The 288,358-nt window shown below is 39.5% G+C and overlaps 3 protein-coding genes across 3 annotated transcripts; 1 reads left to right on the forward strand and 2 right to left on the reverse strand.

The window, feature by feature from the left end:
- Positions 1-48,155: 48,155 nt before the first annotated feature.
- Positions 48,156-53,293, forward strand: STARD4 (StAR related lipid transfer domain containing 4; the record flags this gene model as incomplete). Its single annotated transcript, XM_079548086.1, has 5 exons — positions 48,156-48,260; positions 49,163-49,212; positions 50,788-50,914; positions 51,462-51,576; positions 53,067-53,293. The coding sequence occupies 5 exons, from the start codon at positions 48,156-48,158 to the stop codon at positions 53,291-53,293; spliced, it is 624 nt and encodes a 207-aa protein (XP_079404212.1).
- A 19,062-nt stretch (positions 53,294-72,355) lies between these two features.
- On the reverse strand, positions 72,356-223,900 carry CAMK4 (calcium/calmodulin dependent protein kinase IV; the record flags this gene model as incomplete). The annotated part of the gene is made up of 11 exons (XM_079548940.1): positions 72,356-72,520; positions 77,711-77,863; positions 79,743-79,869; positions 85,116-85,191; positions 88,614-88,688; positions 91,025-91,115; positions 127,840-127,912; positions 140,566-140,648; positions 141,322-141,384; positions 156,652-156,730; positions 223,785-223,900. 11 exons carry the CDS (start codon positions 223,898-223,900, stop codon positions 72,356-72,358), a joined length of 1,101 nt encoding a protein of 366 aa, XP_079405066.1.
- A 29,300-nt stretch (positions 223,901-253,200) lies between these two features.
- WDR36 (WD repeat domain 36) lies at positions 253,201-282,021 on the reverse strand (the record flags this gene model as incomplete). The annotated part of the gene is made up of 23 exons (XM_079548482.1): positions 253,201-253,350; positions 254,769-254,956; positions 257,386-257,467; positions 257,698-257,814; positions 258,413-258,555; positions 259,756-259,853; positions 261,421-261,528; positions 263,979-264,058; positions 264,811-264,919; positions 265,176-265,341; positions 266,572-266,686; positions 267,790-267,944; positions 269,362-269,445; positions 270,362-270,427; positions 272,379-272,499; positions 273,067-273,242; positions 274,649-274,781; positions 275,618-275,672; positions 277,301-277,433; positions 278,262-278,379; positions 278,850-278,950; positions 281,046-281,073; positions 281,875-282,021. 23 exons carry the CDS (start codon positions 282,019-282,021, stop codon positions 253,201-253,203), a joined length of 2,673 nt encoding a protein of 890 aa, XP_079404608.1.
- Between the last annotated feature and the right edge of the window lie 6,337 nt (positions 282,022-288,358).

Consider the following 288,358-nt stretch of genomic DNA (forward strand, 5'->3'; position numbering starts at 1 on the left):
TGAGACGTGCTCCAGACCCCTCACCAGCTTCATTGCCTTTCTCTGAACATGCTCTAGGGCCTCAATGTCTTTCTTGTAGTGAGTGGACCAAAACTCAATACACACTCAAGGTTTGGCGTCACCTTGAGTATAGAAGGATGATCACTTCCCTGCTCCTGCTGGCAACACTATTTCAGATACAAGCCGCGATGCTATTGGCCTTCTTGACTGCCTGGGCACACTGCTACCGCATGTTCAGCTGAGCGTTAACCAATACTTCCAGGTCTGGTTCCTCTACAAAGTTTTCCAGCCTCTCTGCCCCAAGCCTGTATTGTTGCCATGGGTTGCTGTGGCAAAATGCAGGGCCCAGTATATGGTCTTGCTGAACTTCATCCCATTGGCCACAGCCCTGTAGTCTAGATTGTCCAGATCTCTCTCTAGGCCCTTCTTACCCCAAGATAAATCAACACTTTGTCCCACTTTGGTGTCATCTGCAAACATACTGAGGGTGTACTCAATCCCATCATTCAGGTCACCAGTAAAGATATTGGATAGGACAGGCCTCAAAACTGACCCCTGGGGAATACTACTAGTGCCTGGTCACCAGCTAGCTGTGACTGCCAGTTATCACCTCTAACTGGGTCCAGCCAACCAGCCATTTCTTTACACAGAAAAGAGTGTACCTGTCCAAGCCATGGGCTGCCAGCTTCTCCAGGAGAATACTGCTGGGGACAGTGTCGAAGACCTTGCTGAACTGATGGCTGCTGGACAACTGTATTCATGTGCTTCTCTTTTAAGCCTGCTGAGTTAGACGCAAGTCTTGAAGATATTTTTAATAATTTCTGGAGGAGACTGGCATTATACGTGTGGAAAATACAGTACATCTCATTTTCCACTTCTTATGAATCCAGTTAAAATGGTATTTTTTCAGTATGTTCAGTGAAGTTTGAAAGGACACCAGTATACTCCTCTCTTTTAAAAGCAGTGTTATTGGAGGAAAAAGTATGCTGTGTTTAGAATTGCTGTGTTTAGAATATAGAATACAAAGTGCTTAGAATTTGCTGTGTTTAGAATATAGAACACAGATTCCATTTTAGCATAGGGTACAGTTTTTTTAGCATAGAACGTATTTTCTATAAACACAGGCAATAATCTTCCAGTTGATACCAGATATGGTCTGGCTCTCAAGTTTTCAAGTCTTGGGACCAAATGAGAGCAATTCCGTATACCATAACTGTTTATTCCACTAAAGGAATTTACATCAGGACAGAGTTTGATGCCTTTGGTTGTGTCACAGAAATCTGATCATGCACCACCACTTTCTGATCTAAATGGCCAGTGATCTCACTGCTGTGTAGGAAACACCACAGACGACAATTTTTCCTTATCTATGTGAACACCTTTATATCTATCTATACACCTACTGCAGACTGGCAGCCTCCTCCTAAATCCTTACAGGCAAGTAGCCAATCCAGCTTCTCACTTGCAGGACAGAGGGCTTGATAACCCACGAGAGAAAAGTGACTGGACTCTGGTATCTGCTTGAAGGAGAAAGAGGCATCTGCCCCAACACCCACAGTGTTACCAACCCCTGCAGTGTCCCTGCATATTAAATTCAAGGTTCTCGGGCTAGAAAGCCATGAGGGTTTGCAAAGTGGTCCAAACCCAGGCCCTGTGAAGCACATCAAGAATGCAGGAAGTAACGAGCATAGAGAGCAGGGCCAGCTGGGGGCACTACATTAATACCAGTGCCATGAAGAAAGGATAGAGAGTCTTAGTAACAGGGACTCCTTGCTGGGAGGCACTAAGGCTCTCATTTGCTGCCCAGATAACCTCTCCAGAGAAGTGTGCTGTCTTCCAGGGGCACGTGTTAGAGACATTAGGAAGGCTCTACCACGGCTCATTAAACCAAAAATCTGCTATCCTTTCATTGTCATTCAGGCTGAATCCCAGGATGCTGCAATGAGGAAATTGAAGAATGTTAAAATGGGCTTTGCATCTGTTGGAAAGATGTTGGAGGTATGAGGGGTGGGATCAGTGAGCACAAATCTGTGGATCTTGATAAGATGCATCCATGTGTTTCTGAGGGAGCTGGCAGAGGTGATTGCTGAAACACTCTCTATCATCTTTGGCCAGTCTTGGAAAACAGGAGAGGTACCTGAAGACTGGAGGACAGCCAATGTCACTCTGGTCTTCAAGAAGGGCAAGAAGAATGATCCAGGAAACTACAGGCCAATCAGTCTCACCTTCATCCCTGGAAAGGTGATAGAACAGCTTGTTCTAGACCCCACCTCCAAGCAATTGGAAGAAAAGAAGTTTACCAATATTCGGTATGGATTCACCAAGGGGAATCATCTTCAACCAACCTCAAAGCCTTCTGTGATGCCATCACTGGCTAGGTAGATGGGGGAGAGCAGTGGATGTAATCTATCTTGAATTCAGCAAAGCATCTGATACTGTCTCCAGTGACATCCTGATGAAGAAGCTGAGAAAGTGTGGGGTAAATGAGTGAATGGTGAGGTAGCTGAGAACTGGATGAGCTCAGAGGGTTCTGATCAGTGGCACAGAGTCCAGTTGGAAGCCTGTATTAAGCAGTGTTCCCCAGGGGTCAGTGCTGGGTCCAGCCTTATTCCATATCTTCATCAACAACCTTGACAAGTGGATAGTGTCCGCTGTCAGCAAGTGCACCAGCGATAAAAAGCAGGGAGGAGTGTCTTAACATGCCAAAAGACTGTGCTGCCATCCAGCAAGACCTGAACAGGCTGGACAGTTGGGCAGAAGGAACCAGGTGAGGTTTAACAAAAGCAAGTGTAGAGTCTTGCACCTAGAGAGGAATAACTGCAAGTATCAGTACAGGTTGGGAGATGAGCTGCTGGAGAGGAGCTCTGCAGAGAGGGACCTGGGGGTCCTGGTGGATGACAGGTTGGCCATGAACCAGCAGTGTGCCCTTGTGAACAAAAAGGCCAATGGCATCCTGGGGTGTATTAAAAGGAGCATGGTCAAGAGAGGTGATCCTCCCCTCTACTCTGCCCTGGTCAAGCCTCACCTGGAGTACTGTGTCCACTTCTGGATTCCCCTGTACAAATAAGAGATCTGGAGAGAGACCAGTAGAGGGCCACAAAGATGATAAAGGTCTGGAGCATCTCCCCTGTGAGGAAAGGCTGAATGACCCGGGTCTGTTTAGCCTTTTGAAAAGAAGACTGAGAGAGGATCTGATCAATGTTGATAAATATCTAAGTTGCAGGAGGCAAAGAGATGAGGCCAGAATCTTTTCAGGGGTTCATAGAGATAGGACAAGGAGAAATGACCAGAAACCGGAGCATAGGAAGTTCTGCACCAATATATATAAGAACTTTTTCACATTGAGGGTGATGGAGCGCTGGAACAGACTACCTAGGGAGGTTGTGGAGTCTGAGGAATACCTCAGGAATACCTTAAGTCTTGAGGAATACCTCACTGGAGGTATTCAAGACTTATCTGGATGCCTACCTGTGCAACCTGTTGTAGGGAGCCTGTGTTACTAGGTAGATTGGACAAGCTGATCTCTAGAATCAGGCCCTAGAATTCTGTGATTCTATGATTCTATGATCTACAGTATACGTGTGTAGATATACACATAGTATATGTACAGGTAAATGCATAGACAAATGAGAAACCATTACTATAATTAGAGGAGTCATTAATTTATTAACTTTTTTTTTTTTTATTAACCTGTGGTCCACTGGCTTTGGGCAGTATGTGAAGCATTTCTGAAAGAGATATGAAAGGTGATGAAAAAGCCTTAAAATCCCTGCCTTATTGTTAGCAATATCTAAACTTGCTTCAGAAGAAAAGCTTTTAAAACTGACCAATCAGAAGATTTGCACACTATTTTAAAATTTGCAACTGCCAGAGTAATAACAACCTTGGTTTTTGATCTTCAGAGCAACATGTTAGATTTTAATAATAACATAAGGATCCGTGGTTTAAGGTCTTCAAACAAACAACAGAACTGAAAATTGCCCCTGAATAGCACAGTTAAACTTGAAAGATGCCTTAAAATATACAGCTTCTCTTATGCTGACATTCTAGAAACTGAGTTTTGCCAGAGATGTTTTCATATGCTCTACAATTAATACAGGCTTCCTAAACAGGAAAACACAACCTGTACTATATGCATCTCATTATATAACAGTGAGCATTGCCTGTATGTAGCAATGTAGCAGCACTTTCCAAATTTTTTTTTGAAATTACAGAGTAACTAAACAAAAACCAAGAAACAAAAAAAACAAAACCAACAACAAATAAACCCGCCAAAAGCCCACCAAAAAACAATAGTACACTCCTTTTAAGGAATGCCTTGATGTTTCATACATAGCTTTCTTATAATGGTCCTTGAATGTTAATCAATAGACACAACCATGGAGAAATGGTCTCTTTTGACTCTCTGGGACTCTAACCACATGCAGCATGCTTGCTCCTGTCATTTGTACATATGAGACAAAACTGGCTCTGTACACAAATATCTTCAAGCTCTAGCTACCCTTTTTCATTCCATTGTCATAGCCAGGTCCTAGGCTGGGGAGCTGCAGCCAGCAGCTGTACACATACACATGTTCTTCCCTGGTATGTGACACCTGTCTGGCCTTGGCCCTGTTCTGCCCTCTGCATCTTCCGTGTGTCCAGTGGCTCCGTTTCCAGAACTCACCCACACATGATAGGGCTGACAGCAGAGAGGTTGAGTGTGGAGAAGGTGCTGCAGTGGGGCTGGGGGCATAGGAGGGGTGAGGATGATCCATGGGCTTTGGACACCTGTTGGATTTGGGGAACAGGAGTGACTAAGTTACCCTCCAGCCCAGCACAGTTCCTGGTGCACTAGTTGTCAGTCTTGGGTCTTGCTCTGGCACAGTGCCCTGGTCAGCCTCACCTTCCTTGCAGCTATAGGAAATGCAGGTCCTAAGGGAGAGTCACTGAATAAATTCAGATGATCTGAGGTTTGGTGGTTCAGTGGAGAACGGAAATCTTCACATCTCCCAAACACATGTCCTTGTTGCCTCACACTGCCATGAACCCCAAAATGTCACTTACCTCCACTGGCTGAGTGCCCCACACAACCACAGCACAGCTGAGTTTTGCTACACTAAGTGCAGTAGCAAAAGAAGAAATATTGTTCTCAATCTTGGGGCAGCAACCTTTAACTATGACACAAAATAGTTTCAGCTGGGTCTGAGAATTAACAGCAAAAAGGCTGATCCAGAAAGGAGGTGACAAGGCAAGTGGGGCAAATAGAACAGCATGATATTCCTTATGCGGTCAAGGAGGCTATCTGGAGCTGGAAAACTGATTAAAACTATTGAAAAACGACATGAGCAAATATATCTGACAGCTAGTTGATGCAGTACAGCGAGGCAAGCCACTTATTTAACCCCCTGCGTATATAACTATCTGCACAGCAGAAAGGGTAGTAAGTGTTTTTTAAAGCATTATGGCTAAGTAGATCAGGAAACTTTGATTCTAAAGCTCAAGCTGTGTAATAACATGCCATGGGAGATCTAACAAACTGACACCTGTGCCTCAGCAGATGAAACAGGAAACAACTCAGTGATGAAATCTGGAAAGTAGAAATAACAAAGGGTACTTATTTTCCACAAAACATTTCAAACTATGTATATAAAAAATTACTGGTTAGGAACAAGCATCACATTTCAAATGAAAAGTAGTGCAGAATTACATGTGTTTTCAGTTAAATTTCAGTAGTAAAAAGTGCATTGTTAATTACCAAATAAAGAAAATACTAGCTCTTACATGTTGGAGCTTATTAGGTTAAAAAAGAAACAATTTATATTCACTATCTTATTCAGTGGAAGACACAAAAGTTCTGCCTGCATGGATACAAAATCTATGCAAAAGAGGAGCAGCTCATTTATATCAGTATTACTTCAGTGTCAGACTCCACTTCCAATACAAAGCTGTTTCACCATACAAAAAAAAAAAAAAAAAAAAAAAAATCAATATGCCAGATAAGAAATTCAAACTCAAGAAGCAAATTTAAAAAGAATTAAAATGAGCCCAGATCTTTCTCAACAGCACTGTGTTCCTGTTGAAAAAATAAATAAATAAAAAATAATAATAAAAAGAAAGTAAACATGATGCTGGAGTAATCTGGATTGTAGCCAGCAAACCAAGTGAAGTAATAATAGCTTAGTGCTGCTCAGCATTGGCAAGGCTACAGCTGGAGCAAGACATTCTTCTTGGGCATCCCAGTTCAGAGAAGATACGCGCCTGGTGGCAGGAGTCCAGGGGTATGCAGTGCATGTGGAGCATATGGCTGCAGGAACCGTGTGGTGAGGAACAAAGGCAAGACACAGGCACGATCAGCACAAAGTGATGCCAACAGAGTGTTCTTTGTGGGGTACAGAGAGACAGAGTAGACTTCAGTGTCACAAAAAAGGTGTAGGAAATAGCTAGAAACATGTCAGAGGTAGAAGGATAGGAATGTGCTAGACAGGACTGCTGAGAAGGGGCAGTGGGGCATCTCCAGAACTTTCAGACCAGGCCCATAAATGCCTCTGATTATTTGTGTTGCCTCTTATTCCAAGCCAGATGATCCTATAATACAGGAATGGTAGACAAGAACCAAGAATTTCTGTCTTTTTATGGCTTCCTAGAAACTTTTTTTCTTGTTTGTTTGTTTTTGCTGTAGACTGAGTCTGAGTGGGCTGTGAGAACTGTGTGCTGAAGCACTGGAGTGCTCCTTGCAGTCCTGCATGTTTCTGTTTTCTAAGACTCCTCTGCACTCTGGTGAGATATTCTCAGGCATGCTATTTAAACCAACTTGAACACAATTGTCAACATATAACATTAGTTACTTTTCAAAGCAGCCTATTCTCACTCTGAAGGCAAAAATCTAGTGTTTAAACCTGCAGTTTCAAAGACTTCACCCTGTATGGCACTTGCTGTGTACTGCTTCTTAAAGCACTCAGCTCCTTGTGACTCATCTAATATTTTCCAGCTGCTGAATCCAGAGGAAGAAATGTGACCCCACAGCTGATATTTTATACAAAGAAACAGTATCCTGTTTGCACAGCACTGTTTCAGATTTGTACTGCACGTGTCCAGAGTTAAACACATGAATCTGTCCAGACACATGATTGTATTGTTGGGAAATTTAGTTTAGAACAAATCCTGAATGCCTGAAGAAGTTGCAGCAGTAGGCACTTCTTTCTTTCCAGACACATGCTCAGGATGGAAGTACCATTTGGGATTTTTATGCATTTTTTAATGTGTTTTCTTGAAGATTCAAGTCTTCAGTTCATCTCAGTAAATTCCTATCAATTTATATTAAAAACCTAAAAAAATCTCTGCCCCATGATTTCTCCTCTGAACACTTCATCATCCCCAAATTAGCATTTTTATCTGGAGGTATCAGCTACTAATTAAAATTTGCTCTAATCAGCCACTAAGAACTTACTACTGATTGTCCAATTTTCTACATCATAGCTACAAAACAACATTCAGATACTGCTGAGTTAGGGCAAGATTGCCATAGGTTTACTGCTCTATCTAGATTTATTTTCCCACTGCTTATGCAATCAGCCTCATTGCTGACTGTACTGACAGCTGCACAATTGTTGCTTGAGTTGAGCAAGGTTGCAGGCTGCCAAGGCTCACTCATCTCTGGAGGTTTCACTTCCCTGTGAATCACTGTGGCTCGATCACTTTTTCCTCACTACTGTCTTCTGGGGGGTAGGTTTCTGCCCATTAGTCACTAGTTTGACTGTGGAACCCGTCCAGAGACATCAAGTTACCGGCACAGACATCAGTTGGCCATTCAAAACCACCTGTAGCCTCTCAGAAATTCACAGTCCATTTGCTTTCTTTTCAAGTCCAACCAGTTTTCAATGCTTCCTTGGTAGCCCATGTGAGCTGGCAGTGCTGTTCACAGGAAGGTCAAGTGAGGACGGGGCTGTGTGGGGCAAAAACAGCCTCAAAAAAAAAAGAAAGGGGGAGGTATAGGAGGATACCTGAACATTATGTTTGTAAACAAACAGCAGTAAGTTATCAGTAAGTTAACTGTAGCAGCAGGAAATGTCTCTGTCAGATGCTGGAAAGCTAACTGTTGGCAGGAAACGGTTATGTAAAGTACAGAATTGCTTCTATTTCAGTGTGTACTTTGATCAACATAGTGAGAAGAGATGTATTTCATGCTTTTTTTCTCTGAAATACAGAAGTTCTGTGAATTTCTTTCCAGGAGAGAGCCCCAAGTTTGCAGACTTGTAGTTTGCTACCACTGGTGATGCTCATAGCAGATCAGTTCAAGCACATGAACAGAGGGAAAGCTGATGCACCCCTTCTCTTTTCCCATTGTTGCCTGCTTGCACTTGTTTGGCCAGGAAGGTGAAGCTGCGCTGCGGCTGTGGGTGTGGAGCTGCATCCCTTCATTTCCCCACATCCTTCTGCCCAAGGATCACAGGCAAGCATGGTTTAGCCACATCATCTCCAGTCTAGCAGTTGTGTGAGCTAGCTATTAGATAAAAGTATGTATTAAAGCCATTTCCAGGTGTGTTTGTTCAAATGAAAATGGGACACACAATGTCCTGGATCTGGGGAGAATCGTACTAAAGGAGAGGAGTGGGGTCACCCAGTCTCCCCAAAGCAAGAGTGTCACTGATCTGGAACATGAGGAATGACTCCCTGTGGTAGAAAAGAGGAACCTTAATCAAATGCTTTTACATGGCTAGTGTTATCTATCCTAAATTCCAAGAAATTAAGTGGACAGTGAATCCAAGAACACTATGTGTCTAAACCACATGGCAAAACTCCAGGGATGTTGAAAGAGTAAGCCATCAACTTGATCTCACACAAATGTAAATCCTGAGCTATTCCACTGGAGTTACTAGGCTGAATAAACAAGGTCAGAACTCGATTCATTGGGCTGATCCAAATCTTTCCGTGTACTTGTAATGCAGATAGTTCAGCTGGGCAGGAAATTGGAGCTGTGTAGCTTACTCTCAGTGCCTGGACAGTCACTGAGCATGTTCCAGGGGAGTGCAGGTCTCGAGCAGGGGTAATAGCTGAGCCCAGTCAGTGGTATGGAGCTCTCTCCATGCATTTCAACCCTTCTTTGGCATCTGAAACCTGAGATTTTCTCTCCTGCACAGGGCAATTGACTTCAATCTTCTCATGCATTTTAAATGTGGTTACCATCCTGGTTGTCAGTGGGTTTCCCTTCTGATCAAGATGGCTGTGCTGCAGTGAGCTCTGCCAGCCTTCCCAGCTCTGCTTTTCATAGACACGAGTCACAGCTGCATTTGTGCTGGGACAGCTTGGGATCTGTTTCTCCTTATACCCTAGAAAACCAAGTCTAAATCACACTTAATAAGATACCAGGTAATTTTTGGTCAGGAAATAATTTTGTACTGATTTAAGGATCAAGGCCCAGGGAAAGGAGTTATAGCACAAATGCCATGAGTATTCACTTTCCCTCAGCTGCTTTAGTAGTTCTTGCACTGCTCTAGTTTGCTCAAGAGATGAAGATGACCCAAGATCAGGGCCAAGAATAGGTCTTTGTTCTGCTGGGCCACCATGAAGGCACAAGAGGGAAGCAACTCCTTGCTCCTGCAGTTCCTGTCTGCACTCTGCTGCCAGGCCAATATCCTTTTATCTGACACTCCCCCAGTCATGTTTGGAAATGTTAATCCCATGTATGTGAATAGATGAAGTTATACACCAGCATGGAAACAGAGAGCATCTTGTTTGTGGATAGACAGTAACATTTTGTCCAGTGTTAAATCAAGTTTGTTTCTATTTCCAAAAACCCTTTTGTCTTGCTTATTATTATGTACTAACCTATTTAAGACAGCCCGGATTTCCTTATATCTTTTTGAACTATGCTTGAAGCACTAGGCCTGTTCCTGTGTACACCAGGCCAACATAAATGTTCTCTCTGTGTGATATAACTGTGTTGAATAACTGGATTTTCAATGACTGGTAGAATAGCACTTATTACTGGTGCATTTGCTTTTCTTTGGAAAATAACATACCATTTGCTGGTAGGCTTTTAAGCCTCAATCTCCAGAAATGACTAACAAATGCATCAGGGAAGAAATATCACAGAAAAGCAAGAATATGTTTCCCTAGATTCCTACAGGAATAGCAAACTCTACAGGCAGATGTGTTCAATTTTGAACATATAATTTCCATATTCCAAATTAACTAAAACAGTTAATAGCAATTTTTAATACTACGATGAACATAACTAGGTATGCTTAAGGTGGTAGCTGCAGTGGAGACAAAATAAGTGTTTAAAGTAGATCAAGACAGTGCATTTCATGCAAATGATCTTTAGCAGTAATATTCTTAAAGCAGAGTACCAGAAGTGGTATGGTGAGCAGCACATTGCCCTGCACATTGGAAAACCCCTTCCGTCACAATGAAGACAGCAAGCCAGAGTGTTCCTGGATTATAAATAACTAGATTTGGCCTGACTGCTACATCGATTATGCAAGTTCAGTGTGAACAAGCAAAGAAGATTAAGGACCTCATGCTGCCTATCTGTGAGCCAGCACTTTGCTCTTACACCACCAACACAACGCAAAGGAGTAAGATTGAAGTGTCTGCTGTTCTGGTGATGGTGGCAAGTGGTTTCCGTGGCAGAAACATGAGACCACAGGCAACTACAATGTCCTACATGCTAGGAGCAATTCCTGTGCTATGCAAAAGACACTTCTGTATATTGTGAGATTTTAAAGGATGCTAACTAGAAAGCTATGCCCTCAATATGTCAGTTCAAAATACCTCAGCACCACAGCAAGTGCCTGTTACACGCACTTGAGAGAGGTGTGACTATTGAAATGATTGTGGGTAGCACAGAGTATTTGTGGCTAATTGGAACTGTGCAGCTCACTTGTGAACGGGCAGATCTCAGCTTGTACACCTCCTTTCAAGTACCCCAAAGTACACGATTTCTACCCTATGCATGTGCCAGAAGCTGGTTTCCTGATTTCATTCACATTTCCTGAATGATGTGGAAGTTGCTTAAAAGTAAGAGAAAAAAAAGCAATGGATCAGAGGAACTATTTTACCTAGTGCACTCAAAATTCCTATCTTCTACTGCTTGCTAGAAGAATCTTTCTTCTATGAAACAATATGGCAGCATCTTGGACCAAGGCATTTGCAGGGGTACGCACCTCACATTGCCAATCTGAACAGTCATGTATGTTCACTCTCATGTTATTTTCTTGATTTATTGCTACATAAGGCCCATCCTTGGTCCTCATAAGGAATAGTAGAAAGAAAACAAAATACTGAATGAACAAGACATCCTGGTTTGATATCCTACCAACATGGTACTCCGAGTATTCAGAAAAATTACTGTCTGTAATAAAAGCAAAGAGTTTTAAAAACAGAGGTAAAGTCTCCAAGGGAGGATGTTAATGACTGCAGCACTAATACATCTGCATCATTTGCGGTGGGACAGCCTGGAGGACCTGTTGTTGCTGCTACTGATGCCAATGAGGCCATCTTTCTCCAGATGAAGGATCAGAGCCACTGGCCCCAGCACATCAGGAGGCATGGGCAGGTGGCCATGGGGTTTGGCGAGGCACTAAGGAGCATCCTTGTGTGCCCACTGCACTGCCTCCAGTGTCATTGACTCTGTGGCAAATTTTGCAAGGAAGGATGTGGCAACATTTGGCTCCTGAAGGTGTGAACATGGACAGTAGAACTGCATTTGAGGTACATTTGCAGAATTTGTTAATTTGTAGCCCCTCTCAGTGGTGTTTGGGGATTGAGCTGTTTTCCTTTCTCACTGAGATCATTTTGCATTTGGTAACAACAAGAGATTCTGTAAGAGGTGAACAGGCTGAAGGCCTTCAAGATTGCAGGTCCTGATACATCAGCTGAAAAGTTCTTTTTGAAAACGTAGCTTTAACTTTGTGGCCCTCTTTTTTCCAGATGTAAGAAAAGATAATAACATTTACTAGGTTTTGTAACGTGTGAGGTTGTAGTGTTCTTTGAGGGCAAATTAAAAATCTCCATTAAAAACAGCCTATTAACTCCCAAAAGGCCATAACATGATTCTAAAAAATAGGAGAAACTGTTTGAGTCCTTTGACTTCCTAAGCAAACTATGGCAAATCTGTCAGCATTTTTTTTTTTTTTTTAAGTACAAAAAGTTAACCAGCTGCAGATTCAGTGCTGTAATCTGTTTCCTGATGTTACAGGAACACAATTTCTATCTCATGTTGTCTCCCCCACTCCGTAGCCCCTTTTTGACTGTAACTCCTCTCTAAACATTTGGGACTGTGAAACAGCAAAAGCGTGCTAATCTTCTTCACACAGGTATGAAAGATTTGTACAGCAGATGCCATTATCCTTTTATATATGCTATCACTACAATGATCCATAAAACTGATACTGATTTTTTTTTTTGCTCTGTACGATTATGTAATATCTACTATAGCTACCACTACTTGTCTCATCTCAGATGAATTACATTCCTTTATTCAAGGAGTAACAGTTCTAGGATCATCAGTGGTTCTTTCTTCTCCCTGTACATTCATCTCTGGCTTACTTAACAGAAGGATCTACACACCTGTTGCTTTTTTTTTTTTTCTTTATTTTATTTGTTATTGTTGTTATTTGTGGCTGTTTGATTTTATTGTTCATGAAAGCTATTCCTTGATCACCACAGAAATATATGAAGTTACTCATCTCTTCCCAAGACAACTTTCCAAAAGCCCTATCATACCTCCAAATAACAGTAGTCACTGCTGGTCATCAAAACTCAGAGCAATTACTGACAAGAATATCCATACCTTTCCATGCCTTTCATGTTCTCCCCTAGGCAAGCTGCCTGCTAATAGACAGAGGGCCCCAAACTTCCTTTGAAGTTTGACACTTACCCTGTACCTGTTAATCTATTCCTTGAGATCATTCAGATATGTTGATCTTTTGTGCTGAGCAGTGCTTTGCAATATAACGTTTTAAATTCTGCTCCATCCTGAAGGATACAGTTGTGCAAGGTTTGTTAAGCTGATATTACCACAGGTAAGATAATTTTGTCTTAGTCAATTAAATGAAGTGACTGAATAAAGTTTTAAGAAAATAAAATGAAAATTTTAATCCAAACAAAATGATCTACTGATATTAAAGCAATTTTTTAATGGTCAGAAAAGATGCATCAAGAAGAAAATCACGTCCAACCAATTTCATTTCTTCCACAATAATGTCAAAGACCTGTGAATAAATAATGGAAGCCATTCAAATTTTCATTTGAATGCATTGAATTTTCATTTCATTCAAATTTTACCTTTCATTATGCTTTTGACATTGGCTAGTGTGATCTTTACACAAGCAAACTAGGCATACTAGGTCAGGATGAAATACAGTCGGGTGAAAGCAGAAGTGGAACCAGAAGTGTTTGGTCATTTGCTACAAAAATACAACAGTAGATTAAGTCCTGTCTTTTTTTTTTTTTTTTTTTTTTTTTGCTTTCTTTTTGTGTGTGTGGGGTTTTTTTGTTGGTTTTTGTTTTTTTGTTTTTCTCTTTTCTTTTTTTTTTTTTTTTGTTTGTGTTTTTTTTTTTTTTTCAAATCAATGTTTTCAGAAGAAAGGTATCAAAGTAGGGAACAACCCTATTAAATTTTAGGCACCAAGATAGTGATGCTGGTGTTATTAAAACATAATGTTTGCTTGACAATCTGGAGAAATGACCTTTCTTCCTTCCACGTAGGCACAGCTCAAAAAGAATATGCCACATGCAGCCATTACTCAGTAATTACACAGAAACCAACTTTTTTGGGCAGTACTTCTGCAGATCTGAGAGCCACAGTGGTTCTGAAGCCAGCAGGGGTTAATCTGCTGCTGTTGCTAGAAAAGTAAACACAGCATTGGGATATATAAACAGAGGCATTACCTACAGGGTTTGTACAGTATTTGTTCCACTCTAGTCAGCATGTGTAAAGTCCCAGCCAAACTGCTGCATTTCCTGCAAGGCGGGGAGTAGCTGGAGGGATTCCAGAAGGGAGCAGTGAGAATTACCCAGAGGTCTAGAAAACACATTTGGTGAGGTGAGACTGGGAGAAATAGGACTTTTCAGTTTGAAGCGAGAAGAACATGGCAACATGCTTGAAAGCAGCTGCAGAAGTGAAGGGGGAAGTTTTGTTTCCCAGCCCATGAAAATCAGGTCAGGATAAAAAGGGGCCTATGCTCCTCAGTATGAGGCTTTAAGATGAAAATTGGGAGGTAGGTGCTAATGGACAGGGCAGTGCTAGAGAACATCTTGGAAATTTTCAGATAAACACTAAGGAAATGTTACAAAAAATTGGCTCAGAGATATTGGAGCCATGCAGGTAGTTCATCCTGCTGCTGAAGGCTAAGAAGACCTTTCTGGATTGATAACTGTGATCAAATACATTCATTTCATTTGTATCAAACAAAAGAAAGGGAAACTGTAGATGGAAGATTGGTGCGGTACTGGTAAATAATTTAGGGGGTAAATGAGGTTTTTCAGGCCTCTATTCTACTTTGCAGTAATTTAAGAAATACTTACAAAATAAACATATAATGGTTGAAGACTGTATGATGGAGGTATCCTGGTTCCCCAGAAGTGCCATGTCCCTGATCCAGCTAGTGAGATGCCTTATTCCTGTTAACTCTTGCTCTCTGTCAGCTAAGAGCAGATCTTCCACAGACCGGCTAGTGGCTACAGCAGCTGCAAGAAGCTGGACCAGAGAGATTGTGTGCTGTGCTGAATTTGTCCACCAGCAACTTCGCCAGATCACTGGCAATGAACACACAGAGAGGCCATGGCACTTGTCATCTTCTCTTACACACGTAGGCCTTAGTGTCAACTCATAGGCTTACACTTAAGATCACTGAAGATAGCCACTGAATAAGTTTAGCTTCAGATATTTCCATCCTTTTCTACCTTCTTCACCTTCTTCAAATTTAAAACATTTCCAGTGCTTTTAAGTGCACTGCTGTCTACAGATATGAGCAGAGAAGCATTCAAATAATGGCTGCTTGCTTTTCACACTGTCGTAGGGCTATATTACAGAATCACAGAATCACAGAATTGTAGGGGTTGGAAGGGACCTCCAGAGATCATTGATCAAACCCCCCTGCCAAAGCAGGTTCCCTGCACCAGGTCACACAGGTAGGCGTCCAGGCGGCTCTTGAGCATCTCCAGAGAAGGAGACTCCACCACCTCCCTGGGCAGCCTGTTCCAGTGCTCCGTCACCCTCACTGTAAAGACGGGTTATATTTATATGCAGCCTACCAAAGTCCATAGGCATAGCATCAGAAGAAAGTGGCAGTCTGTGGCCACCTGGCTCAACAGTGTCCTGAAGGTGAGGTGCAGAGTGTAACAAGCATGAAAGGGAAGATGAGCAGCATGTGCAGTAAGATCAGCATGATACAGCATGCTACATTCAGTCTCTGCAGTCTACTCTGTTTATGTTGTTTCAGCAATGATTTAAATGTTTCCCTTTAGAACACTGTCTTAAGAACATTATGAATTAAATGTAAGGGATGGTTTTAAGACAGCCATCCAGACATTGAGCCAGATTTCCCCTCAGAGCATCCATCCGATGCACTGCCAGGAAGCACAAGAAATTCCTGCAGCAGTATGCTGGGGAACAATATGGACACAGTGCTGTTCACAGTGCCAGGCCCATCCTACTCCTGGTGCTCAGAAGTGTGTGCAGCAAACCTATGCCTTACATGCTTTTCCTATTGCTTTGGTTACGTAAGGCCATGCAAGAGTTCACAAATTAACCTTACTTTCAAATTAACATTCATATCATCTCCTTCAGAATCTCTTTATTCTACCCATTAATATGCACATCCTTCACTTGAAATCATTATCAGGATGACTAGATCAATTCACATACATTTGAAATACTATAATTCATTATGAATTTCCCTAAGTATAGAGATATAGTTCTGTTTCTGGGCATCATTTTTCTTTAATTCTAAAGACTGGGCTCTTAGTGCTTTTGAGGAGTCAGTGCTGAAGTATGGATAGATCTGAAGTTGTACGTTCAAACAAAACAACATTTAAACATTCTTTATTCTGGTAAAGTGGAAGGAAAGCACCTTTTTTCAGACTTTCCACAGGGAAAACTTGTTAGGAAGGATTATTTGTGTTTCTTGTGTGATATGGAAGCAGACTTATGTCAATTACTTTGCTTTTCCTTGTGTTGTGAATATTAAAACCTTGGATGGTTTTCCTCATTTTAAAGCCAAGGCAACTATTACTGAACTTCATTAAAAAGAGCTTTGTAAGCATTTTTCTTCAGAGGTAAAGTCAAGAATCTGGGAAATTTTGTAGAGCTGGCTTTCATGCAGACAAGAGGACCACCATCAAACAGTATCTCTTTAACTTCCATTTATGATTTCTTATTTTTGCTATTGATGATAAAATGAAATAGCTAATTTGGAGATAAACTTTCCTGCTACCAACCTGGTTTTGCACAGTTATCAAACGTGTCTGAACCCTAGTCACCCAAGAGACATTGCACACAACTAATCAGGCTGCTGGCCCGACTTAGTACAACAATCCCTATATATTAACATAAAAGAGATTTACCAGCTTCTACTACAGTATGAATGAGTTGCTAAGAAGTAATTTGTAATGATGAGGAGAATTCTCCAAGTTCTCAGGTAGATCATATCTAGGAATGCTCCTATCTGGTCAGAAATCCTGGAAAAAAATGTTTGTAGCAGAACGCGAAGTATTACCTTTGAAATATACAGTGATCACTGTATTGCTATATAATACATTTCTCTGAGCTAAATCTGTACTGACTACATCTGAATCAATGACTGACTGGTTTCCTCCTCATGCAGCTCTCAGAGGTTTCTAAAATGATGCAGTCAATAGCAAACACCGCAGACTGCTTAGGATCCCTGAACTCCACATTATCCCTGCATTTATCCCTAAATCACAGGAAGAAACAAAACAAGCTGTATTTCCATGTCTATAGAAAAGAGCTAATGTGCTCTCCCTTTTTTGAATGCTGCTGTTGGAAGAGAGGACAGTGTAAGTACTAAGAGAGTCTGCAACACAGAAATCTAAGTGTGCAAAGCATGGAGGAAGCAGATTCGTCCTAAATTCTAGCAGGATTTTCTTTAACTTTGGTATGCTGCTCTTTATAGGAATTATTACAGGAATTACAGGAATTATTATAACTAACCCAGTGTTTTCTAGGTATTTCAGATTAAATACGCAGTAGTACTGCTAGATGTGAAAGATACAGCACAGTCACATCGAGTCTTATCAGCTGCAGCTTGATGCTTGGTATTGAATCGCATCTGTGGAAATAGCATAAATCATTCTTTCTCTGGAAATCCTTTCTGAAACCGTATTGATTTTGGGGCTGCATGCATGACAGCTGTAACATGAAAACAAGAGGTAGAAGTAACTTTTACTCCTGCCTTTTTCTTCTTTGATATCGTTCATACAGAATATTTGTACTGAAATCAGTGATCAGTGAACGTGAGCATCCCTGAGCAAGCATTGTGAAAGTGGAAACTAAGCACAGCTTTTAGAAGGGGCTGTACTGCTGATCTAGCTTCATGGGAACACTGCTGTGTTTCATGTTTATCTCACACAAAGAAAAATCAGCATCCTGAAGGTCACTATTACACAGAGAGCATCTCAGTGGCAATCCCTCAGGTTTTGATACAGCATATTTTCAGCATCTGTCTGCTAGAAAGATACCAAGAACAAGATCGGAGCATTCTGAATGAAGAAAAAAAAATCTAAAATCTGGTGATTTCTGGTGATTGCCTCAGAGGTATTTTTTCTCTTTCAAGTTCAGACAGGAAATTGTGTTTCACTGAAAGACTTTCCCCTCTCTATTTTTAGCTACTTGGCCCTTTTTTTCCTAGCAGTTGTGCATTTGTAAGCAAATATATAATTTCTAACTAAAACACCAATGCTGTTTAAAAACAAAAATAAAATTTCTCTTAAAAAGGCCATTAAAACCAAGAAGTATACAAATTAAGAACCTGAGTGTTTATGTTTCCCAGCAATGGTGTGAGGGTTTCCGGTCTTGTTTGCTTATTAATGTAAATACACTGCTAAACTGGGTCCTCCTGAGGGCCAAGGAGGAGTTAGAAAGAGGGAAGCTTGATCAGTTCCGTGTGATCTCTGTCTCAAACTTTGCCATGGGGGAGCTAAAAAGGCACTGAGGCATGCTGTGTGTGATAGCTTACAAGATTTTGTCATTTGCAGGGCCTGGCCTACACACTTCACAAAACAGTCACTTTCCCAGAAGACAGTTTGCCCAAAAATCTTTGTTTTTCAGTCAGTATCTGTGTTATGCATTGCCTTCATATTCATGCTCATTCACCTCTCATCTTCTCTGTCAGCAAAGCCACTGAGAGAAGGGAGGATCATTTCCAGAGAGCGGTGTGAACATGGTGAAACTTACATGATGGACTGGAAGCAAGTGTTTGTGCTCAGCTAATGACACAATTTGGACTTAATGCAACAACTTGGGCTTTTGTCCATGAATTTTAGGCAATTTATTGCCTGTCTATCCAGGCACTGCTCAGTGAAAGGCTGCTTTGAACTTCCGCAGTGAGTAAATGTTCTGTGAAATTACTGGGACAACTTCAGAGCTGATGTACTACAGCCCTGCAGCACAACCATAGCGAAGGAGAGAGCAGTGAATACCCACAGAATACCTTTCAAAAGCCATAAAATGAACAACATCAAAAAGTTAATTTCTTCCAGAATACTCAAAAGTACAAGTCAGTTCTTTTCTAATCATTATCTTTCAATATTCAATCCAAGTAATAGCATTTCTAGAGAAAAATAATTCCTTTAATTTTGAGATGTTGCCAAAACCCAGGAACACCATCGAATCTATATATGACTGTATGGACTGTTTCTCCTCCACCCACAATTTTCTAGTTCTATGACTTACAGAAACAGCGTTAGACAAACCTTAAAGGAGAAAATAAAACGGAAATACCACACACACCCTCATACTTTTCTTCCTTGTGTTAACTGTTCCATTTTCTCCACAGCAGACCCATTAATCCCCAAACCAGACTTTTTTTTTTTTTTTCAATTCTGTTAATTGTGATTTATGGCGTGGAACGCCATTCCTCTGAGCAGTGTGCAAATACTGGGGCAGGCAGTAGCAAGCAAGCAAGCCATAAATTCAAAAAACACAAATCAGAAAAGACAAGTGGAAAAGTGCAGAGAGAGATATTTGTCCAGATGTGCCTCTGAGAAAGCAAGCAGCACTTTGACCCTTAGCTTTGCTGGAACTGCTTGTGTGCATAAATGCATACCTGGTCAAATCACTTGATGGGATAAGAAGTAAGAGCAGAACAAAGAAACTGAGAGGAGGTGTTGAAATTCTCAAGTTCATTCAAGGGAGCTGCTACACTCATTTATTTTGACTCAGTACTGTGGCATCAGTGACTGTACTGCATGAACAGCTTGGAGCAGAAAACACAGATTTACGAAGACTCTCGTGCTCACATGTAGAGCAACACACACAACCAAACTTCCAGAGCTCTGGTGATTCCATATTTAACCCAGTGGTGTGGTAAAACTACTTTGCATACAGAAAAACATGCTGAGCAGAAAAATAAAAGCAGCACTCTTCATCTACCAAAGCTGAGGATGATCTGCTGTGGCTACCAAGTGGCAGTGTCCTTAGCTGAGGAGGACAGTAGTAGAGCCACTCCTCTCTGCTTTTACTTTGTTCCTTTCCTGCTAGGAGTGTGATCACCTTTCATACCTTCCCCCTATAACCTGCTTTTTTTTTTTTTTTTTTTTTTTTTTAACCATACATAGGATTTTTATATGTGGGACACATGCAATTCTTGTTCTCTTTTTTATGCCCTACACTCAGACTCAGCAGCTTGGGGTGAGGACACACAGTTAGTGACAAGTGGATGGCCATATGTGATTGGTGCTGCCATCCGTGGTCTCCTTTACCACCTGTGCCTATATTTTAAGGACTAGCATCTTCCAACATATTTGATGATTTCTTCTGCCATCCTTTGGTTATGTTTTTGAGGTCCCATGCTAAAGAGCAGGATAATCTCAAAGCCATGTAATTGGAGATCCTATCTCAAGCCCTTGTTAGAATCAAAATTCCTTCAGTTTTAAAGATTGTTCTTGAATACATTTTCTGAATATAAATACAGATGTCAAGCATGTACTGGGGTCTGCATATAATGCTGCTTCTGTCTCCAGCAGGGTTCCTTTTGTGTCAGCAAGCGCATGTCCTTCACATCAGTAGTCTTTAGCCAGACCTCAATGAGAAGTAGGACGTAACCTTCTTATGCAATTATAAATACTGTAAAACTCAGAACAAACTCTGCCTGACCTTCAGCCACTTTCCAAGAAATAATATAAGTATTTTCCAAAAAGGCAACAGTTATGTAGGAAGTTTTCCAGCTTGGCAAGTTTATGAGAAAGAAATGCCAAAAATCCAATCTCACTTACCAGCCTCAGGAGTGTAATGTGTACCTGCAAGTCTCCATTTGGTAAATCAGAGTTAAACATTGGACACTTTTCTTACATTGTGAGAACAATGTATCTGCATAAACACAGAGCAAACTTTCTAGTTCACCACACTTGTTTTGGTTGCTATGTTAAACCATAAGCTTTAAACCATCTTACTCAAGTACAAATGTTTTGATCTAACTTGCAATTCTATTTTAAATGGATAAAATTCCTGCACCAGCACTCATTCACGTAAACTGAGCTATAAACAAAAGTCAGATGTTTTGAGTAATGGATCAGGAAAAACTATTCCAGCTTTTGTCTTGTATCTAACAAGTTTGCTCAGACAAAGTAGGGAATATAAATATTTTGCCCTACATTACTTTTTAAAACTTTCCTAGAAAAGTAAGTATCTACAAAACTCTTTATTTTGAGAGCAATCAAACTCACATGATCTCTTCATTCTCCAAAACAAGTATACACGACTGAATTCTAAGATTTATTTGTTCTCAGGCCTTCTTACCGTCAGAGTCATGCAATCAGATTTAAAGGTGGTTACATTCCAAGCACTCTGCAAGCAGAGAACCCCAATACTTTGAAGTTTCCTGGTTGACAATATTTTTCCAATGCCATAATACCACAAACAGTTATGCAGTCATATATATTTTGTCCAAATATAGGGCAACAAGTTTACTGACAGGAAAAAAGAGAATTTTTTTCCCATCTCTGAAAATAAACAGGTCACAATATGTCTAGTATGACCAAATGCAGTCTGAGGCATGTGGAAATTATTTGTTTTAAATAGTCCTGTGGAAACTAGGCCAGTTTCCACAAGTAGCCCTTAATCAACCCTTGAAAAACTCTCTTGAAAATGTCAGGCAATTACTAGTTATTTTTTATGGAGTAATTCAACCATATTAACTTGATGCACACTGGCACACTTTGAACTTGAAAAATAACAAAGCAAAGAAAGGAAGGGCTGAGCTCTGAAGTGATCCACACATCCTGGCTGTTGTCCAGCAAAGCACTTACTCATGTTCTCCATTTAAAATAACCAGTTCCCCCGTGGGCTGCTCACATGCAGAACATCAGGTAGCACAGCTGTGCTGCATTTTCAAGAGAAAGTTCCCATATACAAGAAAAGATGCTTGACACAGTTTTTCTGTAAGGAGACCGCAGGTCAAAGAGAAAATATTTTTAAAAGAAGATATGAAATTATATTACTTTAAGCTTTGTTACCAACCTAAGTAGCTAGTAAACAGAAAAGTGTATTTAAGTACGCTGCAGTTGAATTCCTTTACATGTATGCTTTTTCCTTGGAAATTATGTCTAGATGCAGTAGTGGATTTTGATTTTCTAGTTGGGAAATCAGACAGCCTGGGTGGAGCATAAGATGCAGATGCCCAGAAAACTTGTATAAATATCTCGCATGTACAAACAGATCAAAACAGAACATCAGAATCTGCTGTACTTGTATTGAATGGACATTGCCCAAGCTGCCATTCAAGTAGGCTATGTTGTAGAAAACCTGCCCCATTTGGATGTGCTGAGTTGTTGAACAGCAGATGCAAGCAAACTTCTGCTGGGAAATAATGTACCTAAAGTCACTGTGAATATGTAGAGAGGATATGTTGCTGGCTGTATTGTAATTATATGATTTCTACTCTCATATACAGAGCTGAGTATTGTACAGCAGCTAGCACACAAGCTGTAGTGATAAAGTAGTAGATGAGGAAAATCCACTAACACAAGTAATCATGGACATTTTTTTAGAAGATAATTTTCTGTAGAGTACTCATTGTTGCGACTTTATCTGCTCTGTCATCCTAAATTCAGCTCCTATGTCCAATGTAACAGTTCCAGCAGGATAAAATCAATAAACAAACAAACAAACACATAATAAGCAAACAGGTAAGCGAACAACAACAACATCATTAAAAAGGTTTCTTTATTTAACAAGGATAGCAGACAGAGTATAGAAAGTTGCACCTCACTCTGCTGCACAGCTCATGCACACGCTTCAGGAGGAAAAGCAAAGAAAGTTAATGTGCAATGAATTTTCCAGTCCATGCAGGCAGTCTGGTAAACAAGCCACAAAATAAGAACAAACCTGCGTGCTCCTCATCTTGCTGACTCCCCCTATGTTGCAGGTTTCACTGGTCAAAAGGGCTGCTGCATAAATCTTTCATACTGTCCTGTGTGTTCCGGTGTAAGCAAGACAGAAGCCAGAAATGTTAAGCTAGAGCCATTAACGTATTCGCAGCCCGTATATTAAGATTGCTGGTGTGAAAGTTTACCAGCCAGAAAGCAGCATTATTCAGTGTTATTAAAATATATCTCTATATGCTTGTGGGAAATCAGATGTTTATATAGTACTGCAGATGAGAAGGTGGTGAAATCCACATACCACTTTAGTCACCTATTTTTTTTTTTAAAGACTTTTGAAAAGACAGTTTATGTTTGTAGTGGAAATGCTAAGTCACAGCCTGAAACAGTGATTGAGTATCTGATGGGAAGGCAGGGCCAACACAGGGAAGCTTAGGTGTATGCAATATTTCTGCAGCTGTTGTATTTAGGCTTGTTCTCATTTGCTGTAGCTAAAGACTTTGCTACCCCATTATTATTGCAGTATTTTCCATCCCATTATAGCATTACAATGTTGGTATTGTAACAATTCTATTGGCAAGCAAACAATACTATCACAGCAAGAAACTGCTGCAATTTGAAAATCTCTTATAAATATCAGATTGATTTCAGAGATAAAGGACATGTCGTTATGTGTAGTACACAGTATGAAGAAGGGTGAAGGAACTGCATGAAAATAGGGCTTCTGGGAGACACAACTGAAAACTCTAACTGAAGACCCTTCAAGGACAGAAACTAAACTGCTAAAATACAAATAAAATGAACTAAAGTAAGCAAGTAAAACTTCTTTTTTTTTTTTTTTTTTTTTGTCAGTTCTTTATGATCCAAGTTATACTGATGAAGAATTCAATATTATTCGTAAGTTATTGTAGGAAACATAATGCACTACCAGGTTGTAGTTATGCAAAAAACAAAGAAACAAACAACAACAACAAAAAACCCAAACCCAAAACAAAAAACCCCATACGCATAGAAAATAACAAAAAAACAAAGCACAAAAGACAACCAACAACCCCAAAGTCTGTTTCGCAGAATTACACCATGGTAAATGTTATCAGAGCAGTATCTGGTTAGAATGTTAGGACTAGGGGGAATGGCTTCAAGCTGTGTCAGGGGAGATTCAGGCTGGACGTTAGGAAATACTACTTTTCTGAAAGAGTGGTCAGGCACTGGAATGGGCTGCCCAGGGAGGTGGTGGAGTCACCGACCCTGGAGGTGTTCAAGGAATGGTTGGATTTTGTGTTGAGGAATATGGTTTAGTGAGAACTACTGGTGATAGGTGGGTGGTTGGACTGGGTGATCTTGTAGGTATTTTCCAACTTCGGTGTTTCTGTGATTCTGTGAATGTGCTAGAAGGTGATGAGAATATTCCTGTTTACTTACAAGGTAACGTTTGAATTGATTATCCTATATTTACTGCTGATGAGCCTGGGTCAAATACAGGCTTATTTATTCCTTTTGTAACACTAAGAGATATCCTCTGGATTTAAACATGAAACATTCCATAAATCTAACCAAAATATGGACAATCTTACTGTATTTTCTATAAATCCACATTAAAAAAAAAATAAATTGCTTTTTATGTGAACGATGAGACCTCTAAATATTAATAAACAATAGAGTTCTGTCAGGCATCTCCCAAAATGGCATAAACAGGATGATTTAAGGGACTTCGTCATGCTTCCTGCATGTCAGTGGGGAGAGCGTGGAAGGAAATGTAGAAAGCTAAACTTTCTGGCAAGTACAAGAACAGTCTAATTAGAAAAACTAGAGGTCGAGCTGTCTGAATTGATACTGGAGGTGTTTAAAGATCAGACAGCAGCTTCCATTCCTGAAAGCACCTAAAAATTGATTTGCTCTGGTTCCATAAATACCTAAAATATGTCTCTTGCACATTGCTCTGACATCCTCTAGCCAGCAGACAAGCACGTAAAGCACCCAGGTCAGGGTCAATTAAAGGGTAAGATGTTGCCCAAAGCTGGAAGGTTTGAGTTCTGTTTGGAGGTCCTAATTCTTTAGCAAGGACACCCATATTTACACGAGACATGTTGGGTAAGACTATTCTCTCGTATCTTGTTAAGCTCTCCTATCTTCCTCCACTGTAGGCTAATTCTTATATGGAAAGGGCAAGTTAAAAGATGAGTAGCTTAGTGGTGAATGTGTTTTAACAGCGTGGAAAAGATCTTGGATCCTCCTAGGAGTTTTATACATTTATATTTATACATTTATACATCTTGCATTGTACTGATATGTGGCAGAAGTGGTCTTAAGAGCAGCCTGAACACAGCCTGAGAAAGTGAGCCATCTCAAAGCGCAGTGAAGTTTGTGCAGCACTCACAACACTGTGGCAGAGGGCTGGATTCTCGTTACTGAGTGCCTGAGAAACAGCTTTTTGCCAAGCAGTGTGAGCAGAACAATATCTATTCTATGTTTGATGCTCTCCTTCTTCATTCTGTGAGGCTCACAAAGTACGTTCCTCAGCTGCCTCCTCCTACAAAGGCTGGGCCAGTAGAGGCAGGTGCCTGACTCCTTTCATTAACAGGGCTATGAAGTTCACTTGCCAGGAGAACTGTGGAAAGGTTGTACTGCTTGTGAGCTTTTTCCTGCGAGGGTTTGTGCCAAGAGTCTTTGTGGGATCACTTCTAAAGGCTGTCTGACAAAGCCAGGGAAGTCAGGAGCAGAGCAGCTGCTAGAAGAGCCTGGTGGGATAACTGCAATAGCTGAGGACACTTGTATACAGTATGGATAGATCTGGCCCCTCCTGAATAGCAGCTTTGAGGTCTGAGGTATGCATTTGGATGGAGTGTCTGGATTGACACTCAGGAATGAACAGTTATGTAACTGTCATCTTCAGAGCCAAGCAGAAATACAAGTTATACTGAGCAACAAACAAAATAGACAAATAGAAACAAGGACTCAGAGTGCAATTGCAAAGAATAGTTTTTGAATTATTCCTGTATGTGAAAGGTTACTATTTGGAAGCTGTGTAAGTCACTGTAATGGTGAAGATCAAAAGCAGGTACAACCATATAAGACACTCCTGAATTGCAAATAAAATAGAAGGTTGAATCTGAGAGTGAATGATGCCATACCAATACCATTATCCTTCAGAGCAGGGCTCCTCAGCTCAGGATCAGAGCAAGCCTGACAGGGTTATGTCCTTACTGGGCAGAATTACTTGGCTGCAGCTAAGGCTCTTCATAATTCTTTCTCATCTGGGCACATCCTAGCTCAAAAATGATGGAGCATGTTGAAACATCCCTACAATGATCAGTATTAGGAAGCTTGCTAAGCGTCAGCCACTAGGTTGGCAAGACAACGAATGTAGGAACTTCAACTGAAGATAGAGAAATAATCAATTTAAAATCAGACAAAGGAATTACATTTTGAACCAAATCATTAGGGAGTGGCCAGCGGGGACAGGGAGGTGATTGTCCCCCTCTACTCTGATCTTGTGAGGCCCAATCTGGAGTACTGTGTGCAAGTCTGGAGCCCCCAGTACAAAAAAGACAGGGAGCTGTTGGAGAGGGTCCAGAGGAGGGCCATGAAGATGCTCGGGGATTGGAGCACCTCCCCTACAAAGACAGGCTGACGGAGCTGGGCTTGTTCAGCCTGGAGAAGAGAAGGCTGCGGGGTGACCTCACTGCAGCCTTTCAGTGCCTAAAGGGAGCCTACAGAGGGGAGGGGAATCAACTCTTTGAAAGGGTAGGTAATAGCAGGACAAGGGGAAATGGTTTTAAGTTGAGGGAGGGAAGGTGAGTTGGATGTCAGGGGGAAGTTCTTTACAAAGAGAGTGGTGAGGTGCTGGAACAGGCTGCCCAGAGAGGTTTTGGATGCCCTGTCCCTGGAAGTATTGAAGTCCAGATTGGATGGGGCCCTGGGCAGCCTGGTCCAGTATTAAATGTGGAGGTTGGTGGCCCTGCCTGTAGCAGGGGGGTTGGAGATTCATGATCCTTGAAGTCCCTTCCAACCCTGGCCATTCTGTGATTGGCAGTCAGAGTATCTTCCACCCCACCCTAGCAGAGAAAGAAAGAGTTAAGTCAGGTGAAAAATATTTTTTAAAATCTGACACAGCTGTTATTGGCTGTTACCCTAAAAAGAATTTTAGAATTAACATGGAATAGATCTATGGTTTATGTCAGAATTAGTAACTGTGAAATTTACTTTGTGAGCAAACTCTTCTTACTGGCATGTTAAACAGTATAAATGGATTTATGGAGGTCCTACATGTGTTCATGAAGCTCCAAATCTATCAAAGTCAAAGACATCACTGGCATTACAATATTTGAGCTTCTTCATATCCACCAAGTTTAGTGACAGCATTCAAGTTGAGGATAGAAATAAGGAATGCTGCAGATCTGTATAAACTGTTATTTTCTTTTATTGGGTTTTGGATATCACATCCTTAGAGGTGTTTAAGACCAGGCTGGATAGAACCCTAGGCAATCTAATATAGCATTTGATCTAGCAGCTGGCAAGCCTGCCCATGGGAGGGGGTTTGGGACTTTATGATCCTTGAGGTCCCTTCCAGCTCCAGCCATTCTATGCTTCTGTGATTCTATTCCGTGAATACAAGAAAACAATCCTTTTCACGATTTGTGAATGGTCAAACACGTTCCTAGAGAACCTCTGCTCTATTTAAACTTTGCCAGACCTTGCTACAGTGCCTGAGTTCTTTATCTGCTCTGTCCCAAGGTTTGGATCTCTCCATCAGAGCACATTCCATATGCATTTTCCCACCATTTAGCAAAGCCCTTAATGACTGAGAATCATGGAGGAACAAATTATAAAATATCAAAAAAGTTACTTTTTTCAATGCATGCACTTGAAAACTATTTTATACCTTTATGCAGTCAGGAAGGTGTAGGCAAGAACTCTGTTTTCTTAGGATCCCTCCATCCACAGATGTTGAGTATTTGCAGTCTGATTTAGAGCACTGACAAGAGTCAGTGTTCTTTGTGGAGAAGGATCCATACCTATCTCAATACAGATACTTCATCCCTATCATCCTGTTTTTTAAGATATAATATTATGTTCCAGCTTGAACATTAAAGAAATGGCTCTTTCTGATGGAAGTAGACCTTGAGAATAGGATTCAATAGAAATGGGGCATTTTTCACTCAACCAGATTTGATTTTAGTCTGGGACTACACTATTAGATGTGTTTTCCCATGACAAGAAAGTCTTCTGACAATGTGCTTAGTTGGTGTAAATTAGTGTATCACTTTTACCTCCAGAATAATCACAAAGCATCAAAAAATGATTAATATCTGGTACCAAATTTTAGAACGTTTTGTTTTGTAGTGTACTGCATTGCTGTTTTTTGTTTGATGCTTGAAAACAAATGAAAAATCAGGAGCACATAAAATTGCTGGTAAACTGTCATTTTATTGATAAAACTCAGGACTCTGTAGGAACGCAACTTTCTTTAGAACTAGGTGAGAATTCCAGCAGTTCTGTGTTCCCTGGCAGGTTCCCTGGCAATTTATGAATATTTTCTAGAAAAATAGTTTCATTCGTATGCCACTAGAGCTGAATTCTTGCTACTACGTAGTAAAGAAGTGATGTATAATGCAAAATTTAAACTTCTGCCGGCTACATCATTTAAGCCTGTGTGTTGACACGCTGTAATTCCTCTGTGTTTCATTTTAATAACCAGTAATGCAGTAACCCAAAGGACTACTACAAGTATAAATATAACTTTACCTATGTAAATTTTAATCTGAAGAGGATGCACTATAAGCAGCTTACTGAAAAATATAATGGGTTGAGGAGGAAGAGCAGAAAAGCATGCATTTCAAGGAAAGCAAATGTTTCAAGAAATGTTTAGGTACTATCCTGAGGGACACGGTTTAGCGGGAAATAGTGGTGGTAGGAGGGCACTTGGACTGGACGATCTTAGTGGTCTTTTCCAACCATGGCAAGTCTATGATTCAAAAATGACACTGGATAATTCTTTCGCAAAGTGACTATGTTAGAGAGAATAGTGACATGCCCTTTGTCTTTAAATTCAGGAAGACATTTTGACTAATATTCACATTTTTACCACACATTGCCTATTCTTTTTTTACCACTTTGATGATCCTGCTATATAATCCTTGTGCTAACTTTCGGCAAATGCAAGTCAAAGGCCACTCAAAGGAAAAATCAGTGCTAAGCTCTGTCCCTGGGAGTAGGTCCTACACCTGTTGTGACCTTTGTGAAGTCATTTAAACACATTAAAGTCATTACAACAATTATACCACCTGCAGTTATACAGGAGCAGGAAAGGCAGCTGTGGTTCTACCATGATTATAGTGTTACTTATGACCTCAATGTTTGTAGTGTAATTCCATTCTTGCTAATAGTGGCAGAAATGCTTAATTTTCTGTGGCACAACCATTCCAGTACACCTACTGAGGAAATTAAGAAAAATATTTCATGTAGGAAGTAATTAAACCAAATTACAGTGAGCCAGGACAAAGTGTTCACATACAATGTCCCAGAAGAATTATTTTGTTCATTGTCTATATAGTATCCTCATTTAGAAGAGTTAGAATGGCAGAGAGAAAATATGTAGTTAACACCGAGGTTTCTATCTTCTTCAGTGCCATTTCTGGATGTGATTCCTGAGGGTAAGATGTGTGAACTAATTCTAATGGCAACTAATTTAATAGCTGCATTTCATTGTGCTCAAATTCCTTCTACATTCATCACACTACAACACTATGTAAAAAAATAAGCCCTCAGTAAAAAATAGGCTGAAAAGACTAAAAATACGTCAGTAACAACATCCTGAACTAGTATTCAAAGGCAATTTTCGTCATCTGCTACTAGTCTTTTTATTACACACACACACACACACACACACACAAAAAAAAAAAAAAAAAAAGGTTCAAAACAAGCAATTTACGTATCTCTTGATCTACTACTGTAGCAGACAGTCTAGCCTGAGAAGAACAAAACAGTACAGTGTCTCCAGGCTCGGAGGACTGGCCACAGTCCACTTTTTTTTTTTTTTTTTCCTTCCGCCAGCGCATTTTTGAAGTAGAAGCTGTCATAAGTGTGAAGTCCTACACCTGGGAAGGAACTGCGCCAGTCATCAGTCAAGTGCCAGCAAGTGGACGAAACTGATCGTTTTTCTCTAGTCAGCATTGGTAAAGCTACATATGGGGTACTGGGTCTAGTTCAAGACACCCCAGTACAAGAAAGACATGGTCATACTGGAAAGAGTCCAACAAAGAGACACAACGGTAACTTAGAGACTGAAGCATCTGTTCTTCCCATAAAGGGAGAGAGGGGTGACCAAATTCACACATCTCCCTGGTTAGATTAAGGTGAAACAATACTTACAGTTCAAACATAATCATTAATTTTAATGAGAACCTCTATACTATAATTACATTAAAGTTGTTGGCTTTCTTACAATTATATCTATCTAAGATGTGTGGCTAAACTACGCAACTTCATCAGAAATCAAAATAAACATTGCAGTACTTAACAATTTTATGACTGAAAAGGAAAGAAAGGGTGCAGGGAAGGGGAGAGTGGGAGAGAGAGGCAGAGAAGGATTTCACTACTTGGAGTACCCACATTTGTCCAGTCAAACGCAGAACATGAGGGTGTCCTTGGTCTGTGAGACTGCTCATCAAGGAATTCTGAAGTATCAAAGTCTCAAATGCTTACTAGGTTTACAGGTGTCATCAGCAAGTGAGTTTGCAGCAAACCAGAAATATTGAGGAATGTTTAAGATAGAGCAAGATCATCCTGTTGTTCATGGCAGTCTCTTCTTCACCAGCTCTTCAGCCTTCCATTTGTCACAGTCTTATCTTGCAGCTGTTTGAGACAATTCTAGGCACATATGAAGTGTTTTTTGTTGGTCTGCTACAGCACCTCTCTTATGAGATAAGTCTGAGTGAGATGGGACTATTCTGGCTAGAGAAGAGGAAGCTTAGGGAGGATTTCATAAACATATACAAATACCTTAAGGGACAGTGCAGAAGTGTGAAGCCAGGCACTTTTCGGTGATGACCAGTGCCAGGACAAGAAACAATGGGCAGACCGGAGCACAGAAGGGTCCTTCTGAACCTCAGGAAATACTGTACAGGTGAGGGACCACAGGCACAGGCTGCCCAGGGAGACTGGGAAACCTCCTTGCTGATAGTTCAAAGTCACTTGGATGTGTTTCTGGGCACCCTTGCTCTGGGTGCCTCTGCATGAGGAGTGTCAGCTGATCTCCAGAGACACCTGCTAACCTCAACTATCCTGATGTTCTGTGATAGCACTAAGGCCCAAAAGAAGCCAAAGACGACAACAAAGCAGATGACAGCATTACTGTCCAAAGGTCATTCCAGAAAAAAAAAAAAAAAAAAAAAAAAAAAATCCTTCTCTAAACAGGACTGATGAACAATGGTGTCAATTATTGCATAGCTTGTTCTAACCAACAAATTTTGCTGCTTTACTTTCTTGAGTAGGTTCCAAATATTGGTTGGTACAGACAGAAATGACCTTCCAGATTCAGCTCTCAGCAAAGAGAATGAGGGCTTTTATTTTTATTTGTTTATTTATTTATTGACTAGAAAAAGAAAGCAGTCTTTGGAACAGACAGAAAAAATACCAGATTTGCTCCTCCTCATATTTATACTCAGTGAAACATCATAATCAGAAAAGCAGAACAAATTTTCTATCAGTGTCTCTCTCTTTTTTATTTTTCCTAACTTTTGCATTTTGTTTTCAGAGGAGCCAAACTTGAAAGGCAGAAAATGCTCTTACAAAAGATATGTGTGGCCTGGAAATTTGGCCAGTATTCTGGTGGAGGTACTACGATCACCATCTAAGTTATTTTGGATCCTGATCAGTTTTTTCTGGCTCTCTGAAGCCTCGGTAGAAAGAACGCACTGAAGTGGGAGGCATTGCTTTGTTCTGAAGTCCTAGTTCCTAGTTAGTTGGACTTGATGATCTTGAAGCTCTTTTCCAACCTGAGCAAGTCTATGATTCTATGATGCCCTGGCAAAACAAAAAACAAAACTGGAATATAAGGCATGTCCAGCATTAAGTGGATTAGATACTCACTGTCACTGTACTGCAGGGTTCCAGTGCATCTGGTGTTTCTTGTACCTAAGTTGCCCACAGCAATATTTCCTTGGATATCTTTACTTCAGGAGGAAAAAACATCTAAAAAAAATCATCTGAAGACATACTGCAGAAGACTAGAATCCAAAATGCTCAGAAACCCAGCTAGCATTTTTGATTCTCCAGTTATCACAACATTATTTCTGAAAACCCATCAGGCGGTGGAGTTCTCGGAAGTGACACCAGGGGTCACACTGTTTGCACACACACAGTGCACTGTATATGACCACAGTCTAATCAGAAATGTGCTTCCTACCAAGAGTAGGAAAAGCTTTATTAGCACTAATCTACTTGAAGCTGTTATCAGCATTAGTGTCAACATCAAAGACTTCTGCATGGGCCACCTAATGTGCTCTATCCAATCCCCATGAATGAAAGCCTATGACTTCAAATGCAAGCCATTCTATGATTGTATGTCTTTGACTGCTAAATCTTTTCTCCTGTTGGCATTAACAAATCTATATTGCTGTCATCTTTAGTACAGCTATAAATGCTGCAGAGACACTCAACTGCCATGAAGACCTACTGTAGGCATGTAAAAGCCTATATATACTAGGTTTGGATACTGTCGCCACATCATGTTAGTCCTACTTGCTGCTTTCCAATAATTTATTATTAATTTTTCAATTATGGTGGAAAATCATGGCCAAATGTAAGTAAATTAGAAAAACAACTAGGCGAGAAATTGTAATAATAGTAGAAATAGAGAAATTGTAGTAATAGTAAAAGCAGTAAGTAATTCAGACATCAAAAAATAAGACAAGTTGACAAAAAGTACATAATTGCCCCCACTGACACCCTTCTCCATAAGCTTCCCTGAAGGTCTTCCCATCAAAAATGAAAATTACGTATCAACTAGTGATTAGCATACTGATATTTATTTTTTCAATACAGTAAGACTTATTTATTTATTTATTTATTTATTTATTTATTTACTTACTTACTTACTTACTTACTTACTTATTTAAGATAAGGATACATCCACGAGATTGGCAATTTTAATTTGGAGCAACTTTGTAAAAGTTCAAATATTTATTAAGACCTACATAACTCACTCCCACTGAGTTCAAGCTGGCAGATATATATGCAGATCAAAATACTCTACAAAGAAAGACAAAGAAAAATATAATTTGCCTTTCCTTTAAACGTGAGTAAACTTAAACATTTGGAAAGGAGGCTTACCCAAAGTCTCCTTTCCAAAACACCCAAAGTGTCTGAAAGAGACAAAAATAGCATGGTCTTTTCAAAATATGAAGGTGCATACATGTGCACAGATACACAAACACACAAAACTGGCTAAAGATGAAAACTAGAAATTCAACACTGCCCTCCTGAGGAGCATGTTTCAATGGTGCATTTAGAACTCGCTCAGTTCAGCAGATCAATCTTTACTAACATTATCTTATGGAGAAACTTAAATGTTCAAGTCTTATTTCTAGTTGAACCAGTTATGCAAACACTGTAGTGAAGTGGGCTCAATCATCAGTGTTAGAAAATGAGGAGATGAAAATGCTACCCAGTGATTGTAAGTGCTTTTGAAACCCATTAGGCAGAACCAGAATGAGCTAAGTGCTCTCCAGACCTACAATGAGGCCCTCTTCACATTCAAGGAGTTCAATTTATGAAACAGTAAATGCTTAGATTACAAAGAAACATTAAGTATATAGCAACTTAACAACCAATTCTGCCTATCATACTCACAATAAAATGGAAAAAAATTAAAAGCAATTTAAACACAAATAAATTCAAGGTAGAAGTATATCAGTAAAATTTCTAGTGGCTCTTGACACATTTCTCAGAAAGAAGCAGATTTCATAAAAAATTTCCCATTCTTAGCAAGTGAAATGCTTGACAACCTTATAAGCAAGCAAATTGCTTATTATCTGGAAAACACTGTGGCATACACACACAAAGGTGTAGAATGAGTGGAAGAGAACTGTTTGAAGATCAAGTATTTACCACCCTTAAATGGATCAGAATATGCATTTCCCGTGCCATCGGGATTCTAAAAGCACTTAACTACTGACATGCTCTTTATGAAAGCCTGTTTAAAAAGAGATGATAGATGTACTGGAATAAAGAACCTTTTCACAAGATAAATACATTATATAAATAAGAAGATTGCTTAGTTAATCTCCTCCTCCTATCATCCTGTGTACTGCAATTATATTCTTGAAAACACTGGAATTTTAGAGTTAGTGTTAATCACAAACTCTTATTTGTAGTTCTCAGAAAGGAGCTTTGAGGAATTTAATGACTACTGTTGAAAGAAAGCAAAGTTCTGTCTATGGACTCAGAAGTTTTGAACTACCATAAAGCAGTGGCTGCTTAACCACATTTAGACAGAAGCAAGGACTGTCTACACTGACTCTCTATACGTTTGGCTGTACCAGACACAGTAATGGTGATGTTTTTGTAACAGCCATTCATTCCGTGTCAGCCTAAATCATAATAATTCATGAATCAGAACTTTCTACTGCGATCTACAGACCGGTGTTACAACATGAAGCAAAAGCATCTCCCAAAACCCAAGACAAGTGAATTTTCGAGTCATACAAAAGTCTTATTGAAGGCATTAATGCCATATATGAAGACCTTATGTTTTGCAATCACAGTAAATTTGCATCTATGGAAGCAAAAAGCAGTTACTTATTGTATTTAAAGTGTATATGGATATTCTGATTTGTGCAAATTCAGCAACAATTATTTGTAAACCCCAGTGCTTGCAAGGACTAACTTGTTCATATCCTTGTCCTCCACCTGAGGTGAAGGGTGATATGTCAGGGTATTTGCAACTCTGGAAAAAGTGCAATTTTTTGGTAAAACATGGAAAGTCTTCTAGAATTAATTTGAAAGACAGAAAAGGATGTCCTGAATGATCAAAAAGACCTGTTTCAAAGCATCACCTATTATTTAGTGTCAAACCATGTATGAAGCGATAACAAAATGCTCAATGAAAACAAAGGCTGAGTAGTCATTGATGAAAGAAAAATGTTTCAAACTGAAGAATAAATAACGTTTCTAAGATCAGTAATACTGTGCCATTAAACATACTGTGCCGTTAAAACATAAATTCCTTATGAGAACATAGTAAAGTAGTAGTAAGTTCAAGAATGATGAATTAAAACACATGGACTACATAAAATAAATGGAGTCTCTCTCCTAAATTAGGAATCGTGTTCCCAAAGATTTCAAAGTCTTCTTGAACTCTAGCCTTTTTCTCTCTGTTCTTCAAAACTACGTAAAATCTTTGAGAAGTAAGGAAATACCATTTACTCTATGCCAGTACAAACAACTCCTCCACGCTAGGCAAAGAGAACACCATCTGTCAAGTTTTCAAGTTATAGAACAGAAAACTGAATAAAACATTTAGGGGCATAATTACTAGTGGAGATTCGTCATGGTCTACGAGTAATTATGTAGTGAGAAAACATTTGTCAGGAAAGGAAAACAACAACAACATCAAAAACATCCTCAAACCACAAAGAATAATGTAAGGAACAAAGCCATTCAAACAACCTATGTCACAGAGGCAAAATCCCTGTTCCTGGAGATGTCTCAGAGATGCTCCTGGCAGAATAGAATTGGCCAACAAGCAAATCCTAACTACTATCAATCAGTAACTGGTCTACCCAGATCCATTACTTTCAAATTCATGTTCATATTAGCTAGGTTTCACCTAAGGTACAAATGCTAAAACATTTGAAACAGCTGGCAAGGAATGTGATGCATTTATCTGGCAGATATTATCTTTAAATAATCTCTGAATACCCTTTCCAAAGGAGATAAACTTTTGTCCATATAGAAGCATATTTTACTGTAGATTAGATTAGACTGAAAGTGCAGAGGAGAACTAAAAAAAGTTAGGAGAAAGGGGAAAGAAAAAAAAAAGAGAGAAAAAAGTGTAGAATTAGTTCTGAATAAGAAATTAAGTGAAGACTCTTCAGTGAAGATGTCTGAATGAGAACTCTTCAATTTGCAAAAATAAATAATGGAATAAGGTATATGACAAAGGTCAGTACTATCCAGATGTCATGGAGGCAGTGAATAGGAATTGGCTGTTAAATGTGTGTTCCAGTTCAAGAGCGAAAAAGGGCACCAAAGAAAACTGACAGAAAACAGATGCAAAACCAACCCAAGGAGGTGGTTTCCACATAACATATGGCCATGTTTTGGATAGCAATATTTTACACGTTTGTAAGTTGACTAGGCAAAATCATAGAATAAAAATACATAACTTTTTTTTTAGTTTGTAAAAGGCGTATCTGTCTTCAGACTGGTCAAAGGCTGGGAGAGTATATATGAGAAAATTCACATGTGGTCACCTTGTTGTTATATGTTTCTGCAGGCAGCAGTCTTTAGGCATTGCAAGAAGTGTTCTTACGTACTTTACAGTTCTTCATATTACGAAAATAATTTTGAATTTTTAAAGATTATTATAAATGTTTTATAAAAGTATAATCCCTCAGTGTTTCAAGATACACTGTGCCATAAATGGCATACTTTCATGAGGTGTGAATAATCTGCATTATCTCTTTTCTAAAGAGAATTACTTATATGAATTCAAGCAGAAGGTGAGATCACATTTTATGTTTGATGTCTCCTGCTCTCCTCTCTTAGATTCTGTCAAAAAAAGCTGCAAATATTGTTCATAAGCTTATGTTCTTATGATTGTGACTAGCTGTAGGTAAAAGATGTATATAGATACAGAGCTTTACTGAGTTGAACTCAATCCCTCAAATATCCTGGATCCTGTCCTCCAGTAACTCCTATAAGCAGAAATTTGGAAGTATTGCATATGATCACTTGGTAATATAATCTCTTTTTCATCAGGAAGCAGCCAAGAAAAAATAAAACAAGAGAACAGAGCAAAATACAGAAACAAAAAATATGGATGAAAGAAATAGCTGAAGATGTGGGTAATGGCAATACAGAAAAAAAAAAAAAAAAAAAAGATTAAAAACCCACTTACCATATTGATACATACTTTTACTCAATATGAATATAATCTATTAGTCTCTGTGGACTTTCATTACTAGCCAGCTAGGTAGTTGTGGGACAGAGGAACTGGATGGCTCTTAGTTCTACATCCCCTTCCATTTCTCTAAAAGGAACTTAAATTCTCATTGGCCATATTGCCAGCCACTGTCTGCTGGAATCAAGTGTTGCAAATTTCCCCTACTTGGAGACCGCTTGAGCTGTCTTTGTGAGACGCAAATATCTAAAGCCATTAAAAACTCAACAGCTAAAACTCAAAGAAAAATACTACAATTTGCAAGACCTGCTATGATTGCAGGAACAAACCCAAGAGGATCCATTCCATATGTTTGAAAATCATTTGAGGGATGTTGCAAGCTAGACCTGTTACATGCACTTTCAATAAAACAGAATTAAACACCAGTCAGAGGAAGGCTTCAAGGGCAAAGATGACTACTGTATAAATACTATTATCTGAGTAGAAGTATTTATAAATGCACTTCACTTACACTTCATAGAGACTGGCAGTAACCCACAGAGAAAACATTTCTACTGCCTGAAAAAGGTAAAGTGTGTGTGTTGATGAAGGCATCAGTTTCACAATACAAACAGTTATTTTTTCATCAAGACAACCAACGATACTACTTTATTTTTGAGAAATATGTACGTTCACCACAAGAAATACCATCTTCAATCAGATACATTTCACATATCTTCTATCAACGTCGTATTAGTTAGCGAGGCTTGTATGTATTACTATCTACTCTTCTATATGCAGTTGTAAAATCCCAGCAACAGAATAAACAGTAGTCAAACTTAAAACACATCATCAGGATTTCCTAATTTTCAAAAATCACTTTCATAGAAATGGATGTTAGGATTCTAGAAAATGGACAGGAAAATCCTTTGAGAACATAATTTTAGTTCAGAGATAACAAAAATTACAAAAAGCTTGTAGGATTTTTCTGTATAGTTGAGGAACACTGTTTATAAAAGTAATGTATCATGTAGTTCTGTTCAAGCCCAAATAGCTAAATGTTTACACGTCATACACCTTGCTCTATCCAATTCCATCTCCTAGAAGATTAAGGCAGATGGTTTCTTTCAAGGCATTAACTTTGAAGTTATTTGGGCAGTAGCTGTGTTAAGTATTCCAGACCCAGATTAAAAACACACACACACAAAATCCCTGTAGTTTACCTGCATTTTTCACTTCTCACATTAACTTACCATTATTATAAATTGTTATCTTGCAGAAATCAAATAAAAGCACTATTGAAACATACTAACATTCCTAGACCTTTCAAGGAACACCCACAAAAATGTAACATTTGTTGGAATGGCTCTTTTGGTGATGTATTTCGAATTTGACTTCACATTGCAATTTCCAGTTAGTTTCTTTTCTTCCACTGTTTAACCACTTGATGTTAGCAATGTCTACACCACTTTCAGCCTACTAAATAGATTGGTATGGTTGAGCAACAGAGTTAATCATAAGCAAATCTTTTAATTAAATGTGATGTGGAAGTTTAATCACTTCTGAAGTGAGCTGTTGGATATAGTTGCCTATGAAAGCAGAAGTCTAGAATTATGTGATATTTCTGGCCATTGCTGTAAGGCTGAATTCTTCAAGTACTGACAGCATGAAGCAGCTAGACTGCCTTGGTGAGACTGAATGGATTGCCTGGAGGATGCCTGAGGCCTTCTTGGCAATGTATTTCCAGAATCACATCAGGGAGAAGTGTTCATGTGCACTAACAAATCCTGCTTCTCTGTTTCATGTCACATCCAGAGGCATTTTGAACCTCCTCAAGAGAGAACAAGGTAGATTAGTGCAGTGCAGCTCTGTGTGATAACTAAGGCAATTAGTGAAGAAGATCAGGCATTGCCAGAATCAGAGAATCACAATCCAAGAGAGGCAAACCTGCCTGAGTTCTAGGCCAGCAGCAAGACTGAACAAATACTGCTAGCAGGCACATAGATGCACAACATCTGTACACATACGCAGCCAACCACAGTGATGAACAGAGGCACAGAGCACTCACATCAACAGTTGACCAATATACAACCTCATCCTGCTTCCCCCTCAGTCTGAGCAGGACAGTTATCAACCATTGAGAATGTAGATTTCTGGTTCTCCGGCAAAGACACTCTGGAAGGGGCCTGGACAAGGCGTCCTCTCCTCTGAGTTCTCAGTTTGGGTTCTCACCTGCCTTTGGGTATCTGTGCTTCTCTGGGCATGTGGAGATGGGCCTTGGATGGGACCGATGGCTCCTCTTACGAGTCTGGTAGCAGCCAGAGCAGGGTATTACTGAGTTCTTCCACCTGTCACTGACTCCATTTGCTCCTTTGTGAGCGCAAGCAAAGGAGCACTTATCACAAAGCCTAACAGCAACAGCCAGTGACCTAGGGTCTCTTCGAGTCCATATTATCTGGTTTTCAGAATATGAGCTGAGGTAATGTAAACACAGCTCTCCTATATATGTGGAAGGGCTAGCAGTGTGAATGTTTGTCAAAGATACTTGACTGGCTCCCTCCATGACGCGTCAGTATATGTCAGATCCTAAACAGTTTGACAAGAACAAAAATCTGTTATGTGGCCAAAGTAAGGGAGAAGGGAAAAGAAGAGAGTGAAGAAACTGACAGCTATCCAAATCTCAGTGATGAGACTGAAGATATGTGCAAGTTGAGACAGAAGAGTATGAAGTTTTGAATAAAACTCTGATAAAATAAAAAGAGTGTAAAATCAGACAAAGGGACATTAGTAGGACTTTCCAGAATTCAAAACCATATCTACAGAAAACAAAACAAGAATGCAGTTACACTTCAGCAGAGGCATTTGCGATGCTGTTGATTAATTTTAACCTGCCTGCTTACAGAAGTTAAAAATGCATGAAAATATCATATCATTTGAAATGCCTTTCTAGGACTTCTAAAACTTCTAACACTAGTCTTTCAATTTAAGCAGGAAATATTTTTGCTGTTGATTTCTGAGAAAGACATTTTGTCTTCTTGCTTGCTTTACAACTCTGAGCTTTTCTACTACTCATATGTGCTCCTAATGTACTCATAAGATCATGAGGACTATGACAATCTACTTAGCAATCACTTCACAGCTGTAATCATAGATGATTTAAGACATGGATATTATTTTAAACTATTTTACACCACACAGAAGCTGTGTCAGATGTCAGTGAGTGCATAAAATGCCCAGCATTATTTCAAATATAGAAAGCAGAATATTCAAGGAAAGAAAATGAGTAAGAGTACAAAGCACTTCAATGTATAAAATGTGTACACACTGAAACTTGAGTAGACAAGTTTTTAAATTCTTCATAAAGAAGAATATAAAGATGATGCTGGTAAGGTATTTGTTACTGGACCACCTGGCCAATGGAAAGTTTTACTATTAAAATCTATGTACTAACATGTCACATGTGCAGTTTATTGCAAGTCAATGGATTCTCTTACTTCTTCTTGCTATGAGGAATATCAGATTAGAATAAAACACAAAACACTGGTTCTCTCTGGGCTATAGTTCCAACATTTTTCTGTCATAAAAACAGCAGAGGGATTAATTATGGAAAACTCGCATTAACACGGTTAACTTCACAGTTCTCTTAGGGAAGGAAGAGATGCATTTGGCCTTCTAATGTATCTTGCATTTTACAATACTTTTCCTTTGAAGGATATTGTTCTCTTGACAAAAATTCAGTCTCTTGTTTATGAAGAACTGTATAAAATTATGTGTCATAGCATCCTTCAAATTTATTAAAATTCCTTCAACTCTATGTAGAGCCTATTCAATCTATGCCTTGCTATGCACACAGGAAATCAATATGACTGAAGTCACTTAAGGTTTTATGACTACTGGGCTGCACACACACTCTTTCCAACCTCTATCATACTGCTTTTGTTACTGTGGAATTGGACCTTTTTTAATCAGCTGAATTATACTCCCCAAATCTTGTTGCTTACATACATGGTTTCCTTGAGTAATAGGTTTGGGTTTGCTTCCATGTAAACTTGATTTACTTGCAGACTTTCTTCATATATACTCTCTTGTATCTTAAAAGAATTCTGTAGTCAGTGAGTGATTTTTTCAGATTGCTTTTCTCCACCCTTGAAGTGATCTTTCACAATCTGAGAACTGAGATAGTCTTCCTCCTTTAAATGAATCATTTTCAAAAAATGTTCTACTAATCATTTTTATCGCATCTGGGACTGCCTCAAAGACTCTCCTAGTACTTACAAAAAAATAATTGCTTCCAGTATGGTTCGGAATATATTCTGAATATCCTCCCCTGTGCTGTTGTTCTCCTCAAATATTGAGTCCCAAGATATATTTAAATAATAATAATCTGAAAAGAAAAGCCACACCTCCCCTGATTCAGAAGAGTCTACATCATTTGGACTCTTCCACAAGCTTGCTCCAAAGGTAAGAAGGCTTTCAAAATAATCAGGTTTAGTTTCCTGCTGTTATCTTATCTGAAAAACAGTTGGTTGTTTTGCTCTTATCAAGAATTCTAAAACAAAATGTTGCTCTATTAGTTTAGTTAATAGTCCCAACGTTACATATGTAAATTAAAACTAGGATGAAGATAAAATCCATTATGTAAACTCCGTTTTGAACTGACTGAGGAAACTGAGGCATTTATTATGTCCATATCATTAGCTGATTAAGACAAAACGTGTGTTAACACAATCACAACAAGTTCAATTCAATACCAAAAATGTTTATTTTCAACTGCTAATGACTTTCTCAAAGGAAGTAGCTTAGACATTCACAGATAAATATATCTTACTTAGATGAAGAGTTATCAAATGTGCTTTAAGATCTTAAAGCTGTACATACTTAGCTTGGTTGTACTATATTGCTGTTCCCATTGTTCAAATAAGATAAAATGGCTAGTTTTCAAAGGAAAAATAAGATGTAGGGAGTGTCTGTTTAAAGAAGAAAAATAAAAGACTGCATGAGACAAAGAGAGAAATTATGACTAAAAAGTCAAGGGAAAACATTCCAGCTACTATTCCATTTGTGGGAAGGAAAGGTAAGACAGTTAAATATTTCAAAGCATTTACTGTACAGAAAGAAATTACTGAAAACAAGTATTTCTCTCTAGCTTGGAAATCACAAGGGTCACAAGAATTCATGTTTTTCTTGACAGAAACCATGACCGTAAATATATGTTTATACAAGCTTCATGATGATGTTAGTCCTGTATATATTTACAATGGTAACACATCTGTAAAATTAGCATATTCAAACTGACTTTTAAAAAATACAAACACTGTAGAAGTAAATGTAGCATGAACAAGGCTTTCAGTTCTGCTAACATCAGAGCAGAGGGTTTTCATGGCACGTCTGCTGGAAAAGAATGTGAAAGCCTGCAGTATTGCCAAGGGATGTAATAAATGAAATAATGAAAAGAGAAACAGAGAAAATGAATATGGTATTTACTTGTTACTGTTGGAAAATGACAGATAGTTGCAAGAAGCTTTCATCGTAACACATTTCCAGAGAAAGTACATCTGGAAACTTTCAGAATAACACATTTCTAGAAGAATTAGCCTTATACACAAGCAAGATTAACTGTTGCTATAAGTTCTCCTAGGCAAAATCTAATACCAAATCATCTTATTATTTCAGTGCAGAATCCTTGCTTTGGTTGAACATCTGCCCTTCAAAAAGTCATCTCAACTTTCTATTTTTGTTTCCATATTTCTCTGAAATATGAGTTTCGTTCTTCTGAACCTGAATCGTATTTCCTGATTGCAATCTGACTAACATGCCTCTCTTTTCAAGGAAAACTTGCATTAGTGCTGAAGGATTTTCAGATTCACACACAGAATTTACTTCTGTTACTCACTAACAAGCTTCTATCTACACCAAATTAGGAATTCCTCAACATGACTAAGATAACACGTTAGAAACAGGCACCCCTATAGCCGTTATGCCTTGCTGATGGCACTCTCTTCCCAACAATCATGGACAATTCACAGAAAAGGCAATGAAGTGACTGCTTTAAATAAAGAGACTGCGTTAAGAGTATCAATTGCTTTAGATAAAGCTTTTAACTTTACTGTTTACTTTAAAGCTTTTACATCTACTGTGAGGCAACATTTCAATAACAAAAAATCACAAACCAGTGTTCTGTAGCCCAAAACACAAGCTAATAAAATGTGATGATTATTTTTCCAGTTTTTTTTTCTTTTATTGACAGGGGAACTAAGTATGCAGAGATTGGCCATGATGACTTAAGTGGTCTGAAAACCCACAAACTACTATTAATTTCCTGTGTGCAAAAAAGTTCTTCAATATTCTATTTGTGCTTTTGATTCATGGCCAACACAAAGCTGTTGCACCTGCAGAACAGTGTACTTCTTGAAAGGCTCAATACAGAAATCTCTTTGCCACTGCCATATCATCAAAGTCATCTTCCCTAGTTATAAGATGTGTTTCTGATAGAAGGCAAACAGATGGCAGCAACAAATGAAAAGATTAGGAACAGAAAGGAGAGGCAATAAAATATGAGACAAAACTAAAGATAACACTTGACATTGTCACTAATGCCTGGCCAAAACATGTTCCACATGTTTTGGAAATAATACTACTTATACAGACTTTATAGGTGAAAGATCAGATTCAGAAATCTCGCTGACGCTTCAGAGTATTTACAGATTAGAAGACCCACCATTACAACAAATGAGGAGTGAGATGGAGTGGTGAATGTATCAAAGACAAGAGAGATTAAAAACATGGATTTGGGTCTTTTACTCACATCGCTGCACTTGGAAGAATGTTCAAGAATTCCTGAGCATTAATAACTCCTGTGCCATGTTCTGTTCTCTGGATTACAGTCAGCACTATGTAGTATTATGGAGGATTTGTGGAATATCACAGAATCACAGATTCACCCGGGTTGGAAGGGACCTCAAGGATTATGTAGTTCCAACCCCCCTGCCTAGCACGGCCACCAAACATACACATTTAGATCAGGTTGCCCAGGACCCCGTCCAACCTGGCCTTGAACACGTCCAAGGACGGGGCATCCACAACCTCCCTGGGCAGCCCGTTCCAGGGCCTAACCACTCTCCTTGTAAAGAACTTCCCCCTAACGTCCAACCTAAATCTTCCCTCCTTCAACTTGGATCCATTTCCCCTAGTCCTGTTATTGTCAGCCCTTTTGAAGAGTTTACTCCCCTCCTGGGTGTAGGTTCCCTTCAGGTATTGATAGGCTGCAATGAGGTCACCCCGCAGCCTTCTCTTCTCCAGGCTGAACAAGCCCAACTCCCTCAGCCTGTCCTCATAGGGGAGGTGCTCCAGCCCCCTGATCATCTTAGTTGCCCTCCTCTGGACCCTTTCCAAAATCTCCATGTCTTTCTTGTACTGAGGGCTCCACACCTGGACACAGTACTCCAGATGGGGCCTCACAAGAGCCGAGTAGAGAGGGACAATCACCTCCCTGTCCCTGCTGACCACCCCTCTACTGATGGAGCCCAGGATCCCATTTGCCTTTCGAGCTGCCAGAGTGCACTGCTGGCTCATGTTAAGTCTCTCGTCCATCAGGACCCCCAGGTCCTTCTCTGCCGAGCTGCTCTCAAGGGCAATAAAAGGGGAATAGGGCATATCCAAGCGATTGACTCCATCTATCCATGAGCTACATATGTGAATGAGAGCCAGCAGTGTGCCCAAGGTGGCTAAGAAGGCTAGGGGCATTCTGGCTTGCATCAGAAATGCTGCAGTCAGCAGGACTAGAGAAATGACTGTTTGTCTATGCACGGAATTGGTAAGACCACTCTTCAAACACTGTATTCAGTTTCGGGTCCCCCTGTACAAGGATATTGAGTTATTCGAGCGTGTGCAGAGAAAAGCAACAAAACTAGTGGAGGGACTGGAAAACAAGAGAATTGGGTGAAGAAATGGGGCTGCTTAGAGGATGCAGTGGGGAGATCTCATCGCTCTCTACAACCACCTACAGGAGATTGCTGTGAGCAGGGTGTCGGTCTCTTTTCTCAGGTGAGACAAATGACAAAAACAACTTCAGAGAGTACAGGGAGAGCTTAGATTGGATATTAGGAAGAACTTCTTCACTAAAAGGGTGGTCATATATTGGAAGAGGCTGCCAGGGGATGTGGTGGAGATAATCAAGAGATATGTGGACATAGTACTAAGGGACATGGTGATCTTGACAGTCTTTTTTCAGTTCAAATTATTCAAGATTCTATAAAACTATCACTGATGCTAAAGCTATACACTGTTACTGTATATCATTGCTACTAACATCATTCTGATGAGGTTTTGAAAATGAAGATGGGATAAATACCAATCTGTTTACATTGCACAGAAAGAACTAGAAAGGAACATAACCGATTCATTTGAAATCCACTTGTGGAAAAGACTATAGCAGTGTGTTAATATCAAATGATAAAGCAGATAAAGAAAAAAGATGATTTTAAAACACCATAGAATCACAGAATGACTTGGGTTGGAAAGATCTTCAAGATCAGCTACCACCAAACTCCGATGTGAGAAGGATTGCCAACAAGTAAATCCCAGGCACTAGATCAAGTTTCTCAGGGCCCCATCCAACTTCTATATTTTATTTTTCAAAGTGAGATGCCTTCTGAACCTCATCAGCATTTGACTAGTTTTGCAAAATCTAACTGCTTTTGCAGTCAACTTTGTGAATAATGTGAATGTTGATTTTTTTCTAAAAGCACAGATAGTACACACTAATAAAATATATAAACTGAGTATTAATTGTCATTCAGGAGAAATCATGGTTCATCTTCCAGGTACAAAGAGACTTTATTCTGCATCTCACTTTCATGCACACCATATTCCAGTGGAATCCAAAAAGGAAACCATCAGGCCTAGCTTGTTTACTTGCTGTCTCTAGCAAAAGAACAAACAGCAGGTAAAGGAAAGGTACAATACTATGGTTTAGCAAAAGTCACAGTTAGACCATGCTAATTAAAGTAATGCCTAACATATCTCATAATTTATTAAGCCTTTAGCTACATTTTCATAAGAAAAATCAGTCAATTTCTCCATCGTATCTGTTTTCAGACAGTTTCCAAGTGCAGCTGCCTCAGCAAAAAAATATTTATTTTGCTTTTCTGCCATCTTGTGGTTTAACCACAAACACTCTTTTTCTTTTTTTTTTTCTTTTTTTTTTTTTTTAAAGCTAGAATTTCTATTTTGTGAAGAGATTGGGTTGTTGTTTTGTTTTTTAAATATTATCCAGCCTAGACGAATAATGATCCTGACCAGCACCCACTGTCACTTCTCAAACTCATGGCACTGCAGTTTACAACTGCACGGACATGAAATCCAATGACTTTTTCTTACAATTTGACCTAACAGAAATGCAACCTGTCTAACAACCATATAAATGATTAGCCATTCTGATTTCCACAAACTCCCCTTTGACTCACATCTAGCTTGACTCAGTGACATTCTTAACCAGTCATATTTCTTATATAACTATATCTGCTTTGAGTATGTGAGAAATGAGATGAATTGCAGACTATCTACCTCATTAGAATAGAGCCAAATGCTATCAGGACTACATCAGTAAAATATGGAAATCATTTAGCTCTATTTTTGCCTACCTGGAAAGTTGCATCTGTATACGTATGAATGGTAAGAAGCCACTCTAAGCCTTTTGGGTTTTGCATTTACAAGGAATGGTCGAGACAGATAATTTAATACAGATTTTAAGCAAATAAAAATGAAATTTTATTGTTACTTTCATTACATGTGTGCCTGCATCAAAAAAAAAAAAAAAAAAGAACATTTCCTTTCCATCACTGTCTAATAGCAGAGTAGCAGCACAATGTACATTTCCGTGAATACACACAAAGAAGAATTCAAATAACTGTCTCAAGGTCAGACGTGAAGAATATTAGAGGTTTTCACAAAAGTATTTTGCTGAGGCTAATTGACAGCATTGCAGGAATTATGAGCTGTCTGGCTATGAGGAACAGCTCCAGTGGTTGATGTGCTTGTCTAACAGCAAAATTAAGTTTTGTTTTCTTCATGCTTCTGAACATTTCTGTGGAAAAAAAACTTTTTCTCCGCTCTGGATTAAAAAGAGCCTCCTAATAGAGACTGCAGGTGAATTGGATTTAGTAGTCTGTGTGACATTTAGTGCTTGAATAGAATCTGTGCATGTTTTCAGCAAGAAACAAACTTTAAGATGTTAAGGTTTCATTGGCTGATGTTCTGTGGTGAAGGGTCTGGACGGGAAGATGCATAAGGAGTGGCTAAGGTCCCTGGGTGCGTTCAGCCCAGAGCAGAGGAGCTGAGGGGAGGCCTGATGGCGGCTGCAGCTCTGCACAGGGAGCAGAGGAGCAGCGCCGAACTCCGCTCTGTGTGACAGCGACAGAGCCCGAGGGAACGGCATGGAGCCAAGGGAGGGGCAGCTGGGGGTGCTAGGGAATGGGTTCTGCACCACAGGGCGGGGGGCATGGGATGGGCTGCACAGGGAGGTGGGCAAGGCCCCTGTGCTGGAGTTCTAAGTTTGTTCGGACTAAACAGTCAGACATAGTGTCTGAATGTTGCATGGTGCCGCACGGACTCACGGGCAGGATTTGATGATCATTGTGGTCCCTTCCCACTTGTGATCTGTGATTCTGTGATCTAGCAGTGCCAATGGACCCAGTCCAACCAAACCACTCAGCTGTGCCGAGCCCCTACACGGAATGACTAATCCATGACAAGGTGACACACTTCCACTAATTTGGTTTTGTTCAAAAATCGCCGTTTTCCAATAAAAACATGCCATTCCTTCACCCAAAAGTTGACTAAGCCAGGCGGGCACGCTCACACCGGCAATTCAAACCAAGCAGCAGCCCGCAAGGAAGCGGAGCCCTACCTACAATCCCGCGCGCAGCCGGCGGCCCCAAGGCACCACCCTCACAGCGCGCTGACTGGCAGGAGCCGGACGGAATACGTCTCTCCTCCGCCCAATCAAAGCACGTGCCTGCCCCGCGGCAGCCTACGGGGAGCCGCCCTGCAGCCTCCAGCTGGTGATGGCGCCCCGGCGGCACGTCGCGCGATACGAGCTGATAGGCACGGTGGGCAGGGACTGAGCCGGTCACGCTCCCTCGTTCTCTTCCCTTCCCCACGCAGAACCGCATTCTCTGCCGAGGCGGGCAGCGTCGCCATTGGCCGCGCAGGAAACCTACTGCGTTCTCATTGGCTGCCGGCATCGGCCGATTGGGCCGCGGAACGGAGCCGCCGGGCCGCCCGCCGGAGCTGGGAGGGAGCGAGGTGCGGACCGTGGCGGTATCCGCGGGTGAGCGGAGCAGGGCTGGCGGCGGGACGGCGCGGCAGGGTCGGGGCTGGCACTGCGCTGAGTGCGGGGGACGGCTGGTGGGGGCAGGTAGAAGGCAGGCACAGAGCCTGCGGGTCTGGGCGGTGGGGTGCCCGGTGGCAATGTGTGGGGCCGTGTGTTTGCACAGGAAGAGCGCCGATGGACCTGCTGCCGGACCCCGCGCCCCTGGCTACCAGGCTGAAGAACACTCTGCTCCGCTACCACGGCATCGCCGACAGCGAGTGGCGGTTCGCCAGGAAAACTGTGAGTGGTGCAGCGGCCCCTCCCGTGTCTGCTAGCCGGTGTAGGTCATGTAGATGTGTAACAGTTGTGCTCTGGCATTCGGTTTAGCTGTTTGATAAGCTTATTGTCATCAACTTTTATCTTTTCCCTTTTATAACAAAACTTTTGGTTGTTCTTATATTTTATTTTCCCTTGTTAGCGTTGGTAAGAGGTGAAGTGTTCCAAATATGACTTGATTATTTACTAAAGTAACAAATTCAGTGGCTTCAAAAGGAGGAACAGAGCACCTAAGCCTCTCATAATCACAGAATGGTTTGGGTTGGAAGGGACCTTAAAAATCACCTAGTTCCCCATTGCCCAGAGCCTCATCCAGCCAGGCCTGAACACCTCCAGGGATAGAGCACCCACAACTTCTCTGGGTAGCCCATGCTAGCACCTCACCACCCTCTGAAGAAAGAATTTCCTCCTGGTATCTAATCTGAATCTCCCAGCTTTTAGTTTAAAGCCTTACTCTCTTGTCCTATTAATATGGTCTCTGACAGAGTCACTCCCTAACCTTCCTCTCAGTCTCCTGTAAGTACTGGAAGGCTGCAATGAAGTTGCCCCAGAGCCTCCTTCCTCCAGGCTGAACAAGCCCACCTCCATCATCCTGTCTTCATAGAAGAGATGCTCAACCTCTCAGATAGTCTTCAAGGCTCTCCTCTGGATCCGTTTTGGGCCAAGAGCTGGGTGCTGTACTTGACATGAGGCCTCACGAGGGCAGACCAGAGGAGGACAATCACCTTCCTGGTGCTGCTGGCCACCCCCTTTTTGAAGCAGCCCAGAATACAGTTGGTCTTCTGGATAAATTGAGGCATTTTTTGTGTACATCTTGGAAGGGTTTGTAAATTACTATTAACATAATAGCTTTAATTTTCTTCCAGAAAGATGCAGTGGTGTGGCGTAAACCATCAGAAGAATTCAGCGGATACCTGTAAGTACACTTGCCGAGATGGTGAATTTTTAAGATTCCCCAAATATACTTAGTATTTTAGAAATGATGGCTGTGAACAAATTACACAGATTTTCTGCAGGAGCAGCTAAGTAAATTATCTACTGTGCCTTGTTGTCTTGTAAAGACCTATGCTGTTTCTTTTTAGTGTTATATTTTGATGTTTCATGCTTGTTCAGAATAATGAATAATCAAAACTGTGTCTAGAATAATGAATAATCAAAACTATGGAGCACACCACAAAGCTCCCACTGGCTGATGTGCACACTGGGAAGTACCCAGGCATTTTTTGAAAAGACAGTCTGCAAACCATGCAATCACATACAGGTTTGGTAGGTCTGCAGCATTGTTGAGTGACAACACGGACAGTGTTTGTACACTCTTACTGGCTATGAAACTGATAGAACAAAATATCAAGCTTGTGGCTGTGGGAGAGGTGTATGACACAGAGCCTTCCTGTGACTTTATCAGTGGTTTTGTAGTTATTTGCAGATAGAAGTATTTAGTAGAAAACAACAATCTGAAGAAATGGAAAGTGCTGTGAAAAGATAATGTTTGAAAAGAATGTCAAGGACTGATACATTCTAGGTACTCTGTTCTGGTAAATTTGTTAAGGGTTGATGGTACTAGGTACACAGTGTCTACTGACCCTGTACAGAGCACCAGCACACTGTCAACACCAGGTTGTGTAACTTGAACGACTGCCAACAGGGGAGTGGCTGCTATATGCAAGTGAGTGCAGGGTTGTGTATAAACCTGATTAAGAAAGAACACTTTGAAGAACTTTTCCAAATGCAAAACTGGAAGGCAATGACCTTTTAATATGGTCCTCCGAAGAAAAAACAGCTGAGGTTGGCTTCATCCAGGTAACTGTGAGTGGAAAGGGATGAACTGCGCAAGTAAATAAATCAGTGAGTTGTGACACTAGTTACCTACAATTGAAAAGAGCTGCTCAATGGATAAGAGGTGTTTTGAAAATAATGACTGTGATCAATTCCATCCCCTCAGGAGCTTAAAACCCAGTAACTCTGGTAACCAAAACATCTGTTGTCTACTTAAAATACAACAAATAAACATTCTGCAGTGTCTTACACCAAATTATTTGGTACTGTGGTAGGCTACAAAGCAGAATGTAGTTTATCTTCATCTTGATTCTATTACCATTACTTCTACTTTATGAAAACTATTTTTCCCATTGTATTCTGCTCTCATTTTTGTTGTTGTTGTTAGTTTTACTTTTCCCTGGTAGACTCCCTTGTTCTCCTTTCAAGAGCAGCAGAAAAACATGTTACAGGAAACATGACAGTTCTTCTGATTTGCAATTTAAGAGATATAGATTATAGCGTAAGGGTATTACTCTCATAATAATATTTATTGCAAAAAAAAAAAAACAAACAGATGCATTCTCAGATCTTTCCTGTACTACCTTTCTAATGCACTTATCCACTGACTATAAAGTTCCAGGTACCAAGGTATTCTAGTAAATATGCTGTTGCAGATTAATGGAATACTTGATAAAAATTAATCTCTTTTAAGTATAAACTTACATTTCTCTAGGTACAAAGCTCAAGGAGTGGTGGAAGATGTTACTAACAGAATAGTGGATCATATTCGTCCTGGACCTTACAGGCTTGACTGGGACAGCTTAATGACTACAATGGACATCGTGGAAATGTTTGAAGAGGTAAAGAGTTGTTTAGATTCTGAAGGGAAGTGCCTGTAGACTCATGTGAATCTAACATTCAGAAGAGCAGTTGTTTCAGTAAGTACTGAGTCTTCCATGCTTATTTATCTGCATGGGTAGTGTATATACATGCTGTGGGTAACCTTGCATGAGGCTTTATGTCTGCTGAGAGTGGTCTCGCAATTTGTTCATGGTCCTTTTGGACTTCCTAGGTAGTGGGAAAGCCATATAAAATATACATGGCTTTTAGTTTCCAGGTGTGACTACAGTTCTGTAACTACAGTCAGTCAGGATTAAAGGTACCATATGTTCTCAGTCTCTGCAGCTGCAGATGGCAAGTCCCGGCGAACTTCAGTGTTTAGACTAAAAGCAGCACCTTCTTTATACCTCACTGAAGTTGTCTGGAGAGCATGTGATTGATAGAAGCTGCCATCTCTGTGGAAAAGGCTAGCTGCTGACAAGTTTGAATGCAGTGTCATTTATTAAACTAAGATGCTTTTGTTTTGTTTCTCTCATTCTTTCACTCAACACTCTTTCACTCAACAAGAACTGCTGTGTGATGCGCTACACCACTGCTGGACAGCTCTGGAACATCATAGCACCAAGGGAGTTTGTTGATTTTTCTTACACCACAAGCTATGAAGATGGGCTTCTGTCATGTGGTAAGGTACCACTCAACTCTGCTTAATTCTTAACAATGGCTGCTTGGCTTAAGATACAATTTGAATTAATAATGGTTCTGCAGTACCATGGGGGTTGGACTTGATGATCTCTGGAGGTTCCTTCCAACCCCTACAATTCTGTGATTCTGTGAACAGCCCTTCCCTTATCTACCAGACTGATCACCCAGTCATAGAAGGAGATGAGGTTGGTCAAGCACGACCTGCCTTTCATGAACTCGTGCTGGCGGGGCCTGATCCCCTGGACACCACGCACATGCCGTGCAATCTCATCCAAGATGATTTGCTCCATACTTTCCCTAGTACCAAGGTCAGGCTAACAGGCCTACAGTTCCCCTGATCCTCCTTATGGCCCTTCTTGAAGATGGGAGTCATAGCAAGCCTCCAATCCTCCGGGACCTCTCCAGTTAACCAGGAGCGCTGATAGATGGCTGAGAGGGGCTCAGCAATCACCCCCGCCAGCTCCCTCAGCACCTAAGGGTGCAGCCCATCCGGTCCCATGGACTTGTGACAGTCCAGACGGAGGAGCAGCTCTCTGACCTGCAGCCACCTGAATTGCAGGAGGCATATTCTGTGCAGCGTCCCAGACTTCCAGATCAGGACATAAAAAGCCCAGAGGATGACTGATCTGGCTATTAAAGGCAGATGTAAAGAAGGCATTGAGGATCTCAGCCCTCTCCTTGTCCTCAGTGGCCACATTCCCTGCTGCATCAAGTGTAGGATAAGAATTATCTTTGGTTCTTCTTTTGCCATTGATATGTTTATGAAAGGATTTTTTATTGTCTTTTACTGCAGAGGCCAACCTGAGTTCAGGTTGGGCTTTTGCCTTCCTAACTTTCTCCCTGCATACCTTAGCTACTTTGTAATCTCCCCAAGTAGTCTGTCCCTTCTGCCAGAGGACGTAGACCCTCTTTTTCTCCCTGAGTCTTAACTCAGTTCTGAGTAGTTCCCAGCTCATCCACACCTGTCATCTTCCCCCACGGCTCGCCTTACGGCATTCAGGGACAGCCTGTTCTTGCGCCTTTAAGATTTCCGTTTTGAGAAACATCTAGCTTCCTGGGCCCCCTTACCCTTGAGAAGTGACTCCCAAGGGACCTGCGCTACAAGTGCCCTGAACAGATCAAAGTCCGCTCTCTGAAAGTTCAAGAAGGTAGTTTTTTGACATCTCCAAGAATGGAGAATTCTACAATTCCATGGTCGCTCTGTCCAAGACGGTCCCCAACCTTCACTTCTCCCACCAGTCCTTCTCTGTTAGCGAAGACCAGGTCCAGCAGGGCACCACCCCTGGTAGGCTCTCCTACCAGTTGCGTAAGGAAGCTGTCTTCCACACAGTCTAGAAACCTCATGGACTGCTTCCTCTGCAAAGTACTTCTAAATTCTCCAAGTAGAAAAAGGAGTTGCTATGAAATAACACTGTATCTCTATTTGTCTCGAATTCAAATTTTCCCTTTTTTGTTTGTTTTCCATGACAGGTATAAGCCTTAACTACGGAGAGGTGAGACCTAATTTTGTCCGTGGATTCAATCACCCGTGTGGCTGGTTCTGCGTCCCTCTTAAGGACTGTCCTAGCCACAGCCTTTTGACGGGCTATATTCAGACCGAACTGCGAGGGATGCTACCTCAGTCTGCAGTAGACACTGCCATGGCTAGTACCCTGGCCAATTTCTACTCTGACCTCAAAAAGGCACTGAAATCATAAACAAAAACTGACTTAGAAGCCCATGCATTTCTTGCAATCAAATTATATTGATTAGTTTAACATAGGTTAACTACTGAACGCAAAGGTGAATAACATTGTTCCTGAATGATTCCTGAACCTGTGTGTAGAGGGATCCAGACAACTTTTATATCATACTTAGAATACATTCCTATTTCACAGCACAAGATCTTTTTTCCTGCTTAGCACACTGCAGCTGTGTGAGTACTCTGAACCTAAACATCCCTTACTTCCTTAGGTGGAAAACAGAAAATGTAAATGTAAATTTGAAAAGTTGATCAGAAACTTGGCTCTCAACAGCAGTACAGAGAGTAGAGTGCTCAGGATTTTGTGTGTGCACATTGCTGTACAGACAGCAGCTCATAGGAGATGCAATTTATATATATATATATATATATATATATATGTATATGTATGTATATATATGTATGTATGTATATATATGTATGTATGTATATATATATGTTTACATTAAGTTTTTAATTTATGTAGTTTGTACCTTTAATGCATCTTTAATTTCTGTGTTAATTTGCTTTGCTTTATCATTGAGATGGTCCGAAGCCATACTGTTAAACAGTACTATTCATAAGAAAGCTATTTGCTCATGTTAGCAAATGAAGTATTTATTATCGGCATTTCTTTAATGTTGTAACTGCAGATTGTTAACTGTTGTGTATAATAGTCTCAGTGCTTAGATAAAGAAATGCCCTTACAGCTGATCCAAAGCTAGTGTAAGTCATGAGGTGTCTTTCCCTAGTTTTTAGTGGACTTTTAATCACACATGTAGTTGTTAAAATAGCAAAAAATAGCAAACCTGCAATGGTTCCTTTATAGTACTTGGCACTTATAAATAGTTGTTTTTACTAAGTTTTGCGTGGAATTGTGTTTTCTAGCTTAAGTTTTGTCTTCCTTAGCTGAAAACCCTACAGATACTAAAACTACAGATAGTATCATTAAGTTGCTTAGGCATAGGCTTTGGAGCAGAGCAGCACAGACTACCAACATCATGGAACAGTACAGTAGAGTTTTCTGTTGAAATTTCTAATAAGTGAACTAAGCATCTTAAAATATGGCTGACTGAATGTCAAAAATACAAGCTATAGGTAAGCTCAGAGCCACAGGAAGATGGAGGGTCATGTTTTTAAGGATACTTAACCACCAAGTGATTCTGATAGGCGTGGGGACTTTGGAAAGCCTACTGTCTGTGCTGCTAGGTCCTTAGATCTGTTTAAAACCTGACACTGAGCATTCATTGTTGGTATGCATCCATTTCTCAGTTGAGATTGTAATTTTCCCTGTACTTTACCAGTGCAAGCGTAGCTGTGTTGTAGTTTGGGAAGATACCTTGTAGCCTAGTGTTTTGGGGCCAGTAATACAATTAGTACAATTAGTAGTACAATACAGTTTTGGTAGTGGACTCTAAGGAAAATGCATTCACATGGTAGATGTTCCCCTGGAATATTGGCTCTTTGGGCGTTAGCCACTGCAAAAAAAAGAAAAAAGAAAAAAGACACCAAGTAGTAAGAATTTTTCAAGTCTGCTTTATGTGTTAAGGTATACAGCACTGTTTAAAATGCTTACAGATGATGACATGAAACAGCCTTTGTTGTCTTAACAAAGAATTCACTTCTCTGTGGGGTTTTGTGTGTTCTTCTGTTCCTTTTAAACTCCTTGGTTAGTCTTCCTGTCTTTCCTGTCTTCTTTGTTTCCCTCACAGCCTGGAAATTCAGAGGGTGCTCTTTTACCACCAATCATACTGAGTAATCACTTTCCCTGGGTGCTAGAGTGTGCTGCTTTCTAGTGGTACTGATAATTGAGTAAGAAAGCCCTAGCAATACTGCTCTGTGGCATGAGTGCTGACATGATTACAGAGGAAGCTGTGTGTATGGTGTACTGTATTTGTTTTTCCCAATTACATAGGCTACATAGATAGTCATTGATCTGCATATTCATTATATTTTTTTAAGGCTTCAGGTACTAATTGAGGGGTTGTGATACAGATATATGTCAGTGTCTTCATAAAGAGCTCAGTTTAAACCTACAGAAGCACTTCACTGCTGGAGAAGCAAGTCAAAAGGAGCATGAGACACTTGTAGACATGAGGATGATGTTTGCAGAGCACTAGATGCTGTAGAAAAGATCACAAGGTCCCTATTCAGATACCCTGTTTAAGGACTCTTGCATCTCTATAGAGTTATCCAGCCTTATTTGTATGAGGTAAAATGGCCTTTTAAGCTTTCAGATGAAGATAGGCTGATGAAGCACAGAGCAGACAAAGAAAGAAGACTTGTAAGAAAATTCTTGGAATATTTTAATATTTGATGATGTTTTTTAATATACATGCATGTTTCTTTTTTATCAGCAGAGTTGTTTTCAGTATGAGGCCAAGGAATGGAAAGATGTAGTGAATGAGGACAAATATCTGAAAGCCAAATGGGCCTTTTATTTTGCATTATGATGCATTATAATTTGTTGTTTAAAAACCAAGTAAACTGGCTTTGTGTGTTTCAATAGATGTAGTCTATTGTTTCTGACAATGAGTCTGAATGTTCAAGTGAATAACAACAGAGACTACAGGAGGCAGAGACCAGAGACAGATCTTTTTATGTCAGCATGATACAGTTCTACAGTTTTCAGATGAGGAAAATACATGGAAGGTGCCAGCAAACCTTAAGGATTTATTTTGGATATTCTCTTGATTCTAAAAATTTTCTAGTTTAAGAGTGCAATGATGGACAGTATGCTGATGACTTCAGTAGTGATGCATTGCTGTTACCTCTTTGCTGATCATTTAAAGCAGTTGAGCTGTAGAGTTACACAGAACTGTAAGAAAGGTGTCTGGTTTCACAGAGTATTGTATTTGAAGTCACGACTTATTTTCTTTTCATATAGCTAGGGATTGAAAGGAGTGTGAGGTATTGAGGCAGAGCTGTTCTTTAACCAGAGTACATTCAGAACCAGAAAAGCCAGTATCAAGAACCAATCAGATCAGAAGAATTCATTTCCCCTCCCATGGTATTGCTTTCCTCCTAAGTCAGAGAACAGTCTGGATTGAGCAAGACAGTGAAAAATAGGAAGGGATTTGAGGGGTGAAACGCAGGAGCACATACTGTGCTTGTTAGTAGATAGTGTAAGGCAAAGTAAATTACTTTGTATACTTTGCTGTCATCAGTACAGCAACAGAATTTATGCAACTTTGTGAGATTTGCCAGTGTTTCCATTGTTGGGAAGAGGCACATGCTGCCTTCAGTACTAGAGCTCAGTGTTTTAGCAAGACTGTCACTTGAAATCAGCTTCTGAATGAGGTAACCAAGAATAAATGGCAGATAGGTGTCAGTTTTTGCTAGGGAAAAAGCATGTATATAGACACATCAACAATATTTTTATATAGCTAGTAATTTAAAAAACAAAAGAAAAACAAAAAACTATTCAGGGGTTTAAGCAATATATTTGTTTATTTTAAGTCTGTCATTTTAACTATGTCCTGTATGTGTGGATGGGAAAGATGGCTAAAGATAAGACAATCATTATGTTCAGCTTTTATTTGTCGTCTAAAGCCTCCAGCATTGAACTTTCTTTGTAGCTGTGCCACTTATTTTGTTTGTGCAGTAAACAGATGTTGAGCTAAGTGCACTGTTGATGCAGCCCGAGGTGCTCCACCACACTGGTGAGAGGTGGAGCAGTACCTCAGCCAGACACTGTGGGAACAGCACAAGCCCTAATCTCAAATTTGATTATCTTGCTATGTTTTTAGTGGATCAGAATGTAAAAACAGTGTATTCCTCCAATGATCCAACAGTGTATTCCTCCAAACAGCTAGAACTGTTTTGATAGCGTGAGCGAGTTATTCGGCTTACAGGTCCACTGCTGGAAAAGTAGCAACAGTTCTATTGAACCCAATCAAGTTAGGCCTTTATTTAGAAAATGAAAGTCAGTCTGGCTAAACAGTGGTTTGAAAGACTGTGTTAAGTGCTTAAGGTATTTATGTTTCTATTCTGAATGCAATTACAGAATAAATTAAGACATGAATGCTAACAGACTCACGGCATGGCTTTTTCAATACCTGTGCAGTGTAGTATTCAGCTACTTTGGGGGAGTGATGTCTAATGATGTATCTCATTTTCATCTGTCTCTAATGTATCAATCTCCATATATTTAAAAGCAAAAACATATATCTTTACTTAGAGTCATGATTCAGCCTGGGAAGATGCACAAATCAGACTTGAATTCCTGCTATATTAAAATCTCTTGGAAAATACACTGATAGTATTCTCTCACAGCTTATATTCTAAACATTTTTTAGTGACTCCATTTGCTATGGAAGAACTTTTTTTTCTTGATTTTGGTGGTTAATAAAGCTATTTCTTAAACCTGTTAAAAGGTAACTAACATTAAATTCAACCTAAACACAGGTGGATTTAACATCTTGCAGAAGGCATGTAGATGGGCAATATAGAGTTATGTGCTAGAACATTTATTTTGACATGTGTTCAATTAGAACTTAAACAAATGGAGAAATGCTGTACCTTTTGGCTTGCCTGTGCTGCATTGAGTGAAGACTCGTTGTCTAGGACTGCATCTACAAAAGTTCATCTGAAAGTAATGCCTCTTACTTATTAAAGTGGAAACTATGACCAATACAGAGAGCACAATAGCATTAGTAGAGCAAATTTCCATCTACACTCTTTTTCAACACAGTCACTATTAGCTATGCATTTTTGCCAGCCATGAACAATAGGAGTCTGCATGCAGCATACATAATAGTCTGCACCAGGGGAGGTGACCCACTGTCATTTCTGCTGCATGCAACAGAACTTAATTTAATGTGTTTTTTTTTTCAATTAAAACATTAAAAAAGAGGGCAACAAAAACATAGAAACAGTTGAATATGTGACCTTGCTTTTGTAGAACTGATACATCATTGTAGTTCAGTGGCAGAGGCTGCAATCCTTAGTGAGCTCTCAAGTTGCTCATCAGAGATTTTTGATGAAATTTTACTCTTCCTGTACTTCGTCTTTGATTGTAGTTGCTTACAAATGTGCGAACTGCCAAAAGTGATGACATGAATCAGGTGTGATGGTGGAGTGAGGGGTATTTCTCTGTGGTAAGAGAAGTCTTATGGAAGTCTGATAAAGAGACTTGAGCACATTTTGGATTGCACCTCCATACACTCCATTAAAAAATTTGCAGGTGACATGTTTATGTTAACTGAAAATAGGGTTGCAAATAAAAAAAAATGATGATTTTTTTGGCTATTTTGAAACTTAGTTTCAAATTCCTTTATCAAAAGAGAAAGCACAGCTGCATATTTTCACTGCTCACAGGACTGTGTTTAGCCCAGATAGCACAATGCATACAAATATTTGCCTCAGATTGAGATGGCACTGCACTGTGCCCTCCTTGTGTGCCATCAGCCCAGATGGAGCTAATTGTGCACCAGTGTTCAGTTGGTGCTCAGTGTTGGTTGTGCCTGGGACTGGGCCAGGCCATGCAGTGCGAAGAGCCACCACCGTGATGGAGCAAAGCAAGGATGGCTGCATTATGAGCTTCAGATACCCTGGCCTATCAGAAGATCCGTCTGTCATGGAGTTGCTGTAAGTGGAAGAGCAACAGGTACCAATTGTCACAAAAATGGAGCACAGACAGCAGTACTGCACCAACAGGGATTGCTTGCTCCCCGTTCATAATTTGATTCATCAGCTGGAAAGTCGGAGTGATCAGTGAAACTCACTCACCTTTTAATAGCCCCATATGGCCAGTGTGTAAAGCCAATGGAAAATAGAGGCTGATAGTAGATTACTGTGGCCTGAACGAAGTCACACCTCCATTGAGTGCTGCTGTGCCAGACATATTAGAACTCCAATATGAACTGCAGTCAAAAGCAGCCAAGTGGTATGCCACCATTGACATTGCTAATGCCTTTCCATTCCTTTGGCCACAGAATGTAGGCTACAGTTTACTTTCACCAGGAGGAACCATTTGCCCCACAGGTGGAAACAGAACCCAACCATTTGTCACAGGTTGATCCAAACTGCACTGGAACAGGGCGGTGCTCTTGAGCATCTGCAGCACGTTGATGATATTGCTGTGGGGAGTGACAGAGCAGAAGTTTTCAAGAAAAGAGAATGAATAATCCAAATTCTTCTGCGTGCTGGTTTTGCTAGTAAGTGAAGCAAAGTGAAAGGACCAGCCCACAAAATTCAGTTCCTAGGTATAAAGTGGCAAGATGGATGTGGTCACATTCCAACAGATGTGATCAACAAAATCACTGCCATGTCTCCACCCACTAATAAGAGAATCTTTTCTGGGTGAAGTGGGCTTTTAGAGAATGCATGTTTCAAACTCATTGCCTCATTGTAGCCTCATTGTAAGCCCCCTCTATCAAATGACACAGAAGAAGTATTATTTTGAGCAGCAGCAGGTTTTTTAACGGATTAAACAGGAGATAGCCTGTGCCATGGCCCTGAGGTCAGTATGGACAGGACAGGATGTAAAGAATATCCTCTACACTGCTGCTGGAGAGAAAGGTCCCACTTGGAGTTTGTGGCAAAGAGCCTCAGGAGAGACCCAAGGCTGACCTGTGGGATTCTGGAGGAGAGCATACAGGGGGTCTGAAGAGTGCTACACTCCAACTGAAAAGGAGATCTTAGCCACATATGAGAGTGTTTGGGCTGCTTCTGAAGTGATTGATACTGAAACACAGCTCCTTCTGGCACCTCAGCTGCTGGTGCTAAACTGGATGTTCAAAGGAGAGGTTCCCTACACCCATCATGCTGCTGATGTCACTTACAATAAGTGGATTGCGTTGATTACACAACGAGCTTGGATAGAGAATCTCAGACGTCCAGAAATCCTAGAGATGTTCAAGGACTGGCCTGAAGGTAAAAAGTTTAGAACATCACAAGCAGAAGAAATACTGTGAGCTAAAGAAGCCGCACCATACAGTGAACTACCAGAAAATGAAATTTGCCCTGTTCACAGATAGATTGTGTAGTACTGAGGGGAAACATCAGAGACGTAAAGCTGATATGTGGAGCCCCACAGGAGCAGTTGCAGAGGCCACAGAAGGAAAAGGACAGTTGAGTCAGTTTGCAGAAGTAAAGGCTGTCCAACTGGCCCTAGATGTTGCTGAATGGGAAAGGTACCCAATGCTTTAACTTTACACTGACTCATGGATGGTGGCAAATGCCTTATGGGAGTGGTTACAGCAATTAGAGCAAAACAACTGGCAACGGAAGGGTAAACCTATTTGGGCTGCTGACCTGAGGAAACACACTGCTGCTCGAATAAAGGATATGATAAAGGATAAAGGTAAAGGTGTGTCATGTAGATGCTCATGTGCCCAAGAGTTGGGCTACTAAAAAACAACAAAATAGCCACCAGATAGATCGAGCTGCCAAAATTAAGGTGACTCAAATAGACTTGGACTGGCAACACAAGAGTGAATTATTTCTAGCTTGGTGGGCCCGTGAGACCTCAGACCATCAAGGAGGAGATGCAACATATAAGTGGACTTGAGACCGAGGGGTGGACTTAACTACAGATGCTATTGCACAGGTTATTCATGACTGTGACACGTGCCATAATTAAACAAACCAAAAGGATGAAACCTTTTAGGGGGAAAGGGTGATAGCAGAAGTATAAATATGGGGAGGTGTGGCAGGTTGATTATATCACCTTGCCACAATCTTGCGTGGTGTGCTTACCATGGTGGAGGCAACAGTGGGTGGCTTAAAACATATGCAGTACCCCGTGCTACTGCCCAAAACAACATATAAGGTTTTGAGAAACAAGTCCTGTGGCGACATGATACTCCAGAAAGAATTGAATCAGATAATGGGACTCATTTCAAAAAGTGTTTTGTAAATACTTGGGCCAAGGATCATGGCATTGAGTGGATTTATCATATCCCTTATCATCTTCTGGTAGAATTGAAGGATACAGTGGGTTGTTAAAAACATTTTTAAAGCAATGGGTGATGGAACATTTAAGCACTGGGAGAAGTATTTGGTAGAAGCCATCTTGTTGGTCAAGACTTGAGGATCTATCAATTGCCATGGTTCTGCCATCTCCCTACATACTGTCAAGGGAGATGAGGTCCCAGTAGTACATGTAAAGAACATGGTGGGAAAAGCAGATTGGGTCTTTCCAGCTTCTGAAAAGCGCAAACCTCTCCATGGAACAGTTTTTTCTCACGGACCTGGGTTTACTTGGTGAGCAATGCAGAAGAGTGAGGATGTTCAATGTGTACTACAAGGGAATTTGATGTTGGGGGAGTGCAGTTAGTAATTCCACGTATATATATTTGTGTGTGTGTTTAGTGCTTGTCAATTATTGTTTATTTATGTATACTAAGCATGATGTAGTGATGTAGAATAAGGGGTGGAATGTCATGGTTTTATGACTTTTGTAATTGATATTCCACATCATAACATCATGTAGTGCACTGGGAGTTAAAGTGTTAATACTCCAGTTCCAGGCACCTGATCCAGATGAAAAGAACTATATGCACCAGAGGACTTTGTGTTGATAGAGGAGATAAAACACCTGGCAAAGTCATAAGACCTGGCTCTCTCCCCTTCTTCTCACCCTGACTGCACATTTTGCCTCAGCATTAGGGTAAGACCTTCTGTTTTTAGACACTCTCTCTCATTTAAATTGATTTATTAGCTTCAATTCTAATTATATTGTATTATGTTGTATTAGAGTGTGTTACCTTGCATTCCAGTATCGTATTTAGTAAATTAGTTTGTTTCTCTTCAGATTGTTTTTGCTGTTTTCTCTTTCCAGGGCATGCATCCGTGAGTTCCCCCACTGCACTAGTCGCAGAGCTGGGCTGAACCACCCCATAAACAGTTGACACACCTTCTACAAAAAGTGGGATGGAAATAGGTACAGAAGCTACTTAAGATCACTGGACAATGGTTAAAGATACTAATTAGAATGATTAAGAAACATTGTAAAATTTAATCCTAATCTAAGCCCCTTTTTTTTATGGGAGACATAAGGATGGATGAGATGAATAATAAAATCCAAGGTAAGGATGAAATGTTCTGCAGGAATGACCATATCCTGAAGTCCTAGACCAGCAGTTAAACTTCGAGATACATTCTGCCTCTTCCAGTCCCCACCAAGCTGTGCTGGTGACTCAGTGCTTCTACACAGGTGGCCTTCCAACCCAGACACAGCACCTGGGCTGGTTGTGGGCCTGCAGAGCGGGATGGCAAAGTACAATCCTGAGTCAGATCTTCTAACTTGCTAAGGGTTACAATCCAAGCACTGCCTTGAATTTGGGTTCCAATCACACTGCATTGAGGCTAGGAAGTTACTTCACAGAACAGAGCAGAGAAACAGAAAGTTTTTCTTCCAGAAGCTCATTCTTGCAAGGCCTACACTCAGGTACCACTTGCAGCTTGGCTTTTGACTGTATAGACAGAGAGTAACCAATTAGAGGCAGAAAAATCCAAGAGCAAAGACATGGGACACACAACCTGTGGGGAAAGACTTGCTGAGGGAGCGCTTAACAAAACAGCATTTTAATAGCATTTGGATTCATAAGAAACAGTTGCAGAAAAAAAAGATCTCTGTGATGGGCAGACTGCTAACTGCGACAAAGTGACTCAGAACTTTTAAAAATACTTTCTGGAAATAAGATGGAGAAACAGTTTGGTGGACTGCACAAGGAAGCAGCAACACTTCACTGCTGGAGGTCTCTCAGAACAGATGGGTATCCATCTCACAAAGCCCTTCCTAAGGCACAGGAAGAGACCTTCCAAATGTCCTTCCAGTCCTCCTTTTCTGTATTCCACCTCTAATAACGGACTTATTTTTTTATCCAACTGCTAAGCTTTTGAGGAAGTTGAAATGTTACTGCAAGTTGGAATTAATTCACAGCTGTGCTAGGAGCAGACAACACACATAATTTCATCTTACTTTAATGATGGCTACCATCCTCTGCTTAGCTGGTCCCTAGCTGCCAGCAAATAAAAGATGTAGGCATTTCTAGATGAATTGTTTATTTAGCACCAGATCAGTCATGCAAGTCACTTATTAAGAACAGACTTCCCATCACATAAGCACATTCTTGTGTCATATTGGCATTTCCGTACAAGCACAAAAGCAGGTATATTGGTCCCAAATACAACACGCTTATACAGTAAAATTGTCCAGGTTCTCTCTGGTTCATTTACAGAGTATCAGAAAGTTACTACACAAACAGGCTTAGTGTGAAGTAAATGTGCACCATCAAACAAGCAATCCATGAATTTCTGTTTATTCACTAATGCTTTTGCTAGTACAGTACAAGCAACAGTACACTGCTAGTACAAGCAGTGTTGATAGTACAGGTGTTCTTAGACACAGAGTAGTAAAAGCAGGAGTCAGGCACACAGGACATGGAGGTAATTTGAGAAATTCAATTCCTAGATGACACTTTCCAATATTATTGTTAGGAATCCAGGCACCATTGCTCTGAAACCAATGAACTTCTGCAACGGGTTTATAAAGTACTTAGTGAGACAAGTCAGTAGAATTGTTAGCCTGTTTGTCTTAGCAGCACGTCCCCTACCTGTGCAGCCTGAATTAGCACAAGCTCAAAGCTTCCCACACCCAGCCTCACAAACAGGTGCCACCAAGAGCCAACCAGGCCAAGCCAGGCACTAGGCCTTCACATACTGCATCCCCTCAGGAAAAGAACAGCTTAAGCTGATGAGTGACTGGACTAAGAGCTCCTCTGCAGGGGTCTGTTATAGACAACTACATTTGGTTTAGTGCCTCCTAAGCTTGCAAGGACATTCCAGCACAGCTCTGTGTGACTAATGCATTTCTTCCTCCCGGTGAGGAAGTCTCTTTCTTCCTTCTGCTCCTACCCCCACACGGACTCAGCCACACTTGCTATTCATAAAGACTGTCTTATTTATCTTAGTTCTAAAGACCAGAATTCATGACCTCCCCATTCCCACCTTTCTCCTAATCATTTCAGAGTTCACTTTCTCACTGGCATAGGTCTTGTAACACTGTTTCTTCTGCCAAAAGAAAAGAGAGAGATGGAGAGAGAGAGGGAGTGAAAGAGGAAAGTCCGCGAGAGTCCCCTTTGGAACATTAAATGAAATTTCTGCTCTTTAATCAGCAGCACTAGTATGACTTCTCATGAGGGGCGTGTGGTGTGAATAAGGAAATGGTTCCTGTTGTGCGTAATGGCACCAGGCTGGGGTTTGCTCACAGCCACAAGCTCTTGTTAGGAATTACTCTCAGTAAAAGCTCTTACGGTTTGCAGTCACTGTCCTCTTGCAGCCAGACTGGTGAAGACCTGAGCATAGTGATCGAGGTGCCCACCTCCGTAGTGAGGGCAGTATGACGGCAGTGCCCACCTGAGACCTCCTGCAGTGCTTTTCAGGTACACTGGGCCTTGCTGTTCCCCAGGCCCTGTTGTTATCCAGGCCAGTTTCTGGGAGGACAGCACTGCAGAGATACGTATTCTCTAAAAATGCATATGCATACTGTCCATTCTGCTTAGTTTCATGAATGTTTCTCAACCAAGTTGCTCACATAAAAAACTACTTGCTGGCTTTTGGAGTAACAACACAGCTCTGAGGACAACGTATCCATAGCAAGCCAAGGGAAGGACTGGGAGATGCATTAATAGTATAAACAGAACAGCTTTGGTTTCTAATAAAAGAACAGTGGGGTTAGTGGTGAGAATTTTCCACCTAAATGATTTATTTGCTCAACTTTCATGAGCATGGCTGATTGCGAGGCCTGAAAAAGAAAGAAACAAGGGAACCTGAGACCCTGGAAAAAGGACTTAGAGACACTTGTTGTTCAGAGAAAGCTGAAGAGGAGCTCTAGAGCTCTATTTGATGTAGAATGTAGCAAAATCCTCTGGTGTTCCTGTTGCAGGAGTTTGGCAGGGCTTAGGGAATTTTGTGGTGGTTATAGTACTGGTTTCTGTAAAGTTAGCATTTATAAGTAATAAAATAACATTACAAGTTTTGATTTTTATTTTTCCTAGATACTCTCGTTCCAGCAGATGTGGGACTTAGAATTTCTTGCATTATTATAAGACTTCTTAAGTAAGATTGGGTGGGGCCCTGGGCAACCCGCTCTAGTATTAAATGTAGAGGTTGGTGGCCCTGCCTGTGATAGAGGGTTGGAGATTGATGATCCTTGAGGTCCCTTCCAACCTGGGCCATTCTGTGATCCTGTGATTCTTTGAGATGATGTTTGGACGGTTGTGTGGTTTATACACTCTGTATTAATTTGCTAAGACATCATCCCATGATTGCCTTCACTTCTGTGATGAGGCCAATTGATTTAAATCATTTCAGTTACATCATGCAGAAGAGGGAGACAGACCTTAATAGCAATATCTCAGATAGACAGCACTTCAACAACCACGGACTTTCGCTCTTCATTCTTAATATACCCAGTTTTATTAGCTAAATATGGCTAAAACTGGGAAGTTGATCACTGGACACTTGTGAAATCTAGAGCTTCTCTGTCCTGCCCAGGAGGAAGAGAATTGTGCAGGATTATAACTGCATGGCCTTGTCACAGCTGATGTGCTCAGCACTGTTGCTTTGAAAGGGGTTGAGAACAGCATTCCTAGGGGCTGAAGTGTCAAGAGATGTGGCTTGCACAATTAATTTACATTTCTTAGATTAACACTGAAGCTTTATTATCAGCAGCATTAGCTCTAACAGGCATGAGAGAGATGATACGAAGGGGCTAGAGTGATAAAGCAGTACTCTATGCATGGTTCTGTGGACAAATGAGTATGACTTAGTGGAGAATATTGTCTCTGGAGATCACATGCCATTTGTAGCTATAAACCACACCTGAGGGCTTGGCTTGCCTTTTGCATAATAACTGTCTGAAGCCTAGTAGATGCTAATTTCATTTTGGAGAAGCATCTCAGACCTGCCCAGCAGAGGGATAAGGGCTACAGTCATTTTTCTATTTGATCAACTTTCCCTATGTATAGATATGCAGGTGCAATGATTGATTCCGCAATGTTGTATTATAAAGCAGATAACTGTTCACAGCTCCAGACAACAGGAACCAAATATTATGAATAGACTTTGCTGCATCTTCTGCCAATGCTCTAAGTGGCAATGCTGCAAAAATAAGAGTACTATTATATCAGCTGGTATTAAGAAGATCTTTGATCATATATAGCAGACATGACATCTTTTAGGGTTCCTGAGCCCCGTGTTTCTTTGGGGTGACTAGCCTAACATCTTCTTCACAGACAGAAGAAGACACAGTTTGATGTAGCAGCCCCTGGTGCTGAGGAGCAGGACCTGCATGGTACTCTTCTCACCTCTCCACACTCTGAGCCTTTCATGCCCTACTCTGGCACAGCCCAAGCACTTGAGGCAGCCCAGGTGCCTTCCTTTTCTGTTTAAAACTAACAAAAGGCACTGAATTATCTTCTGGTTCTGGCATTTGTTGCACAGCTTTGTGTTACTTCTGTCACCCAGCTATATGCTCTTCAGAAAGGAAAAGTGCCAGAAAAAGTGCTCATGATTCTAGGAAATGGGGAGGAAAGGAGATACCCCACCCAGGAGATACTGGACATTAACTGGAGATAAGAGATCAGCCAACCGCTCTCCTACAGGAAATATGTTTATACTCAAGCACTACCCAGACTTTTGGAGCAAAACCAGTCTAAGAAGGAGGCGTGAGCTCCTCAATACCCAAGGTGATGCAGGTCTGTCAGAGCACTAGGAGCCTGCCAGGTGTAGTATGTCTCCTCCCATCCAGCAAATAGCAGCCCTTCCTGGGCTGCAGCCAGGACACAGGATGGGGCATAAGGCAGGAGAAAAGCATGCCTCTGGCCTTGAGTGTGTGCTGACAGTTGTTCTTGGAGTTGGAGCTCCACGCAGAAATGTACAGCTTCACTTTGTGTACTATCATATAATGCTACAGTGCAAACAAAAAAAACCAGCTACTACTTTCCATTATGGGAGTGCATCTACAGTATTTAATAGGAGCAAACACATGGTGTTTAAAGCTCCTTGGCTAACAGACATCTTCCTAGTGTACAGATAAAGGGCTGGACTCATCCCCTGCTCACACACACTGTGACAGCTCTCACCACCTCACAGTGCTGTGCTAGTGTTGTCAGCCTGCTCCAGCCATGTCCGCAGCACACAAAGGGAAGAAGGCACAGCAGTGTTCTTTTCCAGCTGTGTCTTGGTAGGAAGGAGCCAGAGCTGGGGAAAGCTGTTCCACTGTATCCATTAATTTTTCATACCTTGATGCCCCTGACATCCAGATGTGATCCATGTGTACAGGAATGTTAAACACTAAGGTTTCAGTTCCAGCTGAGTAATGCTGGCAAATGGGAGAAGACAGCTCAAAAAGTTATTGCAGCTGTTGTGGCTCTCAGAGACTTTCAGAATCTACTTCTCTCTTTCAATAAATTTAAATGTGTGTGTGTGTACTTTTATGTAATTACACACATATCTATAAAGTTAATTTTATTGATAAGTTCAGAATTGGGGAACTCTATTTTATAGTTCCTGCTTCTGTACTACGCCTACCTCCACAACATGCCTTCCAACAAAGTGTTTTTGTTTTGTGTTCCAACTTGGTGGGGATGAAGAGCATCCAATGTAGTTTTTTGCTTCAGTTGCATTTACTAAATTTATAATCATATATGTGCACATTGTCACATCCTTATGTTAAAGGATTCACAGTGTTTGTACTTACCCTCCAACAAATTACACTGAATTACACTGGCCAAAGTTTTAAATCCCAGACATAAGACAAAATTTTGGTTATGTGAAGAATCATACAAATTTATACATGTCTTGAAATCAACATCCTTAAATTCCAGACTAGGTAATTATTTCATTCCCATCTCTCTCCTCCAAGCTCCTTATCACATTTTTTCTTATTTTATTGCGTTCCAACACAGCTGATGATTTCTGTTCTACAAAATGCTGTATTATGCAGGGGCTTATCAGGGAAACCAAATTTCTTCACACAAAAGCAGAATTACCTTTTCCCACCATGGTTGTATGTTCCAACTACATTTATTCTGAAAAGGAGGGAAGGACATTTTCTGAGCTATTACTGTACTGTGAAGTAGCTTTAAGGAAGTTCTGGGCTGCCTCTTGGGTTACCTTTGGTATCTTTAGGACTTTGTTGTATCATTGCCACTGTTCTAGCTGCCACCGTTCACCCTGCCTGGTGCCGATATTTTTGTTACTTGAATACCATACTTACATAAGCTATATGCCATTAGCCTCAGCAGCTACAAGTCAACTACAGAGAACTGAGTTATTCACCAAGAAAAAACACAAAATGCTGCACAAACCAGGAGCTGGAGCACTATGCTGAGACTTCTGTGTGCCTGCCAGATTGGAAACAGGCAATACGTGTGGCACTAACAAAGATCTGCAGAGCCCTGAACACCATACTTCCATGCACTTCTCTTAGAAAAACAAAACTTCACAGCACGAGTTTTGCTAATAGCATGATATGGACATATGTGGAAGCTGAGAAATAGCTGCCACACATTCATAAATTGGTGCTTATTTTCCAGAGCCTTCATGTATTTGCTCCTTAGCAAATACTGCTATCTGCCTGCTGAGCTGTGCAGTGATAACTCTGAGCACCTTCATTTCTCCTTCTTAGGAATCATGGTGGTGTCCTTGTTTCCAAGGATGGATGCTTCACTGCAGCAAAATGGCAGGAGAGAGACCCTCACTGAGCAAGAGATGAGCTGCAGACCCCTCCAGTGTGGGACTGCTTTCTGCAGCCCAACACCCTTCCAGAACCGTTTTGATTGCTGTATTCAGCTCATGCTAGTACCATACAGCTTTTTACAGCATTTCACTCTATTTACCCTGTGCTAGAACCACAAGGCTTTCTACAGCATTTCACTCTATCCACCAAGGCATGAATCTTTGCAAAGGAGATGCTCAGCAGTGTTTGTCAATCTCCTTTCACATACAGCTCACCATCAGGAACTAAAGCATGTTGTATCAAACTTCTGCTCTTAGGGTCTTTTGCATTCAGAAGTTTGACTGTGGTGAGCCTGCATTTTACAGCATGCTTGTAAAAAGCCACGGACAAATGCCAGTTAACAAGCGAGCACTGGGCTGATGCAGTGCAGTCTGCCATCAGCAGCCTCACAAGCAAAGTGTTCCAAATGATACAAAATCTATTACTGTTTCAGAGTGAATTTTTCTGAACTTGTAAAAAGCCGTCTTGTGTAAAGGCAGGAAATCACTGGCTGTTTAACAGAGGCTGGATTCACAGTCTAGCTTTCAAATTTTAGCCTTTAATTGGCTACAGAATTTACATCTAGAGGAAAAGTTTTGCTAAGTTCAAATACTTCAGAGCGATGGCAATGTTCCCTCTTTTGTACCAGAAGAACTCTGATGATATGCCAAATGTTTAAAAAATCTGAAGATTAGAGTTTCAACATAGAAGAAATCAGTAATTTTCTGCCTAGTTTATAACTACAAACGTGGAACTGGCCTGCCTCCAGTCTCTTCTGGGTGTGTTCCTGTTATTTATCCAGTGTAAGACACAAATGTTGTACTCCACTCTCAAGTCTGAATTATGGGGTGTGATTTTCTAGACAAAAACAACGCACATAATGTTCCTCTTCTCATGTAAGTGCATACACCCTCGTGCTGCTGTTCCTTCTGCACAGTACTGACAAACAAGGCATAATATTTTACTGAGCCACATACTGGTAATTCCTCCAGCACAGACATTGATTGTTTTACACTGAGGATAATGAAAGTCAACCGAGCAAAAACATTTTAAGCCTCAGAGCCTTTATGCAGAATGCTGAGCTGCACCCGACATCATGCTGTCACAGAGCAGTCTCTAGTTGCATGGTGTTGGTTCCTATTTATGATATGCTACGTTATAATTTAACAACAAACGGATTTAAGATTCAGCTAAGACTATACTACTTATAATCTCAGACACACCATGTTTCAGAAGAATATATTTCCACTCAAGCAGTCACATATGTGCTGTGACTGTGCTACCGGTTCCATTTCCTCAGATCAGAAGCAAATATTACCACTGGAGGAGGAAATGTCACCAAAATCTCAACGAACTTGGATGCCTCCATCACTGTGAGAGAGGAAACCTTTGGCTGAGAAATGCATTAATTCTAGTGCCCCTTCTTTCTAGTGCCTTCTTCTTTGTAAAAGACAAGACAGATAGTAAAAGGCAAGTCAAGTGAATGTGTCTATTGCCTTCTTCAAAGCGCTTATTCTTCCAAGGGAAAATCTGTAAGTGGGTCTTGTTGGCCTGCTAACAGCCAGAACAATAAACTCAGGCAGAACCCTCAGCTCCGCTTTAACAGCCGCCTGCCCCACCAGCTCCTCCAGTTGACAGTGCCAAATCATCTCAAAGTATATCACCCAGAAGAGGCAGACACACGTGCTTCAAATTTCAATCACACTTAGCACAAAGTCAAGGGGTTTAAGAAATGGGTAAATCATATCTAGAACAGTATGTTCATTAGCATTCATATAGCAAGCGAAGTACTCCTTCTTATAGTAATCTAGATTACATTTTATGTAGCGCATCTGCCAAGAGTTCTACTACCTTTTATTTTAACTTCTTCAGGAAATGTAGCTACTGAATGTTTTATCAGTGACTTTTGCAGCTGGTAAACCTTTTGAAGGCAAGTTGTGCAAGGCCTACCTTAAAATAAAAACAGAACAAAAGAGGAATCTTGAGTGTATAAGGGATGTAGGTCACTATTAGTACAGAAAGTTTAATAAACACAAATGACAATGTTGTACATCAGGTTCCTTTTGCCACTTCTGTAATATAGCAATAACATGAAATCCCCATGCTATCAAAGTGATATCAAAGAAATGTAAACAGTCATAAATACTTGATGCTTGGTAGTTTCTCAATTTCTACTGGTCACATTCAAACAAAGATCAAGACAGCTGAAGAGACTGATACTAATTTTGCAAGCTGCTGCATGCACAGAGCTTGTAGCTTCAGACACAGGAGCTCTAAGTGGATGAACAATCTGTGCTTGTGGAGCATTTTGCATGAGAGGTCCTTTCTCAAGAAAATTTGGACTAGTTGCACTGACTAGTGGAAACTGGTTACTTGTGATGTTAAATTATCTAGGAAGCAGGTAGATAACACCAACTGTCTCCCAGAGTGGTTCCCCAGAGCAAAATCACTACATTGTGGAATAGCTTCCTTCAAACATTTAAAATTTGTATAATTGCAGATTATTCTCAAAGGCCCTACAAAAATGTTTTCTAGCTGCACAGTTTAGAAAGTCACAAATAAATGCAACAGTATTCCAAAAATCTACTTTAATCCCCCATTTCTCTGTCATTTTGTTTGGCTAACGCTTTACTAGAGAATGAAATAGCAGGAAGCTGAGTAATTTCGGTTGTCATTAAAGTGTTGTATATAAACACGAAAATTCAGAGTAAGGCATTCTCAACAGAAGCTTGAGGAACATACATTTTCATGCCCAGCAGAACTAATATTCTAGCTTCTTCCCAGAAATAGTGGAATGTTTCTTGCATATAAATCCCCAAATACTTTTTAAATTTTACAGGTAAAAAGCATTATTTCATACAACATTTTTTAAAAGCACTGGTTTGGTATTTCCTTCCATTTTGCCTACTATAGGATTATGAATATGGAAGGAAGCAGTTCAAAGAAAATCATGACATACAGAAGACACTTACTTCCATAAACTGAATTAAATAGTATTTGTTTCAAACAACATCTAGAAACACTGTAGAGATGTATATGAAATATACATATCATGGTAGGTAGTTATTCATCCCCATATTTTTGCCTGCCAGCATTACTGCAAATAACACGGTTTCCTTGACATGCCTTATGGAACAGTTTATTATTTTCATAAGTAGTCACATGCATTGAAGGTAGAATCACCAGCAGTGCATTTGGCACCCCAAAGCAGAACCAGAGAGGTCAAGCTTATGAATCTGTCCTGCTGAATGACAAGTTAGCTGGTGTATGAAATGACAGATCTCAGCTGTAATAAGGGAGTGCATTGACTTAAGACATTTCTTCTGGAGCTGCTTCTGCTTCCTGAGTGGACTTCTCTTCAGGCTTGCTGTCACGGATAGGAGATGCACTACAGCTGGGCTTGTTGCTGTCATGAGTGCTGTGACTGCTGGCGCTGCCAAGACGAGTTGATGCCACAACAGCTTTTACTGCAGCCTGAGAAAGACAGGATCATACAAGCATTCTTTAAAGGATATAATCTGCCAGCATTACAGCGATAGAATCACAGCTGTGGTAGCCACAGCATCACGGTGCTGAGAATACAACGCTGCTTGTTCTTCAGCAAAACTTCATCTAGATACCTCCAGGACAAATTTAGAAGGCTATCTGATGTATGTGACTGCAGTTTAAAAGAGCTGCTTTTATAATGTTACAAAGTTGGCCTACATGAATATAAATTTTATTTCAGCTGCACACACAGCATTATTTTTGAAACTGTGTCAGACCTCTTGCTCTGAAGTTAGATGGCAAAAACAAAGCTCCTTTCAATCGTAATGATTATTATCATTGATGTATTACTTTATTATCATTGATTACATAAGGAAAACATATATCTACATATGCACATACATATATTCATACAGGCATATATACAAGGGCCATTCTGAAAGTAATGCCTCCTATATAAGGGTGAAGGTGACAGCATCCTGGATTGTATCACTACTGGTGATGAGACATAGTGTCACCACTGGGCCAGAGTCAAAGCAGAAGTCTATGGAACGGTGACATATGAATTCCCCATTAATTAAGAAATTCAAGATGTAGCCTTCAAGAGTGAAGTGATGTGTACTGTCTTTTGGGATAGGAAAGGGGTAATCCATCTGACTTTCCTGGAACTGCCAACTTTGACTGCCGCATCACAACACAGACTAAGCCAGGCATGTCTAAGCAGTGTTCTGCAGGCTGCATGCATTCCAACACAGCTTGTAATGTGGCCCACCACTGGTGGTGACTTCTTGTCAAGGGGCCAGGTGTGCATCCATTGCTCGCAGTGTGCAAACTGCAGTGTGCAATCTGCTCTGTTGGGGCTGATACAAGGGCACGAGGAGGGTGCAGTGCAGCACTAATTCAAATTATAGCAAGTAACTGTATGCACTGTAATACACTGGCTGAACACTGTCCTGTGAATAGAAAAAAACATCCTGCCGTGCTTTCTGTTTTCATACAGGAATTTGAGAAAAGGCTTCAAGACTGCAAAAAAATATTCATTTTATGTTTACAACTCCATTTCCAGTTATGTGAATACATTACCTGCGTGTTTAATAATGCAGTGCATGAAGTTGCAATTAGATACTCAACTCAAAAATGTGATGTCTTTTTAGCAGACTTTTATAAGACATTTCTTACCAGATATAACTGTCCCTTGCTTCACAGTCACGCCTTATTCATATAATCACTTTTGGCAATTTGGACATTAGTGAGCAACTATTGTCAAGGATGAAGTATAGGAAAAATAAAATTTCATCAATAATCTCTGACAAGCATCTTGAGAGTTCACTAAAAACTGCAGCCATTGCTATTGAGCCAGACTGATGCACTAGTTCACAAAAACACAGTCACATATCCAACTGGTTTTATGTTTTTGTTGATATCTCTAGTATACATTTTACAAGGGCTAGTTTGAAAGTAATACCTCCTTTCTTTTTTTTATGTTGGACCACATCAGAGGTAGATGTTGTTGGTGTTAGAGGCTAAACCTTCCCACACATATTCTGTTCCATTTTGCTGCTGTGTGACAGATGGCAGCAGAGGGACAACCTGACAAAATGGTGTTTGATGTGGAATTGCAGATGAAAAAAAGGTGTATCATTGAATTTTTCCATTAAAAAAAAAAAATTGCACCCATTGACATTCGCTGATGCTTGCTGAACACATACAGAGACCAAACAGTGGATGTCTTTTTACCAGACTTTTATAAGACATTTCTTACCAGAGATAATTGTCCCTTGGTGGGACAGTTGTGGTGGCATGTTTCAGCAGTGGTGACACTGACAGTGGGTCACCTCCACTGGTGCAGGTTTTGAAGAGTGCGGCATGAAGACTCTTGTTCACTGCTGCTGAAAATGCTAATGGTGGTGAGTATGCTGAAAAATATTGTTTTGTTGCTGAGAATTTGCTCTATCAAACAGAATTACTGTATTCATTGTATCTTTTGTAATTTCCAAGGAAATAAATAGGAGGCATTACTTTTGCAGCGAACTACATATTTACACACACAGGCACACACACACACATAAAACAGTAAATGTGGGGAACAGGCTCTCATACCACATTAAATGTCAAAACATGAGGACACATATTAAGGCAGTTATCTTAGCCCTTGCTTTTATTGCCTGCAAAAAACCAGACGTATGGAAGTAAGGAGAAGAAACACTGATCTATAAACAAACCCTAGCTATTGTTGGCCTGGCCAGCAATTTGCATAGGGACCACAGAAGAAGTAAGTATGCATGAAGGAATAACAAGGAATGTGCTTGTGATGGTTTGTGATGGTTTGGAGATGCAATCATACAAAAAGAAAAAAGAAAAAAAAAGGAAAAAATCAATGTGCAAATGAAAAAGCAAACCATAAAGAAGTTGGCATCAACGAGGAGTCACCTAGTACAGAACATGAAGTCAAAATGCACCAATAAATGTGGCAGCAGTTTTGAAAGTGTCAATAAGTCAAGACTTCTTAAAGGGAAATCATATGGATCCACATTAGAAAGCATTTCAGAAAACAAGATCATTTTAATGTAATTTACTCTCATTAGGCATGAGGATATTTATGAAACAAATTCGACAGAATCTATGAAAAAGCAAATAATCACTGAAAACTTTAAAATTAAGTAATAATTTAAGTGCTAGATTCTGAATGTGGGATGGGACAATCCCAGCTGTACGTACAGGCTGTAGGACAACAGGTGGGAGTGCAGCCTATGAAAAGAGATCTTTGTGCTCTGGATAACAGCAAGTTGAACGTGAGCCAGCAGCGTGCCCTGGCTGCCCAAAGGGCCAACCGTACCCTGGGGTGCACCAGGCCCAGCACTGCCACCAGGAGAGGGAGGGGTTGTCAGCTGTGCTGTGCTGTGCGGCCTCACCTCCAGCACTGGGTGCAGGCTGGGTGTCACAATGTAAGAAGGACATAAAGCTGTTAGTGTCCAACAGAGAAGATGGCAAAGGGCAGGGTGGACATTACATGTGAAGAGCCACCAAGGTCCCCTGGTTTGTTCAGCACAGAGCAAAGGAGCTGAGAGAGGCCTGATGGTGGCTGCAACTCCTTACATGGAGCAGAGGGCAGCGCTGAGCTCCGCTCCGTGTAACAGTGACAGGGCCCGAGGGAACAGCATGGAGCTGTGCCAGGGGAGGGCAGCTGGGGCTCAGGGAAAGGGTCTGCACCAGAGGGTTTTGGGCATGGGATGGGCTGCCCAGGACAGTAGGCACAGCCTCAAGCTCTGGAGTTCTGGGAATGTTTGGATAGCACTCTCAGACATAGCGTTTTGAATGTTAGGTGGTGCTGCATGGAGCCAGCAGCTGGACCCTATGATCCTTGAGGGTCCCTTCCCACTCAGAATATTCTTTGCTTCTATGATTCTACAAATTATTCTGTAACAATGTTCCTTTATGTAAAGAAAACCTGCTACTGGTCTTCTAATTGGGACAGAGAGGGTAATTTTGTATTATTCTTACATTATTAACACAATTAAACCTTATTAGCTGGTTTACTGCTTTGTTCTTACTTTTATGGGTAGGAATTAATTATCTAAATACTTAATGCTCATTTTATATAAATATGTTAGTATAAAACACCAACTCTGTAATAACTGTTAACTCTAGATAATTCTTATTAATATTAGAGATTTGGTTGTTTCGTCTTTGAGCAAAAAGCAATGAAGAAATAACCTTACAAAAAGCAACATCTGCTAAGCACAGAGGTATAAAATTGTTGACTTTATCAGTCTGAATAAACTAGGCAGCTGGTGATCAAAAGTGCAAAAAGATGTAGAGAATCAATTCCAAGTGTAGAGAGAGAGGATGTTGTTCTTTTTGACCTTCTGGGCAGAGAATGTAACAGCTCACTCATAAATAATTAATTTTACAACTCTTTTCAGTGCTCTTGAATAATTTCAATATAACAAGATTGCATGACATCTTTGGTGAATACACAGCAATCCTGCTCTTAGACTACAGAAATCTTTTAGAAGGGAACAGTGTTAATACACATATCACCAGTTCTGCACGTGCAAAATATCACTGTGAATTATATCTTCCGTGTCCTAAATGACAAAATTTTTTCTTTGCTCTTTGTCACTGTACTATAATAAAACTTATAAAAAATGAATAAAATGAAAATTAAGGGTCATTTCTCTGTGTATTTAATTTTGCACAGGGTTATAAAATTCACAGACAAGATGCTTTTTACTCTTATTCCACAGAGCTACAAAGGTAGCCTCACTCTAGTTGCTGAGCTTAATGATCCCTGTGCTTAAGCCATCTTGGAAGTCTTTTCTAAGCAGATACAAATCTTGAACAACTGAAGAAAGGACAAGGGGAAAAGAAAATTTCTTGATGTTTTGTCAGTTAGGTGCTCAATCACCTGTAATTTATTATTTACACATAATAAATCTTTTCCTCCCTCCTCTCATGGTAGATAAGTAGATTAGATAGTAAAGGAGCAGTCTGATGACTCAAAATTCTCACTGCAGGTCTTATAAGCATTCTTGCTTTACAGAATCTAATCTTCAGATAAATAATTCCACAATTGCTTTCACAGATACTTGTAAAGTTTTGGCCTGTTAATCACAGCTCAACACCTTGTATAAGGAGTTCAAAATGCTGGCTCTACTATAATGCCATGAGTTAAATTCCTGCTTTGCACTGACAGATGTAGAAAATGTAGGGGGCTTATATATCAAACGCTTATATGGTAGACTATGTACTTTCCATATTTATGGATGAATATCTCATGAAAACACCACTCAGAATTTTTTTCATTCTTGTCAGCACTCCAAACATACAGCCAGCAGTACTAAACAAGACAGACCAACAGATGGAAGAATAGATGGATGGATGGAAAGATGCATGGAGGGAAGGGCGGTAAGAAAGAAGGAAATGATTTGGGGAAAGATGTTAATATTCTTGGCAGTTTTGTTTGTGTAAAGCATTCAATCAAATCTCATTTTTATTTGCCAGCTGCAGATACTAACTAAATAATTTTTGACTTTTCCACCTACATCAGATATTTTATATAAAAAACTTTAATACGTCTATATGACATTACTCTGGAAAGTCTACAAGACCTCTGTAGTCTACTGATTTTATTGCAAACTTTCAAAGTCAAAATAGAGACTAAGTCCAGAGACTTGCCTTAAGTTTACGCCGGGCATTGAATTCTTGAAGCTTCTTTTGTGCGTTGTCCATGTGTGCAAAATTTGTTGCTTTTCCTGTGACCCATGGATGCTGCAAAGCCTGTAGAGTGGTGAGGCGTTTCTTGGGATCTAAAACAATTAACTTTTTAACCTGCATCACAAAGACAAAATAGAGTAGACTGTTAACCTTACTCCATGTACAGACTTGCACCCTGTAATCACTACCAGATATGTAAAAAATCAAATGCTTCATTTAGTCACTATATAACCGTTTGTAAACATGAACTAGAAAGTACTGTATAAGTATTTATTTTGTAGCCCTCTCTGAAGCTAATGCTATCTATGCTATTGCTTTTGCTGTCATTACCAGGAGGGCTGCACATCTACAAATGCAAGAGTAGGAAACTTCTGGGAGGTAAGTACTGTAGACATATCTCTAGAATGGAGATGGTGCAGACTGCTGGGTGCAAAGTCCAGACAAGCTGCACTTCATGGTGTTTTCTGCATGTTCTGGAAAGGTTATTTTATTTTATATATATTTTTAAGGATGCAGATGGAGTAAAGTAGCGTAAGGACAGTACTTAGCAGCAGTACATTGATGCAGATTTCCTTCCTATATAAATTCTGAGAATTGCAAGTGACAGCACAGTCCACTGCTGCTTCAAGCCCAGGTGTGAAAGGTGGATTTACTTCAGGTTCTGTGAAATTTCCTCACAAAGAGCTTTTAAGCAGTGGCCTGACAGTGCCTGACATAGGAGCAAGGGAGTGGCCTCTGTGGCATGTACATACTGTGAGTCCATTGAAAAGGTAAAGCTAGGCAAATCACAGAATCACAGAATGCCCAGGGTTGGAAGGGACCTCGAGGACCACGAATCTCCAACCCTCCTGCCACATGCAGGGCCACCAACCTCCCCACTCAATGCTAAACCAGACTGCCCAGGGCCCCATTCAGTCTGGCCTTCAACACCTCCAGGGACGGGGCATCCTCAACCTCTCTGGGCAGCCTGTTCGAGCACCTCACTACTGTCATAGTAAAGAACTTCCCCCTGATGTCCAACCTAAATCTCCCCTCCTTCAACTTAAAACCATTTCCCCTTATCCTACAGTTATCAACCCTTTCAAAGAGTTGATTCCCCTCCCCTCTGTAGGCTCCCTTTAGGTACTGAAAGGCTGCAATGAGGTCACCCCACAGCCTTCTTTTCTCCAGGCTGAACAAGCCCAGCTCTTTCAGCCTGTCTTTGTAGGGGAGGTGCTCCAATCCCCTGATCATCTTTGTGGCTCTCCTCTGGATCCTCTCCGACAGCTCTCTGTCTCTCTTGTACTGGGGGCTCCAGACTTGCACACAGTACTCCAGATGGGGCCTCCCAAGAGCAGAGTAGAGGGGGACAATCACCTCCCTGTCCCTGCTGGCCACTCCTCTTCTGATGGAGCCCAGGATACCATTTGCCTTCTGAGCTGCAAGGGCACATTGCTGGCTCATGTTAAGTTTTTCATCTATCAAGAGCCCCAGGTCTTTCTCCACAGGGCTGCTCTCAAGGACTGCTCCTTCCAGTCTGTATGGATGCCTGGGATTCATGCTTCAAAGCATGAATTTTGAGAGCCATGGCTTCCATCCTTATCTGAAGCTTGTTACACAGTGTTCAAAAGTGAAACTGTGAGCTTTACTATAGCAAAATGGTAGAAACCAGTTTGGACCAAAGCTCTTTGTGTACAAAAAACACATTGTTTTGCTGCAGGCTGCTGCTTGTCTGACTTCTGATGACAAAAAGACAGTAGATGGTGCTTTCTTTAGCTTATGAAATCTTCAAATCTAATTAAAAAATACTCTGAATTTCTACAATGGCTTTCACTTGAGACATCCTGAAATACTTAATAAACACACCAATGCAAGCATTTTTATGATACTGTTTGTACAAGTAGAATGGAAATGAGAATTTATATCTTCAGTGTCAGTGAAATAACTGAACTGAGGAAGTAACCAAATAGGTATAACGCAAAAGATTCTGCACTCTCATTTTTGTTTTACTTACTAAATCCTTGGCATTCAGAGACACGTCATCCCACCAGGGGGACACAAAGTCATATTCACAGTTCAGGGTTCTCTTATATATGTACTGATCTCCCCTTTCATCATAAAATGGTTCAAAGCCACAAAGTCTGCAAAGACAAAAAAAGAGATAAGTTTATCAAACATTACTTGGTCTTATGTTGCTATAAATAGCTCCTGATTGATCTTTCCCATCTTCATTACCTATGCCCCACAATGGGAAACCAGGCCAGGATGCATACAACACAGCAAACCAAAGTGATGCTATAAGCATTCACAAGCACTGGCAAAGGCTGATCAAACTGAGTATCTTCCACTATCAGTTATCCGTGATTGGAACAATTAATATAGTGACTTAACGTAAAAGTAGCTATAAAATGTCATACCAAAACTTCTTTAAGCCCTTCAGCCTCTAACTATCTCAAGTCAGATGTCCAATGAGGAGTACAAAAGCTGTGGCTCAGGATTCAACTTCCATGGATCTTTAGTCTCTTGAGTTTTTCCAGTCATTTTTTGAGCTAGCTGAACACAAGCCAGAAGTGTGCCCAGGTGGCTAAGAAAGCCAATGCCACCCTGGTTTGTATCAGAAATACAGCAGTAAGAGGGAGGTGATCATCTCCCACTGGTGAGGGTGCATCTCAAATATTGTGTTTAGTTTTGGGCTCCTCACTACAAGACATCAAGGCCCTGAAGCATGTCCAAAGAAAGGCAATGGAGCTGTGAAGGCTCAGGGCACAAGTCTTTTGGGGAGCAGCTGCATCAACGGGGATTGTTTAGTCTGCTAAACAATAGAGAAGGCTAAGGTGAGACCTTATTGCTCTACAACTGCCTGAAAGGAGGTTGCATTGACGTGGGGGTTGGACTTTTTTCCCAGGTAACAGTGATAGGATGAGAGGCAATTGCCTCAAGTTGTGCCACCGGAGGTGCAGGCTGCATATCAGGAAAAATTCTTCTCAGAAAGAGTGCTGAAGTATTGGAATGGGCTGCCCAGGGAGGTGTTGGAGTCACAGTTACTGGAGGTGCTCAAGAAATGTGAAGATAGGGCACTAATGGACATGGTTAGTGGGTATGGCAGTAATGTTCTAATGACTGAACTTGATTATCTTGGAGGTTTTTTCCGAAGTTAATGATTCTGTGATTCTATCCTGTGGTCAAGCACATCAGAGCTATCTTCACTCCTTGGCTGAAATATCCCACTGAGCGTTTTCATTCACTGACCTCCACACTTGCTCCCGAGAAAAACTGCAAAAAGCTGATCTCCATTTACCTTCTATATGCCAGAAATCACTTTCTTGCACCTATTCTTTCTGCAGATCTCTGGCTGAAAGCACTGAAATTATTTAGTTAAATAGTCAAATTTGGATTGTTACCATTGTACATTCTTTCATTCTATCATTCAAGTATTCAGTAATGTAAAAACCTTTGGCAGTTTTTCATTATCAGCTCTCATCTTGTAACTTAAGCATTGTAAAGAAGTTTTGCAATGACACTAATGAGTGCATTTATGAAAATACTGAACAGTATAGATCCTGACAGATCCGCACTGTTGATCCCAGGGAAAGTAAACTGATAGAAATAGTTTCTACTGTATTATGTATATTACAGTCTATTATATAACAACATTTTTGTGCTTTTCAATCACGCCTCCACAAATAATCAGATGCTTCAAAGTGAATTACCTTTTCAACTCATAAGTTTTCTGAGCTAAACAAAAATTCTATCCACTACTCTGTCCCTGGAAAATGCAACAAGCAACAAGACGATTATAGGAAAATAACAGGAAACTGCAAAACAACAGATTGAAATCTAGGTAACTTTACATTTTAACTTGTTTTTATTTTTATTTTTAAAGTCAATCAGTGTGCTTACTGCCCTGAAAAAGGAGACAGATGTTCAAGGAACAAATGTGTTTTTTTGAGAGTGGTATTCAGCCTGAACAGCTGCATCACTGCACTGATGCAGAGGAAAAATTCTCTACCACAAGCATATTCTGGATGTGTTACTCAATTCCATGTTTGACAGAGATGGCTTATAGTATAAGGATTCAGTCTACAAATACAGGAGTTCAGTAGCTGGGAGCCAGTCATGGTCATCCTACCTCTTCCCTTCCATTTGCCTTTCTCAGAACTATATTTGAGCTTGTTTCAGGTTGGCTCCTTTCCCTAAGGAGTATCTCCATGATTACAGCTGTCGGACCACTAATAGTTCAGACAAAATTAGCTTCTGGTTACCAGGTAACTGATTACATATAGTGTAATAATGTAATTACATATAGTGTAACTGTACTTAAAGCTTGCTCTGACTGTGTTGGAAGTCTTTAAAGTGAGTCTCTGTACATCTAAAAATATTTTCATCATAATTCACTACTATTGCCCACTGTAATCTAATTAAGAATTCCTACAGATACACTTCCACTTCTCAAAAAGTCTCCATTTCATTAGGCAGATCATTTGCAATATGCCATATTATGTCAGTAAAACTAAATATTTAGTTTCAAAGTAGATAAATTAAGTCAGTGAAATCCAGCATGGCTGCTCTCGATTTCATTTATACCAGGATCATGCTGATTCATTTTAAATCATTTATCAATACAATAAAGAAAAGTCAGTGTAACAAGGCTCAAAATCAATTAGAATTTACCACAAATTTAACACAAAGCACCACAGAGCTTTGTGTTCTTTTCAGTCTGCTGGTAAAAAAAAAAACCACAAAACAGCTTTATCCATACAATCCATGCAATCCTGACTATAAACAAAGCCTACATACTTGTTGACTGTTATGTAGCAAATGCATAATGTTATCCCTCTTTGTCGTTAAAATTATAAATGTGACTTCCCTGGAATTCTGAAATCAGAGTCACTGTTCTATCAAGTATGGGTCAAAAGTTGTTTTAATCACCTGATACATAAAGTCTGTACTGGTGAGAAGACAGAGGTTTATACGCACATCTTCTGTAGCAAGGTAGTTAACTCCATTTAGTTAAGGTAGCCTGCTCCATTTTAGGGGAACAGACAACCGTATATTTTTGGACTGTGTGTATGCTCATTCCTCCTGCTAAAATATGAAACTGGGACATGCAAAATTGTCCTTTAGGCTGCAGGATTAATAAATTAGGTATTGTGAAGATGCCTTTCTGGTCTTAGCTTTCTAAACATTCAGAAATGTTGATCTACAAAGCTTTACACTAACTGGAAGAATACAACTGTGGAATGTAACAAAGATAAACAGAAGAGCCAATCAAGTGCAACACAATACTACCCTTTTTTGTTTGGCTACTCCTGTAGATCAAGTAGTATTTTGATGGGGAAGTATGAGAAGACCAGGAGGAAAAGCAGGGGATTATCTGCTCTTGTTGTGTTGCACAGCAGGAGCTCACATGCTTGTTTGCACCAGTGCAGATATTTAATGAAGCCTGGGAGCATGTTCTGAACAGCTGGAAGAGGTAGAAAGGCTGTGCATAGCAAATAGCACTCCACATAGTGTAATAGAAATCTGGTATATGATTTCACTTGGAGCCTGACTACACCCAAAAGGAAGATTTGCTTAAAGAAGGCTCTCAATTTCAAGCACAAAATCTATACTTCAATTATTCAGTAGTCAGGCAAGCCCACGCCTTAATTCATATATCTGTGGAGAGGAAAAGCACTTCTCTCATCTCAGAGACAGCCATGCTTACATCTTACATCTCACATCTCTCTGTTAAGTATGGGCCATTAGAACTGACGAGAAATGGTCAATTGGATGAATAACCCACTCTTCCACCAAACTCAACCTTGAGCCTGAAATGTGGCCATGTTGTGGATGACAGCAGGGCCTGTGCCTAACCTCACAGCTCTAAGATACTTCAACTTTTACACAAATAAACGGTATGAGCTGAAATAAAAGTGGGAATTACAACTATGTTAGCACTATTAGGACACTGAGTATAAAGAAGAGGCAGAATTTGAGATGTAAAACAGACCTTGAGACAAAGATTCACATTTAGAAAGTGAAGATAACAAAACTGTAACAAAAAATGACAAGGACGGAAAGCATGGCCTCCAAAACTCATCATTAAGACACGTATGCATTTCCTGACACATTAGAGAAATACTATAGCTGATTTTTTATTAGACAAATGAGAGCCATTAATTATTTGAAGCTCATGGATAGAGGATGTTTTCTATTATTTCCATCAGAGTTTTTATATACCCTTAAATGTAATTCTTGTATAAATCCCAGAAAATATAATTATTTCCAGAAGGTAGAAAGAAAATAATTGCATTATTATGCATTGTAATTGTGGGACACAGTTAGTGAGTCCTAGAAGGGGAAAGAAAATGGGCCTAAATATAGAAAACCTTCTGTATTTTTAATGTGTATGTGCAAAATCCCATTTTTCTCCTATAAAAGGCATCCTGCTAGCATCATATACAACTACATAAGCCAGCTTAGCATCTGTGTTGCCAAGGGAATAAATGAAGTTATTCATTCTCCCATGAAGACAAGTGCCAATACAAAAGACATAATTCTCCCTTATCAAAGATCTTCGTTTGAAAGATTCCACTGATAGAATAACATAATTGCAATACTTAGCAATTGAATTGGGACTAGCTATATTAAAATGCAGCCATAAATGCTTACCTCTAGATGCAACTGTTGGAAAATGTTGGTCTACATTTGCAATTTCAGTATGCTGTTTCTGTATGCTCACAGATAACAGCTGAATCTCTGGATATTTTGTACGACAAGGAACACTTATTTTCAACACTAATCATTTAACCAATCAGACTGTTGCAAAGACATGGTTCAGGGCTGTCTGCTGCTTTCTGACTAAAATGGGGCTGAATCTATGCTTGCAGAGGCATGGCAGCATCAGTGGCTGACACAGGAATGTGTCTTTGAGAATGTTCAGGGGCACTGTAAAGCTATTGCATGCACCTTAGCTTTTGTGCGCCCCATCTGTAATCGAGAAGCTACTTAAAATTATGGTACATTTTACAGTCTGTATGAATGAGAAAAAAATGTACACATTCTAACATTTATATCCTTTTTTTTCCTTCTGCTTTCAGCAGCTTGACTGCTTTTCATTCACGTTAGTAGTACGATTCTGCACAGACCTTGCTGCTATTCAAGATGAAATGTTATATTCATCAAATATGTAATCTGAATATTTTGCCATGCTCCCTTAGCATCTGACTTCTTTATACAACTTTAGAAATATCATAGCTCAAGTTTAGCATCTCTTCGTTTTCCAGCAGCACAGCTCGCACATACTGCTCATACATAGTGCATAGTATGTAGTGCATAAAGTCATACGTGATTTTTTTAAAACAAAGGAGGCAGCTGCATACCACCTTATGACATCTGCACTTACAGAATGTAGGTGATGATCCCTAGAGACCACATGTCCACTTCGGGGCCATAGGCACATCCTCGTAGTATCTCTGGTGCTGCAGATGATAAAAGTCTTGTCAATAAGATGAAATTCGAACCCAGAAATTACTGTCACAAAAGTCACCAGTATAAACTCAGTGCATATCTGCAAGCATCTTTGAAACAAGGTCTACCCCTTTAAGTCCTTAGTTAAGCAGACGATTCCCTCCACTCAGCATGAAGAAATAAAAGACATGTGCAAGCAGTGATAGAATAAAGTGCAAAATGAATGGTGAACTTCAGAGTCAAAGAGCTTTTTGGATTTAGGTTTGCAAAAGTAAAAGGAATAGCTACACAGCACTGCAGCTGCAACGTGACAAAAGTAGGTAGCATTCTTACTTTGGTATTTTATTTATTTACTTGGTACTTTGAATTTTATTTCTGAAATTTCAATTGTATGAATATTTCTAAAGTTTATGAGAAACACTGTAAGTGTGCTTTATTCCACTTTACCATTCTCACCACATCCCAGTATTACTTAATTCCTTTTACAGCCTACCTCTTCCTTCCCTATTCCTTCATTTTGATTTTTCTCATCTGTGGTTCAGCTTTAGTCTACTCGAGTGCACTACAAGGAAATTGAGCACTGTGTCCCTCTGTCAGGTGAGGGACAACAAGTATGGCCACCTCAGCCATGGATCTTTCCTTATTTTCCTATAAGGGAGTTCAGCCCTAAAGAAAGAAAAGAGCAATTCAGGCAATTGCTCTTGCTGCATGTGTGCAGCAACATCCCTGCAAAGCAACACTTCCCAGAGCATGACCTTTAGTCTTCTGCCTCCCTGATAGCCTCTGGGCAGCTTGCTCAGATTTCTTCAACCAATCTAAAAGAACCAATCAAAAAGATCTACCATGCCAAAACATACCAAGCATTTTTACTTATAATTAGTATAGAAGGCAAAGTGCATTAATCACCAGGTTTTGCTATATAGCTATACTTGGGAGCTGGGCAAATGCTTCCTACTGTATGCACTAGAAAAAGAGATATTACCTAATGCCCCCTCTGCCATATTTGCTAACTTCATGTGGGGCGCTTTGAGCTGTAATTCTGTGATTCTGTGATTCTGAACAAGACAGGACAGTTTATATGTTTATTGGCTGATACTGTTCTTCTAGAGGAAACAATATTTCTAGTAATATCTTCTTGTTTAGGATAAGGAAGAAGACTTGCAGTCCTTTTCGTTTTCTGCTCCTTCCACCAATACTCTGTAAAATGACCACAAAACAGCCCAAAAACCTATATGCTGAGGTCTGCCTTGCTATCTGGACCATGATTACACAGTTAAATGATTCCCCTGTAAAGTTTGCTTGTGGAGAATGGACTGCACTGATTTATTGCTGCTATTTTAGATGTTGGCAGTAACAGACGCACATGAATCAGTGGTCTATGTTGTATTGTTTTCTGTGCTACTGTAAGCAATCCCCTCCTTCTGAAGTTCACTCAAAGGACAACGACTCAGCAAGTTAAATTCTTTGTGTCCATCTTCTCGTTTCCAGTTTTCTGCATTACTTCGCTTGTTGCAGGCACTGTGCGATGGTGAAGTCTTGATTCCAAAATATCCAGGCTCAAAGTGTATGTTTTCCTTGCTGTGCCCTTTCTGGAGAAACAGCTGATGGGAGAGTGGGCAGGATGTGGGAGCTGGCTGCTTGAGACTATCAATTATTCATAGTTTAATTTGGCATTCCAACAGTACTCCTTCTGGGTTTCTTCCACTTCTGGAAAGTAACACTGGATTATCTTCCAAGCACCAGGAATTCTGCATGGTCAGTTAACTCAGATCATAAGGCAAGAATTGCAGATTCACGTCTGAAGGAACAAAGCTCCTTTCACACCTCAGCACAGATATTCCATCTCACCTATCTTACCAAACCATCTCTACTCTGAGGGCTCTTTTGTGCATAAAAGCCTCATAATATTTTTAACACTACATAAAGATAGTCATTTAAAGGCCTAAATAATAACAAGAGTTTTATGACATTTGTAGTCTAACAGCAGTGAGAGAAAACAACAAGACTCAGAGTACAGTCTTATGACACTAAGTAGATAGGAATTCAGAGCTTCTCTAAAGCATACTTGGTATACTTGGCACCTATGTGTGCTTGGCAGCCTAAGACATACAAGCCAATAGACATGTTACCTGAATGTCATTATCAGCTGGGCTACAAGCTCATTAATTTCATGGTCTTCTCCACTGTCTTCTATCCTTTGCTTCTACACTTGAGAAGCCAAACATCAAGTCTTTAGTTTCCACCCAGCCTGGCTTAGCTCCACCCTAACCTACCTGATATGCTTACCTGCCAGTACACTCCTAGGAAGCTGAATTCAGGACTAAGAGTTCATTAAGAATGATGGAAATCAGTTTCTCCATAGGATGACATGGGTGCTAGAGATGAGTATCCACCATGGCAATCATAGCAAGTTTGCTGTAGGCTAACAAGATCACCACTATCCTTGGCTATCAGCTTGTTTCTTGACACAAAAGCAGCTAGCAGTGAAAGGTAAGTAGAAAAGGCAACTGCAATGCTCTTTTTCATGAGAGTCTCTTTTTGCATGTTTTGGCAATGGAGGATCCACTTCTGGTGCACTTTCTGGCTTATGAATTCAGGAGAGCTTCTCCTCCAGGCATCCACAAGGTTGTTATTACTTGCTCTGTCAGCAAATGTGTGCATGTGACAGCTGTACTGGCAGCCTGGCAGCATGCCTGGTATGCCCCAGAGAAAGCTGCTGGACAGTCTGTGAGGCTCCTTTCAGCACTGATATTGCATTCATTATTATACTGTATTGCATTATTGCATAACATAACATAACATAACATAACATAACATAACATAACGCTACACTACGTTACATTACATTATGTTACATTAACAATTATATCAATTATATAGGTCCTGCTCTGGCACAATCTAAGCAAAACTGCATTTAAAACCATATATTATTAAATGGCTATATAGTTTGGGATTAGGGGGTTAAATTATGAGCTGACTGTAAGGGACAATTTGATTTCCTCTGCATTAAAAATAAATTCCTCTGCATTTAAGATAAATTCACCATAATTAATATTCAAATATTTGTAACCTCCTCTATGTTTTTAGTGTTTTCCATTATGCCTTGCATTGTCCAAATTTCTGGAGATGTTTCTAAAGTACTGTATCAGTAGTGTCAGCATTTTTATGATGGTTGGACTTATTTCCTTTCAAGTAATGAACTTGTACTGTAACATATGTTTTGATTAAGCTTCAGTATTGGAGGGTGTATATTTAGAAAAATTGAATATGGTCCCAATTCTGAATTTCAGTTTTCTATTTATTTCTTTTTTAGATTCTTTTTTTTAGATTGTTTTTGAATTTTGACTTTAGGAAGAAAAATTTCACCTTGGACAGAAAAAATGTAACATTCTCACATTAAGTACAGTAAACTGTAAATAATAAAACAACATACCGCAGTACCCTGGAGTTCCACAAACTGTCTTCATGGTCACCTGATCTTCCACAATCTTGGAAAGCCCAAAATCAGCTGTTAAGATTTTTTTAGAAATATTAGTGTTTTTACTTCCTTATAAAATAATGATTGCTACATTGCACATGTAGTTAAATGAGCAACTATGCATTAAATGTACAGTACTGTCATTTTGAGAAATGATGGTCAGTTTAAGGAACCTGCCCAAACTGCAGTGCAGAAGCAAAAAACTGTCTGTACAAATGAGTATTCTTGGCTGACACAAATGTAACTTGTTTATCCCGAGGATTGCACATAGGCAATATAGTGAGATGCCTGGTTGTAAAATCAGTGATTCAGAAACTTGTGTTAGGCACATATCCAGCTTTCACTTTGTGAGTAATTCAATAAATAAAATAATTCAATAAAGTAACAGAAGAGAACAGAATTTTTGTCTGAAAAGTCATACTGCAGTGATTTCTTGAACAATTTTGGTAATGACAATCTGTCCTTAAAAATACAAAATAAATGTATTTGTGTTTTGTTACAGTGAATATAAAAAATGTACATTTTGATCAGGATAAAAGCAATTCATACTTTATTCTATACATTTATTTTTAGTGTTCCCTTATCCCTAAAACGTTCAACATTATGTATTATAATTGATCTAAGCAGTAATATATTTTACAAATACTGCCATCCACAGATCTATCTTTACGCAAGGCAATAAGCTTAATCAAAATATAAAGAACTACTCAATTTAAGAACAAAGTACAAAGAACAAAGTACTGTCTTTCCATCCCTCACTGCTGTAGGAGTTGCAAGATATACAGCACCTATACAATAAAGTGTGTGTAGTGCTGGGTTTGTCATACAGAGGGTGTAATTTTGAAAATAGCCCATCTTATTCCAAAGTAGCCTATTTTCTATTTTTCTTAAATGTTGTAGGTTTTTAATGTCAGTAAAGTATAGGTAGCAGCTATGTCTTCATATTTCACATAGAAATCTTGCTTAGGAGAAATAACTGTAGCATTACACCTAAGCCTAGCTGCCGTCTCAGGATGATGATTCCTGCCATCTCTTGAAACTGACTAAGCTGAGCTAGTTAAGTGGAGCTATCTTTTCAGCAGAGCAGCTGTACTTTCTTCTCACCTCAGTTCTATCTAATTTGTGATTCACTGATATGGCAGCACCTTTGGAACAGGCTGGCATCTGAGACAGAAAAGGGAAGGAGGGGCTGAGAATGGGGGTGAAGATGCTGCTCTTCTGAGGACGAATGCTCCAGAAGCCCATACTACTAGCCATAAAACCATAGCTGCTGGGTACTACATTAAACTATTACATGTAACAGTGGTTCAGAGCCATGAGAAAATGTAAATGCAGATACTAGCAACCTGAGATGCAATGCTTTCCTAGAAATGTGTAAAAAATTTCTTAAAAATAGTTTGTGGACAAACTAGCTTCTGAAACCTGTGATGAACACAAGCATAATGAATATGGAACTTTCACTGCTCACATGCTCACCTGCTCCCTGGCAAAGGAGCATAGAGTGGTACTTCCAAACAATATCCACAGAGCAGTGAATATCTGGAATACAATTGCTGGAAAACAGCACATGACAGAATTCTTTAAGAAGGTGAGAGCAGGAGCCTACAGGTTTTTGTTCTTTTAGTCTGTACAGATCAGTCCTTTTCCAGCTTGATATGTCTGGAATGCCACAACCCACATCCCACCAGGGAGCCCTGCACTGCTCTTTTTGTATGAACTAGGTCAGCAGCTGTCCATGGCTGAACACAACATGATGCCTGCTGGATTCCTCAGACCTCCACTTTGCTACAGGAAGAGTGGGACATGCTCAGCTTTTGGAAGTCAACTGATGTATAACATCCTCACTAGGGAGAGCCTGACCTCTCCTCCTCCTCACCCCTCCCTGTTGCTGCTTCAGGGTGCAATTCCTGTGCCCTATAATGATGAGCATTTCTTCTCATCCCACAGGTCTGCCCTGAGGACATACTTGGTTTGTTTACTTTCTTCTCTTTTTCTGCAAACTTGCACTTATTGTGTCTATGAATCTTCTCCCTTATAATACTATTTTAGCAAAAAAAAAGGACACAGAAGTGGTGCATACAACTCACTCCATGATCCTTCTTGTTCTACCTGTGCTCTTATTGTCTACAGTTTTCTGCAATATTTAAGCTGTAAATTAACCACAACAAGAATTCACTTCTGTGTTTGTTTTTAAAACACCATGCACCATCATGTTTCTGAAGTAGTAATTTACTGTTCATTTGAGTATAAGCATTAGCTTAGAACAAAGTGATGGTAAGAATTACATACTTCTAGCACATACTACTGGTAAGAAGTAGTACTACTTCCCTAAGAAATTAGGGAAACATCTATTTAGCGCTATTTACCTATTTTCAGTGGTGCATCTGGGGCTGGTGTTGCGTAGAGCAGATTTTCTGGCTTCAAATCACGATGCACAATCCCATTTGCATGCAGGTACTGTAAAGAGAAAAGTAAAAACATTTACCTGAGCATAAGATAGTACAGTCAAGCATGAGTTAACACCTTCCTAGTAATCTATAGCAGCAGTCCACTGACTGCTACTTCTGTGACATGAAGTCACTTAACCAACTTCCAGCATCTTTTTATTGCAGACCTTCTCAGTATGGGATCCTTAGAAGCACACTAAGATCGGAATAGGAAACTGCAAATTGGGAAAGCAAAGAAGACATCATGTTCATTTGAGAAGAAAAGCTTCTCAGAAAACATTACTGACTTTTTAATACGGAGATAACTACTAAGAAGTAATCTAACAAACGCGGAGATACAGAAGTCTGGCTGTCATGGTTTAATGATTTTTGATTATCGGTACCTGATCCAGGTCTATAAATATCTAAGGTGTGGGGGGCAGAATGGTGAGGCCGGACTCTTTTCAGTGGTGAGTGGAGACAGGACAAGGGGAAACGGCCGGAAACTGCAGCACAGGAACTTCCGCATGAATGTGCAAAGGAACTTCTTTACAGTGAGGTGACGGAGCACTGGAACAGGCTGCCCAGGGAGGTGGTGGAGTCTCCTTCTCTGAAGATGTTCAAGACCTGCCTGGATGCCTACCTGTGCGACCTGCTGTAGGGAACCTGCTTTGGCAGGGGGTTGGACTCGATGATCTCTGGAGGTCCCTTCCAACCCCTACAATTCTGTGATTCTGTGATTCTGTGATTCTGTGGTACTCCAATCATATCATCATGTAGTGCACTGGGAGTTGAAGTGTTAATGCTCCAGTTCTGAGTACGTGTCCCAGAAGAGAAGAACCACTACATTCCCCACAAGACTGCTTGCTGTGTTGTTATCATTTCTGCTCATGGGGAACAGATATGAGGCCTTGGTAGGTCATCTGACCTCTCTTTCTTGATCAGGCTCTCCTCCCTGCTCAAACAGACTGTGCATCTCACCTCAGTGTTACGGTGAGGCCTTTCCACCTTTCAGGCACTCTCTCATTACATTTGATTGATTATTCAATTGTAATTGTATTATGTTATAGTGTGTTATCTTGCATTCCGATACCATATTTAGTAAATTAGTTTGTTTCTTCTCAGATTGCTGCCACTGCATTTAGTTATTTTGGGTCCCCTGTTTCCCATTTCTGGAGGAGCAGATTTGCGAAATCCCTCCGCCCTGCTAGTCATGGAACCGGGCCGAAACAGCCCGCAGACCACTGGCACTGGCTCAGAGGAAGGCAGATTCTGTATATTATAATATTATGAGAGATTAAAAAAAAAAAATTGTCATTCAATTAAACTGTTAGACTATCAAATAGACAACACAGATTAGAAAAGATGTAGCATGTGTCTTGTATAAACTATTAAAAACTTACAGTCTCTTTTGCAATCCTAGGTTTCAATTCAACACAGCTGTAGACTCTCAGGTTTCCAACTGTCTTGCTGAAACACATGCAGTACATGCAAATTCACTCATCACTGGATTCATGTAAAAGCATTCCTGCCTTGCAGTAATGAAAGAAAACACTTCTGGGACATCCGGCCACCTTCCACGTTGCAAGAGATGGACATTGACAGAAGGGGAAAAAATGGTGAAATAGAGAAGCAAATTCTGCATTTCTTGATAAAATCTTCAGCAGAAATCTCTAAAGAGATGAAGAATGATGTTTAAGGGTAGAATCTGAGCATCTTAATTGAAGATCTCCTTGTCTACCTTTAGTAGAATCTTCTCTCAGCCAAGTTTCCAGTGGTGGAAAAAATCAGAGTGTTCATTACTATGCAGAAAACAAGATTTTGAATATTTGTCTGGAAAGTACATTCATAGCGTTAAGTTAGACTCTGAGATGAATTCTTGACTGTGTATCTCTTAGTTTGCAAACCATAGTTTGCTAGTTGCCAGTGATTACATAACATAAAGAACAGACAGCTCTTTTCTTGTGCATCATTTTAGTGACACTGAGTGCTTTTAAGTGTATGTTTTGTATAGTCTAATTTCTTGTCACAGCTGTGTTTTCTATAAATAGGTGACTAAGTAGTTATCCAAGGTAAAAACAGACAACAATTTAAGGAGGCCTCATGGACAACATTCTGCTACATCATTTATTGTGGTCACATCTGCATGGCTGAAAAAAAACTGTGTATAGCCTGGATAAAAGTACATCTTTATCTGACAGTGAAGAGAATCAGCAAGGATGCTCTCAGAGTTTATGCCACTGACATGTCTGACAAACAGAGGTAACCAAAGAGGAAGCACCCAAAAAATGCATCAAAAGCAATCACATCAAAGTGGAGAGGAAGTATTCTGAATTCAGTATTCTGAACTGATCTACATTCACATCTTGCAAATCGGTTTAGCTGACTGTTGAAATGAGAAGAGTAGATATTTCACAATCACTGAGTGGAAAGCAGCAACTTCCAATTAACTTATATGAACCAGTTCAGACCACATTTGTGCAGAGAAATGTTCCAGTCAACTTTGCAGAAAGTCTTTTAGCAGATCATTTTTTATACACACGTAATCTTAAAAACACTATGTGGTGTGAGGAGAAAACATCAAAAATCTCTTAGTCCATTTTTATTCAAGGGAAATTTGGGAAGCTCTTTGGAAAAACTCTTCAACTTTTCCTCTGCTAAGTCCTGACAGTCTGACTCCCAGGGCTTCATTTCATGATTTGTAATGAATTTGCAGTATGAGCTCTCTTTTTATTATATGCCTGTAAGAACACTTGTAAGAAAATCTCCTCCTCTGTTTCAGCCTGCGGTTAGCAAAAAATAGAAGATGCAGGTGGCCGACAGATGTGAATTCCCCAAAAAACATAGTCCACACCTTTCATAAACTGCCAATACAGCAACTCCTCCTCTGCGTTCTCTCCTCACAACATTCCAGCTCTTTCTATCCACTCTGCCACATCTCACCTTATTTCCCCAGCATCCAAGACAAGATTTCCTGCCCATCCCTAATAACATCCTTACCTCCTCTGACCTCTCCATGTGACCACATAAGTTCTTTCATGGTTGCTGAAATCTCTCTCAGTTGTCTCTGTTTTGTCTTCTTTCTCCCACAGACTCTTTGCTTAATTTTATACTGGCGGAAAGATCTGGTACTTGTCTAGCGAAGACCCACAGATATGCTGGCATGCCAGCCTGATGCTGTGTCTCCCCTACTGGCAGAAGTAATGTGTGTGGATTGGGCTGCCAAATCAGACATTTAACAGATGTCCTGTGTATCTGTGCAACTAATATACCTGAAGCCTAGCCTGCTGTCAACTTATTGATGAGGTTGACTGATAGGGTTACTAGTTGTGTTGTAAATCAGCAGACAAAAAGGACAAATCAAAAAACTCCTACAGTATTTGCACTAATGCAGACAGCCTGTTCTTCAACAACCAAGAAGAAACAATTAGCTTCATGTAACTGCAAACTTTCAACAGGAAAGATCTCTGACTGGAGTTCTCTATGATGTACCAGCATCCAAACAGCCTTGTTATTGAATGTCTCCAATACATGCAGAAACTCTACTTCCTTCTTTTCAGCCTAATTCATCTCTGTGCGAAGAAAAAACAACACAGCTGGGGAAGAGACTGGAATATAAGATTTAAAAGCAGTGGTTGGAGGGACTGGGATACGTCAGTCTGAAGAAAAGGAGCCAAAGGAGAGAACTGATGACTCTCTTTGACAACCTGAAAGGAGGTTGCAGAGAAGAGGGAGTTCATCTCTTTTTTCAGGTCACAAGTGACAGGAGGCAAAGAAACGGTCTCAAGTTGCAAAAGGAGACGTTTAGATTGCATAACAGGAAGAGTTTCTTCACAGAGAAGGGTGATCAAGCACTGTGATGGGCTACCTGGGGTAGCAGTAGAGTCCATATGTCTACAGGTATTTAGGACAGGGCACTAAGAAACATGGTTTAGCAATGGGACTTGATAGGCCAACTGGCTAGTTGAACATTGGGCCTTGTTAGTTTGCACCAGTCCCAAAAACCAAGTGAAAAGCATCCAGAAGCCATCTACTCATTATGTCAACATAGTGGCTCCTAGAATTGAAGACTACTTGATAATTGTGTTGCATTTTATAAAGTGAACAGTGTTTTGAATTTTACTGTGCTTTAGAAATTTTTACTGAGTTTTTTAGGGTCCATCTAGAAACAGATTAGTTAAATTACCATAACTCACACTCTTACAGTTAATAGATATTTCAGTTTACATATGCTTTATTTCTCATATATTGATTTTAATGAATGGAATTTTCCTTTTTAGTGCCTCTGTGGCATAAATTCAAAGATAAAGATCTTGCTGTCTTCTAGTCTACAGTACAGCTTTGGGCATTACATGCTGTAATACTAGCAGAATAGTTAACCTGTGTTCTTCTACTTACATTCTGTGCCTCTCAGTGGTTAAACAATACAATTAAATGCAACAATCAGGGACCAAGTGTCAAGTTAGAACAGGTACTGATTCACCTCATAATCTAGGCTTTGGTGAAGTACATAATTTTTCCCATCTGTAAGTTACAGATGAGACTTGAAAAATATTTTAATTCTATCAATGATTGAAGAGTTTTTAGATGCACAATGCTGTGTGAACATTTAATAGAGAATGCATGTAAAATGTGATTATAACATGAGGAGAGAGTCTTCCAGTAACTAAAAAACCTTGCTTTCACTTTCTTTTGATTTTCAAAAGGCAATATCAAACATTGAAAGAAAGTATGAGTATAGCATTTGTCTGATTGCAGCTTTGCTCATTTGTGTTAGTGGAATAAGGTGGACACAGGAAATTTAATTTTACATTATGATGCTGTATTTCCATGGCAACATTACATGGCTATACTTAGAACTAGTACGCCTTATAACATCTACGTACTAAAAGGTAAGACTTACTTACAGCAGCATTTCATCTGACTGACGAGATGTAGACAAAAGAGAGGACAGAGCATGGCCTATGGAAGAAGTCTTATGGAAGAAGTACTCTCAGTGTGAAACGGCTTCATCAGATAAAGCAGGCCCATGGCACAGGGAAGACCAATTACATCTTCACATGTACCTGTTTTTCTGACTTTTTGAAACAGCAAAGCAGGTGCTATAAAATGGGACAGTACTGATTTTAAAGAACATATGTCTATTCCATTTAGCAAAGATAAATGAATAAGAAAAAATAAAATGGAAACTATATAGGACGCTTTGAAAATAATTACTCCTATTTGTTTCCATGGAAACTACAACAGATACAAATAGCACAGTAACTATCTGACAGAGACAATTCTCAAACAAAACACTCTTTTTCAACACAGTTACAACCATTAGCCGTGCATTTTCACCAGTGGTCAACAAGAACCTGCATGCCATGCTTATTATTGTATAGCTTTAGCAAAAGCTTGTCTTTCACTTTGCACTTTTATTTTAGATGCCACTGTGTCAGGCTGCCCTTCTGCTGCCATCTGTCACACTAAAATGAAGCAAAATACTGGCAGGAAGGTCATTCCACCAACATCTGCCTCCAGTGTCATGGGCCAGCATTACAATTATTTTTGGAGCAGCCCTCGAAGAAACAACAGAGAACTGCAGCATTTTGTATCAAAAGAATGAATATGAATGCAAAAGAAATAAAATAAACAGTGAAAAAAGATATACTTGCTAAGCACAGGGCCTTGCACGTCCTGCAAACACACTTCTTTTTCAGTTGCTTGGGGCAATGAAAAGTCTGTAGGCCAGGCAGGTGAATCAGCTATACTTCAGGCACACTGTAGAGTACTGCTTTTTCAGTCCATAGCATATCAGATAATCAGGAGCAAATATATTCTAGCAAAATTGATTACGACAGTCTTATTACTCTTTGATAAACTTTGAGGACAGACTCAGCATGACACTAACTTGGAATAATACGCAGGACCTCTTCTGAAAGACAAACCAGTTGAAATACAGTCAGCCTTCATCTTGGCCTTTATTTGCATGGCACACAAAGCAGCTCATAACTCAATCATTGCCATGATTCCAATTGTGAGTGCAGAAGAAATATTTTTTTCTTTCATCTGCTTTTTAAATCTTCTTTCTAATTGCTGCATAAGAGTTTCATTTTCTGTTTGTTTTGTCCCTTAATAGCAATAGTTCCTACCCAACTTTAATGATTTTATGACAGAAGGATGAATAAAGATTGCTTAAAACTACGCCTTTTTTTTCTTTCTTAATTTTATTTATGGAACCTGCTGCAGAGAAATGTAGAAAAGAAAGGCAGAAATGAACCTGAATTATCTACCCCTATGCTCCTTGGCAGCATCAATTACATCTACAACGGATGTTTGTCCAATTTATGCATAATGTTCTTCCATACTATAGTCTCTGCAACCTCCCTGTGCCATTTATTTCAAGGCTGTGTTACACTGACCACAAATGTTCTTCCCTGTAACTTACCTGGATCTTCACAGGGATAGATAAAACACTTGGTTTCTTATACACCATACATGCAGAAAGCAAATTGTTCTATGTTCTGCAAAGGTTTTTTGTGCACTCATTACCAAACATCAGATCAGACTTCCTCTTTACACTACAATACCATATTTCTAGTATATGATTCCTTCTGTTGCCCTTCCACAGGCTGCACTGACTTGCATCAATGTATTCAAAATGCAAATATGCATTTCAGCTGTGGTCTGAGAAAATTTACAGGACATACTGATCAACATATATGTCTTTCTGCAGCCCATTCCACTCCTGTTTGCCTTTTTATTCAGTGTAACCTTCATGTCCTTTCTGTTTTGTTCCTAATTCTAGATTTGTACTGTTAACTATATAGGTTCATACACAATTTTGTCCTTGACAATAAAGAACACTACATTTTGGCAAAGGTTTTTTGTTTGTTTTTTTTTTAATGCTAGTCTTCAACATTCTTGCAGTCTTTCTCATTTTACATTGTCCAAAGTTTTCATAAGTGTACTCTTTGCTCCACTATCCAGGATTACCAACAAAAGCAATGAAATGAGCAGACCCAAGAAGACTTTTGTTGCCCCTCTGCTCCTGCTGATTCTAGCTACACCAACAGCACTCTCTCTACAATCCGCCTGTACTCCATTCAGCTTAGAATCACAGCATTATGATTAGATTTCTCCAATTTACTGGGAGGCTGTTAAATGAAACAAGTACCAAAGGCTTTATTCATGTTAAGCATGTATGATATTTTTTGTTCCTCTTCTATAGCAATGCCTCTTACCCCGCTTGAGAAAAAAAGCAGACCTATCTGGAACAACATGGTCTTGACAAAAACTTTGCATTGATGGTAACCTCCATACTTCATCTCCAGGTGCCTAATATACTTTGCTTAATATTTCCTACCTGTTTATTTTCTGGGGAGTCAAACTAACTGGCCTATAATTCCTTCCTCTTGAAGTGTGTAGTACATATAGGTGGTTCTCTGTCTTGCTGCTATGAGAAATGACTGTTAACAGTTAACTGATACAAATTCAAGAAGCTTGATCTCTAAAGAACATACTAAAGAGGGCACTCGGTGCAGCCAACTATTCTAAAGGATTTGAATAAGCTCTAGCCTAGCCTTTTCTTATTCTAGGCTTACATCTTACCACTTTGTAACTGTTAATTTTGGTGCTAATAATAGTTAATTTGGCTAGACACCCAGGAACAGCTGAACTTTTAATAAAAATAAAGCAAAAAATACAAAGATGCTTCTCCTTCCAGAAAATTTCACCAGTGTTTCTTCATGTGAGGATGACTGATTTTGCTACCATTTTTATCTAATGCTAGATGCATCTCAATTTTTCCCCTGGCCTTTTTTGAATTTATTCTTTGCACTTCTGCAATTCTTCTAACTCCAGCTTAAACAACCTGACATATTTTCTACCTTCTGTACACTCAGGCAGTGTTTAACTCCAGGATGTACAGCCCCTGCTTGAGCACTGTCCCTCATCTGAACGGACTGGTGAGAAATCTGACCTTTGACCACATCACTTTGCTTATACCATCCTGCTCTCTCTCAGGCATAGAGCTGCAGCTGGCAGCGCTGCAGGTTCCCTTTTACCAGTAAGTAAGGAAAAATTCTTAAGATGCCTTTGTTTCTTCTTGTGAGACTGACTGTTCTCTTCAAGAACCAGGAGAGTTATCCTATGAACTTCTGCCAGGCACACCTATAGCACGACTGCTACACTCATGAACATCAGACTCATTTCTCTTATCAAAGGGCAAACTTCTACTATTTTTATTAACATGTAAGTACATGAAATTGAATTGGTTAGGAAATCAACCTTGCAACTTCACAAAGGGGAAATAAAATCTGTAGGTATGAAGTTAGTATTGGACATCTAGAGCTATAAATACAGACACAAAACCTATGAAAGGCTGAAAAAAACATGTTTTTATTCTCCCTTTGCAGAAATGTCTAGACATATAATTAAGCTGTTTCTGTAGCCCTTAGAAAAGTGTGTCACTGTGTAATGAAAGCTACTGCATAGCAATTTAGTTTGATTACTGTTATATAATGTTTGATACGGCTACGGTTAATTGATAAAGTTTCTGAAGAGAAAGTTTAAATAAACTTTTAATAATCTAACCGAATAGGGAGGGATTACTCATGAAAGAAGAAAATATATAGTCCTGTTTCCTGTTTCTAGGAAGGAGAGTGAACTCTCTTTTAATCACTTACATACAGAAGGTCAAAATCAGTCTCCATGTAATTGGTGTCTGTAATAATCACAAAGTACATACTCTACAGCGTACAGAGAGACAAATACTCATCATTCAAAATGTACACTCAGTCATACACTCTACACTGGTGTACTTTGCAAAACAAGCTACGTGTAGCTTTGATAACTAGACTTTGGGGGATCTAGAGAAATCTAAAATTTCAGTTAGTCAGGGGCTATATCCTGTTATTGTCTTCTGTGTGAATCCAGAGATTTGCAATTCACACATATCGTAAGTACCCAAAAACTAAAGATTGGTAGAAGATATGTGACCTGGAGATATCACAGTGTTAGCAATGACACAAATCCTTCTGCAACATGGGTTCCATACCCTTCAAACTGTTGAGACACATAAGTTGTTTACACTTGCCTAAGTGACAAGTGTAAAAGGGGAATAAGGCTACCTAACAATCTGTCATTGAAATTGTGTTATCTCTGCTGAAGTCGCTATAAAACTCCGCTGCTTCTGTGATTTAGGCTGTGTTTAAAAAGAATAATAAATCTACTGAGTGGCTTCTTTCTGTGCTTCCACTTATCTCTCAGACAGCAAGTAACCTGGAATGCAAAATTGGATCTGAAGACCTGCATCACCGGACTATGGCATTTGGGTCAGGTGATATCTGCTGATTATGAAAAGTGAATTTAATTATTTGCTTTTTTACAGAATAAACAACCTATTTAAGACTATAATTGTGTATTTTGTTTATTTGTTTGTTTCAAAATGGAAAAAAAAAATCAAAATATTTTGGAAATGCAGGAACTGCTTTGAGAAGTGCAGTAGAGTCTAAGAATTCTTGCTTAAAGGGCTTTAAAAAAAAGATATTGTCTTTTTTTTTAATGTCAGACCCCAGCTGCCCGGGGATCAATGAGGTTGCTGTAGTAAAAGTGTGAAATCAAGTTATGCAGTCACTGTAATTTTTCCTCTTTCGCTGTTGCCTTACTTCTCTGACATTGACTTTGGGACCAAATGAACAGAGGACCATTTTATCATTTCAGAAAATAAAAAGGAATATTGATTTATCTTCAGAAAGTCTACAATTTCTTCATATGGGTAATAATAAAAAGGGATGTTAGAAAGGAGTCAAATTCTAAAAGCCTACCAACAAGCTTATTCTTTGCATTCGTCTTGCTTTTACTGGTAAACATGGGAATATGAAAGAGAGCACTTTGTTCCTCAATACACTGATTTCCAAATATTTTTATAAAACTTTGATTAGCTAAAATAATTTAAAATAATATTATTTTAATGGAACAAAGCATATTTGGCTTTGCACTTTGTACAAACATGTATTAGCACATCTAATTTGATTTATGAATTCAGACTGCAAATCTGTGTCTTATTAAAATATATGCAGAAATGCATATATCCAATGCAGATGCATAGATCCAAATCATGCTTTTTTCTTTGCTAGACTTCATATCTAAAGTATGACAAAATAACTCAGATAGGAACTTCTTAAATAAGCAGTTAGATTACACAGAACCCTAAACGTAAGCTTCAAATGTTTTACATTTGGAAATGTTTTTATGTATGCTAATGTTTCAGAAGACTAAAGCACCAGTAACGATGACGACATTTCACCAGGTGTGATCACAGGAAGTCACATACAGCCATTTCTGTGCAGTCTAACATATGCAGCAGAGGATAATGCACACACCTTCCCACACAAATCCCAAACAAATGAGTTTGTGCGGGAAGCTAGCTGCCTTCAGTGGCATGAAGTTCTCTGAAACTGTAAGTAGGCCACGGCACCAGAGTAGGTAGAACAGCTTTGCTGCAGTCGCTTTGCCTCAGATCCATGCAAAAGAGCCACCCACTTGCAGAATCTCTGAAGAATTAACATACATTAATGCTGTTCCTCACGCAGCCGCTCTGCTCAGATGTTCTTTTTCTGTATGCCCAGGGTGAACTGGACAAGGATGCTGTTTCTTTTCCTGCAGCCAGGCAGGGAAGAAGGAAGCTTTCCTGCTGCAGCCTCCTCACCTCCTGTGGACATGCACCACAGGCCTGCCTTCAGTCGGGTTGCTTAACAAAATGGCAAAGAATTTATGTTGTTCTGGGAAAATTCAGTCATTTGTGATGAAATTCAAAAGATCTGCATATAAGATGCAGCACAGTGTCAGAATTGTAGTGGGCAGAACCCAGTTAAGTTAAGACTTTGCGTGTCAGAGCTGCCAAGCTGCACTATGTTTCATTCTTCCACGAGGAGGAGTTGCAAAAACAGAAGCAAAAATAAAATGAAACACCCCCCCCCCCCCCAAAAAAAAAAAAACCCTACACAAACAACAACAAAATCAAAATCAAAAAACAAAAACCATAGGCACAGAAAAAACTGTAAAAAAACACCATTAACTCCTCATGCAAAATGCATACCAAAAAGTAACAATCCTGCTCCTAATACTGGCACCCATTCCTTCTGCAGTTCGCCATGACTCACAGCATTTCTCCATATGACCTACTTTACTCACACTACCACATAAAATCCTCCAAAATGTGCTAAGCTTCTACAGTGTTCTGTAAAATAGACTTTGTTCTGTTCATTCCCTGTCTTCAGCATTTTTTACTCTAATTACAATAGAGCTACAAACAAACAAACAAAAAAATAATTTGTAACAAGAATGAAATTTAATTATGAATAGCATTTGAAAGGTATTAGACATGCAATTATTTTAAGACTAAACTGAAAGAAAACTTGAAAGGTTCATAAATCAACTGCATATGCCTTAGTAAATTAATGCCGTTATAGCAAAGGTTAAAGACCTCTTACAAAACAAAGTTCATAAGACTCATTTCCATTCTAGGTTATCAAGCCTGAATTTGTTTCCAAATTACGACATTTTTATCATACATGACAGGATACCAGGAATGTTTGTGAAGGAATTACATACAAAAAAACCTGAAGCCTTAAAAATGACCTAGACATTGAAAAACAAAATGCATGTAATTAAGAAATTCTCATCTGTTAAAAAAAAAAGGAGTAGGTGAGGATGATTAGTCTGTGGATATCTCTATTACGTAGGTGACTGTCTCCTTTGGAAAGCTCTCTCAAATTGTGCATGAATATAATTATGTGTTTTCTGGAAAGAAATATCACCTGACTTGTGCAGGTTCCTGAATGTGAAAGAACAATTCAGATTCTTCTTGGGAAATTCAAAAGTGCATGTTGCACTTCCATTTTTTCTCACTGTCTAATGCTCAATTGGAATTCTGAAATATCACGTGTAACCTGGAGAAATACTGAACTGTAAACATGAATCTGCCATCAGCTCATACGTCTTCAAAAAGATCAGCAATAGATGAACATGAGATGTTTTGTTTATATGTAATGAAGAAATCTTTCTATGTGCTCAGTGCTCTGCACCAGAACTTTAAGCAACATCACTTTTTAAAGCTTGCCATGTTACTGGTGCCTAAAATGCAGAAAGGTTACAAATACGCTCCTCAGTGAGATCCACTGGAAACAGAAAAAAAATAGTAGATTTTATCTAGAACTTGGTTTTGTCAGTCAAAAAGTATCAATTATGTTTTCATGCTTATTTTTCCTAGTTTCTACATATATTCATTCAATCCCAAAATCTTCTGTTATGGCAGAGAAGTAACAAGCCTAAAAAAGTTTCTCAACTACTGTGCCATATTTTTCTCAGGGTTCAGAAAAATTTGGTAAAAAATATTTTAATGGAACAAAAATATGATGCCAGGTAACAAATTCTTCCAAGATTCACAGGAACTGAAAAGAAAATCTTGGTATTTTGACTTTACTTTGTGGGCAGATGGTATTTCCAATATAAAGCAACATTTTCCAATCTGCAGACCCTAAGGCTAGTTTTGTAGAAAAACAACAATAATTCATAGCAAACTCCAATAATATGAGTGTTTTCTGCAGTATGTAGTGACAAAATACAGACATGAATATGTTGCCACCTCCAACCTTGCCTCACGTTCTGCACATGGCAGAGGAGACCAGGATGGAAAATCAACTGAGATGTATTATCTTACAAGATCCTCTTGGAAGAGCTCTTAAAGCACATGTGAAGCAAAGAGGTGATGCAAGAAGCTAGCATAGGTTCACCGGCAGATCAGCCTGACCAATTCGGTTGTATTCTATGACTGAGTAATAGCATCAGTATAGAAGGAAAAATCAACTGATGTCACCTACCTGGACTTCTGCATGGCATTTGACAGGGTCCCACAGCATATCTTTGTCTTACTGGAGAAATACGGATTTGAAGAGGATAAAAAGTTGGTTGGATGGACCACAGCCAGAGGTTGTGGTCAATGGTTCTATGTTCAGGTGAAGGCCAGTAATGAGTAGTGTCCCCCAGGGGTCTGTTTTGGTATCAGTGCTCTTCAACATCTTCATCAATGACACAGATGATGGGATTGAGTACACTGTCAGCAAGTTTGTAGATGACATCAAGCTGAGTGGTGCACTTGATACAGCAGAAGGAAGGGACATCATCCAGACGGACCTGAACAGGCTTGAGGAGTGGGTCCACAAAAACCTAACGACATGGGCATGAGCCAGCCATGTTCTTGCAGCCCAAAAGGTCAACTGTATCATGGACTGCATCAAAAAAGGGGTGGCCAGCAGGGCAAGAAAAGTGATTGTCCCCCCTCTGCTATGTCCCTGTGAAGCCCCTTCCAGAGTACTGTGTCCAGGTCTAAGCCTTCAGCAGAAGATGCAAAAATGTAGGAGCGGGTCCAGAGGAGGGCCATGAGGATGACCAGAAGGCTGAAGCACCTCTCTTACGAAGAAAGAAAGGCTGAAGGAACTGAGCTTGTTCAGCCCAGAGAAGAGAAGGCTCCAGGGAGATCTCATTGTGGCCTTCCAGTACTTAGGAGAGCTTATTAACAGGATGACTTTTCACACAGACAGACAGGAAAGAGGGGAATGGCTTTAAACCAAATGAGGGGAGATTTAGATTAGATGTTTGGGAGAAATTCTTCACTCAGAGGGTGGTGAGCACAGGCTGCCTGGAAAGGTTGTGAATGCCCCATCCCTAGCATTTGTATGGGATCCCAGACAGCCTGATCTAGTGAGTGGCAACCCTGTCCATAGCAAGGGGTTGGGGACTGGGTGGGCTTTAAGGTCCCTTTCAACCTAAGCCATTCTATGATTCTATGATTACAGCTTACAGCTAGAGAAAACATTACCCACATGTGACAAACTGCAATTAACTCTATGAAATAAATAGAAATGTTTCTTTATCCTCAATTAATTATGATGAATCACCATCATAATTCAAGTATCTTGCTAGCTTTGACCAACCTCATGCCAACACTGCACCTCCCAAAGAGAGCTAAGGCCTTCAAAATGATGAAATTAAATGCAGTGACCGTCAGTGAGTCACATTATTACTTTCCTTACTCCAAGGAATGAAAAACAGTTTAAAGTTAAAAACAACTAAATATGGTCATACATTTTTGCTTCTGGATTTCAATTTAGGACTGTTTTTGTAGTGTATGCAAGAGGCTTGAATTTACCTCATGAGGTAAAATTTACCTCATACTAAAAACTAACTCTGATTCCTACTTATTCTGGTCTTTGGTAATTTACTCTGACTTCTATGAGATAAAAAGTGTATCTATTACAAATTGTGAGATCGAGGGAATTAGGATATTAAAATACTGTTCTTAAAAAAAAATTTAGTCAAAATCTCAGTAAATAAAATTAAAATGTAATGAGAAAGAAGCATGTCATATAGGGTGAAATTTTTTTATCAGATATCTGTGAACCTAAAATTAAATCAGTGTTAAGTGGAACACGCTTAGGCCTCAATCAAGGCATTGGCTACATTGAGTAGGACGAGAAAACAATCTGACTGAGGGACTATGAAGACTATGATAGAAAGTTATGCTCCCTCATTGCATCCTAATAAGTAATGACTCCATTTAAATGTGTTTCTAATCGTAGAGACTTCTGGCTTACTAAGACTTCACTTATGAGGGTGAAAAACAGCAAAGAAAGATTCAGATAAAAATTCAAAGCCCTTCACAGTGCTATGTGGTAAAAGTAAGTGAAAGTAGCACAAGCCCTCTTTACTTAGCCTTTTCAGGTTATGGTTGAGCCGATTTGCTAGGCTAAAAAGTGCTAAAGGAAAATGAACCTGTGTTAATTTTAACATGTTTCAGAACATATTGTGCTACTCCTATCTCAGGTGATCATAACTACACTGGGCACAACAGCAGATGCAAATGTAAACTTTGAAGGAGAAAATAGCAGTCTGCCTTTGGATTATTCATGGAGAAAAATGTCATAATCTTTGGAGTTTTTGATCAACCAAACTTCATGCAACAATCACAGTTACCAATGTATCTGGATTTCAGTAAGGTATTTTATATTACTTTAGATCAATTACTGCTTTAGCAAATGTTTGAAGAAAATGGAGATGAGCAAGAGAAATGCAAAGCAGATGGGAAAGCAGGCAAAGTGGAAAAGTGAAGATAATAAAGGATCGGGTAACTATTTCCTCTAGCATTTTCACTTGTTTGGCATTTTATAAGTTCCAAAAACTTAAGAACACTCCTCTTTTATTGAACAAGAGAGCATTACCAGTACCCTCGGAAGGGTAAAAACAACAAAAAACCCACAAACAATCTTAACAGTATTAATAAATGCAAAACCATCCATTCAGGTATTAATAGCAAGATTTATATTATGTTAGTGTCTTAGTTGGAACAAATGAGTAAAACTTAGCTCTAAGATCTGCTCATAGTTTATGTGCCACCAATCAGACATAGCTCTGAAATAGTTAAAAGCAATTCAAGGACAAAGCAGGTAAAGTTAGGCAGTGGCAGAAGGCACTGGAAAGTACTTAACTGATGGCAGAAGGCTGTGGAGAAACCTCTTCTGGAGAACTGGGAATCAGAGGGGGAGCAGGGATGCTGCTGTGTGATGACACTAAACCTTTCTTGTTCATCAATGCAAAGCATAGGTTTGATGAAGGATTTGACCGCTGCCTGTAACTAAAACACCCAGCAGGGTGGAAGGATATGATTTAAGTAAAGGATTCTTGGAGCACACACACAGCCAGAAACAAGCTATGAATATCTTTAGGCTAGAAATAAGAAAAAGCCTCCTAATTGTGAAAGTTGCAAGTATTCAGGGCAACCTTCCAAGAAGTGTGGAGAGGTCAAAATATGAACTGCTGTTCAGTACACTTAAAAAAAGGGTTACAAGATGTAAAGTCTGTGTGGGCAGAGGCTGCAGTGAAGAGTGAAGGAAATACATAGCACAGCTTTCTCTGTGACTGCAAAGGCTGGTTCTGGGCAGATGCCTCTGCTCCCCACCAGGGCTGCATCAATGCAGACAGGCAGCTGCCCTCAGTCCTTCTGGGGAACGGTAGGCAGCAACCTGCTGAGGCCCTCCTTCTCCTCTTTCTCCATCTCCTTCTCCTTGTCATGCTGCCTCTGCTTCCTAGACACCATTAACGACAGTGTATGTTGGACATCTCCTCCTCCTAATCCCCCCTCCTGTAAGGATCTGTTTCTGCTCAGCTTAGGCAGCAATATATGAAGTGCTATATGCAAGGAAGAGGAAACAGCTTTCCCATCTGCTCAGAGCAGTAATGGAGGAATTTCAGTCAAGGAATGTCTTTTGTCAGACAAGAATAGTCTGAGCTGCAAGGTTGTTAACAGCATGTCAGAAGGGAACGACATAAGGGGCTGCTAGCTCCAGTTCAAGGGGCAATGTAGAGCAGAGACATCTTGGAGCTCTGAGGAATTGATGAAAAGGGAAGTTACTGCTGAAAACTGAAAACACAGACTTCTTTCAGTCTGTGAGGTTCAGAGAAAACACATGTTTTCCCTCAGATTTCTGTCAAGTACCAAAGATAGCACTGCAAGACTATGAGGCTGAGCTTCTGCACTGTCTCATCTAAGATAAAGTTTACATGCAATCATTTGCTTGTATTTTTAAATTTGGGGAATTAACATTCTAATACTTATCTCTCATAAGTCTGTTAATCGATGGTTTACAATCCATCTTAGAGGCTAATGTTACATGTTGTAAACAGTTTCCAGGTATTACTTTCCCCCCCCTTCTCTCTTGCTTTTCATACCACAGGGCTAAACAGTCAAGACACTTGTATATTCTCTGTCCATTGTCTCATCTTTCCTGTCACATTGACAACACTGATTCTCATGTTAGCCCATATCCTTCTCTCAGGCTTGTGCACTACCTTGCACTGCCTCTATTGCCCACGTGCTCTAACCATGACCTGTGATATTCACCAGCTCATGTTCACCTCTGTGTACCTCCCAGCATCCAGGCAGTACACCCTGTAACACTCACAGCTCCCTTTCCCTTGCACAGTATGGAGAAATGACTTCACACAACTGTCAGAGACGAACAGCACTCAGTAACGCGTACTGTAAAATACCAACACCTTTCAAGGGTAGCGATCATTTCTGTTGCTGGACATCTGTATAATGTTGACAAGTACCTAGATGTGGGGTCATCAGCTAGAAACTGCAAAGTATGAGAAAGACAGAAAGATCTGTATACCACAAGATAGTTATGAACTCCTAGTGTGGCACTTCTTATGAATGAGATAAATTCAGTTCTTGAAGGTATTCCTATGGAGAGAGCTCCAGCTGCACAGGGCAACTCGTTAGGCCAGAAGCCAAAACAAGCTGACGGCTGTGCTACCATGTGCCACAACTTACATTGTGAAACTTCTTTGAACTGGAGAGCATGCAGGTATTTTTGGAGAACACGAAAATGGTCAGGAAAAAGACCACTGAGATGCAGTATTAAATCTATAATGTTGCCTATAGTAAATCTGCTATATGTGGAAATAAGATCTAGCAGAATTGTCAGGAATATTTATTTTATTTTAATATTTTTTCCTTGAATATGTATGCCTGCAATGGTATCTTGTAAAGGTCTCCCACAAAAACCGAAGTCAAGCTCAGATTGCCCGGTAAGAAATACATTAATCAAATGCCAAGGTCATTATAAGCAGAAATTAAACATATAATTTTATTTAGGTCCAGCAAAAAGTGTAGGATTGGTAGGGAAGCAACTGTTGTTTCTAAAGACATCAGGTAAACAGCTGGAACAGAGAAAATGAAAAGAATGGAAATTCACAGATGTTCCCTAATCTCTGGGATGAGAACAGCTTCCCAATAGGAATTTGGGAGCAAAAAACTGACTGGTCTTATGTTTGAGGCTCACTGCATTGTGAGAAAGTACAACTCTGATAGTGGAACAAGGCTTGATGATGCCAGAAGACCTGCACAATCCTGCATTTCTAATGAAGAATAAGCTTGCCATGTAAAACTGTCTAAACTAGAGCCAAGGAGAAGCCTGAAACAAAAGGCTGAATTTCAGATTTGACTATCCACAGTCTTCAGCAGAGCCCTATGAAGTCAGGATGCTGTTATACAACCTGTGACATCCACAAGCCAAACTTTCAGTTGCTATGTTTTCTCCACTGGCTTCAGTGCAGTATTGATGACCCACATGGATGGAGGATCAAATCAGTGTAAAAACTGTTCTTTTACATAATGCATATCTCTGTTTCAATATAGGCATGTTTTGTTTCTCTTTTTTCCCTGCTAAATCAGTGCACAGAAAGTCTGGGCTTGAGCTGATAGCTATGAGCAGTCAGCATTCAGTATCTGTAAGCTTGCAGAGATGAGAGTAACTGTATTTAGACACATATGACTAAACAAAGGCAGAACAGTTTCAAATAAACCAATGCTGTTTCCAAACAGGGAAATAGGCATTATCAGTCACACTGTCAAACACAAGATGAGAATTATAAGTGATGAAAATGCCAGCGTGTTTGACCATTAAAATGACATTTACTGCAGTTAATCTCTAGATTAACTTAATTATCTTAAGTGCCACTGTGTTTCAGCTATCTTAGCCCAGGCTTTGGAAGCTTTTATCACTGAATTGTAACAGCATGCATACAAACTGTGTGTAAAAGCCTATTTTCCATATGCAAAAAAATACTACTGAGCAGACAGTGTTAGTTTCCAAACTATTAAGTTACACAGTAGAGTGCATGCATATAATTACATACTAGCCAACACTACACAAAGTTAAAAGAGATGCACTGCTCTTAAAGCAAGGCATTCAGATGTGTAAGCTGGTAAATGTTGGTGCAAAATTCAGAGTTGTGCAGCACACTGGCATTGCTCCAGGTGGGGCAGTGCACTTATACCCGGTGCTGCCCCTCAGCCTCTGCTGTAGCCAAGCAAGGCCACTGTCCACAAGTGCTCTGACACCTCTGCCTGACAAGCTGTGCTGACATGCTCTGGGACACCAACTAGCAGCCAGCCCATGTGGCATTATGAAAAAAGGAGAGAGGTCATAAAATGATAGCTACTGGTTCCATCAGGAGAGTACCAAGCAGTTGCTTTAGCTGCTCTCTGCTGGCACACTTTCCCTGCACATTTTCTTTGAAACATTCCTGAAAAATGAATGTAGAAAGATTTCAACTGGGGCGTTATTTTTTTTTTGCTGGCTGGCAAGAAGCTGTGTAGGTTTCTATTTCCTTAGTCACTTCACAATATTTTCCTTCACTCTGGATAACCTTCAGGAAATTAAGACAGGTTGATTCTAAAGGTATGATTACCTGGCATGAACTAAATATGCCAAACTGAGTTAATACAATCCCTAGAAACAAGTGCAGTTTTAGGAAAATATTTGCCAAAACCAAATCATTTTGAAAATTAAGATCAGACTTAAAATCAGTAGTCCAAAGGTGTTCAGTTTTTGAGACAGTTCTACTGGTTTCAGTCCATCAGAATGTAACACCTGAGGCCATATATATTACATCTCGAAGACTGAATACTCTTCCCTGCATACTGCACATTAGAGTATGTCACTATGCAGAGTCACAGTCTTCTTCCTCAACATAAACTGTATCTTTTCAGGAAAAATGCCAGAAGCAAAAAAGTAAAAAAAAAAAAAAAAAAAAAAAATCAAATACTAAAAAGAAGCTTTAATTGCAGCAGCTAAGAACTGTTGTTTTGTAAATAGCTGCAGGCCATTTGCATTCATTTTTTCTTGCTGTATCTCAAGAATTTTTTTTTTCTTTTTCTTTTTTTCTGCTTTAAGAACACAAGCTTTCAAGGCGAATTCCATGAAAAGACTGCCACTGCAAGGGTAGTTGCAAGCAAAAATCCATAATGATTCACACCAAAACTCTCTCTCATTGTGCTGCTATCTATTACATGGACTCTTAAAATATCCTTTCTTCTGGTCCTCACTGTGTGGACAAGAGACAAAAACTCGCGCATCTTGTAGTCAACAAATGCCTTTAGTTCTAACAGTTAAGGCCAAAACATGAGTTACATCCCCTAACAATGCAGAGGGAGCTACCAATCTTGCAGACCTTTATTGTTGCTGTTATTGTTTTTGTGTCCCTCTTTATTTTAAATCTGGTAAGATGGAAGTCTGAAGGTTTCTTTTCTTCCTTTCCCCCAACCAGCAGGGCTCCAAGGAACTCTCAATGACCTGGGGCATGATGGAGTGCAAGGGTGCTGCCCCCAGCACTTGGACCCTCTTTGTGGAGCGATCAAATCCACCCATCATTGCTGATATGGCTTAAGTGCCACAGCCAGCAGCAGGATGCTGCAGAGTAGCATATACCCTGATCTCACAAGAAGGTGTCCAGCTCACGAACTTTGCAGAGGGCTGGGGCTTTACAGTCCAACAAGGGGTAACTCAGTGTGATTTCAGGTCTCAGCTTTTTTGCCCATTTTTTCGATGCTGGGTTTGTTCCAGTCTCACCCAGGTCACATTTTGGAGCACACCTGCTTTCCACACAGTCTTTTCCTTTTTATGTTGAAATGGGATAAGAAAGTGGATTCAAATGGAAAACAATATGATGTAATATAATGTAATGTAATGTAATGTAACGTAACGTAACATGTAATATGTAATTGTAATATAATGTAATGTAATATAATATAATATAATATAATATAATATCATAATACAATACAATACAATATAAGAACAGGATGTGACTTTGACCAAACTGATCCAGAGGGAGCTGTTCCTGCCTATAGCAGAGTGGTTGGAACTTCCAACCCAAACCATTCTATGATTCTACAAATGATGTTCTAAACAAATTGTTTCTGACTTTGGGTTTCAAGAGGCTGTACTTATTTAGCATGCAGAATGCTATGCTGAGAAGTTAATTTCCTTGAAATAACAAATTGAGCTATATTACTAAATCACTTTATACAATTTTCTAAGTTGATTAAAATCTAGATTCTGTATACTAGTAGTCAGCATTGGATTCTAAGAAGCACACTAGTGTTATCAATGAAACCTACAATGAAAGTCATCTTTAACACATTACTTACTGGAAGGAACACTGGCATACTGGCTGTCCAAAGAGGTTGTGGATGTCCCGTCCCTAGAGGTGTTCAAGGCCAAATTGGATGGGCCCTGGGCAGCCTGGTCTAGTATTAAATGGGGAGGTTGGTGGCCTTGCCTGTGGCAACGGGGGTTGCAGATTCATGATCCTTAAGTCCCTTCCAACCCTGGCCATTCTCTGATTCTGTGATTTTGTGATTCTGTGAAATCGCTTTTGAGTTGTCCTACAAACATCTCCACTGCTCAGACCCTTGCTGCAAGGTCAGAGACATTCCTGCATAGAAGGGGAGTAGTGCAAAGAAACTCCTTGCCTAAATACCATATCTTACTTACCACTTTCTAATGGAAACAATTTACTCAAAACCTCAGTTGTTTCAATATGTTACTTAAATGATCATTGATAGTGAGGAGACTCTGCTTGAGGCTGAATAATAGCCAAGGGCAGGGGTGAGTTTCAATGAATGCAACACTTGAATCATTGAAGCTTCTTTTCTGTTCACTGCAACATATACACCAGGCCTCAAGTCACAGCAAATATTACTAGAGCCAGAAGGGAACTATGCACTGGATTTCCCAACAACAGATACAAAATGCACAAAGCAGTAAAGAAAGTCATAATGTCTTCTAGTTTCAAAAACATTACCTTCCCCACAATTTGCAAATGCCATGAGTGGCATTTTACTGGGAAATATATGAGGAAATGCAGAGAAGATTTCAGAGCCATCTCATCATACATTACTCTCTGGACCTTGCACATTAGTAAACTCCCATTTAGTGAAATCACACAGCTAAAAGCAGCCAGTCATTTAAGCAATAATGTCCCATATTATCTGTGTTGTTATAGAAACAGCAGTCTCTGAACCTAATTATCATTAAGTATTAAATATAATTGCTGACATTGTCATGTATCACTGAGTGTAACAACAGCTTTTTATGAGTACTAACATTGCGTAAACACTTTAGTCTCACATACTTGTTACTTCAAAATAAATTTGAGACTTTTATTTATAAAATTAAGAGAAAATAAGAACAGCAGCTGAAAAGAACTACAGTATGCAACATGATGCAACTTGCTGTTACATGCTATATGGGCACTACCACTGCATATCTAAGTAGCTTTATGGGCCTATTCCTGGAGCAGAAGAAAGGGACAAAAGCCCAAAAAGCAGAATTGATTTTGCTTCAGTAGAAAAGACAAAATTCTGAGAGAGGTTCTGAGCAGTGTCTCTGACCTCCCAATCCTTGAGATGTATACTTTGTTGCATTTCTCTGCTCAAGTGCTGGACTGCATGACTGAGGGTCCAGAGTTTTAGGAAATAGCCGGCATTTTTGACTCACCATACTGTGCTTGTATTCACTGATCACCAATAAGCATGAATGCAGCAGTCCATAGCTAGGGATTGCAAGAGAAACTACAGAGAAGGCCCTCATAGTATTTGATACCCCAAATACATTGTTAAAGGACTGGCAAATAACCTCCTTCCTTCCCCAAACTAATTTCAGAGCTCAGAATGTTCATAAAATGCAATATTTTTCTACTATCCTCCGAGTGTTGCAAGGCTCACAGAACAGCAACAAGCTAAAACAGAATAATAAACAAGTCAGTCAGGAACATCAGTGACTAAAATGCCTGCAGATGCTTCTGGAAGGCACACTTCTATATATACAGTGCTTCTCAAAGAAGCACAGATTCATAGAATCCTTAAGGTTGGAAATGGTGTCCAATATCTAGTCCAACTGTCCACCTACGACCAATACTGCCCAGTAAACTAGGTTCCTTAGTACCACATCTAGACAGTTCTCGAACATTTCCAGGGATGCTGACTTCACTACCTCCCTGGGCAGCCAATCCAGTGCATGACCACTCTTTTGGAGAAAAAAAATTCCTAATATTCAATCTGATCATCCCTTGTGCAACTGGATTTCCTCTAGTCCTACAGCTAGTCATGTGGGAGAATAGGTTGACTCTCATCTCACCACAACATCCCTTCAACTAGCGGTAGGGACAATAAGGTCTTCCCTGGGCCTCCTCTTCTTCAGACTAAACAATCCCAGCTCCCTCAGCTGCTCCTGATAAGACTTGTGCTCCAGACCCCTCATCTTCACTGCCCTTCTCTAAACATGCTCCAGGGTCTCGACTGTCTTCCTTGCAGTGAGGAGCCCAGAACTGAAGACTACTCACAGAGCGGTCTCACCAGAACTGAATACAGGGGGATAGTCACCTCCCTTGGTCCACTGGCTACACTTTTACTCACACAAACAAGGATGGCACTGGCTCTTTTGGCCGCTTGGGAATGCTGCCGGCTGATGTTCAGCCAAGTATTGACCAACACTCTCAGGTCTTTTCCTCCACGCAGTCTTCCCACTGCCCCAAGCCTGTAGCATTGTCTGGGGTTGTTGTGGCCAAAGTGCAGGACACAGCACTTAATTCTGTTGAACTTCATCCCATTGGCTTCAGCCCAGCAATCCAGTCTCTCCCTTTTTGAAGGGCCCTTCTACCCCCAGGCAGATCAACACTTCCTCCCAACTTGGTGTCATCTGCAAACTTACTGAGGGTGCACTCAATCCACTTATCCAGATCATCCATAAAGATATGAAACAGGACAGGATCCAATACAGATCTCTGGGAACAATACCTGTGACCAGTTTTCAGCTGGATTAAATCCATTCACCACCGCTCTCTGGGCCTGGCCATCCAGCTAGTTCTTTACTCAGAAAATCATGTGCCTGTTCAGATCACAGGCTGCCAGCTTCCTATACTGTGGGAGGCAGTGTGAAAGGCTTTGCTGAAGTTTGGGTAGACTACTTCAACAGCCTTTCCCTCCTTCACCAAACTGGTTACCTGGTCATAGAAGGAGATGAGTCTGGTCAAGCAGGACCTGTCTTTCACGAACTTGTGCTGGCTGGGCCTGCACATACTGTGTAATCTCACTCAAGACGATCTGTTTCATAATCTTCCTTGGCATCAAGGTCAAGCTGACAGGTCTGTAGTTCCCTGGATCCTTACAACCCTTTTCATATACAGAAGTCACAGCGGCAAGCCCCCAGTCCTCTGGGACCTCTCCAGCTGACCAAGAACATTGATAGATATTGGAAAGCAGCTTGGCAATCATCTTCTTCACCCGGTTTCTCAGCATCCTCAGGTGGATCTCATTTGACCCCATGGACTTGTAACAGTCCAGGTGGAATAGTAGGTCTCTGACTCTTTCCACCTGAATTCTGCTCCCCATCCCAGACTTCCAGAGAGTACCCCAAGGATAACTGGTCTGACCTTTAAAGACAGATCAGATGTAAAGAAGACTTTGAGAACCTTAGACTTTTAATTTTTTTTTTTTTTTTTCTTCTGACCTCTCTCCTAACTTCATCAAGAATTGAGAACTCTACCATTTTTTGGACAATGCCCAAGACAGCTCCCAGCCTCTATATCTCCTACCAGTCCTTCTCTTCTGTGAACAGCAGGTCTAGCGGGGCACTTCCCCTGGTAGGATCTCTTACCAGATGCATCAGAAAGCTAGGAATTCTCATATCATGCCTCTTGAATAGGCTTCTGTGGGCATTTTGGGGCAGAAGGATCTTGCATCTGAAGGACTGTCAGGGTAACTCTGGCTGCAAGACACTTTTGGAAAGGGCTGTGTCGGGATGATTTTAGTTGACTGCTGGGGAAGGGCAATAAAGAAGGCTTTTGTTCCCACGATCTCGTGTGGGTGTGCCAGCAGAGAAGCATAAACAACTACCTTGTTTGCTTGGCTTAGTTTCTTTCTATACTTCCAAAGCTGCATGGAAAGATTTCAGCCAAAGAGCCTTGCCAAGTACACAACCCACTGGACAGAGCCCTGAAATAAATCCTAACTCTCTAAAGAAGACCGTGTTTGTAAACAACAGTTCAGTGAATTATTCCTTATTTTCTCTCAGCTGTGTTATACCACTTTAAAAAAAAAATTGGATTTTCCTCGCCTAAATCAAACATATCAACTCTAAGATTTTAAACATATTCATTAAACTGAAAACCAACAATACATTACGAACCAGCACCCAACTGTTTCCTGATTAGGTACATTAGGTTGTATTTCATTCTGAAAAGTTACTATAAGAAATAATAAAAACAAAAGGTCGTAACAGAAGAAAAGTCCAGGAAGAATAGTAAGAGGTAACACCATAATTTACTTTTACAAAGCCACATGCCCATCCTGCATAGCAGTTTAACTACACCATATCAAGTAACTCCAGCTTGAATCTCATGAATCATTTCTCTCACATTTTGAGGTCACTGAATCTATACATTCCATTAACAGACCAAATGATGGAAAACTGGTCCCCTGTGACTGACCTGTCCTACTGCAGATAGGTCACTAGCAGTGGATAGAACAGGAGCCCCTTTTCTTTCTCTTGCAGGAGCGCTGCTGTGATGGATTACTGCATTTGAATGGCATAGACACAACATTCATTACAGACATCCTGAAAGCAGCCCACTGTGCTGCAACACATGAGATGATTAATCACGACAGAGGGTATGAACTACTTGTGTGAGATGCAGCAGCTGGTCCTTCCTATCCCTCCCCTCTGCAAAATGCCAGAGATGGATATAGAGCGTGTGGCATCACTGCACTGCATGGTTTGAAGAGCAGTGTATGGGGACAATGTCTGCACTGGTGAATTTGTGATGCAAAAGAAGTCAGCGAGGGCCTTTCAGAAGCAAGATAAAGGACTGAGAAAAAAGCAAGAGGGGTGGAAACCCTTTTTCCACAGTTCTGCTCCTCAGGACCTTAGCAACCAGTTATATATTCTAACCCTTGTACTTTTTAAGGAAAAATGCCCATTCAATAATTTTAACTACATGTTGCAGGCAGCTTATTCTTTTGAGACTTGAGCATTCACCTCTCTCTTTAGGTTGAAAAAAAAAGAAGAATGAAAGTAGTCAGCTAGAAAAAAGAGATCTTTTTAATCCTGCCACCAAGGGAAAAACTACAATACAAGACAGACCATCAATATACATCTGAATGCTCATGTGGTGCTCTAATTACAAGCACAGCAATGAAGCACACTTAGAGGAAAACAGCATTCTTATTATTGAGAGATGGGGAGTGTTAAGTTTCTAGTTTGTGAGTTAGTTCAATTATTCATCCTTTCAGTGACACTCTTTCAGTAACTCAACGGGAGCTATAAGAAAGAACAGGACAGGCTGCCTAGCAGTGTCTGTTGTGACAAGACATACGGAAATGATTTCAATCTAAAAGAGGGGAGACTGAGACTGGATATATAAGGAAGAAGTTATTTACTATATGGGTGGTGAGGCACCAGAACAGGTTGTCCTGAGATGTGGTGGATGCCCCATCCCTGGAAACAAGTAAGATCAGGCTGAACGGGGCTTTGAGCAACCTGATCTATTTGTAGGTGTCCCAGTTCATTGCAGGGGAGTTGGACCAGATGATCACTGTGGGTCTCTTTCAACTCAAATAATTCTGTGATTCTATCAGCAAAGGTAATCTAGGCTGTTGTATCTGCACAGAAAACTAGAAAAAACTAACATTTTTTTGTTAGCAACAAACTTCTGCAACATATCTCACTACATTATAACAGTGTTTTAGATTAAATTTTGATTATTCAGTGAAAAACATAATTTTCATGCTCCAACATAGAGACAGATTTTTTTATTTATTATTTTTACATTTATTTATTATTTTTTATTTATGCCATTCAAGGTTTGTTATAGCAACATTAAAATTCACATCAACGTGTCACACAAAAGGATACAAGAACACCACTTATGTAGGCACAGTTAGACAAGAGAAGAAGGACATACTTGCAGCTATGATAGTTCATGGTACCTAGTTCTACAGTCAATGAAATGTGCTCACAGAATCACAGAATCACAGAATGGCCAAGGTTGGAAGGGACCTCAAGGATCATGAATCTCCAACCCCCCTGCCACATGCAGGGCCACCAACCTCCACGTTTAATGCTAAACCAGGCTGCCCAGGGCCCATGCAACCTGGCCTTGAACACCTCCAAGGGGCATCCACAACTTCACTGGGCAGCCTGTTCCAGTACCTCACCACTCATGAAAATAAAATCTAGTATTACCATATTTTTTTACCAGGAAGTACAGTAATACTTCATAGGTACCACAGTAGGACAATGAATTAGTTTTAAAATGGAAGCAAAAAAAAAGATGGGTGTGTTTGCTTGATAACTGACAACATATTGGTTTCCTGCAATTAGTGCTTATAATATGGACTCATGTAAGATATTATTCTTTTACATCATTGCCTCAAAGCTTGCTGGGGACACAGATGAACAAGTCCAAGCAAGTCCTGGGCAAGGGTTGAAAAGTCCTTTGTCTGAGGGACACTGATGGACAAGGCCAGGGGCAATGAGAGAGAGATAAGCTGCAGCTTACTGGCCACAAAGCAGTCTTTTGTGCAGACTAATCTCAAGGAAGATGGCCATCTCAGGGGGTGCTGCACATGACTCTTACCTAAGCGTTCAGGAATACCACATTGGCAGAAGAATGATAAAAAAGGGGACCTACAGCTATGAGGAGAGGTTTTTCTGGCAACAGATTCCGCATGAAGAAGAGGTTTCTGCCATGAGAAGCCTCACGACCTGCCTCTCTCCCTCCTGTACTTGCTCTGCGCTCTACCACAATGCTGAAGAAGAACAAAGGTGTCTGCCATCAGATTCCTCGCTATGGAAACTCACTATGGAATTCCTGCATGCTGACAGACTCTCCTGGTCCTGCTACCTGAGTCCTGCTGCTTCCTCCCGGATTGGCTCTGCAACTTCTTCCTGCTACCTGCTTGCTGCCCAAGGCCGGCCACGCTGCTGCTGTCCCCCCTGCTGCATCTGCCTCGGACCTTTGAAACGCCGTGTAACAAGAACCCTGCTGGATCCTGCTGGTGACCATCCCTGCTTTATGCGATTCTTGCTTCTTTCCTATCTTTTCTATTGCCCTCCTTCCCTTCCCCGTCTCCCTGATAAGGATTTATAATAAACTGCTTGGACCAACATTTGGACTGTTGTTTCTTAATCTCATGCCGGGTATACAGATATTAAAAGAACCTCCTCTCTCTCCTATAGATTGGAGCAAGACAACTCAACGGAGCGCAGTAATGAGGGAAACACATTCCAGTAATGAAATATAATGTTTGCTTTCACTCCAGCTTCTGTCCATCATCATTAATGTTTGTGTCAGAAAATCACCTACTCCCCACATCCTACGCTACTCATCAGAAAATCAAATTTCTCAGTGCCTGGAAAAATAACCATTCCTTGCTTTATTATATAATCATGTACTGTCAGATACATTCAGAAGGCCTACGTACCTGTGGAAGCCCCCAGCTTGAACCTCCAACGTGAATCAAAGAGATACCTAGACCTTATATGTATGGTTCAACGAATGTTGAGCAATTGCTTTGCAAATGTTTCTCATTTCACAGGTTCACATGCATTTTTCTTCTAAAAAATCAATGTATTTTTCTCCTAATTGATCATGGAGGCAGGAGCAAGACAGAGAGAGACAAGCCTGTCTCACATTCATCCACAGGCACAGCAACCCTTTGAATAGTGAGAACTAAAAAACAGGGCCTCCATAGGCTTCAAAAGATCTTTTGAGCAATAAAGCACTGATTCCTGCAGAAGTGCTGTTACTCAACACCTGCTCATCGAGGTTGCACAGTTTGTTGAATAGCAGCAATTGCTACTGACACTCCTGAGGTACTCGTTAGCATTTCTCCACTACCTACTTATGCCTAGCTGGGTTGTTTTTCTAGTTTGGTATTTCCCCTAGGGCAACTTCTGAGGCAAGATCTCCACAGTCTGCAGCAGGATCTGGCCTTTTATACTTTGTGCTGTGTTTTGAGTTAAAACACTTTCCCTTATTCCAAATATTTTTTTCAGAAATAATGTTGTAATTACTTGATTTCAAAATGACAGGATATCTTGCTTAAATGAAACTGTAATTTAAGATGTAAACCACCTAGCAAATATGACACTGACTTTTTGCTGCTCTGGACATTAACTGTAATACAGTAGGTCTGCAACGTGACCATTAGTGCTTGTTCCATTTCCTCTATTAGAGATAATAGCAAATACAATACCCTCATTTCCTTATTGCTGATGACAGCACTGCCAGACTCTTTTGACTGTAAATCTTCTCCTTCCTGTATGCTGCCAAAGGAGTTTTGCACACAGCTCAAAACAGGTCTATGAAAATGCTTTTTGACAAAATAATTCTGAGTCAAAGTACTGATAAAGCAGATTGGTGCGACAACAAAACCCATTGTATTCCTTTGCCAACCTTTCAATATTTAAATACATTATTAACATGAAAAAATTAGTTGTAAATCTTACAACAAACAAATGAAACAAACATAAGCCAGAAAAATGATCAACATGCCTGCACTCTGCAAAAAGATTACGTATGGAGCCATTTGTTGTTTAACCTTGCAGCAGAAACAATATACTGAGGACATAAATGCTTCCTCTCCCAGGAAGCGGCAGTTCTTCAAAAGGTTTTTTACATAGATAGTCAGTTCACCTATTTGCTTATTTGTTCTTGACAGGAATGCACTAGAAAGATCTTCACAGGATGCTCATGAGACCCTTGTTAAGATGTCGTCATCACTGAAGGGAAAAAAAGCAGAGACGATCTATCAGCCCCTATGGGGTCATCTCTGTGTAGAGTATGTTAAATCAAAGCAAATCAAGCAAATTTTGAAAACATAAATACTTTTTGCCTGCAATAAATCAAATGGTATTTAAAAAAGAAACAAACACACAAACCAGGATGTTGCTCCTTCTCCACTACAGGTCACCATGCTGTCTGCCACATACGTGGTGACACTCTCACTTTTGACACAAGGGAAGAACTTGTATATTTGTCCCACAGAACAGCTTGATACAAATACAATACCACTGGTTCAGCCTGCCTTTGCTGACTGTGACTGTAACAGGGTACAGGCAAGGAAACAAAGCCTCTCCTCTCTGTCAGACATCCTGCCTTGACAGGTAGGGTCTACGATGTATCAGAGGCAGGTTCTCTTACAGAACTCTTTTTTAAAAATAGTGTTAGAGCCTCTTTATTCTGCATTCTCCTACAATGATCATTGAAATGAGTGTTTATGTTATTCCAAGAGGCTGAAAACAGATCAAAACTCATAGCCAGTAATACTTCTTCCTATTTTGTCTTGTGCTGTGATTTGCCTACAATGCTCAAAATTTTTCCCTTACCATGACATCAGGTGCACTGCAAGCTATGCATACATCAGAATACCATTTAGTTACTGTCTCATACATTAGCTCAGGACACACTTGACATGGAATTTAGAATACCTGACAATTATGCAAGCTTTGCTAAATCAGAACAATCATCAGATCTGCTGTGACATTCCTTACATTAATTTGCATAACAAAGAAACGTCCCTTTGAAATCTTTTAAGAGTCTCATCACCGACATATCCACCTTCAGATCAGGTATTTCAATGTAATCAACAACTTAAAGCTGCTGGAAACACAGTCAGCAATTGATACCACTACCGTCCCTTTAAGGTTATATCTACATATACATAATCTTGTCACATCCTCAAAATGAAAGAGACAAAACCATCATTTGGTAGACTTACATATTGGAATACATTCTATGGGACATGTGTTTGATCTATGATCAGTTACATACAAGTTATAGTGGCCCTGAGTATTAGATAATCTGCTTCGAATCTAATACAAACCAAGCACAGAAGAAAACATTAATTAATTAATTAATTAATTAATTTAGACTGAATGGGATAGTTGGACAAGAGTGAAGTTATCTCTCATGTTGTTGATATGTATGGGTGCAGGAGGAAGAAGACAATTTAGCTTGTTGCACATGAGACAGAAAACAGTAGGTAGTCCCTTGGAGAAACCAATCTTGTGTGCGGCCCTCACGGGAAGCAGAGACAGTGCATGGGATGCAGCACTGGACAGCAAGACTGATGTTGGACCTGCCTGCTCTCCTTTTCCTCTTCATTCAACAGGCTTTAGAAACAATCAGGACTGCACAAACAGCATGAATGATTTGTGTTTCCATGTATTTTGCCCTTGAATGTAATTAAGCAACTATTGAAGCTATGGCCCTGAATATAGAGAAAACACTTGCACAAAGTGAAGGCAGTTACATATTACTTCCTGGCTCAGATTGATGGGGAAAGATTTGAACTCTACATTTACTTTTATTTTTTGAAAACAACATATCTTTCAATTAAGCAGAAAAAAAAAAAAAAAAAATTCAGCGCTTTTATAGATGACAGGTCTCAATTTGTAATTAGGGCTTTACAGTATTTTAGTAAATGTATTTGAATAAAAAGCAAATGTTCTCACTGCAGTGTTCAAATTCCTCTTAGATTCATGTATGGTATACTTGTGCATCATGTGCTTAAGCAAATCACTTATCCACTTAGACATAATTCTTATGCATTTAACTGGGCACGCATCTGATTTGTGCAAGCGCTACTGCCACAAACCATGCAGATATCCTCAATGTGAAATTTTTCCACATTAGCTATTTGTAAACAAAGCCAAATTTTTTTTACAAATGCTCTTTTAAGCACAATGCAGATCACGACTGAAGAGATTTGCCACAGGAAGTAATGAATTGTGATGGATGAGTGCACAGAATTATTGCACAGGTGATCAGTTATTCACTTCAGTTCAGTTATTCACTTAAAAAAATATTTGGTAATCACTACTAAAAATTCAGTAATCTCCTGCTTTCCAGGGTCAATGAGAGTCTCCTCACTATCAACGATCATTTAAGTAACATATTGAAATGTATTTAAGTAACATAATGAAATTGTATCTGTTGTTGGGAAATCCAGTACATAGTTCCCTTCTGGCTCTAGTAATATTTGCTGTGACTTGAGGCCTGGTGTATATGTTGCAGTGAACAGAAAAGAAGCTTCAATGATTCAAGTGTTGCATTCATTGAAACTCACCCCTGCCCTTGGCTATTATTCAGCCTCAAGCAGAGTCTCCTCACTATCAATGATCATTTAAGTAACATATTGAAACAACTGAGGTTTTGAGTAAATTGTTTCCATTAGAAAGTGGTAAGTAAGATATGGTATTTAGGCAAGGAGTTTCTTTGCACTACTCCCCTCCTATGCAGGAATGTCTCTGACCTTGCAGCAAGGGTCTGAGCAATGAAGATGTTTGTAGGACAACTCAAAAGCGATTTCACAGAATCACAAAATCACAGAATCAGAGAATGGCCAGGGTTGGAAGGGACTTAAGGATCATGAATCTGCAACCCCCGTTGCCACAGGCAAGGCCACCAACCTCCCCATTTAATACTAGACCAGGCTGCCCAGGGCCCATCCAATTTGGCCTTGAACACCTCTAGGGACGGGGCATCCACAACCTCTTTGGACGGCTTGTTCCAGCACCTCACCACTCTCATAGTAAAGAACTTCCCCCTGACATCCAACCTAAATCTTCCCTCTGTCAACTTAAAACCATTTCCCCTTGTCCTGCTGTTATCTACCCTTTCAAAGAGTTGATTCCCCTCCTATTTGTAGACTCCCGTTAGCTACTGGAAGGCTGCACTGAGGTCACCCCGCAGCCTTCTTTTCTCCAGGCCGAAAAAGCCCAGCTCCCTCAGCCTGTATTCATAGGGGAAGTGCTCCAGTCCCCTGATCATCTTTATAGCTCTGGACCTTCTCCAACAGTTCTCTGTCTTTCTTTTGAGGGCTGGGGGCTCCAGACCTGGACACAGTACTCCAGATGGGGCCTCATGAGAGCAGAGTAGAGGGGAATAATCACCTCCCTGTCCCTGCTGGCCACCCCTCTCCCCTCTTCTACCATTTGTTTTCCGAGCTGCAAGGGCACACTGCTGGCTCATGTCAAGCTTTTCATCCATCAAGACTCCCAGGTCCTTCTCTGCAGGGCTGCTCTCAAGGACTGCTCCTTCCAGTCTGTATGGATGCTTGGGATTCTTCCGGCCCAAGTGCAAAACCTTGAAATTTGCTGTGTTGAACCTCATTAGGTTCACCCGGGCCCACCTATCAAGCCTGCTGAGGTCCCTCTGAATGGCATCCCTTCCTTCCACCGTGTCTGTTGCACCACTCAGCTTGGTGTCATCACCAAACTTGCTGAGCGTGCACTCAATTCCGTCATCAATGTCACTGATAAAGATGTTAAAGAGCACCAGTCCCAAGACAGACCACCAGAGGATGCCGCTTGTTATTTTCACAGTTGAGTAAAATGAATTACATCTACCTAATAGCAATAAACTTTGTATGTATCAGTCATGTCATTCATTATGGATCACTAAAAATAAATACTTCATTTAGAAATCACCATTAATGTGACAGAAAAATAACATTTTTATAAAAGCATATAAGCAACATTTTTAAAAAACAGCAGTCCTTAAGTACACAGTAATACAAATTCTCTACATGAGTTTGCTAAAGTTTAATAAAGTCATTTACTCTTAAAACTCTGACATAGAACTAATGCCAAAATATTCCATATCCTATATGGGAATTCTTAAATTTAGGATTACATTAAGCCCACTGGATCCTACATAGTTGTGTTGTGTTAACCTCATGACAAGCCCACAACAACAACAACAAAATGCCAAATACTAACAATGCAGAAAGAAATTCAAAGCTTCTCACATACTCACATTACAATGCCTATGTTACAACTGCCAAAAGATATCCTTGCAAGCTAGGCTGGGTATGTAGCTGGTCTTGGAGAATATATCCTCTCTGCTATTTTCAACAAGCAAAGAGAAAGTATCAGCCATATGCAGTAAGGGTGTTTTGTCTTACTCTTCAGGATGACAGAACACCAAAGGAGAATGGCTCCACTTGGAAAACATTCTTCTCTTTTTCTTTTGGTCCAAGCTTGTGGACTCAAAGATTTCCATCTGCCAGTACTCTTCCTGAGAATAGCATAATGCAAAATACCAGCAGGTAGTACTAACAACTGCTATGAAGATCAGAAACATGCTTCCTGCACGTAATCTCCTGCTCTTCCTTCATGGGACACAGTTTCAGGAAACCAGAGAAGCTAGTCTGTTCTGTTCTGAGATGTCAGATAGCAACTAGACCTCCTCACCTCTTCCAAACAGCAAAGCAAAAGAACTACAAAAATCAACACTGGTTTGTACTAATTTTGGAAATGTTTGTTATCTTATGAGTGAAGATATCTTTTGGCTTGAAGAACTAAGGAAGAATAAATGAAAAAGTGAAGTTTGGGCAGAGAGAAAGAAAATTTCTTCCCAGATGCAAGCATGGGCGTAGAACCCTTGATTAGATATGTAACCATCAGTAAAAGGAAAAAAGAAAAATGCACTCCTTAGTTTCCAGACACTGCTGAAACACTATTTTTATTATTTCCTCTGTTCTTGAAAGAAGAGAGAACTGATATTTTTTATGCTGGTCTATGACCTGGAAGATTGGGGTTCATCTTCTGTGTGTCATTCTGACCAACTGCACCTTTCTTGGGAACCCCAGAGATGTGCTATCAGGTTCCCACATACAACAAGAAACAAATAAACCTAGAAGCTTTTTGTTTAATCTCTGTAATCAACAGTATAATCCCATTTTGGTTTAATTATTTCAAAACAGCTAAGCAAAAATGCTTAGGTGCTTTCCAAGTCCCCTTACATTTGATTGAATACCTACAAACTGTCTATGAAAACCCTTTGATAAATGAAGAGATTGCACTCCCTCATGTAAATAATGTACTGTAAGGATGGATCCTGTATTACAGCAGTCCTTAGCAAGGAATTTATAAAAGCAGATCAGTTTGAGAGTTTGGCAACATTAAGGTGAATAATTCTCTTGCTAAGAGCAATTTTAAAAAAACCGCAGAAGTCAAAATGCTTAACCAGTGTCAGCAGGGTATTATTTGGCATGGTCTGCTGAGGGGACTGTACAATTCTCAGTTTTTGAGAATGATCAATGGATATATTTTCTTTCATTCTGGAAAGATGACCCTTCTGCAGTAGTTTCTTCCATACAGTTTTTAATAGTAACACAAGTTCTGCTCATAAAAGACATTCTGCCAAGTTTGGGAACTTCCACAGCTTTCACAGCTTTAGCATGAATGTTTAGTGTCAGGGCAAAAAGTCAGTGCAACCCTTCTAACCAGACGTTAAATACCATCTTCTGTAAAATCCAAAATTAAGCAACTGCATGCTCATGTGAAAGCCGGGGTTGTTTTTTTTTTTTTTTTGCCTTTGTACATCTCTGTTCCACTAACCTCGATTAAGCCACAAAAAATTATGCAAGCTCAAGATTTTATCTGGTTCCTGGTTTTTAAAACAGAGAGCTGAAACATATTCCAAACCATCTTTTAGCAAAACATAATCATAATTTTTGCAGAAGAATAATAAATTATGGAGAACTATCCTAGTGGAAGAAAAAAAGTTACCTCAAAATATTAATTAAACATTTCAAGAACATAAATGCATTATGCTGTGCATAAAACTTACATATAATTTAGACTGTGCATTAATTTTTGCTCATTACTGGGTACTTTTGACAGAGGACAGTCCTTGTCCTGCTCCTGTCCTGTGTCAAACTCCTTTTACTCATTACCTACTCTGACAGTCCATATAGAAGCCACCTCACTACTACCATCTGCTCCACTACTAGTCCTCGAGGCTGACCTCTTCTTTGCATGCCACTGACAGCTTGTCATGGTTTTATGATGTTTGGTTATCAGTATTTTGCATCATAACATCATGTAGTGTACTGGGAGTTAAAGAGTTAATGCTCCAGGTCTGGGTACCTGTCCTGGAAGAGAAGAACTGCTACATTCCCCAGAGGACTGCTCGCTCTTCTGTTATCGTTTCTGCTCAGGGGGAAAAGATAAAAAGGTCACCTGCCGGCCCTTTCAATCGTCTGGCTCGTCTCTTCACAGCATCAGAGTAAGGCCTTCAGCTTTCAGACACTCATTTAATTTGATTTATTAGTTTCAATTCTAATTATATTGTATTTTATTATAGTGTGCTGTCTTGCATTCCAATATCTTATTTAGTAAAATTGTTTCTCCTCAGATTGCTGCCGCTGTTTTGTTTTTGGGCCCATCCCTCTATTCTTTTCCCTTTTTTCCCCCTTTTTCCCTTCTGGGGCGTGGGTCTGTGGGTCCCTTTGCACTGCTAGTCACAGAACTGGGCTGAACCAGACCATAAGCCATTGACAAAGCTGTTTTTTTGTTTGTTTGTTTGAAGAGTCCCACACTAGGCAATACACCCGAAGTCACCCGGGTCACTCTCATCCCATCCCATCTGCTACTCACACACTGCTGAGCACATTTCTGTTCCAAGATCAATTCTGCTAGTTGACCCCTTCAAGCCAAATACCTAATGTAGGCTACCTCATGGTGCCTGTAATTTCAGACTGCATACAGGGCTAAAATGACCAACACTGAACATTATAGGCTTTTGAGACTGGACAGAACATACACGCCACTGTTAACAGACAACTTAGAACATTAAGAACAGTAACTATATTACTGACTGCCATCTCATGTCACTTCTTGCGCCTCAAAGTGCCACTACCTTACAAAAAGTCAATACAAACATAATTACAAGAAGGAGGTAATGTGGACGGACTCCAGTGAATTCCTGTGTTTCCTTCATGCTTAGGTATTTATTCAGCCATTAGGGGTGAAAGATTTGGTGCCGAGCATGTAAGGCTAGATAATACTCACTGCAACCGCTTCCAGGATCTGTTTAACAGCATCAGCAGCATCTCGTTCACTGTAATAACCCTTCTCCACAATCCTATAAAAAAAAAGCAGTGAGAAAAATTGTGTTCAAGATTATGCATTAAGATAAATTAACTCTGCAGACAAAAGCTTCTTTGGAAAAATGAATGAGAAAATAATCAAATTTAAATACTCTGAGGAGTATGGAGTCCCCTCTAAAGTATAGGAAATAGTCCTTTGGCAATTCAGGTTATCATTGATTTCAGCTAATGAGAAGACAGAGTTAAGGTGTCAACTCAGTAAGGTGATAGGTAATGTAAGGGCTGCTCCAAAAGTAATGCCTCTTATTTTATTATGATGGCCCACCAATATTCTGTTTCACTTTGTTGCCGTGACACAGATGGCAGCAGAGGTGCAGAGTGACCAAATGTGTTTGACAACGAAGTGCATATGAAGCAAAAGTGTGTCAATGAATTCCTCCATGTAGAAAAAGATGCAAGCATTGACATTCATTGACACTCATTGACATTTGCTGAATTTTTATGGAGTTGATGTGAACACAGAGAAATGGTAGGTGGTACATTTCAACAGTGGTGACAGTGACAAGTGGGTAATCTATGCTGGTGGAGATTTTTATGAGGGCAGCATACAGCTTTTCTTCATTAATGTTGAAAATGCATAGCTCATGGCAGTGACTGTGTTGAAAAATAGAATTTGTTCTACCAAATAGTGTTCTTGTACTCTTTGTAACTCTTATTGTTTCCATGAAAATAAATAGCAGCCATTACTTTTGGAGGGATCTATAAACGTACACATTCAATTGAAAAGTTTTGCAGTTTTCTGAAATTGAAGAAATATGAAATGCTTTCATATAGATATAACCAGAAATCCTTTAGGAATGGCTGTTTTTTCTTTCTTTCTTTTTTTCTTTTCTTTTTTTTTTTTTTTTTTTTTCATTTATAGTTATGTTTTTGTACCCCATTTATGTAAATGGAGTAAAATGAGGTTTATGGCAAAAAAGCATTATGCCAATGCCAGTACAGATCTGGATTGCTTAGAAGAAATGTGTGGTGTGAAAACATTAATTTCAAATTATCCCTTCATCTCATGGGCTACAACAATCATTCTTCCCCCTTCAGCATGAAATCAGGGGCTCTGTCATTAAAAAAATATAGCTTCATTAAAAGTGAAACAATATATTTTTCTTTTTTTTTAATGTAAACAGCCAATATGTTAGTACAAATGACATACAAAACTAAGCTTATAAATGTTCTTATTGGGCACAGCATTTGATGAGTTCCATTACACTTATGAGCTCTGAAGATCTAGAAAATCCTTTTTTTCCTCTTGGAAAAGGGATGCTTTTATATCAATTAAATTGTGCTTATATCATACCAACACAAAGGTAAAACAATGCAAAGTTTACTGTGTGACCAACCTGACTCAGATAACCGTATGTCAGTATTTGTAGGACAGTGTTTTTGTTATTCACACTAAAATACTCAGTGGAAGAAGGGCACAGATCCTAAAGATGAAGCAGTTGTGAATTTATACTTTACAGTAAATGTGGGCCCATATTTTAGGACAGCAACACAAGACAACTGTAGAACTAGTGCTCAATGCACATGGCTCACCAGCTTAGGCTGCAAGTGAGTAGTATGCACTAGCAAGCCAATTATTCCTCATGAGATATGCAGCTAATTTCCTCTTTTTTCAGAATTCTAGAAAACAGACTTAATAAGAATAAAAACGCAACTATTAATTAATGACAATATAGCAAGTAGAAAGACTAATCTTCTGTAACAGCAGTAAATGAAAAACTATTCATTCACACTTATTCATTCTATGTATTTTTAGGGGCAGCCTGGCTTAAAACTGAAAACCAGCTCCGAGGCAATAAAGATGAGTACCTAAAGAAGATTCCTGCAATTCAGGTCCTGTAATAATGCTGGGGGATCATCTACATATCTATGCATATTTCTGCACCCTACTTGCAGTAGTTAACGTAAGACAAATGGTAGGTGTGACACTGCTTTATTATCATAACACCTGAAGCCAATGAAGCTTCTTTACAAGGATTTTTCTATTTCAGCTTGCATTTTAGCAATGAATCATTGCCCTTTCTCTCCATAAAGGAAAAGATATCTGCAGGAATGTCTTATTCTGTTATTATGGAAATTAAAAAAAATATTTATGCTTAGCTTATAGAAGGATCTTTAAGAAACACTTGGATGAAGAAAAAGTAAACCTTCACTGAGAGAACAGAAAGACAAGAACATTAATGGTAAGGAGCTAATTAATTCCTGCCTTTGATATGTAAATGGAAAGTCAAGTAGATCAGAGCTTGAGGAAAAAAAGTGGGAGGAAGACAGAAGGCAACTGAGAAGAAAGTATACAGGAATGCTATTTCAAGATCTGAGAAAAAAGAGGTTGGAAGAATTATAAATTTGGTGGCACAAACATTCAGAAAATTTAAGATAGCCCTTCAAATTGATGATGACATTATAGAGAAAGCAAAAATATTATACCAATGATAGAAATAATCCATATTTTCACTGTGCAGAATCACATTTATGTATACACATTTAATGAAATACATTGATAATACACAGCCAGACACACCTAACAGATACACATCATGTTGCAGATCTCCTAAAAGGCCACATGCCTGAATGAATCTAAGACAAATCCTTTTTCTGCTGTAAGGAAAAGCACTTCTCAAAGGCCTCTACTCACTGCTTTTCTATGGGGCATCTGGGAATGCTGGTACCCAATTATAAAAACATAGGACTGAACAAAACCAGCTATAGTGGATACTGCCATGCAAACGCAAAGGCAGCCTGCAGAAAGGGTGCAGCCTTTTTCCTGTGATTTATTCCATGTAGCAGACAGCTGAAATTTCACAGCCTCCACCTGATCATCAAGACTATTCACAGAATCATACAATGGCCTGGGCTGGAAGGCACCTCAAAGATCTTAGCTCCAATACCTCCCCCACCCCCACCACAAAGAGGGCCATCAACATGTTCAGTAACTTGCAGTGATGCTCGCTAGCTCCCACCTAGTCTTTGTATCCTTTCTGTTCTGTATATTGTGAGGCTTCTGACTATATAGATACTGCAGTCTTGTGGGCACTCTTTAATGTAGCTGTGAAGATCTCTAGTGCTGCCCTTCTATGAAAGAGAAGGTTCCTCTGCTGCTTATGCCCTTCATTGTGCGCATCTTCACTGCAGCTATGGCATAAACTTCCATAGGTGTTTCCCACTAGTTTGCAGCCTGCAGATTAAGTTGGAAAGAACACAAGCTGTATTCTACTCCTGTTGGAACACTCTCTTTATAATCTGGGATTGAGCTTTAATTCATCACATCCTTATGAAGCCACTGAAAGCGAGAGGGGATCACAATAAAGGCATGCAGAGAGTGTCCCCGCTTACTCTGCTGAAACTTTGTTACTGATGGAAAAGAAATAAGAGTAGGAGCGTAGTCCACCTAAATGTAATACATTTGAGCTGAAAATCAATGAGGAAGGAGCTGAGGAATCCTGATAATATCATTTTAAAATCAATTTGCAGAGCAGCATTAAAATTACATTGATACACAATTGTGCAGTTGACTGTAGCACAGGTATCTGGAGACAAGCACGCTAGGTGACAAGATGAAGTAATCAACTTCCCACAGAGACAAAAAAATGAACATTTTATCATGAAAGGATAGCACGAGGCTGGCTGCTGGCCCTCCAGTGAGGTCCTGGCCAGACATAAGTTGGGGCTGGGTGTCCTTCCTCAGGCAGCACAGACTCAGGGAGATCACCAGCCTTTCACAGCAGCAGCTGCTGAAACTTGTGATTCTCAGCACTAGCAGGTGGGAGAAGCAAATACTGAGGAGGAACCAAACTGCACAAGGATTGGTTTCTGCACCACATGCCGGACCCCAAAACTGAAAGTCTTTTCCTGATTATTTTTCTTAGGAAGAGAAATCCATTGCAAAGTCTATTTCCACAATTTTGAACAGAAGCTGTTTTAGTGACCCTTTGAGACCAAGTAAATCTTACCTACTTTAGCAAACTGATCTTTTCCTCCTCCACTCTCTATACTGACACATTCTCCTATTCTTAGCTTTAACTCCCCACTTCCTTCCTACACAGGCCAAACCTCCCAACCTCCAGCTCAGACTGAAATCTCAGCACAGAAAGTCTTGCTTCCTTCACCTCAGAACGATAAGTGCAGGTAATTTTTATGTAAATCAATCTTAACAGTTATTATAATATTTGCAAATTCTAGCCAATGCCTGATATTGTTATTAGAAATACCATTTCTCCAAGCTATGGAGCTGCTTCTAAAACAGTATTAAGAAATACATAATTTAGCTTTCAAATGCCTGTAAATACATTTAGCTGTCCGGAAGAAAAAAAAAAATAATCACTTCTACCTTGCATTTCTTTACCAGCTTCCAACATTATTTCTCTTTATATGTTGATGCTAAGCTTATATTTGCTTTTTTGATCATTCTTTATAAATATCACAATATCAGAAAAAGGTATCACTCTTGTTAGGGCTATTTTCATTCTTTTTCTGGCTGGCTTTTATGTCACACTCCTGTACCATGTTACTGGTGGTCTGCATCCCATTACATCACATGCAGTACTACTGAGATACTTGCTTATACAAATATAAGATCTATTTGAATAGCACTGTGTGCTGATTTTTTCAATATTTGATTTTATATAATGAATGTTCATTTATCTAAAATTCTCTGGTTGCCATGGAGATTTTCTCTGTACATATTCACTTAATTCTTACATAAAGATAATTTAAAAATAAAATTAATGTACTTCTACAAAGTAAAGTAAGCCTGAAAATTAGTCAGAAACAGGGAAAGAAAATGATATCACTCTATTCAATAGCAAAAAAGTTTTCTACAAAGAACACCTTTCCAGTGAGTGGTTCATAAAATGGCCCATGCCTCTACTGAGAAGGTTTTGATTCCTTATTGTTTTGATGTCATTTGTTTAGTTAAAAAGTAAAGCTTCCTCTTTAACCATGGATGTATTTTTCTTAATAAAGCATTGAAGAATAGTATACAATTGAAAAATAGTATACAAATACCATAGCTCAGATTCAATTTGCTGATTCTTCCTTATTTTATGACCATTTTCATAATTCCTTTCAGAACAGCTTTTATTGTTACTAATGACCAAAACTGTCTGCACCTAATATGAAGAAGGATAAGGAGAAATACAGAAATGGCTTTCAATCTGACTCTGGGTCAACCAAGGAAGACATTTCCTGAATTTGAAATTAAATACAGCACTCAAGTTATTTAGAGAAGCTGTTTTCCTTCCTCATTATGATAATGAGAGGTAGTTCATGAAAAAGTGTGGCATACAGGAGAATTTGGGGGAAGATTCCATATTTATTATAACAGGTACTAGTGTTTGTTTTCCCAACTTCCTCATCACCATTTCCACAGCATACACAGAACTAAAAATCCTCTGAGCTAAATAAAGAACTATACATTAAAAGCTTTGATAAGACTAAATAAATTGCCACATCTTCAAATATAGCCATAATACAGCCATCTGCAGTGAAGTTAGTAGGAGCAGTTCAGCACCCATAATTTTCAGAAGGACAGATTTATCTATCAGAGACTCCATTTCAGTCAGCATATTAATAGTTTTTAATGGCTAAATGTGACGAGCTCGTGTGAACTACCTGCTTGTCACAGCCCTCCCTGCCAAAGCCAGACAGCTGTGGCTGTCCTGACATTTTAAGCACACTGTGTTAGAGCTCACTCTGGCATGTTGCTTACTTCCCCAAAAGTCTGAAGCAAAAGGCCATCAAATTTTGAAACTGCATGTGGCATACTTAACATATACTGTGCTTATATCTCTGTCACAGTGCTTAAGAATACTTGTTGTTACACAGTTCCAGATTACTCTAGGTTCACTGCCTCCAGCCCGTCAACAACTTAGGCACCTCTAACAGTGCCTGGATGTATCATACATTCCTTACTCCAGTTATGCTTCAACACTGACCAGAAAATCACGTTTTCTGAGAAAGATTTGCTTGTCAGGTTTTGATCGTAAGATCAATTTACTTGTAGTTTAGGACAAATACTTTGGTGCCATAAGTACTCCAGATAACTTTACTTCTTAAAATGTTTTGGCTTCCCTTTGTACTTCAGTCATAATGTAAATAAAAGAAGCAACAAAAAACAAAATGTGCAAAGCTCTCATATCTTGTTTTATAATTTCAGGAAAGGTTTTGAATCAAGGTACAGGAAACACAGTGAGCTCTTGGTCTGTCAGAGACTTTCTGTACATATACAGCTTCAGGTACAGAGGCCGCAGTCAAATATACATAATCTGGTCACCTGCACGGAACTGTCAAAACCTCTGCATTTCAAATGAACTTAAATGCTAGATTTGGTAGTAATTGGGGGAATGTTCATATTTAAATTAAGTGGCATCTCTCCTCATTTCCCTAGCATGCAGGTTGTGTCTATATTTCAGCAATGAGGCCATGGCAGAAAGAGAACATATTTGCCAGTGATGCTGAAACTACAAGGAGTCTATGATGACACTACTTAACAAACTCAAGAGCTTTGCAGACACCAGTCTGCCCTACCTCCATAAGGACTGTCCCCTTTTCCAAGTGTGTCAGTGAGACAGAAGGAAAATTTATGTCAACAATTCCAGCAAAGTTATCTTGAGTAAGAACAACAAAAGACAAGAGGATATTTTAAATGAAAATATCTTAGCTGAAGAGGCTTCCACAGTGAAGTTAAGAGCCAGGCGTGCTCTAATGTTGTATCAGTTCACATTTACAGAGTGGCATGAAGCCAACCAGTATTATAATTGCACCATCACCCTAGTGTGAATTGTTTATTCATCCCTAAAGCTGTAACTGAATATCCTCTGATGTTTTAGGTGTTTCATCTAATTCTAAGTGCATGCACTGACCACATTCTAAGTTGTATTTTATATTACAACCATTTCAAAAAATTACTTTTTTTTCTTGTCTTGAAGAGAATATTGTAGTCTGCTAGAGTCTGACAGACTTAAAAAGTAATTCTGACAGTGTCAGGTATAACGGCATTATTGCAACTTTGAACGGGAAGGAAACAGTAAATTATATTAGAAAGCCTACAAATGAGCAATAACACACACCTCTCTATTCTGTAAACTGTTATTTTAATTACTGCTGCGGCAAGAATCAAGAGACTTTAAATGAGCTATTATTACATCAATAAGCACTTTCACCACAGCCAATTTGTGTGTTTTTCATTCTGCTTTTCATTGAATAGGGTGCATTTGAGTAAGTCAAGACAGAAAGATTTCTTCTTCATTTTATTTTGCTACCCTTGAGGAGGGAATACTATCTCGTTCATGTGAAATAGCGTCCAGTGCATGGCTCTGATTCATGTTCAAAAGACAAATTAATACCAATTAAAGAGACCAGACATCAGAAACAAATGAAAGATGCTACTCTGCCACAGATTTACAAAAGACACACGTTTTTGTGGCAGATGAAGTCTTTGGCAATTCCTATTTCCCTATGCAGAAACAAGAAGCATCAAGAAATTTTGTTCACAAGAGGTAATAATTTCAGCACCTATAAAAAAAAGACAAGTTCTTCAGGAAAAAAAAAATCATATTTTGTTAACTTACACTCCATACAAGACAGTATCAGCTGGAATTGAAATTTCAGAGGAAATAATATTAAATGTGAAATGAAAGCGAGTTGAGAGACCTTCATCCATAAACAATATTTTTAGACAGTGGTTGGTGTACTTAATAAAATGAAGGAAGAAATAAGAGATCCTGCAGTCAAGATGACAAAGTACAGACAAGGAGAACATAAGGACTGTCATAATCATATCAAACTGAAAAAAGAAAGAAGCTAATGAAAGCTATTGTTATCAACCTTCATATATTCTGAGGAAAATGAGATCAGCCTTTGGTTTCATTCTTTTAAATTTAGAATAGATATTTTTTTCTGAAATTAATATTTGGAAAAGTGATTCTGCTGAAAATCAACAAATATCAGTAAAATTTGAATGGAAAATATCAACTTCAAAAAGAGACAGCTCATAAAAGACAGATAACAGACTTCACTGTACTGCAAGACTGTCACACTTAAGAGGTTAACTGACAAAAGAAAAACCAGATCAACAGAGAGACTGAGAATCTGATAAAAGGCAGCATGGAATAGAAGAAAAAGTCAATCTTGAAAGTATAAAGCAATTACATTACATTTAACCAAAGAATGCTGAAGGGACAGAGGGTAAAGTAAAGAAGCAAGAGAAAAATATAACTGAATTAACCTTAGGAAAAATTATCATTATTCCAAAAGGAAAGAACTGTAATGAAAATTGAAGAAATAATAATTAAAGGGTTTAACATAATAAAGAGAGAAGAGTGATTACATATGTAATCAAATCTTGAAACAATCTAAAGTTTACTTATTAGTAGTAGAAGTGTTTTAAAAAATTATCCTGATGAACAATTTGCTTATATAAGTAAGTCAAAGCTAATTTTGAACAGAAAACCTACATCAGTTTTTACGGTAAAGTCATTCTACGTTCCCTGATGGTCGCTGAATTTAATCTTTGTTCTACTGAGATCCCTGACTCATATTAAAATGTTTTATTTAATTTATTTGAGCTCAAATTCAGTCCCATCTATCTAAAAGTACTCAGAGAGTTGATTCCATCAATTCTTCCTTTAGTCTTCTTCTTTCATATTGGAAGAAGCTTTCTGATTATAAATCTGCCTTCTAAAAGTAACCACATAGAGTTTATTGCTTTATTTTGTATGCATAATATGATGCCATTCAAAAACCTAGTAAAACCAAATTATTTCTTTCCATAACACAAACTCCTCATTGTCCATTGTCTAAACTCTGTTAGATACTCTTCCTAAGAAGTTGATGTAAGAAGAAAATTGTGAGAAAGAGATGAAAAACAACCTTCTCCTGTCACTGTGCTTCATGTCCTGCAATTTTCTATCCACAAGTAGAGTGCAAACAAGATATTTTTAAGAGGGACCATTCTAGCAGACGGAGAAAGGAGGGGTGAATCTTGGCATGATCACTCTATCATACATTTGAACAGTTATGCTATTTCTGGGTTTCTGTTTCCTTCAGTAAGATCCAGTCCTCAGTACAAAAAAGACAGGGATCTCTTGGAAAGAGTCCAGCGGAGGGCCACAAAGATGGTGAAGGGCCTGGAGCATCTCTCCTATGAAGAAAGGCTCAGTGAACTGGGTCTGTTCAGCCTTGAGAAACGACGACTGAGAGGGGACCTGATCCAGGTTTATAAATATCTGAGGTGTGGGGGGCAGAATGGCGAGGCCGGACTCTTTTCAGCGGTGAATGGTGACAGGACAAGGGGAAATGGCCAGAAACTGCAGCATAGGAAGTTCTGCACAAATGTGCGAAGGAACTTCTTTACAGTGAGGTGACGGAGCACTGGAACAGGCTGCCCAGGGGGGTGGTGGAGTCTCCTTCTCTGGAGATGTTCAAGACCTGCCTGGATGCCTACCTGTGCGACCTGCTGTAGGGAACCTGCTTTGGCAGGGGGTTGGACTCGATGATCTCTGGAGGTCCCTTTCCCCTACAATTCTGTGATTCTGTGATTCTGCGATCCTTTCCTGGCTGCAATGAGGACTACTGTCAGTATCAGGGCAATGTGAGAAACACAGACTTGCTGTAGGACACACTGGACTGGAAGACTAAGCAGTATCAGAATACTCTTCCAAGGCTCTGTCACAGTGCCATAGTTTAAAATGTTCTTCAAGCATGCATAGTTGATTCAAACATATAGGGTGAAAGAGGAGGGGCAATTTTAAGAAGCCATATTTGCCAGAACTGGGCTGGAGACTAGAATATCACTTAATTTACACTTACTAGACCCATCCACCTTGACTTCAGCAAGGCTTTTTACATGTTTCCCAGAATAACCCCACTGATGAGCTTAGGAAGTCTGAGCTAGACAAGTGGACAGTGAGGTGGATTGGGAACTGGATGACTGGCAGAGTGCAAAGGGTTGTGATCAGATATGCAGAGTCCAGATGGAGTACTGTAATTAGTGGTGTTCCCCAGAGCTTAGTACCGGGTCCAATCTTGTTTAACATCTTATGAGGCTCAAAAAAGGCCAGTGTGGAGATCTACACTTGGGGTTGCATTTGTACAGGTTAGGGGCTGATCTACTGGAAAGGAGTTCTGAAGAGCTCCTGGTGAACAACAGGTTGGCCATGAGGCAGCAGTATGTCCTTGTGGCCAAGAAGGCCAAAGGTATCCTGGGTTGTTTTGGACCTGCTTCAAGGTTGTTTTTTTTCTTCCTTTTCTCAAAAACAACTTCTGCTGTAATTCCTGACATTAACATATTGCAGGTGATAAGGAGCCTTCCTCTGTTCCAGTGTAGTCTGGATCAGCCCATGGCAAATGGCATGACTGAGTTTCCACCCCTGGGGCAGTCAATTCCAGGTGCCATGGACACCTCTCCAAGTAAAAGCAATCTCTGCCCGCATTCTGCTCCCAGAAGGATTGAGAAAAAAGTATTAGTTATGACCATTGTGGCATACCACTTGACTAGTTCATACTGACACTAGTTCATATTGAATTTCTAATATGTCTGGCACAGCAGTGCTTAGCAGTGGTGTGACTTCATTCAGGCCATGATAGTTCACTGTCCACTTAGTCCACTGGACTTTTGCATTGGACCATTAGACCTATAGGACTACTGAAGGGTGAGAGAGTCTTGTTGATTACTCCATGTAATTCATGGAAAATCCAGTTGATGAATTAACTGATGAATGGGAATCAGGGAGTCCTGATTGGTGCAGCACTGTACTGGAGATCTGCATCTGCTGTTCGTCTTCTCGTAGCAGTCCCAAAACAGAAGGGTCCTCAGAGACCAGGCAAGATAGATAGCAACTTAATGTCCTCCATCTCGAAGACTGCTATACTGAAAACCCATCGATACCTTTTTGGGTCCTTGAAGTACCCTCTCCTGAGATCTCCTGAGAGTCTCTTGGCCAGTTAAAATGGGGTACATTTGCCATTCATTTCAGTTACACTTCCTTTGGCCTCCAATACCAAAGTTAAGTTAACTCTTGGGATCCCCCTGGCACTGAAGAAATACAGATGGGTTTTTCCCCTTTATAACTTGATAGCACTGGAGTACACTGTGCAGCATGTCCACTAGAGCCTCTTATTTCTCTGGTTCTGATGTGCAAGGCCATCAAATCCACATAGATCGGATCATTTAACATGTCTGAAGAACTACCCTCTGTAAATCAGAACTGCCTTTTTCCTGGAAGAACTCTCTCTTGTGGTAGTTTGCCCTTGCAGCTCATGTACCTATGCCCGTAGGGCGGGAGATGGGTTTTTCACCCCATTTCCTCATTTCCTCTCCATGGTCATGCAGGTAAAACCACAGGATGGCACTCACTATATCCTCTCTATCAAGAAGAGGAACATTTACTTCTAAACGATAGCATTCTCATTTGAACAAATGTAGGAGCCATTGAACCAGTTTCTTTTTCTTTGAGTGTCTGAACCAGTTTCTTTACAGGCCTGCAGGGAGGAAGAGAGACTATTTTCACATTGTCAAAGTAGGCTAGTCATTTTATCCACTGTTGGTCTTTTTTATCCTTCCAGTTTATTCCTGTCAGGGTGCTGGCACAACAAAATGGTGCACTCTGTACCGCTCTCCACCACACAGGTCATGCACATAACAGTGTCATCTGGATCTTGGGAGTTTGTATTATTGTTCAAGTTAATTCCATATATCATCATTACTGCATCTAGCTCCCTTAAGCACTGGTACTTTTCTCCATGGTGGTTCATTTCCCCGGATTACATGCGAGGTCTTCCTTGAAGGGATGTCTTTCCATCAGGGCGTCTTTCCTCAGACATGAGGCACTGCCACAGGATGAAAGGCTGTGACCCTTTTCGAGTTGTTTTGTCAATGCCACTTTCACAAGAAGGAGATCTGAACCTGCTTGGCTTCACTGCCTGCTAAGTCCAGGCTACTGCTTACACCGACTCAGCAGGGGTGACAGAGTGCATGTCTAGATGACAGCCATAATCTTTTCACAAAACTTGTACCTCACTAAACATTAGGAGTAATATGGTTTCTGTCTCTTTCTCCTCCTCCTGTTTTTGCAATGGCCCCAGACATTCTGAAGAAAAACAATTCTGTCTTAGTTGAAACTAAGACAAGAACTCAACAGATATCTTGCAGAAATGTTTTAACATGATGACTGGTTTTATAAATCCTACAAATTTCAAATAGTATTTCTTTCCTGTTTCTCCACTTATAAACTTATTATCTGACATAGCACAGCCCTCCTGGCCAACTGGTTACGAGCTACCATTTTTCATTATGAGATGCCTTCTGCCTGCCCCAGCACACCTGGGGGCACACACTGACACCACATACATGCTAAACACCCTCCTTGTACCGTATAGGCTCTCCATAATTCACTGTCAACTTCTTCCATTCTCAACTCATGTAATCCTTCAAAAAAAAAAACTTCCCAATACTTACATTTCCAAACACATTTTTTAAACTAGTTCCTGCAGATTAAGTCTCACGTGAAGAAATTGTATTTTGATGAAATAACTACAGTAATTACTCAGGCAAAGATTACGTGTATAGCTAAAAACAGGACCATATCATACCAGGTGGAAATACACAATGTGGTATGTAAAGACACCTTACCTGTCAAATAGTTCTCCACCTGTGACCAGTTCCAGAACAAGGCTGATATCTGTAGGGGTCTCAAATATCTCCTTCAGTTTTATCTGGTAAAAGACAACAAAAATAATAGAATCATAGAATTCATTCTTCATGTTTTTCTTCTTGTAGAGCATATCACAGTGCCAGCAGCAAGACACAGACCACAGCTAGTAATGTAGAGGATACCAGCTAAAGTTGGTGTCTCATTTACCTTGCAGTCAAGCAGATTACTGTAAACATTCTCCCAACCTTGTTGGGTTTTGATTTGCTTTGGATTTTTTTTTCCTTTTATTTATTTATTTATTTATTGACTATTTTTATCCCTTTTGCATTCCTTTTCTTTTTATTGTAGTCCTCGCACTTCCATAATCTCTGTGGAAAACAGCAGTTTTAGAACCTGCTTTCTTTAGTGTTCTTAAAATCCCTCTGTCACTCTACAGTTGCTGAATTCCCACTGAAGATGGACAAAGCCAAATTCCTCTTATCCTTTACAGAATTACAGAACTCCTTTTGCACAGTTTCTCACTCAATTCCATGAGAACAACAATGTAAAGTATAATTCAATGGTCTTGGTCATTTAATAATGAATTGTTAATGAAGACATGAGGAGAAACCAAAGTTCTAACTAAGATTCCTACAAGTCAACATAAATGGATAACACTAGTTAATGTGGAGCTCAGAAAAATTATTATTATTATTATTTTTTTAAGACATGGAATGAAATGTGACTGAACTTACAATGTTGGGATGTGAGAGGCGAAGAAGAACTCCAATTTCCGTACGAACAATTTTCTTGTCTATCTGGTTAAAAGCAGGGGGAAAAATAGGTAAATAATTGATTATTTTGTTAAGCACAGGTAAGTTTATCATAGGAAACTAAGTATGAACAGCAATTCTAGTCTCTTGCGAGATAACAATGAAGTGACATATATAATTCAAGTATACTGTGTGGAAGAGTCTTCCTTCATCACAAGACAGATGGCGTAACAGTAAAAAAGATCAGCATCTAGCAAAATGATCAAAAACAAATCATGTAGGAGTAGACAATAGGGAAAGACATCCAAGTAAACTCCTAACATTTCTATTTTTATTAAGTCTCTGTTCTTGTCACCACTACTTAGGATGGCCACTCTGGTCACACACTTTTTGGCACACTCTGGTCACCAGTTGTACTTACAGTTTTCTGCAGGTAAGATGAGCGCACCAAAGCAGAGTAACAAGCTGTTTAGTACAAAAAAGCAACACAAAAGTTAAACAACCCTGAGCCACAGCAGTGCATAACGTTTGGCTTCAGCTTGCTTCAGACATACCTGACAGACGAGTCTAGTTCTGCACAGACTCTCTCTGATTAAGCTATAAGAGCATTAGCTCTTCCCTTCTCTAATTGCTAGGTTTAACAATCCAGGCATGACCTACGCTCTCTTGGGGTAAATTGATCATTTCTCACAAAAAAGACAGACCTGGGCAGTATTTCACTCAGGAAAGACAACTGCCACTCTTCCTGAACTTGATCACTTCAGCAAGCAAGAAAAACGCTTGTAAGAAACCATGCATGCTTTTTAATGTTGCTAAGGCAATCAATCAATACTCTTATGAAGAAACTACCATGGTTGCAGACATACTGACAAACACAAGATAAATTCTACACTGATGAAAACAAACATTTCTCTTCTACTCCACTCTTCATCTTGGGGGTTATGAGACTCAGCAAGTTAAGTCACTGGCATTTTCCAAATTGGTAAAATAAATAACATGAAATAGACAATTTTTCTTTCTTTTTAGTGGAGACATTCCATCAAACATTTCTAGGTTTTGTTGTAGGGTTGTTGGGGTTTTGTTTTGTTTTGTTTTTTAACATTATATTGGAAATTATATGATACTATTTTAATCATTCAAAGTAGTATAAAATTACCTTCAAATTCTTAATGACGAAGTCACTTGCTTACAAAAAGATCTCTTTTTTTAACATCTGAAAAATGGGGAGTGCTTCTCAGTATTTTATTCTTCTCAGCAACACCAAAACCAGCTATTAGTGATGCTCTGAAGTACAGGGCAGGCAGCATTTGATTCTCCCTGAACACGTGCAAGTCAGGAATGATGCCAGATGCTGCAGTGGTGTGGCAGTGGTGTAAAAGAGTATAGAGCAAGAGCCCTCAGGATCTATTGAAAGTTGTTGACATTTACCTGCTTTTAGCAGCTCTGATAGGGAGCAAAATAAAAGACACAAAAATCAACATTCAGTACGTTAAGAGCATCAGATAAGCAGCAGAAAACAAAAATTAAAGAGGAACAAAACGCTCCATTCCCCTAATACCTAATGGGAGATAAGAGTGGTGCTTATATCTTTGCTGGGATCTAATAAAATGTGGCTGCATATGCTGAGGAGTTCCTTCTTGGGCCCAGGATGCCTGTGGGTCAGCATGACTCCTCACCCCTGGATTACCCACACAGCACAAAGTCATACTGCCTCGCTCCAATTATAGGAGGGAGAGAAGGTTCATTAATATATGTGTAACAGATGGCCAGATTAAGACACAACAGGTCAAATGTTAGTCCAATTTTAGTACCAATTCTAGTTGCTTAAGGAGATGGGGAAGGGAAGATGGGTGATAAAAAAAGGAGAGGAAATAAAAGCAAGAAGTCTTTGTAGAAAGCAAGAGAGAGATGATCTAGGATTCCTGCCATTTCCCACAGTTCAGATGTTTATCTTCAGAAGTGAAGGGTTGTTGGAGGTTGTGTTGTTCAGTTGATCACTACTGACATTGACAGTACAAACTTATTTATAAGTCCGAACCGGTCAAGTCAGCTCTTTTTGGAATGACAGCATGAACTCCTTTGTTCCCGTCTTCCAGGCCTTGCAAATTCAAGCAAGCATATAAGAGGGAGCAGGGAGGCACCAGCTTGCTTCTCCGTCTTCCCAGGATACAACAGTATCATGCCTCAGTCTCCCATACCAAGCTGGAGTTACTTGGTCAGAGGATAGGTCTTCAGCCAGTAAACGCCCCTGGTCATTTCCTTTTGAAGGCAAACATCTTCAAAGAAATGCTTTCAAATGTAAAACTGTCCACAAAGTGATGTCGATTGCCGTACAGCGACACCCACCACTGAACTTCAAGATAAGTCTTGTGGTGAGAAATGCCTCAGAGAGTGAGATTTGAGCCAAGAAAAAAGAAGAGTTCAGACACACGGACAGCAGCTCCGGTGATTCTGGCAGTAACACACACCTGGGATCTTTTCATGGACTTCACACCCCTGATCAAATCAGAAAAGTTAACATGCATGACCACAGGCACAGCTGCTGCTTAGAATGAGCAATTCATCCACTCAAAAAGAGCCCATACAAGCTGAACAATCTGCAGTTTATTTTCTCCAGTTCTGAAAATGTTTGCTCACCATGAATGCCTGGCAGGAGGCGTGTAAGAGCCTGTCCAAATCAGAAGGATGTTTCCTTTGGCACTAAGTAGGCAGTACTGACAAATGACAAAGGCTCCTTCTGAAGTTGTTGGCAGCAGTAAATTAAGTGAAGCGACTTGAGTCTCAGTTTCAGGTAGGGAAGTCCTCTACAATCCAGATCCCAATCTGACAAACATTTTTTTCTTTAAGCTTCTTCATATAGTAGTTTGAGAAAAAGGTACCCCAAAATTTGAGATACTGAGTTGGAATGGTAAATAGGTCACATATAAATGCTTAGGAGTGCTAAACATTTAGAAGCATCCTAGAAAATGCCTAAAGGAATATATTTTACAACAGAAGGACGCATGTGTAAATTATATGAATAGTTTCAGAGTAAAAACAGCAGCATACATAGCCACAACATTTCAGTAAGAAGAGACTGTTTTTTGACTGACAGCAGCAAAGATTTACCAACCTGAATTTGGGAGAAAGATGCAGTCCAAGAGCCCTGGGCACTACACTGAAATGCTTGTCTTCTCTATAGTCTGTGTTGTGGCTTTGCTGTGACACCTGAGATTCCCAGAAAAATGGTAGCATGTCGCATGCACTCAAAACTGAACTCTTAAGTCCAGTTTATTGAGAAACAGACCCCCAGAGGGCTAACAGTATTAACAGTTACAGTAACAGTATTATTTCACTCAAAGCAAAGATCCAGAGAGTTAGGACAATATCTGCCAGTGTGGGTCAGTGAAATTATCCCTTCAAACCCTTACTTTACATTGAACATTGACATTAAAAATATTCCCGGATTTGCTAGTATTTTCTCTCCATTCTTTCCCCCCACTTTTCTAGAACTAGGCATTTATGTGTTTTTACAGTTATGTGTCTAAAAGCACTGGATCTTAAAAACTGGATCCTCATTACTGACTGAATAGAGCTAGGTCTGATTCTTAATGGTCTTACCCTAGGTCTCATCCTTAATCAAAGCTGAGATCCTTCCATGTTTCCATGACACGAGGTAGAGTGACACTACAAATCCCTGAGATACGAAAGTGTTGATTCTATCTGAATTAAATCAGACAGAAGATAAAATGAACTGTCACTGTAAAGAGGTTAGTTTTGTTGCTGCCTTGCAGTAAAGTACTTTATCCTGAAAACACAGGTGGCCAGCAGTTGTAAAGGCCCCTTAGACTTAGTAGAGAGCAAGAAGCAGAGCATGTTCCTCATCCTACAAGCCTGTTCTTTGCTGTCCTCCTTCCCTAGGACCCTGAAGATATGGAGGTGTACATCTAGCCAGCTGTGGTCACCAGGGTGCAGGGTGCCCATGCAAGTAACAAAACAGCAAATGCATATGGCTTTTCAGAAGCTTCACAGCACAGTCCACCTCATGGATGCTGTTTTCCTCAGCTCTGCACAGCTTCTTATTTAATATCTCTTTTATTGACTCATATTAACACCTCTAACTCATCAGTGGCAAATGAATGCTTTACTGAACCAACAGCTCAAGCTCTGAGCAGGTGTTTCCTTGCACTTACAAGGAGCATGCTGCAAATCATGATTGGCTTGCCATTACACTCTGCTACATGCGTTTCTAAGAAATATATTTATATGTCTATCTCAGTTAAAAGAATTCCTATACTCAGACTTCATGGTGTTAATTGATAACTACTCTTCTTAACTACATCATTGTTTTTTGTTTGTTTGTTTGTTTGTTTCGTTTAAAAATGTACACAAATACAACTATTCACCAGCAGAGATGCATAGCCACTGGTTGTCTGAAAGTGTGTTTCCAACTGTGACAAGTATGCAAAGGGCTGCTAGGTTACTTTTGAAAACTTTCAAACATAATGCATGAATGTTTCTTTCTCTTCTGGAGAAAAACTTTAAAATACACACTTCCTAGTCAGTTGTAGGCTTTATTTTTTAATTTCACCGTGTTCCAAATAATGGGAATTACAAGATGAACCTTTTGAACAAAAGGATACTAAGGATACTTCTTTGTTCTAATTAGAGTAGTTATTTAACACCTATTTTAAGTGATTTGATTCTTTGTGTAACTTTTTTTGAATGAAAATAAGAGTTCTTGAAATAAAGAATTTGTCTTATGTTTTAGGGGCTGTTCTTGCCGGGTCATTGATTGACCTTCTCAGCAGCTTCTTAGCAGCTCTCTCTTTGAAAGGGAGAAACGTTTGTACTTGGACTAATATTACACTTAATAAAAAAAAAATTGATTGAAAATAATATTTTCTGTATTTTAAGCTTAGCAGACTATTCTGGCTCTATCCCTACTGAAGCTGAACACAGGGCCCCTGAAGAACACATCAAACAATGCAATAAAGCACAGAAGTAATTGCACAGTGCTGCAGTATCTTCTATAAAGTCAGCAGGGAGTTCTTACTTCATAGGTTGCTGACAAAGTTTTTGAACCTCTGTAAGTCCACTCATATTATTAATGCAAGGGAAACAGACTATTCCTTATTAAATCAAGTATTTTCTGCCTTTAGACACAAGTCCACACTTCCAATTTGTATCTACAATGCTTCAATGGATGTACATTCTTCAGACTGTACACACCTGCATGGAACTACTGCAAGTTATGTGCCTGGATTTGTCTTTTCAGGATGTTTTATTAGATGCTTAAAGGTCTGCTTGTATGCAAACATGCTGGTTGCAAATGCAGGTCATATGGGTTTGTACAAGCAAATGGCACAAGGCTTTCAAGAAAGAAGAAAAAATGTTGTTTTTTCGTACGATAATACTGTTAATGTTAAATGTAAATCTTTACCATCAATGGAGCAACACTTCTGTATATCAAAGAGCAGAACTCATTTACAGACAAGCTATCAGATGGAAAGAGATAGTTTGTGGGACTGTACAGATTACAAACAATAAGTTACGTGCTGATTTATCTGATTAATAGATCCTCCATATTACAACATAATATTTTAAGGGTAAAGATGGCCAGAGGCAAACCATATTCTTCAAAACCACACAGATCCTGGTCAATGTATCTTCCTGCTTAACTTGATGGTGCCACATAAGGATGAATCACAAGGTTCTAATAGCTCTTATAGCTTACACAACACAGGTGATTTAAAATAATGTGTTTTCTGCATAGGTTCAGAGTAAGTTATATATTCATTAGAACAGTCTTACTATATGTTATAGTCTAACTATCTGAATAACGTTGTTGTTATTTCCTTTTGTGATTAATTTATACACAGATTTTTTTATGTAAATATGTTTGATAAATGTTGAACCACTTACAAAAACGAATTTCTGACTACCGAGCATTCATGAACTGCTTGTTTCAGTTATTCACTATTTATAGCGTCACTGCCATTACTGTTGCTCCCAAAGCTGCACAGAGGAAGACACTTATAAAATAGAACAACACGTACATCTAAGCTAAGTGCATTTTTTTCCTGAGTTCAAAATAGTCACATCTAAAGGGTTATTTAGAAAATTGTACTTGCCATTTCCTTGCCCATTCTTCCAATTTCACTTTTACAGCTACAAACACAGTTAAAATTTATTAAGCTAGGTTTCAATCTAAATGATGTAATCAGTATTAGGCATCTGGCATTTAGTAAGACTTCATGCTATCACCACATTTCCAAATAAATACACTGTTATCACCACGTCATCATAGAATCATAGAATAACAGAATGGCCTGGGTTGAAAAGGACCACAATGACACACACAGTTTCAACCCCCTGCGATGTGCAGGGTCGCCAACCACCAGACCAGGCTGCCCAGAGCCACATCCAGCCTGGCCTTGAATGCCTCTAGGGATAGGGCATCCACAGCCTCCTCTGTGTTCCAGCTTCTCACCACCCATTCCGAGTGGAAAACTTCCTCCTAATATCTAACCTAAATCTCCCCTGCCTCAGTTTAAAACCATTTTCCTTTGTCCTATCACTATCAACTCATGTAAACTGTCATTCCCCCTTCTGTTATAAGCTCCCTTCAAGTAGTGGAAGGCCACAATGAGGTCTCACCAGAACATTCTCTTCTCCACACGAAACAGTCCCAGCTCCCTCAACCTTTCCTCATAGGAGAGGTGCTCCAGCCCTCTGATCATCTTAGTGGACCCGCTCCAAGAGCTCTACCTCCTTCCTTAATTGGGGCCCCAGGCCTGGATGCAGTGCTGCAGATGGGGCCTCACAAGAGCTGAGTAGAGGGGGACAATCACCTCCCTCTCCCTGCTGGCCACCCCTTTTTTAATGCAGCCCAGAACACAGCTGGCCTTCTGGGCCGCAGGCGCACTCTGCTGGCTCATGTCCAGCTTCTTGTCCACCAGGACCCCAAGTCCTTCTCCACAAGGCCTCTCTGAAGGGATTCTTCACCCAGTCTATATTAATACCTAGGATCGTCCTTTCCCAAGTGCAATACCTTGCATTTGGCCTTCTGGAACCTCATCAGCTTTATGTGGACCCACTTCTCTATCGTGTCCAGGTCCCTCTGGATGGCTTCTCTTCCCTCCAAAACGTCAACTGTACAGATTGGTGTTGTCAATCATAGTCCTTTAGAAGCTGAAAGCTGTTAGATGATAGAACATTTCCTATCATCTACTATATCATTTTATCTCAAAGCTATTTTTTTACAAGACTTCAGCTGCATGAGAAAAATTGAGAATAAATATACTGTTCTTACTTACATTATTGGCAAAGTTTGATGCCTACAGCAATTCAATAAATTGCACAGAAATATAAAGCTAATGTTCACATAATTCTCTGCATTAACTCACACTCACAGGTCCATCTCAGCTTTCACTGCTACTCAATGAAGGTTTGACACACAAGGGCTAGCATTACTGTTGTAATACCCAACACAGATACCAGATTATTCCATGTGATGAAATGCATACTCAACCACTCAATTTTGTAATGCCTGGCTGGGAGTCTGCTGATCAAATGAGAATATTTTCTTTATCAAACATCAGACAGGAATAAATATTGACTTGCATGTAATCTCTGAAAAATTACCCAGAATCTTTAGACCTGCACCTGGACTTTAGCATCTCCTGATATTGAAAAGGTCTTCTGGTAGATCAGCCCCGGACACCAACAATGAGGGGTCCTGAAGTCACAAAGTCACTTCAGTGTTTGCTAGTAGATAGAATATGTAACTTTGCAACTACAACAACAAAATAAGAGTCCATGTCCCCAGAACTGCTTATAATTCACAGATTATACTCTTTTTAACCTGGGTAACATAGAAAGCCAGCAGATCCTCATAGAAGAAAAAAAAAATCCCACACAGAAACTTTGTAGGGAGAATGGAAAATGTTTGATACAACTGTGAGAGGACCCCAAGGAGCAAGTAGATACAGCAGATGATTAGGCAAGTAGATAGACATGTGAAAGTGTGGCCCTATAGCTAACTTAAAGAGCTCCATTCATAGATCAGAAACTGTGAGCTGAGATTCTTGTTAGTGTTCACTATCAATGAGTATTAGAATGTGCAGGAATGTTTCTGTCTCTAAGTCTCTCCTATCCCTATAGAGGATGTCCCAGCTACATTAATACCTCCTCTACCAGCATCTACTAGCCATGCAGGAAAAAAGAGAAGCAACCACGCAGGCTGAGAGCATAGAGTGACTGCTCTGTCCAAAAGATCAGACAGAAGATCAGTTTAGACTACATCCCAACCTGCGAATTCTGTGCAAAAGAGCCACACGTTGCCTTCCATATTTAATTCTTAGTTCCCTGATGCTTTATACAATTTAGGACTAAGTGGAGGAGATGCTGAAAGTAGTCTGCTGTATATACCACGTGAGCTTGAACTAGAACCTGTGACATTCTACCAAAGTTATTTAAAGTCCTCATTACAATTACTATAGCCTGCATATGCTCTCATAAGCTCTGGAAAGAAAAGACTGTGTGCAACATTCAGCAGTTTCTCTTCGAACACATTCCATATAAAGAGAGAGAAGACCTGTCTTATAACACCAGCTGCAAGACAAATATGGCATCCATAAACACTAAGGACATTTCTGCATTAACAACATAACATCAAGAAATAAAATCAAGAACTGGGAAGAACAAGGAACATTTTTCAGTCACTTGTAAAGTTGTGCCTTCTTTTGTACTGAGTCAATGAACCTTAAGTGTTGTTTCTGCCTCCAAGCAAAATTTTAACAAGAAAGATAGAATACCAGTAGAAAAGCTTATAGATGATAAAGGCATTCTTCTGACATTGAGTTAGACCTCTCATATAGTGAAGGACACAAAACTAACTCCCACTCCTGTATGTATGGTTCACTAAGGAGCTGCAATACAAAAGAGCACTGACATCACCATCCCCTAAATCTACATTCCAGCCTTGAAAGAACTGACCAAGAGATCTAAAAGGCTTTGAATGCCAATCTCAACAGAGTGCTCCTTTCACCAACCAGTTTTAGTAAAACTGAAACGTAACACTTTAGCCTCTCTCTTTAGAGCTTTTCATTCTGTTAGCTACTGTAAGGCAAGTAACAGACAAGCAGTTACCTAAAGCCTTGTACATATGTACCTTATCCCCACAGATTTTATCTGTGAAGAAATGTATGCTGCAGGTCATTATTGCTGCTTTATCACTGTTGTGCTACTTGCCTGGTCACAGATTCATTCCACATCCAGCTGCTAGCCTCAGTGCCTTATGTTAGTTCCATCCACAAAACATGAAAGAACTATTCTTATTACTGTGATGCAGCTAGAGAACAATAATGACCCAACAAGAATATCTAAAATAAACTGTAATGGTAACATGTATCATTTTCCTAAATTTCTGTTGAATATAATTTAACTTCTCATTTGCAGGAATTGGGATTCTGATCTGCAGAAATTAGGACCTTTCCAACAAATACTTGAAAGCCATGCCACAGAGTACTTCTGATTGTGTCTTCTTTTAACTTTCTTTCAAATTCTAATATATTTGTAATACATATATTCAGTAATCTACAACTAATTATCGTGCTATTTCTTCTCATAGCTTTGTGTTCTATTTATTGCAAACAGTTCAAACTAATATAAATTTTATGTACCCCTACAACAAAATCTAAATTTCTGCAAGTTGATATCCCTAAGACTATTGCTTAGAAATCCACAGAAGTTGGATCTTTGCAATTCTAAAATATACTTAAAGACCATAAATCAAAGTGACTATAATATTACTAAATTAATAATTTTAAATATCATTTATGTAAATTCTTATTAATTATGGAAATGCTTCCAGAAGTTTTCAACAATACTACGTAATAGATGAACAGCTGAAGTTTCAAACATTGTCTCATTCAACATAACCAGAGTTGAATTGAATAATTATTAGAAACAAATGGTAGTATTTGATGGCTACTTAAAAAGAAAGGGAGAGAGGGAGTATTATTGTTATTATTATTTTACAATTATGGGAAAATGTTTTATTACCCACAAATAATATAATCCTGGTAATAAACCCAGGATATGCAGTTTGAAGTCTTAAATTGTTCCTGTCCTACTTCAACAACTGAACTACTTGCACTGAAGGCAGCATTATGGTTTCTCACCTTTGGCCTTTCCATACATGAAAGCAGATTTTACTTAATTCTTTGCTCAACAACATAGCACAAGAAAACTGAGTCCATCTCCTCCAAAATAAGTAACTGCCACACATATGGTGATTCCACCACTGCATACACCTGCATACACCTACAATGCAAGTAGGGAAAACTTTCAGAGATCCCCAGGGATCATCTATCTATGCCAAAGCCCTCATTTCTCTGAGGTACACCTCCCCAGCTTCTCTTACTGGCTGTAAATAATGATGGGTTTCTAGAAAGAAGGGCTACAATCTGAAGGTAAACCAGTATTTACATCTGTCCATCAACTCATTACTTTTCAGGATTATGCCTTTCCTTCAAGTATTAAATATATCCTCATGTATTAGCACACTTAACTTCTATTCCCCATCTTACCTCTCTACACTTATGTACAAACATTGCTCTAGAACTGTTTGAAGCCATGGAGAAAACAAATCACTGCAGGTGAAAAGGAAAAAAGATGCGCTTGGATGGGTTGGTGGAAAAAAATATGCAGCTTAGATAAATTCACAAAAGATTCTGTCAATTGTCTCTTTTTCATTGAATTTTTTTCTGAATCATCTAAGGGATATTATTTAGCTTCTTCGATACTAATTTAACAATGCAAAGTGTGCAGCAGGTTGAGCTTCCTCAAACTGTAAAATGAGCTGAGCTTTATGTTTTCCTTTTTTAACTGATCGATCTCTGTATTTCTAAAAAGAAGAAGAATGTTATAATGTTAGCCAATTGTGTGCAAATTAAATGCAAAAAGGAAGAGATACAGCACACATACTCTCTCCTTAAAATCTTACCCTGAGGGATGACTTACTCAGGAAGAACACAGCAATACAATCTAAACGGTGACACGCAAAAAAATATTACTCTACGTTAAATGATTTTTTACATGTCATCTGCGCTGCAATGAGATATAGTACAATACATTGTAATGCAGATGGCAAGTTAAATAACTTTACGCATGTAGGACAGGTTCTTTCAATTCTAGAGTGATATCTTTTTCCTTCTCTGAAGGAAAGTAAAAAGTAACTCAGAAACTGTCTCTCACTTTTCCTGTGGACTAGCTTACTCAGCTATTCCTCTGCTCTTCCTAGACGCCAATCCAGCAAAAGTACTGATGGTTATTGCATCCAAGGACCAGTGTATATGGTCTCATCAGAGATTCTACAGCAGCAGAGAAATACAGAAGCAGCAGGCATTCAAGCTAAAAATCCTGCAAGGCCTCATGGAAGCAGATGAAAATTTCTGTTTTATAGCACAAACACATCTTCTCCAAAAGTCACTGGAAATCCTACTTACTAAATTTGACATTTCCCAAGTATGACACACAGTCCCTACACTCTTTCTCCAGAACACACATCTATAGCACTTGCCTTCTCATCCAATTGGAAAGTTTCAACGAAACTTATTATCACCAATTCACTGCAACTCAGAATAAAAAAGCACCAATCTTTATATTCTTTGTACAAATGGGAATGTATGGAGCTTGTTATATATACATATATCACAGTACATTTAAATTTAGCCCTTGCTATCCAACCTCATTTATCCAGGTGGGAAAGCTGTTACCTTCCCATTTATTCATACTTCTCTCTGCTCCACAGACTGAGTATTAATTACTCTCAAATAGTCTGATTTATTAGAATTAATATTAGATTAATTAGATTATCTAAAATAATCTAAAACTATTAATTAATTAAAGTAAATATATTAGAATTAATCCCAGTACAACTATTGCCAGAATGTGTAGCCTAAAAACTGTTGCTTTTTTTCTGACCCAAAGTATTAAGAATAATGTTGCTTCATAAAAATGATCTTAAGTACCTAAGAAATATTATTTAAATATCACAAACCCTGTGAGAGGACACTCACATACTAAACAAAATGAAATTCTCCAAAGCAGTCTTTGCACTTGGATGTCTCAGTATTGAGGCACAGAGGCTCCAACGCTTCATAATACTTAACTGCTCTTATGAGAAAATACGTATCAACTAAAACCTAGCAATATTGACTAGGCTATCTTACAAAGCACTACTGTGAAGATAAATCAATAAACACTACCTCCTTGCTATGGCTGACGAAGCAGGAACAAAAAGAGCACATAACTTGGCCAGGAGCACAGATTGAACTGGCAGCAGAAGAGCACCAAAATCCAGATGACCTACCTCAGAATCCTACTCTGCCTTTTTCCGAGCATGTGGCTTTACTGCAGTGATAGCTCTCAGGTAGCTCTTCAATTAGAACTTGGCACCTTTAAAAAATAAGCAAGCCCTCAGTGTCTCAACTTGGAAGGCACAGAGGAGTGGTCATTTATTTTCTCCAGTGGTGATACTCTCCAATATTTTTTAAGCAATTTGTCCAGACTCTGCAGGAAATTTAAGGCTGAGGTGGACCTTATTCCTTGGATGGTATTTACCTGCTCAAACAATGACATGGCTTTCATGCTGGCCTCAGTTCATAGGTTCATCCAGCTATCCCTAATATACTAAAAAAATACTAATTTCAGAAGATTCTAAGAACTCTCATCTTTCCACAAATCTGTATTCTGAGAATTGGCTGATATGTCCTGTCCAAAGTTATATTTGCTTTTAAATGAAATGAAAAGCAAAATGAAAAATTAATTACTTCAATGAAAATAACATGGTCAGGTGTTTTATGTTTTTTGCAATCTGTTCCCAGCACACAACTTTAATCCAAAAGCATCATTTGTTTCTTATCTGAGCCTCTCCCATGAGAAAAAAAGCATTAATTTCTGAGAAGCTTGTAGCAAGCAACACACCACTGTTACCTCCTCCAGTGCAAGCTGGATCACTTGCTTCCTGATTGCATTCTGTTCTCTTGGACACTCTTTCTCACCAGGTTACTCTTGTTCTGTGCTTTGCAGTGTTTAAAATCAGGCAGTTTGATTGGACATAGTTGAGAATTTGCTCTTTCAATATATTCCTCTGTATTCTAATCCCCTGTGCTCTTCAGAGCTCCCTTAAATATATTTAAGAAAGAAAATTAAAGAAAGGCGACTGTGTATCAAAAGCAGTCACAGGCTCTTCCTCTCTCTCCCTTCATTTCTCAGCTACTGAACTGCCATCTGTTTTGCTAGTTAAGGTTTGTTTGTTTGTTTGTTTTTTATAATTGTTTAAAAAAGCCAACTGAAAACTTAAGCCAATCAACATTTTAGTGTATAACTTGGCCCACACAGTTATTTTTACTGAGATAGGCTCTGAGCAAATATCAGGCCTCCTGCTGTGGAAATACTACCACACAGTTAGTCCTGTCTCTGTGGTAATAATTATGTGTCCAATTTGGACAGCAACCAGAGGAGCTCATGGCACACAGACACAAACCACAACATATTGTTACTGTATCTCCTTTAATGCTCTCAATTATACAATTAAGCCAGTCAAACAGCAATATCACTTGTTCTAATGGCACAATAAAGCATCCCAAAGTATGTGACTACACCAGAACAGCTTAGCTAAATGAGTTGCTTAAACACACCACTGATACAGTGAAAGCTGCATTAAGCTAAGCTATTGCTGTTCTGAAATACATAACCATATGCTTATGTTCCTCTTGCTTGCCATCTTTCCCTAACTATTATCATTTTAAAATCTTTGTTACAATCAAAGTCAGCAAAAAATCAGAACCAAATACTGCATGGATCTAGTAGTAACGTGATCATCATGAATGTGAATTTATCTCTAAAACACCAAAAAAGGGGCAAATAAACTATGTAGAGTCATATCTTTCTTCAAAATGCACTGCAGAACATGAATTGTAAGAAAGTATATTCTTAAACTGTCACAGGAATCATAGGCATAGAAAACTGATTAAAATTTACAAATACAGTTCTCTGCATTTTGATTAACAGAGAAGGCTCCAGCAATGCAATGACTGTTTCTGCAATGCACCAGGTGCTAATTCAAATGCAGCAAACAAAACTAAATTTTTATGACAGCTTAAACTTTGGCTTACTTTCAGAGATGACAAATTAATACCAACCTTTTACTCATGTAGAACCTGCTTGTTATATGTTGCACAGAGACCACCAGTTAATTCAGCATTTAGACATGTTTATGCCCACCCACCTCTCATTATGTTGCTGCACACAAACACTACTGGACTAATGAATGTTTTAAAACTAGAATAAATTGAATCAAAACCACTCACAAATAGAAATCATACCCATATCTCACAGTTTGTTTTCTTCCCCTCAAATTTATCTTTCCTTCTTAGAAATACGAACTGCTCTTCCTTATCTCTCATTTGCCCACGATGCTGTGGATGCCCCATCCCTGGAGGCATTCAAGACCAGGCTGGATGTGGCTCTGGGCAGGCTAGGCTGGTGGTTGGCAACCCTGCACGTAGCAGGGGGGTTGAAACTACAGGATTACAGCCCTTTTCAACCCAGGCCATTCTGTGATTCTATGATTTCTTTTGTGCTGATTGAAGTTTCTCAGTCCATTACTAAGCCTTCCTCTTTAGTCTCTCTTCATGCTTTCCACCATCTATTTTGTAACACATAACAATGGCCCTGGTAAAAGTGATATATATAGAGTTCTAAAAATAAGTGATGTTTCAGCTGGTCCTCCGGTAATTTTGTAGGGGAGAAAAGCCTCCATGAAATATTTTAATCTTAGTTGAATGTGAATCCGTGTTTTAATCTGTTTTTGAAAAAAATAAATTATATGATGATATTTATATTTTGAGCAAGTCAATATACTAAAGCAATATGTAATCAAAGAAAATTTGAATGACATAGAACCCATTTCTTTTACATAGTGGAAGAAATCTTTGTCTAAAATGCTTTCCCCAAATCCAGGTCCATACAGACAACACCAGATGAAGACAGAAGCAAGCTATAGGGACAAGAGATTCACAACAGAATACTATTACCTCTAAAACTAGGAACAGAAGAATTCCAGTTAGAGAAAATAAAAAGGTTAGTGAGGTCCTTAGTCTAATCCATTCCCTCCCACTAAGAAACCACATCTAAAAGAAAGAAGAACAGGAAACCCCAAACATATCCCAAAGGAAAAAATGAAAAACAAACAACTAAATGGCAACAACAACAACAAAAAACTGTAAAAACAAAAACAAAAACAAAACAAAAAACACTTACTGTCTTCTTCAACTTTTTGATGGCGTAATGTTTCTGGGTCCCTTTCTGCCTGCATCTGTAGACAATGGATGTAGCCCCACTAAATCAAAAAAAAAGAAAAAGAAAAAAAAAAAAAAGAAAAGGAAGAATAGTTGTACATACATCTCTTTGAATACGTCAACAAACAGATTTCCCTAGCTAACATTTTCTACTTTTCCCACACCAGGTAAAAATACCTCATTTTCCCCCCCATACATGGAACAAAAACGACAGTGAAATGTGCTCTCTATAAAACCAGTGCAGTTCAGTTATTATTCAGGCAATAGAACTGCAAGTGCTCAAGGCGCCTCTTTGTTTTTGTTAAGGCCATTTGCAACAACTAAGGCAGATGTTTCGTTTTTTATCGTTGTTGTTCTTTATTTGTTTTTCACCACTACTGGCAGCAATGGCAGGGGAGACAGAAAAGAGGAAAAGTACTGTGGTACTTCCTGCCCAGTTGTCCAAATAGTGAAGTACAGCAGCAAATGAAGCACGCAGCACTCTGATTAATTCAGAGGAAACTGAAGAGGTTTGTTCAAAGCAAAACCAAACAACTTGGGTGTAGAGCTTCAGTTCCTTTTCAAGACCCACCACAAGCTAAATAAGAGCACTCATAATATAAAGTTATGGCACTGGTATCTGGGAGACATTTATCAGGGCGGGAAGTCAGACTACATTCTCCAGAGATCTAGAACAGGGTGTCTCAGCAGCAGCTTTATTTGTTACTTACAAAGTACTACCTTTGTATTCTATGAACTAGCTAAACAGAGGAAAAACCTCTGGCTAAATCATACTGGTTATAAATGATTCAGATTATAACTATATAACATTTGTGTTCAGACACCTCTGAATAACTCAGTGTCAGCCAGTAGTAAAATGGACGCACTGAAGTGCTACATCTCAGCACAGTATTTAAGACCCTCTGAGACCCAACAATAGCGCTGAACGTGTGGGCCAAAGCAATGAAGTCTGTCCTCAAGAGACGTATCATGCTTTCTAAGATCCAATAATTAATTCCAAAAAGCTGGAGATTTTTAAGCAAGAGGGGACTGGCTCTTACCATATCAATTTCCTGAGTAACATACACTCATATAATACACACCATACAGCCAACTGTACTGCACATAGAATCACAGAATCACAGAATGGCCAGAGTTGGAAGGGACATCAAGGATCATGAATCTCCAACCCCCTGCCACATGCAGGGCCACCAACCTCCACATTTAATACTAGACCAGGCTGCCCAGGGCCCATCCAACCTGGCCTTGAACACCTCCAGGGACAGGGCATCCACAACCTCTCTGGGCAGCCTGTTCCAGCACCTCACCACTCTCATAGTAAAGAACTTCCCCCTGACATCCAACCTAAATCTTCCCTCCTTCAACTTAATACCATTTCCCCTTGTCCTGCTGTTATCTACTCTTTCAAAGAGTTGAGTCCTCTCCTGCCTGCTCCCTTCAGGTCCTGGAAGGCTGCAGTGAGGTCACTCCTAAGCGTTCTCTTCTCCAGACTGAACAAGCCCAGCTCCCTCAGCCTGTCTTCATAGGGGAGCTGCTCCAGTCCCCTGATCATCTTTGTGGCTCTCCTCTGGACCCTCTCCAACAGCTTCCTGTGTTTCTTGTACTGGGGGCTCCAGACCTGGAGGCAGTACTCCAGACGGGGCCTCAGATAGCAGGGTAGAGAGAGGAAATCACCTCCCTGTCCATGCTGGCTACTCCTCTTCTGATGCGGCCCAGGATACCATTTGCTTTCCAAACTGCAAGCACACACTGCTGACTCATGTTAAGTTTTTCATCTACCAGGACCCCCAGGTCCTTCTCTGCAGGGCCTTAAGGACCACTCCTTCCAGTCTATATTGATGCCTGGGATTCCTCTAGCCCAAGTGCAAAACCTTGCACCTTGCTGTATTGAACTTCATTACACACATTTCTTTCAACAAGAAGAAACCCATGCCAGTACATCTATAAGAGATGGTCACAAGCAGTAGAATGACACAAACAGCTTGTTTCTGTAGCCTCAAGGTCATTACAGGAGGAGGCTAGGAAGCTTCCTGCTGAACCTTTGTGAGCCTTCTTCTGAATCCGCACATACAGCCTTTCAGAGACTGTATGCCTTGGAGGGTCATAGTGATTCAAGACATCATCACCAAAAGCATTAGGACGCATTGGACCATGACTGCGAACAGTAGCACCCTCAAAAGCTTGAACGTTATTCATATCAATGAAACATTTCATGGACATATTTTGCCAGGAAATAAAAATGTAGAAAGCAAAAATCCTTGTGGCAACATGTGCATTATTTTCTGCAAGCATTCTCTACTACATCTGAATAATACATTTTAACAGTACTACAGAAGAGAGACCACCTATACTCAATGGCTTGGGCACTTCTATGGTAAGCAACAGGTACCACAGCTAGGGAATATTTAATCCTATGGCACAAACAGTTTCAGCAGAAGAAACTGAGAGGACGCTATGCCCAAGCAATTGGTAATCACTTGCAGATCCATATAGCAGAATGTGCTACATCCATTTCCAACTCAGAGTAGAAACATGAAATTAAATTCACCATACTCCATATGAGACTGACCATAAGAGTACTCCCTATATGGTGTTGACATATTTCAAATTAATCCCACTGATTCTTCCCTCTTCATAGTTAGTAAATATATACATACATATACATGCATATATGTACATATCCAGTTGTGAAACTGAGAGAAAAGGCACAGTCACAATTCAAGTACGCAAAGTCAGAAATAGTGTGTACACAGATGGAATGCCCGTGAGGGAGATTATGGAGACAGAATTGGTGAACAGAATTTGCACATAAAGGCAATAAATGATAAAGTATATTTTGCAGAACAAGACTTGGACTCACGGTGGAGATTGGCAAAGAGAAAAGCCAAAGCAAAAAAACACTCAGAATTTGAACTGGGTGAGAAAACACATCTTTGTTGCCCAAATCAAGAAAAAGCCCTTCTACCCCTGAAACAAGAGAGTCAAAATAAAATAGCTGCACATTTATTTGGTCACAGTCAGAAAAGGTAAATTCCTACAGCTGCAATCTTTGTAATGAAAGAAATGGCACTGAGAATATTTCCACTAAACACAGTAAAATGATTTCTTTTTTTTTTAAATAGGTCAGCAATGCCATACTGTGCCACCCTTGGTTATATTCTGCATTTTGAATCAACTCAGTACAAACACACTCCTGCATGTAATCTCCTCTAAATTTAATTTGGATTAAATTCCTTAAGTTCTGAATTGATTTTTTAAAAATAAATTAGTTTGTGCTTCATGCAGTCGAAGAACGATTACACGATCTAGTTTGTCCAATTAAATTATGTGACAGAAAGAACGTTCTATGGCTATGAAGCCACAGAAATCATTGCTGCCAGCACCACAGTAATACTGAAGTCGTGTCGATTCCCATGGAGAATACTGAATTTTTATGTAGCCTGCAGAGGTATGAAGTCAAAATGCATGCATTTTCTTCTTATATACACACAATAGGAGGATCAAATGATCAATGAAATTATTGACTTCAAAATTAAACTCCCTGTTCAAATATCAAGATTGCTCAGAATAAAAAAAAAATGATACAGAAAACTGACAATTTAACAAATGTCTTGGGAGTCTGGCAAGGTCCCTGCTGACTAGAAAGTAGCCACTCTCCTGATAATGTTTAACTGGGAAGTGTTTTAAACTCCCCAGAATGATGAGAGGCCTTCCAGAGACATCCAGACAGGTTGAAGCACAGGGCAATTAGAAACAGCCAGAAGTTCAGCAAAGGCAAATACTGGGTGCTGCATGTGGGACAGAGTAATGTCAGACAAAGGTACACACATGAGACAAGCAGCTGGAGAGCAGCTCAGCAGGAAGGGACCTCAAGGTGCTGCTAACAGCAGCTCAGCATAAGCATCAGTGTGCCCTGGAAGCGAGAACAGAAATACCACATTAAACATACCACAGCCAGCAAAGCAAAAGAGGAGATTCTCCCACTTTCTTAGTGATTGTGCCTTATAAGGAGCAGATGAGGGAGCTACAATTGCTTAGTCTGAAGAAGAGGAGGGTTAGGGGAGATCTTACTGCTCTCTCTAACTACCTGAAAGGATGTGGTAGCAAGTTGGCGGTCATCCTCTTCTCCCAGTTAACAGTGATGAGAGGTAATGGTGTCACGTTGCACCAGGGGAGATTCAGGTTAGATATTAGTGAAAAAATTGTCTCTGAAAGGTGGCAATGCATTGGAACATGCTACCCTCCATTCCTGGAGGTTTTCAAGAAAAGGGTGGATGGCACATTTAGTGACGTGGTCTTGAGCAGACACAGGCATGGGTTGATTGTTAGACTAAATGATCCCATTGGTCTTTGCAACTTCAGTGATTCCACGATTCACCTTGAATATTATATGCTGTTCTTGGCTCCACAATATAAAAAGGATGGTGAGGTCCTTGCAAAGGCATATCCTAGTCAAGAGCAACTTCTAGATTTACATGTTCATTGCTAGGAAATACCACTGGTGCTGTAAGAGGTCACAGATTGGTTCATTAGCTATGTAATTTGTGGTTGGAAAAGATTTGAGCAGCTTCTCATTCCAGTGTCTCAACAAATGTGCTTAGTTTCCTGATGAAACTAGTCACTATTTGTTACCATCTACTCAACACAGTTTTTGAAATAATATTTACACTTCCCATATAGTGATTAACACAACTAGCTATTCCAGTTCCCCCATATTTTTTTCACCAAAAGTCTCTAAAATTTTGGTCCTAAAGAAGAAATACAGCTTCAGCACATTTTCTGTTATCAGAAAGGCCTAACGGTATTAATATTAAAAAAAAAAATCAAGAGTTAACCACTATTTATATCTATTATTATCCTGAACAGAGTATGAAGATGTTAAATTGTTCCCCTAAGTTTCAAATCTACTCCTATCAATTGTAGTGGCAGAAAGTCAGAACTTCATATTTTGTTCATTAGAATGAATTTAATTTGCAAGGAGTTAACAGTAATTACCCATGAACAAAGATTTACGGGTAATTAGTCTGGATGCTTAGTGTGTCGAGGTATAGTTTGTTTGATAAATGAAAAACACCAGCTGTGATAAATTAAAGCCCCTCCTCTCCCCTAAAGTAAAAATCATAGAATCATAGAATTAAAAGGTTAGAAACGACCTACAAGATCATGTAGTCCAACTGTCTTCTCATTACCATTGCTACCACAAGCACTAAACCACATCTCGCAGCTCCTGATCCAGACGCCTCTCGAACGCTGCCGGTGATGGCGACTCCACCACCTCCCTGGGCAGCCATTCCAGTGCCTGACCACTCTCTGAGACAAAAAGTTTGTCCTCATGTCTAACCTAAACCTCCTCTGGTACAAAAGAAAGGAGGAAATAATTAATAAGAGAAATCTGTTTCTGAAATTTCAGTACTCCATGGTCAGAAAGAGGCATCCATCAGTCTGCATTCATGAGATGGCTTCCGAGGGGGGCAGATGCCCACAAGAAGCAATTCTTGCCTGTACCCAGAAGAAGCAGCATACCAGCCACAGGCCTCAGGACACAGGCACATGAGGGGATCCAAGGGGAGTACTGGAACTGCAGGGATTGCCTGCTCCACGGAGAGAGCTGCAGCTGCTACCAGCCCCCAGGGAAAGCCTTCTGGTGCTAATGGCATGTTACTGCTGCAAAGACTACTTAGTGTGGTCAAGCAGTTCAGTTACAGAAGATGCAAGAAAACAATTAGAAGAGCAAGCTTACAGCCTTTTTGTTAGCCACATGTTTTTGGGTTGCTCTGGGCTGCTCCTAAGAATTTGTGAAGTTTTGATTTGTCTGCAAAAACTTTGTAAGAGCTATTAGTTACAAAAACAGGAAGTTATTTTTTTAGTCAACAGTACTGCAAATGGACAATACACAATTTGAAATTACTTGCATTTACTCAAATATTCCTGCAGTGCCACACATGACTACAGCCAAGCTGTTGTTTTGATTTCACTTCCGAAATTCATGAATGAGTCAAAAAAAAAAAAAAAAAAAAAGGAAAAATACTCCATGCTTATTTTTAGCAATGTTCAATGTTCATATGATTAAGTAAGCATCTTTTTTTTGTGTGTGTGTGTGTGTGTGCGTGTGTGCGTGTGTGTGTGTTTACTTTATTGTAAGAGGAATCACGTTATTTTAGCCAGGACAGTCTCAGATGGCACACTTTGCAGGAAAAAGTAATATCACAGTCCAGTAGCAGTAGGACAAGGGGTAATGGTTTTAAACTAAAAGAGGGGAGATTATCTAAATCTAAATTAGATATTTTAAGGAAATTGTTCACTCTGAAGATAGAGTGAAGCTCTTCTCAGTTTGTAGAAGAAAAGGGTTCAAGGAAACCTCACTGTGGCCTTCCAGTACTTGAAGGAAGCTTAGAAGCAGGAGGTAGACTGACTTTTTATTACACAGGCAGATAGTAACAGGACAAGGGGGAATGGCTTTAATTTGAAAGAGGGGAAATTTAGGTTAGATCTTAGAAATTCTTTACAGCAGGCCATGATCCTGAGGGTAGCAACCCAGTCCATGGCATGAGGTTGGAACTGGGTGGGCTTTAAGGTCCTTCCACCTAAACCATTCCATGATTCTGTGTTTTTACTAGGTGTACAGACACTGATGGTAAAACTAGGCCAACTTCTAGTTCTTTCTTCAGAGCAGTAAACATGATCTGTGCATGCTATGAAAATGTGTAGCCTTTCTTCATAGAGACTGAAACAGTGTTTCGCTTAGCACTGGAAAGAGCTTAGAATACACAGCCAGGGGCTGGATGGGTGATCCTTATGGGTCCCTTCCAACTAGGCATAGTCTGTGATTCTATACAGGGGCTCTCAAAACTGGATGTCTCATGAACACAAACAATCTTGCTGTACCTTGGCTTTATCTCCCCATTTGTGTAACAGTCTGCAATGCTAAGTGTTGAATACCTTGCCTCAACCACCAAGCTACTTGTCTGACTCAAGACAATTCCCTTCTTTCCACCTGAATTTGCAAAAAACAGAAAGCAAAACTCATCTGATCGAATGTTATCATTTACTTCAGAGAAAACTACCTAAATTCCTTCTGTAGTTCAAAGAGAGAAATGGGCAATTCTGAAGCATGATTCACCTTGTTCTAAGGATGTCCAGAATATGTCAGGTAGAACATGTCCTGAAAGTGTTTATTTTTCTTTATATGACCATGAATGAAACTTTATATAGGCCACTAATAGCAACTCTTCATGGTTAGGAGAATTACACCCACAAGTGTTGCAAACAATACAGCAAAGCCTTAGTGAAAGACAGTCACAGTAGACTTCTTAAGACTCTACATAGCACTACAAACTTCACCATGACTACTCTTTCTTATGAACTTCTTATGAACAGGTTATGACATCTACACATCTCTGACAGGGAGCAATACTCCCTTGATGCAGCCAATACTAGGGAAGGGGGGGAAGGGAGGGGGGAAATCACATACCTATCTCCTTTCTCCTCCATGTCCCATACTGACCATGAAAGCTAACATGAACAATGAAACCACACTGAAAAGGCATGCTGCCTTGTGTGGTGTGGTATATACCACACAAATGTATCATCGCAATCCTGCATTCAAAGCACCAGAAGAGAGACCACAGGGAGGATCTTTGAAAAGAAATTGTCCCCGTGGTGAAATAGAAAAGAACATGTATGTACGGATCTGTATGTATCTGTCTATATATCCAGAGATGAGATGGGCAGAGATAACAAGATGCTGAGGAAAGAAAGCTGAGGAGAAAAGAATGGAAAAGACAGAACACAAGGTGGTGAGAGAAGCAAGCAGAAGGAGAACACAGAGTGGGCCAGGAGACTTCCAAGCAAAGAGCCAGCTGCCAAGAGAGAAAGCAGAAAAGGACTTCAGAACGGAAAGAGCAGCAAATAGCAAACATATTGATAAGCTTACAGTTTCTGAGACTGAGAAAACAGAACATGCTACGGCAAAGTACAGCAGAGAAAACTGAAGTGTGACGGGTGTAGCTCCATTTCCTCCCAAGTTTTGAAAAGGAAGAAAAGCAAAGGAAAGGATAAATTGAAGAAAAGGTAGGTTTTTTTCTTCCTTTCTTTGTTCTTTTTTTCCATTTAGCTTTCTCCTATGCTGAAAAATATATAAAATATGCGTAACAGAGATAGGCCTTTATTTTTTCGGCTCAGTACAGCATCAGAAGTGGCAAGTATAAAAGTCAGTGCTACAGACCTATTTCATTTAATGCCATCTCAGACCTTCCACATCCTACAACTGAAAAATAATTTCCACAAGAAGTATATCCTCAGTGGCACCTGCATCACCAAACCCCAGACCTGTATGTGAGTGTATTTTCACTAAAATGAGATTTAAACAGTGGACACAGTGGACACAGTGGACACAGTGGACACAGTGGACTGTGTCAGTTGTACACACATTTGTTGTGCAACCCAGTCACAGTAACGTGTAGCCTCAGACTGCCAACATAAACAAATTTAATTAAACCAGATATGCCTGAACGTCTTATCCTCACAAAAAAGTAAACACTCTGTATAGGCTGAAAAAAATAGAACTTCTGAACAGAAATGTAAGAAGTAACAGTATCAATCTACCTTTGACAGGTTGCCTATACTCTTTCCCCAGAAGTCTATCATCTCTTGTACATGAACAGAAATTTCATTGTGTTCATAAGCATAAATTAAAAATAAAAAAAATTAGCTTCATCTTCTACTACTACTAACAATAGATTCTGCAAGCAAATCATGCCCCCTTGCACCATCATTACTCACCTATCGGTCTTCCACAAGTGTCAGCTGTTTATGCCAACCATAGCATTTATTTTTGAGTGTGTTTGCAGTCTATCACTTAGCATTTAAATAAAAAGAGAGCTGCTTTTCCTATTGCTGTTGTTATTATTGACCAACTAAGAATTTCTGTCATGGCAACACAAGAGTAAATCTTTCAGTAGCTATCTGTCTCTCTGGCATGATTGGAAGACGAGAATGCAATGGTTCTGGATAAATCCCAGCTGCAAACAACAGAGGCTCTTCAGGCAACAGCTGAAGTAAAGCTGAGCATTCTTCACATCTTTTTGCTTTGAAGAAAAAAACAATCTGCATTCATTTTTACTGTGTAAGACTAAGGATAAAATGTCAAATTTTGAAAAATGACAATGGCATAACAGAATGGGATAAGCAAAGACAGGTCTTGGTTTTACGGAGTGAATACAAAGAACTGGTTGGTTTACTCTAATTGAGTTCCACTGATATACAAAAAAGATGTCGTAAAAGTCATCACTGAGCCAATTAACTGGTAGATACTTCTCAAAGCATTTCCATGCTACCCTATCCAGGCCAGCTGTAAATGTCATGGCTGACACACAAGGACAAGGAAGCCTTATGAGGATTCAGCTATTTGCTGCAGTAAAATGAACACTGCACAAAATAACAAAATTTAATGGTGCTAAGTACAGCTTTTCCAAAACTTGTTGACAGATGAGAACACTATATTCATTTCTATTGCCAGATTTGAAAAGAGATCTCTGAATCAGCTCTTTTACTCCTCATATCTTATTAAGTATAAAAAATGTGCCATGTCCTAACAAACATACTTGCTTCTTTAAAGGTTGTTGGCTCCAGAATTTCATTGCAGAAGGGAACAGTGGTACATCAAGAGCACTGTCACTAGGTTCTAAACAGCCACTGCCCATACCAATTGGCTAGAGTGACCTAGTACAGGCATAAACCAAATGTACTTTTCAAAAGAAAAGAAAGAAAAAAAAAAAAAGGAAAAAAAGTTCCAAAAAAGCAAGGTGACAAATACTTCAGGAGAAAAAAATAAAAATAAAAATAAAAGAAAGAAAGAAAAAGAAAGTAAAGAAGGAAAGAGAGTAACAAAATAGATGGGAAGTGATTTTGAAATAAAAGGATTTGAAAAACCAATTGAAAAACTACACAGTCAGGTATCACCGCTGCTATGTGAATACACAAGTACAAATTAACACTACAGTTTTCTTTCTGGTTGTTGTAGTCATGCAGCATGATAACATGTCTAATGTTTATAGTAAAAATTATCTCTATTTATGTTGTTTTCTCCTACCCGAGTGTTTTGAAAAATGAAAAAACAAGTTATAATAACCTTGCTAAAAAGCATCATATCTCTGCCATCGTTATTTCATTAACACATGATCTCACGGGAATATAATCAGCATCCAGTGCTCATGGTTTAAAAAAAAAAGGGAGACCACAAATCCATAAACAGCCTTCGTCACAGAACTGCAGCAACACAATTTGGTCCTTAAAACCCATTTGTGTTAATTGCTTTTTGACAGCAGATATTCAAAGATACCTGTGATTACAGCTAATTGGAAATACTGCAACTGCTGTAATATGCTAGATAACATCAACCTTATCAGCAAGTGATTTCAATAGATTCCTGACAATGTTTGCTCATTGCAGGTTAATCCAAAATACTAACAGGCTGATAAAAAGCATACATCTAATTTTGAAAGCAGGACAAAAAAATGTTCCTTCTTAAGCAACAAACACAATAATTAGGTAAGTTTAATTTAGGGGAACAGATCTGCATGCATAAATTTAGTCTGCAGAGATGGCAACTTGTTGCACAGAAACCTTAAAATCCAGTCCAGTCTTTACTCACCATGTGCTATAATTCACAACATAAGGAAGAAGAGAATTTAAAGTGAATTTACAATATAAATTACAATGCATTTTCTTGTTATACCGTTTAAACTGCATAACCACTTCCTGGAAAAAGGGAACAATGTGATTTTTCCTGACAAATCATTCATTTTACTTTAACTATTTTGTAAATACTAGAAAACAAAGTTTGCTACCTCAGCAACACACCATTATCCCCTAGCTCACCAAGGAGAAAAATACCAGAATTTACTTTTATCGGTACACACATCATTTCAAAATCAACCTTCTAATAAATACCACCCACTAGTTTAATTTTCAAACTTTGCTAGCAGTTAAGACACAGGACTATTTTGCCAATTTAATTATTTTCTGCAACTGAATTCAGACTTGAATCAGTCCCCACACAATACTTCAGGAGAAAAACCATTTTATTTCTACCGACTTTCCCTTCTCCAAATCATTTTTTCCTAGCAAATACAAGACAAAACAAAACAACAACAACAAAAAATTTTATTCTAACAACTTACTATGCTAAACTGTTACTGGGAAAAGGCCACAGAAAAGAAATTGGCAGAGTGCATGCTTTTGCTGCTCAGTGAATTCATTATGATAAGCAAGATGCCAGCTTCTAAAGTAATCAATAAGCCAAGGAAAATTTTATTTTAATACCTATATTTTCTTTTCATACAGAAAAGCAGGGTTTTTTTTTATGTATTTCTTCTTTACGTCTGTAATAGGTATCCTCTAAAAATTTCCCGTCTTTCCCAAATTTGACATCTATCAATTTGACTGCGTCTTTCTGTCCTTCAGAGGATGGTGACGGACTGGAACAGGTTGCCCAGAGAGGCTGTGGATGCCCCATCCCTGGAGGCATTCAAGGCCAGGCTGCATGTGGCTCTGGGCAGCCTGCTCTGATGGGCTGACAAGCCTGCACATAGCAGGGGAGTTGAAACTAGATGATCGTTGCGGTCCTTTTCAACCCAGGCCATTCTATCATTCTATGATTTAATACATCATCAGAATTGAAGAGGTTAGCTCTTAACCTGTTTTTCTTGTTACTTCTGGGGCCATTTTAAAAAGAAAACAGTGTATTACATAGTAATCAATGATAGGTGTTTGTCTTACCCTTTCATTTCTTTTTACAACAACAGAAGAAGATATTTAATTTGAACTATATTCGCCATGGTTTCAGAGGGTCTCTCCTGCATTCCCATACTTGAGAGAAGTAAAACAAGTCAATAAAAAAAAATTCTGTTCACCATTAATTAAGAGACTGATTAGACACTGCAACCTTTTTTCTACTGAGTTCTATACTCTGCATGTCTCAGGCAGACGGGGAGGGTTTTTGGTGAGAATTTCTGCAGGGACACAGACATATGTGAATTGGCAGAACACTACAAATATTTGAAAAAATTAGTTCCTCAATCTCATACCAACTCTCTGCCTTGGAAAAGAATCTGCAAAACAATTGGAAACTTCATCTGACATGCTGAGCAACAAATGAATGAATTTAGGAACTATGGTGTGCGTTTTCCATTTTTCTCTCTACTATGTAGATTGAAAGAACCCAGAACTTGGCTCTACATTTCTAAATTAAATCCAAGCATGTGACTTTGATCATTCAGTCAGAATGATCCTAAGAATACAAGAGAAACACCATTTATAATCATGCAGAGTGAATAACAAAAATGACCAGCATTCCTATACATGTTGTTTACGTTTACGTTCCACTTCAGCACAACTTTTTCCAAAACAATTGAGCTTCTTATCTTTCACTGAATTGAACTTATTGCAATTTCCTGTTGATACTGCCACCAGGCAGCCAAGAAATAAGAGTTAATCTTCTGATTCAGTGACATGTATTAACTACTAACTCTATTTGAAACACAACAAATTCATTAAAAAAGATTCCAGTTTTAACTCCTTGCACTTCTCATGAATGAGGGATAATTTTAACTGAGAAAGAAGTCAATAGGTGAAACCTGAGGTCTACTGTGTTATTAGCCAAAGGTCAAACGCTTCTGTTATTTTATATATAACATATATATATATAACATATATAACATATGTGTATGTTGCAATTCTGGAAAATTTTGCAGTCAATAGTGAAGAAAATGAAATTTCTTGCCATTGGTAGACAGCAGACATTTATTTTCAGGATTTTTTCCTGCAAGCATTGCTACCTAACAAAGAATAAACAGATCAGAGTTGTTGCCTAAGGTACCAGGCTTGTAGTAACTGTTGTTCACCTGAAATTCACACACTTTCTATCGTATTGGTCATTCAATTACACTGAGTCGTTTCACTAACAGTTTTTCTTTTTGCGCTAATTTTTGTAGTTTCATAGTGACTGTTCAGTATAGAAAACTAAATTTTGACTCTATTTCCTTGAGTATAAATACTACATTAAATGCAGATATGCTACCAAAATGAATTTAAAATTCATCCTTTAAAAAATGATGTTTCAAGAAATTCAGTTCATTGCCTAGATACATCTACTCTGTACATTTTAAAATATTTTTGAAGGTATAAGCATTTCTGCATGTACCTTGCATTTTCCAGCAGCCAAACAGAAGAAACCAAGATATGGCCTCTTCTTAGGCAAGCATATGTTTTCTTTTTTTTTGCTTCTTGGATAACTTTTCAAAATTATAAACAAACAAAGCCCAACAACCACCATCAAAAAAAACCTTTCATCTTACAGGGTGAAACACTTGCCCAGGAACTATCTGGTAAGATACATTTTTTCAAAAATAGGAGAAATCAATGCTGAAATACTGCCAAATGCAACTGCAGAAACATAATTGATTATATCTAAATATATTGCATAACTGACTATAGTTTTATGACATTACTGCTACACAGACTACTGCAGGTCTATTTGGCATATAAAACTGTCCAGAAGTCAGTACACAGTACTAGCATATGATCAGTACTAGCAGGTGTGGGTCTGGAGAAATAAGTTTTTACTGAGTGATTACATAGACTGAAAATTGCAACATGGGAAAAGTATTACACAAACACAGCAATGTATTACATTCTTAGCATAAGCCCTGCATTCTTTCAAACAGAAGAAGACACTGTGAAAAGCAGACTATGGGATAAAGCACAATCTAAATTTATTAAAGATTAGTGCTTTTCTATTCTGAGATTCATCATTTCACAGATGTAAGACATACAGTAGATCTTATATCTGTGAACTTCAATGGAGCACTAGAATTCAGAGAAAGCCACCAGTTCGGTGTGAAAGAGTAAGGACTAGCAGAATTACAGTCAGTCTCATCATCCAAAGGAGAACAAAAAATACAGAGCCCTGAGAAGTATCATGCCAGTGGGAAGTCATGAATTATTATTTTTTTCTAAAAACACTGTTATATTCTTTCTTATTTAAGGCAAAGAAACAAATCTGAGATAAAGCAGGAGTCTGGTACAAAACTCCAGGGGACTGAAATGACTATAACTACATTTGGACAGAAATTAAACACATTTAACAATATTAACAATTGTTTTAGTGAAGTTTCTGACAGGAATGAGGCCAAATGATACAAACAGCTGACCCTATTTTTAAGACAAAGCACATCTTAGATAGGAAAAGGATTATAAAATATTACTGCAAAAAACGGTAGTATATTGGACTGTGGCTCAGACTGAAAAATATAAATGGGTGGTTTCTTGTTTTAATACAATGTATTGCCTTACCAGCTTAAAATTAAATCTCGTAAGCAATTTTTAAAGAGTTTCAAAATTGTCTTTGGCTGACATTGATGGCAGTTTATGTCTAGTAGGTGAAACCAACTTTCTGTTGAAGAGAAGACTATGAACTAGAAAATTAACAGTAGATGGGATCTGGAGAAATTTAGGGACATGCTGTGCAAAAGATGGCATTAAATGGAATAGACTACTGGAAGCCAGAACTGGAATAAAAAAAAAATAGCTCAAGGCACATTAAAGTTCATTTCCACAGGTTCGGACTATAAAAACAAAAGTCAGGTTATGAACACCCTAAGTAGAACACTACGTATATCATATTCATACATACTCCTTCCACACCACCACAAACATTCATGAGGACAAGTGTTCTGACAACTACACTCTGACAAAGTTCACATACATGGCATCCTGGCTTGTATCAGGAATGGTGTAGTGAGCAGGACTAAGGGAGTCATCCCGGCCCTGTACTCAGCACTGGTGAGGCCTCACCTTGATTACTGCGTTCAGTTTTGGGCACCTCAGTACAGAAAGGACATTGAGGAGCTGGAGCAAGTCCAAAGAAGGGCAACTAGGCTTGTGAAGGGCTTGGAGAATATGGCTTACAAAGAGCAACTAGAGGAACTGGGGCTGTTTAGTCTGTGAAAGAGGAGGCTGAGGAAATACCTCATTGCCCTCTTCCAGTGTCTGAAAGGAGCTTACAGAAGAGCAGGGCTGGTCTCTTCTCACTGGTGACAGGTGACAGGATGAGCGGAAATGGCCTCAAGATGTGCTGGGGTAAGTTTAGGTTGGATAGCAGGAAAACTTACTGAAAGGGTTGTTAAGCACTGGAATAGGCTCCCCAGGGAGGTGGTTGAGTCACCATCCTTGGATGTGGTTTAAAAACCATTTGGACGTGGTGCTCAGGGAGATGATTTAGTGGAGGTTGTTAGAGTTAGCGTAGTATAGTCAGGTTGCAGTTGATGATCTTTAAGGTCTTTTCCAACTTAAGCAATTCTATAATTCTATGATTCTATAACTCTTGACACAAAAACGGTTCTGCAGTATACTTCGAGAGTAATTCATGCACATTTGTTGTTAGCCATATAAGTCTAGTAACATCATCTAATTGGGAGAGCTTCAGTGAAAACATTAGACAAATTTAACCTAGTTTAACACCATGTAATCAGCCAAAATAAGCCTCCATATTAGATGAGGACGAAAGTGTATTGAGTTTACTACCTCTGATACTTCACCATCTTCTCCTTCTGCAATCTAATGGTCAATGAAGTCACAGAATCACAGAACAAGATGGCATAGTACGGAAGATCATCTACTTCCAGTCCTCTGTCATGGGGAAGAGTTGCTAACCATCAGATCAGGCTGCCCAGGGCGTCATCCAATCTGGCCTTGATTACTATGGGGGAATCCATAGCTTCTCTGGGCAGCCTGAGCCAGTGCCTCACCACCCTATAAATAAAGAATTTCTTCATAATATCTCATTTAAATTTCTTCTCATTTAGTTTAAAGCCATTCACTCTTGTCTTTGTGATAGTGATAGTGATATCAGATTGTGTAAAAAAGTCAGCTCTTCTTCTATTTATAAACTCACTTCAACTACCGGAGAGCCACAATGAGGTTGCCCCAGGGTATTCTCTTCTTTGAGCTAAACAAACCCAGCTTCCTCTGCCTTTCTTCATAAGAGAGGTGCTTAAGACCTCTTAAGGACCTATTCCAACAGCTCCGCATCCTTCTTACACTGGGGGCCCCAAGCCTGGATGTAGTACTTCAGATGGGGCCATAGAAGGACAGAGTAGAAGAGAGACAACCACTCCCCTTGCCCTACTGGCCACCTCTCTTTTGATGCAACCCAGGATACAGTTAGCCTATGGGCTGCAAGCACACACTGGCTCATGTCCAGCTTTTCATTCACCAGGATCCCCAAGTCTTTTTCCACAGGGCTGCTCCCAATGAGTTCTTCTACTCTGTACTCATACCTGGGACTGCCCCTACCCAAGTGCAATGCTTTGTACTTTGCCTTATTGAATCTCATTAGGTACATGCGGGCCTATCTAAGTCCCTAAGTTCCTTCCTTCTATTGTATCAACTGCACCACTCAGCAAAATTGTGAACAGTAGTTGAGGGACAGCACTCTCGGAGGTGGTACCCCTAGGGACACCACTTATGATCAGTCTCCAAAGAGACACACAGTTGCTGACCAGAACCCTGTGGCTGTGACCATTCAACCAACTCTTACCCACTGAACAGTCCAGCCTTCAAATCCATTTTTCTCCAATTGGATACAGATGTGGTGCAGGATCATGTCAAAGACCTTGCAAAGTCAGATCCTCATAATATGCTACAACTAAGGGAAAACATAACAAAATTGAGCACAGGGCAGAGCTTTATGCTAAAAATAATTTTTATGCTACTGCACTCTTCCTTTCCTCAAACATATTTCACAAAGTACTTCCCTGCCTGCTGCCTTCCATCTCACAGAAGCAGCAAAACACATTATTTTCCAGTTCCCTGGTCTATTCTGTCCAAATTATGAAACACCAAAACAGAAAAAGAGCACTAACACAACACAGATGTAGAACCTGGATTATTGCTGATTAGTAGAAATGAAGAACCTCTGGAACTGATTACACAGTCCATAACTTACTTTTCCCCCCTGAAATGCATTATGGATATTCCAGCTACTTCATTCTATTCAGAGCTTACAGCCTGAAACATCCCACGCTTTGCTTGCTTGATGTATGTGCTTGTGGGTTCTACTTTTCCAGTAGACAAGGAGTTGCTCTGGGGCAGAGACTTTCTTCCTAGGCATTCATTGCTTTTCACATGCACATATTTATTAATGTTCTTGCTTTTCTGTGATAACTAATAAAATTTTATGTCCAGTTTTTTAGGAGGCATTCTGTAGTTCTACTACACTGCATTAAACAATGGAAGGTCTTGGTGAAACTCCATGAACTGCTCTATATAGGCAGTTAATTTCAGACAGTACATTGACTCTCAAAAGCACAGGGCATCTCTCTTACCAGAAGGAATCAGGGCATATGTTTCCACACGTAGGTAAGCTCTTTATAATCATTTTGGATGCTAACAGAGCTTACAAACAAAATACAACACAGGCATATTTGGATACAAATTTTGATTTGATATTTATGTAAAACATAAATCTGTTCAGATATGCTGAATCCCACATATTATCATTTGAACTTACTGGCTACATTTCATATGCTGTACTACAATTGGACACCAGGAATAATCCTTCAGAAGTCTTTTCAACCGTTTCAACTCATGTAACTGAGACATGATTTTAAAAAAATTTACATCTTTGGAAAAGAAGCTGAAAGTGTCTGAGAATAGCATTAAATTCATTGTTACGAAATAGTAGTACTATGTCACATTTCTGAGTCAGCTCTGTTAAAATCACATGTGTTTTCAAAGTAGGAAACATCCATGACAGGATTAAGAACACAGAAATGACTCGAAAGCAATGGTACTCTATTTCCTTTGCTAACACCAAGCACTGAATGATAAGACCTAAATTTAATACCTACTTGTCACTGTCTTAGAGTTTGGTCAAGAAGTTTCTCAGTTCTTAATGTGTTCGCTCACTGTAGCATCAATCATCTATTGCATTCTTAGTTTATTTCAGATTAGTTTTCCACTCTAAAAGATCATTTTTACCAAGAGGTACATGTTTTGACAATACTAGAAAGCTTCTGTTTGGGCAAAACATTTTCTGGAATTTACAAAGGTGGTACATCCAGCTGAAACAAAGCAAGCAATAATGGTCATATGCTTTTGTCATAATCATAGAATCACTGGGGTTGGAAGGGATCTCAAGAATTGAGTTTGGACCCCTGCTAAAGTAGGTACCCTACAATAGGTCACACAAGAAGGTAAGCAGATGGGTCTTGAATAGCTCCACAACCTCTCTAGGTAATCTGTTCCAGTGCTTCACTGCTCTTACAGTAAACAAGTTCTTCTGTGTGTTTTTACAGAACTTCTTGTGTTTAAGTTTTAGGCATTATTCCTTGTCCTATTGCTGCGCACCAGCAAGAATAATCTGATCTCAACCATTTGCCTCCCACCTCCAATAATGCACCCCTCAAATAAGTTACAACTTACTCCCTGAATCCGTAACGGTTAACACTTAAGGCTCTTTGACCTCACTCTTCTGTAGTAAAGATGGGTTATTGAGATTTGCTGCTTCAGTGTTTCTGTCCTTTTCCCAACTTCCAAGCTGACAGTACAGAATTCTAAAATTTTCTTAAAGAGCGTACTAACAGGAATTGATTGGATCTGACAATCCATCATCTTTGCTCAAGAAAATTACAAACTGTAATACAAAACTAGACAGAGATGTTCTGGTTGAGTCAGGTGTTCAGAAGATGAATTAAACCTTGGAGAACTAAATCACAGAATCATACATTAGCTTAGGTTGGAAAGGATATCAAAAGATTGCCTGATTCAACCTGTTTTGGTAAAGGGGAGCCTTGATGAGATTGTCTAGCACCCTGACGAGTTTTACCTTGAAAACTTCCAGTCATGGTGACTCCATCACATTTCTCTGGAGGCTGTTCCAGTGACTGACTGTTCTCATTGTAAAAAAAAAAACAAAAACAAAACAACAAACAAACATGTGTGTACATATATATATATATATACATATAAAGACAAAATCTCTCCTGGTCCCACTTCTGCATGGTCGTGTCCCCTCCTTTTACCTTCTTATAAGGAGAAAGTCTCCATCCTCTTTGTTGCCTCCATTTAAGTACTGAAATAAGGTCCCTACAAGCCCATTCTTCTCCAGGGCAAGAAGACCTAACTCCCTCAGTCTTTCCTCATAGGTCAGGTTCTCTATCCCTTTGATCATCTGATCATCTTTGTCTTGCTCCTTCAGACTCTCTTTAGTTTGCATCTTTTTTAAATTGCAGAGTACAGATCTGGACACAGTACTCCAGGTGTGGTCTGAGAAGCAATGGGTGAAGTGGGATGATTCCATCTCTACCTCTAGTATGTCCTCACTGATGTAGCAAAGGAGCAGATTGCCCTTGTTGCAGCATTAGAACACTGCTGAGTCTTCTTCAGCCTTCTGTCCTCTAGGACCCCCAGGTCCCTTTGAGCAAGCCTGTTTCTCAGTCACATAGACCTCCTTCAAATATGATCAAGAAATAATCATAATTAAAAAACAAAACAATACTGTCAAGGAAGAACCAAATCTTATTGAGGCTTTGCAAGTGAGTGTCTGTGACATAGGGACCTAGGTAATCTGGGCTTCATTGAAAAAAACATTGCTAGTGTGTCAAGGTAGGTGATCCTTCTCATCTGGATACAGTCCTGGGCTTCCCCCACAAGAAAGACATGGACATCCTGTTACAAGTCCAACAAAAGAACCATGAAGATGATCTAAAGTTTGGAGCATCTGGCATACAAAACAAGGCTGGGAATGTTCAGCCTGGAGAAGAATCAGGGAAGATCTCATCTGTGTGTATAAATGCCTGACTGGGGTGAGGTTGGAGTACTAAAGAAAACAGAGCCAGACTCTTGTTTTATCCAATGTTTAGACAATAAGCAGTGGACAAAGTGTGAAAGATAGGAAGTATCATTTAAGCATAACAAAAACACATTTATCTGTGAAGGTGGTCACAAAGTAGGTGAGGCTGCCCAGAAACACTATGGAGTTTCCATCCTTGGAAATACTCAAACTAAACTGGAATGGATCTAAGCAACCCAATATAGTTGAAGCTACTTTTGAGGCAGTAGGACTAGACTACCTCCAGAAATCCTTGTCAGCTTCCGTGCCACTCTGGAACTGCATGATCCAATTGTTAGTATATTCTTAACCTTCACAAAACATCTCATTTGTATAATTTTTCTCAGCATATCCACTAGGCTCTAGCTAGAAGGAGCAGATTATTTTTGGATGGAAGACATGTAATTTAATTTTCCTTTCAGTTCCTCAATATATATATATTTTAATCACTTTCTAGCTTGGAAAAATACTAAGGACTCCATATTGGTAATTCCTTTTAATGAACAACTCCTTAGCTTCTGTGAGATACTGTTACAGATCCTAATCTGGAGGGAGAAACTTATTTGGATTTTTAGAAGAAGGAGTATATTTTAAAACAGATTACAACCAGTTTCCAGTTAAGTCAAATCCATCTCACCATCATTATCAGAAATCATTTCCTGTCATGATTCTAGTCAGAACTCCTCAGCAGACTTGAGAAAGTGCAAATCAAGTAGCAACTCAAACTAACATAGGATCCTTCTCCAAGTCAGTTCATAAAATCCAGGTATTTTAGCAATAGCTGTTTCTTTGTTAAATTTCTGGTTTACATACACTCATGGTTTTGTGATTTTTGGTTTTTGGTATTCCCCATCACAACATCATGTAGCCCAGGGAAGAAAAAAATACCAGCAACAGCAATCTGTGGAGGAAAACTTATTTTACTAACTATGCTATTGGAATGCAAGATAACACAATATAATACAATTTAATTGAAATTGAGACTAATAAATCAAATAAAATAGGAGAGAAAGAGAGTTCCTGAGACCGAGTCAAACCTGAAAAGCTTGGAATGGCTCCAACACCCACTGCAAGGCAGTAAGAGAAAGCCCAACTCGGAAGGGCCAGATTCTATGACTTCTGCAGTGTACAGGGACAGGTACCCGGAACTGGAGCATTAACACTTTAACTACCAGTGCACCACATAATGTTATGATGTGGAATATCAAAAACCAAAAATCACAAAACCACGACATTCCATCCTTTATTCTACATCACTACATCATGCTTAATATATATACATATATATACAGACAAACATTTATTAAAATGCATTACTCACCCATGTGTATACACACATCTGTGTGTATATATACATAGAATTACTGACTGCACTCCCTCAACACCAGATTTCCTTCAATGTGCAGCACACATTGAACATCCCCGTTTTTCTGCATCACCCACCAAGTGGACCCAGGTCCCTGGGCAAAAACTGTACCACGGAGAGCTGTGCCCTTTCCAGAAGCTGGAAGGACCCAAACTGCTTTTCCCAACAAGCTCTTTATATGTACTACACTGACTTTATCTCCCTCTACGGTATGTAGGAAGCTGGATTGGGTAGGACCATCACGATTGATAGATCCTCTCGTGTTGATCAACCAGGTGGCTTCAGCCAAATGCTTCTCCCAGTGCTTAAGTTCCACCAGCCATTGCTTTCAACATAGTTTTTATCAACCCATTGTATCATTTGATTTTACCAGAGACTGGTACATGGTAAGGAATATAGCAAATCCACTCAATGCCATGATCTTTGGCCCAAGTATTTACAAAAGAATTTTTGAAATGAGTCCCGTTATCTGACTCAATTCTTTCTGGAGTGCCATGTCACCATAGGACTTGTTTCTCGAAATCCAGTATGGTGTTTCGGGCGGTAGCATGGGGTACTGCATATGTTTCAAGCCACACAGTGGTTGCTTCCACCATGGTAAGCACATAACACCACTGCAAAATCATGGCAAGGTGATATAATCAACCTGCCACACCTCCCCATATTTATACTTTTGCCATCACCTTTCCCTCCAGAAAGTTTTCATCCTCTTGGCTTGTTTAATTACGGCATATGTTTCACAGTCATGAATAACCTGTGCAATGGCATCCATAGTTAACTCCACCCCTTGGCCTCTAGTCTACTTATATGCTGCATCTCTTCTTTGATGGCCTGAAGTCTCATGGGCCCACTGGGCTAGAAATAATTAATCCTTGTTCTGCCAGTCCAGGTCTATTTCAGCCACTTCAATTTTGGCAGCTTGATCTATCTGATATTTATTTTGTTGCTTTTCAATAGCCCAATTCTTGGACACATGAGCATCTACATGGCACACCTTTACAACCATATCCTTTATTTGGGCAGCAATGTTTTTCCACAGTTCAGCAGCCCAAATAGGTTTACCCCTCTGCTGCCAGTTATTTTCCTTCCACTGCTGTAACCACCCCCATAACGCATTTGCCACCATCCATGAGTCAGTGTAAAGATAAAGCAATGGTTGCCTCTCTCATTCAGCAACATCTAAGGCCAGTTGGACAGCCCTTGCAACTACCTTGGCTCATTCTCCTTTTCCTTCAGTGGCCTCAGCAACTCATCATGTAGGGTGCCACACAGCTTTTCATCTGTGATGCTTCCCCAGAATATGACACGATCCATCTGTGAACAGGGCAAATTTCTTTTCATTTTCTGGTAGATCATTTTACGGTGGGGCCTCTTTAGCACGTGATACTTCTTCTCCTGGTGATGTTCCAAACTTTTTACCTTCAGGCCAGTCCATGATCACCTCCAGGATTCCTGGATGGCTGAGGTTCCCCATCTGTGCCCATTGTGTAATCAGCAAAGTCCACTTAACTCCAAGTGGCATCAGTAGCATGATGGGTGGAGGGAACCTTTTCTTTAAACATCCAGTTTAGCACTGGTAGTCAAGGTGCCAGAAGGAGCTGTGTTTCAGTACCAATTACTTCAGAAGCAGCCCAAACCCCCTCATACGTGGTTAAGATCTCCTTTTCAGTTGGAGTGTAACACTCTTCACACCCCCTATATGTTTTCCTCCAGAATCCAAGGGGTCAGCCTCGGGTCACTCCTGAGGCTCTTTGCCACAAACTCTAAGTTGGACCTTTCTCTCTAGCAGCAACATAAAAGATGTTCTTTAAATCCTGTCCCATCGGTACCAGTACTAGGGCCATGGCACAGGCTATCTCCTGTTTAATCTGTTCAAAAGCCTGCTGCTGCTCAGGGCCCCATGTAAAGTCATTCTTCTTCTGCATCACCTGACAAAGGGGGCTTACAGTGAGGCTGTAGTTTGGAACATGCATTCTCTAAAAGCCTACTACGCCCAGAAAAAACTGTGACTCTCTCTTGCTAGAGGGTGGAGACATGGCAGTGATTTTGTCAAACATCTGCTGGAATGTGATGACATCCATCTTGCCACTTTATTCTTAGAAACTGAATCTCCTGGGGAGGTTGTTTCACTTTGCTTCGCTTAATAGCAAAACCAGCTTGCAGAAGAATTTGGATTATTCGCTCTCCTTTCGTGAATACTTCTGCTGTATCACCCCATACAACAATATCATCAATGTACTGCAGGTGCTCAGGAGCCCTGCCCTTTTCCAATACAGTTTGGATCAACCCATGGCAAATGGTTGGGCTGTGTTTCCACCCCTGGAGCAAATGGTTCCAGGTATACTGAACGCTCCTCAATGTGAAAGCAAACTGTGGCCTGCATTCTGTGGCCAAATGAATGGAAAAGAAAGCATTAGCAATGTCAACGGTGACATAGCATTTGGCTGCTTTTGACTGCAGTTCATATTGGAGTTCTAACATGTCTGGCACAGCAGCACTCAATGGAGGTGTGACTTCATTGAGATCACAGTTATCCACCATCAACCTCCATTGTCCACTGGCTTTACACACTGGCCATATGGTGCTGTTAAAAGGCGAGTGAGTTTTGCTTATCACTCCCTGGCCCTCTAGTTGAAAAATTAATTATAAATGGGGAGCAAGGAATTCCTATTTGTGTAGTACTGTCATCTGTGCACCGTTTTTGTGGCAACTGGTACCTCTGCACTTTTACTTGTAACAATCCCACAACAGACAGATCTTCTGACAGGCCAAGCAAAACAGACAGCTGCTTAATGTTGTCTGTGTCTACAGCAGCTATTCCAAAGGCCCATTGATACCCTTAGGATCCTTGAAATGCCCCTTTCTGAGGTAATCAATACCAAGCACATATGGAGCCCCTGGGCCAGTCACAATAGGATTTTTTTGCCAGTCCCTACCAGTGAGGCTTATCTTGGCCTCCAACAAAGTCAATTCTTGAGAGCTCCCAGTCAGTTCAGAAATATGGATTGATTCTGCCCCTTCATGACCCAAGGGCATCAGAATGCACTGTGCTCCAGTATCCACCAGATAAGCGTTTGCCTTTAATAGCTGAGATTTTTGATGGTGCATGTGAGAAGGAGGGTTCATCATCTTTAATTAGTTGGACGCTCACAAGTTTGATCAGTTCCTTCATTAGACTCTTTTGATTATCCTGGTCTTCATCAAGCGTTCCTGATACTACCACAGGTTTGTCACAATTAACCAATAGAGACACTTGCTCTCATATTTCAATCAGTTGGTCTGTTACTTGTGAGATGGTGGAAATGGAAGTGTGAGTTGGGGGTAACTGTTGTTCATAGTTTTGGAGCGTAAGAATCAATTCAACAACTAAGTCTTCTCTGTAAGTCCTGGTATCTGTCAAACGCTGCTAGTGTACCGGCATATCTTTCTGGTGCTGTTGTTGTGAGTTTCTGCCATATATCAGGGGTCATCCTCACTCTCTCAGGGTTGTGGTCTTGGCATAGGTGGTTAGGAACAAAATTAGGATCATACAACATTTCCACCATGGCTATTTCCCTCAAATACTGGATATTCTTTTCAGCTGTATCCCACTTTTTCATCAAAGGCATCAAGCTGTCTTTGAAGGGATACCTTTCCTTCATGGCTTCTAACACTCATTCCCAGAGGGTGGCAGCCCCATCCAAACATCTACTAATCCCTCTGTCAATAGCTGGATCTCTGGCAATGCCTCCTAGTTGGTGAGCTTCATTACCATCTAGAGACAAGCTACTGGCCCCGCTGTCCCAAAAGCAAAGCAACCAAGAAACAAGAGTTAGGGCACCATGTAAACTCCTTTCTTGAGCCTTGGATTTCAGTCATCTTCAGAGGTCAATGAGTAATAATAGAGACTTCCTCTTCAACACTCCCTTCTCTATGTCTCTCAGTTTTTTCTTTTGCCTTCCCCGATGATGGTGGTTCTGAGGAGGGCCCTTTGCCTGGATCTCCCTCTTCCTCCTCCTTCACTTCTTCTTTTTTCCATTCTAGACACGAGGACACTTGTTTCCATTTCTTGCCTTCCACACGGGCAACTGACATTGTTACTGTTGTCTCCTGTGATTGATCAAATCTGACATGGAAATTTTCCCCTTTGGCTTGAACCTCAGCTCGGAAACTTTCTCCAGAATACTATTATATAGCATGTGGTAAGCACAAGCCAAGTCCCAAATAAGCTGTACCTCCTTAGATCTATGTAAGCTGCACCGTCCCTGACTCAAATACTGGCTTAGTTTCTCAGGATCCCACAGGTGCTCAAGAATGAAATCCCATGACACTGCGGGTCCTCATGCTTCTAAGTTTTTTCCTAAACCTCTCCATATTCCCTGCCAGGAATTTTTGAATATTCCCTGCCAGGAATGGTTTTGGAGGAGACTCCTTCCACATAACACAAATTGATAGGAATACATTCAGGGAGACTGATAACACGCACAGGAGTATGCCCACAAAAATGAGCATTAATTCGGCATTTGAAAATGTGTGACAAACTAAGAAGAAAGCCTGGAAACCAGTCTGAACATTGTGGTGTTTGTAAAATTAGCTATTCCATTTGGGATATAGTTGTTTGTAAAATTACCTATTCCATCTGTCTGGGATGTAAGTGTCAAAATTCAAATCATATCACATTGCATATAAGTACCATGCAGGTGTCTCCGTCAGTGCCCTTATTTGATTATATATGAACACAATTCCACAACAAGAAATCATGACATTGATAATTGGTCAGTAAGTCGTGAGGAACATAATGGCTTTTAATCCCTTAGACAGCGCTCCCAAGATAAAGAGCAGGTTCATATCTGGTAGCTCCCAAATAAGGGTTAATGAATGGAGACTGATGAGAGGAGAATAAGGAAAAAAAGAAAAAAGCACTGCCCAGACTAAATAGTGCTCAAAGTTTACAAATATACCAGAATACTGGCAGCCTGCCTGGGCTTTCAAGGTCAAGTTTTTCAGCACAGAAACCTGAACTGCTGATAACGTTCCCTAATGAAGCTCTCCGAGAGCAGAGAGAGATTTGTTCTAAAAGCTAAAAAGCAGCTATTGCCTGCATTCTTCACCAAAAAACTGTCACGCAGTTAACTAGATCAATCGATGCCCACGATGGGGGGCAGTACTTTTGTGGGCCCCTCCTAGACCCACAAAATGGGAAGGAAAAGGGAAAAAGGATAGAGAGATGTGAACTGGACTCAAGGAAGGAAAAAAAAACAGTGGCAACGATGTATGGAGGAAAACTTATTTTACTAACTCTGATATCAGAATGCAAAATAACAATATAATACACTCTAATTGAAATTGAGACTAATAAATCAAAATAGGAGAGAGAAAGAGTTCCTGAGACCGAGTCAAACCTGAAAAGCTTGGTATAACTAGGAAAGCACCCTCCAGCACCAACTGCAAGGCAGTAAGAGAAAGCCCAACCAGGAAGGGCCAGATCCCATTATTTCCACAATGTATAGGGACAGGTACCCAGAATTTAACTCCCAGTGCACCACATGATGTGGAACACTGAAAACCAAAAATCACAAAACCATGACACGTACATTGGCACAAGAAACACAAATTAAAAAAGAAAAAAAGCACAGTTAAACTGTAAATGACTTTCAGATTCTTTTTTAATAAGAGTTCATGAGAGTTTCCATCATATTTGAAATTTAGGTTGGATATCAGTAGACGCTTCTTTACGCTTTAGTGCTGTTAAACACTGGAATAGGCTCCCAAGGGGGGTGGTTGAGTCACTATCCCTGAATGTGTTTCAAAATCTTTTGGATGTGGTGCTCAGAGACATGATTTAGCAGAGGGTTGTTAGTTAGGGTAGTAACTACAGGCCAGTGAGCCCTGTCTCACAGAAGGTCATAGAGCAGATCCTCTTAGAAACTACATTAAGGCACATATGAGACAGTGAGACAGATCCGAGACAGACAGCATGGCTTCACCAAGGGCAAATCATGCCTGACCAACCTAGTGGCCTTCTAAGATGGAGTGACAGCATGGGTGGACAAGGGAAGGGTGATGGATTTCATCTTCCTGGACTTCTGCAAAGTTTTTGACATGATCCCTCAACACAGTCTTATCTCTAAATTGGAGAGGTATGGATTTGAAAGGTGGACTGTTCATTGGATTAAGAATTGGCTGGCTGGGTGGAGCCAAAGGGTTGTGATCAATTGTTCTGTGTCACAGTGGAGGCTGGTCACAAGTGGTGTCTCTCAGGGGTTGTCTTGGGACAGGTGCTCTTCAGCACCTTCATCAGTGACACAGACGATGGCATCAAGTGTTCTCTTAGTGAGTATATAGATGACACCAAGCTGAGCTGTGCAGTCAATACACTGGAGGGAAGGGAAGCCATTCAGAGGGACCTGGACAGGCTGGAAAATTGGGCCCATGAAAACCTAATGAGGTTCGATAAGGCCAAGTGCAGGGTGCTGCACTTGGGCAAGGACAACCCCAGGAATTAATACAGAATGGGTAAAAAATCCCTTGAAAGCAGCACTGTGGAGAAGGACTTGGGGGTACTGGTGGATGAGAAGCCAAATGTGAGCAAGCAGCGTGTGCCTGCGGCCAACAAGGCCAACTATATCGCAAGCTGCATTAAAAGAGGAATGGCCAGCAGGGAGAGGGAGGTGATTGTCCCCTCTACTTGGCTCTTGTGAGTCTCCATCTGGAGTACAGCATCCGGGCCTAGGGCCCCCAGCACAGGAGAGATGCCGAGCTCTTTGAATGGGTCCAGAGCAGGGCCACTAAGATGATCAGAGGGCTGGAGCACCTTTCCTAAGGAAAGGCTGAGGGAACTGGGTTTAGTTTAGCTTGGGAAAGAGAAGGCACTGGGGAGACCTCATTGTGGCCTTCCACGACTTGAAGGGAGCATATAAACAGGAAGGTGAACAGCTGTTTACAAAGGTTGACAGTAATAGGACAAGTGGGAATGGTTTCAAACTAAGACGGGAGGTTTAGGTTAGACAATAGGAAGAAGTTTTCACTCAGAGAGTGGTAAAGTGTTGGAATAGGTTGACCAGAGAGGCTGTGGATGTCTTGTTTGTGTAGGCATTCAAGGCCAGCCTGGTCTAGTATTTGGCGACCCTGCCCATGGCAGGGGAGTTCAAACTACTTTCCCAAAAATGTATGTATAGCTTTTTATCATCAGCAGATTTCATTACAGAATTTCTGCTAATATCTTCTAACACACAGGCATGAAAGAAATGTATAGCACAGAACGAATACATACACATATGTTGGCAATAAGGCTGATCCTGCTTAATGATCACACAAGATGCAAGCAATTTGGCCCCGCCCAGAATTAAGATTGAATAATCTAATTGCACATTTAAATTTGTGAAGTAGCAACCTACACTACATCAGATTATGCAACTCCATTGCAGTATTAAAAAATAAAAATAAAAAGAGGTAGAAAATGTGATAGTTTTATGCAACAGAAAAGCAGACAACACTAGGAACCCACGTTAATTACAATTCTGTAGTAACAAAAGCTTTAGCAAGGGATGTTTTGCAAGGATCTAAACTGCCATAGCAGTTGGCATTTAATAAAAAAAATAAATAAATAAAGCTAACAGGGTAGAGTCCTTGAAATCAACAAGATGTGGATTAACTTGACTTTCCTTCAAGACTGTATTTATCTAGTGAGATTCTCTGAGGAAGAAGATGACATTTTATTGTTTTATTTCTGACTATTTTCTGATTCATCAATTATAAATATTATGATTATAAATATAATAATATATTATGAATATAAATATTATTATTATAAAGTAATGGACGTGTTCAAGGCCAGGTTGGACGGGGTTCTGGGCAACCTGATCTAAATGTGTATGTTTGGTGGCCCTGCTAGGCAGGGGGTTGGAACTACATGATCCTTGAGGTCCCTTCCAACCCGGGTGATTCTGTGATTCTGTGATTCTGTAAAATGCACAAATAGAGACAGTAATAAACAAAGACATGTAAAAACACTGAAGAAATAAATAAATTAGATATACTTTGGATTAAAACACAGTTTAACAATATGCCTTAAAATTTCTTCCGAGGTTATGTAAGCACCAATGCACTAGCATCGGAAATAGTCATGCCAACTTAGTAGCTGATTCCAAAGAAATGAAAAGAAACAATATATATTCTAGAATGGAAAGGATGAAAATTATATGAATGCGTACATAGCTGGTAGCAATTAAGGAGCAGAGCAGTTGATACTGTAAGCAGCTAGTGTGCAAGAATTAAAGAAAAAAGAAAAAAAGCAATTAAATATAAGCTTTCCCAAATGCAAAATGTTTTTCAAAACAAGAAAGATCTCCTTAATTTCAGAGTTGCACACTAAATCCCACTAGGCTGTGGAACTGTTTTTCCCTACTTATTAGCAGAATAAACACAAACTGTGTTGCTAACAACAAAACTCATTTCCTCTATAAAGCCCTAGCTTCCCAGAAGTTTATACTCTGATCCCAATACACAGATATTCAGATCACAAAGATTTTGCCACATCATATGCTGTAAGTAACTGCTTTTAGAATGACAGGCAACTATGAAGATTACATTTCTCTGTCAACATTTCTTCACATTATCCTCGCATACATCTGCATATAAAAAAGCAAGGAACTTCAGATGCATGTAGTGTTTATGCTATGGGTACATGAAGGATTGCACACCTGTAGGATAATTCTCCCATTTTTACTGCTAGGAAAAGGCAAAATGTTTAAACTCATGTATAAAAACAGATTTTTGAAGGTGTTCTTAATTCAGCAGAGCCCAGTGTATTGGATCTTAAAGCAGTAATTGAGTTTTATCCTGCCAGACTAAACTGAACATTTGGACACTGGCGTGTTCGCAATCAAATAAGTGTTAGAAAAAGAATGCAGATGTTATTCCAGTGAGTGCTCTGAAAATGCTAGCTCTGGGTGAAAATGAGAAGAGGTAAGGAATTCCAGTGGACAAAGAAGAAATTCCCCTTGTGTAGGAAAGCTTCACTATACTGTGCTGAAGTGATTAAGAAGAACATTTGAAAAATTTTCTCTGATCTCAAGCCCACTCCAACCAAACTTGGATTAGGATGCAAGATGGTGTGTGAAGTTAGAAGGAAGAATTGCACAGATGGGAAAACAATCTGGAACTTTCAATCAAAGTTGGCATGCTCTCCTTCATATCTCTTTACCCAAGTGCCCAGAAGCGGTAATTTTGCTATGAAGTTCAAGGGGGGAGGGGGGAGTTGTTTTGTCCTCTTTTTATCATCACTGACTACTTAAGAGTAGCATTCTGAGTAGAAAGAAGACAGGCAAAAATGTAAAAGAGACCAAAGTTTTAATGTTCTTCTATCATAATTAAATGTTAGCTATAAAAGCAGAAGGAGTAAAAAAATCTGATCTTTGAATTGTCAACACCATAACGGTGACTGTGTTTGTAGATCATATTAGCCAAAAATAAACTCCAGAGAAAGGTAAAATTTATAAGACTTAGACTTATAAGTTCTTAGGGAACTCCTGTATAAAAACAGAGAGTAGATTTGTCTCACTCTGTGATAATCCACTGTGATGGACACATTGAGATGAGGCAGCATTACCTATTATGCTCTTCATCATAAAAGAGTGTGTTTCTTTCATTACTGTTGGTTACATGTTTTGGGTGAAATTTATAGGGTTATATTAACAGATTAATATATATCTATAGAATAGGGTACAACTATTACTTCACAAAGAAGCTGTGCTATATTTTGCCTTCATTCCATGACAGAATCTAGAAAGACAGTATTCTAAATTAAAAGTAAAAATTCCATATAACTACTTTTCCAATCAAAATTAATATTTCACTTTCATGATAATAAAATAGCTGTTGCATCCAAAGGATACATGGATCTGGAGCTCCAGAGGTCAGTTTTTGTTAACTTTTTCAAAACTCTTCCACCAGCCATGTAAACAGTCAGATTTATAAACATTAATCGATTCTGTTCTTCCGTAACATTTTTTCAGTACAGCAGAATATGCTGTTACAATCAAACTGTTAAGCTGATTAATTAGTAGGATTCAATATTTCTCAAAGTTTCTTGTGAGCTCACACTTTCCGGAAACTTTGTCTTCAGTTCACAAAAGTCCCTTAAACAGCATTTTCCTCTCTATGCTTCCAAATGCTTTTTTCTATTCAAGTCTATCCCTTCATCTTCTTACTCTTACGACAACACTCCTGTGCTGATCAGAGCACCTAGGTATTTAACCAGCAAATTTTTCTCTTTGGCTAAAATCTGTTGTTGTAAGCAGAGGAAACCACACAGAAAGTCTTCTCTTTGCCTTCTTTGGACAATCTGTTTATTTTTCTGTAAGGCAAAGAGCAAGTAAACAAATTCTGGCTCACTGACCACCTGCCCATGTACTCAAGCATTGCTTCTTTTCTAAAAGCTCATCTGAACTTCTCCAACTCACAACATCAAAACAAAGACCCAGACACAAAGCCTTGAACCTGACTTGCTTTGTCAAGTTCAGAAACAAACATAAGATTAAGTCGTATTTTGGAAGTTGGAAATTTATTTCAAGGTATCAAAAGCAGAGAATATTATTAGGTCATTTTTGTACACTCAATGAGCAAATGTTATTCTGTTACTGTCCATCTGACTGCATACACAAACCTGATAATTTCACTTGAAAGCTGACCATCCGAGGAATTTGATGTACAAACATGTATATCTGCTTATTCAGCAAATACTGTACTTTCTTGCTTTTTGTTTCCCCCCCCCGCTGCGGGGAGCCACTGGTGATTCACACACAGACCAGAAGTAACATTTTTGCTCTTGCACAAAGAACACTGTAACCAGATGGAAAATATGTTTCTAATCCATGCCAAATTTTTCAAACACTTAGCAATTATTTTCATGAAAAGCAAAACCACTCCATTTGTACATTTGCATGATCTACTGAAATTGCAAATGTGAAACTATTTTTGTCTGAAGTATGTGAGATTTTGAAAGTCTTTGCAATAGAGCCCTGAATTGAGTTTTCATAAAAGTAGTACATTTAAATAATATCTTAAAAAGTAATACAGCTTTTCATTAAATTATAATAATTATTATTAAATTTTAAATCTGTAATGCTTTTGCCCATATTCACTGGTGCCCTACCCCACATATATTTAATGCTAGCAAGAACTCTTTTAAACAATGTACTGAAAGCTAGGTTGATAGGACCTGATACTACTAGATGATATTCTCCACTTTCAAATTCCTGTGAAACTGACCAATTGCTGAGACCACACTCTGAAAAGTTGATTTGATTGACTGGGTTTTGCTAGTCCACTTAAAGCTTCACAGATAATCATACTGAAACAAAACAAAACAAAACAAAAACAAAACAAAACAAAAAAACCCCTAACTCAATAAGGGATTCAAAATCTGTGTACTTCCAAGACACTCGGTCAACTGGATTAGACAAGAAGTAATGTTAGATCTCCTAAGGATCAGTTCTGGCTTCAGACTAAATTTGATCTAAGAATAATAAAATTAAAGAGGGGCTAACAGAACAATAAGCTTGCGGCAGCTGATTTTGCTTCTGAAAGTATCAAGTTTTTCTGTTTCTACCCACACATTAGCCAAAGAAAATGAATAATTCATTGTTTTACTGAAATCAATTGTCTTCTAATTTCACACAGGAAAGTTTTGTTAATAGCTGCATTATCAACAGTAAAACAAAACAAGCAGAATGCCTTGATCGTCCAGATTTTTTAATACAGACTAAAAAAGCAACTTGTAGAAGCTTTGAAGGGGGAGGATTTCAACCACAGATGGCTGGCTGCAAAAATGGGTATCAAAAAATAATGTTGACTACTAATTAACTCATGCTGAAGAAATTAAGTGCAGGCTCGGCAAGTGCAAACACATCGATAAAGGAAGTTCTCATAAAATGTTCAGACTTCTCCATCTAGTATGTTCAGATGCAATGAGATGGGAATCTGTATGATACACAGCATACAAAAACTTAACTTTTAAAACTGTTTTTGGCAAGCTTATAGGGGGAAAAACACTGACAGAAAGCATTTACAAAATTGCTCATCACTGACATATTTCCTACTCAATGGTGCTTTCAAAGGGATAAAGAAAAGTTCCTGTGATAGGCACGAATATAGGTCAGTGTTCAAAAATTTCAGTATGGGGAAAGGCTCTCAGGTATGCCATTTTACACTTAACTTAGGCAAGCCATAGAAAAATTATTCTCTCATCTACAAGGAAGTACAAAAGTAGAAGTGTGTCACAAAGTGACTGGCTATAATTCACTGTTCTTCTCTCTCTTTTTTTTTTTTTCTTGCAACAACCACCAACCTCTAACTTCCACCAAGTTATTCTCCCATAAGTAGACATGCAGCTCGTGGTTGAAATTATTACACCAGGAATTTTGTTACAATCCTCATCAAAAAAGGGTTTAAATTCAACTTAAATTATTTACCCCAAAAGTTTCATTTTTTCACTGTTCTCAAATTAAACATGCAGAAGGAAGATCTGACTGCTGCAAGTGAAGATCAGATTTAAGGTCATCTAAAGAAAAGTGAAGGTGCACGAGTCCATGGTACCTGATGAGATCCATCCACAGGCTCTGGGGGAATGGGCAGATGAAGTTGCCAAGCTGGTATGCATCAGATTTGAAAGATCATGGTAGCTGGAGAAGTTCCCACTGACTGGTGAAGGGGAAACATAACCCCCATTTTCAAGAAAGGAAAAAACCAAGATCCAGGGAGTTACAGGCCAGCCAGCCTCAACTCTATGCCTGGCTAGATCATGGAGCACATCCTCCTGAAGGCCCTACTAAGGTATGTCGAAAACAAAGATAAAGTGGTTAATGCTAACCAACATGGCTTTACCAAGGGCAAATCATGCCTGACAAAGTTAAAATAAAAGGCATAAAATCATGCCTTTTATGATGGAGTTACAGCATCAGTGGATAAAGTCCAGAAGAAGGCCACAAAAATTATCAGAGGGCTGGAGAACCTCCCCAGTGAGGACTGAGGGAGCTGGGGCTTCATAACCTAGAGAAGAGAAAGCTCCAGAAGGGACCTTATAGCAGCCTTTCAGTACCTGAAGGGGACCTACAGGAAAGCTAGAGAGGGACTTTTTATGTGGGTAGGTAGAAACAGGACAAAGGGAAATGGTTTTAAACTGGAAGAGGGTAGGTTTACACTAGAAATTTGGAAGAAATTCTTCACTGTGAGAGTAGTGAGACACTGGAACAAGTTGCCCAGCGAGGCTGTGAATGCCCCTCCCCCGCCCTGGAAGCACTCAAGACCAGGATAGATGGGGCTTTGAGCAACCTGATCTAGAGGGAGGTGTCCCTGCCTATAGCAGGGGTTGCAACTAGGTGACCTTAAAGGCTCCTTCCAACTCAAATCATTCAATGATTTTACATTGCTCTGTAGAGCACTAGCATGCTTACTTAGAAAAATACATAAACATTTGAAACCGTATGATAGTCTTTTTTCTTATATTCTCCGCTGGATTCATCTGCCTCTTCCCTCTTCCGCGAGCGACAGTTGTGGCTTTTCTTCTGCTTCGGCAGCAGAGCCGCGCGCTTCCCAGACCCGTCGCTGCCCGTCTCTGCGGCCCGGGGCTCAGTACCCTGGTCAGCGCCACGTCGCCGGCACCCTCGATCCCAGCTGGTAGAACAGCAATGTCAACACGGGTCCCCCACCAGATGTGTTATTTCAAAGAAGTTCTTGTTCCTGAATTACACTGCAGCACGCAGGAAGGGAAAAAAAAAAAAAACCCACACAAAATACTGTTCTTAAGCAGAAAGTACCTGGAAAAATGATGTTCTGGACAAGCAACTACTGACACGGGGCTGCTGAGCAGTAGTTACTCACAATCTCGGTTCCTCCATGTGATGCCCAAATTTCATTATGCTTAAAGCAATTCCCTTGATAAAACCATCTGGGAATTCCAAAACACATATTTTCCATTTCTGCTTCATAATGTAAATAAATTGCTACGTAAATGCATTATGTTGCAGAAATACCTAATAGTAATCACACCCTTCGGTTCTACTAAAACTCAGTTACATTGCTTCTAATTTCTAAAAATGCTAAATGCGATCTTGCATAACTTCAGTTAGAAAGCTTACTAACATATCTTACCCACGCTCCTTTTATTAAAAGAAAAACATAGGCAACCACAACAATTTATAACAAATTTGGTTAAGTTACAAGGTTTATGAATGACAGGTATTTAAATATATTTAAATGCTGATGTGTTTGAGCTCACACATTTTCTGGATCTTGAATGCTATTCAGCCTCCACTCCTCCTTCATGTAGCTTTCTAAAATAACTGCAAAACTGCAACTGTCAGTTGCTGACAGACACATCTGCAGTTACTCTGACTTTTTAATTTTCTTGCCTATTTAAAGATTTTGGATTTGAGTTCATAATTCACTGAAATTCTCTTTTCCTTTGGAAAAAAAAAATAATGTACAGTAGCAAATAGTTAAATATCAAGTCAGCAAATCACAAGTTGCGGTGAAAAGTTCCAAGTGACATGTATTTAAAAGGTATCTACGCAAAGCTGCAGAGAAATTAAAAATAACTCTCAATCAAAATAAAGCATGCTTTTCATTATAAGAGAGCTTTTTTTTCTATATAGCAGAGAACTTTAAACTACCAACTAGTCTGATCAGGAGACTATACTAGTGGCTACTTAAGTGGCACCATACTCTTAAAGCATATTTGAATCATGAGATGCATCTACTCAATATCTCAATAAAATCCAAGCACCTATGCCAGATTATGCTGTTAGAGAAAGACAAAAATAATTAATTTCTTTTTATAATCATTATAACACCTTACAGATTTAAATGAAATGTACAGCAGGTCATCGTGGCAATACAGTGGCATCTGAGAATCATTATACTTAGTGGGTCTGTTGAGTAAACGTGCTGACACTGGAAACTGTATTAGTTTTATGAACTCAAGAAAGCACGGTTACAGTTTCACACGTTGTCTCTGCAACACAAGAGAGACCAGTAGAGAAGAGAGCTCATTATTTCATCAAAACATCCTGTCTTGAACTGTGATAAGTGGTGATGCCCTTTTACAGATCTTATACCTAATATTAATTTTAAACATAACAGCATTGCCACTGACTTCAGTTCACAAGTGCCTTCATTACTTGAGGCTTCAGTTCAGACTGAAAAACATTATCATTGGTCAAGCCCTGTGATATGGAAGAGTAAAAATCCTTTAAAAAAATTCAGGAGATTTTATCTGGAAGTCAACAAAATACAAGAATGTTTATTTTCTCTGTAAAACCTCTGCAATGCTATTCACAGTATTACTTTTCAGGGTATACATGTTTTTGTTCTCTTTCTTTTCTAGTAGGTTTCTATTTTTATATTACCCTCCTTTCTGGAAAGCCTATCACTCTTCAAAAGAAGCTTGTTTTGTCATTTTAATACCCCAAATCTCCATAATTTCCTAAAGTAAATAGTACTGGTTCACAGCAAACCTATGACCAATCTGAAGGCTTATCCTTTTGCTGCAAATTTAGAACAGATAAGTGCATTTACATAAACTTCTAATAACTGAAATGGGATTTAGATGAAGGGTGAAAAAAACATCAATTTTGAAGAAAAATACTCGAGTTTGCTCCAAAACTTAATGTAGGAAAAATTCCCTACAAGCTACAATTAATGAGATAAAAGAAAAGAGGAGCATCCTCAGAGACTTAGAAAGATTTCTATCTTTCCTATCACACATCCTTCTTCAGGTTAAGTTAAAAATTTGTTTGAAAGTAAACCGACAAATTTTTCTTTATGAGCATGAACAGGCTCTAACCATACCTGTAATCAGTCCCTTGAAATCTGGTTCCTACTCTGCTTTCAGGATTTTTAGGATTTCAATCAGCATTTCAAGACATTAGAAGGAAAATACAAGCTGAGAATCATAATATCATGGAATGGCTTGGATTGCAAGGGACCCAAGGATCATCAAGTTCCAATCCCCATGCCACAGGCAGGGCCACCAACCTCCAGATCTGGTACTAGACCAGGCTGCCCACGGCCCCATCCAATCTTGTCTTGAACACCTTCAGAGCATCCACAGTCTCGCTGGGCAGCCTGTTCCAGCATTCCAGCACCTCACCACTCTCTCTGTAAAGAACTTCCCCCTGACATCCAATCTAAACCTTCCTTCCTTGAGCTTAAAGCCGTTCCTCCCTGTCCTATGACTGTCTACCCTTGTAAAAAGTTGATTCCTCTCCTTTTTATAATCCCCTGAGGACACTGATGACCTTATTAAACTATATTCAGTACAACAGGTCAAAGAAAGAAATTTATTTTGAGAGCAGCCATTTGACGTTCACTAACTCATTAACCTATTTGCTGTCTGTACTTTCTGAACTGTCTCTTTTTGCATTTTTCTGTATTCTTCTATTAAAAGACCGTGTCTTTCACACAGTAAAAACGTGACCCTTATTAAGTGGACAGTTAAAATTGCAGAGAATTTTGCAATTTTAAATAAATCCTATAAATCAAAACACTACTCAGTAGAAGCACTTATGCACTTAATAATATGTGTTCCTGATAACTCTATTAAAGTAATCTTCGTGGTGCAACTGCCTGCTCTCCACATCAGCAGCTGAACAGACACATCCAGTGAATACTCTCAAGTTTCATCTATAATTTCAATGAGCTCTTTCATTTCCTTATGTCTTAATGAAATCTTGCTACAAACAGAACAAATTACAAAACAGTTACAGAAAGTAAAGAATAAAGTTGTTCTATGTGAACCAAAACATAAGAAAACTTAAGTTCATTGTTTGAGAGCAAATGTAGACAGACAGCCTCAGTCTCAACAACAAATCTAAAATTGAACACTGGTATTATAGACCATTTGAAGTTGTTTTTTTTATCACCAACAGCCATACATTTCTCGAAGTAAAAGTTGACATAATTGAGGGTTTAGTAGTGCAGTGCAGGAAAAAAAAAAAAAGTTACCTTACAATATGCATGCATATTGCAGTCACATTCACAGGACACAGGTTCATATTCTAAAAGTGATTACAAGCATTTCACTACGCTAGATTCATTTTTGTATGAATCTGAATTCCTAATACATGCCAAGTAATAAATTTAAACTGAATTTGTCAGTCAACATGTTAACCACACTTCCTCAGTATAGCAAGTTCAGTGAAAAATTGTACAGGTTATTAAAATTGTAAAACTTTATCCTTACTGTTCAGATGTTAATGACACTGTAGTATTTTAGTTCTAATATGTTCTAATGCAAGCACTGCATTAACAACAACTATTATGTTCTTCTGAACATAATAAACTTTGAAGCTTTGCACTCGTACCTCCATTGCTGTAGCATTATGGCACCATTGTAGGATCACCTGCCTATCTATTTTTCACTGCTTCCAGAAACATCTTTTCCCTTAAAAAACAACACATCTCTCATCTTCTGGTTTCTTTGTTAATATTTTTTCCTCTCATTTTGTCTTTATTAAAAATAATAATAATAATAATAAAATACAGTAGTTTCCCTTTCTAATATTTAGAATAGTAAAAGTCTAGAACAGCCCATTTTTTCTGAATTACAGATAGAAAAAAAAAAATGTTCCTATATTCAGAGAATCAGAATGACTCAGGAAAGATCGCAATGAAAGTTCAAGAAATTGAAATCTCATATTCAGAGTGGGGAAATATAACCATAAATACAACTAAAACCTCCCACTATGATATCTCTTAAAAAATTAATTATATTTTGAAGAATTCAGCTTTTAAGGAGAGCAAGCTTTTCAATATCTCAATATCAGTATTTTTCTTACTTCTAGAAATGCAAACCAAGTAAGAAAATTCTTGCCAAGAAGAATAGCATTTTTGTCAGCTTCTTGATATAATTTATATAATCTATGTTTGTTTGTTTGTTTGTTTGTTTTTCATGGAATCTAGTTCCCTGAGTTTATCTGGGAATGTTATCCAATGTAGGCATACGTCCAGTGCAAATGCTAAAAGACCGTTCAGGAACAGAAGAAAATCTTTACTTTTATGATCAATATATCCTTCCACTTCTGAACAATGTCCACAAATTGTCCACTTTTTAGTCTAAAAGCATTTGTAACAAAGTGTATACTATTGTTCACCTAGACATTAAAATCAAAAGTATTTCCACTGACTAACTTAATTCAATATTGTATTTGTAGTTGACAGGTCTACACTACAAAGGATCACATTTGGAACTAAATCATCTTAAAGGTCTCCTCCAACTCCCCCAAACCATTCTATGATTCGATGATTTATGAAGCAATCAGTGTCTATTCAGTTTCAAACATAAGATAGAGATTGGCACCTCACTAAATAAAAGTCTTTTCAACATTACATTTCCAACAACAGCCAGATTTAAAACCTACTTCGGCTGTGCAATCTTCCACACTACTACTGAATCTATTGCTTAATGAGTAAATAATATTTTAATTAAAATAATTTAATTAAGTGAACTTTAATAAAATACATACAGTCCTCACAGCATGAATTTGTCAGTTTTAATAGTCCTGAGTGTACAGAGGTGGAGCAGCAGGATCATATCAGGAATAAACAACAGAACAAGTGAGGAAGCCAAGGAACCATTCATGCCTGTATCACTGACCTTAACTGTCACATGATAATTATTTTATTTCTTATAGTCTTTAGCCGAAAAAAAGAAAAAAAAACAAAACTTAGATCACCAACCATAAAAACTTTGAATAAGGCAGTGAAGAAGAAACTGAGTTTGTCCGTAACCTACGTTCAGCAGGATAAACAATGTACACACTTCCTGAACATGATGTGTTTTCACAAAATCAGCAGAAAATGGTTGCATACATGTGCAAGGTATAATAAATCGCAAAGTGAACACTGGGTTCATTGTTTTTAAATCAACCTCTGTAAGTGAGAACTCAAGCAGGCAAATGCGCGGAAAAAGAGTGGAGACCTGTCAGAAAACACAGCTATACACAGCAATACAAACTATCCCAAGGCAGCATAGGAACAGGGAAGTATAATAAAACATCGACTGAATTGGACTCTTCCTTGACTACTGTGAATAAAATAAATAAATAAATAAATAAATAAATAAATAAATAAATAAATAAATTCACAACATCAAGCAAACCAGAAATTAAGCAAATCATATTAAAAAAAAAAAAAAAAAGGCTTGTAAAGCAACAAATTGTAATGGCAAATTGTAACAGTCATATCAAAGGCAAAGAGAAGTTACAAGATGAAGAGCAGACTTGGCATCCTGCCTGGTACAGAAGGAAAGCGACCATGATAAAACCTCCACAAGACACAAGTTTAATGTCTTTCCTACACTCACAGTTTCACTGTCCAAATGAATAGAAGAGTTGCTATTTTAACAGCTTAACAAAAAGAAAAGAATATACCAGAGAGTACCTGAATAAATTAGATGCTATCAAATTAATTAGTCTTTGTGAATTTTACCCTTACATATATTAATAGAAAGATCTCAAGAAATTTCAAAGCTATCACTGGCAATATTTGATAACTCCGGAGAAAGCAGTGAGGGAGTAGAAGACTGGGTGAAAGTTGGACTATTGTTGCCTTGAAAAGAAAAAAGAATACAACAGAAACTAGAGTCCAGGCACCATTACAGCCTGGAGAAATTGCAGAAGAAATGTTAGGCAAACTATCTGTCAACACCAGAGAATGAGAAGTAAATGTTGGGCAACCAACTTGCACTTTGAAGAACAAATCAGTATCAAGTTGAAACTTACTTCTACATTGTAGCAGGCGTATTTATTATCAACATTATTAACATTATTAACAATGAGAGCTTCATTGCTTTTTATATGCATTTTTTCTTCCCTAAAATAATCACTGGCAGACTTCTATTACACATACACTTTCACTTGCAACTACTTTGCATTTCTAAATGCCATGTATGTGAAAAGTCTCACAATAGTTTTAGAATTCTATGTTTGGTCTTCCCAAATAACTCGAAGAGCCCTGTAACAGAAACAGTCGTCATTCCTACAGGAAATTTGGCCAGTAGGAGGAAGGGAACAACGGAACCAACGCATAGGAGGAACAGTCACATTTAAATAGGCAGAGCGTGGAATAAAGTCCTTGCTGGCTGAAGAGATGAGTAATGAATTTACTGCAGAGTATAAAGCAGAAAAGAAAAGTCTATTTACTGAGAACTTAGAATCCATTTAAGTAACTGACTTTAATTACAGCAACAGTGCCAGCCCAGGCAATCATTTATATGAACTCAAGACAACTTTCAAGATAACATCTTATTTCATTGACTGATGGTGAGAGGGGAGAACATGCTGAAGTCAGTTTTTGAAGTTGAATTTACCACATTTTGAAAAGTTTAAGTTATATGAAAGTACATTTTATTTTATTTTTGCTGTGAACTGAGCTGTGTATACTACTAGGGTCAGTATTTTTTAAAAAACAAAACAAAAGATATTCTACTATAAAAGGTTCCATTTTTTTCCATTAAAATACAGTATTCTTATGTTACATGCATGTTAGAGACAAAAATAAATCAGCTTTCTTCCATGATGTCTATAATAACAGTTACCCTCTCCCTAGCAATTGAAGAGCACTCTCCTTTCTACAGCTTTTATGACTAAAGCTTCAGAAAATTACAACAGTTCTGGTGGCAGATTCAGCTCGTACTTTGTGCAGAAATTAGAAGATCAATGAAAAGCAATCATAATAACCATCCCAATGTTGTCAGACTTCAATCCAATGAATCCCAGTCACAAAAATTTGCGATGTCAATTACGACTTTTCATATTTCATGTAAGTCTTCAAGCTTAGATTAAGCAGTTCTGGAAGACTGACACACAAAATCATCCTAAAAAGAGGAGCGTTTAAAACATGTATTTTGCACTGAAGTGTGAATTCCAATCATTGCCATAATGACATACTACTGACTCACTTTAGTTACATGGCAGGGTAAGTCCCAACATGAGTGCTTGCTGAAGTTAAAGTCCTCCATGAACTTCAGCACTACACAATAAACAAAAAGTTTATGAATTACATAATGCTTGTTTTGCTTACCAATATCCTACTCAGATTTTTAAGAACAGATGATCTTACAACAGTAATTTTCCTTTTGGAGTGAATGAAAATATTAATCTCTAAATGAACATGAAATCAGATTAAAACATACTGATTCCCAGTAGCAAGCAAAATTCAAGGATGCAGAAAAGGCAAAATCAGGGATAACAGGCTTCTGGAAGGTTCACTGAAATACTTAAAGACGGAAAAAAATATTCCCACAGTGGCTTTTATCTGCACTGCTCACAGAATCATAATAGGGCAGCTAGGATGCAATGAAAGCACAGTCACATTGTTTACATTCAATAACTCTATAGGCATCTGTGATGTGGAATATATAGTTTACACACAAACAAATACAATTGTCATGGTATTGTGGATTGTCATCAGTATTCCATTATTACATATATTAACATTATACAGTGTACTGGGAGTTAAAGAGTTAATGTTGCAGCTTCAGTCTCAGAAAAGAAGAATAAATGACGATTCCCAGGAGACTTTGCTTTTTTCATTTCTGACCTCCAGGGAGAAGGAAAGACAAAATTGGCTGGAAGTCATGAGACAATCTCTTTGCTCCCTAGCAGATCAGACTAAGAACTTCAGTTTTCAGAAATTCCCTCTCTTGTTTATTTGATTTATTAGCTTCAATCCTAATTAATTTGTATTTTGCAACTAAAATTTATAAATTAAGTTTGTTTTCCTGCTCAGATCATTGCTGCTGGCTTTATTTTTTTTTTTTCCCTTCATTCCTTTTCCTTTCTTTCCCTTTTTGGGCCAAGTGGCATGTGGGCCTGCTGTCCCCTGCCTTGGACACAGATCTAGAAATAAAAACTGTGACAATAATTATCTCTCTTCTGTATACGCACACTTAAAAACTGAAGATCAGAGGATCATACTGTCTGTGGCTAGCAGTCATGTCCACACTTTTGAATTGCATACAACTAATTTACACAAGTAAGTCTTCTTTTGCGTTATCTACCCATATTTCTTGGGAGGAAATGAACTCCTTGCTGTTTTAATATGCTTTGAAATATTTCACAGACAGTAAGAAAACAAGATTTTCTTATAAATCACATTATTCAAATGAAGACCTTAAGAGGACACACAGAAAACGAGAGTTTGACTGAAGTCAAGCTGTAGCTTCTACTAGATTTTTACTAGTAATTGCAGACTACAACTATGAAGATAAATTTGACAATCTAAAAGGAGATACAGAATCAGCAAAATGCAGACATGAAAGGAGTCACATAGATCTGAAGCATCTCCTCTGACTCCTTTGTACTGGGTAGGAAAGGAAGTACTGAGGACAGCACCAGCTGGGATGCTGACAGCACCTCAGAAGTTTCCATGCCTGCAGAACCCCTGGAAGGAGGGGAGGAGCACAGACAGTCCCTGATGGAGTTAAACATGCCTTCAGAATCTGATATCTGGCCAGGCACAGGGGAAAGTAATGGAGCTCCTGGGCCCACTGCTTAGGGCGAAAACAGCTTGCACCAGATGAGTCATCTAGGTAAAACTTAAAATGCTCTGTCTACCATATCTAAAAGATCTCAAGAGCAGTTTTGACCCGCAGCTTCGAACACTCTTCAGAGAGAGGTTTTATCTGAAATCAGAATGCTATATCATCCATCACTGATACAAGCTGGTACTAACACTTCCAAAGAAAAATAAATCTTACATTAGGCTTCAAAATGTGTCTATCCATTTCATTTTCACTTCTGCAGTCTCTCTGGAAGTTCCCTTTCATCTACCAATATAAGGCACTATAAAAGTCATTACACTTGAATAATTTTTAAGTTACTTTCTCATCCATATGAGAGGTGTCTGAATGTGTGTGCATGCTCATGCATTCACATGAATTGCAGCAAGTTCACAACAGCAACTCTTAAATTATCATCATAGAATCATTGTGGAATCATAGAATCTTTAGAGTTAAAAGGAATCTTTAAGGGTGATCTAGTCCAACTCCCCTGTAACGAACAAGCTATTGTCACAGGTCAGGGCTTGTTCAGGTTGCCCAGGGCCTGATCCATCCTCACCTTGAATGTCTCCAGCAACAGGGCATCCATCAGATCTCTAGGCAACTTGTTCCAGTGCTTTTTTTCTTACTGCCAACCTAAATCTGCCCTCTTTGAGCTTGAAGTCATTTCTCCTTGATCTACCAACACAGACCGTGCTGAAAAGTCTGTATCCTTCTTTCCTGTAACTTCCCTTTAGATATTGAAAGGCTGCTATCAGATCACCTATTTATGATAATTCTAAGCAGTTTTACACCATTAGTTTCAGTCAATACTTAACACTTATTTATTTTACTTCCAGGCAGTTAAACAACATTGATTTTTTTTCTACAGCAGAACTGATACTGTAATGTACAGCCACAGGTGAATGTTAACACAAGGAAAGAACAAACTAATAAGTTAAAGAATCAGCAGCCAAAATTATGAGCAAAGCTAGAAAAAAGAAATTTATACGTGAATTTCACAGGCTAATGATACTATTTTTCCAGCCACTCATTCACACATGCTTTTCTTAAAAGCAACACAAATTGTTACTTGAATCATTTCCAGTACCACTAGAAAAAGCCTTGCATTGATATATGACTTCTAATTTTTACTCACGATCTCTATACCAGAAACAATATGTAAGTATTATTAGCTAAGAGTTTAACTCTTTGCTTCCTAAAGTGTTCTATCCCTTCATCAAAAAGACAGATGAACTGATTAGTCACAACATGTGGATACAGAACAATTTCAGAAACCCTTGTTCATCTTTCGCCATATAGATTTCTTCTTGGAAGACCTTACAATCACTAACACCATGTGAATGTATGTGAAAGACAGTAAAACTATGCAAAGACCTTCACTATGCTCAAACTGTATAGAAGACACCAGAAAGAAGGCATATGATAAAAAGCGACAAAGATGAAGGGCAGTTATCTGCTACTGCCTCACTCCTCCCTTAGACCTTCTATTGACAGGCACATGCCACAGAAGAGAGGCAGGAGGGCAACCTCTTGCCTGTTATTCACTGAATGAAAAATATTGCTTTGAAGACAACCTCTACAGCATTTTGCACAATATCAGCATAACACATTGAAAAGCATAACACATTGAAACACATGTAAAAGGAGAACTGCCTTCAACGGACAAAGAGAAGGCTGAGGTTCTGAATGAGTTCTTTACTTCAGTCTTCACTGGCAGCCAGGATTCTAGTATTTGTCATGTCCTTAAACCTCTAGATGGGACTGGGGCGGTAAATCCCCCTGCACTGTAAGGGTAAGCAAGACCCTCCCCAAGAGACCATCTCATGAGACTGAATGTGTACAAGTCTATGGGGCCAGATGGCATGCATCCCAGGGTTCTGAAGGAGCTGGCTGAGGTGGTTGCTGAGCCGCTCTCCATCATATTTGAAAAGTCGTGGCTGTCAGGTGAGGTCCCAGATGACTGGAGGAAGGGTCACGTCACCCCCATTTATAAGAAAGGGAGCAAGGAGGACCTGGGGAACTACAGGCTGGTGAGTCTCACCTCTGTGCCTGGGAAGACCATGGAGCAGATCTTCCATGGAGCAAGATGACATGCTTGATGACATGAGGAATGAGCATGTGATCTGAGACAGCCAGCACGACTTCACCAGGAGAAGGTCATGCTTAACCAATCTGGTGGTCTTCTATGATGGAGTGACAGCATCAGTGGACAAGGGAAAGGCGACCGATGTCATTTAGCTGGACTTGAGCAAGGCCTTTGACATGGTCCCCCACCACATCCTTATCTCCAAAATTGAAGGGATGTGGATTTGATGGGTGAACACTCGATGGATAAGAAACTGGTTGAAAGGCCGCAGACAGAGGGTGGTGATCAATGGCTCTATGTCCAGGTGGAGGGTGGTAACGAGCAGCGTCCCCCAGGGGTCTGTCTTGGGACCAGTGCTCTTTAACATCTTTATCAATGACGGAATAGACTGCACCCTCAGCAAGTTTGCTGATGACACCAAGCTGAGTGGTGCAGCTGACACAGTAGAAGGAAGGAATGCCATTCAGAGGGACCTTGAGGCTAGAAAGCTGGGACTGGGTGAACCTGATGAGGTTCAACATGGCAAAGTGCAAGGTTTTACACTTGGGCAGGAGGAATCCCAGGCATCCATACAGACTGGAAGGAGCAGTCCTTGAGAGCAGCCCTGCAGAGAAGGACCTGGGAGTCCTGGTGGATAAAAAGCTTAACACAAGCCAGCAGTGTGCTCTTCCAGCTTGGAAAGCAAATGGTATCGTGGGCTCCATCAGAAGAGGGGTGGCCAGCAGGGACAGGGAGGTGATCATCCTCCTCTACTCTGCTCTCGTGATGCCCCATCTGGAGTACTGTGTCCAGGTCTGGAGCCCCCAGTACAAGAAAGACAGAGAGCTGTTGGAGAGGATCCAGAGGAGAGCCACAAAGATGATCAGTGGACTGGAGCACCTCTCTACAAAGACAGCCTGAAAGAGCTGGGCTTGTTCAGTCTGGAGAAAAGGCTGCAGGGTGACCTCAGTGCAGCCTTCCAGTACCTAACGGGAGCCTACAAACAGGAGGGGAATCAACTCTTTGAAAGGGTAGATAACAGCAGGACAAGGGGGAAAATGGTTTTAAATTGAGGGAGGGAAGATTTGAGTTGAATGTAAGGGGAAGTTCTTTACAGAGAGAGTGATGAGGTACTGGAACAGGCTTTCCAGAGAGGTTGTGGATGCCCTGTCCCTGGAGGTGTTCAAGGCCAGGTTGGATGGGGCCTGGGCAGCCTGGTTTAGTATTAAATGTGGAGGTTGGTGGCCCTGCATGTGGCAAGGAGGCTGGAGATTCATGATCCTTGATGTCCCTTCCAACTCTGGCCATTCTGTGATTCTGTGAAAAGCAGATGCACTGTGATTTTAAAATTTTAATTCTTTAAGAAAGGAACTGTGATAGAGCTGATGGGGACAAAGTGAAGTTTTACCTATAATAGAACAGAAGATAAATGGCAAATATTTTTCAAACCAAAGATTCTTCAAACTGAAGGCAGAGAAAAGAAACAGAACAGGTCATGAAATCAACAGGTAAAATGAGCAACTGTATGTCATCAGCACCAGCTAGGACTCACTCAGCACTTTAACTGAAACTCACGGATGAAGAAGCTCAAAAAGAGTTCTGCAACATCTTATACAACAACTTAGCATCTTAGCCCTTTTACCTATGAAAGAAACAAATGTGACAAACATTCTTAAGAAGGCTTCTGAAAGACACTTGGAGAACTGGAAGACTATACACTTCATGTTGGCCAAATCATTCCAAGCTTTAGGCACAGGATCAGAGGATTTATGGGTATATATCAGTATAATACTGGACCAATATTCTTACATGCTTGCCCTTTTTTATATAACTTTATATGTTATTTGTTTTTTGCTACAGCTGCAAGCAGGCTATTGACCTTGACTCACATCCAATTCAATCCAGTGCAGCTGTTGTTACACTGTTAAAGTTCATCAAATCTAGAACTACCAGATCATTTTACACTTATATGAGAAATATATGAGGTTTGCTCTAAAAGTATTGCCTTCTATTTTAGTATGTTGGCCCACAATGTCAGAACCAGACATTGGTGGCGTGGCAGTAGAGGCTGAGCCTTCTCACCACTGTTCCCTTATATTTTGTAGCTGTGTGACAGATGGCAGCAGAGGGGTATCCTGACAAAACAGTGCCTGACATGGAAGTGCACATGAAGCAAAGGCACATTACTGAAATGCAGAAAAAAAAATGCATTTATTGACATTCTTTGACACCTGCTGAACGTTTATGGAGTCCAAACAGTGGATTTAAGCACAGTGAAGAGCAGTTGGTTTGTTTCAACAGTGGCAACGGTAAGACTGGGTCACCTCCACTGGTTCAGATTTCTACAGCATACCACACAGACTCTTCATCACCAGTGAAAATACAGAACTAATAGTAGTAACTATGTTGAAAAAAAATGGTGTAGCTGAGATTTTGCTCTGTCTGACAGTGTTTGTGTGCTATTTGTATCTGTCGTAGTTTCCATGGAATCATTACTTTCAGAGTAGCCTACATATATCCACACACTACTCAATCTACAGAAGATGGGATTTCTAGGTGAGACTTTGAGATTCTGAAATTACTCTGAAAATAAAGCTCACTGTTTCTAGATAAGATGTTTCCAGAAATATTAGCATGAAGCGGAGAAAGCTTACCCATCCTATCACTCAAGTTACTTTTTATTGAAAGCCAAATGTAAGCTTTCCTTAAATACCACAAAAGCATATACAGTGTGCTACATACTCATCTCTGAAAGCAACAGCCTCAATTTGTATACATTTTCCATTAGTCAGACATTAACAATGTAGAGAAGCACAACATCAGCCACCAAAGAGACTCTGATTTCAATTTGAGGTAAGAACGTGACCAGGAGAACTTGGCTGATCCCTTATTGATGTCAACAGATCAATACTGAACTTTTGTATTCATCAACCAAAGGACGCCAAAACATCAAAATGATCCCTGATATCATGGGCAGCTATGTCATAAAGCCTCCTCCAGAGAATGATTATATCATATCTACAAATTTTGCACACACTTCCTGTGTCATCTATCTGTATTGAAAAGGCTGTTACAGAACTGCAGATAGCTAGACATTTTCTCCTAGATTACATTTGTTATTGTAACCACAGTCAAGTTACTCCCCTTCCCCTCTGCCCGCAGGAACAGTCCTTTAATTTAAGTGAAATATCCTACCTCGCAGGTGTGATTCTCTGCTGGAGAACTTTCATCACCTTTCCCCAGCACCATCTGCTCCCAGCCCAACTCCTCCACAGTACGTTTACAAATGATAAAGTTTACAGATAAGTTTAAACCAGATTTTTCATAATACATATGAAGGGTAGCATTTTATATCACTGTTGCCATCACACTCAGTTTTTACATCTGTGATCATTATGCTGGATGAAAATCAAGGACAAATCAGGATCTCAAATAAATAAGTTTCAAGTGCCATTTAAAAATACGCTATTTTTCATTTTTGTTTGACAGAGTTACTGAATCTGAGTCCTTCTACATTCAGGAATGATGAATTTGATCTACATTCCTAAAATGGGAAGAGGAAAAAGGGAAATCTATCCAAGTAATGAAATTTAATCACTTATTTCTCTGAAACATCATGACTTTGTCAAACTTTCTGACTAGCATATGGATTATATCCTACTTGCACTTAGTTCAGGAAGATAGGTGCAGAATGACCAATTTCTCAGCTTCTGAAAGTGCACCAATGAAATACAGTGGACAATATTTCTTCCTCTCTGCATAAAGTAGATTGAGACTGTCTTCTAAATGAAACTGTTAGGTGCTTAGGGAAAGGTGAAAATAGTCCAAGACTCTCCTAACTAAAAGGAACAAGGAGTTACTAAACTAAAGTGAAACAGGTTCAACATTGGCATGGGAAATATAGTAAGAATTCTGATCATTGCATTATTGCAGTTCAGTTGAAATAATGGGGAACATTTTTATAACAGTTTTATGCTGGTTGTGATTTCTCTTCCTTGCAAGAAAATTTGCCTATGCAATCTAGCCTTCTACAAAATCTTGTCAGCTCTTCATTAATTCAGTGTCATTTTGTTCCAACATACACATTTGAACAATATTATTTTGGTTTGCTAGATAATCTACTTAGTAATTTCATTAGCAATTTTGGCAGAAACTTAGAAGTACACTAAGCTCAACTTGATGATGAAGGGTGGGAGGCACTGGCAATGCAAGGGAAGGCTATGTTGTAAGAAAGGAAGAACTATACTACCTGGGGATTGGTAGCAAAAGGAATGAGGAAAAGATTTACAGTGTTAAATGCAAGTTCAGACACTGCAGACAAATAACAGGAATTTTGCTGTAAGACAGAAGTTTTGTCAGCCACAAACAGGAAATGAAAATGGAACACCCGAAGTTTGGGCAACAAACAAGTAGATGACTATAAACAACCAAGACAACAGCTGTGAGAAAGACAAATTTGATGTTATCCAGTTCACCAATGTTTATTGTTCTTATTAAAAAGTATGAGAATTTTATGACTGTAGTCAGTAGAGAAATGCAGCTTCTGCAACATCCCTCCTGTTCCAACAGGAGGTCATATTGTATGAATGTGTCATGGTTTTGTTGTTTGTTATTGATATTTCACATCATAAGATTATACAGTGCACTGGGAGTCAAAGAGTTAATGCTGCAGCTACAGTCTCAGAGAAGAATAAACCACAATTCCCAGCAGACTCCACTTTTTCATTTCCATCTTCCAGGGAGAGTGAAAAATAGAACTGACTGGAAGTCACGAGACAATCTCTTTGCTCCCTGGCAGATCAGACTAAGAACTTCAGTTTTTGGAACTTCAGTTTTTGGAACTTCAGTTTTTGGAACTTCAGTTTTTTTCCTTTCCTTTCCCTTCCATTTCCTTTCCTTTCCATTTCCTTCCCCTTTTACAGCCGGTGGGCTTGTGGGACCACTGTCCCCCAGTCACAGACAGATATAGAGATAAAAGCATGAAGAATGCTGCTGCATTTTTGGTATAACACACACAATCCAGTGCAAAGACCAAATACAAGATGAAAGCAGGAAAAACAAACACCTGTATTAATACTCTCATATGACACTCCTGTACAACTGATCCTAAATCTGGAGGATTTGATAGCGTATCATTAATAACCACTGAATGCAAAAATGGGAAAATGTTCATAAATTTCATTCAAAATTGTTGAAAAGTTCTATGCTGTGAAACAGCACATTATTCCTACCCTACTGATGTTTTAAAATAAGATAAAGTAACTGAAAATAAAAGCAACTGCTAATATACTGAAATTCATTGTGGTATGGAAAACCTGTAGTTTCTCAGCTCTGCCTGTTCACTCTTATAAGCATTTGAATACTTAGATAAAACAAGCTGTAATAGGTATGACCCTCCAGCATAAAATGTGGTCTTCCAGCAGCTATATGCCATTGTGTATATCACCCTTCTGCTCACTATTGTTCTGTTTGCAAATTCATGTGGGTTGTGAGTAGCAAAGAACACAATAAAATGGTCTCATTATGTATTCAGCACAGTTAGAAGGCATGGTTTATAAGCAGCACTAGCACTATGTCAAATTATTTTAACAGGCTATATGGTAAACATTAATTGTATTCATTGACAAACATAACCAGTTCACAAAATATAGACTGACAATAGAAAAACTCTATTTTAAAAATAAGTTTCATTGGCTTTAAATTATATGGTCATCTGCAAATTCAATTCTAATATCATTATTTCCATCATAAAAGATGTTTAATCTTATTTCAAGTCATGTAGAAATAGACTGTGAGGTGGTTCTGATTTCTTTCCTTTTTAATACACAAATGTTGCAAGATTAATAAAAATAGATGAAGCCAGCTGAAATGACTTTAAGGTAACTTGAGCTATTGCTTTAGCTAGATCAGCCAAAGATTCAAATGGTCAAAAAAATCACAGTTCTGCTGAAGAAAAGAAGGCAGAGGAGGAGACTCAGGTTGTTTTGTCATTTGAAGTGGATGATTTTCTAGAAATAGAAGGGTATTCTTTCTCTGCTACTGCCAATCAAATAAACTCTATGAGCAAGTTCTTATAATAATAAATACGTTTTTCACTCCGTTTTATTCATGTTCCTCCTTCTTTTTAGCACCTAAGATATGAATTATGCATGGAAATGGATGTGAATTTAAATTAAAAAAATAATTTACCTGCATATTTATTATGATGGAGATGGGTTTAATCTCCATGAGAGTGAGATTGAAAAACATGCCAGCGAATTTCAGGGTACCTCTTTCAACGAAAATTTTCCGCTACATATTGACCCAATTTGGCAATTGATCAGTGATCCTACTCATACACAGACTTAATTTTATCGACAAGTTCAAATTCTGTTCTTGTTGTATTTAAGATAACCTTGATTTAAACTTCTCAATTTCTCCTCTTCCTGCAGGAAACAAAATCAATACATCACTGCTTTTCTAGCATCAAATGTACTGCTCCAGAAGTAGCAGCTACTTAGTGTTACAAGAATACTTTATCTTTACTTTATTTAAGACTAGCCTCAGCTTTGTCTTCTAATTTAAATCAATTCCCACTAAGTAAAGAAGACCAAAACATAGTGAGTAAACTCTGCACTCCCTAAACACTTGCAACACCTGCATTTCATGTCTGGTTGCAAAGAACAAATCAGAATGGGGGGGAACAAGACTGTTTGTCATCTTTTTTCATCTGGACACCCAAAACCTGAAGTCACTGAAAAAATATAAGTTATTTTCTAAATGGTCATCACCATATAAGTGTTTCATCTTGAGTACTGTGTGCAGCTCAGGGAATCAAACTATAAGAAGGGCAGGAAATGATTCAAGAACATTCAAAGGAGAGCTACAAAGATGGGGAAGGGTCTGAATGGGAAGACCAGGGGCAGGTCCTCTGGTTTGTTCAGCCCGAGCAGACGCTGAGGAGAGGCCTGATGGCGGCTGCAGCTCCTCACAGGGAGTGAAGGGGCAGCGCTGAGCTCCACTCTGCGTGACAGCGACAGGGCCGAGGGAACGGCATGGAGCTGTACCAGGGGAGGGCAGCTGGGGGTCAGGGAAAGGGTCTGCAGCACAGGGCGGTGGGCATGGGATGGGCTGCACAGGACAGTGGGCATGGCCCCAAGTGTCCAAGTCCAAGAAAAAACTTTGGATAATGCTATCAGATACACGGTTTGAATTTTAAGTGGTCCCATATAGAGCCTGCAGTCAGACTCCATGATCCTCGTGGGCCCCTTCCCACTCACAGTATTCTGTGCTTCTGAAAAGTGTTAGAAAAATCAACTTTTCAACCCTTTTCATTTTAATTTTAGTAAGCTGATCAGCCAGAAATGCATGAAGGCTTGAAGGGAATTTAGACAGATAGATTGCTTGCTGTCCATACAGCCAAAAGAACTGGGTGAGACGAATGCAGCAAAGCTAGAAGGTAAAAACATCCATGCACACCTATCTTGCATGTCTCTAAATTAAGATTATGGCAAAGATGGTATGGAAAACTGACAAGCAAACATCTCCCACCAGGAAAACAAAAAACTGTAAGGTGCTGTATTCATAAGCCATAGCACAACTCAGATAGTTGATCTAGAAAACAAGTGAATAGCATTAAAAAAAATATATTAAATCATTATTCATTCATGATAGACTTTAACTTGAGGAATCATAAGACCTATTAAGTGATCCAATTTCCCTGCAAAACTATACTGTAAAACACCTCTATTTAAAAAAAAAAAAAAAAGACAACACCATATTATGTCAAAGGAATTGAAATAAATTTTTGGCCAAAGTATGTTCTTAAAATACTCATTGGTCCAAAATATTAGACTGGTGCAGGACACCTAATAAATCAAATAGCAAACATTATTTTGCACATTTAATAAATCTGAAATTCATGCTTTCTTTTGTTTGAATAAAATTCAAATTTAGTTTCCAAAGAGTATAAGCAGGTAGGAGGACTCATTATCATCTGAAAATTGTGCAATTTATGATCAGTCTTCCACAGAAGGGGCATGAAAAACCACACTTTTCAGGACAGTATTTATTTGTTTTTATTTTTACTGTCAAGCACAAAAGAAAATCCCATAGCATAGCTGTCTTTTGTACTGGCAGCATGCTTCTGTTAACTGGATTATTCAGACAAATAATTAAGAATATTATTTCAAAAGTACATTAAAATAATGGCAGACTTCTTATTCAATGGTATTTATTAACATCTCGTATGCTTTTTTATTTCCCTTCAAAGCTACTGAATGCTATTTAGATTAAAATGAAAAATCCTGGATTTTATTCTGAGCTACCATCAACTTAGTTACCTGCATTTGATACCTACTAGTGTCAGTGGTTTTGTTTTTTTTAATATATGAAAATAAAAAGTCCACAAGCAATTCAAAATTTGTCGTGACTGACACAGTTGACAGATTCCCTCAATCACATAATGCTTTCATAATGTTTTCATGAGATAACAAAAATCAATATATCTGTAGAATACTTTTGCTTACATAATATTCAGTTTTCCAAAAGCTAGTGGAGGAATTAGGATCATCCTCAAGAATAAAAGCATTAAAAATAAATGAGATGTAGTACCATCTCACAAAAACAGCAACATGGTAGATATAGATATGTTTTAAAGATTAACAATAAAAAAAAAAATCAGGAACAGTATTGATATGTTTATGACAACCTGCATATAGGAAAAAATTTTTCCTTGCAATAAGGAAAAGCTGAAATTCAGAGAGAAAGAAAACTGTTCTAGAATGCTATCTCTTTCTTAAACCTGATGAACTGCTTTTTTTCCAAGAAGCCTGGAGAAAGGATAGAGGAAAGATGCATCATTTGTTTCTAGAGGAGAGTGTTTGGGGAAATATAGCTGAGGAGATGACATCAGTTCTGAGGTCAAGCTGCATTTCTGGCATCTTATCCATGGCATATGGATACTCACCATGAGCTATGCATCTAAGCAGAGACTATGCATTTGTTCAAAGGTTTAGATTCGGCTGTTGATGTTTTTGAGGAATCTTGCGCTTGTTTTGTCACTGCTTTATCCATCCCAAAAGCCAACGTAAATAGATGGATGATGATAAATAGAGAGTAGCCTTAATAAACGGTACAGATAATTAGATAGATTGGTTCTTATTACTCATCTTTCGATTTACATGTTATGGTTCTTGAATTCTAACAGGAATAGCTGCATATGTGAAAAAGACAACTAAGTTTTTCAGATGATAACTTCAGTCATGTTGCAATTCATGTGCAATTCTGACCATGGAGTATGGTGGTTCATGCCAAGTAATTTCTCTCTGGTTATTCCCTGCAGATCAAATTCAAGAACACAGGTTTTGCTTGCTACAGACTGAACAGTCTCATCCAAGGTCACTGTTGTACAGTCTCACATCTTTATAATTATTTTACAAGGAAAGCAATCTTTAGGAATCTGTTCTCAGATCAACAGGTGCAAATATTGATAGTTTCTGACAGTCACTGTGTTAGTGGCAGTAATAGATGACGGTTAACCACACAATTTTTGCTTTCATTCTTTTTCTACTTATAAGGAAGCAAAATGGCTTCTGATAGGTTCTTGGCGATAACAGGCAAAGTATTTGCAAGTAGACCAATGGTTATACACAGAAAGAAGAACAGGATTCACCCAACCGGTGAAGGGGATTTCTGGCTGTGCAATGCTCATTTGCAGGTAGCAGCCTCGGTTCAAGAGACACCCTCCCTTTAGTGGCTGGCCCTAAACATGTGCCCAAGATGGCTCCTCCCTATGTCTAATTCGTCAGGTGCTCAATCAGCAGTTTGAGCCATGGCCTAACAGTTCCCCTACAATTGGATAACAAAAAGGTACATTTGCAACATATATTGGTATACAGTCTTATTGACACTACTTCATCTTTCTGTTTTAAACAATGTATAGTCTAAGAAACTGAGCACATGCAGTGCATATGTTTCTCAAGCATACAACACTGAAAAATGTTCCAGGATATTTCATTCCCCATGATCCTTTCTATGGCACCATGCTGACAGATCCTAAAAAACACACCTTATATACACAGTAACAACCAACTCTCACTGCCCAGTAGCCTCAAGGGAAATGTCATACCGCCCTAAAGACACAAAATCCTTAGCAGTTCCAATACACCTGAGCTGCTGCAAGCTATGCTGCCAAATAAATCATTCTGACCTGAACCTTCCCTGCTAAATCTACTTATAACAAAATGTAAGTTTTATTTTGCAGGTTAGAAACAGCTGGCTAAGAGAAACAGCTAATGATCTAGGGCCTTGGAGAGGAGAAAGGAAGATGTGCAGTTCTTTTGCCTTGTTAGGTAGAATTTCCACGAGTTTAAAAACACAGGTAGGCTGGGAAAACACATTCTGTGCACTTTTCTTTCTGAAAAGATCTTCTGTAACACTAAGATAGAAAAAGTAAGACAAAAACAAGAAAACAACATGCTTCTAGAACATAAAAATTCCTAAATTCAGTTCTTTATGATTAGCTATCTGACATATCACAGAGCTGCTGGCTCAGACACCAAAAACAAAGATGTCAAGTAACTTAGGAATAAGTTCAGTTTTTAAGAACAGGAAGCAGTAATTTAAAACCTATTTTCTGGTGATTCACCGAAGACAACAGCAATGCAAGTAAGGCCAAATAAAGCATAACTAACAACAAATGGAAAAGTACTTCCAAGGTATCAATGACTGTCATTCCAATCTATTTTTTCAAGTGGAGCAGAAAGGGAAAAAACATAAATAACAAAAGTTGTAAAGACATTATACAAACAAAAGACCAAAAATCAGCATCACTATTTGAAAACACACAGCACGTTCGCCTACTGCTTCTCAAAAAAGCATCATCTCACTGTAAAAAGATTATCCCTTGTGAAATTAATGACTATTCAGACAATCAAGGTCTGCCTATTGTGAAGAAGAGGGGGAGCAGGTAATAGCAAACGTTTGCTGGTAATAGCAAACATGCAAGTTTGTCAGTCTAAATTCTGCTTCACTGTGAAAGCACAGAATATTACATTTGTTTTCTTTTTATGCAAAGAGAACTCCTACCCTGGATTCATAGTTACTGTACATATGTACATGAAATAAGTATTCAAATCTTTGTACTTAAATTCTGACAGAACATTCCTCAGAGCTAGGCCAGCCTTTTGGCTAGCATACTACCACAGAAAAACCATTTGTCACTACTATTATAAAGCCAGCTCAGTTACTTGGACAGTTACTAATAACAAGTGACAAGGCCAGGGACTGTAATGCTTTTTCAAATGACATATTCTTTGTTAACACAAACAATGCCATTATTTTCAACTCCTAAAAGTTGTACGTGTAAAAAATTGGTTTGGTATTCTCCAGAGCACTTACCTCAAGAGCTACTCATTTTCTCGATTAAAAATGCAATTTTTTTTTTAATTAAAAAGAAGATAACCAAAATCACTGACAAAAACAAACAAACAAACAAACAAACAACAACAACAAAAAAAAAACAATGCAGGGACTAAAAGAATAAATAGCTTCAAAATAAAGAAGTAACAGTTCTGTGATATAGTATTTTTCATTATTAATAGCTCTTTAAATACACGAAAGCTGTGAAAGCTATACAGAATGATCATCTACTTGTTCAAACTATTCCACGCTGCTCCAGTAGTCATTTTTTAGAAACACATCAACAGTTCAATTTATTGGAAGAACAATGCACTCGGTGTACAGACTAATAAGCATACAGAGATAATGTAATACTCTCTATGGTCTAACTACTCTTTCACTGCCCACTTTATGCACTAAATTCTGATTTCCATAATATATATTCTCAGTGGCTTATAAGTTAATTAAAATTTCAGCAGAAAGACACTGACCTGAGCATTACGTTGAACATGTGGTATCATAAGCACCCTATTATCATGCTGCAGAGTAACTACAGTTAGGCTTAAACACAGTATCACCATGGCACTATCTAGCAGCACACTGCAATGGAGCGTAACAGTGGAGCATGGTGTCAATGCATTAATATAAACAAAGAAACTTTCCACAGCTTTTGCTGCAGACAAGATCCAATCTGGTCCTGTGAATTGAACATTACAAGAGGTCTGAATGGTTTATATGCTCTTGAACTATATCGTCTGGTTCAGTTACATTCAGTTTACTCTGTACTGCCAAGGATGTCCCCTCATGCAGACAGAAGCACAGTGGGAGGGAATAACTCAGGCATTTGTTTCCAGTGCTTCACTCATGATCCAAATTAAAACTTCAATGTAGATGCACCCACAAATTACCCTTTAAAAAAGAACAGTGCTATAAAATATTACAAATAAAATCTCAGCGCGCCTGTGAATGAAAACAATACATGCCCTCATTAATAGTCCATTTTGGTTCATATTTAAAAGATAACTTCAATTATAGTATTTTTAATATAATGCAGTTAGGACTTCAATAAAACATTATAGACAACTTTGTTCACACAGTCAGCCAGGCATTAATCAATTCCTGAAAGGCAGTGGGCTATGGCAGTATTTAGTCTTTCTGATGTGACTAGCCACAAGCACCTACAGCTAAACATTTCACCCACAGAAGGTTTTTTGATTCTGTCTATGTTCCATCATGCCATGATGGAAGCAGTGCCTCAATCACAGTATTAACAGGGTTCAAATATACACATAAGCCATCACAGAAAAAGAATACTTCCTCATTTGTTTTTTAAGCCTCTGTGAAGCAGATGCAGAGTTTAGTTCAACACAAAATTCCTAGCTGCAAGAGAGTAACAGTTTTGCCACAGATTCCAACTGTAGAAGATTTAAGCAATAGTCCCTATCATTCAGATAGAGTTACTTTTTAGATACGTAAATAAATGACACTAAAGCAGGCATTTTGACAACAGATCAACAGAAAACTTTCATGGAATGGTTCAAAAAGCTAGACTTTTTTTCTCCAAAATACCTGTCCATTTTTCTCCTGATTAGACCCCTCAGGTGAAATGGCATGTCCATTCTCAAATTGCTTTTATTTACAGAATAGTACAGGAAACTCTTCTCTTACCTCCTCAATTCATTTTTTGTTTTTGTTGTTCTGAATTGATTGAACTGTTGAACTGATTAAGATACAATGAAGAAAATGCCCTCCCCTGAGCTTATAATAGTTTCAGTTGTTAAAACCTGGACAATTACATGGTCAAGCTCTGGTTCCTGCTATCCAAGCTAGGCATTTCACCAAGAACACTGAGCTGAGAAGGTACAGAGCTTCTACACAGCACATTCAGTGCTTTGTGTCAACTTATATTTATGACTCTGCAGGTAAACATGTATTTTAAGAGGGACTGACTTCTCCCACCTCTTAGAGACGTATCTTAACAGAAATCTCTCTAATAGAACATTATGGCCAACTTTATATATATATATACATATATATATATATATATATATATATATATATATATATATATAAGCTTTATATATATATATATAAGCTATATATATATATCTTTATGGCCAACTTAATACTGAACTTTCTTCTCCACAAGAGAATAACTTCAACAGAAAGAGTAAAGCGCATGTTCACCATGAAAGAACCTAATCTCATACAATAAAGACATTTTTCAAGGAAGATGATGAGAAAAGCAGAAAAGAACACTGAAGTCTTTAACTAGACCTACGATGCCAGTGCAATGTGTGAAAAAGACGATTCTCAATGACCACCTACTTTGGGAATGCCTTGGCCACACAAGGATATCATGTCTTCTCTTATTCCTTCTCCTTCAACCAGGGCTCCAGTATAACACAGTAGCATTAAGGGAAGCCTCAAAATCCCATCTTCAACAGCCTCCCCTATTTACTGACCAGCTGCCTTCACAGAACCTCTTGCTACTTTTCTGCAGATGAGAGCTGACAGGGTAAGAAGTAAGTTGCAACTAATGGAACAGGGACAAGCAAATCTATACTTGCAGTCTTTGCTCAATGATATTTCTGCAAGAGGAATTCTCACCCCAGTACAGCAAAGCAACCTCCACAGATTTGGACAGCTAGCACTACATACTGTCAACAGCACACATCTCCCAGAAAATAATCAAATCCAGTACTGAAAGCTGCAAATCACTTAGCAGAAGTACTTCTGAAGGAGTAACCTACCTCAATGAAAAACAAGTATTTTTCAGAGTAAACCCAGTTAACAGCCTGTATAATAAATGACTATTTCAGTAGTCAGAAAAACATCCCACTTTTTTTTTTTTTTTTTTTTTTTTTTTTTTTTAATAAAATCACAGAACAAATCAGTTAGTAGGGACCCACAAGAATCACCAAGATTCCACACGGTACCACCCAAAAATCAAGCCATGTCTGTGAGCATTATCCAAACATTTCTTGGACTCTGGCACTTGGGGCTGTGCCCACCACCGCACTCTAGTGAAGAATCTTTCCCTGACACAGCTCCACATCGTTCCCTCGGGCCCTGTCACTATCACACAGAGCAGAGCTCAGCGCTGCCCCTCCACCCCCCTTGTGAGGGGCTGCAGCCGCCATGAGGCCTTCCCTCAGCTCCTCTGCTCTGGGCTGAAGAAACCCAGAGTTCTCAGCTACTCCTTAAACACCTTGCTTCCCAGACCCTCCTCCATCTTTGCAGTCCTCCTCTGGGCACTCTCCAATAGTTTTTGTCCTTCTTACGTTATGGCACCCAGACCTGCACCCAGTGCTGGAGGTGAGGCCGCACAGCACAGCACAGCTGACAACCCCTCCCTCTCCTGGTGGCAGTGCTGGGCCTGGTGCACCCCAGGGTACGGTTGGTTCTCTGGGCTACCAGGGCACGCTGCTGGCTCATGTTCAACTTGCTGCTGACCGAGCCTTTTCAGTAGGGCTGCTCTCTGTTTATTTTAATGGAGGAATGGATGGGAAACTTTCAAAGCAAAAACTGCTTGAACCTCAAAGCAAACACAAAAGCAACTCATTCCTATAAAATTATAGATATTGAAGGGAGTTGCCTTATTTCACCTACTACTGCTATTACAAAAGCAGATGCTGTTATGTCAGCATTCATGAATATGACAGACAGAGTGAGATATGTAATTCTGCAGAAAGAATTCAACATAGGTTGCTCTGAAAGTAATGCCTTCTATTTATTTCCATGAAAGCCACAACAGGTACAAAGAGCAAAATAGCACTATTTGATAGAAAAAATTCTCAGCTATAAAAAAATCATTTTCAATAATAGTCACCACTACCAGCTATGATGTCAAGCTCTTGTTGAAAATGCATATCTCGTCACTAGTAATGATGTGATCCAGGAGACCATCACCTTCAGCCCCATATTGGTTCAGTAGGTCCTGACAAATACTGTGTTCATTCTGTTATTTTGTGAGCATCTGCGGGACCCATATGGTGCAGTGGTTTGCAATGTCCAACATTGCCACCATTGTTCCAAATGCCAACATTCTGCTTCGTACAGAGTTTTGTGTTTGTAACCCACTGATTCCCAGGAATGAACTGATCAAGACTCTTTGCATTTTGTAGTATGACAGCTATGCATGGCTGTCTGGAATATGGCTTGTCTTTTCTGTCTGAAATCACCCACTGCCTCACTGTGCTCACATCCACTGTTTAGTCCCCATAAGAATTCAGAAAGTATCAACTGAAGCCATTTTTCCCACATGGAGGAATTCAGTGACACATCTTTAAATCCTACACATTTTCATGTCAGATTCCATTTTGTCAGACTGCTCCTCTGTTGCCATCTGTCACATGGCAACAAAGCATAATGGAATTATGGGGGGGAAGGTTCAACCTGTGCTGCCATATCACCAACACCATCTCTGATGTAGTGGGCCAACACAGTAGAATCATAGAATCACAAGGCTGGAAAGAACCTACAAGATCATCTAGTCCAACCATTCTCCTATTACCATTGCTACCACAAGTACTAAACCATATCTTGCAGCTCCTCATCCAGACGACTCTTGAACGCTGCCGGTGATGGCAACTCCACCACCTCCCTTGGCAGCCATTTCAGTGCCTGACCACTCTCTGAGACAAAAAGATTTTCCTTACGTCTAATCTAAATCTCCCCTGGTGCAACTTGTGGCCATTTCCTCAGGTCCTGTTTGTTGCCTGGGAGAAGAGGCCAAACCACCTCGTCACAACCTCCCTTCAGGAAGTTGTAGAGCGCAATGAGGTCTCCCCTGAGCCTCCTCTTCTCCACACTGAACAAGCCCAGCTCCCTCAGCCTCTCCTCATAAGATTTGTGCTCCAGACCCTTCACCAGTTTCGTTGCCCTTCTCTGGACACACTCTAGGGCCTCAATGTCCTTCTTGTAGTGAGGGGCCCAAAACTGAACACAATACTTGAGGTGCGGCCTCACCAGTGCTGAGTACAGGGGATGATCACCTCCCTGCTCCTGCTGGCCACACTATTTCTAATGCGGGCCAGCATGCCGTTGGCCCTCTTGGCCACCTGGGCACACTGTTGGCTCACATTCAGCTGAGCATCAACCAACATCCCCAGGTTCCTTTCCTCTTCACAGTCATCCAGCCACTCAGCCCCAAGCCTGTAGCGTTGCATGGGGTTATTGTGGCCAAAGTGCAGGACAGAATCACAGAATTGTAGGGGTTGGAAGGGACCTCCAGAGATCATCGAGTCCAATGCCCCTGCCAAAGCAGGTTCCCTACACCAGGTTGCACAGGTAGGCATCCAGGCAGGTCTTGAACATCTCCAGAGAAGGAGACTCCACCACCTCCCTGGGCAGCCTGTTCCAGTGCTCCATCACCCTCACCATAAAGAAGTTCCTTCACACATTTGTGTGGAACTTCCTATGCTGCAGTTTCTGGCCATTTCCCCTTGTCCTGTCACCATTCACCACTGAAAAGAGTCCATCCTTGCCACTATGGCCCCCACACCTCAGATATTTATAAACCTGGATTAGATCCCCTCTCAGTCGTCTTTTCTCAAGGCTGAACAGACCCAGTTCACTCAGCCTTTCCTCATAGGAGAGATGCTCCAGGCCCTTCACCATTTTTGTGGCCCTCTGCTGGACTCTTTCCAAGAGATTCCTGTTTTTTCTGTACTGGGGAGCCCAGAACTGGACGCAGTACTCCAGATGAGGCCTTACCAGGGCAGAGTAGAGGGGGAGGATCACCTCTCTCGACCTGCTGGACACGCTCTTTTTAATGCACCCCAGGATGCCATTGGCCCTCTTGGCCAAGAGGGCACACTGCTGGCTCATGGCCAACCTGTCATCCACCAGGACACTTAGGTCCCTCTTTGCAGAGCTCCTCTCCAGCAGCTCATCCCCCAGCCTGTACTGGTGCATGCAATTCTTCCACCTCAGGTGTAAGACTCTACACTTGCTTGGACCTGGCACTTGGCCTTGTTGAACCTCATCCCATTCACCTCAGCCCAGTGATACAGCTGGATCGTTCTCAAGGGCCTCCCTACCCTCATGCAGACCAATACCACCTCCCAACTTGGTGTCATCTGCAAACTTTCTGAGGGTTCACTCGATCCCTTCATCTAGGTCATCATTAAACAAGATGGGCCCCAGTACTGAGCCCTGAGGGACAGCACTTGTAACGGGTCACCAGCTGGACTACTACCCCTTGGGCATAGCCCTCTAGACAGTTCTTTACCCAGTAAAATGGAAGGCATTACTTCCACAGCAGTCGTCAAGCATTTAATCCACTCTTTGGACTTAAATTCTCTGCTCTCAGAACTCCTCAAGGCCCCATGATTCAGCTACCACTATCAATTCAAGGTAAACTACAAGTACCAAGCATCTTTAGGTTTTCAGCAAGGATCACAAAACTGAAGTTGGTTTTGGATGACTTTATGTATCCTTCTTACACAAAGAAAAATTCCTGTAACATTTTTTTTTTTTTTTTTTTTTTTACATTTGTTTGCAAAACTAAAAGCACTAAGCATTTTGTAGAAAATACTTCCAAAACTCTGTTGACCATTTAATACATCTGCAATACACCTGCAGTAATAACATTTGGCAGTTTCAAATCAAACGATAGTGGAGTTTGACACAATTAGGCAAGAAAGTGCATAGTAAGTAAAATATTACTAAAAATTTCAACAAAGAGAAATTCTTTGAAATATTTCTGAGTATTGAAATATTTGTTACTGAATTACTTCTTCCCTCACATAGCACTGTTATACCATTCCTAATTTCAGAAACACTGTACCAAATGATACTGCATGAGTTATAAATGGCTAACAGAATATTTTAGTCTTTATGGAATGTACAAGCTTAGAACCCAAAATTATTAATAATAAAGTAGCCAAGCATTAAGTAGGATGTAAAAATAGGTGTCCTGGTTCAGAATAATAGTCTCCCTCAGAATACTGTCTCTAACAGTCACCAAACATAGATGCCTCAAGACGAAAATGAATAGAGCAAACTCACATTAATGTTGTCAAAGAATATAGTTTTAACACCGAAGTACTTGTAGTTCAATAATTAGCAATTTTATATTTAATTAGTTTCAATGGGTTTCTTTAAAGTAAACTTGCCATGCTGCCTCTTATAAATTTACAGCATCCACAATATCCAGTGGATACGAGATCCAATGCCTAACTAGACACTGTTCTACATCCAACTTAATGGTTTCTCTCCCATCTCCATCTGCTTTTACTCATTTAAACTAAATTTCATTTGTCATTTAAACATCCTATCACTCCAGTAATGTCTTCCTGTGATTCTCCACAGGCAGTGTTGTCTTTAAAAACTCTTCATAACTTATGATCAGCAAATACCACTCTTTATCTCCTTTACTTATGAGTCTGTGATGAGCTACAGAACCCTATGAATCTACAGCTGAGATTCCCAATCTCTTTCCATCACTCCTTCATTCACCATACATGAATCACAGAATCATAGAATGCTTTGGGTTGGAAGAGACCTTTAATATCATCAATTTCCAACCTCCCGCTACAGGCAGGGACACCTTCCTCTAGACCAGGGTGCTCAAAGCCCCATCCAGCCTGGCCTTGAATGCTTCCAGGGAGGGGATATCCACAACCTCACGGCTAGCACGGGTTTTTAGGTTCACCCTGGGACCTGAGGACCAAGATCTTGCTGCTAAACCATAGGTGCAATTTCTCCTTGGAATTCTCTGTCCCACCAGTACCCCATGATCTTTGTTTCAGATGGTTATATTTTCCCATTTGCATTCTGCTTTTACTTCAGATCTCATTGCCTACCTCTATCCAACAGTACAGCAGATTTAGTGGCTCACATATCTCACCTAGTTGCGTGTGGATGTTTCTCACTCAAACCTCCTGTTACGGTTTCAGCATCTACTGTGTCACCTTGTATGATGGTGCTCTCTTCGCCCCCCACTTTGCCTGGTCATTATGTCCAAGGCCTAGTGCATACAATGAGGTGCAAAGGGCCTTATCCTTGGGACTAATAACAATCAAAGTTTCACCGCTGGCACTCAGACACCTAGTAACAGAAACCTAGCTCAATAGAACCAATTCTAAGTTGCATAACTACAAGTCAGTCATCTTACTCTATAAATAGCAAGCAGGCAAAGAATCCCCTGAAAAGTGTTCTTGCAAGCAGCGGGCTGCACACCAGAATCTCCCCTTGAGCAGGGATGCTCCTCAAGGTGCAGAGATTCATTCAGAACATGGTTATGCCTTGCTAACAGATCCTTGGCAAACAATTTACTGTTTTTAAGTTATACTAGCTTTGCTAAGATTTGATCTTAGATTCATTATGCACCCCCCTACCCTCTATGTAGGAAATAATAAAGGCTATTTAGCCATTTTGAATCTTGTTAAGTTGCTGTTATCAATGCTGAAATTACCACCTTAGTTATATCAATAAATATCTTTCTGCCTTTTGAGAGGAGCGTGCAGTGCTTTGGTCTCCTTCGACAATACCTTGCAAGGTAGAAAACCCCACTGTATTGCAGCATATAAGGACTTGACTTCCTCGAAGTCAACATTTTTAATCCTCTTCTCAGGATAGAAGACGAACACATGTCATATCACCACTATGGATTCTCCAAAACCTAAGCTCACAATCTCTAGCAGGTATGTTGAAAGGACTCCAGGCAAACCACACAGAGCAGCACTTATTCAGGTGTTTGAGTTGCTATCAACTGCTGTTGCTCAGCAATGCACACTACTGTGTCAATTCTGGAAACAAAACCGACTTGACTACTTCCTCCTCCATTTTCACTTTCCTGCACAGATGTGTGATATAGTACAAACTTGTGAAAGGGTATAAAATCCTGTTTAAATCCAAGTCACAATAGTGGCAAAAAGGTAGCAGCAAATGCTTGAGATTTAGCCAGCAAGCCAAGAAAAATGTTTCATTGTGTTCCTACAGCTTCTCCTGCCCCTTTTAGCTACATTAGGCAAATACAGGTGTGTTCATAGCAATACTTTTCATTGTCCTCTCAGAAAAGAAATGTGCCAAGGAATAACAGTATCACCTGCAAATTTCCCATTGTCATCTGCAATTTTAATAATGATTGTTGTTAGAATTCGTGATTGCTATTTTTCACTAATTTGCTGACTTAAGTCATCCGGTGCAAGATTCTTTCTAATGCTTTAATGCTTTCCTTTTCCACTATTTTTTTAAAAAAGTGTTATTTTCTATCTGTGAATTCAACATAAACCAACAATCGTATTTTGAGGTGGGGAAACCTGAATCTTACATGGGGCTTCGATCTAAAAGAAAATGAAAAAAAAAAAAAAGAGAGAGAGAGAGAGAGAGAAAGAAAGAAAAAAAAAAAGAAAGAAAGAAGGAAGCCCTCAAACTGAGGGCTTGGGACCCTTAAGCCGCCACGCAGGAGCACCAGGGCAGGATTCACTGCAGTCCGCGGCTGACGGTGGCCTGCTCACGGCCACTTCGTGGGCTGTGAGCTGACACCCAGGTTGAGGGGATCTGAGGGGTGGGACAGGGACTGCAGGTCTGCACGGAGAGAGGGAGGGACAGGCAGCACCTCGGGGCGCCTTCCCTCCCACGGAGGGGACGCAACAGGGCACTGTAGCCCGCCGCTACACGGCACCTGACTAACAAGAACGCGCACCGCGGCTCACCCCGGGGCTGCCAGGCTGCCACCTCCCAGCGCCCACCCCCGTTCTCGGAGCTCGACCCGCGGCGGCGTTCCTTCGCCCGCAGCCACTCCTCCCCGCGGCTCCGCGCACGCCAAAGTTTCGCCGCTCCCGACCCAGCGATGCGGGGTCCCTCCCTGGACCCGCCGCCCTCCGGGCCTCCCCCTTTACCGTCCCAGCTCGGACTCCAGATCGAAGTAGTGCGTCAGGGTGTCCTTGTTAGAGCCGTCGATCCAGTAGTCGGGCGCGGGGCGGCCGGCCGAGCCCGAGGCAGAGGTGGAGGGCATGGTGACTTTCAGCGGGCCGGGACGGACACCGGGCAGTCCCCCGCTCTGCTCCGCACCGGCTGTAGGCTGGAAGCGACGGGGCTGCTGGAAGCGACGGGGCTGCTAGAGCAGCGGCTGCAGCGGCTTCCCAACGGTACCCCCAGCTCGGGGGGCGGGGCCCGGGGCGGGGCGCGGGGCCGAGGGCGGGAACTCGGCTGCTGCCGGTGATGGGCGTGGGGCCGGGGCTGGGCGGTGGGCGGTGGCGCTGGGACGCGGCCCGGCGGGAGGCGAGCAATGCGGCTTCCCGGCGCAGAGCTGGAAGGCGGGTAAGGAGATGAAATTGCCGTGCTGCAATGGCACTCCGAGCAGGTTATGAAATCTGCAGCTCATGCGATACGTGCAGATGTAACATATCGCTGGGTATAGCGATCCCAGCAAGGAGTGTCGGCGCGAAGGCAGCTTCTGTTGGTATGCTGGTGAGATCCAGCAGCAGCAGCAGCTGTGCGTTCCTCGCATGCACCGCACCAGCCGCTCCACGGCCTTGCCGTGCCACGCACTCACCGCCGCCGCCGTGCACACTGGCCATGTGCAGGCCGCGCCGCAGCTCCGACATCGTGTCCTGTCCTCCCGTCACACGCCTGCTTCTGAACGTTGAATTCCCTACCTAGAGCATAGCGTCCTTTTCAGTGCTGGGTGTATAGCCGTGTTTCTCAACCTGGCTTGTTTTCCCCCTACAAACAAGTCTGACTCCTGCTATTCCTCTTCTTCCTTCCCTAACTCGGGGGCAAATGATCTCCAGTTTAAATTTCTTAATTCATCGAAGGGCTACACGTATATAAATAAAGATAATAAAGAAGAAAAGCTCTTCTTTGTTCAGTCAGATAGTAGAAAAACATGTTAGTCTGGCCTTTTCAAATGGAAGGATAAAAAATATAAATACGAGACAAAAGAGAGGTAATGCCCTTTCCCATCAAGTTAACTTATTGCAGTTTTAAAATTAAAATACAGATCCCCATCGTGATTTGAGATTGCATCATTTCCAAACTAATCTTGGGAAGAGTGAAAAAAAAAGTAATCCTGAGCCCTGCTTTGAAATCCAGAATCCCCTCAGACCCACAGTATGCAGAGCCTGACCAGGCTGGGGCTGGCAGTGGGTACACAGCATTTCACTGTTGATCGTGCCTGCACCTAGCTCTCTGCTGACCCTCTCTCTCCTGGCCAGCATGGAACTTTTCTTCATAGAGCTTTGGTTGCTAGGTGATATTTCCTTCTTTCTTCTTATGGCATTTTCTGACACATCTCCTGAGAAAAGGAACGGTCACTGCTTGTGGAAACCCCATACGCTCACAGAATGGCCAATCAGCGCACTATAAGGCAACTGTGTTCTGTACTGTATTTTTGTTCAGTCACATATCTAACATATTCCATAACCCATAGGGTACATATGTGTTGAGGATTTTTTTGAACAGTTTTAGTGGATTATTTTTTTATCAGATTCATATCTCAGGTGTTCTAGATATGCTTCTTATGGGACTTTCTTTGTTAATGGCATAGCAGCAGCAGATCTTTTTATGTACTGGGCCACCTAGGTAGAATTAGATCATCTGTAAAGGTCCCTTCCAACCCAAACCATGTGAAAGGCATTGACTTCCCTTAAAATCCTGTCTCAAAGTGAGCTGGGTCACACCATACTGACAACCAAGTACTTTAAGACTGACTGGCCTTGTTCTCCAGAAACTCCGTAGAATAACAGAATCATTATGGTTGGAAAAGACCTCTAGGATCACCAAGTCCAATCATCAACCCATCCCCACCATGTCCAAAACTAGGTACCTCAGTACCACATCTGTATGTTACTTAAATACCTTCAGGGATTTCCTCCACCTCCCTGGGTAGCCCAAACCAATGCATCACCACTCTGTCTGAGAAGAAATGTTTCCTAATATGCACCTGAACCTTCCTGGAAATGAAGAAAAAGAAGCTTAAGAAGAAAAAAAAAAAAAAAGATAATATAGCAATATGTAAATACAATCATATGCACTTAAAGTCTTCAGGTTGCATGCTGTGTGTGACCAGCACATGAAAGCCTCTTTCAGCCTCCAGAGAACCAAGGCAGCATTTCAAACATGAGGTGCTCTGGTTGTGTCAGAGATTTGTTCACAATGCGCTGATTTGCATTGTCATTGCTGGACAAAAGATTAAACTGCTAAGGAAAACTCATTTATGTATTTATGGCATGCTGTGTGTGAAATTTTATTTCGGAGACACAAATACTATAGTTTTCCTGACAACAAACCTAGGTTGCAAATTCAGAGGAAAAATGCAGGTCCAGGAGGCGTGCAATTTTTGCAAAGGAAGCAGTTTTTATAAACACAAAAATAAAGACAGAAACTGTCAAACCTCCTACCCCTATTCTACCACTTACAAATTAATCTCAAAACAGAATGTTTATCTAGTGTGTTGGTGGATATGGGATCAGTAATCTTTCTGCCCTCCTCTGGCTGTGATTCTGCCTTGTGAAATAATATTACCCTTTTGTACAGTCATTACTACACTGGATATAAGCAGTTCACAGTTCACAGAATTTCCTTCAAAAATAAACACAGGACAAGAACTTTTTAAACTTTGCTTCTAATCTTTCATACAATTCTAGCAGCTAGATCTTGGGAAGAAAACATAAGAACAAGCAAATTCTGTCCAGAGTTTTGAACATCTTGTTCGTAAGTTGTGTACATGTATTGAAAGAGCAGTATGTTAGCCTTGCCATCTTAGGCCGGTATTCTTCAACAAACTGCCTTCAACCAGCATATATATTCAGGATATTAAAATAAAAAGGATTTGTCCCATAGGCATATACAGAAAGTGTTGCTTATTGAAGGTACAAAGTGTCCGTATGCAAAATAGAAAACATAGTTATATGTAATAAGCACTCTGTCAGAGATTGTGCTCACTGAAGAATATTTGTCATAGAATCATAGAATCTTAGAATCTTAGAATCATAAAATGGCTTGGGTTAAAAAGGACCGCAATGATCATCTCATTCCAACCCCCTGCTATGTGCAGGGTCGCCAACCAGCAGAGCAGGCTGCCCAGAGCCACATCCAGCCTGGCCTTGAATGCCTCCAGGGATGGGGCATCCACAGCCTCCTTGGGCAACCTGTTCCAGTGTGTTACCACCCTCTGGGACAAAAAACTTCCTCCTCATATCCAACCTAAACCTCCCCTGCCTCAGTTTAAAACCATTCCCCCTTGTCCTATCACTATCCACCCTCGTAAACAGCCATTCTCCCTCCTGTTTATACACTCCCTTCAAGTACTGTAAAGCCGCAATGAGGTCTCCCCAGAGCCTTCTCTTCTCTAAGCTAAACAAGCCCGGTTCCCTCAGCCTTTCTTCACAAACAGGTGCTCCAGCCCTCTGATCATCTTAGTGGCCTCCTCTGGACCTGTTCCAAGAGCTCCACGTCCTTCCTGTGCTGGGGGCCCCAGGCCTGGATGCAGTGCTGCAGATGGGGCCTCACAAGAGCCGAGTAGATGGGGACAATCACCTCCCTCTCCCTGCTGGACACCCCATTTTTAATGCAGCCCAGAACACAGCTGGCCTTCTGGGCTGCAGGCACACACTGCTGGCTCATGTCCAGCTTCTTGTCCACCAGGACCCCAAGTCCTTCTCTGCAGGGCTGCTCTCAAGGAGATCTTCTCCCAGTCTGTGTAAATACCTGGGATTGCCCTAACCAAGTGCAGCACATTGCACTTGGCCTTGTTGGGTGTTAGGTTTTCTCCACTTCTCCAGCCTGTCCAGGTCCCTCTGGATGGCTTCCCTTCCTTCCAGTGTATTGATTGCACCACTCAGCTTGGTATCATCTGCAAACTTGCTGAGGGTGCACTCGATGCCATCGTCTGTGTCACTGCTGAAGATGTTGAAGAACACCGGTCCACTGAGGGACACCACTTGTGACTGGCCTCCACTCTGACACAGAACCACTGATCACAACCCTTTGGCTGCATCCAGCCAGCCAATTCTTAATCCCTCCAACAGTCCATCCTTCAAATCCACACCTCTCCAATTTAGAGAGCAGGATGTGGCGAGGGACCATGTCAAAGGCCTTGCAGAAGTCCAGGTAGATGACATCCACCATCCTTCCCCCATCCACCGAAGCCATCATTCCATCATCGAAGGCCACCAGATTGGTCAGGCACAATCTGCCCTTGGTGAAGCCATGCTGGCTGTCTCAAATCACCTCTTTGTCTCATATGTGCCTTAACACACCTTCTCTCCAAACAGTTTGCAGACAGTAGGTCCTTCTTCCTGATGCAGATGATCCAGTATTGTAATCAACTTTTTACATTCATTTTCTTGATCTAATGCTTGTGGTATTATATGCCATGCATATAATGCAGACTAGGTCTTTTAAAAAAAAACCTCTGGATCCAAGCCTCTGTAGTATATGCCCATCAGCTAGGAATGCCAAAACCCTCTGTATTGTCTCTGTTGGAAAATAGGCCTTACGACTTCTATTGGACAAGTTTCTCATAGTCTCATATGTCATCATATTTAATGCTGTCTTGTATGTAAATCTGAGCCTACTTATTGATTTTTAGAACTGCTGGATAAAGACAGATTCTTTTATCAGCTGTTTATGTGAGTAGATTAAATCTGGTAAGAATGAGCACAGGGTGCAATGGTAGGCCATCAGAAGAGTAATGGTTGGGATTATGTGTTCTTATGCCATAAGAGGGAGAACAAGCTGTCATGAGATCCTTCACAGAGTGGCAATAGAGTGGAAAGAAGGAGGGTAGCAACAAGCTCAGATGTTTTGAAGTCTAGACCACTCTTGCCAGTGTCTGGTGAAGGGAAATGTGTAAACAAAGATAAAAAGGCGACTGCCTGAGGAAGGACAATTAGAAAGCAGTGTGATTTAGCCATCCCTGAACCACACTCTTTGTGCCCCAGTTATCAGTAGGATCATTTTATAATCATTGTAGGAGGATACATGGAACTGCTACCTTTGCAACGTAGTCAAGGCTCTCATCTTTTGTGTCCCTTTTTTAAATGATTCAATCAATCCTTTGATTTCTAGAGTGTAGAAGGGTTCTTGAAGCTCATTTTCAGGATCAAAACATACTCTTTGACTCACTAAAGAAAATAATGCTGACCCACATGATTTCGCAAGTCATTAAAAGCAAATAAACCAATCTATTGATGGTAGGCTTCACAAATCAAAATCACTGGTAGGACCATAGAAGTTACACACTGCTCTTCCTGAGTAGAACCCAAGGAGCTGCCTCTGCTTCTCTGCTTGGATGAGCTCCAGCTGAAGGTTCCCTGCCATCATAAGCAGCTCAAGAATTTCTCTAGGACAAAATGGATACTTGCTTTTTTTTCTTATGCAAAATACTGTGGTCTTTTGTGATCTTTTATAGTCATTGAGCTAGAATTCAAGGATGATTCCTATTGATTTTTCATGTAGCTGCCCAAGTAGTTCCAGGTAATCATTTTTGCTTTTCTAGTTGTAGCACTTAACAACAGCCTTTCTTCTCAAAGGAAATAAATAAAACTGCCTGGTGCCGTAGAAGAAAAAAAAAGTCCATTATGACCATTAGTTCTGACTGTTGCTGTGCAGTGTAGAGCAGATCTTCGTTTCACTCATTTCATTCACTCAATCATACAAGATTGAGAGGGCTCTAGTTGCAGCGTACTCGTGCTTGGGTCACTCATCACATCAAGTATCGGTGAAAACTGTGAGAAGACTATATTAGCTTTACTCAGGACACGGCACATCACAAGAAGAGTAGCTATCATCATATGTTTCAATGGTTTCTGATTAGGTAGATGAAAGTTCTGCATATTTTAGAAACCTGCAGCTTTTATGAGCAAGGAAATGACTGCTGTTGTTTCGTACACCTTTCTGATTAAGCATCCAGATATGGCCTTGCTTAGTTGCAATTTAATTTCTTTGAGTGCCCTGTCAGATATTCATGATAACAGATTCGTTATGTGCTAGCATATAAGGTTCCTAGGAAAGATCAAATTCTTGAGAAAACCAAAACATATTAAAAATAAACACACACACACAAAAAACAGAAAATAAAACACAATCCAATTTCAAAAATAGGGGCTAGCTAATTAGCTATATATTAGGATCAAGGATTAAATTGTACCTTTGATATTCGTGGAGATAATTATTTCAAGTGACACACCTAATACTTGTATTCATGGCTCTCACAAAGAAGAATGAAATAGCAGTGATGAAAAAAAACTTAATGCAGAAAATCTAAAGGAGACAAAATACTTGCAATGGAGTATTTCTGCCTGCACCTACTAGAGAATTCCTCCATTTACTCCTTGTTAGATTGAATGTCAATGTCCTTTCCTTCTTCACAGGTCCCTTGACTCCTTGTATCCATTGGCACTAGTCAAAGATTCATGGAAGAGTTTGGGTTGGAGGGGATCCCTTTCCCATGGTTAGGAATGAATCCTTCCACTGGATCAGGCTGCTAAGGTCCCCATACAGCTTGGCCTTGAACGTCTTCAATAGGGGGGCATCCACAGCCTCTCTGGGCAACCTGTTCACATCATCACCCTCATAGTAAAGAATTTCTTCCTAATATCCAGTCTGAACCTCCCCTCTTTTAGTTTAAATCCATTACCTGTCTCCTGTCACTACAATTCCTGATAAAAGAGTTCCTCTCTCTCTCTCCTGAGGTGAGGTACTGGAAGGCTACTATAAGATCTACACTGAGTCTTCTCGTAGCTAAACAAGCACAGCTCCCTCAGCCTCTCTTCACAGAGGTGCTCCAGCCCTCTGATCATAATTTGGCCCTCCTCTGGACCTGCTCTTACATATCCATGTAATGTTGGAGGCCCCAGTGCTGAATACAGCGCTCCAAGTATTTCAGGAAGTGATCACTACTGATTTATGTCTGACATTGTTTGACCAGAGATACACAGCAGATGAGCATCCTTATGCCAGGAAGTACTATTTATCAGCAGACAAGTGACAAGGAAAGGATTAGGAAAACACAATCTTGAGCCTGTATTTTCTGACCTGAACATGACACTAGCTTCCTGTTAATAGAAAGGCTTGCTTGAGATTACCTCCACTTTTTCTCCTCAGATATCTAACTCTTACTTAAATCTTTATCTCTTAACAGTTCTCATATAAAGTCTCATATAAAATCTTTTGAGATTAAACTTTCCTTGCTGTGATCATCTTTTTCTATCTCCTCTCTGGATTAATCTGCAACTATTCACTTTTGATTCCTGCAAATTTGCTGTGACTTATTTAACTCTTACGGACAAGAACAGGTTACCATTAGGCAAAAGGAAGACTTACCACCAATTAATCTGTTCTCTGATATCCATATGAAGGCTTTATTTATTACATTTCAAGATTAATTCCTATAATTCAAGTGTGTACATAAGGATGGCTTACACTAAGTTGCTGATGAAATGCAATGTCTTAGCGTTATTCAGCAACTCAGTGCTATTAAACCCACTCACATCTCATCACAGATGATGATATCGTAGAGATGTAGGTCTATACAGCTATAGCATAGATAGATAATTTATTCAGCTTTCATAGAAATTAGCAGACTTTATGACTTCGCAAATTCAGTGTGACGTTTGATCGTAAGAAATAATGCTTCCATAGAAAAAATCTGAATAGCTCCAAGGCAAAAAAGAGCAAAATAATTCCAAGTTTCAGCACTGCAATTTCTTCTTCAGAGGACATACATCCATATTCTATCCAATTACACCAATAAAACTGTGCATTTCCAAGTAAGTGTGATTAAGATTTTTTTTCCATTTTGTGAAAATCAGCTGAAGTTTATTTCGTATACCTAAATCTTTCTCATTTGTTTAGTTACAGTAGCATTAGTTAATAATAGAACATTAATGGATTGAACAAATATACTATTATTATTATTATTATACTTGCCCCATCAACAACACTTTTTTTTTTTTTTTTTTTTTTTTTCTGAAAAAATAAAATAGGGGTTAAATGAAGAATTATAAAGAAACCTGCCAGAATTTAAATCAGACTTTGGTGGATATCATGTGTAAGGATTGTATTTCAGAAACTACCTTCATGCCCCAGGATAACCACCGTACGTCAAAAGCAAGAAGCAGAAGAATTTCATTTCTCACATTAGCAGCTTTTCTTGTCTTTTCTTACTCACTATGTTTGCTTCTCTACATGCCTTTATCATTGCTTAGACCCTTGATTTATGTAACGTTTCTAAGAGCTTTGATAACATCTAAGTCAGACAAATCACTTTATAAGGAACTACAAATTCCTTTTGCTTCCATTAAAAATTTTAGCAATAAAATTAGGGGCATACCTCCAAGTATTGCTTCTTATTTTGTTTTTGCTTTTTATTTATTTATTCATTTTATTTTTTTATTCATTTCTTCACTAAATCAAAATGCTGCAATCACAGATTGTCATATTGTTCAAATTAATATTTTCTCTTAGATATTCATTGATGTTCAAAGTTAAACAAATAAATAAAGCTGAGTTGTGCAAGTCTTTGAAGTAAAGCTGAGTTTAACCTTAGACCAAAAATGATTTTTCAGCATTTGTAAGAATAAATGGAAATATGCACGTGTAAATCATATAGACCTCAAGGATCCTGAAGCTCCAAACCCCCTGATGCAGGCAGGGCCACCAACCTCCACATTTAATGCTAGACCAGGCTGCCCGGGGCCCCATCCAACCTGGCCTTGAACACCTCCAGAGATGGGGCTTCCACAGCCTCTCTGGGCAGTCTGTTCCAGCACCTCACCACTCTCATAGTAAAGAACTTCTCCCTGATGTCCAACCTAAATTAAATCTTCCCTTCTTCAACTTAAAACCATTTTCCCTTGTCCTGTTATTATCTACACTTTCAAAGAGTTGGTAAAAAATCTTGCATAATTTAAATGTTGATCTGCACACACTTACTGTTGCTGTATGCAAAGCCTTTGTGCTTACAAAACAGTTCTTGCTTCCACAGAACTGATGTGCAGAAAGGCACAGCATATATGTGTGCCTATCATACATACTTATTAAAATAATAAAGCACTGTGTGAAAACAAGCAAACTCAAATAGTAGTCACTCTCCTGTGATCTTGGTGCACATTTCTCAGTGTTTCTCTCTAAGATGTGGCTTTCAATAGCAGATATATTTCTTAATCTTATTAGTATGAAAAAATTATTTGTATGTTTTAGTAATAGATCAGAAACTGGTGCTGTTGTTGTTTCCAACTGTTCAATGCCAATGAACTCTGCGCATTCTGAACAGATTGTCAACAGTTTTCTTTCAAAGTCAGTAGTTGTGAAACTGATGTGTTTTCTCAATACCAGATGAGAACTGCACAGATAATGATCTATCTATCTAACTGGTAACCAGCTAATCTTGCCTTGTCTTATGCAAAGTTTCCACTAAACGAGCACTCTAACAACAGAAGTCTGCTTTGATTTTACCTGCTACTTCCATGTTTCCCTAGGAGCTGTAGAATTCTTTTATATGAAACGTCAGCAGTTATGCAGATAAGCATCTTCACTCACAGGGAGAAGGAAGTATGAGTTATCTAAACTGAGTTGAAGAATCATAGAGTTCATTATGCTTTTCTGACTGCATTTGTGAAATTGCTTTCAATAAGAAATGAAATAAAATAACAAAGAGAGGCTCTTCAGCCTTGACTAGAGTGAAAGCAGTATGCGTGCTTTCTCTTTTGTCTGAGTCTTCTTGGTTAGTTGTCTGAATCCCACACGGAATTTCACAAGGAAACCTGAAATTGCTATTTTGGGATTTTACAGTAAAATGCAAATTGCTTATTTCAAGTATTCAAATACTTAATTTGACTCAGTTTATCTTTTTCAACATAATTTTTGTAACAACAGAAGTAATTTTAGAAGCAAAATGTTTAACTTAAAAAGTATTTACACAAAATATTTTATTGTTTCCATCACTTTTTTATATAACATGATTCACTGAGTTTAGTTCAAGGAGTGTGTTTGATTTGTACGAAGGCTGTTTAAGAAGATGTTAAAAAATTCCCTGCCTCAGTGACAGACAAACAGCAGCACAGAAAACAAAGAAACTCTGTTGTCAGAAAAGTAGATAAAAGACAGAAGTAGAAAAAAGGAAGTATATTAAAAGACAGAAAAATAGATAGCTATCTGTTTGGTACTCTTATCTTGGCTACGGCACTTTATATTTATCATAGTAATGCAGTTTAACATGGAGGAACATGACATGCTTTTGGGCAGTGCTTGCTGCCATGTTCTTGGGTAGTTCTCCCCTACTGGGATGTCAGTGGGATGTTCAGCAGATCATGAGACGAGAGACCAAAATAGCTTGTATCAGTGACTGCAACATATTTGAGTACATAGAATTAATAAAAAGAGACATGAAGGTAACTGATGTCACGTAAATATTTTTCTTTAGACTTTAAGCACAATGCAGATAGGTTAATGCCTAGTGATGAGTAAAATTGAGTGAAGTGAAAAAAGCATCACCATAAATAGTTCAACTCAGATATATATATATTTTTTCCAACAGATATACAGTTGTAAGCTGGCACTTTACTGCTTATTGTGTTGCTTATTGCACAAGACAAAAGTTCTTGGACATGGCCAAATCTTAATTATTATGTTCAGGTACAATAAAGAAGAGAGTATAACTGCTAGTATAGCTACTCACCATGCCTTCTGCCTATATCCTCTATGTATTCTACTTGTAGCATTGTCATAAAAATTGCTTCTGTATGTATCTGGTCTGCATTTTAATGACAGAAGTAAGAGATCTAGAAAACTAAGATTAAGTTTAATTGGAGGCCATATTAACTACTCTATTAATAGAAGGAGAAAGCCAGGCAAAAAAGATACTGAAAATCAAAGTATTCCTCAGTTTACATCAATCCATTTAATACTATATGTAATGTTTTTCTCTATGTTCTCCAAATTTAAATCTGGGCTTCTTTCTAACTTATTAAAACAGAACATTTCTGCAAATGCTGAAGAAATATGTCATTGTTAGGCCTTGACAAAACCCAGCATTTTCAGTCCAAACATTGTTCTCATTTAAATAATATAAAAATAAAAGTGACTGAGGTCAATTCTTGGTTTAAGACAAGTTTTTTCCTCTAGAATTCCAGTCAGCAATCCATATTTTTTTGAACATGGGTTATAGCATCATGCTCAATTATTCATAGATTTTCAGAGTAAATAACATTTACCTTTCTCTAGCTCTCCAAGAATCTCTCCTTCAACAACAATACACATTTACATATATATTCTACTTAAAGAAATTCAGGAGAAAAAAAAAAGGGGGAGTAGGGGGTGGGGAGGACAGAATCAAGTTGTGATAGCCAGACTAGCAGTAGAGAACAAAATGAAGATAAAGAATATTTTGTATTTGATGTGACAAATTACAGAGATGAATGTGTAGATATGATCTTGAATGCCTGGTGCTACTCGTATCAGTGGAAATTGTTGCCATGGACTTGCACTAAAATTACATATGTAGATGATATTCACATGAACATTGCATCATTTCTTAAATAAAGGTGATGTGACCAGCTCTTGCAAACAAGGTTATCTGGTTTCCGTTTAATTAGGGAGCGCAAAAGGTTGCACTAATCTTCTGAAATTACTTCAATTTACTTCAGCTGAATTTGGATCATGACCCAATATGTAGGATTCTGAGTGTGCTTTGCACTACCACATCTTTTCCCAGTAAATTCAGCTGATGACATGATCCAGTCTCCCCAGAAATACTTCTTTAAATTTCTTGATGCAGGAACATGGAGTCAGACGCTTTACTTTCTTCTGACTATATGCCCCTAATAAGCATGTGCAACACCAAAAGTAGAACAGGTTCCTTTGTTTAAGTTCTGGTTTACATCCACTACATACTCATCCTTGGAAACGGTCTGTTTCTGAGATCTAGTATCTTTGTTTAGGAAGAAGGAAAATGGGCTTCAACTCATGCCACTGGTTTTAGTGGAACTTAAGCATGTGCATATGTCCTGCTGAACAAAGTCACAGACTGGTTGGTAAATCTCTGGATTAGGGAAAACAAACCAAAGTGCCAACCCTCAGTGCGGCTGATAGTGAAGTTCTGATCTTAAAAGAAGAGAGTTTGCTTCTTGCTACTGGATTATTTATTCTCACTCATCAAAAACCTAAAAAATACACATTCTTGAGAACAGAATGCACAAACTGCAATCTTCTGTAACCAGCTACAGAAGGTGTTACCATAGCCAGCAGTCTTCACCACATTTTCTTAGATAGAAAAGTTGGCAAAGGATTAAATATGCATATACTTCAAACAAACAAACAAACAGAAGCCAAGTCCCTTACCTAAGTCATCTGTACTTGCTAAAATGTTCAACACAAATCATGTCTATGTACTTAATTCTTAAAAAGTTGATTTTAAAATGGAAGAACTGTCAACCTCTAAATAGCACAGTGGTGGGAGGAGCACATTTAAATTTGAGTGAGGACACCAGGGATGGGCTCTCCAACTTATTAGAAATTTTCTAGATGGATGTTCTCCATGTCAAGATTTAATTACTTTTCAGCAGTTTAATAAATCAGAATACATCTATGAGCAATCATGCATAGTTCACATGCCTGAAGTTCAGGCAGGTTTGATTTTTTCAGGGAAAAGAAAAACTCTCTGGCAAATAGAAAACTGCTTCAGAAGCTGAGTCACTTTTGTCATTATTGAAAAAGAGAAGTCCTGGGCAATGGTGCCAAATGTAATACATGCATTGATACAAAATGATTGTTTTTCTTTTTTTTTCTTTCAGGAAGATAGAGCTGTAATGTGGTGTACTGTGTGGGTCATTCTGGCTGCGTTTTAATTTAGAAGACTATGGCCTCAGTGGTGGCAAATTGAAAATAACCTGAAGAAGCAGGAGGAACAGATCACTGCAAATGATGGAAAACACTTCTAGTCCTCATCCTTGCTCCACCCACATCAGAAAGAGGATAAACATCTCAGACAGGCAGATGTGGCCTAACCGTCCCTGCTGCAGTGCACATCATACTGGAGAGGCCAACCATCGTGCCTGCCTGGGCATAGGCACCCCTACCTCTCAGAGAAGAGAGAATAAAAGATGCCAGCTGGGAAGGGAGTCCTCCCAGGCAGTGGAAGTGCAGATGGTGGGAAGGATGGCCTCCTCTGTGGAGAACATCTGGAGCTGGGCTGTCAGCTTTGAAGGGCAGGGCCAGGGAGATTGATTCACCAGCGTCTTCATCCAGGACCAAAACTGCAATTGCTGCAGAACAGAGCTATAATCCTGCTGCTCTTTTTCTAGGCCTCTCTTTGGGCAGTCTCCAGATGCTGACACTAAGGTTCCCATCTCCCTTCCCCCGTTTCTCTTTTACCACTTGCATACATCAAAAATTTTATAATCTGAATGCAAACTAACAGATGAAGATAGAATACTATAGAGTATTAGTTAGTTACAAAATTATCTTCAGGCGATATCATTAAATTTCAGGTCAAACATATCTGTTGACTGCTGGCAGTATAAGGAGAGTACCATCAGTGAGGTGCTACCAGTATTTTCTTTTTTCCCATTTCTGGATCTTCCTGACCAACGTATCAACATGAAGATTAGCATTAAAATTCAGCAGTGTTCCATGTATGTACATATTTGTGTCTCGGACCCACTCAGCTCTAGGAAGAACTTCAACACTTGCCCTGTGCACTGCATCATTGCTGTAACAGAAGCAGCACACTTCCCTTTGTTACATGCATGAAGGTTTATTCCCAGCAGGGGTTAAAATAATGGAGCAGGCAAAATTACCAACAATTATTTAAGAATTTCAAGTGGCAGCATTGCTGAAAACATTTTCTGGCTTGAAAAAGGAAAAGGAATAAAACAGTATGAGTTAATATGGCTACGAAGCTCTGCTGCCTTGCAGTTGGTTATGTTCACTTTGTTAGAAGACTCTAATGTTTTAAATGTATGCAGCTCTCCTCTAAATTAAAAAAAAATGCTAGACCCATTTTATCTAAGTAAATATAACAAGAGCCAGCTAACAGCATAGACAACATAGAGAGCATTATTAAAAAATCTCACCCCGTTCTGGTTGGTTACACAAACATGTCATTACCAGCTTGACTGACTCTTGTGATATTTTGTCTTTTCCTGACATCCTCAGAAGCTGCCACCTTTCTGAATCAGAATTCAATATTAATATACCAAAGTAAAGAAAAAAAATCTTTCTGATTAAAAATTAAGTTCAGGGAAGAAAAAATTAAAATGATGTAATTGTGAAAGCAAGAATGGAGAAAAAGAAAAATAGAAAAGAATTCATCAGTAGCTTTACCAATCTTAAGTCTTTTGTATATCTCAAGAGCGTTCACTAGGGACAAGTACCCAGTGGCTCTCCTCCCTGTGTCACCTTCAGTGAAAATGAACAGAATCTTCCTATTGACTGATAGGTCTTGAGTTTGGTGTCCAAAGAGGATCTAAGCTGTTAAGACCATATTTTCTTTTTCAGGTGCAAGATTTCCTTCTGCTATTATTACAAATATGTCACTTTTTACCACCAGCTTCACGAGTGAGTAGTTTTTTGTATTCAGTATCACACATGGTGCCCAACTCCCATTCCGCTATGCTACATCAGACTTTCCTTTTCCTGTGCAGACAGTAGCTCAGCAACAGTGAAGTCATTAGCTTTTTCAGGATAATCCAAACCCTTAACATAGCTGTTGAGGGCCATTAAAATAATCAGTCTTTAAGCATACTTACAACTGTGCCAGAACATCTGGACTCTTTTTAAAACTAAGAACTCGGTCCTGAACAGACTGGCCACACCTCCACGAAGTGATTCACTTTGGTCCCTGAGGCTCTCCTGGACTGACTGTACTAAAGTGGGGAACCAACACAATGAATCAGTGCTGTGGGCAAATGCACAAGAACTTGTCATAATGATCTGAAGTTCTAGATATAAAGGGGAAATGGCTACAGCAAGCTGTAAGGCAGGGGGACTTCAGAGAAGGTAGGGCTGCTGGAGAACTTGTCTGCCAAGAGGAATGAATGGAGCTTGAGGAAGTCACTTTGGCAGCTGGCTTAGGATCTCTGTACAACTTTTAAAATATGATCTCTACTGACTAAAGTGTTTTCAGCCCAGACCTAATTGCACCTACCTGCTATCTGGATCTCATCTATGACTCTAATATCCCTGGCCATGAAAGAGGCTGTTGTCTAAGTCTTGCAGTCTCTTCCCAGACAGTATTTTTGAATATTCTTTATCCTACATATTCATGAGCCAAAGACACCCATAGCTCAGTTAGTTCAAGTTCTGTTTCTGAGCTTCAATGAATGCAGTTTTGCCATACACAGAATGATGCTGATAGAGTAACCTGTGTTCCAGACTAGTGTTTTTTTAATGTAACTCCTCTAGTTCAAGTCATCAAACAAAAGATTGTTTGTGCCTCTGAGTCCCTTCGTAGCCCTTTCCCACAGCCCTCACTCTTTCATCATTAACACAGCAATTCTCCCATTCCCTTGTTACATCTGTGCAAAATTTCAATATTCCTTCATGTTCTGCCTACACACTCAGGATGGTTGTACTGCAACCACCCTCTGTGACTATCATACCAAGAGAAAATTTCACTGCCCAGAATGAAAAAGGCTGAACTTTAAAATTCTTCAGGAATCTTACTACGCCAAAATTTGACACTTATAATCAAAAGCTGCCAATATAAAATTATAGCAAACCATATGCTTCTCTGATTTGAGTCAGGTCCAGTGATATTTCTACCAGTTCCTGTAACAGAAATTCCTGGCAAATGTTTTTCTCCACAACACACTCAGTCTGAAATGATCTAGGTTATTGGGAAAGGAGCCTTGGAAAGCAACCAAATTACTCAGTCATTCTGACGGGTATGGGAGACCAGCTACTGGAAACATTTTATGAAAGCTAAATTCAACTGTTCTAACAAGATATGCAGAAGCAGAATATGATACTCTGGCACAGAGCAGACCACATCCACACGGTGCCAAAGGATTTCTTGAATATTGAGCAGGATGTTCCCTTCTAGACTGTCACTTTGTTTTGCTCATTTATTTAAAAATTCCCTTGAATTCCTGGTAACAGTAACACACTGAGCATTGCTCACTGATGAATGAACTAATGAACATATCACTGATTTATTTATAATCACCGAAGACTGTGAGAGACCTGAGAGCAGAACTTCAAACTTTCATTTCTAGTTTGGCATGTGCATGACTAGAAATGCTGGTTTTCCACAGCCTCGGTTAACTGCAAGTTTTCATCTTTCAGCTCTGCTCCTTTCTGTGACCCTGCCACACTGCAGAGCAATTAGGCAGCTTAAACACCAGAACAAGCAAAAAGATCAGACAAGAGCAGTCTGAAGTGCTACTGAGAAGAAGCACTCTTAATAGGAACAAATACATGCCATACTCTGTAATTTCCATTAACTCTGGGTCAGTACAGAATCTAGGATAATAAATGTCATATTTAATTTATCAATAACCAGCATTTACTTCACAGAACTTGAACATTAACATTCAATTTGCTTTTTATATATTTTTAGTGAAGTTACTGTGTTCTCAAGTGAGGTAAGAGATACCATCAAAAAAAAAAAGCATTTAAATGTCTATGCAAAAGAGAGAAGACAATTAACTACACATTTTCTCTGAGATTCTTCTCCCTGTTCAGGTGTTAAACATTGGGTCACTTAGTAATACAGGCACTCTTTTTGCTTTGATGCTATAAACAGGCCTGAATCCTCCCTATTTTGCTGCTGCTGCTGCTTCACTTCACTACATGGGAGAACCCCCCCTTGGCAGATCCAGTGCTGGATTCCCTACTGGTCATGTATCTGCTCCCTTTTATTTCTCTTTCTTTTTTTCTTCTCTTTCGCTGAAAGTTGTTAAGTAACACAAGGCTTACTTGGATTTCCCATAAAACCACACATCTTAGGTAGATACAGAAGGCTGATGCCTATAGGATAAAATAACTGTTTTGTAGAAATTTCCAGTTGAAGTTATCATTTTTTTTTTTTCATGCAGGTTTTCTCTTAATCTAACTGGGCAGATTTGCAAATCTGCTCGTCACACCTTTCCACCACAGATGGGATGTAACACTAACCCAGAAACTTAGAGAAAATGGTAGGCCGCTTTAATAAGGTGTTGCACCAATAGCTCCACATTTAATGAATATCCTGAAAATCAAGTATACTGAGTCAGACATAGAAGGAAAACCCTTTGTCTTTCTTTGGACTTTCATTACTTCTGCAAGCACATTTACAACCCTTCATTATATGAACTTCAGTACTTGTATTATCTGAAGCAGAAGTTAGGTCAATTTAATGTATTATTACCATGAGGTCCTACAGTGCAGGAAAAGAAGTTAATGCATCCCTACATTTCACAATTAGTACATTGCCCTCATATTGCCCTCATTGTTTAATTTCATCACATTAAAAAAAAATAGAAAAAGAAAAAAAAAAAGAAAAAAAAAAAAAAAGAAAAAAAAAGGAGTGTAAGGGTTGAGAAAAAAGGGCATTTTCTTTGCTGTCACCTTGACTATCCAGACAGTGGTCCTCCTAGGGGAAATGGAAAAAGGGATTCTAGGGATTCTACCCACCTATGAATATGAACTCTGTTACATAAATCATTCTCACTGGGAACCAGATTTGATCATTTAACATTCTTTTATTCTTGCTAGAAACAAATTGGCTAAAGTACAGTGAGGCTGTAAGTTCTTGGCAGGGTGAGTAACTTGCTTTGCATAGCAACGATATATTACTTTATTTTCCATGTAAACCTAGAAGTGTCATTTGGAGTCAATACAGGTGTGCAGTGAAGGTTTTTTGCCAGAGATGGAGAAGATAGGCAGGATTATTAGAACTCATAGGCAAAATGCCTGAGCATTGATCTCTATGAAAACAGATAGACAGATCTCAAAACCATAGATCTCAACATAGGAACTAAAAGCTTGGCTTTGCTCAGTTCCAACTTAACATGAATGTATAAAACTTGATCTTTATACCTTCTCCTCCACTGCTGACCTTTGTAAGATAGAAGTAAACTCACAGGTAGGACAAGGAATCTAGAGCTGGAATTCCTCTGTGGTATTTCTAGTCATTTCTGGTGACTTATTAATGGATTTAGCAAGGATCAATGGATCAAGACTGCATGATGAGGAAAGCAAAATGCAGCACCAAACTGCTTAGATACGGCAGCTTTAAGTGGGAACCCAATGCAGTTGTACAACACTCCTACACAACAACATACAGATGCTTTTCAGTGGAGCCATGACACACCATCTATTTTTCTAACTCTAACACCCTTCTCATAAAACTTACCTACATTCATGGATCACTGTCAAACTAAATATATCCAAACAAACTGGTCTAAAGCTTAGGATGAAAAGACCTCCCTTTAAGCAATAGGAAAATAGTACCAACTTTATGAAATGAGTATGAGCTGCTTAGACCAGGAATTAGCTCTTTGTAACTTGGTTGCTAACAAAGTAACAATGGAAAAAAAGCAACTGCCTTTCATGTTGGTCTCTAACAGGAACAGAAGCAGACTGTAAATAACAAAGGATAATTGTTACAGTTTGAATGCTGCAGTGGAAATTAAAAAGATTATTGGAACAAACAGGATTTTTCCTTTATTTTTGTACAATCTCAGGAACAATCCTGCCATTTTAGACAGACATCCTCCCTGTCAGTAAGAGCAGAAAAGTATAACTAGCAATGTAAAGAGAGAACCTTGTTTAGAAATACCAAACGTAATTAGAAAATGCTGAATTCAACAGACATGCCCACATGTTATATTAAGGTCTTAAAATTGCTGTGGATGGTATATGGAAGCAGTGGTATGAATAACATAAGAAAAAATTCACCAAAAAATAAAAGAAAATTGGAAGTAATTAATTAATATTAGTACTTCAGTTATTTAAATTTATTTGTATTAATTAATGATTAATACCAGGAAACCTCTGCTTTTCTGGTTTGGGGAGGATGGCAGCAAAGCTAAGAAGATCTTGGCAATATCTTTTGGGGAAGAGCAAAAACCAACTAGAAGAGAAAAGAAGGGATATTAGACAATTATATTAGGCATCAAGTTTTACATTTTATTAGATTTAAAATCTGTTTTAATTCATCTTTTGCTATTCTTGCTTATTTCTGATAGTTGAGTGAATAATTTTGGGAGAGAAAAAATCTTATGGCCATCTTGACTCATTTCAACAGAACAGTAGAGGCTGGAGCATCACTTAAAATTGTGTTGTTTACCTTTTCTTTTTAGGTAATTGGTTATTTCATTTAATTACTCCAGTGCACATAAAATAATTAATTGGCTCTTCTGAATGCAATTCTCAATCTTGATTAACTAAAGTTCAAGGACTTATTTGGCAGTCTTTTCCTCACAAGCTTAACAAAAATCTTTCTTATAGCACTTTCCCCTTGCCCCTTTCCAAATAACATAGTATTTTATTACAGAAAGAGAGTAGAAAATTAATATAAAAAAGTGTTCTTTCCCATTTTTATAGCAGACATACGCATCATAGAGGCCTTTTTCTTGTCAGCAGCTAAAGATTCACTCTGTGTATCTCTCTAAAGCAGAGGAATCTGTCATCTCAATTGACAGTTCATTTAGGGCTGTCAGTTATTAAATTCACAGAGCTAACACAGCTTAATAGTCGGATAGATCACAGCACTTCTTTTAGGAATGTACCGAGTATTTCAAACAGCATTTAAGGCAGATGAACAATAAATATGGACTAGTGCATAAACCTGTACTTTAGAGAGGTTATTGCAACCACTTTCTTTCTGATGGAACTCAGAATATTCTAACAGCACAGACTGTGTTTGTTTCCATCTCTACTATCAGCATTCAGCTTAAAATGACATTTCATTTGAAAATACCAGCCCAAAGGTCTTGATAGACTAATTTAAATGAGGGTAGATTAATCTTATCTGAGCTGTTTTCATCTGAAGGACTATGTCACTTCATCATGTGAAATCAGAAGATATTACAAATGATTATTTTTTTTTTTCCATTTGGCTGAGTTGGAGTATCCAGGAGATTGTGACCCATGGTAAATCTATGCATCAACCAACCAACCCAGGTTCTCTTAACTCTAGAACTTCATCCATGGGTCTCTTAGCCCGGAGGCTTAAGTAGAGTTGGTACTGATAAATGTAGACTACCTCAAAATTACTGATAACATCTGTAATAACCTGGGGCTCAGCATTTTCTCCTTCAGCATATCGAGTTGATAAAACTGCTGAGAGAATATGTATCTGGACTGTTATTGCTATGGTTCTGCTTGAAAACTGCTTTCAACACAGAAGCAAATGACGTGATAGAAGAACAGCACCTTCCCAATCACAATAGAATAGTCTCTCTTATATGTATGTGATATAACTGAAGTTTGTTCTCAAGGTATTGAGCGCTGGGGTCAGCTAAGAAACATTCTCTTATACACAGAACAGAGAATCTAACACGGTAAAATTTCATTAGCATGTAATACTGACAGTATCTTTATCCCTTACATTTAAAGATTACTTCATTGTATTGCTTTTAATATTTCATTGACTTTTCTTTTCATACTGACTCTTCAGTATTTTATTCCTTTGTAATGTAATCAAATATTTATAAAGTAGGTTATCAAATTTTTCTGGCTCATAGGAATGGATATTATAATGAAAAAATATAGTTGGTGTCTTACCTTTACCTTACATTTTGTAGAGATATAATCTATTCAGGTCTTGACAGCCCCTTGAAATATTCAATACATCTCAGCAGTAGATTTCTGTTGAGAAAAAAATAGCACATTTTGAAAAATTTTCACATCATTATTATGAAGTAGTTGCTTCAAAAATGTTCGTATTTTCCCACCTCATCATTTTGTTCTGTTATGTTGCCCTTTAAGATCTTGACACTGGCAATTGCAAAACACAGACGCAAATCCCATTGTATATTAAATCTGCTACAGTTTCCTTAGAAGCTGAGTTTCAGTGCTGGCTATCCTCATCATCAGGAAATCACCCCAGTCTAGGTCCTCAAGAACAGTTATGAGGCATTATACAATTTGCATGTAGCAAAAGAATGATGTCATGCTGACGACATCCTCAGTGTTTAGCAGTAACCACCTGAGCCACTTTGGGATACTGCAGCCCTGTCCAGGCAGACTTGCCACAGGAACTGCGTAAGGCCTGAAGACCAAACCCAGCCATATGCTGGCTGTGAGGAAAGGATGCTGTAGTGCTTCCACTGCTAGGCGGGGAACAGGAAGAAGTGTGGATGCTTATATTTATCCACTACATGATTTCAGCAAACAAATCCCTTCTTCCCAACAGGATCACTGCTATTCACTTCAAACCTCTTTTTCTCCAGTGTAGAAAGAACAAAGTCTCTGTGTTCTTTTCCTTCGAGCAGTTTTTTCTCATAACTCTTTCTGATGTGGTATCCAGGTATCTGCTCTGCTGTTTTCGTTTATGACTGTGGAAGATGCTCTACAGGGGATAGAATTACTGATGAAGAGGACATCTCCTTTCTCACTTCAGTCTGCACAGGTTCTTTACAACACCTTTTTTCTTAGTAAGGAGCAAGATTTATTTCTCATAAAACTCCCAGTTCCTGTAAAGAGATATCAGTCTGTTTCATTTATTATTTTGAGATTCCCACTGTCACTAAGCAGCAGGGTCTTGCTCCAGAAATACATTCTCAGACACTACTTCTTCCTCTAAAATAGCAGCACTTTTTCTCTAACTCAGCCAGCTATGTTCCTTTACAACCTTTCCTAGAGAGGTTGCTCGACTTCTCAGGTACATCAGACCTGGTATACTGGGAAGAAGGCTTTTGCTCAAGCAGAGCTATGTTACTCAATGGTTATAAAATACTCAGGCTTTAGAAGCTATTACAAAAAGATCTGTAATTGCAGCAGGGGATATAGTATAGTGGTAATACATGAGAACAAAACCTCCAGAGATAAAAGTCATGAACTTGTAAAGTGTTCAAATGTATTGTGTCAAACACCAATTTTAGAATCATTTTTCTTATCAGGCATTTACTTGAAATACTTTCAACTCATTTGGCAGACTAATTCTTCTATGCCTCACTGCAAATCTCTTGAATGCCAGTAGGATTACTCAATATTGCTGTATCTTAATTTATTGAGCTTCTTTGATATGGGATATTTAACAAAATATCAAAGCATTAAGCATAATTAGAACATGACTAAATTAACTCCTGTAATGTTGATTATACTGTTACTGAAAAGTAATACAACCCTGTACTGCAGACCCTGTATCACCCATAAACCAGCTGACATTATGGGAGATATATAGCAGAGAATGTGATAAGGAGTCATGAAAGCTTGCCAAACTGTAATTGACAGCATGCCTATTGGTTTTAGTGCTAGAAATTTGCAATGTTTAATAACAGATTACTAAGTAATTAAGTACTATTATACTTGCACTGAGTTTTATTATTACATTCATAACTCTTCCTTCATTCACCTAACCAGCCATTCAATCCTGGAAAGCAAGCAGCTTTGTCAAGCATGGCTCAACCCTGTGCACCTCTGCGGGTTGTTCTTCATCATCTTGTCCTCGGTGTATCTGGAGATGGATTCCAAAAACACATGCAACACACGATCCAAGATTGCTTTGATGACTAAGATAAGTTTGGCCAACATGCAGTTCCGTAGATCTTCCATTGCAAAGTTCTTAAAAGCTGGCACAAAAGTCTCAGCCACCTTGCTGGGGCCTCTGAAACCACTGCATTTTTTTTATAGGTGACGGGCAGTGTTTTTGTATTAAGCAGCTCCCAGCATTTATGGGTGATTCCTATGCAGACTCATGGTTATGGGGACGTAAGTAGAAATCTAAGGTCCTTCTAAACCAATGCTCCCCTGCTCTTCATCACAAAGGATGTCAATACACACAGAAAAATAAAAGTAGACTTTGCCTGTGAAGACTGAAGAAAGAAAGATAGATAGCAACTATTTTGGTCCTTTCCATTCCATCAGTAGGGTGATGAATGGGGTAGGGTGGTTAGGGTAGGGTAGTTATTAATCAGTAGGGTGGTTCCTCAACCACCAGATCTTCATCTCCTTCATACCTCCTTTTGTGATGAGCATATCTGTAGATTACCTTCATCTTGCTCATTCCTTTTGCCTACACAAGCGTCAGTCCTATATTTGGTCTTCTTAATTTTGCCAAGTACTTCAGCAGTGTTTCTTCTTTGTTGTCTGCCCTTGCTTTTACCTATTTGGTGCTCTATTGCTGATCTAATTTTGCTGAGAAATTTCCTTCTTAGTCAAGTAGGCCTGCTGCCAAAATCACCCTCCTCCATGAGGGAATTGCTCCTTCCTGAGCTCTCACTACATTTTAAAAATCAGGCAGCAATCTCAGGCCCTTCTCCCCACACAGATAATTTCACCTCCTAGTAATGTCTTCAATTGCTGATCTTCAGTATGGCCCTGAGAGGCAGCACTCTCATCCTCCTTCCTTTGAAGGAAGCTGCAGGATATTTTTGTACAGATTACGCTGTTCTTGTGCCCGGAACAAAGCATTTTGATAAAAACATTGACATAGGCGCTCCTTAAATAGCATATGTTTATTTTGATTCAGATGGAATTTAGCTTTTTGAGGAGAATTATACTCACCCTTTTATCTGTCTTAGGAAATGAGCAAATATAAATGTTAATTTCAGTGATCTCAGTGATCAGTTCTTCCCTTTAAGAGAAAATGTTATCTGACTCTGAGAAAATATTCACCTGGGCTTTAAGGATTGCCTCATGTGGCAGGAAGGGATGAATTTCTTTCCAATGGGCTGAGATGAAGGTTTTTCAGATCCAGCCATGCTGAGACACCAGTACTGTCAAAGCAGTTGTGAACATCAGTGCTGTAAGAGTGGTATGTCGTAGCCAGGCTCTAGTGAGCTAAGTTTCTTGAAGCCTGTTGAGAATCTGAATAACCCTCAAGAAGAGTCCGGGGCACTGAGGAATGAGGCTGGATGGGTTTTTAAATTCACATCTTCTGAGACCCCTACTCAGGACACAGAAAGTACTAGAGAGTTGCACAGGATAAAGCAAGCTTTAGGATCTAATTAAAATGGCAAATTTATTTTTACTTCATTGGCCTTCACAAAAGTTGCAAATGAGTTAGCATTCTATACATGCATTTACTCTACCTTATTCTAGATTATTCTACGGGTGCCTTCAGGGGACTGCCAGTGCTAAGTTGGTCTGCTTCTTCAGATGTTGGCATATTGGATCTCTCAAAGTCAGCACATCAGTACTCCAGCCCACAGGATAGTAAGGGAAATGGTATGCACTTCTGCTTGGTGATACAAACTGTTCTGTGACCTAGCAGAGCATGCATCTGTGGGCAAAAGAAATCTTACGTAGATTGGCATTAACCAGCAAGGCTCCATGATGTGCAACAAAGCATCGGAGATCTCTTTCAGTCCTCTTGCGTAGCATGTAATAGCCCATTTAAAACAATCTTAGTGTCTGGCCTTCATTTCTCTTTCTTTAATTTACCCCTTCTTCATGAAAAGAGAAGCCCGGGTGCCAAAGGTTGTACATTACTCTCCTCTAAAACAATACTGCAAACTCATCAAAAATGCCACGCAGATTCCTTGTGCCGTCATCAAGGAAGACACTGACTGGACACTGACAGGATTTTTTATCTATTAAAAAAATATTTTAAAAAAGATCACATTTTATTACATAATTCTCTAGAAGCACAGCTTTTACAGCACGTGATGCGCTAGAAAGGCTGATACACTAGCAAGACATGTTCACAAAGATTCTGTTGATGCTGATATTCAAAAGGGGAAACTACTTACATTTGGTGATCTTTAAGCAACCCCGAACTTCTTCCACACAGCCCAGCACCAGAATTCAGACATGCCAATAGGTTCTTTGCCTTTTCTACTTCACAGAAAGCAAGCCAGTACCAAGGCAGTCTCTACGTTCTGGGGCAATGACACTTGTGTTACACCATTTTGCACAGACTTTGGATATTCCTAGCATTCCTTCTGAAGAAGAAAGTTAACAAATTTGAAATGTATTCCATGTTAAAGCCCTCAGGTCAGTGGTCTGTGCTGCTGCAGAATAAGGTGTTAACATTTGCACCAGTTTATACTTGCCTTATATGTCCATATTTTTTCCTCATAATATCTTTATTTTTACTTAGGGGGAAGGAAAAAAAAAAAAAAAAAAAAGGTTCTAGTGAAAGCTTATGAAGGCTCAGAAAGAGTAACTTTCATTGTTCACAGCCAGGACCCACTAACAAGTTCAGGGGACAAAATCCACCTGTTTTGGTGTCAATTCATCCACAGGTACCAAACCAGTTTTCAAAGCACAGTTGGAAGAAAACAGAGGAAGTATTGAGATGTGACTGAATAGGGTTGATGCAACAGGAGTTGCTGTGTGGAACACCACCATCAAAAGCTGAAAGGGAAAACTATGGTGAAAAAGGGACACATGCAGCCACAGACAAGTAGCAGACTGGAGAAGAAGGTGGGTTGAGTGCTGAACACAAGGCAGAGTGGAGAATCCTAACCGCAGGCTGCTATCAGAGCTGGCCTGCAACAGGCTTAATGTTGCCTAAGTTCAATAAAATCATCAGTAGCTGTTCTGCTTTGAAGAAAACCAAGGGTTAACCCCAACTGCTCTGCTGGTCCAGCTAATCTGTTATCTTGCATCATACCCAATGTGATCTTACAATGAAAATTAGCTAAGATAAAGCTCTTACAGATAATACAAAGCTAAATCCAGCAATTCAGTTGTACTACTTTAAACCATGATCAATAATTTTGATAAATAGATCAACATATTGCCTTTGATGTCTTAGATAAAGGAATATCACAGGAATCAGCATGTGAAATACACACTTGCATCCAGTTGCAAGCCAAAATCATTTCTTATTCTAAAAAAGTCATCAGTGGCATAAAGCTGCTCACCACTTTGACTGGGATGGAAACTCAAAATAAAAGGCTGAGAACAGGGAGTCAGAACTGCCATTATAAGAATAGTCAAACGCTGCTGAAATAGCATGATGATAAGGAGAGTTGAGAAAAGGACAAATGAATGAAGAGGGATATCACAGCGAAGTACTTTTTCTGAAGAAAATGACAAAAATGTTTAAGGCGTACTTAAAACTCATCTCTTTATGACAAATTGCATTAACACATCTGATGAGATTATTCAGATTGAAAATGTTATGTCTACAGTGCTGCACATAAATCATTAAAAATAGTTTGCTGGTTCTGCTTTCAAGAGCACAGTCTGGCGAAAAGCAGGCTTTTTTTTCAAGCTCCTTCAGGTAGTCCAGCAAAAATAATCTGGGAACAAAGCAAAACCAACAAAATTACACATTACTTCTCCCTACAAATTTTACGAGTTCTGAAAACAAATCTTGTAGATATGATTCCAAATGTGTTGAAATAGATCTTCTATGGCTGTGAAAAAGAACATTCAGTAAAATGAAGGGACTGGAGCACCAGTACCCTCATTTGTGTATGCTGTATCTATAAGAAGTAGGAAGGACATACCAGTAGAAGGTAGCAGGTCTGGAGTACACAAACAGAGATACAATTTTTTATTAATTTTTTAATTAAATTGTAGGTCCTGTTACAACAGGATGCTACGAAAGACAACTGGGATCTACAGGATATTTAGATGAACTCACAGGGAACAAACAGGTCTTTCACAGACTATTAAACACAACTGCTAAGAATGCAGCTGGGTCAGGAAGTATCTGGACAGCTGACTGCAGAAAGCTGGCATGATGTGCTTGAGAAGGGATCACTTTTATACAGGACTAGTTCTTTGTTTCAGCTGGAGTCAGGGCAGTACTCTTTACAAATCTTTGCTCTCATTCAGGAAGAAAATTATTTTTTCCTTGTTCCTTCTGGCAGTGCAAAGTGTACTGGCTTACATACCTTTGTACTTCCTGCTGGCTCAAGAAATAAATAACTAAGATCTCCTAAATCAGGTGGTTATTTTTAACACACTTACAAGCTCAGAGATTTATTACACATTTACTACATTTGAAGTCTGAGGGATTTGGGTGCTGCCTCAGATCTGTTAAAGAAATTGGGAATAATAAGCTCTTGAGAATTACATCATCAGAAGCTAACCATTCTATGTTGAAAAAGATCTTCTTATATCTTAGAAAGATGCTTACAGAAAGGCTTAAGTGTACATCCCTTCCCACTCACTCTGTGTTCTCAGCCCTATCTAGCCAAAACACTGGAGTCTAGAAACTTCTATAATATTTTACCTTTCACAAAACCTTAGAACAACTTAGGTTGGAAGGGACCTTAAGGCCCCTCCACCCACATCCAAGGCACTGCCCTAGGCTGGGTTGCCACCCAATAAATCAACATCTAACGTGACTTCAGGTTAAAGAACTGTCAACTTTCACAGCTTCTCTACGTTGTTCTAATCTTCCTTCACCTTCGTACTCCTCTGATAACCTTAATAAGCTTTACTGCACATTTGAGAACAAAAAGGATGCTGATCTCATGCTGCCTGTGGGCGCCTGAAGTGCTCTGCAGTACTCCACACCACATCTACTACCATCTGTTAGTGGTCTTTGCAGAGTACATGACAAAGTAAGTTCAAAAGTGTGACGGCAGCCCTCTGCCAAAGGCAAAGCATCTATTTTTCGAGTATTCTCACCAAAATTACATACATTTGTATTAGCTATTCTTTTATGCTATGTGTAGCTGGAGCAAGTGCAACACAGCAAATGTATTGAGTGAGCATGTCAATGGTTCAGGACAGACCACGATCACTTCTAAGATTCCTGGACGACTGAGGTCCCCATCCAAGCTTGCTGTGTAATCAACGCAACCCACTTACTCCAGGTGGCATCAGTACCACGATGGATGGAACCATCCCTTGGGATGAACCTTTCCCTTGAACATCCAGTTCAGCACTGGCTGTCGAGGTGCCAGGAGCAGCTGTGTTTCAGTACCGATTACTTCAGAAGCAGCCCGAACCCCCTCACACGTGGCTAGGATCTTTACAGTTGGAGCTCAGCCCTCTTCTGAACTCCTGTATGTTCTACTCCAGAATCGCAGGGGTTGGCCTCAGATTCTCTCCTGAGGCTCTTTGCCACAGACTCCAAGTGGGACCTTTCTCTCCAGTAGCAGTGTGCAGGATATTCTGTACATCCTGTCCCATCTGTACCAGCCCCAGGGCCATGGCACGGGCTATCTCCTGTTTAATCTGTTCAAAAGCCTGCTGCTGCTCAAGGCCCCACATAAAGTCATTCTTCCGCATCACCTGATAAAGGGGACATACAGCAAGGCATGAGCAATGTCAGTGGTGGCTACCACTTGGCTGCTTTTCACTCCAGTTCATACTGGAGTTCTAACATGTCTGGTACAGCACTCAGTGGGAGTGTGACTTCATTCAGTTAGCCTACCATCAACCTCCATTCTCCACTGGCTTTATGCACTGGCCATACGGGGCCGTTAAAAGGTGAGTTTTGCACACTCTCAAGCTTAAAGTTTAAAGAAAATCCCTTTTGTAAATTCCCAAACACTACTGTCTTAAACCTAAATTCACTAAAAGTTTCTGATTCAAGCAAAAAAAAAAAAAAAAAAAAAAAAAGTCCTCATAACTCAAGGCATTTATTTCTGTAATTTTTGATCTCCTTAGGAGATCATCAGAATCTGATGCTACAAAATTAGACTGAGAAACTTGACATAAAATGTTTTTTCCCACTTCGCCACCAATTACCATCATTTGTGATCACCAGAAACCTCTGCTTAGTGAATATAGCTTAGCAATATGTGGAGAAAACATTTACAAGGTTTATGTAAATGCACACTGATTTCAGAAGAATGCAATTTTTTGTATTGCTTTGTTTTAAACCAATATTTAGAATTGGTTAATGATTAAAATGCTCTTTAGTTTTGCATTAATGGTACTGATTTGTTAAGCATAATAAATATTACAGACTCTCATACAGAAAATATACTCCCATTTTTTTATTTTAAATCATTTCTCCCTTGGGAATGACGTGGAACTTCACTGGGGACAACAGTGGGGGGTTAGGAAAAAGTTCTTCAGCAGAGGTCGATAGGCATGGAACAGGTTCCCCAGGGCAGGGGATACGGCCCAAGCTGTCAAGAGTTCAGGGAGTGTTTGCATATTCCTTGTGTTCTAAAACACTCCGTCCTAGACAGACATATAAAATACAGCATCAGAACTTCCAGGATAAATCTTGGAATTCAGTAACTTTGGCAAAAAGTTGTACTATTTTTCTGAGGTTTTATGCAGTCAAAACTCTTAAATATTTTATAGCAAAGCACTTTTCATATATGTTAGCACACATAGACTCTGATTGAAAAGAGTCCGCAAATGAATCCAGGTTTCCTCAAGTTGCGTTGACAGTCTAGATGTTTCTTCCAGGAGGCTTGACTCTGATGAAATAATCTTAAGATGTAACTGAAAAGTAAAAATATGCAGCAGTTAGTAAAATTAACACAGACCAGATTCAGAATATCAGCTTCTTCAGTTACATTACTGAAAGCAAAGTACTGGAATTGAATGAAGACAGTTCTTCAATTCATTCATTCATTCAATTTAATCCCACCTCTTTTTTTTTTTTTTTTTTTTTTTGCTAGTCTTTCAGAAGCCATTTTCCTCCCAAATATTCAGAAGCTTGGATAAGGCAGCAAAGCATCTTACTAGATGTACTGATGCTGCTGAATCTATCCTAATCACACACTTCTCTAGAGGGTAACTTTCTCCTCTGTCCAAAAACTGCATCATAAACTCGTGTTCAATTGAGAAACATGAAAGAGATGCTCTGAGATCAATCATGATTATTATTTCAATTATCTGTATTGAATAAAGCAAAAAGAATCATGTCACACACTCCTAAAGATACGGAGGATGTTTTTTCCTTATATAAAGTATTTTCTTTATAGACAGTAACCTCGGTAAAGCAAAAAGAAAAGCGGTATTTCAACCATGTATAGAGTCACTGTATTATTAAGTGGTAACACTTAATGGATGGAATAATAATTTTCTCAGCTACAGCATAAATCTAGGAGTTTTGATAAGCTCTGAGCTGTCTTCTCTAGAATCTATAACAAAATATATTGTTGTGCATTTAGTGCAGGGGGAATTTGTATTTTGAAGTGTTTCACTCTACAGATTTAGTTATATTAGCTTGTAGCATTTGGTCTTGTTGACATAACCCTATGCATTCCACTTAACACCAGCAGAAGAAAGAGACAAAATAAAATCCTGAAATAATTAAGAAATGTGCTGTTAAATAGATATTACCACATACCTGAATGGTTTAACAACTTTCCCATTAAGTTGTAACTAATTGCTTTCTCACAGCTTCACACAGTAGGTAAGAGGGCACAGCACTATCAGAAAGGTTTTGATTCTCTACAGAACCATTTGAGTAAACACTATTGCATTTTATCATGGTAATCTTGTAACTTCCACAACCTCTGGGAATAATTTTTCAGATCTGTGAAGCTTAACAGTTGACAGAAGAAAGGCAGACCACTGACACATGAAGTTGGACTTCCAATCTCAAGGGGTAATTGCAATAATATGCTTATTTTACTTGCCCAAACACTGTGCACTGAGTTACTTAAAATACAGAAAATCTTAGCTTAAAAATGAACAACCATTAAGAAATTGTCTGTTTTACAAAAAACAAAATACGCAGAACAAATAACCTGTAAAAAAAAAAAAAACCACGTTTGTAAGTCTTTAAAACCATCCCCAAAAGAAACCATTTAAGATAAACAGCTCTAGTAGAGAGTTCACACAGATTTTGTGTCCTTTCACTGGACCATTTTATTCAGGAGTAACATAAACTTTTAGGAGAATACTGTTACCTTTAAAAACAGCGCAAGGTATGCTTGAGCAAGTTCAAAGTTGTACTTCTTGTTCAGCATCATCCCAATCATTCTCAAAAAGCTTAGCATCACCTCCAGGGAACCACCACCCTCAGGGGCCAAACTCCTCAGCTCTATCTCAATACTAGATGGTCCCAAGTCTTTCAGCAAATTAAGTGGAGCTGTATCTATGTTAAAACACAGAGCAATCATCATCATTAACATCTGCAGAAAAGAATCTCAGGAATCCATCCAATGCAATTCAGAACATTTGATACATAATCATAAAGCAAAAGCTCAAATTTCTAATGTTTCCTTACTATTCTTTCTTTCCACAAAATGTCATAATTCCTCTAACTCACCGTATGTCTCTGAAAAATACACCTCTAATAAGGAAACTGCATTTTTTTCTAAGTCCACCTTGACAAATACAATTAATACCTTTCCACAAATTTCCTTTAACTTCTGTGCTTTTGGACAAACTATGTCTCTGATCAACTAGTTAAGACTGACATTTTTTATTTCTTTTCAACAAAGAGAAGGAATTATCTTTTATTCCAAGCCATTACGGCAAATATATCTCAGAAGACAGAAACCAATTACTATTGTCTCTAGCTATAATTAGTGTTTATTGCTATTAAGCAAAGTAAAACATAACCTGGTGCATTTAAAGGAATTATTCCTTGTTAAGTAAATTTCTTCTGCTTTTCTGGGGCGGAGGGGGAAAACTTCTCTGTAATAGAAATATGCAAAATTTACAAGGAACTCTTTTCTCCTCCTTTTTTCATATATGTTCTTCCTCATAATTACTGCAATCAAACCTATTCTCTGAACACTGTTTTAGAAATGCAGAAATAAAAGCATGTGTGGATGCAAACACAGCTTTTGGTAGCAAAATTTTTAATGCTGTCAGCTGATTAATATTTCAGTTTCTGAAGTTTCTAAGGAAAGCTGTTTCTTATACTCTCATATCATTGTAACTACTAATATCAGGTATTAGCTAGTTGGTTTAAATTTATTTCTATGCATGAATATTTAATTCCTGTGAAGATAATTAGCTAAAGGAAAGGTGTGATATTAGCAGTGCTGAAGGGATGCATTAACTCGTTTTCGTGCTGTGAGAGACTGAAAAACCAAGCATGGAATACACTGTGAAATCAGTATACACACAATATGGAAAATATGCCCAGTTAAATCGATATTCTGCAGTCCTGCTCTGCAGTGCAAAACCCTGCCTCTATTCCAATGTTAAATTAGGATGGCTTCTAATGTACCACTACTTATTTGCATGGCCTATTCGTCTTCAGATGAGGTGCTTGTCAAATACCAAGCACAGAACCCTGCTACACACCAGTGGAGTACTGGGAGTGGACCAACAGGCTCCCTGGACTAGGATTACAGCACAGACCCTGCAGCACACTGTCGTTTCAGCAGAGATGATACAGCCTGATGGCAGCCCAGGGGATCACTACTGCAGTGCATCACGGAGTACGCTTGTTTCCTGGTGCAGACAGCCAGAAGAAGCTTAATTCGGTTTTTATATTTTCAACTCATATTTTACTCTTCTCAAGGCAGTTCTAAAACAGCTTAGTAGAATACTCTCAAATGACTTACAGAATAAGAGACAGAATAAACCCACAACTTGCTTGTAATAGATGGCCAAAATAAAGTATATACACAACATGTTCTAAGCTCTTCAGAACTGCCTCATAGATAAGGTTTCAGTAGCTGTCCATTTAAATTTCCAGGTCAGTTACTGTATGGGAACTGCTGAGTCACAGCCTGAACCTCTGATCACCTGAGGCGAGCCATGAGTCAGCCAGAGGAGCACAAGTGAAGGTGGAGCCTGGCTCCACCCCTCCTAGACCTGTTTAAGAGCTGGCTACCAGTGTGGAAGGATCTCTTCTGGAGATCCCTTCTTCTGGTGCTTTCTGTAGGTGAGCCTAGCATACAGGTACGCCTTTATTCTCCTTATTATCCTAGTCTATTTTGCCTAACTCTCTTGTTCTTTTGTGATTATAACATCTTAATATCCATTGATTATGCAGTTACATTGCTAAAAATCCCAATTTCAGTGATTCTGTAGCAGCACTGTATCAACAAAGAAAACAGCAGCTACGTTCATTCTCACCAGAATCTTAAGTAAAACAATTTCAAGAATGCTAAAAAAAACAAAAACAATCCAACAGATTTTGTCAATTAGGTCAGTTAGAAGTAAATTTGCTGAAAGTTCAGAGAAGTAGTCTTTGCAAGCAGAATTTGCTAAGCAAATGAGAGTTCTCATGTTTCAATGAACCATCAGATTATTCCTTATCAGATCATTCCCTTCCAAATAATAAAAAGCATATTTTCTGGATGACAGCATCACAACCTCCATGAACATCTAACAGTCTTAACAAAATTACCTGCTTTCTCTAAGAAGTTTTTAGCCAGTTTGGCTCCATGCTGCCAGCCAGCTTGATCTTTGGTCAAGATTGTATATATGTTTCTTAGCTTTACAACTATCATGTAGATCATAAGTGCACTTTCCTACATATATATTGCAATTTTGACATTTGAAATGAAACATGCCAAAATATCACCAGCTTCTACACATCAGTGAAATTTCTTAACTTACATTCATTAGTGCTCAGGGCTTCTTCCAGACGAACGTAGAAATCAGATTTCTGTGCCAGTACTCCAATATTTACTACCTTTGACTAAAGCATGAAAGAGTAAGTAAATATACATAAAAATGTAAACATATCTGCATCTCAGTTATACTCTTTTCCTGACATGATGAAGACCTACAGAAAAGCAGCATTAATATAAATACATTAAAATTGGTGAAGTCTACAGCAAAATTTCAGTTAGGATTAAAAAGCCTTAAGATTTTATTGTACAAACAAAATTGCACACTAGATAAGCATTACTATATATTTTTTTTTACCTGTGTATCATTTTCTTGCTCTGGAGCAGCATATCGGGGAATAAGACCAGGAACCGTTGGGATGAAGAAAGGGGCTGACTTGGGAACCTTTGGTGGTTCTCTTGGTTTATTTTTTTTCTGTTAATAACATATTCAAATAAGTCACGATCGCAGTAGGAACAAGCAAGTGGGAATTTCTGTTGTCAAGAAATTAATTTTTAGAATATCACAAAAACTATTTTAACTGAAAAGTAAATAAATAGAAAAATACTTGACTGTTGAATATGAACTGAATATAAATTATTTAGAACAGCCTCTCCCTCAAATCCCAGAAACTGTGATTAGAAGTCTTTTGCAATCTTCTACTGGAAAATCCAGAACAATACCTGAAAAGTGAGATCAAGTCCTGTGAACAGATAAATGCAGCTCACAGCTCAAAGACAAACTATCCAGCTGTATGCTAGTATTTTTTATTTATTCCCTCTTTTTCTGTTTATAGGAATGGCTGCCTGCTGTTTGGAGGCACTTAGAACAGATTTATGGACACTCACAAGATGCACTAAAAAAAAATACCTTACTTCAGACAGTTATTTTGCACGTTGCACGAATCATTATGGCAAAAGTTACTGAAAGTTCTTCTCAGAGACTGCTTACAGAAGAAACAGCCTTTATTTTACCTGCTTCTTCAGAAACACATGCTACAGTAGATAAACAACGATGTACCTCATAATATTACCTTGATAACATCAAGACTGAGGAGATTTTTCCATCTTGATTCAGGTAGTAAGGACAGAGTTACCAGCTGTTCTCCCAGTTGCTCTGGTGAGTCATACTCTACCATCTCATCACATTGGTCTTCACCTTCTGCAACATCCACATCTTTAAAGAACAAATATATTTTATGAACATATATAACTTCTTAATTATTATAAATAAAAACACAATTATTTATTTTGCAATTAAAAAAAAAAAGTGTTGCAGATATGTCTCTTAGCATAATACCTGACAAGCTCCAGTAACAAACTTCTATCAATTCAGTGAAATAATAAATTATAATAATTGTGCCTAAAACGTAGAATTTACTAGACAAGACTGCAAAGATACGTTTGCAAAGCAAACAGCTTCACTTTCTGTTTTCTTTTTGCATACTACACAGCTGAGTCCATGAATGTCCCAGAAAAGCCTAAAATCACAACACCAGAACATTCTAAGTTTTAAGCATCTAAACAGAAGCCTTACATCGGTTGAAGACAAGAAGTGAATTCAAGCATTATGCCAGAATCAATTTATAGGATTAAAACATGAACACGTATGGGAGGAAATCCTATCTCCCTAGTTTAGGCATCTGAAAAGAAAATGTGCCTAATTAAGAGATCAACAGAGCAGGTTACTTGTTCTTTTGAGCAGTCAATAGCTAGGTGTGTCTCTCCTCCAGCTGGAGATCAAAATATATGCACTTCACCTTACAAGAACAAGAAAATTTATCATACAAGATCTCCATCTAGAGGTTTTCAGATGCACAGTTGTTGGTACTAAATGTAATTATAATGCAATTTAAGCTGTTCTTCTACTCGGAATTCAATACAGGACTGCAGAAGGTGAGCAAAAGCCAGTCTTCTTGCCCATGTGACAACACAGCAATGAAAGTACCATGGCACAAAAGCTGGAGGGGAAAGGAACAAGCAGAGACCTTATCCCAAATGCTAAACAGAAATATTTATTTCAAGCACCTCTGATAGAGGTCATAATGTAAGGTACTTAAGGCAGTCTGGGCTTAAAGAAAGCAATCAAATAGTCAATCAAAACAAGCATTCTTATTACCCACAAAACCTACTTGAACCAGTGAAGGTAATCAGAATGTAATTCTGTATGTTCAAATGCAGGAAAATAAACAGACATTTCAGTAAACATTAGAGCACAAGGAGTCGGCCAAAGTCTGCTAGAAATGGTAGAATAAATAGAAATTCAGGAATTCAGAAACAGAATAATAAGACACCAAGTTTTCACCAAAGAAATAAAAAGTGTCTTCTATTTGAAATTCAGTATCAGATAGAAAATAATCTTTTGTCTGAAGGTCACCTTGCAGAGGGCAGGTGCCAGGGAGTGTTACCACGGAAGGCTCATAGTCTGCTGGAACGGGCCGTAAAGAGACGAGTGAATATAAAGAACGGTTGGACCTGAAATATAAAATAGACATTTTAAAACCAATTTTCATGTGAATGGGAACAATTCATTCAGACAGAGTTCCACTGCGGCCTAATATTACCGCGCTCTAACTAAACATCAGGTTTCACTAAAGATAAACAGATGAGCATGAAATGAAATGCAACTGATATGTACTGTTAAAAAGTCTGAAATAGAAGACTTATGCTAAAGCATTGCCAAAGACTTCATATAGCAATAGGAATTAGTTTTACTTCAATCAGTGCTAATTTCTGCATTTATTTCCAATGGCAAAATTACCTAAAAATCTTGCTTGCACTTAGTAGGTACAAAGTATTGTGCAAATATAAATGATTCATCCTACTTTCAAATAATTACAGAGTGGCATTCATAACAAATTTTCTAAAAGTTTGAAACCTGCACATGAGCAATTAGGTAAATGACTTTTTTGCCATTATAAGCCTAAGGTAGATAAGAACTTTTGTAATTACTTCTAACAAACCTCTTCTACTTAATCACAGAAAGGTCCAACAAGGGAACACCCCTCAGGTAATCCCATGAAGAGTACTGCATCCAGGCCTGGGGCCCACAGCAAAAGCAGCACACAGAGCTGCATGAAAGGGTCCAGAGGAGGGCCACAGAGTTTATCAAAAAAGCTGGTGCAACTCTCCTATGAAAAAGACCACCCTGGAGAAAAGACAGCTACAAGGAGACCTCCAATACTTAAAAGGAGTTTACAAGAAGGAGGGAGACTGACTTTTAACATGGTCTGATAGCAATGGGATAAGGGGGAATGGCTTGAAACTAAAACAAGGGAGATTTAGATTAGATGTGAGGACAACATTTTTTAATCAGAGGGCAGAGAGGCACTGGCACAGGGTGCCCGGAGAAGCTGTGGTCAATCCCTGAAAGTGTTCAAAAGCAGGCTGGATAAGGACCTGTGAAACCTCATCTAGTGGGTGGCAACCCTGCCCATGGCAGGGAGTTGGAACTGGACAGTCTTCAAGATTCTTTCCAATCCAAACTATTCTGTGAGCCTTTAATCCACTCATCTGACAACAGGAAAACAAAAACTAACCATCAAAAAAATAAATAATATTTATTTATTTTCCCTAGCCAATCATTTGCTTTCAACTTGTATCAAATTTAACTGAGATGCATTTATCACTTGTGCTGACCTAACATTAATAAATAAATAAACATAACTTAATAAATAGTTTAATTAATAATTCCTTATAAATTCCTTTGAGGAATTTCAGACAATTTTGTACACTAATAAAAGCCCCTCAGTTAGTAACACTGTATGAGCAATAATACTCAAAAGATCAAGAAAAAAGCAGACTCACAGAAATGGTTTACAGAACTGTTTACAGAGAGAAACAGAAAAAAAATCATTCCTTTATCAGAGTAAGTATATTAACGACAAGAGATTTAAAGATTTACAGCTCACAGCAACAGAGAATACCTCAGTCTTTTAGAAGAAAAGATGACAAAGCTCTTGAGATACATACATTTGCCATGACAGTGGTTGAAAGCATCCAGCCCCATTTGAAGTTCTTTACAGAAATAAATATTACATACCACAAATAAATTCCAAGATCATCCACATGGGCTGAAGCTAGAAAATCTCCTGTAGGAGACATAGTAAGACTCACTGCTGCAGAGTCTAGCAGAAAGCAATCTATGAGGCTAAAAGAGAGAAAAGAGAAGTCGTTAGCAAATTGAACTTTTTGTTCTATACGTATCTAAATTACAGCACAAATAGGATTGAATGCAAGCAGGACACTGTAAACACATATGCAAACTAGCATAACAGAAGTATTCAAACACATCATATAAACTCAGTGAATGAGTGGCATTGGGCAACAAACCAATTACATTCATAAAACTTTGTTATCAGCTACAGCTGGAACATTTATTCTGCCTCCTAAGAAACTTTGAGGGAAGTTTGATGAACTGTCTGTCCACATTCAGCTCCTTAGGCCCAATGCACTTCCAGAGGCAATAGATTTCATACTTCCATGCAGCCCCATACTGCTCTGAACTCATATTTTAGTTAGTTCTCTGCCATCAATTGTTAATTCTTCCATTCTATACAGATACATCACATGCATTTGATTAACTTGGAGGTCTAATGTCCCTCAAGTAAAAAATGAACAACTTCCTGCAGTATTATTTCTCTTGACATTATCATAATTTCAGCATGTTATACCATTCCCTGATCACTCCTTTTACTACTGCAGAAAAATGGAAAGAAAAAAAATCACATAAGAAGGAAGTTAAAATATTCAGACGTGTGCGACTATTGCAACAAGTCACTTTTGAGTTCTAACCATTGCTGCAACTACTGGATGACACACATCCTAGTAGGACTTCCATACAAATTCATGTTCACTGCAAGGTTTGTCACTTTTCACAATGTCATTTTCAGTTACTTCAAACTACATGAAGTACTTGAATGTGTTCACTGACAGACACTTGGACCCATGAAAAAGGATGTGAATAGATCAGGTGAATGGCAGCATGGATGATGCCACGCTTAGGGCTTTGGGATCTACGATCTCAGTTGCACCTTTGAAAGACTGGGCATGCTGATGTCAGATAGGATGCAACTGACCAGGTGGGACAAGAGGAGCAGACTGGATGGACTCATCAGCAGAACTAGAGTTTATGGGGGAAAGGGATGCACCTCTGACTGATGGAAGAGCCGGAGAACTGTCAATTTAAGAAATAGCATGGAGAAGACCCAAAATTGTTCCAAAGAGGGCTCCTCCAAGAATGTAACACAGCCAATACCCCAGCTAAAGTGCCACTACACCAATGCACACACATGGAAAACAAGTACAAGGAGTTGTAGTGCAATTAGATCACTATGACCTAATTGCTGTCACAGAGACATGGTGAGATCAGCCAAAAAACTGAAATACTTCAGTTGAAGGCTATGAGCTTTTAGAAGAGATAGGCAGGTGAGCTGCCCCCGATATCTGACCAATGGCAAAGGACTGCCTCTGAGAAACAGCCACAAACAGGCTGAAAGCTTGCTGGTAAAAATTAAGGACGTCTGGTTGTCAAGGTCTACTTCAGGCCACCAGACTTAAGGGAGACTGTTGACAAGGTCTTCCAGCCCCAGATACAAGAATCATTATGCTTGCAGGCTCTTATCTGATGGGGTATTTCAACCACTTGCTAGGAAAGCATTTCCATCTGCTAGGAAAGCAACTGGAAGTCTGTAAACAACCCACGAGACTCCTGGAGTCCACTGAGGACAACTTCCTGGTCCAGATGTCAGACAGACCAACCACAGAAATGTTACTAAAACTGGTGCTCACCAATGCAGATGAGCTCATTAAGATTGGAGGTAGGCTGGGCTGTAGCAATCATGCCCTGGTTGAGTTGAAGATTTTTATTAAGAGCTGTTGCTCCTTTTCAATAAATTCCTTAGCCTACAAAACATTTTCTTATAATTCTGAAAACAAGCAAGCAAACAAAAAACAAACAAACAAAAAAAAAAAACCAACCAAGCAACCAAACAAAAAAAACAACAGGGAACGTCATGTCATATCTAGATCTCTGCTTGACCAGAATTTCTGAAGTAAAACTTACATGTTTTTAAAATGAACCTAATTAAGAACAGGCTTCAGTTCAAAAAACAAACTGGATTAATACTTCAGCATAATGGAAGTAATTCACCTTAAGCAGTCTCTTGCTATTTTGAATATATAACTGCTTTGGGACAAAGACATTCATACTTTTTTTTTTTATACTTACATGAAAACTCTTAATTTCATAATCAGATCTTAAAGACACTGGTTATACTGCATTCCCTGAAAAAGGCACAAAACCTTGTCCTCACAAGTGATTTCAGTTACTTGAACATTTGTTGGGAAAATAACAGTGGTTACATTTTGGCTATCAGGTTCCTGACATGCAGATGGACTACTTCCTGTTATTACGACTGTGACGACTGTGAACAGCACATTACTGTATTTGCTGCTCACTCATCAAGATAACTGAACAAAACTTTGAATATCAGATAGTACAGTTTGGTGACAGATAATCAAGCCGGAAGGTTTTTTGCCACTCAGAAGACAGAAAGGAGTTCACACCATTTGTTGCTACAGCTTTTTCAACCAACTCACCATCCAGAGGGAAGGTCCCAAGTCTTAATAGTACAGTCCATTGATGAAGTTATTAGCCAACGACCATCAGGACTGAAAGTCTAAAATAAAATACTCAATTTTAATGCCACAGCTTTGTTTTAGATGACTTTCATAGATCATGATGAAATGATCTGGCCATAAAACAAAATTGACAACACCTTATTAAAGAGTGAAAAGAACAAAAATAGAAACTATTTCACAATAGGTTTAAATATACTGACCTGTTCCATATGGCTTTAAGTATTTTGGACCCCACTTTTAAACAACGTAGCATAAAATTGAAGAAATCAAATACTCACTTCCTAACATGAAGAATTAAATCAGACACTAACAACAGGGTATCTTAGTGAACGTTGCAAACCACAACTACATAAATCATAAAGTAAGGAAGCATCAGTGCGTTGTATAACTTCAGATCTGTTTACACCATGTATTTACCTGGTTCAGCTCTTCTACGTGTATACTTCAAGACTAGCTGAATTCTACACCTCAACTTGACTTACACTATTTGCTGGTGTTTTATTTTGTTAAATTCCAAATTAGCTTCTTGTAAAGTTATATTAAAATACCAAGGTACCCTAAAAAGACACATGCATTTGAACGACACATTTTAACATGAAAATGAACATCATCAAAACTGCTATACTACAGTTTTACCGTTCACTGCTGAATACAATACTTGGATACTTGGTGACTGAATATTTGCAAAGAAGACTCTGCCTTTAGAATGAATAAGGTGTATATATATATATACATATATATATATATATATATATATAAAACTTACTGCAGAAAATGAGTTAAAAATTACCATGTCATTAATACGTCCGTGGTGTCCTGAGAACTTCCTGACAATCTTCCAGGTTTCTATATCCAAAACACTAATGCTGAAGTCATCAAAGGCAATTCCCAGAATGCCACTGCCAAGAATAAATAACATATATGTCAGTGAATATTCAGAGATAAATGAAAACCACTTACTAACCTCACTTCAGGATATCTTTATCCTGAATTAATCTAGAGAAAAACAGGATAACACAAACTTCTTCAGTCTAGCAATATGATTTGTACAACCAGCAGCCTGTTGTATTTCAAGCACCAAAAATGCAATTTCCATTACAATGTCACCTAGAATTTATCTACAGCAAACAGTATAAAACAGCTTTATTTTCTTACCTATCTCTGTGAAGCAGAATTCCACTTGGAGAACAAGAAAGATCAGTAGAGTGAACTAGATCTTTAGCTTTGAATTTCCAAAATTTAATTAATCCATCACTTCCAGCTGTGACTGTCAACTGGTTTAATCCATCCACTGCTACCCCTCTAATTGGCCCCTCATGAGCTGGAAATCAAGAGAAAAGAGTTTTGTCTCAAAATTAAATACAATTTAGAAATCAGCATAATGCTAACTGTTCTGCATGACATTGCCTAGCCTAGCTACACTAAATGAGCTGTAAAACGTGACCAAAAAGTCTAAAGTGACCTGATAAGACCAGTTGAATTTCATTTTTTTTTTTTTAAAATCAGTACAGAAACCAAATATGCAAAATATGCAAAATTAACTGATTTTCAAGTTAACACCCAGGCGGAACGTAATTTAATTCAAACCACAAAACAAAAGGTGCATACAGTTGAACCTGAAGATTAACTTTAATTTAGGCTTTCAGTTGGGGAGCTTTTTTTAACGTTAAGTTTGAAGATCTTTTTTCTGTCACTTATGGAGACTACTACTCTTACTCAGAATTTACTGCTTCAGATCTTGCACAAAGTATGTTCTTTTTGTTTTTTGTTTTTTTTTTTTCCCTCCACAAGGAACTTGATACTGCCGTGTAGAGACAATGCATAACTCCTTACCGACCTTCTCTTAATCTCTGTCTAGGGCTTACTTTTTCATCCCGCTACTGTAAGAGATAACTTCAGGTTTCTTAAACTAGACAGCTTTCAAAAAGCCCAGCAAGCTTTGAGGACTCACTGGGATTCCCTCTTTGTTTCTACAAACAAAAACATCAGACTATAAAGGCACCAATACACATTTCAGATTTACGAAACGGCAGCAAACATACCATGACATGGAATATCTACATAAGCAATGTTAAAAGGAGATGAATACCATCACCCACAAAGCCCTAAGTTTGCAGCTGGATATTTAAATACCAGCACATGCAAAGAACTGGAATTCCTTAGGATTTCTATTTCTTGTGCAAAGTATCTTTTTGTTTTTAAGCAGAAAACATTTCATGTTTTGTGAGATGTATCTGGCTAACAAGAAGCCAATACTGGAGATGTGAGTATTTCAAAGATATCTACGACCCAGGGTCTTATTTTAATGCTAAGCATTCTGGTAACTGTATAGACTAAAACCAAACAGACATACATATCAAAACCAGCAGGGATCATGCTCTGAATAAGTGGACTCAAATTACTTCCGATTATAGTACAAAATAGAACAGCATAGGTTACTTACAGAAATAGAACAGATTCCCAAGTTCAACTCAGAAGGTGTGCTTGACTACTTACACAGAACTCAAAGTTGTTGCTACTCCATTAAGACTCAGTTTTAAGAAATTCATACCTCTTTCTCTGCCATAGCGCCCTCTGTGAATGCCAGACTGCATGTTATACACATCCACTTGTCCTGTTGACATCCCAATTACAGCAAAGTTCCCACAGGTGGTAATATCAACAGCCTTTCAAAGGGAATAAAAATGCCTATGAAAATAATTCTTAAACTGCAGAATTAGGAAAACTGTTAGGAATGTTAACAAAATGTATTAGGAATGTTAGTATAATTTTTATTAGACTTCAAAGAAAACTGTATGGAATAAACCTCTTGAAAAAGTAGACAGAAGAGATCTTAAAAGAAGCAAATTTGTAACAAGTAATAAATGAGATGGTTCATGCCTATAAAAGATAATGAAATAATGACTTAGTTACATCTGTTTTTGCAGAAGTCATATGTAATAACATCCAAGCTGCAGCCTAAATGAGCAACTGCGTGCAGCTCAGTAACTACCATAAAGCACACCTGCTGCCACTACTTCAACATCAGCCTTGACAATGGTAGCCCAAAAGAGCATAAATTCATAGAATTTAAGTTGTAAGAAACAGAGAAACAATAAGGTCTAATCTCTATTAAAAGAGATCTGATTAAGAGAAAGTAGGTATTTACAGCTGAACTCCTCCACCACTTAACTCCTAAGTGTAAGGTCACAAAAAGAAAACAAGATAAACAAGTAGTCTGGGTGCAAAGCAAATGAGTTATATGTGCTACAGTAACTACTTGCATTGCAAACTCATAAATCCTTAGCAAACATTTGAATGTATTTTATTGACTGCTTGACTTTCATTGTGGTCAGGCTCAAGTTCCAAAGCATTTTAAAGAAAATATCCTGTTCACAACTTGAAAATAAATTTTTCCATATTGTCAGGAAAACACACATTTTCAGCAATTTCCCTTCAGTTTAATAATATACAGCACAAGCATATAATTATTGATGTATAGTTGAATCTAAGTCAGTTTGAGAAATTAAAGGTAAACATCAATCACCAATCCGCCTGAATTCAAAGATAAAATGTGCAATTAACCTGTATGTGTAAGGAAAAAAAGATGCATACTTCTCTTAACGTTACAAAACAGTAAGACACTCTAAGGCAGCCATCATAAACAACTCTGAAAAGTAACTAAAACACTCCAGATAAGTGCCTTTTCATTATAAATACTGCTTCTCTACAAACAATTCAAAATAGCACTGTAATGCTGACAGTATCCTAAATTAACTAATAAACTTACTGTTGCATATATATCAATAGGCTTGTTTTTGCTAAATTCTTCTGGCCTCAGTTTATGAGTTCCCATAGAAGTTTTCTGATAGTTCCAGGTTGTACAGGTTATATACCCTTGATGACAAGCAACAATACCATCCCAGTCATTCTGATGAGCCACCTCTGCAACACAATATACATTCATTTTAGAAACAATCACTCTGAAGTCAAATAACCTTTTTCTGATATAAGACACAGTATTTTGAAATACCCTTACACAAAGCAATATAAACTTCAGTTTTCTTGCTGGACAAACAAGGGGTTATTCAGGAAAAAAAACAAAAACAAAAAACCACCAAAGCAAAGTTGTTCACTTACCATTGTAACTGAAAGGCTAACAAAACCACAAACATTTTTTTCATGTGCTACATTTCAAGTCTTTGTGTATTTCAGTCTCTGTGGTTTGAAAAGCATATTTAAGCTTAAATAGCTGTTCAAGCTGTACACATTTCCATAGCGACTAGTTTAACCACCTGAGCAGTTTTTAAGAACTACACCAGTGCTACATAGCAGCTTTTTCTGCATTTGCAGGAAAACCTTTCCTCTAAAGCTTAGTAATAAAACTTTAAATCTAAATATGATCAGTCATGCAGGGTTCTAATTAATGAGCAACTTTGCACCTTCTTCTGTAATTAATAAATGAAAACATGAAAAATGTTCAGATCTTGAAACTGGTAATTCCACACCTTTAAAAAGTAAAGCAACCAGAAACAAACTGATATACACCAGCACAGCCAATATAGCAAAAAAGGAGCAACTCTATCTAGAATGTACTTCTATCAATGTTTGATGTCTGCAGACATACCTAAGGTAGTTTTTCTTTAAATTAATCAAGCAGAAGACTTAATATTCATTTAAAAAAAAAAAAAAGCAAGCATTTTATATATGTAACTCTACAAGTATCACTGAATTCTACCAAATATAAATACTTATTGACAGAAGGGCTACGTGATATAATAAGTCCAAATCTTTCAGCACAGGAAGCACTGAACCACAGTTGGAAGACGGAACGGCTGTCTTTAAGACAGAAATACAAAGAGGACAATTTTCATTTAAAGAAAAACCTCTTTGATAAGGCACAGATAACCATGACTTTGCTTCTAAATGATAGACTTGCTGAAGTTCAAATAAACTGAGTAACTGAAATTTGCCTCTGAACAGTGACTCAAATACACAAACCAGGAGATCATAAATCAACTGTTGCAACCAGGGTTTCCTTATCTGACAAAGATCTTCACTTCCCTAAGTGCTTGTTCACCAGCCAAGAGTAACATGGGTGCCATAAGATTTTGGCTCTCATGTTGGAAATTTTCAAGACAATAGCTGGTTAAATTGGAGACATTTAAAATATACTGCTGTTTCAAAATGTAAGAAGAGTTTACGAGATAACATACAATTCTGAATTGTATTCCATAGCTCAAGAAGAGCCGTGGTCTCAATGATTTCATCTTGATGCAGCACAAGCTTTCAATACATTTTGTGGCTTGAGGGTTAAAAGATTAAAGATGTGATGAGCTGACACATATCTCAGACTACTTACCTGAAGCAAAGTCTGTAATTGGTGGAAGTGCCATTGTATCATGCTGAAGACCCTTCTTTTTTGATTTCTTTTTGTTAATTGAACCTTAAAAAAGTAAGTGAGTGTCTCAGTTTCATGGCTAGGTCTTAGAATAGAGATTAAAAGTAGTTTATTTACTACATGTAAAGTTCCTATTAAACTTTGAAAAATTTGGCTTTCAACAAGCACTGGTGTTCAGTAGGGTCTGAAGATTCTAACAGAGCGTCTGTCAAATTTCATAAAATACTGAGCTAATCACTCCATTAATATATTCACTGATGCAGTACTCAAATAATTTGTTCCAGGATCTTGTACTGACATACCAAGGCAGAGATCCACCATCACAACTAAATGTGTGATGTTAACAGGACTAGACTACATCAAGCAATACAAACATTCACCTATTTGAACAGCCACACTCAAAAATTCCAAATTCATCCCCAGAAGATATAAATAACGATTAATCATGCCTATTTAGATACACACAATTCCATATACAGATATTTAAAAGAATTATCTTAGTCTCACTCCATGAGAAAAATGAAAATGTGGCCCTTAAGCAACACAGCATACAAAGACACTTTTTTTTTTTTTTAAACAAAACTCTCCACTGAATCAAAGAAAATGAAGACAATAAATCCAAACTAACTGCATTAATTTAGCCTACCAAACAAAACTCAAATAAGAGAAAAGAAGTTAAAATTATGCATGATAAATATCTGCATCTGGATGATTTATTTATTTTTAATACAAAAATCATACCAACATTTCCCACAGTGATAAAATTTGCACTTTGAGGTTACATAAATTACTTTTCATCAGCCAAGCACTTCTGACAACATACTTTATCAGGAAGGACTGAGTTTGCAGAGAGGTTAAATAAATGGTTTTCATGCAATTGTTAAAGTGAAAACACATCTGTTTACATAAATACTTTTCAGGTTTTTTTCAACAATATTTGTATTTTGATTGAAACACTTACCACGTCCTAAACTTTTATTGAATCTTTCATGCACTGTTGAAAAAGACTGCAATGTTCCATCTTGACCTGACAAAATATTAGCAGAAAACACTGAAGTGCAAAACTCAACCTTCTATTCACTCATAAGCCAGATGAATGAGAAAAGCAGAAGATAAATTCTCAGAAACCCAAAGTAATTTAACAAACATTCTTATCTGAGAAAAAAATATAAGTACTGTAACAAATTAAACACAGTTTTCTATGGTCTATATCCTAATACTTTGTATCACAGGTAGAATTTTTTTTAAAAATCTTCTCTGTGTTCAACTCCTACAATATCCCCATTTTGTCCCTCACAAAATCAAAATGTTACATATTTTCTATCATTACTACCATATAAATACTGTTCTGTTCTTCAAATGCTTCCAAAGTCTCCCATAACCTTATGCTACTCCCACCACCACCAATATTCCTTTCTTTACCCCTTCTTTCCCTACCCAAGATATTCCGCATTTGGTTAAGAACTACACCTAAGCGAGTCAGTAAATTAATCAAAATAAAAAATGGTAAAGGCACAGCTCTCCATCTCCCAGCAAACAAGCACAATAATGTCTCTAGGCAGTCATCAGTATTCACAGAACTTTGAGTAATTCAATTTAATAAAGGTACGGAAGACAAATATGGATCTGGCAAATAGAACAAAACGCTATATGGGGCAGATATGGACAAGACAGAATCAGAAACTAACAGAAAATGTAATTGTACAACATGTAAAATAAACTGCACTTTATTTGAAGGTCAGAATAATCAGAAAACACTATTACTAGGAAAGAAAATTATTCACAGTAATTTATACTTAAGGAATCTGAAAGACAATGGAGTAACTACTAGAACTCAAACACCTTTGCTTGTGTATCATAAATGGTGTAATAAAAAGCCTCCATAAGGCAGAGAAATCCACATTCAGAGACAGGACAGTGCAAAGAAACAAGATTTTTCAGACTGGGAGGCAGGACAGACATAGCAGGAACTCAGAGCCACATCAAGCAGGATGAAGGCACAGACAGCAGTGAAATTTTATGAAGTTTACTCAGAGGGAAGCCCATTCTAGAGAAAAGATTTAAAACAAACAATCCCTGCTCATTCACACTCTGCTCAGAGGAGTTTTCCACTGAGCACCTTCATGACCGTATGCTGGAGTTTTTCCAAATGTGTTCATGCCTCCCTTACATGGTAGGGCCAAAAGTGGTATAATCAATGTACTGCTGAGCCATATTAAAATAAAAATGTCATGTTTTCAAATGTTGCTCACGTAGGCAATCTAATTACATCAGCATAATTAAAGATTACATTAAGTTTCTGTTATGCCATTGTGGTAGTGTTCTTGGCCACCAAGCACTCTGAGCTAGTACTTAATTTCTGTAGCAGTCTATTAACTTATTTTTAAATATACTGGTTTCTAAGGAAGGGTAGTCTCTTACACACTCACAGATCAAAATACTGGTATCAAGTGATCTTGGGAAGACATATTACACATAAAACTTGGGGAGACATACCACACATAAAACTAAGCTGCAACAAATTACTAAGAAATCATAATCCATAAATCCTGCTAAGCTAGTGGGAAAAGTAGACTGGCTCCTGCGAATTACTAAATAAATGATGTTGTCTACTTTTTTCTGTCAACAGAATTGACAAAGTTGTTAAGTGGTTTTCACTTTGACTAGCTGATAGATTCTAAGACAAAAATGAAAGTTTTATTTGTTAAACACATAAACGCAGACAATAAAAACAGCTTCAAAGCTTGCCTGCTTGTAACTACTTTTCAGCCCAAACACCACTGCATGCTCCTTAAGGGAAACCGTGAAATAGTCTAATGCAGGAACAATGCTATCTCCACTCACTAATAACTTTCTATATTTCATAATATATCTCATGGGTAACACACAGTTCTTTTACGTTAACAAAACAAACCTTGGTAGGCTGTGTGCCTTCATCACAACAGGAAATCAGACTGAATAAGAATTAGAATTCATACCTGCACTAAGGATTTGCTCTCCATTTTGCCCATGGTATCTGATTTTTGTTGGTGGTGCACTATGTCCCATTCGGCTTCTCAATACACGTCCGGTACCACCGGGTCCATCAAAAATCCACACCTGCCTCCCCACAGAAAGCAGAAAAATTAAGATGATAAATACTGCAGTGCCAACAACTACGCTCCCTGGAAGTGAGAGAGGGTAAGCTGGAAGCTGAGCAAACTCCACATACTGGCATTCACGTCCGACACCAAAACTCTGGAGGACTGCAATGCAGCAGCTGATTGCTGCCCACTGGTCGTATGACAATCTACCAGGTCAAAGAAAGCAAGGAACAAAATGACATCTAGCAACTGCAACAGCTAATGAGCCAGAATGCTAATAAAAACTAGAACAGATTAAGATTTAAGTTAGTTTCAGGATATAAACTGTGGTTTAGGAAGCATGGATACAAAGTCTTATTCTTCAAGATTACCATAAAGCAATAAATGACAAATGATAAGGCAACAAAACCTTAGACTAACAAATCAGCTGAGAGCCAGCAACTTCAGTCATTTGAGTTTTGCTGTATTTGTATCTCTTAAAAGTTACTACTTCAATCTGGGGTACATATCAACACTTTAGAGGAGTGCATGATCAAAAGAAAACCAAAGACATCATCAGACAGCAGCCATTACCATCACTTACCCTTATAGCATTATCAGCGCCATTAGTAATAAGAAGCGGCTCTCCAGGGACAAATGACATACCAGCTACTGCTGTGGAATGTGCATTTCGCATTTGACTCATCAGTTTCTTCTCTTCTAGATCCCACAAAGCTATGTGACCAACTGGGCTACCAGCTGCCATTACTGGGTGTCCATCTGCTCAGAAAAAAAATCAAATTTTTGTGTTTGTTTTTTGACTTTCAGGTCATCAGGTCCCTACTTACTTCTCACATATTAAAACTGATGCAAAAAAGGCTACAATCACAAGAAACCAGTAATTCTCATGCTAGCTCTAAAAAGGTGTTTTAACTGAAGTATTTGTAATATTTCAAACAGAAAATAAATGAAAGTCACTTGTAATAGAAGCAGGATTTTTTCATATCAGATAGAACCAAACATATTCAAATTCAGTAGGCAAGGCTAGTAGTTTTCTTTGAAAGAATGAAAGGTCTTAAATTCACTTAAGTCATTCCATACCCCAGTTTCTTCTTCAAACCTTCACACTTCAGAATCTGATAGCCACTGTATTACCTTAAGTTGACAGCCGTTTTTTTTAAAAAAAAAAAAAAACAACCTATTAAGTTTGTTTGCTCAACAGCTTCAAAAATGAATTCCCGAAGTTGATAACATCTTTATTCAAGCATTCTAAGTAAAATTATGATTTCACAATATTTCTAATTTTTGTTATACTTCTTCTTCCTGCCTAATACCAGGGAAACTAACTCATAACACTAAGTTCCACAAATATTCAAGTAGTTCATGTCAATGCAAAAAAAAAAAAAAAAAAGAAAAGAAAAAAAGGAAAAAAAAACCCTCTATATCCTGCATAGTTAGTAACCAAACTTTCATCTTCAACAAAAGACAGTTTCTAATCCATAGTCACATCCATGGACAGCTAAAACAGGCCTAGAGTTTTCTTTTTGTGGTTGTGCTTCATTCTCCAAAATGGAAATTTTGCAAGTTCATTTTGATTTAAATGAAGAGTACTTTACTCAAAGACTGAAACGTCACGTGAATTCAAAAGAACCAGGTTATATTTATACGCAAATACAGGCTCTGTATCAAAGCTCACATTGTTAAGATTTACATATTTCTCTGTTCAAATGAGAGACTAGACTCAGTATCATAGGTTCTGTAGGCAGTAAACGACACTACTGTAACTGGCTTCGGTATTTACAAAACAAAAAAAAAGCTGCAAATATATTCAGCAGAAACATCCATTCATTAGTCATTCAAGTACTAACATTTTAATGCACGTTCACAGAGAAGATGCTTCTGAGAATTAAGTTTATACACTCACAGCATACTGATCATTCTGCAGTAACTCCAACAGCTGTGTACTACGATAGCTCTTGGAACATTAAAAAACAGTTTACTTTTTACTGAAAAAAGAGTACCACCTGTCATGCCTCCAGTGCAGTACATAAGAAAGTGTGTACTTATCTTCAGCCTTTGAAACGAACACTCTCATTCCAAACTTTGTTTCTGAAATGCTTGTTCAAAACATTTTCCCAAATTCCATTTAGTTTTAGTGCTGTTTCACGCACTTTAAAAAGACCTACCTGTACGAAAAGATATTGCTGTGATGGGGCCCCAGTCTTGTTGGAATTTCATAAGAGTTTCATCAAACTTAATGTTATGTATAATGATATGACCAGATACAAGACCGACTGCAATAATATCTACTGCTGGGGCCTGTGGAAACATTGAAAGAAAACTGAAAAAGCTTGCAACCACCCTGTAAGTATCAGTACCAGAACAAACAGTAAAGGCATCTTCTGCAGGAGAAACCCTATTAAGCATTTAATACGAAAAGAGATGGAGGATTTCACATCTGCTCTTCACTGAATAGAACAGTTACATTTTCAGAAGTTTTGATTCCTTAGAAAAATATTTCAAGTTTCCAATAATTTTGGAAGATCGGTATGTATATATAGTCACAGATACACATTCAGAAGTTTCACACAAGACCAACACAGATCATTTTCAGAGGTGTTAGCAAAGCTTTAAATACTACTAGTAATTTCAAATTCATTTTTATATCTGGAAAAACAAAGCAATTAGAAAATCTTTGCCTGAATCGATAAAATCTACAACTTACTACTATTTGTGATGTGAAAATATTTAAGTAGCAAGAAACTACCAGTGTCATGGAAATAACACAATGCACTGGTGCCTTGTGAACACCTTGTTTGTCTTTTTGTTTGAGAACTCATTATGTAATTCAGTGAATAAAGTCTACAAAAGCGATGAGCCAAAAACATGCAAGATGCTGAACACGACAGAGCTAGGACTAGCCTTCAAATCTACCTCTCTTCAGTATCTAATAGAGGGTTATTTGCACGTCTTGAAAATTACTTTCATTGATGCCATTTTAAACTACAGTATCTTGCCTCGTATTGCCTGATATGCTGTAGGGTGTTACTAGCATGTCTTGAAAAGAACAGATATTATTTCCATTTTAAACTACAGCATTTTGCTTCCTATTCTTGAACAGTTACATAAGAAAGTAAGATGAAAAAAATACTAACTTGAGCGAGAGCTGTGATCCCCAAGCCCCATCCTGGAAATGAGTACAAGAGTTTGCTGGAAAACAAACAAACCCAAAAATAATCAATCAACTAACTTTTCAGGATTTTTCACGTTAAGATGAATGTTTTTCATGCATTTACACAAACAAGTATGTAAGTTTTTTTGCTCTTAAATGCCTCTTAGAAGAAAAAAATAGTAATAATTATGTTTCAGAATAAAACCTCCAGTAATTTCTATTTGACAAAAAAAACTGCATTAATATTTCAAAGATTACATAATTAGGTAACAAGAATAAAGAGGAAGACTCATTTGTTGTTAGTTGTTTCCCTTACTATTCTGCTTTAAACACACATCTTCAAAACTCCTATCAACACACAAAGCAAAGTCAGCTTCTAAATAAAAAATAAATCCTTTACTTGCAGAGTAACACCTCTGCAAAGTAACTCGTATTTATAGTAAAGGCATACCAACATTGTTGCTGTGCTACTATGTATACTATTGAGAGAAAAGACAACCAAGGTAGTCATACAGCACTTAATGTGAATTAATCAAGGCAATATTTCAGAACAGACACAAGCGAAAAATTATTCCTCTACCACCAAGTTAGTCATTCTTAAAAGACTGCTAGCAGGCATCTATCCTTATCTTTCTTTTCTTTCTTGCTGGAGACTACCGAAGCTTCCTTTCAGTTCTACAAATTTAGCCTTTATCTAATTGTGCCAATATGCATCCACAAAATAATCTCTGGAGGGAACAAACAATGGAAAATAGAAATTGCTTAATACAACAAAGTTGCCAAAAGGACAGTAAGAGTTATGTAAATTCTTAAATAGCAAAGCAAGAAACCAAGACATTTAATCAAGGTTTTTTAACATCTGCGATATATTGCACCCTACAAGCTGTGACTTGCATTAAAGAGACACAAAAGTAACACGAGTAGAAACATTTACTTCTCTATACTCTCTAGATTATTTCTACTTCCCGATTTTCACAGCACACGCTTCTGAAACATCAGAACGGGAGGGGAAAAAAAAAACTTAACTTTCACAGAAAGTACACAGCAGGTACAGAAATAAAAAATTCAACCATGCAATCTGAATAAACACCTATTTGCAGTACATATATTAATATACAGCAAAAGTTAAGCTCCATGAGTGAGAAAGCAGTTGATCATAGTAAACATGATATACTGTCATCTGGACAGTGTTCAACTGGGACATGTTCAGAGACAACTACATGTCTACACATCTCTTTCTTAAGTCTACTGATCAAATGCTAATCGCCTCCACACTACTTGCCAGCAGCGCCTTGGACCAACACCAACCAAATGGAGGCAGGAAGCCTGGACATGCATTTACTATTCTTTCAACTATTTTCATGGGAAAGGTATGTGATTCCAAGAAATTAAAAAAAAAAAAAAAAAAAAAAAAAGAAAAGTTAATAAAAAAGATTCCTGAACAACCCCTGACATTCTGCAGAGACAGTAAATAACACGTAGTCTGAAAGATACCAGCATGCAGGGAGAAGCAACATTCTCTGTTCCTGGAGACAGACCAAGTGAAAACTGACGCCAAAGAATTCAGTAAAACATTCCATCCTCAAAAGCTACCACACTTAAAAATATTTGCTGTATCCAAAACTGCTTGGAGCATGAAGTATAACTAAGATACTAAGAATCTTACTTGGATCTTATATTCCACAGCTGCAAGCCACCTTGTTCACTCCCAAGGAGAATTTTATTCAAATAGGTGCTTGGATGCAGAATTGTAGAAACTGCAAAAGTGGCCTTATCAAAAACCACTTGAAGATACTCCTCTGCAAAGAAAAAAAAAAGAAAAAATGGTATTGTAATACCCCACAAACCTGTAGCTTGGTATCCCCCGGCAAATGTAAAAAGCAGAAGAAAGTTTACATAAACCACATAACTGGTGTTTCTTGCATTAAAGGATTAGCTAATGCATAACAGGACACGCTAGGCTTGTTTACTTCATAGCATCTGCTGGCTTCAACATAAATTTTTTACTTATAAGACTACCTAGCACAACAAGGTTGGCAATACTGTAGTGATTTATATCTTTCCGAAGGATTCAGGCTCCTGCCTGAGCAAAACACCTCTTTTCATTAGCATACCTTTTATTTGTTATAGCAACTTCAAATCACTAAAGGCTATTTGCAGCCATTCTGATAATACTTCCTAAAGATAAAAATTTCAGACCACTGAAGCAGGATTCCATAAGGCACTATTCAATGGCATGAGAAGATGCTGACACAATCGTAAGATTGTTTATGAGAATTAACTCTTATCCAGACTGATAAACATCAAGGAATTACAGGATTTCCGAGATGGTTCCGAGATGTACCCAAAGTCTTTAACCAAAAAGGTACCACTGATGTGTTACTTCTGTAAAGCACATTTCACTTCTATGGAATGTTAAAGACAATCTACACGTGGTGCAGAACCAAGCAATGAAAAATTACTCTAAAATTATGACTTCAAATTACTTTTAGTTACGACATCATTTAAGAATTTTTTTCTTTTTTGAATAATCTACTTCCTAACATGCACATTCTTCTTTTTTAATTACTGAAAGTTTAACAGTGTTATACCGTAGCATAGTAACAATAATAAAAATTGTCTCTCACCTTCTGACTGTATATCCCAAACAATAAGAACATTAGCAATATCCACAGAGATAATGTGATCACCAAAAGGCTGCAGAAGGTGTATTCTTGCCTTGTGACCTTCATAGGTATGCACTACCTGAAAATTTTTAACAGGGAGGTTTTCAGTATAAAACGTTCAGGTAGCATACAACGTCAGCACAATGTTTAAGGATGGTTAATACACATGAGCATGAGTACAATCTTAAATAAAATAGATGGAAAGGCCACACAACGTTAAGTAGAATATACATATAAAATTTTCTTTGATATTAAAAGCTGTTTTTTTGCAAGGTATTTTAAATAATCTTTAAATCGTTTATTTATTTATTTATTCAAATTCAGTAATTATGAATAGAATTTTAAGAAATTACTATTGCAATTAATACATAAAACATCGGTCAGCCATCATGAAATCTGTTACTACAAATTTCCATTTTATGCTATTTAATTTTCTACATTCGGAGTGATAAAACAGTTTCTTAAAAGCAAAGGTAACAAACAGCTATGGAAATACAAGTTTGCAGAAAACTAACTGTATCACCAATGAATAAGTAAACTCTTAAAAACCTCTTTGTTCCTGGCAATAGCATGGAAAACATCGCCATATGAAGCAAATATCAACATTCGGTCTGCTGCCAAACAAGTAATGTCCTGTAGCAAAGCATTGCCTGCAAATCAAACAGAAAAATTCAACAGGTTTCACCTTCATAACCAAAGATAAAGTCTGACAGTGTGTTTGTTTAGTTTGGTGACATGCTAACAAGACTGCTTTATTATAGGCATTTCTGTAAGAGCACATTTATTTGAGATAGCTCTTATGAATATCACATCGAGTAAAATGCTAAGTAACATCACACTGACCAACTCCAATGGTTCTTTCATAAATTACTGAATTGTTACTTCAAGGCACATGTTAGCTTCCTGAAGGCTTACAGATAACAACAATGTAACGCTTTCTACAGACTGTTAAAGCCACACAGCCCAGTGGAAACACTAGACGAAGGTGTCCCTGCCTATAGCATGGAGGCTGGAACTAGATCATCTTAAAGATCCCTTCCAACCCAACTTATTCTATGATTCTATGCTCTGATTCTACTTATGATGATGATGATGATGAGGGATACAATCAGGTCACAGAAATCAGGTACCCTGCAAAGCTAGAGCCTGCTTAGGCCAAGATACTCCTGAAAACGGGCCCCAACTGCATAACATCAATAAACAACAACCACCCACCAGAGAGGCGGATCATTTATTTTCTCAATCACTACTCTATATTTTAACATCTCCAATCTTCAACATCACATTTCACAAGAAAGTGTATGTGATCGTCTATTAAAAGGTACAGTCTAATAAAAAGGATTTCAGAAAATGTGCAGCATTTTTTACCATTTTGTACACTGAAGGCAGAAGGTATATTTGTTTATAGCATTACGTCTTCACTGCTGAATTTATAATCTGGTCCCACCTATGTAACAGTTAACTGTCCCATTTATGAGCTCAGCTATTAATGAAAAATATTTGGTTGAGATCCATGTAAGAACTTTATGGAAAACTACTTTTCAGGACAGCATTTATGCTCCTGAATCACCTAACTGCTGGCCAAGTGTTTCAGATGTCATCCCACTCAAAGCCTCTCAAAGTTCCTCTCAAAGCCACATTATAACACTCCTTAAATCAAGTTATCTTTAACTATGCCATCTGAGTCTTGAAAACTTCTGGGAAACTCTATCTACGTTGTATCATAGCTCTCCCTCAGTCAGGAATACTGACTTATCACCAGCCTGAACCTGCAGACTGGCTGTTGCCCCTTGTTACAGTGTCAACCACCACCCACACAACTTCAGCTTTGTGAGTACCTTTCCAGTAACAGGCTACTTCTTGTGATTTATCTCCTCACCAAACCAAGCAGATCCAGTTACTTCAATGTATCTTCTTATGCCTTACCCCTGAGCTGGCTGTCACAGTCTATGTGTGGTCTCACCATCGCAAAGTACAGAGCAACAACAGCTTTTGCAAAACTGCTGGTTGTCTTCCTACCATAGCTCAGCACAGTGTTTATCTTATTTGGATTTCCTGCATTGTTGGCCCGCTCTCAGCCTGGCATCAGCACAACCCCACCGACTTATCAGCAGGGTGCCATACAGGCAGTCAGCTCCTGGCTGCTTGTTCTAACCCAGGTGCAGCATTCTCTGCTTGTCTTGCTGAATACTGCATGGCTTCAGCTGGCTGGCCCTGTGCCAACACTCCGCAACACCTCGCTAGACTGAAGCTGAGGTTGTTGATGAAGGCACTGAACATGTTGACACCTGGCGTATGCTCTGTCACCCACAGCCAATTCTACGTCAAGCTATGCTTTTATGTCCTTTGTCCCCAGCAGCTCATCCCATTCTTAACACTGTGATGACTTTCAGTGCCATCTGTTATGATCCAGTAATTATTTTCCTTCAAGTAGCCATAAAAACAATGAAGAGTAGAAATAACAGCTTTAATTGATGCTTGCTCTTTCAAAGCCTAGAGGTGGTTTTGGAAAAACAGAGTGAGAAGAGGTTCACAGGCATATGCACAAGAGAACTAAATCATAGTTGAAACAGCAATCCTGTTTCCAAATTAACACCCAGTATTTCAGAGACTTCCTCACTGAAAATAGTAGCAAACATAAATCATTTTACCCTTTCAAAATGGGAATTGGTACAGCTATTACATTAGAAGCAAAACAAAACAAAACAAAAAAACACCTAAAAACAAGAATCTGTGCATACTTACTCACTGCAACAATACCAAGCTTCTTCACCTGTAACAAGAAAAAGACAATTTTAGTGATGAATTTGCTACAGAAATTCAAAACTCTAGGATCTAGCCTAGCTGAGATTAGGAATTTGCATGCCTCAAAAGAAAGAATGATAGATTTCCCTTAGTTTACAATAGTGTCTAAGGCAAAACCTGCAGACAGCAGTTCAAAAGGCAAGGGATAACAGTTGCTGAAAGACAGCCATTCAGCAAACTCTAAGTTAAAGTGCATGGTGCTAAACACACACAGGATATCTTGCAGCATCTGAACAAACCTGTTTTCACATTATCTCTGCTTCTACTTCATTCCATATTTTCTCAGTCTTAACTCTGTTCACGTGGAATTTGCTTCAGTGAGTATCATCAGCACCCAGAGATGCTGATGGTTCAAGCTCTGTGAAGACGCCTGACAAAAGCAAACACTAAAAAGCTAACAGAGGCACAGGAAAATCTGCACTGCACAGCTTGTGCTATGCTGTAAAATACAATAACTTAATACAGCTCTCTTATTATTTTTATATACGTTATTTGTAAGGAAAAAAAAAAAAAAAAAGTCAGCATCACATGCTTTCACGTTACAAGACGGAACTGCACTCATTTCTTTCGCTATCGGATCGCCCCTCAGATCGCCGCAGCCCCGGCGCTAAGGCGCGGTGCTCCATTCGCGCCGAGCTGCGCCGTGCTGCCAACAGCGAAGGTCCCGGCACGGGGCAACCCCCGGCCCCGGCCGCCACGAGCACGGCCTCGCCGCCTGCCACCTCCCGCCACCGCCCCGACTTCAGCGCGGGGGCCGCGCGCGACTCACGTTGTAGGTGTGGACGCTGCGCCCGACCGCGGTGGCCACGTAGAACTCACGGTGTCGGCCGTGGTAGCGCAGAACGTGCGGGACGTGGCTGGAGTAGCGGCCGAGCGCGCGAAACCCGGCGAACAACGCTCCCCGGTCCGCCGCCATGTTGCTGCACGCGGCCGCCAGGCCATGCGCAGCCCGGAAGTCGCAACCCACTTCCGGCGGGGCCGTGCGCCGTCCGAGGCGCTTCCCCGCGGCGGCGGTGGCGCGGGGACAGCGTGCAGCGCGGTATGGTGTGGGATGGAAATGCTTTAATGGCACACCCGTACAGCGCGGCCGCGGCGCTCCTCAATAAGTTAACGCGATTTGCGGGAGCGTTCGGCCCGCGGACAATAAATAATGAGTCCGGTGGAAAAATACATATCACACATCTGCCTGTCCGTCTATTCCAAGTTCATGTAGCTCCTCCACATGGCCATCACCTCCTGCACCTTGCGCTCGTCGCACCGCACCTCGTCACGCCGCCGCCGCTCCTGCACACAACGCCGTCAGCGCCCGCCGTCGGCCGCGCCCCGCCCCCCTCTCCTGCCCGCCCGCGGCACCCACCTGAGGCGGCCGATAGCCGCGGCAGCGCCGCCGCACCACGCGCACCGTGCGCAGCCACAGCTCCCCGCAGCCCCGCGCCCCGTCCAGCACGCACTCCAGCAGGCGGCCCTCCTGCTGCGCCCGACGGGCGTCCTGCGGAGCACGGCCGTCAGCCGCGGGGTCGCGTCGGGCACACTCCCGCTGCCGAGGCCCCCTAAAGCCCCGCTCCCCTCCCTGTCTTCTCTGTTTTCTCTCCCCTTCCCTCGTTTGCCCATTCTCCACCCGTCCCTCTCTTCGTGTCCTTTCCCCCTGCCTTCCCCTCCCGCTCTCACCCCTCCCTTCTCTCTCTTTCTCCTCACGTCCCCTCTTCCCTCCTCTCTCCCGCTCCCCTTCCTGCCTCCCCCGCCACCGTCCTCCCCGCTCTTCTTCCTTTCTTCTTCCCTTCTATCCCTCCTTTTCCCTCTGCCCCCTTCCTTGCCCTTTCTTCCCTCCCCTCCGTCTCCTCCTCCCCTCTGTGTCTTGATTTTTATCTTTCGGCTCCGCACGGACTGGGGATGCTAAGTAGCCGTCGGGGACCGCGTTCACCCGGACGAACCTCGGACAGCTGCGGGCCCGCGGACGCGTCCTCGCAGGTGTGAAAATCGAGCAACGGCCCCTGGAGGGAGACAAGACGGAGGGGAGGTCATCTCCGCGCCCCAGAGGGGCGGCCAGGGCAGTGGGCGATACTCCGCCTGGCGGGAGGCGGCGGCGGGCTGTTCGGTGCGACCGGAGCCTCCGGTCCTCGAGCTGGGCGCTGTCAGTGCAAGCGAACCACCCGCGGAGCTTCTGAACCACTTATCGCCTTTGCAACCGTGAAACCGTCTTCGGCGTCGGTGCGGTTTTACGCTGTCGTCTTAGGGCTCTGCCGGGGATCGGGAGCGCTCTGGTAGCAGAGCTCCTGCACTCCGTCCCTGCCGGTCCCAGCTTCGGCGCACGCTTTAGGAGGGTCGCCGGAGGAGGAGAGGAGAAGATAACTTCCCCGTCCTGTGCTCCGAGTTACTACACTAGCTGGCTCCCGGCTTGCTGATCAGCGTTTTCGGAAAGCAGCTGCCAGCATCAAGGACAGAATCGTGGAGGCAGTGCCGTGCCGACAGTTTCCCGCCGATGCCACCAAAGCAACCACCAACCTCGTTGAATGTCATGCGCTCATCGAAAGCGTTTAGGAGATCGTCTCGTATATCCTCGTGGTGACAGAGGCTGAAATTGTAGGCGGCCTCCCGCGGTAGGTCGGCGATCTGAAGAAAGATGATGAAGCCACAATAGACTGTGTAAGAAAAAGCCAGAGGTTAATTCTCGCGCCCGCGACGTGACCCGAGGAGCACGGAGGGCGGTCTGCAGGGAGCGGCGCGGGTGCTCCTGAGCGCTAGCGGAGCTGGCTGGTTACCCTTTGCGTTATCCATGGTGCCTTTGCACGTTGTGTTTCTCCTGCTGGGCTTCGGATCGTCGCCGGCTTCATATATGTACCTGTACGCCTACGGAAATGATGGTTTCCAATTCCATAACCGGGGTTTATTTGGACGTCTCATGAGCCTCTCTCCAGAACTGTAAATAACAAGCATTCAGACTTGAAGTGTCACTGACTCTAAAAGAAATCCGGGATAATGAACAGTAATCAACCGCAGCATCCAAGCCCCAAACAAACCAAAACAAGGAACTGTGACAGCAGTTGATGCTGTTACAGCCCTCGGGCAGCAGCGCGTGGCTCATCCCGGGGGCTGCAGCGAAAACACGCGACGTGCTTCCGATAATGGAGATTATGGGAAAGTGGCTACCGGCAGGCAGGGGCAGTATGGGGCTTTCGTGCACAGACAGCCGAACGATCCCGCGGCTCACAGAGCCGTGCAGGGGCCCGGGAGCACGTCCACTGAATCGTCTTCGGATGCTGACGGCTGGAGGACAGAGGGACGGGGCCAGGTGGTGAGGTGGGCAGCAGGGTTAAGCTCCCGGCCCCGCGGAAGCGGTTCATGGGAAGAGCCCCGGGACCCCCGCCGGGGTGGCGGTTGTGGACGCAACCGTATCTCTGTTTCAGAAAAAAAAAAAAAAAAAAAAAAAAAAAAAAAAAAAGTTCTTTTTCGAGGAATGCCTCTCTGGCTTGTGTCATTAAGGAAACCCAAGAGGACTGCCGTTGCCTTAGGAGAAAACGGTTTTTTTCTGGTCTGTGGAGCTGGGGGCGGGCGAAAGCCGATGAGGCAATATCGCGTGCCTGAGTATCCTCTTCTCGTCTTTTGCTTTTATACCACCAGTGGACTCTCACTCCAGCCGGCTGCTGCCTCCTTCTTGCCCGGGGTTCGGCCGTGTGGATCTGGGAACTGCTCGTTTGGAGTGCGGCATCCCTCATGCCGGGCTGTGTGAATGAAGAGAGATGCTTTCTGATTGCAGTTGTGACATCTGTCTCACTAAGTGAAATGCCATGCACTGAAATCCTGCGGTGTTCAGGGAGGCCTTAGCATCTAGAGAGGCAAGCCCTACCTGGACACATGCTGCTGAGACCCTTAAATGGTCAATACGTGTCATGTGTGTTGCTATTTCCTGCAAACAATAGTGCTTCTTTTTCCAGATGGCATAGTGTACACCTGGGGATGCCTGCATTCAACACTCTCCCAAAGTTGCCAAATAAACCAACAAACCTCCATGTTCTGAAAGGATGCCTTGTTCTCGTATTCTGGGAGATGCTGGATTTTCTTTTTCTAATCACAAGCCCATGTGCCTTCAACTTTCTCTAGGACTTTCTGCCTAAAGCTATCAATAGGCTTCATAAAAGTTAATAAATTGATAAAAACAACACCAATACAGTTCTTCCAAATAGACTTGTGTTTCTTCTGCTTCTTTTTTTTTTTTTTTTAATTTTTATTTTTATACTTGTACAAACAATGGTGCAACCTACTACAAAGGCATTCACTTTAGGTGAATTTTGTGATACTCATGATAATCAGCAGCATCATGCCCTGCTATGTGGTGAGAGTAATTCTGATCTAAGAAATAAATTTGGAACAAGGAAGATACTATTTGTTACTTTCCATTTTTAATTTATCTTTACCAAACAGGACACAATGGCCCTGTTAATAAAGGTGTTTGTTTACCCTTACTTCATGGGAGGTGAAAGTCCTGTCAATAGCTGAAGTATACAACTTATTTTGCTTCCCATGCAAACCATATTGTGCTGACATTCTTTTCCACCACTTATGATGTTCTCATGGTTTTATTTCTTCCATATGTGTCTGCAGTTAGCAGCAGAACAAAGTTGCAGCACAATCTGGAAACGTAATCAGATCAGCAAATGATAAAGGCATTTTTTAGAGGAACCAGAAAAGTATTTGCCTACAAAAGACAATTTGATGTTTAAAACATGCTTCTATCTGCATTCATATGGAAGACTATTAAGAATCAAGGAATGCAATTACTTTAATTGGATGCTTTTCCAATGCATGAAAAGTTCTTTTAATAAATAGTACCTGTCAGCAATTCATCTGGTCTCTCATTTCCTCTTAGTGTTAATCCTGAGTGCCTTCCCTTTGTTGTTGTCACTTCCCTGCCATGCAGCCAAGCAGCTCCCTACTCAGATCAGGTGGGTAGGAGGAGAAATAACAGAAGTAAACGAAGTACTTATGAATCAAGCATCTCAAAACTTTCAACTTTTACTTACTCCAGCCATAATAATACCAAGGCCTCACTTCTGACAGCAGATTTTTACCTGAGATGTTGGTCAAATTTGGGGTATTTGCAAATGGCTTTCATTAAGAGAAATAACCCAAGATGAGGTAGTTTTTGAATGGAGCCTTATAACAGATCTCGTTTCTTCCCTAATGCTTGTTGCCTGGCAGTCCTGTTCTGTCTCTTGAAGACACCACATTTGCAATCATGCTAGAGCAGCAGGTAGAAGGGATTAAGAAATATCTGTTGCTACTTTGCTGCAGGTCCAGATGATATCTTTGTGGGCAGGAGTGCTGCCAGCCCTCAGTGGGAGAGGAAGTCTGCAGCTAACAAGAAGTCACTGACTTTGGTAGACATTTCTGATCAATATTATTAATACTACTGGCAGTATAATTTATCAGTCTGACTTGTATTTGCTGAGACAGTTTTAGATCATTACATCGTGGTACATGTAGCTGAAAGGCAAATTTTACACTTTTTTTTTTGTTGTTTTTTTGCATGTATGAGCAATGTGTTCCTGCCTGAAATGCCTTACTGCTGCAGAAATGCCAGCCATATCCAGAATGTTAACATAGTTATACTTTGGGGGTGTAGGGAATTTCTTAAATTATGAAATTATATATGTGGGAAGGTGAGGTGGAGGGAGGTAGCAATTGCCCAAGTGAAGTTTGGGAGATGGGAAGGAAGTGCGTTGGTGCTTGAGAACTTGCAGAGTGTGTGTCACAGCCTGAGAGCCCAGGGTAGGCAGCCCTGGGCAATGCAGGTGCATGCAGCCTGTCTGTGGCCTACCTACTCTTGACAGGAGACACATGAGACTGATCTGACTGGGCACACACTGTTCAGATTGCTATCTTCAGGAATCTGGCTATGGTAGAAGAGTCCCCTTATGGAATCTCTTTGGTTGCAGAGGGCATTGAATGTATAACCAGTGCCCAGCACCATATAATTGTGTGACAGAGTGCAGGCAGCTCACAGTAATGCCCTATTTGCGAGACCTGCACTCAGAAAAGCTGAAGATGATGCTAGAAACATCTCTCAAGTGTTTAAGGCCAGGTTGGATGCAGCACTGGGCATCCTGACCTGATGATGGCAGGGAGGTTGGACTGGATGTAGATGGTCTTTAAAGGTTCCTTCCAACCCAGGTGATTCTTCAGTTCTATGATTCTCATACACACAGCACAGAAGTAAAAACTTAGTATCCTCATGTTTACAATTTGTTTTTATTGTAAAAGTTTATTTCAGAATCTTTACTGAGGAAATGAAGTTGTTTAAAAAAAAAAAATAATAATGATTTTTTTTAAGCATTGCAGTTTCCAACAAAATGGAAATTCAAAATGTTGGCAAATTTTTTGCCACATCCTCGCTTGCTGCCCAGACTTTGGTCTGCCTCTCTGTCTCTATTTGTTTCTGTATGTTTAAAATCTTAGCTACTGGAGCAAAAGCAACTGCTGAGTGCTGTTCAGGGCCTCCACATGCCACTTTAGAGAGAGAAGGGTTTCAGAAGCACCCCATATGGCTGGTGGCTGGCAGTGAACAAAACAGTTCTGAGAGGGCATCACAGATCCTGCTGTTGGTTGGTATACCTTAGCTCCCCTCTGATATGAAAAGACTTTTCAATAAAACACAGAAGTTCTGCATTGCTGGAAAAAATTAATCTTTTTGATGACAGTATTTATTTGGATGGCTGCTGATGATTATCAGCACAGCAGTAGGTCTTAGGCTTGAGATGAATATAGAGTATCTTCCCCTGAGCCTTCTAATGCTTCTGGCATAATAATTAATGCTTCTACATAGCACCTCAGAAAGTCCGGGATGGAATATCCAAGTCCCACAACACAATGGCTAGCACATACTAACTTTGAAGAACTCCATATGGGATCTAAATATTATTCTCAAGGAAATCTGTTTTTAAAAACAGATTCAGGAAACACCCTTCAGGAAGAGAAGTTTCAGCAACAGGAACCAAAGAAACTGCTACCTTGCTTCAGCAGGATCCAGATTTTCAACTGAGATCCTTTCTGTCTAGGCTGACAAATCATAACAGTGCAGATCCTCCATTTTCTGTGCAGGACAAATAAAGATGTTGTTGCATCTAATCACATTCACATGTGCTGGTAAAAATTGGAGTTCCACAGGGTGTTCTTTAACATCTTTATCAAGGACAGCAGTGATAGAATTGAGTGCACCATCAGCAAGTTTGGTGATGACACCAAGCTGACTGGTGCAG

This window comes from Tetrao urogallus (genome assembly GCF_951394365.1).
Source record: "Tetrao urogallus genome assembly, chromosome: Z".
In the NCBI taxonomy this organism is placed as follows: Eukaryota; Metazoa; Chordata; class Aves; order Galliformes; family Phasianidae; genus Tetrao; species Tetrao urogallus.